Source organism: Lycorma delicatula, chromosome 11, assembly GCF_047948215.1.
Source record: "Lycorma delicatula isolate Av1 chromosome 11, ASM4794821v1, whole genome shotgun sequence".
In the NCBI taxonomy this organism is placed as follows: Eukaryota; Metazoa; Arthropoda; class Insecta; order Hemiptera; family Fulgoridae; genus Lycorma; species Lycorma delicatula.
Window position 1 is genome coordinate 26,838,855 of NC_134465.1, and position 288,358 is coordinate 27,127,212.

Below are 288,358 nucleotides of genomic sequence, written 5' to 3' on the forward strand. Positions count from 1 at the left end.
ATTTTTTTTCTTAGCGGTACCGCTGCCTTTCTTTAATCTCAATCGACCGCCAAATTTGGATTTAAGTTTCATCACGTTAGTTACTGCGTAGGCGGCCGCTCTTTCAGTCAAACTGCTATCTGGTGCGAGCACACGTTCCCAAACCCGTTCGGCAAGCGCTTTATCGGCTTGAGATCTTGTTTTATTATCTGAATATTTCGATTATGCTATATCATGCAGTTTACACGCCTCATCTAATTTATTTATGCCTCTATCACCACGCTTCAACCTCTTATCCAAGTTCGTGCCCGGACCGCAATAATTGTAACCTGGAATATGAGCTTCAAACGGTAATATATTTACAGCCTTATTGATTACTGACCTGATTATACCGCGTCCGCCTTTTTTCTTGAAAATATTTTTCTTATTCACCTTCATAACTCTGTATATAAAAACATTATTTTTTCACACAAATTAATTATTTATCATGACGAACTAAATTTATTTTTATGCAATCATTATTGTTTTTATTAATCGCTTCCAAAATTTCCTTAATGGCCGTCTCTATCGCATCATCGGTATATCTATCAACTTTTGTTTTAAGCTTGATGTTTTAATCATTTATAAATTGTAAAGTATCGTTAGCAAGCCTTTCCATTTCATCTTCTATGTATTTTCTAATAACCGCATCGTATGCATTTAATCTTTTCAAACCTATAAACTTTTCATACAGATGGATTGTGTATTCATCAAAGGTGCTTTTGGTTCAACGCAGATTCAACGCGTCCGCATCATCGATAGGATCGGACACGTTACACAACTTATGATTTTTTATATCGTAATTTCCATCGGTTGTGATGAGGAAATCCGACGACATTTGTTTGGCATGTTTCAAATTCACCGCATCCGAATCATCGATAGGATCGGACACGTTGCACAATCTATGGTGATTTATATCATAATTTCCATCACTAGTCAACAAAAAACCTTCCCCAGGAGGCCCTCATGTTCTCGCTGTTCGACGTCAATTACGACCTAATCGTGACATTTCTATATTTGCAAAATTAAAAATTAAAAACCAATAATCTATTCTTCAAATTCAACTTGCTTCAATTCTTTAATTATGGATATCAGTTTGTTAAAAACGCCCTTGTTTCCGGCGTCATGTTCGTCTACAAGAGTATGCAATCTAGGTACCAGATCGTTTGGATCGTGCCAATATAAATAGACCGGATTATAATTGAGTTCCGCGTGCCAGAACCCGGTGCCGCTGAACGATGTTGTAGTGTTTTATAAGGCGAAATTGATTTGACGGGTCTTTTTGAAGGGAACAGTTTTCTGATGACTTCGTTGCATTTGAAAGATTTATTTGTTTTTACTGCGCCGGCGTCGTCAAGTGAGCACCGGTATGCTTCAACATTTCACCATACGTTTGCATATCTGCCGTGTGAACTTTTCTCAGATCTGGATTTTTAAACAACAGCTCGAGGACGCCCGGTGTGGCCGAATATATCATCTTTCCCAAATGCATTTTATCACCGACAAATTCATTTTTAATACCACCCAATGTTATGTAGCCGTATCTGTATTTTTATCGTATTGCACACTATATACATGATCGAGAAATACTTTTGGACCAGTCTTCAACATTTGTATGTACGGTTTTATAGCTTCTGAATAATCTTCACTCGTAATTTTTTCTTGCGTCTCAGAAATTTGTTTAGATGCAGTGTCTGGCAAAATATCTATATATTTAACACGCTATTCTCCACCTTCATACGCAGTTTGAGTTCGTTCGCATGGTAGAGTTGTTTGTTGAGATAACATGTTAGAAGAAGCTACATCTTCTTGATCATCTGAAAGTTCGAAAATCTTCTTCTAATATACTCTCTTCACATCTCTTGATGTCTCTATAAATGACTCATCAGTCTATCGCCCAATTCGCGTCCTACACTATCTATATCAATTTCTCCATCGGTCGGAAGTGAAGGAGACTGTTTTGGTTTATCAATTTTCCCTTTAATTTCTTGGATCGGTTCGATTATCGGTTTGAAACGTTTAGCGAATAAAGCTTCCTCTTCGGCTAAACCCAACATGAAAGCCGCATGTGTACGTTTGAAAATCTTTATTCAATCTATCAATTTCCATCATTTTTTCTCCTTCATATACATTGTTCTGTACATAAAAAATTGCATCGCTGCGTTCGACGATGCGTTTAATATAGCATCACTGCGTTCAATCGATGATGATAAATTTATCCATACCGTTCCGATAGCGACCCTTATTTTTATCGCTTTCTTTATCGATAACTAGAAAACCATACCGATTCGCGTTCCAAACATGTTCGCATAAAGATTTAAAGTCGTCAAAGGACATGTCGACGTTTACGTGTTCATGGTAAATATGTTGTAAATTTAAACCGTCTTGACTGAACAGAATTAGAAAATTGCAATTAACCCGCACGAGTTGTTTTGGTATTTTTGAATACGTTTGCGCCAGATAGAAGCAATCAATTTTATTGTGACGACCTCTTGAAATATATTCATCGATATTGTTTTGCTTTTGTTTGATTACATCGTCGAACGCCATTATCGAATGTGTTGAATAGCATCCGGTTGTGGAACCTGATCGTTTTCACTGTAGTCATAGTAACCCAATTCTGGATTCAACATTATCAGGCTTGATAAGATTCTATATAGCGGTTGCTGGAGAGATTTAGACAAAATGTACAAGTTCTGAAAGCGTACTAAGTTTTCTTGAACTAAAAGATTGAAAACCACATTTTTTACCGCAATTCGATGGGCCGCATACAATACATCTGATAATGTTTGGCAGGAGGTAAACGTGCTTACTTCGTTTTTTCAATCCATATCCTTTCATTACGTTCATAATGGGAACTTTTGTTTTCTGCTGCACTTCCTTCATATCTCTCTCTTGTAAAAATATTTATGAATTTTTAACAAATTATTAGTTTGTTAAACTCACATCAGTTTCGATGAATTATGATAAAATCATTGTGAAATTTGTTATCTTATGTCAAAATCATACGGATAAAACGGTGCTGCTTTATGCGAAATATAGGCATTTCTATATATACAACATCATTTCATTTGTCATAAAATATTGAAAACCATATCCAAAACATCAGTAAAATCAAAATTACTAAAACAATAAATTCCAACATTATAATCGAATCTATATTATGACATAAATATTTTTCCACGTAATAATATATTCACACTACAACATCATTCAAATCTATCCATGAATTGTAAGATTTATCAAAACCTAACCATTTTACATAGGCTTTGTTGCCTTTTCGTTTGAGGATTTTCTCAATTTGATATGTCTTTGTGTTTTGTTTTTTTCAAATCGTGTTGATAAAAACGACCTTTTAGAATTTCATTTCTGGAATCGATCATTTCGTAGGTTACGAGTCTAGATTCCGAGTTAACAGTGTGTATTTCGAATATTTCATTCGCCCTATTGGGCAAACAGCCCTTGTCGAATATATTTTTGTGTTTGCTTATACGAACCGGAACGTCGACTTGAAATTTAATCTTTACAATATTCGGTTTCCTGTCGTATTTTTTATTTAAATTTGCGGGAACTTTGCTGTTCATTTTTTGATTTACATCTTTCGGTTTAAATTTTGTAGCCGAATGCACCGTATAATTGTATTCATTAACGAGATTTTGCAACATATTAATCCATTTATAGTTTCGGTGTTCTGTAAATTTCCGTTCTCCGGCGTAATCGGGCGTCCTATTAAAACGTTCAACTATAGCGGCTTTTTTATCTGAATATGTAGAATAGTGATTTATGTTGTACTGTTTCAAAAGGGCTTTAACTTGTGGATTATAAAATTCTTTCCCTTGATCTGTTTGAAAATGTTTCATCTTGTGATTTGCGAATATCGGATGCAAAGCGACTGCGACTTCTATACCTGTCTTCTTCTTTAACGGTATAGCGTATGCAAACTTACTAAAACAATCGATAAACGTCAAAAAGTACTTGTAGCCGTTGTTTTGTCGTGAATAGGGTATCATTTCGACTATGTCTGCTTGGACTAAGTCATTCAGGCCTTTTAATTCCGTTTTTCTGGTTGGATAATTGCGTCTGGTAGGCTTGTGGAGTTCTTTCGCCAAAACAGCTTTAATGGACATGCTCGTACTTAAAAGAAGAAAAAAAAATAACATAAATAATAATGTATTAAAGCCAAAAAAACTGGTATTTGTATCGATAAACACCAAATAGTTGTCTTTTATGTGTTCGTAAGTAATACGGAAATGGGAGTACGGCGTCAAGAAATGACGTCACTAATTCAAGATGGCTGTGGTCAGCCATCTTGGATTGTGACGTCATTGACGCCGGTACCCCGTCAGTGTTGCCAACTTGATTTATTTTCTGTCGACAGCGAGTCAGTGTTGCCAACTTGATTTATTTTGTGTCGACATGTTTATATATTGAAGAAATATTTCAAAGGTTGGTATCACTGTTGTGTGGCGGTCGATTTGAATTAAATAAATAAATAGTATTTAAAGTGAAAAAAATTCTGTCGGCTAGAGGATTCGAACCCGGTCATGACGGGACGCGACCGACTGACGCCTTAAACTAATCGGCTGCGGTGACTCCCTGATGTAATGAGTGAAAAATGTTCTACGTAAGCTGTGAATTTTAACGTCACATCAGTCTGTACACACACACACACACACACACACACACACACACACACACACACAAACACACGCACACACACACACGCACACACATACATATATATACACACAAGTGAATATAGACGTACCTCGAGGATGATCCTGGTCGTCCAGGCGATGGCGTCGGGAGGCGTTACCTCGAAGGAGAGAGGTTCTCGTCGTAGATCGTGCACTGGGAGGCGGTGGCTGCGATGTCTGCTGAAACACACACACACAAACACACACGCACACACACGCGCACACACATACATATATATACACACAAGTGAATAAAAAAAAAATTAGACGAACCTCGAGGATGATCCTGATCGTCCAGGCGATGGCGTCGGGAGGCTTTACCGCGACGGAGAGAGGTTCTCGTCGTGGATCGTGCACCGGGAGGCGGTGGCGGCGGTGTCTGCTGCGCGTGTGTTTGCGTGCGTGCGTCAGCGGAGTGACGTAGAGGTGTTTACCGTGCGAGATGCGGCGCTCGACTGAAGAATTGTGGGACCGACGTGGTCTGAAGTTGTCCGATTGACCAATCGCAGCGTTGGAATTCGAATCGGCGCATGCGCACTAGCCGTTAGTGCGTACGTGTGAACTCGAACGTCGTCTCTAATAAGAGCGGATGCGATAAGGAAAATGTTTTTTTTAATAATTATCGGATCACTAATACAAAAGTGACTTGAGTTGTTGTAACTGGTTAAATCCGGTTGTGTCCGGATCTGTAAAAGGAAAAAAAAAGTTATGAAATGAATTTATGTGTTGGAACACTCTCCTCACCATTCGCAAGTGTAATTCGACAACAGATGGTGAATCTGACGTCGGATTACACCGCAGGCCTTGGAACCTTCATCCAATAATGCCGATCGACTAAATTTTATTTCTAAAAAATAATTTTACATTACTGTATGGGGGTTTAGAGTGTTGTTGCATTTCCACACCACCCCAGAGGTAGCAACCGCGGTGCGTTGAGATTTTTTTTTTTAGAGTGATATCTCTCCCCAGTAGGCCTACAAAACACTCGACTATATATATCTTAAGAAACGTCTTCATGATACTTCTTTACAAGAAAGAACATCTATGTGAAACAAAAAAAAATCCCAAGATAACTCTAATTTATGTTGTGTATGTGTATAATTTTGTGTTGTAGTCCTTAAAAGGACTTATTTAAACTTTCTTTATCCTCTTCTTTGCGTTTCGTATTCGTGTATAAAATAAAATAAAGAGAAGCGATGTGACGTCCTTTCATATATCGATTGGTTTTAACGTAATCGAATTCTGAATTTTCATTTGTATCGTACGCAACCAACAGCGGTTGGGTATCATCGTCACAACCATCGGCAGAACAATCTACCTCATCACGACCTCTGAAGAAAAGTCCTCCGTCCGTCGCTACATTAGCTGTTACTCTTCTTCTTTCGTTTGCAGCAAACACGTTTACAGCGAGTACGTTATTTTTTCGATGCGACGTATTGAGATTTTTTAACACGGACGCATTTAACTTCATATTCGACGAACGATTTAATTTGAACGCCTTTACGTTACCGTCGTCACTGTAGAATCCAGAAAACAGTACTTCTTTGCTGTGAATAAGTGCGATAGCTTGTTCACCGCATTCAAATTCGCAATAATATTTTCGTCCATATCCGAAATCATCATCATTGAAAACCACTCTTATGGTCAAGTTATCACCGTTTTTATCAAAATCATGATCAGATAAAACGACAATATATACGTAACTGTGTTTTAATTTAAAACACATAGTCGTCAGTTGTTGGTCACCGACGCGCACGCGTACATCTTCTTCACTAAACTGAATCATGTTTACAACTCGAACGTTTCTCAACGAATAAACTGCTTCACTCAGTTACACTGTATTTATAAGCTCCTCCCCACCACCGCCACCACCACAACTACCACACCCTGCTATCAACGAATCAGAATGTCACAACCTCCCCTCCACAATTCGAAAAAAATTCATCTGATAGGTATGGTGATATCCTGACAAGTGCATTTTGTATGATTTGAAGCTACAATTTTTCTATGATACATTTTCAATTTATTGTTAAACACTCTCACCATTTGCAACAAAATCCGATAGTAGATAAATCTATTACCAGATCGTGTCGCGGGCCTTGGAACCACTGCATTCAATAAACGTGACTAAATATCGTTTTCTATCTTGTTTACTTTAAAAGAAAACATTTTTAAAAAAAACAATAGTTAATTACAGTTTTTATTGAATGGGGGTTTAAAGTGTTTTTTGTTTTGTGTATGTATGTGTAATTTTGTGTTGTTTGTTTAATGTGTTGTTGTCCTGAAAAGGACAGTTTAAATAGCTACCTTTTAATCATTATTCGAATGCTTCATCGAAAGCTTTACCAATTAGTCCTTTATATACGAGTTTTAATTTCATAGATACCATTTTTTCTAATTCATCCTCATTAAGCATTTCGGTAAAACGTCTTGGTAAATAAACGTTAAATGGTTGTTCTTCTTCACCATCGCGTAAACGACATACTATGCTCTTCCCATAACGTGTAGCGATTTTCCTTAACCATACAATTTCATAAGGTTTACCGATAGTGAGATCACCAACGCTTTTTGTTTCGAAGTTGGTAGCAACAAGTCGCTTATTCAATTGATGAATAAAATCTTTTCTGTTACCGTCAGTCATGATGATGTTGCTTGTCCAAGAGTTAGCTTTAGAATGAGACTAGGGCGATTACAAATGGCTATTTATACCCACACATCTGCTTATCATTATCCGCAATCGGTATTCCAAGAATCGACAATTAATATTTATTTTAATTGCTTAACAACATCTGGTTGAGCCAATTATTTTTTCTTATCAAAGCCATAAATTATTTTTATTTTAAGTTCTTATCTACTAATCACATCCGGTCGAGCCAATTATTTCTTATCAACGCTATAAATAATTTTTTATTGTTATCGTCATTATAATTAATTCCGCGAATTGAGCCAATTATTTTTTTTATCAAAGCCATAAATTATTCTTATCATCACGAAAAATAATTCCAAGAATCGTATTTATTTTAGTTCTTATCTACTATCCACATCCGGTTGAGCGAATTATTTCTTATCAACGCTATAAATATTTTTTTTATTGTTATCGTCACGATAAATAATCCCACGTGCCAATTAAAAATTATATTTTTCTTATAAAACAGTATTCACAAATAAACAAACATTTACCACCACCACAAAAAAAAATATATTTGTTCGAGTTGCGTTTCCACACCACCCAAGAGGTAGCAACTGCAGCGCGTTGAGATTTTTTTTATGCGAGTGATATCTCTCCCCAATAGGCCTACAAACACTCGTGCAAAATTTTACAAACTGATTTTTATATCCTCGTTGTACTCATCAACGTCACCGTTGGCGAGTTTTTTCTTTCCATAATAAGTTAATTTCATCGAATGATTTTTTACAACGTTCAATTCATCGTCGGTAAATCTGTTTGTATACGTCTTTGGTAATAAGGTTTGAAAGCTGTCTGGTTCATCCGATTCGCTGTCGAACAATATTACGCAAATACGGAGTTCGCCGTATTGAGTAAATATTTTTCTCATTTCCAACAGTATGTAGCTCACACCGATATCAAGATCGGTCAACCTCCTGAACGGTATCTTCTTTAGAAAACAATATTCATCGTTGAAAACGTTAATAAATGCTACGATGTCCATCTAAACATTCGCAGTGCTCACACTCGAATGACAATTGCAAGTGTGATTTACCTTCTTACCCCCTATTTCCACGACAATTTTGCTAAACAACCGATAGAGTTCGTTACGATCGATAACTGTACAGGCGAACGGACTTTCCCATACCACTTCGTATTTATTTGCACGTACCATAGCGTGCATTCTTTTCACGTTTTCAATAATCAATTCGCACGAACATAAGTATTCTGGTAGACCACGACCGCAGTAGTCGAATTTCTTACAATCGAAAGCATGTATTTCATCATTAACATCGTAGTGGGTGGTAAGCATCATAAAACAATATTTGCAAATATACGATGCAATAAACCTCAATTCGTTTACCGAATCGCTAAACGTTTTCATCGCTGCTATATCAGGTCGTCACTATAGTGAATATAATGTCTACACAAACCGTCTACAGTATCTATTTTTAAACTGTCTAAATATTCTTGTAAACCGTCGTGAAGTTCAGCGTAAGTGGCGTCGTAAATGAAAACCACTCTAACCGTATTGAAACGGTGTATGTCTGCGGTAATACTTGTTGCGTGAGGAAATGCAGCAATTGTAAGTTTCATATGACGCAACGTTCTTACGCGACGATTCGCAAAAAACCGAATCGTCCACACCGATGCGGCTATGTCAACGTCCATCGCTAAACTGCGGATGGAATTACACATCGGAAGGTTTTTTAAGGGAAAAAATAGGTTTACTATAAAACACTCTCCTCACCGTTTGTAACACAATTGATAGTGGATAAATCCAATATCATATCGTGTCACGGGCCTTGGAACCACTACATTCAATAAATGTAAATAAATATCGTTTTTTTTTAAATTAAAAAAACAATAATTAGTTACAATTTATTGTATGGGGGTTTAAAGTGTTTTTTTGTTTTGTCTACGCGTGTAATTTTGTGTTGTTTGTGTAATGTGTTGTTGTCCTGAAAAGGACAGTTTGGGAAAGACGGTGAGGTGACTAGTTGAAATAGATTTTTATATAGCCAGTCACCGCTTGTCTACACATCCCACATGGAAAGTTGTGTTGTATTAAATACCGTACACAATCTATGCAGAATGTGTGACCACACGGTAGTATCGTTGCTCCTACACGTGCAATCAGACATATTTTACATCGCAGTGTACTGGTCAAATCTTCATCCCGTATAACACCTCGTTCTACTGCACATTTCACATTTCTTAATCCCTCACTAAGCGATTCTAAAAAGGGTACATCTGCACCCTTCACACTTGAGATACTACGCACCAAGTTTCTAATACTGGTAACCACTCTTGCTTTAGCAAGTTCGAATGATGTCGATGTTCTCTCACCCATGTTCGTCTGATGTGCAGCTGTGTTGTGAAATGAATATTGTAGTGAGCAGAGCGACAAATATATATACCTTATCAGTGCTATGGACCCTGTACTTCCTGTTATTTCCCGCTTGTTATTTTAAATTAAAAAAAAAACGGTTACGTTTCCACACCACACACGAGGTAGCAACCGTGGCGCGTTGAGATTTTTTTTTTACATGAGTGAAATCTCTCCCCAATAGGCCTACTGTAAAACACTCGAATCTTTTTTTTATATATTTTTTATTTTTTATTTTTTTTTATTTTTATTTTTTCATCAACATCTTGCAGCAGACTGAGCTCTACAGCGGTATTCGACGTGGAACAACATGTTCAAACGAAAGCGGTACGTTTTCCTTGATGCAGTTTTGACAACGAGTTGAGTGGTGATGCACATCCATCCTTTCGTTACACCAACAACATTTTACACACAATTCGTTGAAGGAATAGTAATAACCTTTTTTTGCCAATTCCTCTTTGTTTTCCGCGTTTGTGTTCGCAAACGATCGCAATCGATCGGCTTCTCTCACCAGATCCAACGGCTTTTTACACATCTTCAACCACTCCATGTAGAAACAACCGGTTTGTAACGCACATTTTCCACTCTCCTTGTGCGTGTGGTACGGACAATTTACGATATAATTTGAATTCGGTTTCGATGCGCCGTCCGGTATCTGACGAACATCGTTATGAAACCGTCGCAAAAATTCCACTTTCTCCAACACTTTGGTGTGTATTGTGGCAAACTGCGAACATAACGCCTTCATGATATCGTCGTTGTATACGACTTCGCCGTAATTCCAATCGATTTTGTGAAAATTCCTCTCCAACCATCCGACCATCCGTTTGTATTTAGATGTCAACTCAGACTTTGGGTACGGTGATCGAAAGTGAAGAATCATATAGTTTCCATCACCGACAACAGCAAGTTCTTTAACTATAAACTCACCTCGTTTGCCGAGAAAGCCGTGATACTCGATAACTCCTTCCATGACGATCGCTCATCTGTGTATGAGGATGGCGATATGTAACCACCAACGATGTCTATGAAATCACAATGTTGGTGGGGGATATCCCTTCGTTCCCCTTATCCGCCTTCTTTTTGTCCTTCTTCTTCTGCTTTTTATTGGTCTTGGTCTTTGTGATCGTGTGTTCAACTGAAGAAGGTTTATCATAAGATTTTTTATGCGGGTTTCTCCTTTTGCGGATCTTTGTTGGTTTCGATTTAACCTCCTTCTCAGTCGGTTTCGTAACTTCAGGGTGGTGATTGATGTTATGCAAAGAATCGTTCTTGAATAAAAACGATTGAACGTCGTCTGGCGAATATACGCCACTTCCTTCCATGACGGATGCTCAACAACTACTGATTTGTGTACGCAGTCGGATTAAGTTTTTTTATACTTTCAAAGTAGAAGTGGTGGGGGTTACCCCCTCCACCTCTTCTTCTTCCTCGTTTAGAGGACCATCATAGTCATCATCACCATGTGCATGTAACGTTATGTTAGGTAATGAGATTTTGGTAGCGTTTACCTTTGGTAACACTGTTGTCCTCGCTGAAGGTAATGATGCCGTTACATTCACTATGTTTTTCCTCTTCAATGCGGTTTTGTCGATGTTTACCTTTGGTAATACTGTTGTCTTCGCTGAAGGTAATGATGCCGTTACATTCACTATGTTTTTCCTCTTCAATGCGGTTTTGTCGATGTTTACCTTTGGTAATACTGTTGTCTTCGCTGAAGGTAACGATGTAGTGATGTTGCTAACTACGTCAGCAGACAGGGTTTTTTGAAGATGATGGTGGTGATACGGTAGCGTTGTAAAAAATGGACAACACCTCCACAGACGATGAATTACACCATACTAACGGTATGTTAACCGGTGATTGTGTAGAAAAAGTCACTCTACACCGTATCGGTTTGATCGTTGTACAAGATTCATGCGAAAAGTCGCCCAGTAACAGTGTTACGATTATTCCAACTGCAATACCCGTTTTAAATATACTAAATGTTATCAATCATTTCGTAAACCGTCGCCACGTAGCTAATATTTGCTTTTTACCTTCCTCTCCCCGTCCACCATCTAATTGATCCATCTCAAATACCACCGGCATTACATACGTTTTTTCACTATTCCACTGAGCGGAGTGTACGTGACGATGCTATCATGTATAATGAGACAGTAGGCAGTCGTGTTGGCCGGTATATTGTTTTAGTATCGAAATCGATACGTACATCTACTGTTCCTGTTTTAAGCGATTCGTTCTGACGGGAACAGTCGATAACTGTTAACGGTACACTGGTCTTGAAATCCGCCAAACTGTAAGCGGGACATTCGTCCTGCGGTTTGTTATAATACCCGGACCGAAAGCTGCGAACATTTCATACATCATATTCACATCTCCCTGTAGATTGTCGTACGATAGTACTGCGAATTCAAATACAGACGAACGTTTACCAACTCGCACATATCGAAGTGCGTCAATGATTTTGTAGTTTTATCTTTTCTGTCGGTCAGTAAACCGAATATCACGTATCTCGGTCTCTCCGTTTGCGCACATGTTTTTACCGTCCATGAATGTATGTTTGTTTGTGGTAGAGCCGGATATTCGTGGACCTGCCATGTACGAAAAGCAATCGCTAACGGTCTATCTCCTTCTACTACCTTCAACAAATGCAATCGCATCGTATTGGCAACGTGAACATATGGAATTTTCCACGCTATCTTAGTCACTTTCAACTTGGAATCAGGCGCCTCGTTTGAAGACACTAATGCGTTCACGTCGTTGGAAGATCTAAGCAAAACCAATTCTTTTTTGACGTTCAATATTATGTGTTTGTAGTCTTCGGCAAAACCCATAAGCATACGCAGCGGTACGTAGAAGCAAAATCTTCCCGTGTTTTCTTCCAAATCGAACTTATCCGACGCTTTGAACTTCCACCCGAAATTTTCCAAAATATTTTCTTCGCTTTTACGCAACGAAAGAATATTCTTTATCGTTGTCGTTATTCCTAGCTTTTGTACGCCACACATTTCCGTACCGTTTATCTCGTATCGTATCTCTTCGAAGAGAAACGGTATCGCGTTGTTTGTTAACCACGATTCCGTTGCCTTTTTATCGCCTGCTTTAGTAGTTAACGCACCTTCGACCATCAAATAGCTTTTATGCGGTAAAGTGTACACATCTTGTTGGTGTATCGGAATCCGGATTTCATCGTTGTTGTTGTAAGTCGACGAAGCGTACGGTAGATGGGTATGATATTCGTACTGTGTGATCGTGTTATCGAACGAAACACTTTCACCGACGTCCAACATATTCGCTCCTGCCATTACGGTTCACCAAAACTGTAAAACCAAGTTTTCGAAGAAACAACACGTTACGCGATGTTAACGCTTCGGTGTTTGCACGTCGACTGATCGGTTTGCGCGTCGTTTCGCTACTAGTACCAACGCTGTTGTATATTAACTCCATCTATTGGCTTTCGTTTTACTTCGTTTTCCTTTGTAAATGCAATCTCACCGTAACGGTTTCACCGCGAAAATTAATCGGTTTTCCGTCTTGATCGGTAAACTTTATAGCGATATCGTCTAAGCTCTTCGTATTCACCGGTAGATAGAATATATTCTTCAGCGATTCGATTATTTTGAAACCAGGCGGTACGCTTAGCGTGAATTCGTGCAACACGTGTCCCTCTGATCCGTTCGTGTAGGAGCCTCGTATAAGGTTGCATTCGTACCGTACGAATGCAACCTTAACAATGCAACCTTAACGTAACACCGTACGTGAACACGTACGGTGTTCACGTTGTTAATGGCAACTGGCTTCGATGACTCGTGCCATATATTCGCCGTCAGATTAGTTTTCTCGAACCCCAACAACGGTGCTAAACTATCCGTTGATGTCAAATCGATGGCAGCGCTGCATTTAAGTTCGCATTTTAACGTGTTGTTATTCGGACGCATAAGTAAATCTATTTTGCTTTTGTCTTTCATCGCTCAAGCGTTTGGCGATATCATCCACTTAGGACGATCCGGTCGCTAGTGTCAGCTTAATCGGTTTTTGAGGTTTCTTTAGTACAACAGTAAATGTGTTGTTGATTCCCTCTTCGACATTTGGAATCGAGTTGTATGTGGTTAAGTTTATCAACGCCAATTCCCAATCGCCATCAGACAAATCCAATGGCGAATCACGACTGAGAAATTCAAGACATAAATGACCGCAGATAACCGTGTTTATACTCTGTGTGGCGTTATAATTGAAATTTATAATCGAATCGAGTGGAAAATAACGCATCAATTCGTTAGGTGGACGCAGATTACCGAAACAATCGAAATAGTCCACCGTCCGTCCACGTTTTCTATAACATACCCAGTGTGTTCCATGACCAGTACTGCGGTCAAGATTAACTATCGCAGTTTCGTTAATCTTCGGTTGTGTAGGTAATGCGTCCAACATGAAGACCCCTCGAAAATCGGTTATATTTAGTCTTCTCGCGTATTTCATTAGTTCTGTGTTCGATAGCGGTCGCACTGGTATTCCCTTTATTGGAGACGACGACGACGGCGACGACGTTTTTTTTACCGCCCATCCCCGATCCGGTAAAAGGGTAGGGCTTAAGGTGTAATCCCCGCCCTGCAGTGCCCGCTTTTCGTTTCATCATTTCGACAAGACGTTTTATATTATTTTTTTTTGATCGTCTTCTTCGTCTTCGTACTCTTCCACCGCCGAACTTTGCTTTTAACTGCATCGCGTTTGTAACCGCCGATGCTGAAGCTTTTTACGCGATACTCGAATTCTTAGGTTTAACTCTTTCCCAAGCGCTATCGGCTAATTTACGATCTGCTGCCGCTCTTCTTTCGTTATCGCTGTACGTTGCATATGCGATATCGTGTTCTTTACAAGCGGCGTCCAACTTGTTTTCACCGGGATCGCCTCTCTATAATCGTTTTTTTAAATTCGTTCCCGGTCCGCAGTACTGATATCCCGGAATATGTAACTCTATCGGTAATAAATCGACCCCTTTGTTTACGACCGTACCCACCACCTTTTTGACACCTTTTAATGCTTTATCACCGATATAGGATCCTAACGCTCCTGCAGCTCCTGCTGTTAGAGTTGTTAACAGTCCACCGCCTCGTTTAAGACTGGCTATTCGTATAGATCTTCTCACCTTACCCTTTTGAACGGGAGAACATTTTGACCTCCTCACTCTTGCCATGTCGGATAGACAATGAACTTGTTTACGACATTCTACCATCTTACATTGGATCCATGTTCGGCAATCGTACCATATTTTTATTCACATCATCCGAGACCGGGGGACGTATCATATTTTTATTCACATCCTCATTCTTCAATGTCTTATCAGTGATCCTGGCTCCCGCAGTCCTTACTGCGGGAGCCAGGATCACTGAACAGGGGCTTGGGTATGTTTAAAAAATCAAAATGCTTAGGGCTCTCCTAGTTAATACTAATCGGAGTCAATGTCACGTCATTTGGTCAGTGAACTGGCGGTGTCACAGAGGACACCGCCAGTTCGCTGACCTTGTTGGTGGTTACAGAACCCAACATTTATGTAGCAGCAAAGTAGGCTGGATAGCCGATACAGAAGGGGATGTAGTGGTGAGAGATATCAGTGGGAGAATAGCCTGGAGGAATACGGCGAGATCGAAAGGGATAGTGGCAATCGAATCCGACTCTTTACTCGTAATTGCAGTGGTTCGTCTAATTGTGAGTTGAGTGAATTTTCGAGATCCATGGATACCATACAAAGAATAACTACTAGAAATAGGAAGAAATTCATACTCCTGGAAGATTTTAACTGTAAATCAGTGGCTACAGGGTGTGCTTACACAAATAGAAGAGGTGAAATATTGACGGACACTATGAGCTCTATTGGCGGTCATTGTGTCAATGACAGTACCCCTACCTATCAGGCGAGTGGGCACTCGTCGGTTCTGGACATTACAATCCTGGACAACAGGTGGAGAGGGGAGCAATGGGACTGGCGTGTATTACATCACGAAATCGCCAGTGATCATTTAGCGACCAGAATTTGTATTGATGATCCGATGTTTGCTACTATAGAAAGAACGTTACCCTGGAAGTTTACAGCAGAAGAGATAGAAAGAATAGTTAGTAGGACATCCACGAGGCTCATAAATATAACTGAATTTACACCGCTAGCGCTGACCAATGTAGTCAAACAAGAGATGAAAAGGGATGAGAGTAGGAGCAGAAAGAGAAGCTCAGCATATTGGTGGTCAAAGCAAATAGAGACCCTTAGAGATAAGTTACAAAAAACGAGGAGAAAGAATTAACGACTAGGATCACAGGTGGACAAGAATATGAGGCAGCGGCCCTTGTATATTTTGAAGATAGACGATCATTAAATAGGACAGCAAAGAGAAATTGCTGGCGGGTATTGTGTGAGGAGTTAGATAACAACCCCTGGGGAAAGGCGTATAAAATAATTACAAAGAGATTTGGCAGACGCCTGCCTATTTTAAGTAAATCGCAAGCGGAACAGGAAATTAGCGAGTTATTTCCTTTTACAGAAGAGGTGATCGAGGGAATCATTAATTGTGACAGCAGGAGGTTCACTCTTGGAGAATTAAACGCAGCGGTATCTTGGGAATAAAAAGAGCCCGGGATTGGACGGAATTCCTGCGGCGCTCCTAAAGGGTCTAGTTAGGAGAGTCCCATGGGAAATGCTGGAGATTACCAGTTAGGACCTGGAGAATAGAAATTTCCCGGCGTGCTGGAAAGAAGCCAGAATTGTGTTCCTTCAGAAGGGTCCAAAGGAAAATGGTGATATATCTTACAGACCACTTAGCCTCCTTAATACCTTGGGGAACGTAGTGAAAAAAAATGTTGGCCAGCCGCATCATCAGAGAAGTGGAGGAGGGTGTAGGTATTAGCAATAATCAGTTCGGTTTCTGGAAGGGGTGATCCACAATACATGCAAAACAAAAAGTAATGGATTGGGCTCTAGAGACAAGGAGAGGAACTTTGAGGACGAGGCGTATTCCCTTGTTCATCACATTACATATTAAAAATGCATTTGGGACCATTAGATGGTCATCAACTATTGAAGCTATGGCTCAGAAGAATATAAGTCCATATCTACAAAGACAAACTTATGGAGTACCTCTCAGATAGAAGGTGTCAAGTGGAAGCACAGGAAGAAATTTTTAATATTTGATTTGTATGGGGGGTGCCACAGGGCTCAATATTGGGTCCTTTATTATGGGTCCTGGCCTTTGATGGGATATTACAATTGAGGTATCCATGTGGAGAGCAGGTATTCGCTTACGCCAATGATTTAGCGATTACTGTAGAGGGTAAAACTATCAATGAGGTTCAGAAGAAAGCGAATATAACATTAGGGATAATCAGCAGTTGGGTAGCAGAACGTAGTTTAGAGACAGCTATGGATAAAACAGCAGATTCTTATTGTTTACAGGGAAAAGACAATTAGAATCTCCGCTCATTACTTTAAATAGACAGGCAATAGCAGTAGCCCATTCAGTTAAATATTTGGGCATTGCCCTAGATAAAAGCTGTCGTTTTACGCAACATATCATAAATGTATGTAATAAAGCAAAGATAATGATAAAGAGCCTTAATATCATTATGTTTAATAAGAGAGCTCCTAGGCCATCAAATAGGAGAGTTATCGCATCTACAGTGGTATCATCAATATTGTACGCGGTGCCAGTTTGGTGGCTTTCGGTGGAAATAAAGAGAAATCTACTCATACTTACTGGAGTGCATAGGAGACTGTTGCTGGGGGTGGTCTAAGCCTACAGAACAGTCTCTTATGAGGCGCTATGTGTTCTGTCTAGAATCCCCCCTATAGACTTAATGGCATTGAGTAGGGTAGAGAGGATGCAGGGGATAGAGTTACAAGAAACAAAAAATAGATTAAGGATGAGGTGGCATAATAGATGGAGAGTGCAGGGGACCCTCAAACGAACAAAGGATCTAATCTCAGATTTATTTAGATGGTTGGATAGAAGATTCGGAGAGGTCGACTTCTATCTTACTCAGTTCTTTAAAGGTCACGGAAATTTTAATGAGTACCTGTGTAGAATTGGAAGAAGGCCGGAACCGGGCTGCATGTATTGTGGGATAGAAGACAGTGCCGAACACACCTATTTTGAGTGTGGTAAATGGAGAACACTCAGGTCAACCTCTGGAATTGATGGGAAAAGGCCCATAGAAGTATTTAGATATATGATGGTCAACGAGAATAATTGGAGGAAGGTGGCGGACTTCGCGAGGGGGTTATATCACAGAAGGATGCGGATGAGAGGACACTAGGTTTTTAGGGATAGTGATAGGGAAGGGCGGACAGCCCCAGTGGTGAGGGTCGGCATGCTGAGGTGTGCCGGCTTCAAGGATCCACTGGGGACTCCATGGAAATTTAGGTTAGGGTAATAATTGCAAAATTAAATTAAATAAAAGATAAAAGACCCAACACCACGTCAAGACAAATTATGGTACGTATGGCGTGGTGGCAAAAATAAGTACTCAAAAGATCTGACCAGTGACCCGACCTTCCATGCCGGACATACAGTTGGTAGGCATGAAGGCTCGTTAGAGTATAGCAGACACTCCTCTGGGAGGCGTAATACCAACCATGCGGACCGGCCCAGGGGAGTAGATTATCAAAAAAAAAGTAACGTTTGTCGTCGTACGGTGAAAGCGATTTCTTAGACTTGTTAATAGAAAATATATTGTGCAAAGTGCTTATGATTCCTACGCGCTTGTGTACGTAACGGAATCATTAAAAAGTCCTTGTACAGATCGTGTCGAAGATCCTTTGCAATAGATACTCTAGGAATACCCTTTGCTACATTCTTCTCTTTCTTATTAAAATCGAGAATGCTATTCTCGATACCGAGACCGACAAATTTGTCGGCATTTGTCGGTCTCGACATTTGTCGAGACCGAAAAATTCACGAATAGCTTTTCCATTCATTTCGTCTTTGAATTTACCAAGTTGTTTCTTATTAGTATTAATAAAATATGCGTGATCGCGAGGGTAATCTGAAGTATCGAACCGATCGATATCATGAAGAATATCGTTGTAAACGTTATCGGTCACGATATGATACATCAGACTTCCCGTATCGGTCATTAGAAGATTTATATTATGACCGTATTTTTCCATTATGTAGTCATAGTGGAATTCGTTCATGATCATTTTGCTAATGTCCAATAATGTAAATCCGATGTAGATCGGACGATTGAGGAATATCTCCGTTTTCTTCAGACTTACCCCGACGACATTCTTGTTATGAATGTATCAAGCCTTAACTCTCGGTTTTGCAATCACCTTATCCAGTTTACGTTCGTTAGTGACTAGTTGGAAGTCTATTCTGTTTCCTACGTTTTCCAAGGACTTGCCGTACACCGCGTTGTTCATCAACTTAAAAAAGTCCTTTTCAAAACTGTTTCACGCTTGTGCACGCTTTTCGGTATTGAAATCGATGTACGGGTTCAACCAAGGCGATTGGGAGAATTCCAGAACTCTATGAACGTTTTTCATTTTCTGTCCTAGTCGAGTGTACAACTTTAGGTTTCTGTAATGTAAAACGTATTTTTGTTTAGTACAATGTTGTCATTAATTTCTTTTCGGGACATCTATTTATGTCCTTCAAATAGGGGGACAACATATCATCGGTTGGTACCAATCGTTCTGGTGCAAGAGGATAATCCTTGTGACGATTGTGCAATTCTTTTGGATACACAAGATCCACTTCCAAGATATAGCCCTTTTCGCCACGATCGTCAACGCTGTTAATGTCGAGACTGTCAATCTCATCGACACCCATCCACCTAAAATTAGTGTGTGGTAAGGGCTCAAATATGGCTGTCCCATAAAGGTTGTTGCAATCGTAATACTGAACCCAAGACGTGGGTTCGGATGGGTCATACTGATCTGGAATGTTTGGATTGTTCGCCTTGGCGTACCTGTTTGAAATCATGGCTACACCGCCTCGTGTACCTTTTTCAACAAACAGATGTATATCTATGTCGGTCAACAGTTCCAATTTTTGTCGGGTAAATTTTAACATGGCATTCCACGTGAAATGGGGGGTGGAGTAAAAGTGACAGGGGTCCAGACCGTAATATTGCATAGACGTACTTCGGAAATTTTCAAAGACGTCTGCCAACAATAATACGTCGCTACGTTTTGAGCGTGAACGTAATCATCGTCCGTTATGTTCGCTCTTCTTAGAGTACTGTAGAATGCCGTCTGCGGTGGAAGTTGTTTCGAAAAATTGTTTATATCGGTTATGTACTCGTACGGGTAAACGGCTTTAAGGAATAAACAATCCTTTTTCTCGGGTAACGAAAAGCAGGCGGTGAGTGTTTTAAATACACCGTCTTTGTTCTGACAATCTTTTACAAGATTTTCTACAAGTTTTTCGAGCGACGACAAAAGAAATTGTAAAGAGTTCAAGAACCTCAATGGACCGACGGACAGTGACTGTAATCGCTCGGACGTATTGGCGATACAGTTTATTTTTACATCGTCCTTGTATTTTTCCAAAGCTTGAACTATGTGATAGTTATAGTAACCGCAGAGGTTATGAAAAAATACCGGAATATGCTCGGTGCGTTTACAATTTAAATTGCACCTGTTATGACATGCACGAAGAAACCGTCCTGTGTTTTGCGAGTTATGACGTACACGGTCGTCGTTTTTCAACTCACAATGACAAAGAAAACACTCGGTAGCCCTTTGAAATGTTTCAGTGTCTTCAGGTGTCATCATTATCGGTTTTTCAGTAATCATAATTTTGTGCAATCTATCGGAGTGAGCGAGCAATTCATCCAGCATCTTTTCAACGATATTTTCACCATCGGTTCTCGCTTGGTAGACTACAGGACTTTCACAAATCTGCCCTTCCTCTTCGACGATTACATAGGCGTAACCGGACGGAAGATGATGGGCTACCTTAACTGTAAAACTAGTGTTGGGTTTAGGGGTGGCAGTGTCCATCGGATGTACACACCGATGTGTTTGCATACACCGTATAAGGAACGCGGAGTGTGGATGAGTAGTCCCTAAACTTCATCACGCATTCCTTTTCTTTACCGGGATTGGGTAACCTTATCCGCTGTGCACCGTGTCGCTTACATCCCATCAGATGCTTGTCTACATTTTGTTTGGCAACAAGTGGATCCGATGAACTGAAGCGGTGCAAACAATACGGACAATATTGACTGCTGCAATGAGTCTTTGTGAGACCCTTAAGGAGACGAGATAGTCCTGTTTTACCAGGTTTGGTATTAATAAGACAATAATGAAATTTATCTTTTGTCTCCTCCGCAAGCAGCAATAGATGTATGCAATGGGTACGATCGCTGTTTTCGGTAACACGCACCGGGTACACGCGATCGTTATCTTCCTCATAACCGTATACATTGATGCTTATTATGGGATTTATCACTTCAAAGCGATCAATGTCTTTTATCTTTACTGGATATGATATCCCGTTCATGTTAATTTCATGTTCAAAGTGTACATACCAACCCTGACGTTGGTGACGTCCGGGTTGACTGTGTAGATATGCTAGCAAAGACCAGAGAAAACATTTTTATCATGCGGATTCTTTACATTAATTATCGCCTTTCTTTTTACAATTTTTTTGGTGTTTTTATAAATGATCTAGAGGCGCCATATAACGGATAGTAACGGATAATATTTAAATCTATATAAATTATCTTATTCATTACCCATCCGCTACCGTTGTTAATGAAGTTTGTCTGCGTCTCTACGATTTTCTCTACGGATTCGATCCACTAATCCTTGACTGCGTTAGCGTTGTCGTTCAAATTTATCACCGTTCTAGTTTTTCCATGCAGGTTGTTTCTATTCCGTCTTCGAGATGCGTCTGTTTCATCAATTCGACGTTTACAGCAACATACCTGTAGTAGAAAAAAAAGAAATTGGTATTTTTGTTTCTTTGTAGTTGCAAAAGAAATTGTTATTATTGTCATACACATAACGAATAGTTACTATTTTATGTTGCCATCAAAGCGTCTGCCTTCTTCCTTCAAACGATTCAGGATGTTGGTCTGATACCGCAAGAGGGTTTAATGAAGGTATAATTCCTCAAAGTCAAACAGGTCCCATCGATTTATTGCTCGGACAACTCCCGGTGATACCATTTCTGTTATTTTTGTAATATCTGAAACAAATTAAAATATATTGAGTTTTTTTCTAAATGGTAATACGTTTTGTATTTGTGTGTTTCAGTCGGTGTTGAAGGAAGATTTTTTTCTTATTACTTTATTGTATTAATTTTTTTCATATTATTCTATTGTATTAATGTTTTATGTATTATTCTTATTTTATTATATTAATTTTTTACCTTTTCCTTTTTTTGTTTGAAAGTTATTTGATAATACCATACTGTCCCAGTAAAACTTACCTTGCTAATTAAGATGAAAAGATAATGATCTCTCTGCGATCGATGTATCCACTTTCAATAAAGATTGCGAATTATGAAATCACACAAATTGTTTCACTTATATACAAACACAACTGGATTTAACCGGTTACAACAACTCACACACTTTTGTATTAGTGACCCGATAATTATCAAAAAAAGAAAAACATTTTCCTTATCGCATCCGCTCTTATTAGAAACGACGATCCAGTTCGCACGTACGCACTATCGGCTAGTGCGCATGGGCCGATTTGAATTCCAATGCTGCGATTGGTCAATCGGAGAACTTTAGACCACGTCGGTCCCACAATTCTTCATTCGAGCGCCGCATCTCGCACGGTAAACACCTCCCGTGCGTTTGCGTGCATGCGTCAGCGGAGTGCATGCGTCACTCCGCTGACGCATGCACACAAACGTACGAGCACACACCACCTCCCGGTGCACGATCTGCGACGAGAACCTCTCTCTACCGCGTCGACGCCTCCTGGTGCTGCCACCACATCGACCAGGAACATCCTCGAGGTAAGTCTAACATTTCATTCACACACACACACACACACACTGACAATCGTATCATTAAAAAAACACAACTGCAGCGACCGCTGCGACAATCACACACACCAACAATTTCATTACAAAAATTCAACGACTTACATAGAACAAATTGCACTCACTCAGACACTCGTACACCGTATCCGAACGGTCTACGGCTTCAGTCAACAACAAACAACCAACCGTCCCCCGTTCGAAACCTACATTACCCACATTTTTTTTCACTTCAAATATTATTCATTTACTTCAAAACAACCACCACACAAAAACTGTTCAACACTGCTACCAACCTTAAAAAAATATCACCTCAATCATTTAATACAAAACATTCATCCACGTTGGCAACACTGACACAAAACAAATCAAGTTGGCATCACTGACTAGCTACTAGCACCACTGACGTCACTATACGTCCGCTATCTTGGATTGACGTCACGAATACAATATGGCGGAGTCCGCCATCTTGAAATCCAAGATGGCGGACCGTCCGCCATCTTGGATTTGACGCTAATATGCCTATTTACATAATACTTCAGTTAACAGAAGAGGAAATCAATCACGGTTGTTTTCAACAAGACGACACAACAGCGTACACAGCTAACAATGACTTTTTTACGAAATGTCTTTGGTGATCGAATCATTTCGAGGGGTTTTTGGCCTGCACGGTAACCCGATCTAACTTCCGCAAATTACTTTCTATGGTGCACAGTGAAACAAGCAGTGTATCGCAACAGATCACGCACAAATTACAAAGTAAAAACGTAGTAATAACATACCTACAAGAGATTCCTGTACATCAGCTGGTTAAAGTGTGAAAACAAATTAAAACGTGTGGCGTATTGATGTTGGTGGAGGTCATTTGCAACGCCATTTATAAACTATTCAAGTTATTGTAATATTTTTTTCTATGAAATAAAAATACAAAGTTATAAATAAAGTTTCGTCATTATACTTCCGTAATTCCAATGAACAGCAACTTTCGAAATGTACTGTAGTTTTTAAATTTTATTATAATTTTTTGAGTATTATTTCTATTAAAAAAACTGCGCTTTATTTAAAAAATAAAACCGTTCATTAGCAATATAAAAACAAGAAATCTAATAAAACTCGATAAAAATAAGCCATAAAAAAGCTAGAATATTATGTTAAATAATACTAAAAGAATTTTTTTAATAGTTTTAATTATTTTCTATTAATAATATTTATGCCTTAACTATGTTATGAAACGAATCCTTAGTGAATAGATTATAAAAAATCTGTAATAAAAAAATGTTATATAAGAAATATATAATCTGTTCTCTTTCAAGAAATTATTCCAGAGTAGGCTTTTTTGAATCCGGCATACGTTTTACTTTTTTTTTTTATTCAAACCTTGTTTGGAGTTTCATGTGAAAATACTTTGGGTGTAGAATAATTTCAGGTTATATATCATTATACTATAATAAGTGATCTACCAGGCGTTTGTGTAAATCATATATTATTTCATTATACAATTTTTTCCTTGTTTTTCCTGAAATAAATTTATATAAGATACTTAATGTACAAAACAAAAAAAAGGGAATCATTGAAGTCGTAATTTGATCACGAACAAGACTTCTCTCCTTACTCTACTCCTGTTATTAAAGGTACAGCTCATCGATTTGCACTTTATTTATATCTCCTCGAAAAAATTTATTTGAGCTACAATTAAACAATTACCGCAAATTCTCTTGCCAGGAAACCTTTGGAGATAGGTTTGGAAGAATAAAAAATTTATAAATTTAGATAGAACTTCAATTTTCTTCAGTTATTTTAAGGTAACTTTATTAAAGCAAATTTGTTATCGGCAATGCATATTTATAAAAATAATCAAAACGTTTTTTCAAAAAATTAAGCCCTACCGCTTAAAATTGGAATACATATTTTTTGTAATTTTGTTTCACCTCTCTTCGGTTTAAATATTTTTCAAAAATCTTTTGTAGGTATGTACTTCATATATAATCTTTAATCTTTATTGTTAGATTTAGAGAAAATCTTACTTAAGCAGATTTATTAAGCTTAACCTATGTATGAATATTTTTAGGAAACTTTCATGCCCCACCATTAAAAGATATATATTCTGTTTTTTGTCTCTAACTCTTTTAATTTTTTTATTATTAATAGTTAATTATTATTATTACCCGTTTATATATATATATATATATATATATATATAAATATAACAAAACTATTTTGTTTAATAATATAATCTTTATTAATCTCATGGGGTAACCTATCAACTATTTAAATTTACGTATTAAAGTCACTCACTACGTTTCACTTAAAATTCTCTAAGCTTTCTCAAGTGGCAATACACATTCATACACACATCATACAAAGTTTTCATACATCCTCCAGTATGTAAGTATGTATATCCAGTACTTACAATACGTAAGAGAATTTTTTTATATGTGTATGAACGTGTATCGTCACCTGAGGAAGCTTACAGAATTCTAAGTGAAACGTAGTAAATCTAATTTATAAGTTTGTATAATTGATTGGCAAACCCAAGTGATTAATAAAGTTAATAATAAGTAAAATAAGTCTTGTTATTACATTTAATTCCAACCAATCAAGAGGAAAATAAACATAAATAAATTGCATTTAAGTTTATATATATATATACACTAGGTCTGTAAATAAAATAATGAGACTAGTTCAGAAAGACTTTTTATTTACTGTCATATACATGGATTCTATCACCATCGAAATAGTTGCAATGGGAAGCCACGTAACGCCTCATGGCGTTACCCACTCTTCACCGTAGTGTTGGAACTCAGAAATAGGAATATTCTTCAAATGGTCGGTTACATATTTTTAATGTTTTCTACTCTTCCAAAATGGTGTTTTTTGAGGGTTTTTTTTTATATTCAGGAACAGGAAAACGTCGCAAGTCAGGTGAAAAGGTGGTTGAGGAACTACAGGAATGCACTTCATTGCCAAAAAAACATTAATTGATAATGCAGTGTGACAAGATGCATTGTCACGATGCAGGGTCCAGTTGTTTTTGATGGCTGGTCTCACGCGAGCAACTTATTTTCGCAGTCTTTCAACAACTTCTCGGTAAACATATTGATTTACAATCTGTTTTACAGGCAAAATCTCTTTATAGACAACGCTATTATCACCGAAGAAATAAATTAGCGTGGTTTTGATTTTTGATTTGCTCATTTTTCCTTTTTTGGGACGTGGTGAGTTTGAAGTGTGCCATTCCTTGCTCTGGTGTTTTGTTTCTGGGTCGTACTCAAATATCCAAGATTCTTCACCAGTAATTACATTTTTTTAGAAAACCAGGATCAGATTCAATTCGCCCTACAAGATCGCGGCACACTTCCACCCTGTTGTTTTTCTGTTCAACAGTGAGTTTTCTGGAATAAATTTTGCACAACTTTTTTCATGTCAAATTCGTTTGTCAATATTTGATGGATTGTGGTACGGTTCAAATTCAATTGTTCTGCAATCTCTCTGACTGTTAATCACCGGTTGTACCGTATTAAGTCTCTGATTCGCTCAACATTGTGGTCACTTTTTGACGTTAACGGTCTTCCAGAGCGTAAATCGTCCGCGACAGATTCCCGGCCATCTGAAAATCCTTTAAACCACCTAAAACTTCGGCTCGTGACAGAGTGTCTTCTCTATACGTTCTTTTCAATTTTTAAAAAGTTTCAATGGCACTCTCACCGAGTTTAACACAAAACTTGATTATACAACGTTGCTCATAATTAGTTTCACTCTTTTTTGTAACGCACAACAAAAACTAGTTTCACGAAAAGTTTGTTTACGTCTCACGTGGCAACAATAGACTAAAAATATTAATACCTAATATAAATTAGGTGTTCATATAACTTTCTTTTTTCTGTTTAGCCTCCGGTAACTACCGTTTAGGTAATACTTCAGAGGATGAATGAGGATGATATGTATGAGTGTGAATGAAGTGTAGTCTTGTACATTCTCAGTTCGACCATACCTGAGATGTGTAGTTAATTGAAACCCAACCACCAAAGAACACCCACGATCTAGTATTCAAGTCCGTGTAAAAGTAGCTGGCTTTACTAGGACTTGAACGCTGGAACTCTCGACTTCCAAATCAGCTGATTTGGGAAGACGCGTTCACCACTAAACCAACCCGGTGGGTTAGGTGTTCATATAACTATATATTTATTAGTTACTTTACAATGTTGCCACTTTGACCCAAAAACCTAGTCTCATAACTTTATTTACAGTTCTCGTATATTAAGAAAGTTGTCCATATAAGTTTTGAATTTAGTACAACCTAATATTAGGAGTATATAATATAAAACTACGACAAAAAAATTGCATGTCTGTTGAACTTCACCTCACACAACCAGAAATAAGGATTTAGGTATATTAACAAAAAAATCCGTTACGAAAGATATATATTGACATATTTTATACTAAGACGATGCGCATAGAATTCGACGAATTAAATAAAAAGTATACTCTTTTCAAAGTAGTATAATAAATGTTACTGCAGACAGATGGCAATACAAATGTGCTTGTACTGGACGTGAAAATCGCATCACCTACAACTATATGAACAATTGAAAAGAATTGAAATGCCTCGTCAGATACACTCAATAAAATGTCTGGTCATGTTATATGCTTGGATTTGTTTTTCTTTATATCTTAGTGACAATAAAATAAAAAAATTATAAAACTTACTTTTATTGCTTGAACAAGTCCTGAACTAATAAAAAATTTTAAAGTGGTGCTCTATTTCAAAAGAGTTCGGATTTATGTATTATTTATTGGTAACTATATTTTATTAGTATAATTGTTAAAATTTAAAAAGAAAGATACGTCTCTTTATCTATAATAAATATTACATTAATAAATTTAAAAAAAATAAAAAAACTACAGAAAAGCGTTCATAAAATTAAAAATCTTAATATGTTTTGCCTTTTGGTAGTATAACAATCATTAGATGTAAATAAAAATAGGAAAAATAAAAGGTAATACAAAAGAAATCGATATTATCAAAACTTAGCCTAAAAACTATTTTATAAAATTACATGCAATTTTTTTAAAGTTAATAGTGAATTACTTTACATAAAAATTAAAAGTTTAAAGTTAAAAAAATATATGGTTTAAAATATCTAGCCCCATAAAAATTTTCTTTTTCATTTTTTTATATTTTCTTTATTAAATATTTTTTAAATTTCAATGAAGGTTCTGTATGACGAGTAATCGTACCAGTAAAACAAAGAATATGTTCTTTTAAATTTTATCTTATCCTGCCATGAGTAAATGGGGGTAGCATAAACCATGGTTGACATTTGAATGGAAAATCCATCTGGTTTTAATCTGTCAACAAACGTTTCACTTTTGACACGAACTAATTTTATTTATTGTTATTATGTTTTTAAGAATTGTTGTTTATGTTTTTTTTTTTTTACAAAAAAAAATATATTTTTTCTACGGCTGTATTTTATATTTGAATTACGAAGTTGGAACCTGTGTTACCAGGAGAATCACTATAAAAAAAAAAACTTTCTTATGATACAGGTATTAAAGTAAAACCATCGGGTTGGTCTAGTGGGGAACTTATCATCACAAATCAGTTGATTTCGAAGTCGAAAGTTCTAAGGTTCAAATCCTAGTAAAGGTATTAATTACTTTTATATGGATTTGAATACAGGATCGTGGATACCGATGTAATTTGATGGCTGGGTTTCAACTAATCACACATCTCAGGGATTAGCGATCTGAGACCGTACAAGATTCATTCCTTCATTTAAACGTATCATCCTCTAAAGTAATACCTTACGATGGTTCCGGAAGATAAACAGAAAAAGAAAGAAGTAATTAACCAATCAAAAGCTACTCTTTTCAACCACAGACCAATCAAAACCGGGTATTGTTTGATGAATCAACTGTTTTAGGTAGATTTCTAAGAAATCTACCTATTGTAGTAATGAGTACCATGATTTCACTTCCGGAAAATTTCAACAGATCTTAGCGTTTCACATCCTCCAGACCCCAAACCACCGTCAGCTCAAAAGTTTGTATATATTTTTCACTTTATTGCAGACACGATTACTGGCGTAATTTTGCGCCAATCAATTTCAAATTATTCGTTAAAAATAACTCGACCCAAAATCTCGGTCGAGTTCGTTAACGGGCAAAATCGGACCATGAGGGTGAAAATGGGAGGGCTCTTTCAAAAAAAACAAATATCGTAATAACTTTCTTACTAACTAAAATATCGAATTCGTTTAAAGTTCTTAATATTTTTGGATAAGGACCTAAAACGTATATAAGTAAAGTTTTTTGATATCACCTACCATTGGTCCACGGGATGGAAAAAATGGGGTTTCGAAGGCAAAAATATCATACCTCCCTTAATAGGCATATTATCGAATCGGTTTAAAGTGGTCTTTAATCCTTTAAACATTACCTAAAACTTTTATCTGTAACGATTTTTGATGTGACCAACCCTTACTGCAAGGGATGACCAAAATAAAATATTGCTATAACTTTCTTATTGAGTAAAATATCGAATTCTTTTAAATTTCATACTATTATTTGGATAAGGGCCTAAAATTTACCTAGGTAAATTTTTTTTATATCACCAACGATTGGTCCAGATGGTTGAAAAAATTGGGTTTCGAAGATAAAAAAATCATACCTCCCTTAATAGACACAGTATCGAATCTGTTTAAAATGATCGTTAGTCCTCTATACATTACGTAAAACTTTTGTTAGTAAAAATTTTTGATATGACCAACCCTTACGGCAAGGAGAAAAATGTTGCTGGATTGTAAGATAGGGCTTGTCATATGCTAAACATGTGAAACTTTATTTCACATGCAAACATTCTCGTATAAAGTAAATTTTTAAAGTTGGAAATATTTTTTATCCCCTACTTAGCACCGGTGAAATCTAACTTCGCCTTCCGGCGTTTCGAAAGGAATTTTTTTTTCTTACTTTGATTTTAATCCGATTTTGTAATTAGCAAGTAGAGTTTAATTTGAAATTTAAACACCAATAGATAAATAAATTTATATATTTCATTGTTTATCCTTTATCCTTTGTTATCCTTTATCCGCTATCCTTTATTCTTTGTTTATTTATTTTTTATTGTCGGAATCTGAGGAAGAGATATATGTTTAACACCGATCGATAATAATGAAAAGAAAAAACTTAACTAATAATTTATTGACTTTGAAATATACTGTTTAATACACTCTTGCGAAGTTTATAACACTCGCTAAGACTCGTGTTTTAACTTACTTCCACTCGTGCATAATGGATATAATTATTGGCTCGTTACGTAACGTACTATTATACTTTATTTTATTTATTACTTTATATTGAATTTTTATGTACCCTTTACCTACTAATAATACATGTTTAAGCATTGAAATGTCTTCTACTCTTTGCATTTTAATTTTTTTCAATAGTATTTAATATTTCTGATTTCAATTCTATAAAATTAAAAGCATAGTTTAATCTTAGCAATTATTATTTTAATACTGTTTTACCATTTCATCATTGACTTTAACATATATACATATACATATATATATATATATATATATATATATATATATATATATATATATATATACTTTTTCTTTTTTGAAGTAAGAAATTACCAGGACAGTTTTTTAATATTTAGGTTAATGTAAGGAGCAATATGTTTTTTAATTATAATTTTTATTAAATATTCTAAAAAATGTTCATCTTAGGTGGGGGGTATAATTCCATTTTCTCATATTATCGAACGATTATGTTTTTATGTCTTCTGTATCCGGAATCTTAAAAACTTTATAAGTTACTATCAAAACTTAAGATAAAGTTTAGTATAATTGTTTTTTTTTTTTTTTTTAATATTCTATCTCTAACGGGGCTATCTTACGCATGGTTTATTTTTTCAAAAATAATTTTACTTTTAACTGACCTCAAAAAAGCGGGAAATTCTCTAAATTCATACACAACAAATGTTTTTCCCCTTTCATATATTTTCTTTCTTTTTTACTGATTGTACAGCAATTGACAAATTTTTTTTAATGAAAGAGGAGGTAAATCTCGCTCGCCGGTGCTCCCGTTCTACTGCTCAATGATAAAGGCCATTAGAAATAAGTACTGGTTAAAAAATATTTTCCCGCCAGACAGCGCACATACTCTTTTCCTCACAAATCATTAACCGATATCTAAAAAAGTTGTATAAAGAAGAAGAAACTTTAGCATGTATAATTTTTTTTAGTCTCCAGGACTACCGTTAGGAAGAGATGAAATGTCAATCCTTTAGCGAGAGAAAACGTCGTGCCTGACCGGGGTTCGAATCCGAAACCCTCAAATAAAAGGACGAGACGCTACCACTCGCGCAAAGGAGGCCGGATTTTAATGTATAATTAATTAAAGTAATGTATAAAATAAATGAAAAGAATAATATAAAAATAATATTTGTATGTTCTCGGAAAAACAATTTAAATCCATTTTTATAATAAGCTGATGTTAAATTAATAATTTACGTATTTCGAGGGTACTCCGGATCTCGTAATTTTGAACTGAAAGCGATATTTTTAAATATATATTTGATAAAACTATATAACTGACATCAAAGTAATATTTAATTGTGTTACGTCTTCAGTTTTTAATAAATCTTATTAGATTCGATAAAGGTTCATACGCATTTTAGCGTTTTGATAAAAAGTTAAATAATTTCTTTTAAGTATATATTTTATTACTTCAAAAATATAATAGATTTTAATAAAGTATAATTCGTGATTTAATATATTCTATAAACATTTGAATAATGTAATGATAGAACCGATGGAATAAAGTGAAATGATCATGTTTTATTTCAAGATAATATTCTTTCATCTTATGAGCTGCCTGTTTTGTAGGCCTGTTTCGACAAAGCGAGAAAACTAAAATTATTAAAATAAATAATTTATTTAAGAATTGAATCGTATAAGAACCAGCTACGGAATATGTCGATTAACAACAGTATTAAGATAATTCAAAGATTCCAAAATAAATTGGTGAGGACCATAATAGACGCGTCGTGGTTTGTTAGGGGTACAGAAATTCACGACTATTTAGGATTACATTGTACAAATGAATGTAATTTTCTGAAGAATGTTACCCACTAGGATTATGGAAAGATACAAAAAATTAACTGGCTGTACAAACAAAGGTTAAGCATAGTATAAAAAATTATCTGGCATAAATCTGTTGGACCACAGCGGTGACATCAGGCGACTGAAAAGTTTCAATGTGCTGGACGTGTAACCGGATGAGTGACCTGAAGAAGGAACCCAGTAGTAGGAATACAGGATGATGCTGTCACTGTATAATTAACTTCACTTTGATAGTAAAAATTACAGCTTTTAAATTACGACACCCGGCTGATAAATTTTTCACTCTACCGTGCTACACGAAAACAAATGGTACTATCGAATTGGGCGTGGCAGCATATGATACCTAAAGTCCTCCTCTACAAACCTGCGATAATGCGTTGAAATCCGTTTACCGGTTTGTTTTCAGTAGCAGTTAAAATGGAGTCGAATACAACCAATATGTCAACACGGTTAAAACATCGCGCAGTGACCGAATTTTTAACAGCAGAAAATCTGAATCCTACGAATATTTTTCGTCGTTTACAAACGGTTTACGGTAGTGAACTGTTGACAGGAGTACCATGAATAAGTGGGGGATTGGAATTTTGCGAATGTGAAGCCGGTAAAGCGACAAATGAGGACACACCTCAGCGAACGACCAGTTTCTGTGACTGATGGGAAACATCGAAAGGAGGTGAACGATTTGCTTTAACGTTACCGGCGAATCACCCAGCAACGCATCGCTATTCAGTTAGGCATACCAAAAGAACGAGTTGGCCATATTATCGAGCAATCGGGTTACCGTAAAATATGTGCACAATGGGTACCACGCAAACTCTCTGATAGCTGAAGTTTGATTTTACTTTGCATCCGCCGTACTCGCGGATTTGGCTTCGTGCGACTTCAACTTTTTCCCTGATCTCAAGAGAGATTTCAAAGGTAATCATTACACCACTGACGATAAGCTGAAGGAAGCTGTGGCCACTTGGATCCGAGAAAGACCGCCAGAATATTTTAGTGACGGAATGCAAATATTTGTCACACGTCCGGAAAAGTGTATCAATGTAAACGATAATTCCCGTTTAATGAAAAATAAATACTGCATTTTGTAACTAACGTATTCTATTTATGTTTTATTTCATTCCAATATCTCTTTTCATTGCTATGCTACGTATATATGTTCAAAATTTATCAGCCGAGTCTCGTATACATACGAATATATTCGTATACAGTTCAACTAAAAAAAAAAATTATAATAAATAAATACAAATCGTTGCACTATTTCTTTATATATGTATTTAAGAAGGTAGATTTGAAAAAAAAATTGAATAATGAAAGAACGACGTAAAATATTAAGCTTCAACCAATTGTAGAAAAATTAAAGAAAATATTTGTCCGATTTTAACTTTTTTTTTTAAATTAAAATTTACACATTTTTGTACAAACCTCTAATTCACGACATAATAACATCGTAAAATTTTGAAAAGAATGGTTTGTAGTTTAGAAGAAGAAAAAACCTGATATCTAGTGAACAGAGATGCAAGAGAGTGTCCCGCTACCTCATGTACGCGTACCGTTAGGTTCTGGTTAGATGTGGAAGGGGTGCCTAATGACAGGTCTCCTGAATTAGCTAACCAATGTTGGGTGTCGCCTTCCCTGACTACAACAGAACTATGCTTGTTACTGATTAGACATGCGGACCCCGTACAGCACTACTGGAAGCTTTGTAATGAACCTGTTTCCCCTCCAATCCCTACCTTTACGTACCATCCATCCCTTTTAGCATCACAATTTCCCCTTTCCTCTAACCCATATCATACCAATACACATACACACGCACCCCATAACCCTCTCTCTTTAACTCAACCTCCTCTCTCATCATAGAACTCTTCATTAAAATAATTATCGTTATAGCTCATCGAGAACTCATCTCATTCTCTGAATTTCTCCCTCCTCTTTCCCCCTTTAGAAACCGTACTGACACAGTCGCTCTTCACTATAACTAACACCATATTACACCCTCCTTTATCACCATCCTTTGGATATTTTACCACTACTCCTTTTTTGTGGAATGTAGAATAATTTAATAATTTCATTAGTATTATTAATTTAGTTTCCTGTATTCCTATACGAGTCTGTTTTATGCTTTGTATTACAATTAGCATGAGTGCTTTATTATTATTTTTTTTTGTTTTTGTTTGTTTTATTAATTAATTAATAATTAAAATAATAATTTTTTAAAAAATAACAATGTACCGATTTTTTCTTTAAATCAAGTAATAATTTCACTATAATCCAGTATTTCTTACTAACAAAGAAAAGAAGAAAAATGGAAGTCAAAAAAAATTTAGTAAATTTTCTTAAATTGAAAAAAATTTGAAAAACTTGATTTCCAGCATATATATACTGTACAGTAGTAGTTCCAATTAAAAAAATAAAAACGTAAACTTTTAAAAATTAAAAGCATACAAAGTTTAAAAATAATAATTGTTATTATTTTATACATTTAACGTTAGATTTTAAACAATAATTTTTATATTATTCAACAGTTAAAATTACTGATAGAAATAAATATACATTACTTATTATTAACTATATCCAACAATAAATTAGCTTTGAAAATTAGATAGTGCCCGCTGCATTACTGGTAGTTTAGAATGTGCTCTAGCATTCAAAACATTTGGAAACCACTGGTATAGACTATAATAAATGCTAATCTTTTTTCTTTAACTTGTACTTTATATGTACTTCAAGTAGTATTACTTTTTATTCAATTCTTACTTCCCATCTTTTTTATTATTCTATAATAGTTAATATATATATATATTTTTTCATAAGTTTTTCACCCGTCCTATCACCTCTCAAGGTGTGAGACGACGGGTCGCGTGGGGTAAACACCAGATGTTCGAAACGCACACCTGGTGCTTAGTAGTTTTCCGGACGGGAAGGGCAGCTCTCCAGCTGAGGGATGGGCTGGCTGTCCAGAAGAGGAAGTCGGCGTGTTCTGATGAGGCTAGAGTGACCCCGGTGGGATGCCTCTACAGGGGGCTGGACAGGGAGGACAGGGCTGCTGCCACGACACTCTGAGGTGACCAAATAATGCTTCGTTGCCAAAATGGGTGTTTAAATATAAAAAACAAGTTTTTCATAAGTCGGGGTTGTGTTTATCCTTCCTTGTACGAAGTAAAGGAAGTGTTGTAATCGCGAAAATTTAGGTTTTCAACGGAAATATCCACTTTCACCATTACTGAATTCATTTTGATTAGTTTCGGCGTGACATTTGTACGTACGTATCTCGCATAACTCAAAAACAATTAGCCGTAAGATATTGAAATTTTGGATTTAGGATCGCTGTAACATCTAGTTGTACACCAATTCTTTTTATTGCAACTGACTGAACCAAAAATGTCCAACAAAGCCCAAAATCAAAAAACAAAAATGGGTTTTCTTAACTGCAGTAATAATCCCAATGCTCTCATTTCAACCATATATCATAAGTGGTACTTATTTTTATTGATTCCAGAGTTATAGCCAAATAAATTTTAATTAATAAAATATTTGGATCTTACAAGGAGAAGGTACATCGGTTCAAATCCGACTTCATCTCCTTTTTTTTTTAATTAAAATATATTGATTTATTAATAATGATTAACTTCTGAATGTAAAAAAAATGTGTATTTATAATTTAAAAGGCGTACAAGGAAGTCATGTGGTGTGCACATCAGATTTTTTTAATTTTATTTCTTTCCTATACGTAGGTTTTCTTGTTACTAATGTTATCGAAAAGATTGAAGATTATTTATTTATAATAAAACACAAATATTACATAAAAGATTTGTAAAATCTCATAAAAACAATAAGATTTATTTCTGCAGATTTACTGAGAATGACAAGTAAAAAAAATATTTAAATGTTGCAAGTGATGACTTCTGGTAACTTCAATAATTAATATCCTTACATCATACACATTAAGGACTTCCTATATAGTGAGTATCATTACTCATAGAGAAAACCTTTATAAAGAGTAATTTATTTAATAAAATTTTATCTTCTTGGCCAAGACTGGTCTACTTAATTTAACTTTATTCGTCGGAGACCGTTTATAGGCATATCTACAAACTATCATTTTGATAGTTTATAGGCACCATGCGGTATCAAATCACGTTATCGTGGGGCTCACATCTTTATGAGCCTACCCACAAAAAGTCCTTTTCAGCAACATTGGATGCCGGGCCAACTTTAAGGTGTCATCAAAGCACATGACTTGTCTTTGTCCTCGACACCCACATTTCAAGCTACGAACTTCAGACTCACCAAAATCCTGCGGTATTATATTATTTAAACTTTTTTATCTTGAACTTTGGACTGAACCTGCTTAATATTAATATAGCTGCAAGGGAAATTCATTCCTTCACTTCTTCAGTCCTCTTTGTTCGGATCTTAACTAAAATCGTGAACACCATGTGCTACAATCGTTCGGTCTGCAGAATAGTCCCAATGATGTTTTTTAGGATATGCGTACCGAATTCTCTCCGACTTCCCTACGTGGCAGGAACCCATCGCACATGAGCACCTTGTATTCTGCGGTACCCTCTTTTCCATAATAATCACATTCCAAGGAGCATCTCACTGTCCGCGAGCACAGTATGTCTTGAAACATCCATTTCCGGTAAGGAAATTGGTATTCCTTACCAATACAAGTTGTATTCCTTACTGGAATACAACTCGTATTCCAGTTCACCATTGTTTTGATACAGCCATCTCTAAATGTCAGGGATAAATCTATATATCCACCTGTCTTTCGTTGATTGTTCTCATTTCTCTTGTCGCCTGCGGACAAACGACCATCCTCCTCATCCGTTCCCCAGTACATCTCCTTTCTCTTACAAACAAGGATATTCAGGGACCTAAGTCCGTCCTCTACACCGCTGGAATTACCCAAGATAGTTCTGTACACGCAATTTAGCTTTTCCTTAACAATAAATACCCAGACGTAAGTACCAAGTTTTATTGACAAATGTCTTTCTTGTGTTCGTTTTTGTTGTGAGTACAGTTACAAAAAATCAATCTATAAAGTTTGTAGAATTAATTAAGAAAAAAGAATAAGTAGTTTTAATGATACTTCGAAGTGTGGGCTTCCGCAAGGCCAATGGAAGTGAATAGATTTAACGTGTAACGTGTAAGTTTATAGGTTTAACGTGTAAATGAGTGTAATTTATAAATGTACTGAAGTTAAAATACTGGTATAAAAAAAAAAAAAATACATAATTGTAATAAAAAAATTAATGACGTATGTAATCCCTTTAAAATTATTCGAATTAATAACCATAATTGAAATATTTTCCTAAGGAAAAAATAAAAAAAATTAAATAAATCGTTATTTGTAATTTTTCCTTTTAGATTTATAATGCTTATAATTGTATTAATAACAGTAATATATGGTGTAATAATGTTAATAAATAAGCTTTATTCTTCCCTTAATAAAAAAATATAAAAAAATTGCGTGTTTCATATATGAGGTTATTTTAGTGTAGAAGGATAACACCCACGTATAGTCGTTTCCAATACAACTGGGACAGAGATCACGTGCTGGTTGTTGCAGGTGGAGAACTAATGGGCCGCACTATGAAACCGCTGACTCCAATAGGAGAATCCTCTTCCCTTATTCTATCCTCCTTTTACAACATACATACGCACATACACGAATTCAAATATATATATATATACATACACACATGCACATATGAACGCCATGGAGGGGGGTCTACTGTAGCAATTTACCCCCCATTGAACGTGAATGTAATAATCTCTATATAGGCAACTACAACCCGATTTACCGTATGCTGTCTATAGGCTATATATCTTATATATATATATCTTCAATTTTCAAAATTGTTAGAATAAAGCAGTTATAAAAATATATTTAGACTGTTAAATTTTACAGTATTTAATTAGTTTTTATTTACATTAATTATTTAATAAACTAAAAACAAAGAATTTCAAGATAATTAATATTTAAAATTAAATACGAATAAATTATCAGTTTTACCTAATTAAGTACATAATTTAAAATAATTTATCTATATTTTTCTCAGTTAAAAAAAAGAAATATCTATTACATTTATGTTTATTTTTTGTATAAAGTACAACAATATTATATACTGAGTTTTCTATCGGAAAGTTAGAACAACAGTTTAGAATACAATAATGTTTTGCAGGATTATTGTCTTTTACCTATAAATATGTTAGGCATATCTTATAGACAAATTGCAAAAAAAAAAAAAAAAGAAAGTTTAATATATTGTAACAAGACCAGTATAACGGACCTGAGTAAAGGATTCCTGTCAATTAAGAAAGACATTAGTAGAAATATAATAATGTTAAGTATCCAGAAAGGGGATGAAAGAAATCCTTTTAGTAAAGTTAACAGGTCCGTTTAATAATCGTTCATTGAAATACTGCTGCTGGGACACCTAAACAGATGTTGTTCAATGAAAAGCAGCTACCGGACCAGGGTAGGAATCTCACGAGGAAAAGTAAGGGCGGACGATTATTCTCACGCTTTAAGTTGGGTTCGATCCTGCAGATAAAAAGAATAGGAGTATAAATATTCCAGGGAATGAATTTTGCGAGAGGTGAGTCAGGGAGCAGAGTCTGTGAGAAGTGTATACGTTTCGACGCAATTAAGGTGACGTCACAAGTAATTCCGGTGTGGACAGTACATGAAAACAAGTAATAGTTCAGTGAGTTACTGTTAGAATATAAGTGAAAGAGATGGTGTACTAAATTTCATTCATTAATTGTTAGGGTAGTTTTATTTGGAAACAGCAAAGGTATTTGCGATGAAAGATTTTTATTCTTATCTTATTTATTGTACTATTGTTGTTAATACAAGAATAGTAGTTAAAAGTATTAAGATTAGCGGTCAAAAGATATCTTTTGTCAATGGGACTGAATTCTGGTTTTCAATATTTAACTAACTCTAAATAAATCTTGACGATGACTTTAAATTCTGTTTTGTATGTAATCACTATTTATTATTACTATGATTGTGATTACTATTGTTATTATTTGTTTATTACAGTCGTTTATTATTAGTGTTACTATTATCATTATTATTGATTTGCTTTATTTTATTTATGTTCTTGAACTAATAAATTGTAATTATATAAACGTTTTTAAATGTCAATCTCTCAATACATGATCGAGCCGCGAACACGGGATAATATGTTTTATATCTACGTGATATAAAATAATTTTATTTATTAAAAAATGATAATTTCTTTAATCTACTGTTCAATTTGTTACACCAATTTATCGTTTACAATGTTCTTAATAGTAAATAAAGATATAGAAGTATACAAAATTTTATATAAACTTAAAATAAATAGAAAAATTAACCGCGACAGAAAACGCAAATAATCATATAGCGCGGGTGAAGCTGCGACTGGGATCCTAGTATATACATATATGTATATATATTTATATTCGCGTTTCCTGTCGCGGTCAATTTTTTTATTTTAAGTTTATTTGTCAAGTAACCGGAGGGAGATGTCGCACATACAATAACAGTGGTTGTGTTGGTTGAGCTACCACGAAGTATACCATCGCACCCTTAAAAAAATCAAAATTCAATAAACCCGAAAATCGATTTTAGATATTCAGTTGAAGCATATTTGCGAGCCCAAATCTACTGAATATCAGAAATGGATAAAATTTTCAATTATTGTTCAAATATTTTTTTACCTTTCTTCACCCCTTTCAAGGATGAATTTAAAAAAAATTTAGAAATTGATTTTTAGATATTCATATGAAGATTACACATATCAAACATCGAGTTGATATCCACATTTGTTATCGAGAAATTAAAAAAAAGAGAAAATTCATTGTTACTCCAATTTAACTCTCTAATCGAGGACTTCAATTCTAATCAATTTGTTAGTATGCACATATACCGTAAGAAGGACAAATGTTTTTATCAATTTATCTTCAGTAGTTTTTGTCGGACGTTAATCATGAATCACTAATGACGTATTCTTTTACATATTTATTTATTTTAGTAATAACAGATTACATAGCAACAACACAGTGACTTACCAATAGTACTCTGCAGAGATTCCAAGGCATATCTGTTCGCAGTCTGGCATGTAAGTGTAAATGTGTAGTTTCTCACCCGATCGTTCAGGCCGATCACTCCTTAAGAAGGTGATTAATTGAAACCCAACCACCAAAGAACATCGGTATCCACAGTCTAGCATTCAAATCCATATAAAAGCAACTGGCTTTACAAGAACTCGAACCTCAGATATTATATATATATATATATATTTTTTTTTGTACTAAAAAATATGTAATTTTACTTAGATCAATAGGTGAAACCTGTTAAATAATTTTCTCAAATTACAATGTACAACAGCCAAAGGTAGATATGGGTTTTATATCATAAAGCCCATACAGAATGAATTATAGTCGATTTCAACAAATGTCGGCCGATGTTTCCCCGAAACATTTTTATGTTTCTGGACCCAAGGAGATAATCATACGTGTTGCGAGTGGTTCAAGATCAAAAAATGTTGCTTATATCTGTATGTCACATTATGAGATGGAAATGCCGTTCGGTTTCGATTTGTCGATAAATAGTGACAAAACTCTTTTCTCCAGATCTCACAATAACGTGTTTTAAAAGTCCATTCAAAATTAACCCGTGTAATATTCATCAATAACCTTTTTGTTATTTACATTACATAATCATATTACTAATACATTATATGAATCAAATACACTATTTTATTTATAAAAAATTAAAGTTTTTCATTTATATTATGCGATGCGTAATTCAAAATAAAGTAACATTAAGTTGCGAGATATTGTCAAAACCGCGCATATTTCTGCACAATTATATTGTCACCTTTCTGATTGTTTAGTACTAGAACTATATAGCCTATTCCGTTGAACAAATCCAAGAAAAGATTAGTCCCGTCCCGGGTTCGAATCCTGGTAAGGCACGGCATTTTCGCACGCTATATCTCATTCATCTCATCCTCTGAAACAATACCTACCGGTGGTCCTGGAGGTTAAAAAAAAACAGAGATAATTATAGTTTTTCATAATTTTGAGCAATTAGTTTGGATCTAGTTAGGACTTTCTTCAAAATTCTACTTATTCTTTCACAGGAAATTAAAAAACAACAGGTCTTTGTTAAAATTATTCCCATTTTTCATTATTACTTAAAAACATTTGTTTTTCTATCTACGCCTTTCTCTTTTTACACGACTGTCCAAAAAGGAGTATAATATATATAGGGTGAATTTTTTGATGTATGTTTGTTCCACCGTAGCAACTCAACGGCTGAACTTATATATATATGACCCTGCGTTGAAACGTTACGTTACCAACAGTATTTATATATATATATATATATATATATAAAATTTAGAATGAAACTTAAAGCGTACGGTAAGAGTCTCGCATACGCTCGTATATCATTTTTTCCGCTCAGAAAACAAAAATTTCTGTAATATAAGACTGTTTTTAACAATCTGATACTGATATAAAAACAGTAAGACACTTCCTTTCTACTATAAAAATTTGTTATTAATTTAGAATTTTATTTTTAAAAAAATACATGTTAAATATATGTAATAGACAATAGATATAACCAAAAAATAGATATATTTGTTACGAAACTCTTACCGGTCCAATTTCATTTATTAAACGAGTAATCGAAAGAATTGTATTATTTCTGAAAATGTCATATGTATTTCATGTAACTGAAATCGTGCCGACGAGAGATTCGTAACAATTTTTTATATTTTTTGCTATTATATGGAACGCTTAAAGATTGTTTATTGTCTATTATTGTATATCTAATTTCTATTACATATATTTAACATGTATTTTTTTAAAAATAAAATTCTAAATTAATAACAAATTTTTATAGTAGAAAGGAAGTGTCTTACTGTTTTTATATCAGTATCAGATTGTTAAAAACAGTTTTTTTTATATTACAGAAATTGTTGTTTTTGAGCGAAAGAAATGATATCTGCGAGACTCTTCCCGTACGATTTATAATTTAATTGTAATTTTTATTTTTAATATAACTGCGTTTTGTTAGATTATTCTTTTTTTTTTTATAAATTACTGATTGTTATCTTGTGGATTTATAATGAAAATTTATTACCTTTCTAGAACAAACAAACAAATATATATTTTTTGAATATCTAGCCCAATTTTTTTTGTTGATAGTCATATTATTCACTTCACACCATACTTTTTATTTTTTAAGAAAACCTTCACGAATTGAAGATCCGTGATGTAATGGTGCACTTATTACTTTTTAAGTGTAATCCTCGATTTTTATCGTATCCCTAGACACACTTTTTGTATTATTAATAAATAATTTTTTTTTAATTTCGCCATCAGTTAGTTCAAATAGTTCTGGTTGTAGAATAAACATTTTATCAATCGAATTTATTTCTGTTTTATGTAACAAATCTTTGTTGCCACATCTGCAATACTTTCCTACTGTTCGTGTTTTTTATGTTTTATTAGCAGCCATATTCTCTTGTAAATTAATACTTTTATTTATTTTTTAATGAAGTGATACGAATTTAAAAAAATTGTTTCTTCTTCAGTACTTTCATTTACATAAAAGAATTTACTATTAAAACAAGCTGTAGTACATTTCATTTTGAATTTTATTATTTCAAGTACATTATCAAGTTTTTATACGCTACCTAGTACTATCAAGTACTGCTACCTAGTGGTGAGATTCGTAAACCTACTTTTTGAGGAAAAAGCGACATATTCGAGTCCCGCGATTCATCAAATGTAAGAAAAAACGTTGTCTAACAAAATACGAGGTATATTTTGAAAGTATTCTTTATTACAAATCTAATTTAACTGAAATTTAATGTTTTCATTATCATATTTTAATTTTTTCCTCATTTTCATTTCAGATTTAGGTTAGAACATGTCTAGAACTGTAAACATAGTTCGTTGACTTCGCCGTGCCGTTCAGTTGTGTGGACTTTTACCGGTGAAGTTCTAACGAATTTCGTGATAAGTTTAGGTAAATTAAAAAAAAAACTGAAAAAGAAATTATATAAAATTGTCATCCACACACTCTTTAATTATCCTATATTATAGAGCAATGTTAGTCGGCTATGTTTCTTATTGGCAGTCGTGTTTTTTAATTTTTATCGCTTGTATATCTTGCATTTTATTTCCCACAAACAATAACCTAAGGGAGTAAGGTCCGGTGATCTAAGTGGCCAATTCATCGACCTTCTACGTTCAACCCACTTACCAGTAAAATTTTTAGCTATGAATTGTCTTACTTCATTTGTGAAATATGTTAGTGCTCCATCACGTTGATAGTTTCAATTTGTTTCGCCAATTAGAAATTTTCAAAACTCTGTAACTAATTCATTTATTTTTTAAATTCCAGATAATTTCTCCCCGTGCCGTGTTGTTCTATATTAAAGGGATATATTAATTATATATCGATCGTGCCACACCATCGCCCACCAAAAAATCGTGGTTGGAAATTTGATTCGACTACAGCATGCGGGCTGTCTTCAGAACATCGACGTGAAATCCGTGTGTTATTTAAGCCAAACATATAATATTGTAAGCAGTGGGGACTGAACTAACTACGATTTCGTAGCGAGCAGCGTCTACACTGGGAGGAATTATTCCTCCCAGTGTAGACGTGAAACATCAGTGTTATCGTACGTCTGGATACGCATTGGTATAGCTCCATCCAGTGACGATGAAACTACGGGATACGGGATACATTTTTCTGACGGTAGCATCCGGGTAAGAACAGGCAGTGAAGTTATCAATATTTTTGTGTTTTTAAAATTAATTAAAAAAAAAATTATTTTTTATTGCATTCAGAAGTTAGTCTTATATTCTTTGATTTCATTGAAATTTCCGTATTCTTGTTTTGTCTCTTTACCCTTTTCATTTAATCTTTCATATAATAGTTAATTTCATTTGATTCATGACTACTATTGATATAATTTTATTAAATCTACTATGATACTTTTTTTGGAAAATTGATTGGCTTTTAAAATATATCGATTTTATGAAAGAGTTTTCCACGCGGTAGTAGTATATGATTTTAATATTTAAAAACGTTTGTATGTGTATATATATTACAGAAAATTGAAGGCTGAAAATGTAAGGATAAATTAAGTAATGTTTAATACAAAATTTTACACAGAATATGTCATTGAACGGACTTGGAGTAAAGTTGAATATTAGACACCGTGAATTAACTATTTACTTTTCTTTAGGAATCTATTTATTTTACTTATTTTAAAAAACCATCGTAGTAAAACAATGTTAAAAATTATACTTGACTTTATTTTTATAAGGCTGAATACAGAAAAAAAAGAATTGTATATTTTCTGAACTTTTTATTCAGTTGATATATCCTTTACAATGCAAATGTTATGCAAAGAGGAGAGGTTTAAGAGAGGGGGGAACGTTGATAAAAGCAGTGTTATCATAAGGGGATATTTTTATAAAAAATATTACCTGTTTTGAATATATCGATTTTATGAAAGAGTTTTCCACGCGGTAGTAGTATATGGTTTTAATATTTAAAAACGTTTGTATGTGTATATATATATTACAGAAAATACTATATGTGGCCATATGTTTATATATATATATATATATATATATATATATATATATATATATGTGTGTGTGTGTAGTAAAAAGAAAGATAAAAACCTCTTGTGGCATTCTACGTAAGAAGACAAACTTTTCATTTGCAACAACCTAACAATTTTTCAATATGAAACGCACCAATTTGCAAAGTACAACGCAGTACAAACGTTAAATTGGCCAGTAGGCCTTAAAAACAATCAAGTTTTAACTCACTTACCACTACGACTAGCGCGTACGAAAAACTCACACTACACAGTCAACATAACCTCAAATTGCGGTTATGTTTCCTGTTGTCTACTTTTAATTGTGCGAAACTGAAGAATGACTCAAACAATCTTCATTAAATTTTTAAATTAACTACTTCAGATACATTATTACAGCATATCCATATCTACGAGGTCTGTAAATAAAGTAATGACTGGATCAGAAAAACTTTTTATTTACAATCCAATTATCATGGACTCAAAATAGTTCCCTTGGGAAGCCATGCAACGCTTTAAACGGTTTTCCCACTCTTCATAGAAATGTTGGAACTCAAAAACCGCGATATCTTTCAGATGGTCGGTTACTATATTTTTATATTTCCTACTGTTCCAGAATGGTGTTCATTGAGATGTTTTTTAAAGTCGGAAACAGGAAAAAGTCCCAGGGACTCAAGTCAGGTAAATAAAGTGGTTGAGGAACTACAGGAATGTTTTTATTTGTTAAAAACTCATTAATTGAGAGTGCAGTGCGAAAAGGTGCTTTGATGGCCGGTATAATAATGGCATTGTCCATAAGGAGTTTTTGCCTACAGGACAGACTGTAAATCAATATTTTTGCCGAGAAATTCTTGAAAGACTGCGGAAAAGATTTGCCCGCGTGAAACTAGCCATCAAAGACAACTGGATGCTACATCATTTCAAAGCACCTTGTCACACTCCACTCTCAAAGACACCATTTTGGTACAGTAGAAAACAAAAAAAAAAAAATGTAACCGACCATCTGAAGGATATTCCTGTTTCTGAATTTTGACACTGTTATGAAGAATGGGAAAACCGTTTGAAGCGTTACGTGGCTTCCCATGGGATCTATTTCGAAGGTGATAAGAGTCCATGTATAATTGGATTGTAAATAAATTTTTTCTGAACCGGTCTCATTACTTTATTCTCAGACTTCGTAAATTTAAATGAAATTGATCACTTTATTTAGAAGATTTTCAAGCCACAAATATTTTACATAGGCCTATATACTTGTATAAATAAAGAAATTACACTTTAAGTGAATGATATTTTCGTACTCCTTGTATATCAAAACGTAAAGAAAATTCAATTCATTTCCCACATGCAACCGAAAGTAATATCTTACTTTTCTTCAAAGATATCGTTATAAGCATTCTACCCTTATGTAACCTAATAATAGATATATATAACGTTAATTGTACTAAGAATTTCACTCGTAAGATTATTTTAATTACTACTAGGCAGTCATCCATCAGTTCAATAGACGGGACCAGGAGAAGAGGCAGATCTAAAAACGGGCTGTCTCCAGGATGTAACAAGGGATTGACGCAATGGTGATGAGAAGATGGAGAGAGAAGACTGGTGGCGATCGGTGAGGAGGCCAAACCCCACACCGGGGTGTAGAGCCATGACACATTCATATACGTATAACTACATATGAATACAAATCTATACCAGAATAAATTTTTCTTAATTATATTTTACAGCAAATTGGTGTAATATAGTCGTACGATATTAATTCTGTATATAGACAAACAATCAATAGGTTAATGGATACATGACGATGAATTGAAATTCGCAGAAAAAATAGGAAATTGTATTTGTCAACAAGAAAGAAAAGTAATGAAAATTCAAACACAGAATATCCATTTGGGTATCAATTAATAATTCATTTATTGTACGAGAAAATTTATCGTATATTGGAAAATTGATACAAAGTTTTGATCGGTTAACCAATTAGATTATACGCAACATAATTACTGTAATTTTCATCATTTATATAATGTGAATTTAATTTTTTTATTTCAATAATTTCTGCGTTGAATTATTTAAATTAATATTCTCGGTGTACACCTTTTTAGGAATTATTAATACAAATAAAGTCCACCATCAATTATTATTTTAAATGAAAATAAATAATAAAAAATTAATTATTCAAATAAAATGACAAAATATTGGATGAAAACCAGTTATAATAATAATTTATTAATTCTAATAATATATATATATATATATAATTTTTTTTAATGAAATTTGCGGGGAACGACTGCTGTAATCATTTAGCCCGAATGGAAATTTGTAGCGTGTGAAAAATGCCATGCCTGACCGGGTTATAAACCCAGGATCTCTGGGTGAAAGGCGGAGACGCTACCACTCGCGCTACGAAGGCTGGTTACTATATAATTTATTACTATTTAGTTTATACAAACAAAAGAGCTATTTTAAACGATATTGAAATAAATTTATACACAGGAAAAGCGTAAGTGTTTTTTTTTTTAAATTCATAAATTACAAACTCATTTTGAATCTCAATAATACAGAGTCTAGGTTCATGATATTTGTAAATATAATCATAACCCACCGGGTTAGTCTAGTGGTGAACGCATCTTCCCAAATCAACTGATTTGGAAGTCGAGAGTTCCAGCATTCAAGTCCTAGTAAAGTTAGTTGTTTTTTACACGGATTTGAATACTAGATCGTGGATACCGTTGTTCTTTGGTGGCTGGGTTTCAATTACCCACACATTGTTGAACTGAGATTCTACAAGACTACACTTCATTTACACTCAGGTAATACATGATTTCATCATCCTCTCAGGTAATACATGAACCGGAATACATTTACGGAGGCTAGACAAGAAAATGAAGAAGAAATAAATATAGTCGTAAATATAAAACAGAAAGAAAATAAATAAAATAAACATTAATAGGAAATGAAAACTAACTTACGAATAATTACGTAACATTAAAAAAAAAGAAGTATACTCGTATGTTTAAAGAACACAATCGTATGTCCCAAAATAATTGTTCTTATTTAATGTAATTTAATCTTTTAAATAAAACAATTTATTTTATGTGGAAAATCAGTCGACTTACTTTTTCCTAGTTTTAAAAATAATTTTAAAGAGCGTATCTGTATTATACAAACTTTTAGTCGAATAATTATTTTATAATCAGTTTTTTCACAAAATTGTTCTACACACTTCGAAAAATATAAAATTTGATTTGTACAGATGTAATTTATTCAAAAATTTAAACCATCGCAGATTTTGAAATTTGTTAAATTAAAATAAACAAAAAAAAAACAAAGATTTATTTATTTCATAGGGAATTACGGATTGAATATAAAAAGTGTTTCTAAAATACATTTAGAAACACTTAAATGGCTGAAACACGTGGGCTGGCTATACATTTTGGGATTCTAATTGTAAAAATAAAACAAAAGTATAAACAAGGGATCGTTCACCCACCATGTGAAAGAAGTTAGCGAGAAGGCGGGACGAATGGTGCAGCGTCTGGCTAGGTTGCTCTCAAACATCGGAGGACCACGAGCATCGAAAAGAAGGCTGTATTCACACGGGGTCAATGCAACACTTCTCTACGCCGTTCCGGCGTGAAAGAGAGCCATAACCGTGGGGCGCAACAGGAGAATTCTAGAGGGAGTACAGCGCCGCATGGTCCTTAAGGTGGCATCAGCATATGCCTCGGTGTCGGCAGAAGCGATTCTGGTGATCACAGGGCAGCCACCTCTTCAGCAGTTGGCAGAGGCTTGAGTGTTGGGCCACCGGGGAGTTCCCAAGCGGGACATACATGCGGCTCTGTTCCGAGAGCGGCAAGCTGGGATGCGTCCACCAAGGGCAGGTGGATGCACCGCCTTATCGCGGATATAAAGCCGTGGGCCGGTCGGAGGTTTGGTGAACTGAACTACTGGCTCACGCAATTCCTTACCGGCCATGGGGTCTTTCGCGCCTACCTGTGTGGTAGGAGAAGAGCGGATTGCCCCTACTGTCCTTATTGCGGCGACCCGGATACTCCAGAATACGTGGTGTTCTGGTGCTCGCAGTGGTTTGATTACCGCCTAGCTTGCTCGGCGATTACCGGACCGCTCAGCTTGAAGAACATCATCGCCACCATGTTGCGGAGCCCCAAGAGCTTTGACACAATCGCAGGGTTCGTGACGAGGGTTCTTCTGGTGAAGGATCGGGGGGAACAGGGATGAGGGACAGCCCTCTGCGGAGCTGCCGTTCGCAAGTGCTTGCACTAGTGGGCGGTAGCGATGAGGAACGGGAACTCTCGCACTCCCGAGCGAAAAAGACCGAGTCCTGGTGGGGATGCCCCACTCGGGATGTCTCCGTTAGAGGCATTGGCATAAAGACCGAGTCCTGGTTCCCGGAGTGGGGACTCAGGACGGCATAGCCGGCCCTGGTGGATCCTACTCTGGAGGTTTGAGGCGGGCGCAAAGTGAGATCCGATCGGCGGGCCGAGACCTGAAGGTCCGTTACAGTAACGGAAACTCCCCGGGCTGCGTAACACTTACCTGCAGGATCCGGCCTGGTGGAGAAGAAGAAAGGAAAAATAACTTTTGTGTTTTCTAGAATATTAAGCCTTTTATTTTGAACAAAATAACATTTTATTTTTTAAATCGGTTTACAAATAGCCGAGTTATGGGAGAAAATTAATGTAATTTTGTGTCTGTTTCATGTCGTCCACTTTACATTCAATTCGATTAAATATTGTTTTTTTTTCGTGTTAATTCTGGTATTGAAAATTAGTATCAAATTAAATAATAATTTTCTCACAATAAAATTTAATCTCGTATCCTTGTCGTTATGAGCATACAAAGATTTTGCCGTAAGGCTTCGGTTATCTGACAGGATCTTTCAATAAAATCACCGCTTAATCTTTTTGATGAGTTTTAACCATTATTTTACCTAGATGTTTTATATCCTCTTCTACTTCTTTCCATTCCTCGTTGTGAAATAAACTTAAAGAATTTCTAATATTTTTTTTAACGTGGAGTTTTTTATAGGTACAAATAGATAATTATGGGAAACCTTATATTAATATATTTGTATATTATATGCTTAGTGAAAAAATTGTTTTAATTTATTTAGTAGTGGAATAGGTAAAGCAGGCGAAGAACTACGGATAAAACGATACCTGATATGCTTAACATCTTTTCATCTATTTTATTAGTTAAATATTAAAAGTTATAACCCAATTAAATGATAAAACTGAGTGATATTATTCGTATAATGAACGCCTTCCTTTTGATAAGTAGAAAGTAATTTATGACATGTTTCAACCAAAAACTTTTGAAAATAAATTCAAATAAATGTAATACAGAGCTTATTTTTTTAATAGAATCATTTTTTAAAACATAAATTTTTAATAAATAAGAGATCAGAAAATCCTGACAATTGTGTATTGATCTGTAGTGGGAGTAAATGGAATACAGGAAACAGGAAACACCTCACTGTCATCTATACTAATGCAGTTTACTTGTCAGTGAGAGACAACTAGGCAAAATGAATATCTGAACTTCTAATATCGCTTGTTTGCTGTTAGACGATTTATTATTTATTGAGTGTAAATAGGTATGAATGTGAAAAAAAAGATTTCGTAGAAAATTCAATGTATCTCAACATGTATGAATTTCTTAGCAGAATAATATAAAAAAAAAAATAACTGTTTATTTATTATTACTTTGACCCTTTGCCAAATTTTTAGACGCTTCTAAAAATTGAAAGAATAAAACAATTGACTTTATACAACGTTTAATATTAGTAAGACATCTTTAACTTATTTTTAAACGTAGTGAGTTGAAAAACTTGGCGAGCATACTGCAATGTTGTTTTCAACCAAATAAAATTAAAATTTTTCAATTAAATATATCTTAATACTTTATAATTATAAAAGATTTAATTGTATCAAATTATGCTTATTTCAGTTAAATATGATGTATTAACAAAAAAAAAAAGAAAAGAGAAATGTCGGGTGGAAACAGCTGTACGAGGTAAGGCTATTAAATATCTATACTAATGCTATAAAATATTTTATACTAAATTTGTACATATTTAATTATTATCCTTTCAATATACATCCCTCCTTCACGCTTCATGCGAATTTTCCATTGTTCGAAACTGAGCTGGAAGTCTTCATCACTGAGCTCTTTCATGACGCGTACCGCTTTTTCTTTCATAGTTTCAAAAGTCTGAAATCTTGTTCCTTTTAATGCAGTTTTCCCCTTGGGAAACAGATAAAAGTCACATGGTGCCAGGTCAGACGAATAAGGCTGATGGTCTAACACTGGGATGTTATACTTGGCTAGAAACCTCGTCACAGACAATGAAGTGTGAGCCGGTGCGTTGTCCTGATGAAGAACCCATGACTTGTTTTTGCAAAATTCGGGTAGTTTTTATCTTAATTTTTCACGGAGTTTGAGCAATAATAGTTAACCGACGATCAGATCGGATCAGATTACCAATTTTTATCCGTTTTTGAAGTGGAATGGCGATCCGGGTGGACATCACCTTCAACGTCTTCTCGGCCATCTTTTAAACGCTTAAACTACTTAAAAATCCGTGCACCTGATAAAAATTCATTGCTATATACTTTTTTTTAGTAAAAGATAAGTTTCAGTAGTGGTTTTTCCAAGTTTCATATGAAATTTCACGACAATTTTTAGCTCTAATAAAACACTTATCCTTTTTTTTTTGGCAAAAAAAAAAAAAACATATGTTATCCAAATAAAGACCACCGGAATATGTCTAAAGAAACTGGAATTTCAACAATCGAAAGAGAAGGCTTCACGCTACACAGCTGATGGTCATACGAATTTGGCTCATGCGCAGTTCTTCTGTAGCAGCATTAGTCTCGTTATTTAATAACCCCAACTCGAATACTTCATATCGCAGAGGTATTTGGAGGCTGAAAAAAATGGTGTTTTACATAATTAAAAAAAAAATCTTCGTTATGGTGGTTTTTAAATTTTTGTCCACCGGAGGTCTCGCGTTCGAATCCCGGATAGGCATGGCATTTTTCATACGCTATAAATATTGATTTTGGCTAACAGCTGTAGCAGTTGAGCCCATCACCACATAAAAAAACCTTGTTCTGATGAGTAATATTTTAAGAGCCAATTAATGGGAATTACATTAAAAAAAATTACATCAATATTTTTAAGGAAAATTTTTGCGTTTACTTTCTTGTACGAAGGAAAGGAAGTATTACGATAGCGAAAAATTTCGGTTTTCATCACCCCTAAATCCATTTCGACCATTTTGATTACTTTCGGCGTGTCGTCTGTAAGTACGTACGTACGTAGTATATATCTCGCATAACTCAAAAAATATTAGCCGCAGGATGTTGAAATTTTGGATTTAGGACTGTTTTAACACCTAGCTTTGCACCTTCCCTTTTGATAGCAATCGACTGGACCAAAAGTGTCCAAAAAAGTCCAAAATTCAAAATAAAATTGGATTATGGACTTTTTCTTAACTGCAGTAATAATCCCTCATTGAGAGTTTTTCAAGGATATATCATATACTTATTTTCATTGGTTCCGTAGTTATAGTAAAATAAAATTTTAATAAATGATATATTTGGATCTTACAACACATCCACTACGGGGAGAATCCGATTTCTTTTCCTTTTTTTTAACTTTTTTTAATTTAAATATATTGACTTATTAATACGGCGTATAAGGAATTTACGTGGTGTCCACATCATAGTTTTTAAATTCACATCTATTTTAAGTTAGGTATGCTGTTATGGATTATTTTTATTTTGTTTTGTACGTAAAATTTTACATTATTTCGCATTTCTACAGCAAAATAATTGTAATAATAAAATATCTTACGAATTCAAAAGAGTTATAGTTAAACTATATAAGATATATAACAAACCAATTTAAAAATTATTAAAACTTTTTTTAAATAAAAAAAAAACAAAATAACAATTTCTTTTAATTTATAACATATAATATGATAATAAAGAATATAAATGTTTAAAAAAGAGGAAGGAAAACGGAGGACAATAAAATTGGTGGGAGAATGAGTTCCTTTAGTACCAAAATAATACAGGGGGAAAAAGTACAGTGAGAGGAGGACCATATTGAAGAAGTTGGTTTGGGAGAGAGATATTCAAATATTGTTCTAGCACTCTGAGATCTCTGAATATTGCTATCGGCTGCACACAACTACAATCGGTTATATTATATCTCCATCTTTATCGCTCCTATTTTCTTTACCTTTATTCCCTTTTTTCTTTTTCATTTCATACTTTTCCCTTCTTCATTTAACTTACCTACTTTCTCATAGATATACAGATGATATACAAAAAAAAAAGGTAAAACAAGAAGTAGTGGGATAAAGTAAAAAATTAAAAAAAAAAGCAAACAAAAAAGTAACCTTATCACAACGGAAAATTCAATGTGGTCGTAATAAAAGATTTTCCTTAATACTTTTCATTCATATCTTCTCATTTCTTTTTTTAAATGTTTGTATACAACAAACACTATTTGTATAGTTTTTAATATAAATATAAATATTTTTTTTCTTTTTCTTTAAATACGAAGTAGAAGATGATGAAAATGAAGCAAGAATAGAATAAAATAAGAATATAGGATATATATATATATATATATATATATATATATATATATATACATATATAAAAAGAAATAAGAAAAAGTATTCAACGTTATATGAAATCAAACTAAACCAAACGTTTAGGTAAAATTGAATATCCTTTTTCAAAAGTTTCCCCAATTGAAATCTGCAACCTTTTACAAAATATTAAAAAAAATCATATCTTTTCTTATTTAAAACTTCTGTAATAATTTTAAATTGTATATATATATATATATATATATATATATATATAAATGAACTGGTAAAAGGTTAAAGAAACACTTCTAAATTTTTTTGCAGATGAAATAAAGAAATATTTCTTTATAACAATGAGTTCTTCATTATCTTAGGCTAATGACAGTTTTTAAATATAAGTGAATTTCTATAAAGTATAAAATTATTATCTGATAATAATAGAGCACGAACTTTTTTTAAATTTTAATCATTCTTTTAAATAACAGAATAAGTTAGTAGTTAGAAAAAGTTGTAAATGTTTTTCATAATTTTCCCAGTTTGACCTTTGATGCTCAACAAATTGTTTTAAATACGGGATTGGATTTTTAAGTATTAATAACTTTAATTTTTTTAATTTAAAATCGATCAAACGAATCATTTCTTATATAAAAGAGAATGTCTGATTCACTCACTCAACGTACAACCAAAACTATTATAGGTAAAGATTTGAAATTTTCAGGGTACCTTCGTATCTTTAAGTAGGCGTGCACTAAGAAAGGATTTTACAAAATTTTGATTTTAAGGGGTTCAAATCGATAAAAAATTTTTTGTTAATAGCTCTATCTGTTGGATGTAAAAGCAACATACTCTATACTAAAATATTTTACGATTCCATTGCAATTTTTCCGATATGTGTGTCCGCTATAGACTAAAAAACTGCTGGACCGATTTACGCGCGAGGATGAAGGGAGAAAAGGAAAAATCGGAAAAGGAAAATAGGGAAAAATCGAAAAAGGTAAAAGGAAGAAAAAGGGAAGAATGGGGAAAATTGAAAAAAAAGAAAGAAGCAGAAAACGGGGAAAAGGAAATGGAAAGGAAAAAGAAAAGAGGAAAAGAAAAGAAATGGAATTAAGGGAAAGAGAAACAGGAGAAAACGGGAAGGGAGAGCGAAGCGAGCCATGACCCTCTGATCGTGATGGGAAGCGCAAGTAGAGCACGGGCAAGGCCGCGATGGAGATGCTAGATTTGGGATTGTAATAAATTTTTTGTTTATCTTTATTGGACTTTTATATTTAAGTATTTTAATTCATTTATAAAATGGATTGGTCTAACAAATTTTGTTCAATTCTTATCTTTTTTTGTTTGTTTTCTTTTATTTAAGTTTTGGGCAACAATTCATTGTTTATCGTATATTCCTTCAGTATTTTTTATAATAATTTTTATTTACCGTTTTATCAGGATTTAATGAAAATTTAAATATAATATTGTCGATTAAATATTTTTTTATTTATAAAAAAATAAGTTTGCTATTAAAAAAGCATTGCGAGTGAAGCTACATCTATATTGTGGGCGAAATCGCGACGGGGTACGCTAGTTAAATATATTTCAAAAACGATCTTGGAAATCGATTCTGTATAAAAAATTTAGTTAACGATTTTAAAAATCGGTTTAAAGAGCGTTAACTAGGTGATGTTTCACTCGAAAATGTAGCAATTTTTACGTCATTAAAAAGTTAATAGTCAGTTGTTGTATATCATCTTATAACGAGACATAAATTACATTTAGTGCTTTAATAAAATTTCACCAATCGTGTTAGAAAGAAGATAATAAAATGTGAAATCGGGTACCGCTTTATTCACGTATCTGTAGAAGCCTTAAACATAATACAACTAAAATATGTACAGAGAAAGTTTTTCATTTAATTTGGTGTACAATGGTTATACTTGTTAAAAAATATTAAAAACAATTCTAGATGACAATTACTTTGTGTACGACTGTATCAGATTATCCGATTGTGACCAAAAATAAACGATGTTAGTAGTTGACGAATATCCGTTTTGGAATTATAATAAAAGCTGCCAAACAATTACACCGATCATACCTTCATCTCTAAATCCGATAAATATAAAATTTCAGTAGTGTATTTAAATTAAAGCTCATCACGGAGTTTGATAGAACTTCGTCGGTAAGAGGCGTCGAAATCTAAACAGTTCTAAACATGACCTAACCTAACAGTGAAATGAAAACGGGGGAAAAATAAGCGTGAAAACATATTTCAATTCAATTAGATTTGTAATAAAGAATACTTTTAAAAAAAATCACGAATTATTTTAGAAAACTTTTTTCCAGTTGATTAACCGCGGGACTTGAATATGCAATTTAATTCATTTTTTAATGTAACTTTACGAATCACGCCGCTAGATAGCAGGACTTGATAGAACTAGGTAGCGTGCAAAAGGTTTATAATGTACTTGAAATAATATAATTTAAAAGAAAATATACTACAACTTGTTTTATTAGTAAATGTTGTTTGGGTACTTATGTATTAACGCCACCGCAGCTACAGCTTTATTTAAAAACAAAGTAGTCAATCTGGATTTCGGTGGAAAATGGGCCGATATAGAGTTTAACATAGATTCGAAACAGTCTCTTTATTAATTTTAATAAATGGTTATTTATATTTATTTATTTTATTTAACCAAACTTAACCTACGCTTGCTTTGCTCGCTAACCTTGACTAATTAACACCGTAATCTTTTGAGTATTTATTTAACAAAGTAGTCAATCGAAATCCGATTGACTACTTTGTTTTTAAATACAGCTGTAGCTGCGGTGACGTTAATATGTAAGTACCGCTGTTTGTAAATGAAATTACTGAAAATGAAACAATTTTTTTAATTCCCATCACTTGATTAAAAGACAAATAAAATGAATTAATTTACCAGAGATTATACTAGTTTTATTAAAAAAGGAATAAATAAAACAGAAATAAATTCGATTGGTAAAATCGAATTTAACGATAAAAATCTAGGGTTACACTTACAAAGTAATAAGTGCAATATTACATCACGGATTTTCGATTCGTAAAGGTCATTAAACCAGATTTATTAAAAAAGGAAAAATATAGTATGAAGTAAATGATATGATTATCGACAAAAAAATCGGCCGTGAAATTCAATTTTTTTGTTCCAGAAAGGCAATAAATTTTAATAATAAATCCATAAGATAACAATCAGTAATTCATTAAAAAATAAATTAAAAAATAATCTAATAAAATGCAGAGATATCCAAAAAATTACAATGAAATTTGTAATTCATAAATGAAATCGGCTCGATTTCATTTATATGTAATACATATCACATTTACAATAATAATACAATTCTTATGATTATTCGCTGTTTAATAAATGAAATCGGGCCAGTAAGAGTTTGGTAACAGATTTTTCTATTTTTTGCTTATTATATGGAACGCTTAAACATTGTTTATCTATTGTCTGTTACATATATTTAACGTGTATTTTTTTTAAAGAAAATTCTAATTTAATAAAGATTTTGATAATAGAAATGTATCTTACCTTTTTTGATATCAGTATCGTTTTGTTAAAAACAATTTTATTTACATTACAGAAATTTTTGTTTTTTGAGCTGAAGAAATGATATCTGCAAGACTCTTACCGTACGGTTTACAATTTCATTGTAATTTTTTTTTTTTAAATTTACATTTATATTTAAAGTTCCTATGGTGCAATCAAAGAAAAATAGAAATTTTAAAATTTAGGTAAATACACTATTCCCTTGTCATTAAGTTAAAATATCTATGACTCATGTATAAAAATATTTGAATCAAATTTCAAATTTTAATGTACAGGCTGTCCACATCCGGCGATTCGTTCAAGAGCAAAAGGAAAAAAATGTTGGAACTGATCCTAAAGCACGAAATAGTGAAAAAAATTCATAAAAACCGTTTGCTATCGAGTTACGAATAGCGAAAAGTTTCGTCGGATTTCCATATCCACGGCGAAATGAGGTAAATTTTCCGCATTACGTTGGATATCATAAAAACTACGGAGATACAGTTCTTGGACATGTTTTATTCGATTTTCAAGTCAAAAAAAGTAAAAAACCATTAAGTTTACCTCCTTAAAAAACACCTTCAAAATTTCATTATGACCTTATTTCACCGGGTAACTGAAATCCGGGCGAAATTTTTTGCTAGCCGTAATTCGATAGCACAGCCTTTTCGGAAATATGTTTGTATGGACTTTTTTGTTTATTTCCAGGTCTAGAATCAGTTCCCAAGTTAAGTAGCTTTCCTCCTGTAATTTTTCATTGAATTTTTCGCTGTTTTTCATTTATAACGAATCATGAAACGTCGTGACTTGCAAAAAAACCCCTACATCAATAATATTGATCGATCACCATATCTCCCGTTATTTAGCTATTTCAGCAGGTATTGCCGGAGGGAAAAATTATAAGTACTGTAATTACCTTGTTGTATCGTGTATATATATATATGAAGCCAAATATTTTACAAATTGTAGTATTTTTGGGAATGCGTTTACGAAATGTGAGACAAAACTTGTTTAGGAATAACGTTGCTCGCGAGTGGTACCATATCGGCCTTTCACCCGGAGGTCCTGGGTTCGAATCCCGGTCAGGCATGGCATTTTTTACACACGCTAAAAAACACTCATCTCATCCTCTGCGGAAAAAATTGCTTGACTGCGGACCCGTAGGTTAAACAAAAAAAAAAAAAGATAACGTTGCATATCCTTCTACACCAAAATCCGTTTGACTTAAAATTTAAGAATTACGATTAATTTAAAAAGTACCTTTATCATATTTAAGCTCAGTTTTCTACTACAACTACACAAAATAATTAAAATTTAAAAATAGAAAAACCACGATCCCACATAACTCTTAATTTTTTTCAAAATTTTAATGTCATCAGTGTCCCCCGTATGTAGAGATTTTTTTTTAGATAATTTTGAAGAATTTATACCGTGCCAGCCCGGATATATTAATAAAAAATACAGGTAAATATGCATATGTCATTTGTGCTTTCTGAGAAACCAACCGAGCAGGAAACATTTTTTTCTGTAATATATCCTAATTATTTTTTAAATGTATTTAATGTAGTACCGGTTTGATTTATTCAAACATCGCAGTTAATCAATTAAAGCAAAAAGGATCAAATTAATAATATATACAATAATATAAGTGTATAATACAATAATGTATTAAATATATTACAATAATGTAAGTGTATATATACAACTACTGATCCGTAATTGTTACCTTTTTGTTATTTATTTTTAAATAAAAATAGGAAATATAATTCTAAAACCTGTCACAATATACTGTTAACCTTTAATAATGTGTTATTTAATTTTGAACTAAATATGGTTTCTTGAAAGATCATCCTACATCTAAATATGGAAACAGCTTTATATTGCATATTTGAGAGGTATTTGAAGGCAGAAAGAAGTGGGGTTCTATATAGATTAAAAAAATTCTGCATTATATTATTAGGTTTTTAATTTTTATCCGTCATCACGGATCCACCATATTTAATCAAACTTATTTTTTTTTTAAATACGAAGGTGATGACACATGACACATGATTAGGACATGAAAAACAGTGGTAAAACCCGTTTTTATGTTAATGCCTTCCTTATGGAGCGATAAGCATTTAAAGTTGTAATGACGGAAAAATCGTGTTAACAATAAAACGCGCTATTTAGGAAGACATGGCATTTATCACACTATAAAAATTTTGAGCTTATGATCATATCAGTTGTGCCCATAATCTCATAGAAAAATCCTTGTTTAAGTATTTAATATCGGGTATTTAATATTATACACGAAAAAACCGTTTCGGTAAAATTAACCATTTTTCAGCTACATTACTTTCACTTAACTAAATAAATAAAATGGATGAAATTATATAATTTTATTTTTAACTCGAATAAAAATTGATATTATGTTGCACAATATAATTTATTAATTTTTTAAAAGTATTTACTTTAATACCGCGTCTATTGTAGGTCATTCTTTTTATTAAGTGGTTAAACTAACAAGTATTGTGTAAGCTTCACCGCATAGAAGAAATTAAAAATCATTTTGATATATTTTTTTTTAAGTTTTGGATACAGAAACTTTACATATTATTTCATTCATTATTTCACAATAGTATACGATACATTTGCATTATTATTATTATTCATTATTATTTCTATTACATTTCGTAAAATTGAAAGCAAAAGAATATTTTTTTCAAATATCAGATGTCAAATAATGACGTTTCTCGCTTACACAATGAGCGAATACAGTATAGCGAACGGCAAGAGATGTAAATACATATGAAAAAAAATGAGAGAGAGAGAGAGAGAGATGATGTGGTAAATAAATAAGGATAGAAAAATATGATAAAAAGAAAGAGAGTGAGGGAAGGGATTTTCGAGAATTTTCACGTTTTGAATGTGTGTGTTTTAAGGTGGAAGGAGCGGGAGGTATTGTATATATGATGCTAACTCTCTCCTCCTTCCACCGTTCATCATTCCATAGCCACTTTTCCATCCAAAGGTTTCAATCTGCATCGCATGGGAATACTGAATAGGTAGGTGGAAGCCATGTCGGTTGCCTTTACCTTGACAGATCTCTACATAATAACAAACGTACCGATATGACTACATGCATTTATGTAACTAAAGTTACTATACAGAAAAGATGAATTGAAATTTTCTTTAATATTTAAAAATCAATAAAATTATTACGTCACTGATAAGTTATATACTCGGTACTTTAAAAAAAAAAAATCCTTTACAATTATACATAGATGTAATAGAATCTAGATAATTTAATAAAATTGTACTACTTCAACGACTTAATTGCCTCTGACATTGAGGTAAGTAGTCTATTTAATAATGAGACTTAGTATTCATTTGAAATATACATCGTAATTCTTTTATATTCGTTATTTAATACGTGTTCAATATAATACTTATTCACTATCAGCATTTACGACGAAGTTTTTTTGAACTAATTTTCTACTCGATGAAGGTATAATTTTTTCAATCTCCTCTGTAAATGTAACGTACGAGGATACATAAAATATTTTTAAGAAATCAAAAATATGCTTATAAAGGAGTATCGGTATACATCCAGTTATATAAAACTAAATAATTGAATAAAATATCATAGTGTAAAAATCAGTGAAGAATCGATTTGAAAATTCACATATAGAGGACAAAACAATAACTAACTCTGGAAAAAAATAAATAAAGTAAGAAAATTATTTATAAAATATGTGGATTCAATCAATTTAATGTTACTGATCCATTTAAAATTACGATAAATAACCTGTTGAGTTATTATATAAGAGGCACTTAGAAAATTGACCAAATTATTAACAAAAAATCTTCTGCTTAGTAACTTTAGTTATACAAATACACGTAGCATATTGGTGCGCTTGTTATTATGTTTTTTTTTTTTTTTTTAATCCCTACATCCCTGGGCCGGACATCAAATTAAGTATACTTGGCCCAGGGACGTGTCCTTTCGACTCTAAGGAGGTCTCCCCATCTACCGGCATAACATCCGGCACGACAGGTCAACCCCCCCCCCTTCCCCCCGGTTCTGGATCTTTTGTGCCTGCCTCTAATCCCCGGCGGGGGAAACAGGGCCCGGCTATGCCGTTCCCTGTTTCCCTCCCACCAGCAACCGGGTCGCGGTCATTATGCCTTGCCTCAAACCAAAGGTGCCAGCACCCCCAGAAAACCAACACCCTCGGCCGGGTCTCGGTCTTAACTTAACCCCTTGAGAAGGCTTTCCCATGGAGTCCCCGTCCCCTCACAGGTACCCGTATACCTAAGCATACGGGTCCTCCGAGACGGGGCTGTCCATCCTTCCCTACACTTATCACTCTAGTAACCCCGGCGTCGATATTCGTCCACCTTCGTACGGAGAACTGTTCTCGTGAAGTTTGCGAACCATTTCCAGTTATTTTCAGAGGCCAACATCCACTCCACAAGATTTCCCGTCACAATGCGTTCATCTACTAATCGTTGGCGGTGTTGCGCCCATCTATGGCACTCGAACAGTGTATGTTCGGCGTCATCTACGCCCTGACAATAATAACAAACAGGCGACTGTTATATTCACAACTGTTATATAGGCTCCCTGAATATTCACAACAGGTTATTATGTAGTAGAGATCTGTCAAACCACCGGGTTGGTCTAGCGGTGAACGAGTCTTCCCAAATCAGCTGATTTCGCAGTCGAGAGTTCCAGCGTTCAAGTCAGTTATTTTTACACGGATTTGAATACTAGAACGTGGATACCGGTGTTCTTTGGTAGTTGGGGTTTCAATTAACCACATATCTCAAAAATGGTTGAACTGAGGCTGTACAAGACTACACTTCATTTACACCCATATATAATATCCTCATTCATCCTCTGAAGTATTATCTGAAAAAGGTAATTACTGGAGGCTAAACAGGAAAAAGTAGACATCTGTCAAGCTAAAGGTAACATGGCTTTAACCTACCTATTCAGTATGTACTATCTTTTCCAATTTTTAGGAAATTAAATACAAAATATATACACACACACACACACACACATATATATATATATATATATATATATATATATATATATATATATAATAGTTTCCACTTACCAAAAATTTTTAATAGTAATTTTGAGCGCTTTCGAATTATTAATCCATCCTCAGAAACAATGATGTGTTTTACATTATAATTATTTACTTCACATATCATTAATTATACTAAATTGAATTTTATAAAAATATAAATATAACAATTGAGCATCAGAAGGTAAAATAATGTAAACATTATTTTTAATTGTTCTCAATTGTTATCTAACAATTGAACTTAACAAACATAACAATTGAGACCTTCATACTGACATGACGGTTAACGTTAAATGTATTTTACCTTTTGACGCTCAACTGTTAAATTTATATTTTTATGAAATTTAATTTAGTATAATTAATGATATGTAAAGTAAATAATTATAATCATTGTTTCTGAGGATAGATTAATAAACCGAAAACGCTCGAAAATTGCTATTACAAATTGTTGGGAAGTGGAAACCATTATACAGAGTGTTTTAAAAATGGTGGGCTGGCTATACTTTTTCGGACTCTACTTGTAAATTAAATAAAAAATATCCTTAGGAAAAATGGCGATTTCCCTTTATTCTCCTCCTGTCCGCCATTTTGTTATTTTTATATAAAAATGTATCTCAAGTTCGAATAAAAGAAATCACATTAATATTTGGTAAGCGTCTTGGTAATAAGGTTTTAAAATCATAAATAAATTAGTACTTAAATACCTTAGAAAATTACAAAATGGCGGCCATGTTTATTTTTCAATCCGTTATATCTCCGTAAATATTAGTTTTACCAAAATTTATGTTAATGCTAAAACATTAAGCCTTATATTTTGAACAAAATGACATTTTAAATCGGTTAAAAAATAGCCGAGTTACAGCAGAAAATTAATGTAAAATCAGTGTCTTTTTTCATGTCCTCCACTTTACGTTCAATTCGATTAAATATTAATTGATTAATTGTTAATTCTAGTATTGTAAATTAGTAACAAAATAAGTAATTTTAAGTAAGGAATGACACTCGTGTCATTCGCATCCAGGTTGAGGCTAGACTGAAATATGTCAATGCCGAGGTATTGAAGATGAGGGATAAAGTCCGTAAGGGCTAGCTACGGAGGAGATAGGGTGGCGAACGAATCCGTCACATAGAGGGTGTCTTTTACTCTACGCGGATCAGGATGATTTCGATTTTATTCAGAGGAATTTTAATGAAAAGTAAATTAAATCAAATTTGTTAGCTACAATGCATATACAAAATGATTCATGAGAAAAGGGAAATAATTTGAAAACTGATTTTAGAGTATGAAATAAGGAAAAATGCTCATGCAAATATATATCCCAAAACAATTTGTTAACAAGTTAGGATTAACGAAATATTTCACCCGGATTTCTGATTCCTTGGTGAAATTAAATCATAGTGAAATTACTAAGACGTTTTATAAGGGGTAACCTTGATTGTTTCTTATGTTTTTGACGAGAATACTCGAATAAAACAGGTGCAAGAACTTTATTTTCCGTATTTTTCATAGTATTTAACGTAAAACAGAAAAATTCGGTGACGAATGATGTGTTTTTTTTTTAAGTTTAAAATATAATAAATTTGTTAAATAAGTAATAAATTCGTTAATTTTATTATCAAAATTTGTTGAAAATTTATGTAATAAAGTCGAAAAAAAAAGACTTCTCATAAAAATGTTGAGTTTGTAAAAATTAAACGCAGTTGTTTTTAGTAATTACAATAAATGCTGTAGATCAAAGAATAAAAATTTTAATTGAAATCAATATTTATTCAAAAAACAGCACAGAAAAAGTATTAAAAAAACAAACAAGGCAATGTATTATGCAGCTTAGTTAAACTGGGATTTTCTTTTCTTTAATACTACTGCGCAAATGTGGGTGTGCCGTGTGTATGTGTGTATGCGTTTGAATATACGTGTGTTCGCATGTATGTAAGCATGTTGTTATATATATCGTGTATATATTTTTTTAATAAATTTAACAACAAAATTTATATATTTACTAAAACGTTGAGGTTACACTATAAAGCAGTAAACGAACGATAAATATCCATGAAAAATGTTTCTAACATTTCCCCACTAACAGAAATACGATCGTAACGCTGCTGTTGTATTATCCGGCAACTAATACACAAACAAAGCTTTATTTATTACGACAAATACTATACAAGTTACATGTATGTTGAAAACGGTATGAAATCGAAACAACCTATACACTATATATATATATAAACAAACAGTCCACGGTATATCCAATAGTTAAAATTAATTGGGTTTCGAACTCAACGATATGTAGACCTATTATTTTAGAAAATATATGTTTAATATTTATTTATTTACTTAACGGATCTAAAAATCATTATATAATAATTTGTATTTTAATTTTTTAAATAATATATATAACATAAATATTGTTACGTGAATAAAAACACGGAGAGGGGTTCACAGTTTGAATTATATAATTTTTTATAGGAAGTGTAAGAAATTTCAACTAAAATTTTGAAGTTCATCTTCTGACAAAAATAATAAACAGTTAATATAATCATCTAAATAATGATATATTTAATTATATTAAAATATTATTGAAGAAAAAAGATTTATATAATTTTTGATTTGAAAAATTTTATTAAACTTGATCTCAAAATTGTACCTACAATAATTTTCAAAACTGCTGTAAAGCCTGAAAATTTTAAATTGAAAATATTTTTTTTTCAAGTTTGCTCAAACTTACTGTTTTAAATTTTCACTAAATAAACAAAAATTTCTAGTAAACTACATAAATTTAATCTTTGAAAACAATAAATTATCAGATTCAATTATTTTTTAAAGAAAATACATCAGAAAAATTTAATTTAAAATCAAACTGAAAATTTGGTTGATATTATATTTTACTTTAAAAAAAAAAATATATATATATATGCTTATATATTATACGTTTCTTTATGAGAATAATACGACTGACCCCGTAGGGGAAGACACCCCCCGCCATTACGTCCGTTCCTCGCCCTTAACGGGCTTTACCGGAGGTCATCTACAAACCTCCGCTTTTGACGTATTCCAGTCCACTTCGGCCGCCACCGATGCGAATGCCAGGAGTGACATTCCCATCAGTGTACTACTATTTAATGAACTCGAAACAAAACACATCTCACTGAGTCTTAAGTAAGAATGAAAAATCGTTTGACATGCTTGAAAAGTCTTTGTGGAAAACTGAATGATTGTGATTTCTTATCAAAAGAACCAATTTCATGAATGAAATATGTTTGTCGAGAAGGTAAAGTTTTTTTTTATTTTAAGAAGCTGGCGAAATATATTATGATTTGTCTGGCTTAGCCGTCAAAAAAAAGTTCGAAAATCTTCTTTTTTAGATTTTTTGATTCCTATAAAGGTCCCTTGTAAAATTTTTCAAGGTAGTTTAAATGGAAAATTTTTTGAACGAATAATAACATGATTTACTTACCGATATAAGTAACAGAATCTTATATTTATTTAAATTATGAAAAAAATATTCTTAATGAATCTATACATCCTTGTGACGATCCTGGTCGCCGTATCACTCCTTCCGTTCCTAATCCTGATGGGCTTAACCGGAGTTCGTCTTTTTCTTTCTTTTTCCTGTTAGCCTCCGTAAACTACGGATAAGTTATTACTTCAGAGGATGAATGAGGATGATAATTATGAGTGTAAATGAAGTGTAGTCTTGTACAGTCTCAGTTCGACCATTCCTGAGATGTGTGGTTAATTGAAACCCAACCACCAAAGAACACCGATATCCACAATCTAGTATTCAAATCCGTATAAAAATAACTAACTTTACTAGGACTTGAACGCTGGAACTCTCGACTTCCAAATCGGCTGATTTGGGAAAACGCGTTCACTACTAGACCAAACCGGTGGATATTTATAGGTAACCTGATGAGTCAATCCCAAAACTTATAAGCATTCCATGCCAAACTTATTAAGAAAAGTTAATTATGAAATTGTTTCGCGATTTTTTCATCACTGAAATAAAACACACAGTTTGATTTCAATAAATCTATGTCAAGTCATTGAAAATCATGTTATATTCTATTTTATAAAAAAAGGTACCTTCCCTCTAATTTATGTCAAAGTTTTACAATTATTCAATATAATTACTCTCTGGGAAATCATTACTCTCAGCTATGACTGGTGCCTCTTGAACACCCAATACGAGTTCTTTTTGCACTATAGTCCTAAGAAAGATTGTAACAGTAGGTGTAATGAAATTAATTAAAATAATATTTGAAACTAAGCAAGGGTCTAAGATTATAATATAATTATTTTGTCTATAAATAGTATTAGTACTTTAAAATTTCTAATATGTGGAATGGCACGGAAATACGATAGTACAAGAAATTTGAATGATTATTATTGTATAAACTTCCACTTACCAACAATTTTCAAATAGATTTCCAAGTACTTTCGAAGTTGCTACTCCATCATCAGGGATTTCTTATAAGATGTTAATTCAAAATTCATATGTATAATTATATTAAATTAAATGTTTATTTAGAAAATAGTAGTAAACATCTTACAGACATGACGTTACAACCTTATTGAGGTATAAATTTTTTATTTTTTGACGACCGATTATTATGAATGTAACAATTTTAATTTAATATAATTATACATATGAATTGTGAATTAACATCTTATAAGAAATCCCTGATGATGATGATGTAACAACTCTGAAAGTACTTGGAAATATATTTTAAAATTGTTGGTAAGCGGAACTTTATACAATTACGAGTTAATATCAACGGTGCCAAGTGCTTAGAAAATTTAATTATTATGATTTATTAGCAAAACAGTCAACTTCTCGAAATATGTTTATAGAAAAGTTACATTTTTTTGTTTTTTTATTTTAATGGCAAAGTATAGTATGACTGGTGTAGCAGTCAAACAAATTTTCAAATATTTTTACTTTTTTGTCACTATTAACTTTAATGATCACCAATATAAGATCTAAGCATTAAATTTTCCACATTTTAAATAAAACGTTTTTGATTTTCGGACTCCCTTACTCTGTGAGGATAATTTAAGTAAACATTTTTTATAAAGAAGTTATCCTTAACAAAAAAAAATTAAAAAACCAAATTTTTAAAAATATCGAAAAAATAAATCATAACTTTTATGAAATAACGAAAAAAGTTGCTTCTTATTTTTGCTCTGTGGTATATTATAGGCACCAAAACTAATTTAATTTTAATTGCCTAAAATACCAAAGAAAAATTAAAAAAAGTTCTTTTTCTTTGTTTCTTTTTCTGAAATAGGAAATTTGTCTTCAGAAAATTTATTAAGTTTCACACTAAAAATTCATGGAAGTTTAATGTAGGGTAATTTCTAATATAGGATAATTAAAGAGCGCGTTGGTAAGAATTTTGTATATAGTATAATTTTTTCAAATACTTCAAATTTATTTACACAGTAGCTGTACCCGCCACGCTTCGCTGTGGCACATTGTGGCTGCATGGATGAGAAATGAGAAACAAAACAAAGCATACGTTTCATAGAAATATTGCAATACTTGTGGATATACAATATTTTTTTGTTTTTTCCACTGTCTGCGTAGATATAAAGGCTATCTGGTTTGCCGACTCGGGAACACGCACATACAGTTGTCCATGTGAGAAGCAATCCGCATCTAAATCTAAACCACACAATTCTAAAGATTGACCTTGAGCTTTATCGATTGTGATTGCAAATGCCAATCGAATTGGGAATTGCAATCTTTTAAATTGAAATGGTGTATCGGTCGGGATCATGGGTATTTGATCAATGAGGACATCTTCACCTTTGAAAGGCTCCGTTAAAATCGTTGCTTCCACTACGCTATTCATCAATTTCTTAACTTCAAGTCGCGTGTCGTTGCACAGTTTTGGCTAATTAATATTCCGCAACACGATAATTGGCACACCTATTTTCAATTTTAATATGTGTGGTGGCATCCCTGGCAGATTAAGTGAGTTTAAAAATTCCGTTGGATAATTAACTATTTCATCTGCTTCCACAACGGTGTCTATCGACTTATATGTAATTTCCTCACTTTGAAAGCCGGATTGAATAACATTATTTTGATAGACATCTTTATTCTTTGCGGCAAGGATAGCTCGTTCACCGAGCCGATCGTGATTTCTATGATTAATTTGAATATCAGGAAATACTTTTTCGATCGGTTCTTCTTTCGATGTTACTAAATTAAAAAAATTATCAGGAAATGATATTCGTCTAGACGTCTCATCGACTGGCAGCTGTCCGTTTCCAATGTCCAGTAACTGTCGTGAGAATATCTCAACTGATGGATCATTCTGCAACTAGACACGCATATTCGTAGTCGACTGCAATGTACGTACGTGTCGCCACAGTGTTGATTATTTCAGGCAAGCATTTATTTCGTCTGCGGTGTCGATCGAGAAATTACAGGCAATGTTTACCTAAAATCTCCTGCGAGCAATATCAAAGCATTCCCGAACGGTTGAACGTTTCCACGCAAATCTCGCAACGATCGATCAAGAGCTTTAAGCGATTTTTTATGTGCCATCGTGAATTCATCCCAAACAATGAGTTTACATTTTTGTAATACTTTTCCCATACAGGATGCTTTGGAAACATTGGACGTGGGAGTCTCGATGATTTGCATGTTTAATGGCAACTTCAGAGCTGAATGCGCAGTCCTTCCACCTGGTAACAATATCGCAGCTATTCCAGACGAAGCAAGAGATAAGGCTATGTCATTTTTTGATTGAACCGTTGCTAGAATCAATCTAATGAGGAATGTTTTCCCAGTTCCTGCTGGCGCATCCAAGAACAAGGTCCCCTTAACTCCGTTATTTATCATTTGCATTATGCGATCATAAATGCATTTCTGTTCACCATTGATTTGGGAATGTTTGATTGGATATATGACTGAAGATCACCAATGTTGTAACTCTGTTCACGGTGTAAATCCACATCAAATGAAGCAATCGCAGCTCGGGTGGGTGCTGGCATTCCCGAACTTTATTTGCATTAGCTAAGCACTTGTCTTCAATATTTATCAATGCTTCGTTGTAAATGCCTTCAGTAAATTCAGAGAAAAGTGAATATGTTTTTTTAATGTTTTTTTTTTTTTTTTTAATAAAATACAGATGTTTTAGCTGTTAAATACAATTCAAATAAATTTGGTCGTTGTGTTTGACAGCGGCCATCTTGCATTGATCTGATTGGTTTTCCTTTGTTTACATTTCCAAATTAAAATGTACAAATTAAAAATAGATAGATAGATTTATTAAAAATAGATGAAAACAATCTTTGATGCGGGTTATATATCGTGCTAAAATTTGAGCTCAATCGGTGCAGAACATTTTGAGTTTTTGAAGCGTACACAAACGAACTTAACATTTATATATATATATATATATTTATTTATATAGCCTATGATACTCCCAGTAACGTAAAGATGCCAACACGGAGTATACATCCAAATCGTTTCAGCCGTTGAGCTGCTAGTGTAACAAACATACATATACTCTCTATCTTTTTCTGTTTAGCCTCTGGAATCGCTGTAAGGTCATATTAAAACCCGTTTTGGGCTGTCGTGTAAAAAAAAAGCGTAATTTAATTTGGAAAATTGATTTAACTTCTCATTGGTTGAAGTAATTTGCTAAAATGCACATTAAACACATAAATAAAAATCTTTTATTAGAAAAAGTGGAGTTTATTTTTGTATTTAATTACTTTAAATTGTCTTTTGGTAGAATTTAGTTATGCAGTTACTGATAGTTGATGTATTTTTATATATTTTTGTTTTTCAATTGGTTTTTATTTTATTAGGCGTAATTGCCTTGTTCATTTTTAATTTATTTGAAAATAAAAATTTTTAATGTAATCTGAAAGACTAATCCGTTTTATGACAAGAGATACGGTCCACTGATACATTTAAAGTGAAGAATAGTAAACACTGGCTCACATTTCAATCACGTAATCTGACTAAAATACATTCATTCAACATTTCATTAAACCGCTTTTCATTCTATTCGTAATCCCGTATAAATAGAAAAACACATCAATATAAAACTATCATATTAATAGGTACAAACTGAAATAATGAACACTTGCTTATGTTTTAAATGAAACGTAAAAAATATCGGGAAACTAAACCGCACTGTAATAGTTTACAGGCTTGACTTAATTATATAATAAATAAATCGTAGTATTTATAATTATCAATACATAGAGAGTGCTCTCTGTGAATGATTAGTTCAAGTTTACATCGGAAAATTGTTTCATTTTAAAATTTTCCATTAAATTACTGAAATCAATTTCCTTTATGGAAATAATGCAACTTTTTTTACAAATCAGAAATTTTCTTGCGATTTCTAAAAACAAATACGCGATAAAATGTTCAACGTTTAACCTCTATTCCTTACCTGAAAATGATTTTTATTGATAATTTTACCCCAAAATCATCCACAAAGTTCACTAAAAACAGACAATATATAACAATTGAACAAAAAAAAGAAAGATGCAAAACCCAATTTACTTTTTACCCATTTTTCATGGATAAAAATTTTAAGCACTGTTATATAATTTGCTACATATCTATATTTAATAATTTAACACATAGATTTGGTAACAGTTTATAATTTTGGAAAATATAACTTGATAACAGTTTCAAGTTTTATTGAAATGTAATATTCTTTTCAAGTTCAACCAAATTACACTTAGAGAAAAAAAAATTGTTACCTTGACTTTTATAAGTGAAAATGGTAAAGGGGCTTATAATAAACTTAAAAATAATAAATGCTTGAGCAGGGGTGACGAAAGGGTGATTTGGGGTTTGGAGGGTTGAAAAAAAAAGTTTCCAATACAAAAGTCGTAGATCATGGAAAATCTACAGTTTTTGTAGAGGTCACTTTTTAACATAACTTCATAAACAAATAGATTTGATAACAGTTTATAATTTTGGAAAATATAACTTGATAACAGTTTACAAGTTTTATTGAAATGAAGTAATCTTTTCAAATACAACCAAATTACACTTAGAGAAAAAAAAATTGTTACCTGGACTTTTATAAGTGGAAATGGTAAAGGGGCTTATAATAAATGTAAAAATAAATAAATGCGTGAGAGAAAGTGTGGAGGAATGTTTTAGGGAGTTGGGGAATTTTCCAATACAAAAGTCGTAGATCATGGAAAAATCTACAGCTTTTGTAGAGGTCACTTTTTAACATAACCTCAAAATTTTCAAGAAAAATGCGAAAAATCTTTTTTTCGTTTTTTATTTTTAATTTCTGAAAAAATAATTTAATTTTGACGAAACTTGGTGAAAGTATACCTTCCTGTATCTTAAATAACCACAAATTTTTTTGACGTCAACTTTCGCCGGAAATCGCAATAATACCATTTTTACCCCTTTTCAAACCCCCCATATCAACCCTCCACCACCTCTGCGCATGTATTTATTTTTTATGTTTATTATAAGCTCCTTTACCATTTCCCCTTATAAAAGTCCAAGTAACAGTTTTTCCCCTCTAAATGTGTTATTTCAATCGATCTACGGTGCTATAAAATATAAGATATAAGCGCTACTGCTCACCAAAATTAAAATTTATTGTATAATTTTATGCCTAAAACCGTGGAATCATCTGCAGAGTTCATTAAATCGGCTGAAAAAGAATCATTCAAATTGATTCAAAGGGAACTTAGTATTACGAATGGCCATGAGTACATACAGAACAATAAAAAGACGGCTTTTTATTTGAAGATGGTACATTATTCTCTCCAACCTCCTCCAAAGAGTAAATTTTTTATTCTCTTATGTCGCTCTCCATTATAGGATAAATTGAAAGTATTTAGTAAATACCCGATTCCAATATAGTACATTATTATTTTAATTATTATTATTAATATTCGTACATCAGAAATGAATTGTATAACTGGTGTCATGTAAAATACGCCACAGTCCCTAGATTCCATTATAGAAGCATGTAATTATGTTTCAGACCGCACGGTAATGGAATCGTGGTAATTATTCGATTGACCCTGTGTCCTGATAAACTGAAATGAATAATTAATAACAAATATTATCCATTAGCATTGTTTAATGACCTATGAGATTCTGAATAATGTATTGGTGTTATTCTGTAGAACATTGTTAAACTCTATTTGTTAAATATTACAAATACATGTTTTAGAGGTATCAATATTTTGGGAAATTATATGCATGTTATTTAACAGTTAATTAATATTATAAATACAATTAAGCTAACACTAATTAACAAAATAAAATATTTTTTTGATTATTATTTTACATTTTTTTTTTTTTATTATTTGTTTGGATCTTTATGAATATAGATAATTTATTTATTTATTAATAATATTTTAAATAAATTAAAAATGTATAAAGTAATTAAGATTTTTTGTAAGTTATTAGAAACTCGACAGGAAATCTGCTCGATTTATAAATAATTACGCTACATAATTTTGCATATTCCACTCGATTCCGTGGGTACCGGAATTGTTTCTTTAATAACAGTGAACTTCTTCTAGTCTTTTTTTATAATTCTAAAAATACTCCAATCGAAATAACTCATTTAGAGGGGAAAAAATTGTTTCCTGGATTTCTATAAGTGGTAATTGTAAAGAGGTTTATAATTAACGCAAAAAAAATGCGTGAGCGAGGGTAGTGGAGGGTTGATTTGGGGCGTTGAAAAGGGATGAAAAATGGTATTATTGCGATTTGATATTATTGAGAAAGTTGACGTTAAAAAAATTTACGTTTATTTAAAACAACATAAAGGTATACTTTCACCAAGTTTCGTCAAAATTTCATTATTCTTGAGGAAATGAAAAAAAAAAGAAAAAAAAAAGATTTTCACATTTTACTCGGAAATTTTGTGGTTATGTTAAAAAGTGACCTCTACAAAAGTTTAGAATATTGCATGATCTACAACTTTTGTATTGAAAAACTTTTTTCAACACCCCAACCCCTTAAATCATTCCTCCACCTCTACCGCTCACGCATTTCTTTTTGTTTGATGACATCACCACAATAAGCTTGAAGCCTATGCATGGGACATGAAAATGTAGAGTGTGAAAAAATGCCATGCCTGACCGGGATTCGAACCCAGGACCTCCGGGTGAAAGGCCGAGATGCTACCGCTCGCGCCACGGAGGCAGGCGCGAGTGGCGGCCTCCGTAAAAAATTTATTTTTTTTACATTTTTTTTTTTAGATTTTTGAGTGACCTCTTGACTAAAGAGGACCAGTGACTAAAGATCACTTTAGTCAACCTTGGTTCGTCGTTTCTTTTTATTATTTTTTTTTCTTGATAGCTTCCCAATATTTCATTCTGTCAAATCTTGCTTTTGTGATTTTTTTTGGACAAAATCTTCTTGTTGTTTTCTTTTCTTTAATTTTAAATCTGGAGTTTCTTCTTTTAGTATTTCTATATTGTCGGTTTTGTTTCGTAAATCTTCTATTGTGATTTGTAGTTCTTACAAATCTTTTTTAATTTCGGTTATCCAGGTCGGTGTTTAGGACATTTTCCAGTATTTGTCGAGCAGTTTCCTGACGAGCCTGTTCGGTTCTGTTCTTTATATGTGTCCAAAGAAGAAGATTCTTTTCTCTCTAAAGTAGTCTAGAGCTGGTTCTACGTCTTTATGTACATCTTGGTTTGCTATGAGTCTCCATTCTCCCCATCAGTAAGTCGTCTATTATTTATGCATGTTCTTAGAATTCTTCTTTCTATTCATTGCATCTCTGCTGAGTAGGAAATGTTGGATCTTAGTTTGAAGAGTGTTTCGCTTCGATATGATATTATAGATCCGATTACAGTTTTTTAATGTCTGAAATTTGGTATTTATTGTTTTTTTTTTTTTTTACGTATATTATAAGCCCCTTTACCATTTCCACTTATAAAAGTCCAGGTAAAAATTTTATTTTCTCTAAGTGTAAATTGGTTGGATTAAAAAAAAACGTTTTATTACAGCAACAACCAAGATATGTTTATAGTAAACCAGCTTTCATCCCTCGAGGGATTTTTTTTTTTTAACCTCGGGGTCTACTCTTAAGTATTGCTTCAGAGGATGAGATGAGTGATTTGTGTAGCGTGTGTGAAAATTCCATGCTTGACCGGGATTCGAACCCGGGACCTCCATATGAAAGGCCGAGACGCTATCACACGTGCCACGGAGGCCGGCCTGAGGGATTGCTGTCGGGATTCTTCTTACGTAAATCACCCATTCATATCAACTCCTCCATAAATGTTATTTTTGTTCTTTCCAATAACTCTAATTTTTTTTAATATCAATTCTGAAAGCTCAGTTTGATTATGAAGTTATAATATTCACGGGATGACTTCCCGTCAGCAAATCAGTGAGGATCTGTTTGAAGGCTTTTCTATTTGCTAAAGTGGCTGAATAGGAAAATCGGGTATCAAAATTCCCCCTCTATAATACAAAATATAGGTTTCTTCACTATATATTTTCTTAAATAATTTTTAATTTATTACTATTTTAATAGTAATTAGAATATTGTCAAAATTATAAAAAAATATCTTGTCTTCAATAACGTGAATATTTTTGGTTGTAAATAATGATTTTTAATTATATTCTAAATGTTGTGAAAATTTCATCTCATTTTTAGAATATAACTTGTATAACTTATATTTTCTGTATAAGAAATGTTTCTCGTTATACTCAAAAAAAATATTTCAGAATATCTGCTCAAAGAGTAATTTGTTGATAGCATAAATTGAATTACAATCCAGTTAGTTACAATTTCTGTATTGACCTGACGTGTGGATAAAGAAATGTTATTGTTTTTCAACAGAAAGGCAACATTATTTTACCGCATTATTCTGTTAATCCTAGACCTTCTTACGTTTATAAAGGATTTAATTTATTAAAAATAAAAATTTGATATCGATACCCCCTGACTTCCTTGTACGCCTATTAAAAGAACGTAAACTTTTATTTCATTAATGACATTTGATATTTTTCATGTTTTTTTTTTCTTTTTTATTGTTATTATTGAATTATTATTTATTGTATAATATTTTTTTCTAATCAGAGGTTAATAATTATTAGTAAATCAATATAATTAAATTAAAAAAAAAGTTAAAAAAAGGAGGATTTCAGATGATGTGCCTTTCCCTTAAACTTTTATTTGGTTATAACTCTGGAACCAATGAAAATAAGTACCACTCATGATATATCAATGAAAAGCTCTCAATGAGGTCTTATTACTGCAGTTAACAAAAAGTCAAAAATCCAAATTTTTTGGATTTTTGGCTTTTTTGAACACTTTTAGTTCAGTCGACCGCTATCAAAAGACGAAGTGCACAACTAGATGTTACAACAGTCCTGAATTCAAAATTTCGACATCCTACGGCTAATAATTTTTGAGTTATGAGAGATATATACATATAGATGTTACGCCGAAAGTAGTCAAAATAGATTTATGGATGGTCAAAATGGATATTTCCTTTGAAATCTGAAAACCGAAATCTTTCGCTATCACAATACTTCCTTTTACTTCGTACAAGGAAGTAAAAATATTAATTCATTTGTTTCTACCTATTTAATATGTTTATTATTTTATAACAATCGAAATATTCAATTAATATTAGATTTTTTAAACGATAAAACACAAATATTTTGATTTTTGATTTATCAATTTAAAAAATATTGTCAACATATTTGCCTTTCAATGCATCCAGATAAAGCTAAGGTATAGACACACCTACAACTATAAATTTATCCAAATAAAGATTATTCTGAATATTGCGGATTTATATTAATATAATTTATAATTATTTATAAACATGTTAAAATATTTCTGTGTAAATAAGACTCTACATCAAATAGTCTAAGATTAACCGTAAATAATCATCAGAACGGATCAGATATGCCTAGTATTTTCAATGTTAAATCAGTCCTTCCTATCTCACTCATTCTGCCGAATAAACCAAACGACATGCATCACTGAATTCTATTGTTTGTACAACCTAAAATCGACGATTATTAACATAAATTATATCTATATTTCTTTACATAGTTAAAATAATAGAACCTAAATCAATATACTTATTTACGTATTAAACTGTAAATAAGTATTTAATAACTGGATAATAAAATAAAGATATATTTATTATAAATCTCAAATAAATATTTCCAAAATGGTATCTGCTATTTAATCTATATGAAATATACGAAACTTTTTTGATAGTTAAAATAGAATTAAAATGATATATTTTACATATTTAGAGAGGTTTGTTGCAACTGAAATTCCAGAACCTAATTTGGTTATGCTCTACACAGTCAATATATGTTGGTATTTTATGTGTATATGTACGTTATATGCGCACGCAGATATGATTAAAAAATTTCTTAAATTACAAGTCAAATATATACTGTTCTGAAATAAATTATATATGTACTTCCTAGTACGAAGTACAAAAATGTATTGTAGTCGCGAAAAATTTCGGTTTTCAGATTTCAACGGAAATATCCATTTTGACAATCACTGAATCCATTTTGACCAGCTTCGACGTTACGTCTGTACGAATGTATCTCGTATAACTCAAAAGGGATTAACCGTAGCATGTTGAAATTTTGGATTTAGGACTGTTGTAATATTTAATTGTGCACTTTCCCTTTTGATTGCAATTGACTGGACCAAAAGTTAAAAAAAAACAAAAAAACAAAATTCAAATGCTTTGGATTTTGAACATTTTCTTAACTGCATTAATAAGCTCTCATTGAGAGATTTTCAACGATATACAATACATAAGTGTACTTATTTTCATTGGTTCCACAGTTATAGCCAAATAAAATTTTAATTAATGAAATATTTGGATTTTACAAGACGAAGGCACATCGGTTCGAATCATACTTCATCACATTTTTTTTTTTACTTTAATTATATTGATTTATTAATAAATATAAACCTCTGATTATAAAACAAAATGTTTACGATAAATAATAATCAGTAATAACAAAAAAAAAAAAAGATGCAGACAACACATGACTTCGTTTTACGCCTATTAAATTACATTTACGCATTTTTTTTAAAAAATGAAACGTACATAAAATTTTATTTCATTAAAACTTCTGATACTTTTCTAATTGTTGTTGTTGTTATTATTGAATTATTATTATACATCGTATTTTTTGTTTACAATGAGAGGTTATTGATTAATAAATCAATATATTTAAATTAAAAAAAAAAAAAAAAAATTAAAATCAGGAGCCTGATTCGAACCAATGTGCCTTCCCCTAAGATTCAGATATTTTATTAATTAAAATTTTATTTGGCTGCAAGTCTGGAACCAATAAAAATAAGTACCACTTACGATACATCGTTGAAAAGCTCTGAATGAGGGCTTATTACTGCAGTTAAGAAAAAGTCCAAAACGGGTGGTGCAGAATTTGATGTTACAGCAGTAGTATATCCAAAATTTTAAAATTCTATGGCTAATCGTTTTTGAGTTGTGCGAGATAAATACGTACATACATACATACGCACATACAGATGTCACGTCGAAACTAGTCAAAATTGATTCAGGGTTAGTCAAAATGGATATTTCCGTTGAAATCTGGAAACCGAAATTTTTCGCGATACAATACTTCCTTTACTTCCTACAAGGAAGTAAAAAAGAATATGAAAAAATATCAGAAGTTTTTAATGAAATAAATTATGTTCCTTTCATTTTTAAAAAATGTGTATATGTAATTTAATGCCGTAGAAGGAAGTCAGATCAATTTTTTTTTTATTTATAAAAATGGTAAACAATAGTTTTGACTTTTATTCATTTTATTTTTTAATATTCAATTTCATAAAAAATTTATTTTCGCAAACAATATTATGTTTATTTCTTTTACACGCGAATTGAAGCGATTTAAAAAAAAACAAAACATTTTGTTAGTCAAAAATTATTTATACAGACTCATCAATGAAGAATGAAACAAACATTTATGACATCTTCTGTTGGGGAAAATAAAGGAGAAAGAAAAACATAGGTTCGGAAACGCTTCCAGACACACACACACACACACACACACACACACACGGGCTTTGAATAGTGTAAACAGGTGAGATTCTGGAACTCATGCGGATATATTGTTTTTTCTCTGTATAATTGGAAATTCGTTATTTAATTTATATTCGTATATAGCCTTCCTTACAGTAATGCCTAGTATTTAAACATACTAAAAATATATATATATATATATATACAGAGTGTTTCTAAAATGGTCGGCTGGCTATACTTTTCCGGATTCTATTTGTAAAACTAAACTAGAAATATCCCTATGAAAAATGGCAATTTCTCCTTCGTTCTCCCACTGTCCGCCATCTCCTGCGGGGCTTCTCTGGGTGCTGCTCCCAGAGCAGCACCCAGAGAATTGCCGTCGAGACTCCCCTACGTACCGTAGGGGAGTCTCGACGGCAATTGCGAAAGATGGTGAATGTCACGCGGGACTCCGCGATGAAGCTGTGCGGGGGTAGGCGTTAAATCTCCTCTCCCGGGCAGACCGGAGCGGAGTCAGATAGTAACTCATTTTGAGTATTAAGCGGGGTTCTTAAGGGAACTAGGTCTAAATTTCGATGTATAAACTTTAGTGGGAAGTTTATTGTGAGGTTGTTAGTGCGGATCTGAGACATTCAGAAAGTGGCTCCTTATAGTAGGATCTAGGCGCGGGGTCTTCTTTCCGCGGTTAGGTTTCCTAGCTTAGTTCTTGAGGGCGACGTGGTAGCTGCAGGTGTCCGTTGTCTTCATTCTGAAGGCATAAACACATAAATCTATCTCGGGGTGAACTTTTACTCGGGGGTGGTGTAGCGACCGGACACGCTACGAGGTGGGTTCTTCTCCCCTCGGGGAGGAATCGAGATGTCCGCCATCTCTTGTTTTTATATAAAAATCTATATCTCAAGTCCGAACTTGAGATATATTCGTCTATTCGAATAGACGAATCACATTAATTAAGCGGCTTGGTAATAAAGTTTTAAAATTTTCAAAAAATCAGGACTTAAATACCTTCGTAAATTACAAAATGAAGGCCATGTTTATTTTTTAATCCGTTACATCTCCGTAAGTATTAGTTTTATCCAAATTTGTGTTTCTACAATACTAAGCCTTTTATTTTGAATAGAATGACATTTTATGTCTTAAAATCGGTTAACAAATAGTCGAGTTACGGCAGAAAATTGATGTAATTTTGTGTCTATTTTCATGTTCATCACTTTACGTACAATAAGATTAAATATTAATTGTTTTTATTATTTATTGTTAATTCTAGTAATGTAAATTACTATCAAATTAAGTAATAATTTTCTCACAATAAGATTTAATTTTAAATAATAATGAAAAAAATGATATTAATTTTTCACTTTTGAATAATTTTACACAGCGACTATTACTGCTGATCATGTTACAATGTAAAAATGAAGCTTCTATCAACTGGAATGGTGTTCAAAACTATCAAACCAACGAACGTATTTGGAACGATAAGAATCCTCATGGTACTTTCCATAATAGCCATCTTTTCCCTGAACATATGGGCAGGTATTTTTAACGACTAACTTTTAGGTCCTGTCATTTTACCAAATCTTTCCAAATTTATCCAAATTTGTCTTACTCCTTTAACCTAAAATCTTACACGATTTTTTTGGAAAGTCTACCGCTACAATTAAGAAGAAACTGGTGGTTTCACTGCGATGGAGCTACAGCACATTTCAGTCAGTTTGTATCAGATTTCTTGCACGAAACTTTCCATGAAAAATGGATAGATCGCGAAGGGCCAGCGCCCTGGCCTGCCCGATCACCTGACTTATACCCTCTTGACTTCTACATGTGGAGCCATTTGAAACATATTGTTGTTTATTCGACTCAACATTGAGGATTTTCAACATAGGATCCAAAATTAATTTCAAGAAATTAGGAATACTCCCGGAATTTTAGACCGGTCAGAAAAAGACTGGAGACTTATGTAAGTTCTAATGGTGGACACTGAACATCTGTGATAACTTTTAACAATTTTTAGCTGTTTACGTACACCAAATGTTCTACAATAATTAAGGTAAGATTATCGCAGGTAGTTGTTTTATTTTTTTAATTATTAGGTCTATTGTTATGAAAAAAATATTTCTTAATTTGATATTAATTTACAATATTAGAATTAACAATAAATAAATAAAAAATAATATTTAATCGAATTGAACGTAAAGTGGAGGACATGAAAACAGACAATATTACATCAATTTTCTGCAATAATTCAGTTATTTTTTAACCGATTTTAAAAAATAAAACGTTATTTTGTTCGAAATAAAAGACTTAATATTGTAGAAATAACATAAATTTTAATAAAACGCATGTTTACGGAGATATAACGGATTAAAAAAGAAAACATGGCCTCCATTTTGTAATTAGCGAAGATATTTAAGTCCTGATTTTGTTATAAGTTTAAACCTTTATTACAAAGACGTTTACCAAATATTAATGTGATTCCTATATCTTAACTTGAGATATAAAAATAACAAAATGGCGGATAGTGGGAGAACGAAGGAGAAATTGCCATTTTTCCTAAGGATATTTTTTGTTTACTTTTACAAGTAGAATCAGAAAAAGTATAGCCAGCCCAATATTTTAGAAACAACCTGTATTTAATTGTTAACTTTCAACTTGAAGTTTACGTAATGCATAATTTTTTAAATAAAAAATAAAAAAAATTTAACATATCTTTTTTTCAATTATTAGCAAGATGAACAGATAAACATTAATTTTAAATGTAAGCTAGTAAATGTTAAAAGCTATAAAAGAAGACGGTAAAAAATAACAATTTTAATGAACTTGACTGAAGCTTTTGTTTTATGTTATTATTTATTTTATATGAATTTAAATAAAGTGGATGTAAGTTACGGTTAAAAAAACGAAGAAAAAATGTAAGAGAATTGTACACGTAATAGTGTACCGAGGTAAAAGGTCTCACTCGAGTTAAAACATAGCCTTTTTGTTGTAGCTGTAACAAAACAAAAAGGTTTAGTTTAAAATAGAAAGAGTATGGGAGAAAATTGAAAGAAGGAGTGATAGTGCGGATTGAATAAGAGAAGTAAAAAGAGAGGGAGACTGATGGTTATATGAGGTGGGAGTAAAATGGGGTGAAAAGTTAACGGAGACTAAGGAAGATTGATAGAAAAGTTGCAAAGTTGTGTTTTATTTGTTAGAATTGTCACACAGCTCTATTACAATATATATATATATATATATATATATATATATATATATATATATATATATACATAGCCTACTACTATTACTACCAGTTAGTAACAGTAAGCAGTTAGTTCCCTCGCCCTGCTTCTGCTTACCACTTGCTCTTTGTTAAACCTCAAAGGAAACTTTGCCAATATTCCAGCTGCATCGATAATAGTATATATTAACTCCAGCCTCATCACGAAATCCTTTTCCATGTAAATTTTCATTGAAATATCTATAAAGGTGGTCTAATATTATTATTATTATTGTGGTAAAATTATGTAATTAAAAATATTTTATATTATATATGTACAATTATTTTAAAATAAAAATTATGAACTTATATAAATATAATATTTTTTTAAATAACTTAAAAAAAAATATTATGAATTAATTTTTCTGTATATTTTCATGTATTTTTAAGTCTTAAAACTTTATTCATTCAATTCGTTTTTTTTTTATTCTCTAGAGTTTTCTTTTTTATTTTATTTATTTTTTTTTAATTTACATTTAAATTATATTTTTCAAATTTACAACCGTAAAAAAAATTGGAGATATTTTCAATTTTCGTATTTTCATCATATTTTATTTTATAATTAGCGTAATAACATTTATGTTCAGCCTATGTAACATTCAACCCACTGGGCTGGTATAGTGGTTAACTCGTCATCGCAAATCAGTTATATATATATATACACATACCCTACTAGTATTACTACCAGTTAGTAACAGTAAGCAGTTAGAGAGTTAAGCAGTTAGTAAGCAGTAAGTAGAGAGTTCTAAGGTTCAAATCCTAGTCAAATCAGTTACTTTCATACGGATTAGAATAAAAGGGATGGTACTGGTGTTTTTTGGTGGTTGGGTTTAACACATTTCAGAAATAGTCAACTTTTTTTTTTATAAATCTCCCTTCCCCTCAAGGCCCGATTTACGATCCCGTATAACAACACGGCCTTGAGGGTGCCGGTTGCCTTTACTCCACTGGGAGGCCGTGGCAGACCCGGTTATGCCGTTCCTGACAACACCCCCTAGTAGCGAGGTCTCGGTCTTTTAATAAGCGCCTGCCTCTAATCCAGGGTCCCCTACCGGGACCCCAGACCGGGTCACGGTCTTTCTTTTCACCACCTAAGGACTCCAGGAGTCCCCGTTCAATCATTGAATGTGGGACGCCGGAGCATCCCACCCCTTCTGAACAGGGATATAATTTACATTCATCTTCTGAAGTAATACCTTACTGTGGTTCCGGAGGTTAAACAGAAAAAAAGAGCCTGTATAAATTTTAAAGTATTCTATTATCACATTTAATTTCAAGTTGATTGACTGATAATCACTAAGAAAAACATTAAAATAAGAAAACTTAAGAAGAAAGTTTACTTTCAATCTGAAACGAGATGGCTTTTTTTATTCTTAATACTTTTGTTATGCTACTTTTGATGCTTTCTTATTGTTTGATTTTTATTGTTAAATACTAATCATAAATATTTTTTACTAATATTATAAATATCAGAAAAAAAATATAGCGGTACAAATTCTCGTAAAACAGTTTTTATAAAATAAAAAAAAAATTTTTAGTATTACTTTTTTGGCATCCCAGCTCTAGAACTAGGCTATAAGAAGAATTAAGGTAATCAATCAAAAACTGAGATATAGGTTTTTACATTTCTCGACGCCCAAAAAAATTAAAAAAAAAGTTGGAATAATATTAGACGTACGTTGTTCGTATGTGGGTGTGTTGGCGTATTTGAAGCTTAATAACATTTAACTGGATTAACCGATTATGGTGAAATTTGGAGACTCATGTATACCGAACAGTTCATTGGTAAATGTCTGGATAAATATCTTGAGGTGTTGGGGTAGATAATTTCTTCGGAATCAATATTCTCTAAATTTTATAGACATAACCCCAATATATACTAAGCCAGTAAATGCCACCTGCTTATCTTAGCATTTCAAAAAAAAGTTTTTATCCCAAATTCTCCCCCTTCACCAAAAATCTAAAAAAGATCTATCTTTTTATTTATTGCATATTTTTTAAACGAATTTCTTTTATGTCTTTCTAATCTTAGTAGTAGTGAAAGTGACCCAAAAAAACAATACTTTAGGGAAAATACTAGTGATGAGAAATCCGATCAAAATTTAAAAATTAGAAAAATTAATTATTCGGGCAAAAATTAAGTTGTTTGAACTTTTGGCTTTTCTGATGTATTCTTGTTGTTAATAAATATTAGATTGTAGCGGTCATTATAACGTTTTTAGTAAATTGGACTACTTAATGGTTTATATTTAACTCATTAAATAAATCGTATCTATTTTATTTTAATTACATTTCGTATATTTTTATACGTTTTTTCATTGCTACAAATTTTATTATTATTGTTATTATTATCATCATTATTTTTATTTTTTAAGGTAATAAATTGTATTTATAAGAAATCTTTACGTCTGTTAATCTCTCAATATCCTGATCGAACCTCGAACACGCGACAATATATACACACACACACACACACACACACACACACAGACTGGCATCCTAATAAGAGCTGCGCCGCACTTCATGGTAACTTGCGTTTCCCGTCCCGGTCAGAACATGTTTAAGCAGTCAGGGTTTCTCTTCACTGGATCCCTCGGTATACATTAAACTCGTAAGTGTGAGAATAAAAATTATAAATAAAAATTAAAAACTCTTTCAATTTATAAAATATATCAGCCAATATATAAAAAAAAAATTTGGATTTTGGAATTTTTCTTAACTGCAGTTATAAGCTGTTATTGAGCGCTTTTCAACGATACATCATAAGTAAAACTTATTTTCATTGGTTCCAGTGTTACAGCCAACTGAAATTTTTATTAGTAAAATATTTTGATCTATAAAGATAAGGCACATCGGTTCGAATCCAGACTTCATCTCCGTTTTTATTTTTTTCCTTTTTTTTTATTTAAATTTTTTTAACTTTTTTTTTTAAATTAAATATATTGATTTATTAATAATTATTAATCTGTGATTATAAAAAAAAATTACAATGAATAATTAATTATGTAATAATATAATAAAAAAAAAAATATGAAATAAAAATCAGAAATTATTAGGGAAATAAAATTTTATGTACTTTTAAAAATGTTAATATGTAATTTAATAGGCATTATTATGTATGTTTATATGTAATAGATTTGCTGAAATATCTGATTATTTAATATTAATTGAAAATTATAATCTAGAATCGTATTATTTTTGGATTTTTATTTCTGTTAAAATTTATTTACATTAAAGTTAACTACAGAGTGACTGAAAAACAAACCTCACCAGAACAACATATACACTAAGGCATACATACCCGTTCTTTAAAAAATTGCAAAACATTCTTACCGTTTAGTTCATAAATCCACCGATATTTTTTTACATTATTCTAAGTTGGAGTTGATCGTGATTTCGTTTATTTATTTTTTATTACCAATCATTTAATCGCTCTTTGGTTTGGTATAATTCTTCTGATCTTAATTTCTGAACACATTTTCTAGTTTTTAATTTTTTCTCTCTGTATATTCATCATCCTCTCTTAATCTTTTTATTCTTTCCTTTGTCTTCTCTCGTCCAGGAAAGTTCCATTGCAGTACTCGTTCGATGCACTTCATCGTCCTATTTAATTCATCATTAACATATTCGTATACGCAAAATGATGTTAAAAATTAATTATTTACAGTTAACGTATATCAATTGAACTAATGTTATTTGTAGTAATAAAGTTCATATTTGATTTACTACTAATTATTAATAACCCCAGATTGTAAAAAAAATGTGTATATTTAATTTAATATTCGTACAAAGAAGTAATATGGTGTCCGCATCACATATTTTTAAAATGTTTTTTAGTCAAGTAAACGGAGACATGTGCAGCCGGTCACGTCCCACATGTAATCCGACACGGCATTGGCTGTGTCGGTTAAACTGGGTTCCGTACACGTCGCACTATTTTTAAAAAAAAATCGAAATCCAAAAAACCCGAAAATGGTTTATAAACATTTATCAGAAGCCCAAATTTACTCAATATCTCGTCTCGGATAGTTGAAAATGGGAAAATCTTGGAATCATTGTTTTGAAATTTTTTTACCTTTCTTCTCCAACATTCGAGGTCGAATTTAAAGAAATCTATAAATTGGTGTTTAGATATTTACATGACGACACACCCAAAATTTATTTCATATGTTTATTTGTTAGAGAGAAATTAAAAAAAAAATAGCCGGGTTTAAAAGTAAATTCAAAAACCCACTTTAACCCTTTACACTTGGAATTTCAAAAAAGCTAGTCCAAAACACAAGTTTATATCTACATTTTCCAAAAAAATAGAAATTAAATCTCATTTTTACTCTACTTTAACCCTTTAAACTCGTAATACCAAATGGTAGGTACGACTGGCTGAAACCAACCTCCGTTAACTTGAATAAAATAAAATAAAATAATTGAATGCGACGGAAAACGCGAATAATCGGATAGCGCGTGTAAAGCCGCGATGGTTATGCTAGTATATATATATATAAAATTTATATATATGTATTACAGGATGATCTATTTTAATAGAATAAATAGAAAATCATGACGTAGCATTATAAGGTAGGAGTAAATTTATTATTACATTTGATATTAACACCCGCAAGCAAACTAAATGGTAGTGACAGGATGCACATTGAATCTTAAGATCTTTAATGTTTGCCTTATAATATATAATTATATAATACAGAAATTGAAATGTCACGAACAAAACACGTATCATATCATCGCAATACGTAACCCATTATATTAGATATTAATTATAACTATTACTATTTAATTTTAATAACATATTTAGTCAGAGGAATAATAAAATATCTACCGATGGTTTTTATTATTATTAATAAATGATAAAATAACTTTATAAACAATTAAAAAAAATTATATATATTTTATTATTCTGGCGAAAATAATTCAAGTGTTATTTTTTGAAAAAAAAAATTATTATAGAAAGTTAGATAAGTCAGAGAGAAAAATGTAACGCTAAGAGAAAGTAAACTAAAATGAATTAATATTGTTTTAGCAAACTAAACGCTGATGTTAGGATTAAATGGCCTCCTGTACATCTGTAATAAATGACAGGTATATGGAGAAAAATTGCCCGAAGGAGAATTTGATAATGAGTACTAGAGACGAAGAAGAAAGTGAATAACGATATGAGAGCAAAGTCTATGATATATTCTTAACTTTATAAACCTATGAAACATGAAAAACAAGAATAAAATCAAACAAAATTGATGATATAGCTAGTGAATAATTTTACTACTTACTAGAGATAGGACTGAATGAGCTTCGCAAATTAGTCTTAAAAATTTTTAGGAGACTGGATAAATACCATAAAATTAAAACTTATATATCCTTCCTATTATAAAGTTTTAAGAATAATTCTGATAAAAAAAAATTGCAATAGCTCCAGACCTATTAATTGATTTTCTGGGAAGGCCGTGGCTTAAAACAATCGGAAAATCATACATCTAATGAGACCTCACCAAAAATTTTCCTTCGACTCTTAGTAGTGATATGAACCAACATTGGTTCACTCCGTATTATAATATGGTAAACCAATGGTGAAATGTTGGTTACGAAGAAGTCGGGTGGCACAGTCCCTTAGTATATATTATAAAAAATAAAGAGTAATTTGTAATATATCGATGAAAACAACAGTAGTTAAATTTCAGAACTGTCCACCTAACTTTAATGGAATGAAAATACTTACTCTTTATTTTCATCAAAGTCATCCGATTTTTACACAAATTAAAAAAAAAGTCTGATGTGAACACCCCATGACTTCCTTGTACGCCAATTAAGTTATATTTAATTATATTACATAAAAACATTTTTTACTGTAGCTTCATTTAAACTTATTTCATTTGAAATTGAGATACAATCTTCCAATTCTTTAATAAAGTGGACAGTTTCACAATTGATAAAATGTTAGTTTTTATTTTTTTATTTTTTTATTTTTTTTTTTTTTTGTCTTCAGTCATTTGACTGGTTTGATGCAGCTCTCCAATATTCCCTATCTAGTGCTAGTCGTTTCATTTCAGTATACCCTCTACATCCTACATCCCTAACAATTTGTTTTACATATTCCAAACGTGGCCTGCCTACACAATTTTTCCCTACTACCTGTCCTTCCAAAATTAAAGCGACTATTCCAGGATGCCTTAGTATGTGGCCTATAAGTCTGTCTCTTCTTTTAAGTATATTTTTCCAAATGCTTCTTTCTTCATCTATTTGCCGCAATACCTCCTCATTTGTCACTTTATCCACCCATCTGATTTTTAACATTCTCCTATAGCACCACATTTCAAAAGCTTCTAACCTTTTCTTCTCAGATACTCCGATTGTCCAAGTTTCACTTCCATATAAAGCGACACTCCAAACATACACTTTCAAAAATCTTTTCCTGACATTTAAATTAATTTTTGATGTAAACAACTTATATTTCTTACTGAAGGCTCGTTTAGCTTGTGCTATTCGGCATTTTATATCGCTCCTGCTTCGTCCATCTTTAGTAATTCTACTTCCCAAATAACAAAATTCTTCTACTTCCATAATCTTTTCTCCTCCTATTTTCACATTCAGTGGTCCATCTTTGTAGTTTTTATTAAAATCAAATATTTATACAATTATTAATTCAACAATCTTACCTGAAATATTAGGTTAGAGTAAAAATTTTCTTTATTACTCTTTAAATAAATGTAAGTCTTACGCCAGTATGTATCTAATACTATTTTATTTTTAAATTATTACATTGTAACCACCAACAAAATGAAAATAAAAACGAAACAGGAGAAGGTTACTAAATTTTATAGCGATATTTATTATCACGTTGACTGAAACAAATGCATAAATAAAAATAATACGGTTCTAAATTATAATTTTCAATTAATATTAAAAAATCAGATGTTTCACCAAATCTGATGTGGACACCAAATGACTTCCTTGTACGCCTATTACATTACATATATACAAATAATTAAAGATACATAAAATTCTATTTCATTAATAACTTCTCTTTTTTTTTATTGTTATTATTGAATTATTATTTATTGTATTGTTTTGCAATCAGAGATTAATACTAATACTAATACTTTTTACTTATACTAATACTTTTTTGAAAAAAGAAATATCGCTATAACTTTCTTATTAAGTAAAATATCGAACACGTTTAAAGTTCCTGCTATTTTTGGATAAAGGCCTAAAACTTTTCTAAGTAAAGTGTTTTGATATCACCAACCATTGCCCTAGTAGGTGGAAAAAGTGGGGTTTTGAAGACCATACCTCCCTTAACAGCATCGAATCGGTTTAAAGTGGTCGTTAGCCTTATGAACATAATTTTAAAAAGTTTACCTGAAACAGTTGTTGATATGACCAACCTTTAGGATAAGAAATTATCAAAATGTTACAGGAATTGTAAGAAGATGAGGCGTGTCGTATGCTAAACATGTGAAACTTTTTTTCACATGTAACAATTGTCGTATTGAGAAAATTTGAAGTTTTTCTTAACCTTAAGGTGGAAATTTTATTTATCACCTACTTAGGACCAGTGAAATCTACCTCCTCCTTTCGGCGTGCCGAAAGGGATTTTTTATTTTAATTTTTATTACTTTTCTAAAGTACTTAATTCTTTTGTTTTGTAATATTGAAAAATTTGTAAGCAAGTTAAAATGTGTCTCATTTTGATATTTTTTACTATTAATAAATCTTTAAATATTTAAATCTTTATTTACCTTCTGTCGACTTTTTTATAGTAGTTTACACTGATCAAATTTTCTGCAAGTTTAGTAGAATAATCCTTAATTTGTGTTCCAAGAATTACAGGAAGAATTGCAGGAATCGAGGCGAAATTTTTTCAACCAAACTTGCTAAGAAGCGTTTTCGAACCTATGTTTATAAGAACTTTCTGCTTTTTTTTCACCAGAAGAACATGTCCAAGAAGTTTGTTACATTCTTCTGAATCACTCTGTATATGAAGTAAAATTAAATCGGAGATCCTTATTTATAAGATCATAATGTGTGATTTAATATAAAAAATTTCTTTTATAATATGATCAGTTATTTTATAAATTAACGAAATTTTATAAAAAATGGTAATATACGACAGAATAATTAACATGAGTCAGCCAGGTTGGTAGCATTTCTTGTCAATCATTTTGAAGGTTCTGGGTTTGGATCTCGGCTAGGTATATTAATTCATGCGTTAAAGATTACATCCATTAATAATTAACTATAATTGGGTGTCAAGTTGATTTTTTTAGATGGATTAAATAAATGTGTTAGATAAATAAAATGTTAGATAATAATTAACAGGAAATTTATTTCCAGAAATAATGTAATAAAATTACATTATAAAACTAACTGAATTAAATACGCGACTATTAGTAACAATAATAAAAATTTTAATTTAGCAATCTTGGATTTAACTGCATAACCTAATTTTCAGGAACAAATTGGAGTCGTATTAAATCTTACGTATAATTGGTTCCCCTTCTACTGTAAGGAAATTATCAATAGCATTCGACTGGACCTATAACTTTGGCTTAGCCTTTATTAAGTTACATACCCTCCTATGCAATTAGATATCCTTTCCTCCCCGCTTTACAAATATCTTATTTCAGTTTTAATAAAATATTTCCGTTTTATTTCTTTTTTTCCTTTGTTTCCTATTTGTACTTAATTTATTTAACTATATATAATTGTTGTTTAATATTAAATAAGTTTTAATTTTTTTTTCATTAAAAATAAGTAATTTATATGAATTATAAAGTTAAACAATTGAATTTTTAAAATTAAATAGTGGAATGAATCGAACTTGTAGAAAATGTTTTTAAATCTATTAAAAATAAAATATTTAATTCTGCGTTTTTATAAATAATAATATCATCTTTTCTCTTTTTATTTATGAATTTATTGAATCAATCCAGGAGATGGCATCCTAGTAGAGGTATATAATAATTCACAAAAATAAACTATCATTTACTTCCTGCTTAATATTGTATTAAAAATTGAGTTGGTAAACTATACTTCTCTAAATTTTAATTTTTCAAATATGTTTATCCAATATTTAAATTTTAATACGTCCTGAGGAAGAAGGCAGCTCTCCGAGAGCGCTTAATGTGTAGAATAAAAGAACAAAATTAAGCAGAAAGTAATTAATTAATCTTATTATATAAATAAATTAACAATTAATATAATCCACCTTACCAGCACGTTGATACGTTTTCTAGATCTTTCGGCGTATATGGTAGCCATCATCAGGTGTTGAAATTAATGCATTAAAGTCAAAGTATGCTCTCTATACTAGTAGGACCGGGACAGTAATGACTGTTTTTAAATTTTAACTATGATCTTTTTAAACATTGACTTTAATGCATTAATTTTAACTTCTGATGATGGCTTCCAAGTAAGCCGAAAGATCTAGAGAACGTATCAACGTACTGGTAAGGTGGATTCTATTAATTGTTAATTTATTTATTTAACATATCAGCGGTATCATTTTTGAGAAATTAATTAAAGCCGTGACGGGGATACACTAGCATCCCCGTCACGGCTTCGCCCACGCTATTTCCATAGAGAACTTAAAAAATAGGAAATAATTTAGCAATTATGTGTGACCCCTGTAGTTCTTAGTGTTATTGCTATTCACAACTTACCACACAAAATAAAAATTTCACATAAAGAATGTTTTTCCAAAATCAAATTTTAATGAAATAAAAAGAATATTGAATTTATAAAAAAGTTGTTTTGCCCCCAGTACAACAAAGTTTCATCATTCCATTTTTTTGGAATTTTAATGGTTACATATTTTAAATACATTACCTATTTGAATATCTTTCAAATTCAGATCAGTTGCCAACCTAGGCGTTACAAAAATATTAATTTCGAATTGAAAGTCGAATTTATCTATTATGTATATGTCTTACTCTGATAGAACTATTTAATTCAGAATATAAATATCTACAGTGTTATTTTACTCACGCGAAGCCGAGTTCTCGCGGGTCGCCGCCAGATGTAAATGTACTGTACAAGAGTACACTTCATTTGTGTTCATACATATCATCCTCATTCATCCTCTGACGTAATACCTTACGGTGGTTCCGAAGGTTATCCAGAAAAAGAAAGAAAGGGTTGCCACAAGATAAAAAGAATGACGTTAAATTTTATAAAAAACAATAAATTTCTGAAGAAGTCGATATCGATCACGGGAATCAATATTCCTCAACCCATGAGAATTTTTACACATGTAAAATAGTGGTCATTCTATTTAATTTTATTATAAAATATATATATATATATATATGTATATACACATTTTTTTTTACATAGATTACGATAATAATATAAATTGATCTTTACATTAGAAATTATATTTAAATTTTACCGACCGGGTTAGTCTAGTGGTTAAAATTGTCATCGCAAAATCTGCTCGTTTTTGAAGTAGAGAATTCCTAGGTTCGAGTCGCTGTAAAGTTAGTTGCTTTCAGATAGATTTGAATGCTAGACTGACAGGTGTTCTTTGGTGGTTGAGTTTCAATTAACCATACATCTCAAGAGTGGTCGGCCTCAGTCTGTTCAAAACTACATATTTACCGGTAAATTTACAATTACATGCCAGACTGCGCACAGATCCCTTGGCATCTCGCAGAATATTTTTGGCATCATGTCACTTTACTTTTACTCTGTAACCTAGTTTACGTAAATCTAAATCTAAAAATAAATTTATAAGTCGATATTAACATAAAAATGATCGATATAGAGAATGATATTAAATTAAGTAAAATAAATTATACAAAAGAATATGCTGTGAGTGTATCCAGAATCAACGATCAGGAAAAACTACTGAAGATAAATTAATAAAAATCTGTGTACAGGTTATACTTGCGGTACAAGTGCACTCTAAGAAAAGAGATTTTGAAATTCTGAGTTTAAATGGTTAAAATGAAGTAATAATAAGATTGAGTCTTTTTTGTATTTCTCGGTAAGAAATGAAGTTATTAACTTGATTTTTGGTGCGTATAATCTTCAAGTGAATATCTATCTAAAAACCAATTTCTAGATTTTCTAAATTCGACCTCGAAAGGACTGAAGAAAGATAAAACATTTTCGAACAATGATGCAAATTTTCCACATTCCGAATATACTAAACGAGAAATTCAGTATATTTGGGTCAATAAATACTCTTCACGTAAATATCTAAAAACAATTTTCAGATTTTTTAAAAATTTTAATATTTTAAGGGGTAAAAGAACATAAATTGTTAATTACATTTTTGCCGTTTTATGCTTCCGTTATTGAATCAATCTTTATGAATCTGGTAAAAGTTTGATGGGGGACCTATATTTGTAACTGTGATTATGTAATTTCGTGAGCTAACCAGTGACAGGAAATTTAAACCCAATACGTAGGACTTTTTTTTTTACGTCAGAGGTGGGAAAATTTGCCTTAACCAAACGCCCAGTAGCCCGTACATACAAATATATTTCAACGGAAATATCCATTTTGATTATCCCTGAATCCGGTTTTTTTCGGCGTGACGTCTGTACGAACGTACGTATGTAATATGTATCTCGTATAACTCATAAACGATTAGCTGTTGAAATTTTTGATTTAGGACTAGTGCAACATTTACATGTGCACTCCAATTTTGATCGCAATCAACAGCAGCAAAAGTGTTAAAAAAAGCCCAAAATTCAAAACATTTAGATTTTGGACATTTTCTTAACTGCAGTAATAAGCCCTCATTGAGAGCTTTTCAACTGTATATCATAAGTTGTATTTATTTTCATTGGGTCCAGACTTACAGCCAAATAGAATTTTATTTAATGAAATATTTGGATATTACAAGGTGAAGGCCACATCAGTTCTAATTTGACTTCATTTCCATTTTTTTTCCTTTAATTTATATATATTGATTTATTAATAATTATTAATCTGTGATTGTAAAAAAAAATTACGATAAATAATAATTCAACAATAAAAATAAAATATAAAAGAAAAAAAAATCAGAAGTTATTAGTGAAATAAAATTTTACGCACTTTTCATTTAAAAAAATTTGTATATTTAATTTAATAAGCGTACAAGGAAGTCATGTAGTGTCCACATCAGATAGATTTTTATATATATATATATATGCTCATGATCAAATTAATTTTTTTTTTCAATATTCGTTAGGGGAACATCGTCAGTCGGCCTCCTTGGCGCAAATCGTAGCGTCTCAGCTTTTCACCCGGACGTCCCGGGTTTGAATCCTGGTCAGGCATGGCATTTTTCATACACGCTACAAATCATTCGTTTCATCCTTTGTGGTAATGCTTAACTACGGACTCGAATATTAAAGAAAAGAAAAAAAAAATTAAAACACATTTTTATTACCTACAATGTATACATAAATAATAAATAAAAGAAATTTCAAAAAATTAACTTCCACCTCTTAAAATTGAAATATACGTTATTTATTCTTTTGCGCTATCTTCCATTGGATTAAATTTTTTCAAAAAAATTTTGAATGTTTATACTTGATATACATAGAATTATCAAGAAATGTCTACAATTTTTTTAAATTATATACCTGGACCTAAAATTCAGGGTAGTTTTTTGAACTTATTTTTTTAAAATTTTTTGCCTCTATTAAAGGAAGTGTTAGATTTATAGAAAACTTTTCTTAAAGAAATTTATTAAGGTTAACATAATCAAGAATATTTTTAAAAGAATCTATTTTAAAATTTATTCCCCACCTCAACAAAATATATATTCACTTTTTGGCTGTAAATCTTTTAATTTTTGTTATTAATAAAATCCGAGAATGTCACGCAATACTTTACCTGCATTTTTAGTTTCCAATCAAAAAACATTTTCTTTTAATTAATATTGGTTTTTGTAAAATTTATATTTTTTTAATAATATTATATATTTTATTATATCTATTATTTTTAATTATAGAGCAAGATCCAACGTTTTTTTATATCATTTTGTGCTCAAATATATTTAGGAATTATCGCTATATACAATAAATTGTCGCTTAATGGTTTACGGAAGTGCATGTTAAGTTTATCAAGATCTGGAAATAAAACCTAAATTAGAACAGTATTACATTAACAATACAATATTTCTTTTACTAATCTCCCATCTTTTACTTTTCAATTTTTCCTTTCTTTTCAACAATCTTTACTTTTGTTAGAAACAATTATTCGCTTTAAAAATTATTTTTTTAATTCTTTTATGTATTATTATATTATAGTGACAGAAATATTTTCTGTCTAAAATTTTATTTTGGTTTTTTTTTAATTACTAAACTGCTTTCCATATTTTACGGTTTTAATTATTTCCTTGATAAAATTAAATTTTTTATTTTGTACATTATGTTTTATCGTTTAATATTTAATGTAATTTCCTTTGTTATCAAGTTTTATTACTGTTAAAAGTAGATAACTCAAAATTTAAAACATATGAGGACGATGTGCATGCGGTCGTACCTAAACGCGCGCGCGCGCATATATATATATATATGTGTGTGTGTGTGTGTGTGTGTGTGTGTATAGGTTCTACATAGTGGACTACGAATCATCTTTAACTTTAAAATTCGATGTGCTTTGATCACAGGCTATTATAAATTCAGGTTTATTGCAATTTTCAATGTAAATCTATATTATATATGTATATATAGAATACGTAAACTCTTGGCGTCATTATAACTGTATATTTCATTATAGCTATATATTCTCGTATATGTAGTTGTAATATTATAAGTACGCATTATTATACGGCAGGCAAATTCAGCTTTCAGAATTTACTTCTATTGAATCTCAAACTTACATATATCATCATCTGAACTTATAACAACCTACATATATATATATGTAGGTTATTATAAAGTAGAATAATATGTAGGCATTGTGTTAAACTAGTTTAAATTAATATGTATATGTATAGATACACTATATGAAATAAACATATTTTGAATTAGTAAAAATATAACTTATGAAAAAGCAAAGTTAACTTTTTTCCACTACCTTGTTAACAAGTTTGGTAATTTTACGTGAAATTAATGAACACTATGGTTAAGAATAGCATAAAACAATCAAATGTATGACGCCCGCTTTTTAAAATTAAATAAAAATGAACCAAATTAACAAGTAGCATTAAATTAATAAGTGTTATATAAGAATTTTACAATATAAATAATTTGATTGACATAGACTTTCATTATATCACTTTTTTAATAATTAAATCACAAGATTTGTAGAAAACGTTTATGCATTTATTACTTTTTTAAGTTATTTATTTTAAGCTAAACATTAAAAAAATTGTTTTTTTTTAATTTTAAATCAGATATCTTAAAAACTAAAGAAGATAAAGTTGTGGAACATATTTTATTGAATTCTTCAGGTCAAAATCCATACAAACCCTTTAATGTCACTTCTAGATTAACGTCCAGAAAATTTCAGTACGACCTCATTTAACTAGGGGAGCTGAGATCCAGGCAAAATTTTTCTCTAGCCGTAACTCGCTAACGAAGTGTTTCCAGACCTATGTTTATAAACTTTTTACGTTGTTTTGATAAACGGAATACGCCTGTAAAGTATTGCATATTGCTCGTGAAACACTCTATACATATTTTTAAAATTAAAAAAAAAAGTCATATATATGTTAAGCTTAAAAAATTTTACTAACTAAAGTTTTCTTTTAACTGCTTTCAATAGAGGCTAAAATAAGAAAAATAAAATCTTTTCTGGTATTTCCCTCCGGGATCTGCAATTTAAAAAAAAATGATTGAAATTTCTTGATATCTTTTATATCAAATATAAACTTTCAATAAACATTTTGAAAAAATATTTAAACCAAAAGGGGACAGAATGAAAAAAAGCACAGATTTCATTTTAAGAGGTGAGAGTTGATTTAAAAACATATTTTTTTATTATTTATATAAGCATTTATTATTTCTGTAAGCACGTATGTAACAAATTTGTTTCAATAAAGTTTTTTCTACAATGCCTTGGAAGAAAATCGAGATTAATTTTTTCTCGATATCCCACCCATTAAACGAATTTTGAAAAAATAAAAAATAAATGATACCCTATGTGTAGAAACATTTGAGCTAAATTTGAAGAAAATCGGTTTAGTCAGTCCTAAAAGGCAAGGGAAAAAACAATACGCAGTTACTTAAATATGTTTTTTTTTTGGTCTAGATGACTGAAGAAAAAACAGTTTTAGGATTCAACTACTTAGTTGAATCCTAAAACTTAAAGATTTGCGAAAAAAAGCCCGTCAGCCCATTTTTGATATGACCACTATACTTTACTTTTCTATATAGCTATTCTAGTTATATTTTCCAGGAAAATAAAAAGAAATCATGGATATTTGTGAGTTTTATTTCCTTCACATTGGCACTGAATTTGCTAAAAAAATAAAAATAAATAAATAAAATTAAAGAAACATATTCTAACCTGGTTGATCTGTTTGCAAAACAAATATGTATTATTATTACTATTTGTATTTTTTATTTTTTTTTATCTGAGCAGTTCTTACTAAAAACACGATATATTCAATTATAATATATTTTTTATTGTTAATTTCTAATTCAAAAAATGCTGAAAATAAAAATAAAACTAGAGTATCGTTTTTTGGGGCATTTAAAAAGATTCGTGACTTATAAGTTTATTTTTCACGATAGATACGTACATATACGTAAACCTTTTTTTAGCCTCCGGGACCACTGTTAGGTATTGCTTCAGAGGATGAGATGAAATGAAAATTTTATAGCATGTGAATGCCATGCTTGACATAGATTTGAACCCGGAATCTCCGGATAAAAGACTGGAACGTTACCACTCGCGCAACGGGGGCTGGCTACATATAAAACTATTAAAAAAATATTGACTTGAGTTGACAAGGTCTAAGAATTTTCATCAATTTATCCTGGAATCTGACTGCTTCTTTGGTAGATGCAAATTTGGAAGATTTAAATACCAATAGGGTGTAAGGCAGGGCTGTATAATGTCTCCATTGCTATTTAATATCTATTCAGAATATATTTTTTTGGAAGCTCAGGAAGATGTGTGAATAGGAATAATCTGATGATTAAACAACATTTGGTAAGCGGATGACGCTGTAATTTTTACAGATAGTCAGGAGGTAAACCACCGGGTTGGTCTGTGATGAACTCGTTATCGCAAATCAGCTGATTTTGAAGTCGAGAGTTCTAAGGTTCAAATCCTTGTAAAGGCAGTTACTTTTATACGGATTTGAATACTGGATCGTGGATAGCGGTGTTCTTTGGTGGTTTGGTTTCAATTAACCGCAATCTCAGGAATGGCCGACCTGAGACTGTACAAGACTACACTTCATTTACATTCATATATATTATCCTCCGAATACCTTACGGTGGTTCTGAAGGCTAAACAGAAAATAGAAAAAAGAAATAGGAGAGTTTGTACTCATTAACGGAATAAAGTTGACTGGCCACGAATATTCTTGATATTAATTTAAACAAAACCAAGTTATAGTCATTAGCAAAAGAATGTTCATGTCACCTTACAATCGGCCAGAAGTCGGTTAAACGAGTACACGAATACACATATCTCGAAACCGTTGTTAACGACCAATGGGATAATTCCGAAGGAGTGAAATCTAGAATTGGAAAAGCCAAGAATTTGTTCAACGGATTGGGAAATCTATATAAAGCCATGATTTAACATTTACCACACAAATTCGACTTCCTCGCTGATATGTATTTTCTGTTCTAAATTATGGTGTTGAAACGTAGACAATGAAGATAGCTCACTAAAAAAATTAAAAGTCATTGAGTTATGGCACTATCGAAGGATGAGGAAAGTGTTATCGACAGAACGTGTCATAAACGCATAGATCCTTCACAAGATAAAAATGGTCTTGAGCACTGTGAAAATAAGATAGCTACGATTACAATACGAGATGTAGAAGCAGATATCATTTACTGCATGAAATTCTACAGGGAAAGATACCCGGAAAGATAGATGTCGGTAGCTGAAAAATAAATAAATCTCTTGGCTGAAAAGTCTCCGACTGGATTTGGAAGACATCTGAGGATTCGTTCCACAACTCACGTTAGAGAAAGTACAGTGAAGATGGTTGCCAACAACCGAAACGGATAGGAAAGAAAGAAGAAGATGAAGATTTATATATTTACACAGTAATGAAGATAAATATATATTTGTGAAATGAGCTTCAGCCTACAAAACCGAATTTGAAAAAGATTTCAATTTTTTTTAATTTTTGATATTAACAATAAAAAATTGAAATAAAATGAATAAAGAATCAAAACATATTTAGAGAAAATGATTTTTCTAATTTTGAATGTGATAAATTATCTTTTATATGCATAAAAGTATAAACAAATTCATACCAAATATTGATCATATGTTTTCAGTAGAAATAAGGATGTGAGAATGTACACGTGCAAAAAGAAAGAGATAACTTGTAATAGAGAGATAGGAAGTGAAAGAGAAAGTGAAAATTGGAGTGAGAGAGAGCAGAGTAGCCGAGTTATAGTTAGTTTATCCCAAAAGGATAACTTAGTAGGACTGTCGACAAATTTATACCAATCATGAGTTAGTGAGTCCCTAGGGATTTGTAGACACGACTGCTATCTGTCTTACCACTTTACCTAGGTTTACCTTATATCTTTTTCTGCTGGACATTTTACCACTATTACTTATGCTACAACCATCACTTTGTAATCTCCTGTTATTTATTTACTTACTTTGAACTACTTCTAGTATCCCTTTAAGAGAATTCTGTTTTCTGCTGTACAGGAATATTTAGTTAAATTGAATCTATTTCTTATAAAAATACCCATTAAAATTTCAATGAAATAAATAAAATTATATAAATAAATTATTTCTCAAAATTCAGTATGTTTTTTTTTTTTTTAATTAATTTTAAACAAAACCAGATTTATATAATCATAAAAAAATTGGATAATGTAAAACTGAATTATTTTAATTAATTTGATCAAATATTTATTGAGATAATTGAAAATTAAAATAAAAATGAACTCCTCGCCGGGTTGGTCTAGTATTAGACTTGTCGTCGTAAATCAACTGATTTCGAAATCGAAGTTCTCAGGTTCAAATCCTAATAAAGGTAATTGCTTTTATTCGGATTTGAATACTAAATCGTGTATACCGGTCTTCTTTGGAGGGTATGTTTTTTCTCTCTCTCATTACTATACCCCCTCCTAAGAGCCGGACCAACAGTTAAGTATAATGCAGTCCAAGGGAGTGTCCTTTAACTCTAATGGATCTTCCTGCCCACCAGCTGATCATCCGGTAAGGCAGGTCGGCTCGCCGGTTGGATCTTTTACTTTATGCCTGCTTATAACCCCCAGTGATGAGATTCTAAATCCACCAATGTCATAACCTTCATCCCCACCACAGGGGCCGGATCTCGGTCTTTTGAGTGCCATATGTTTCAAATGGGAAGTCTCCAAGGGGATTCCCATCGATCAGCTGATCATCGGAGACAGCACACTAGGGCATACTGGCCCTCACAGCTGGGGCTGCCCAAGACCTCCCGCTAGAAACCACTCCTCCGTTCCTTATGACCTTTGGCTCAAAACACCGTCCGAAAAAAAAGGCTTAACGCATCCTGCAAGCAGAAACGATGTTGTAAAGTAGCAGGGACGCAGGTGACGAGCCAGTAATCTCCGCACGAACCCTTTGTTCCTCCCATTCAGGGCACTGAAACAGGATGAATTTGACGCTGTCACATTCCGTGGCGTACATACAATTGGGGGTATCACGCCTCCCAATACGATAAGATAATTGTCCAAATTAAGATTAGCATGAAAATATTAAATGAATCATATTTTCTATTTTTTGTTTTCCAGAATAAAAAAATTGAAAAATTTTAAAATTTGATCACATGACCAAGTATGCCGGGTGATTCAAAAAAGATTTCACAAATTTAGAAGCACATAAAACTTTTTAGATAACTTACAGATTCGGGGCGGTCTCATTTCATAGGAAAGCTTTGACTCCGGTATAGTTCATTAGTATAGAATTTGGCCACCAGTATTGTTAAAAATGGGTACATTTACTGGTGCAGAACATGCTCGCTGTGGGTTTTGGGTTCACGATTTGCAGTCAGTAACTGCAGTTTAACGAAATTTTGACTTGGCACCAAACGAAAGGTCAATGTTTTTTGTGTAACAAAAACAAACAAAGACTTATTCTTCCAGGAGGCAACCGTAAATTGGTGTCGTTTATCTGGACATGTTTCAAAATTTTCTAATTCTTCAGTTAGATGCAGACGACCAATGGACGCCATTATTATTCAAAACGGCAAACCATCTCACTACTGCAAAGAAGACCGAGATTTTCTTGATACTAAATTTCTAGGTCGGTAGATTGGTCGTGAAGGTACAACTGCAAAACTATCTCGCCCTCCAGATTTCATTTTGCTAGATTGTTTCTTGTGAAGTTTGATTAAAATCGGGTGGTTTATATACCACGATTTCCGGCTGATCTTTTTGAGTTAAGACTTCGACTTAAGCCGCAGATTCACACGCAACGAACGCCTCACTTTCTGGCTATAGTCTGAAATGAAGTCTACTTCAGGTGGGATGTATATCGCATTACAAATGAAAGTCATATTGAACCAAAGTGAACGTTCGGTGACAAACACGATATACTATGAAATGAGATCTCAACCGAATAAAAATTATTGAAATAAGTTTTTATATTTTTTTAAAGTTGTGAAATCGTTTTAGAAACATGCGGTATAACCTTAAAAGAAAAAAAAATTAAATTTCAAAATTGAAAGTTATTAACTTCAAAAGTTTTAACAGAAAAAAATTATTTAACGTAACTTTTTATTGAAAAAAAAAACTTTATTTTTTATTGTTGAAAGTTAAAAGATTTTTGAAATTAGTGTAAAATTATTAAAAAAAAAAAAAAATAATAATAAAGGACGCATGATTAAATTTAATTCTGTTTAACGATAATAATTATTGTCGTTAGATGTAATTGTAATTTTTAATGGAATACCGAATATATTTTGATTGAATCTTTACAAATATCAATTAAAATTTCCATTAACAGCTTTACTAGGTATATTTCTGTTTGTCATACGTAAAGCAATAAATATTATGTTTGCATTATGTTGCTAATCGATAAATAAATTTTTAAACAGGTTTTCTTTTTTTTTACCTCCCGGACCGCCGTTCAGGTACTGCTTCAGCGGATGAGATGGATGATCATTTTTGTAGCGTATGAAAAATGCTATGCCTGACCGGGATTCAAACCCGGGACCTCCGGATGAAAGGCCGAGACGTTACCACTCGTTCCACGGAGGCCGGCAAATAGCTTACGTAAATTTAAATTACAACTAAAAAAAGATATTTCAAGTATAAAAGACATCATTTCTTTTATGTCTAAGTTAAATGATTTTACTTTTAGAGCAGGTGATTCTGGAATAAGGCACGAATCAGTTCCTACTATGGCCTTAATCATCTTTAATAATAAACAAAAATCAATTTTTAAATGTTAACCTGGATTTACGCACTTTTGAAAAAAATAAATTTTTTTGTGATTTAATCAATCAGGATTTATTTTATATTTTAACAAAGATACAAAAAAAAAATTTTTAATTAAACACCAAGCTTTTTTCATTTAATCCCAAATAAACTGCGCTTCCTTGTTTTATATATATATATAAACTTGCAATTCTACAAACTACACCTAAGGAATATAATTACGTAAATGTGGAAAGCATAATTTTATTTTATATTATTAAATTGTAATAAAAAAAACAAATAACAAAAAGTAAAAGAGCAAACATAAGCTTTTATATTCTAGATTCATATCAAGTAGTACAACTTAAAGAAAAAAGTTAAGAGGGAAACAACTTTATTTTAAACTGAGTTTAAACAGTATTTACTTAAAAAATCTAAGCGACCATTTCCTTAATGTAATGTTATAAGAACACAAAGCTAAAAGAGTAAAGCTTTCTTTAGTAGTTGTATAGAATAAAAAAAAAAGGATAGAAAGAAACTGCGGAATAAAGTAGAAAAGAGAATAGAATAAAGATGTTAAAAAGAGTATTAAAGATAAAGTAAAATAAGTAGAAGAAAGTGAAATGTTTTGCTTAACTTTTCCGGCTGGTATTGCTACGGGGCCTTCGAGTTACAGCGGAATAAAGTCGAAGCGGTAGGTAACTAATAATAGTAATGCTAATAGAAATAGTAATAGTACTCTTAATAGAATGGTGATTTTTGGTGGGGATCTGTAAGGTGAGAGGAGAAATAGAGAAGGAAGTCTCCCCCTTTTACTCACCTACTCTTCGTTGACGGAGCGTGTTGTAGTTGTAAAGGTGCAGAATTCTTCGGAGAGAAACTTAAGTTTAAAGTCTAAAGCTAATAAAGCCACCAACATCAGTTGACGCGTTTATATAATTAACTTATTCAACTTTTCTTTATAATAGTTATACATTATTATCAAATAATTTCGAACTAGCGTACACGTGGATTGCCATTATATATAAAATTTGATATTTATTTCGTAACTATTATCATCTAGTGTTACTCTAAGTTTTGGGTCAATCGACAGGAGATGAAGTTATATATATATTATATTTTTTGGCATTACTTAAAACCGGCTGAAAAGATTTCAACAAACTTCAAGATGAGTTCTTATTAACTCTTAACTAAGTTATAATTTCATTTTGTTGAATCATTAATATAAGGCTTTTCTAGATACAAATTAAGGTTATGGTTGGTATTTTACATGTATATATTTTTTTTCTTGGGCGCACAACGAAATATCGTCATCTGTGCCCAAAACGATATTTATATAGTAGGCAAATAAATATTTAAAATTAACTTAAAATTTAAACAACAGTAATATAAAAACACAGCATAGATGGAGAACGTCAATGATGTATGCGAAAAACGAAATATAACCACAGTAAAATATAACATTAAAAACCTGATGTGAACACCTCATGACTTCATAAAACTATTAAATTACATGACACATTTTTTGCTTACTTCATATAAACTTATTTCATTTAAAAGTGAGATATGATCCTCTAATTCTTCAATAAAATGGACAGTTACACAATTGCTAAAATATTAGTTATTAACATCAAAGATTATTAATTCAATATATTAATTTAATAATCTTACCTGAAATATGAGGGTAGAGTAAAAGTCCCTTTATTGCTCTTTAAATAAATGTATATCTTATATCTATCTAATACAACGTTTTTCAAATTATTATGATGTAACCTTCAACAAAATGAAAACAAAGACGAATAACCAAATATTTCACCAAATCTGATGTGGACAGTACATAACTTACTTGTACGCCTACTTGTACTTGGAGACCGAGGCATTTGGGTTGCGGTTTCGAGCCGGGACAGAACAGGAGCAGAACGGTGATCACAATGCACCAGAGCTAAATTTTGTCCAGTTGCCCATCTTCCTTCTGTGGAAGAAGCTATGAAACCTCGCGATGGAGGCATGGCAGCTTGAATGGCACACCACGACTAAGGGAAGATCCTTGTTTATACAGGATTTGAGGGGATGATACGTCTCGAGTTCATTTTAAAGGGCAACGGGTGCCCAGGTGCTCACCAACCATGTTGATTTAAATTAATATCTGTTTCGGTTCCGCCTGGTGGCTGATGAGCTGTATGTCTGCAGGGAGGTCCAGTCGAATAAGTATATGATGTTCGATTGCCCCGCTCTTTGTGGGGGGGGGGGGGGGGGCTAGAGACCGAGCCACCCTGGAACTTAGAGGTCAGGGAGAAACTTGGCCGCTCACAAACGGCGAGTCAGTGTGGCGAGAGCCGCATTGTCGGACCGTGTAGGAGTTCCTCGATGAGGTTGCGATGTTCAACCGTCAACGTTAGTTTTAAGGGATAATTTATTATGTTATACGAATTCCTATGGTGCCGCTGTGAGAAGCCTTTCTTAAGAAAGTGGCTGGTCAGGAGCCAGATATAAGCTCCAGGCGCTTTAAATGGTGGGCAGGTACTAGCTGGCATTCAGAGACCGAGGCGTGACAGCCAAAATTGCTGTCTTTTTATTTTTTGATAACTGTTTTTGTTTTATTAGTAACAAGGGGTGCGCCTCCCCGATTTAGTTTTAATATTGACAAGTGAGCGGCTGGGACACGTAAGCGGGTGATATATAGCACCCTGCTTAATCCGCTCACGCTGATAGGTAGCTCACTAGGAGCTTTTAGGAATTAGGCACCCCTTGTAAAATCGAAATATTTAATTAATTAAACTTTTATTCGGTTATAACTTTGGAATCAAAGAAAATAAGTACAGCTTATGATACATCGTTGAAAAGGTCTCAATGGGGACTACAGTTAAGAAAAAGTACAAAATCCAAATTTTTTTGGATTTTGGGCTTTTTGGGACAGTTTTGGTTCAGTCGATTACAATCAAAAAGGGAGATGCACAGCTAGATGTTACAACAGTCTTAAATCCAATTTTTCAACATCCTACTGCTTATCGTTTTTTATTTATACGAGATACATACGTCACGCCAAAACTAGTCAAAATGGATTCAGGATGGCCAAAATGGATATTTCCGTTGACATCTGAAAACCGAAATTTTTCGTGATAAAAATATTTCAGCTAAGTAAAAATGAAACTTAAAGGTACAAAATTATCATCTGACATGTGCCAAATTGCATAAATAAACGAAAAACATAACAGATGAAAAAATATATGAAAACTAATTTTTTTAATCCAGAAGTATGGCCTTAAGAAATCGTAAGACATTCGATAACGTCTACATATGATTGCCTAACATATTTAGGATGTTAGGACTTAGTTTAAAAATCCGATGCAATGCTCCATAAGACATAGTCCAAAAGGATGTGGTGCACCGTTATTTGATAGTCGATCTATATTTGATAAACGATCAAAAAAATTTGATAAACGAGCAAAGACAGGTGCATCGGTCTGATTCATGAGATGTCCACAAGAAAGTTAATTATTATTAACTTTAGTTAAATGTTAATTATAGTTAGTTAATTATTATTAACTTTAGATTAAGACCGTCGAGGGGAAATTAATAATAATCTCTTGTCGACGATAATTCCTTCATGAGGAATTCCACGATGACATAAGTCTTTTATAAAACTAATTTTTGTGAGTAGTATCTTTATTAAATGATATTTTTAATACGGCGAAATTGTGCAAGGATATATAATGACTTTTTAATGCTAATTTATTTTAGAATTTTGTCTTTTTCAACAATTTTATTGTTTTTAACCTTTTTTACTCTTTTTATGAATTCTTTTTTTTTAATTTATGATAATATTTTATGTTGTTATTGTATTATAAATAATATTAAATTATTTTACTATAAAATCTAGCCGGAATCTTCTAGCAAGAACCTGGACCCTCAGGGCCCAGCTCGGCCTAGGCATAGCCCAGAACCACCTCAGCGGCTCCTCGGGGTCATGGGGCTTATCCCATAGCAGCAGAGCTCGCTTCGTTTGCCATTCCAGTCTACTCAGAGAGATCAACCCCCTGGACCCCCGCACTGTTTGTTATCTTCTTGATTGTGAGAATAATACTGATAACGCATACACTTTAGACGATGAAAAATATATTTCTTAATAAAAATTTCTTTCTTTCCAATGTAGGCAGAAATATAATAGTGAAGTAGAAGGATTAATCTATCTTTTCCGTAATGAATATCTTTAGTTTAAAACTTTGACCTTCTTGGGTGCGAAATAAAAACATTTGTTTGTATGGAACTACGTTTCTCAGTAAGTTGACAACGTAAGTTTGAAATAAACTCTTTTATTCAATAAAATTAAAAATTTCTGAACCTTTTACATATAATCCTTCTATCTACTGGCTTTGACTGTACAACGTATTAGAACTTTTAATCTGACTGATCTGTTTATTGAACTACTAGCTGCAGGGCGTGCCTATGGCACGGTTCCACAGCTAGGTCCTCCGAGCGGGTTGCCCTGGCGGGCGACGTCTAAGAATGGGATTATTAGGTATCCAAAATTGAGCCACCGGGTTGGTCTAGTGGTGAACGCGTCTTCCCAAATCAGCTGATTTGGAAGTCGAGAGTTCCAGCGTTCAAGTCCTAGTAAAGCCAGCTATTTTTACACGGATTTGAATACTAGATCGTGGATACCGGTGTTCTTTGGTGGTTGGGTTTCAATTAACCACACATCTCAGGTATGGTCAAACTGAGAATGTACAAGACTACACTCATACACATCATCCTTCTCATTCATCCTCTGAAGTATTATCTAAACGGTAGTTACCGGAGGCTAAACAGGAAAAAGAAAGAAAAGGTGCCCAAAATTGATTACCTCTTGAGTAAAAATTTTTTTTTTAATTTTCATCAATGATAAAAATTGATCAAGGAAAAGTGAAAAAATAGCAGCAAATCTTTCGAATTAAATTTTGTTTAGATCGGTTTAGGCATCGTTTAAAGATTGCACACGCTCAACATTTTCATTAAGATCTATAATATCCATATGTAAATTCACTCGATACGAGAACTGGAAGCTTAAATATAAATTAAGTTAATTTATTTATTAGTTATATATTATATCCAGTTTACGAAACAAATTATCGTAATATGAAACTAACCTTCCTTGACACAATAACAAAAGAGAAGTTAGCTTCAAAATCAATAAATCGCTAAGGAGGAAATACAGGATTCAAAATTCTTCTAATTTTGATCTTTATTGTTACCATTTGATTTGACTCACGTATTTTGCCTATATGTATGTTTAGTTGTAATTACAAGGCCGAAAAAAAATCATGTTTAAGATTCTAAATGAAAGCAAGCCCTCATTATTTTTATCCTTCAAAAGAATAAATAATGTAAAAATATAAAAGTAAAGTAATTGAATAATGAAAAGTATAAATAATAAGGATTTTAAACCCTCATTATTTATACCTTTGTTATTTTCTATTGTGTTTTATTTATTATTATTATTGGGGTATTAGTGAATCCATAGTATTTTCAGTATCGATTTATTTGTATCGAGAATAGTTGTTTTAAGATCTGCTACGATATTGAATGAATGAATTACGATAGTAAAATTTATTAATTTATTTTACAGTTATTATTACTGTTGTTATTTATTGTTTATAAATATTTAAGAAAAACTTTTATGATTTTTGACAGGCAGTATGTTCAACCGTGTAAATATGTTCTTTCTTTTTTCTCTTATTTGCTGGTGTTGCTTCTTCTTACTATATTGTTTATATAAATTTAAGAAAAAACATGATTTTTAGACGGGCAGTATGTTCGATAATGAAAGCATGTTCTCAGCTAAGAGGAACGGATACACAGACAGATACACATACAAGTGCCTTTAGTAGGGTAGGACTTAAATGCAGTTTTAAGTAAAACTCATTTTTTTCGGCTCAGGCGGAACGGGACAATTTTTCGTGCGTGCTGCCGGCGTTCATCGATTTATAAGACGTTGTCACGTCAAAATAATGAACATTTTTAATAACTTAACCTTCAAATGTGTGCTAGGGCTTAAAACCTTTCCTGGGATAACGTGAATGTATCCTGCAAATTTGAAAGTAATCGGTTGGTCGGTTAACCAACCGATGCGATAACAAACAAACAGACAAATATGTATTTATATACGAGTATGAATATATACATTTCCGAATATATATTAACTCGTATCACGGTTATTCGAAATTGTATATACATTTTCGAATAGCCGTGATCTTTTAGATCGAGGGTGTAGCTGATGCATGCAAAATATAGCCTTCAACCTACGAACAAATACTCCGTTTGAATTTTTAAAATCATACGATTGTTTGCAGAGATATTATAAGTTGCACCCCATTGCACCTCCCAAAACAGCGCCCCAATAGTAACTCGTTTGTTACCAGATACTGGTGGATTGGTCTATCGCTCGCATCACATCACCGCTTTAGCCTCACGTGCGGTACCTACAGGAACCCCATTATTGTTACACATATATTTTTTTTTGGATTTACTTAATGTTATTTTATTTAACATAAAATTAATTATATGATTTTTTTAATATTATTCATTCGATTTATTCAGTTCAAACCCAGCTCGTACATTGATAGAGACTCACATTTCACCGTTCTTTAATTCAATTCATTAAAGTTTCTGATTCAACCGGCAAATCTCCACTACCATATATTTTTTTTCGAGATTTTTCATGAAGAAGTATATCTAAAAACCTTTTCAATTATGTCAAGAAACATGGGTTGCGATTGATCAAGCAGTTTATTTCGAACAAAGAAAACCCTCTCCGTATTTATATAATAGTGTATATATACATACTGGGTGATTCAGGAGGATAGGGCTTTGACAACTCATTCTAGAGGCTAAAAATAAGAAAAAAGTTCATATAAACATAGGTCCGAAAACGCTTCGTTAGCGAGTTATACAGGGTTAAAGATTTCGCCCGAGTTTCAGTTCCTCCGGGTAAATTAAGGCTTTCTGAAATTCTGGAAAGGGTAATTAAGTGGGAAATTCAATTTTTCCTTATGGTTTTTGAGCTGGGAAATCGAAAAAATAGGTCGCAGAACTGTATCTTTCTTAGTTTCTAAGATATCCCATGTAAAACGCCAAAAATGGGGTCGAAAAACACATTTTTTTACGTTTGATATACAATAACGTTGTTAAATTGACGATAAATCATACATTTTTTAAACATAAATTGTAGAGAATTTAATTATAAGAAGATTGATGTAAATAATGTCAACAGAAAACAAATAAAATTTTAAACATGTCGACTCTTATTAACAACAAAACCGACGAAAACTTAGAAAATAAAGTTTTAACAAAAAAAAAAACAAATGTGTCTAGTAGGTACAATAATTTTAGAGTTACGGAAAACAAGTTGGCAACATTGATTTTGTTCATCACAATTTGTTGAAATACTACTCACTTTTGTTGGTTAATTGTGGTAATGTGTTAAATAACCTATTGCTGATCAATCGTGTTTGCAGTATTACGTCGAATACTTATGGTAAAAATTTCAGAAAACTGTTAAGAAGTGTAATTTTGTATTCATTTTACATTGCACATAAAATACTACTTGTAAGCAGCATTTTATCATTATCATAAAAAAAAAAAAAACAGTAAGTATTCTTTCTTCCTCCAGTTATTTTCTACTGTACATAACGCAAAGGTTTTTTTCAATCTGTTGAAATTAATCTGTTTTGTTGTTAATAAAAGTCGACATGTTTAAAATTTTATTTGTTTTCTGTTGACGTTATTTACATCAATCTTCTTATAATTAAATTCTCTACAATTTGTGTTTAAAAATGAGCACATAAATATGTGCACAAATAATTTTCATGATTTATTGCCAATTTAATAACGTTATTGTACGTCAAACGTAAAAAAATGTGTTTTTTTGACCCTATTTTTGGCGTTTTACATGGGATATCTTAGAAATTAAGAGAGATACAGTTCTGGGACCTATTTTTTTCGATTTCCTAGTTCAAAAACCATAAGAAAAGTGAATTTGCCCCTTAATTAACCTTCCCAGAATTTCAGAAAGCCTTAATTTACCCGGAGGAACTGAAACTCGGGCGAAATCTTTCACTCTGTATAACTCGCTAACGAAGCGTTTTCGGACCTATGTTTATATGAACATTTTTCTTATTTTTAGCCTCTAGAATGAGTTGTCAAAGTATTGCTCTATCCTCCTGAATCACTCTATATATATATATATGTAGGTATTACTATTATATATATATTTGTACGTAAAAGTCATATCCTTAATGGAAAAAACTTTTCGACCAAGTCTTAAAGATTTTTTGTATTCAAAAATTATGAAAAAGAGCATAAATGTACTTAAAACTAATGCGTTTTTTACTTCCCATAAATATTGCAATGGTTTTTTTTAAGTAATGGTTGATTGCAGTGGTACAGTATTTCAATTTGTTTAAAATAAAAGTAAAAATTGTGGACCCCCACTGTTCCTACTAGTGTAAGGAAATTATAGTATTACGATACTATTGGGATTGTTTTAGCTTTCAAAAGTTAAATATTGTTTTGTTTTTTTTTTTTTCATTCAAAATGCTCCTTCGAAAATTTTAGTTTTTTCAAGTAAAACAGGCTAGGATTTTTTCAAGTAAATGGGCCTAGATATCTTGGAACTTGGAAGGCATAAATCTGATATCCTGAATTTCACTTATCCTTGAACTTAAAAAAACATTTTGAAAAAAGTAGACATTTTTAAAAATATTTTTATTGGGAGATTTAATTTTTTTTAATATTAGGAGAGCAGGGGTTTCTTGAGCGGCTAGAGGAACAAAAGAGCCTAATTTCTATAAAGATATCTACATTTTTAATGTAAACCAGAGGCAGAAACTTCAAAAAAGAAAAGTCAATTAATAAAAACTTTTTTTAAGAGGTTTCTAACAAGGGAATTTATAACATTTCTATAAAATCATTTATTACAAAAACCTCGTTAAGATTCCCTTTCTGGATTAATGTAATAAGGCCGCAAATTTTGATGAAAGTTTCATAATTACTTATTTATATACCAGTGTATGATTAATCTTTTCAGTAAGTGAAAAAAAATCAAAGGGCTGATTTAATTAGGAATTATATTAATTAGGAAAATATTGTATATTATATTAATTATGGTTAAGTTATGAAAGTATTATTTAAATTGTTTTAGTAGTATGTCACTTCCTTGAAAAAAAAAAGAAAGAAGTTTTACACTGCGTAATATGTAGATTAATAATATAATATACACGTAATTTTCTACTGTATTATTTATCAACATAATACCTTACTTAAGCAATATTTAGGTTATAAAATCCAATACAATATTTTTAAACTGTTATAGACCGAGTAGAGATAAATTTTTTTATATGATGACTCATGCCTAACATTGTTTGTTAGTATACATACAAACAAGCGCACAACACACAAGCCGTAACAGTAGCAGGTGTCTCCAGTAGGCACGGAAACACACGAAGATAGCCGAATATACGCTTATTTCCGACATTCTTAACGTGTTCGTTTCTGTATTCAGACGATTCAGTTAGAAGTGACTAATGAAAATCATTTTTGTGTTAAGCGAGTAATTTGAAAGGACTAACCCGTATTTATTTATTGAAATAAATTGATGTGAAACGGTATTAATTAAACGATTGAATTAAGTATACAGTAATAAGAAAATGATTTTAATTCATAATAGATTTAATATACAATTAAAACAGAATGTAAGTACGCATTTAGTTACATCAATTAACTAACGACTATTATACTTTAATATTCTAATGAACATGTAATAGGATATTCTAATTTTATTACTAATATATTTTAAGAGAGGATTTTAAAATTTATGGCAAATAATTTAGGTATTTTGTAAATAGTAAGATACTAAATATATGTAATTTGTAAAATTTTTACCATGTAATATCTCTCCATACGATTTGTTGAATGGAAATCACTTCATAAAAACATTTTTAAACTAATATTTTCAGGAACATTTATTAACCAATCACACGTTTCAAATACTACTCCATTATTGTTTAAAAAAATAAAATGTTACGTTATGTTCAAAAGACCTATGCGCATCTAAGTAGATTTAGTAACAGACCAGCTAAGAAAAATATTTTGTTTAAATCTTCTTTTTTTGCACTTTTCGTTTACGTAACAAAATTGTAGCATTTGTTTAAAATATTACTAAGTTGTATGATTAACTTTAAATTATCATTAATACAACCATTAAGTTATTTATAAAAACTACGTACAAGATAATTCACAAACAATCTAAAAATCGTTCAGGACACGTTCTGCTTGTGAATATAAAGAAAAACGTTGTATAAATGTTAGTTCGGAAACGTTTCGTTAGCGAGTGTCGGCTGACGAAAGATTTCGTCATGTTCTTTCAGTAAAATTATACCAATGTGTAATTCTTGGACACAGATTAAGATGTAATTTAGTAGTTTTATAATAATGTTGACCTGAAAAAAAATAAAATTAATATTTAATTATCATTAAAGATGTCTAATAATCTAATGTTTTTTTTAAATTTTGATAATTTATTTTTCTAAAATATTTCATTCTTTTGTTTTATGATATTAAAAGTTTTGTTTTCTTTAATACCTAGTTAATATCTAAAAATTTGTTTTACATAAAATCCGAATTTTTTACGTGTTCAGGCTGGCTATAGATATTCACAATTTTAACAAATACTGTTGCACCTAATATTAATATAACGAATGTATTTACTACTGATGAGTAATACGTGTTACGAAAATACTTAAATAGAAAATAATAAGGAATAGACTCATGAACATTTGAATTTCTTGTCCGTTTAACCTCACAAAGTCACTGTTCTTCACCAACTAACATTTTTTTTTGTCTTCCGTCATTTGACTGGTTTGATGCAGCTCTCCAAGATTCCCTATCTAGTGCTAGTCGTTTCATTTCGGTATACCCCCTACATCCTACATCCCTAACAATTTGTTTTACATATTCCAAATGTGGCCTGCCTACACAATTGTTTCCTTTTACCTGTCCCTCCAATATTAAAACGACTATTGCCTTAATATGTGGCCTATAAGTCTGTCTCTTCTTTTAGCTATATTTTTCCAAACGCTTCTTTTTTCATCCTTTTGCCGCAACACCTCTTCATTTGTCACTTTATCCACCCATCTGATTTTTAACATTCTCCTATAGCACCGCATTTCAAAAGCTTCTAATCTTTTCTTCTCAGATACTCCGATCGTCCAAATTTCACTTCCATATAAAGCGACACTCCAAACATATACTTTCAAAAATATTTTCCTGACATTTAAATTAATTTTTGATGTAAAAAAATTATATTTCTGACTGAAGGCTCGTTTCGCCTGTGCTATTCGGCATTTTATATCGCTCCTCGCTTCGTCCATCTTTATTAATTCTACTTCCCAAATAACAAAATTCTTCTCCCTCCATAATCTTTTCTCCTCTTAGTTTCACATTCAGTGGTTCATTTTTGTTATTTCTAGTACATTTCATTACTTTCGTTTTGTTCCTGTTTATTTTCATGCGGTAGTTCTTGCGTAGGACTTCATCCATGCCACTCATTGTTTCTTCTGAATCCTTTTTACTCTCAGCTAGAATTACTAATCATCAGCAAATCGTATCATCTTTATCTTTTCACCTTGTACTGTTACTCCGAATCTAAATTGTTCTTTAATGTTATTAACTGCTAGTTCCATGTAAAGATTAAAAAGTAACGGGGATAGGGAACATCCTTGTCGGACCCCTTTTCTTATTACGGCTTCTTATTTATCTTCTTCAATTATTACTGCTGCTGTTTGGTTCCTATAAATGTTAGCAATTGTTCTTCTATCTCTGTATTTGAACCCTAATTTTTTTTAAAATGCTGAAATTTTATTCCAGTTATTGAATGCCTTTTCTAGATCTATAAATGCCAATTTATGTATGTTGGTTTGTTTTTCTTTAATACTAAAGAAAACAACTAACAAGCCACACAATAATACAGTTTGTTGCCACCAAATTTCACTTCCACTCCATTCCAGCTGACTGAATTAAATTAATTTTTATTTTTAACATTACCTTTTTATTTAGTTTCTGTCGATTTTATTCATACCTTTATTCGGAATCAAATTCTCTACAATTTAGTTTAAAATTTTTATTTGTTTATTAGTCATGTAACAAAGTTTATTTTAAGACAAACAAAACTGTTTGTCGACCCCAACCTTTTGTCTTGTTCCCTAGATTACTCAAAAACCGCTTAAAATATGGGATCTAATATTTAAATTTTTCACCACATATTTCATATAAAAATTCTTTAATTGCGTCCTTAGAATTAAGTTTAGCTTAATTTTACCAACACACAGAAACCAGAATGAAATCTTTCACAGCGGATACTCTCTAACTAAGCTTTTCCAATCTTACGTTTATGTGAATCCAATTATGTTGGATTTATGTGATTTTCTTCTTTTTCTCCTTTTTTTTTATCAAAATTTTCCCTTTATTTTTATCATTAGAACATGTCCTAAAAGTTTATTACATTCTTTATGAATCATTCTGTATGAAAGAAAAAGTGCAATTCTAATATTAAGCTAATATTACGCAAATATTTTTCATTAATTTATGCATACATGAAAAATGCACGTGTAATTTTAGGAAGGGGGGGTCTGTGTGTCCAAACCGTAACCTATTTTTAAGGTAATTAATAGAAGGAGGCTTATTGAGTTCGATCATGAGCCAAATTTTTAATATTTTTCTTTAAAGTAAAATACTATAAATTATATTATACGTAAATTTCACGCAGATTAATTTATTTAGTTGTATTTATCATAGTAAACGCCTCGATGTTATTGATAAGGTACTTCTGTTTCATAGTTTTAATAGCGATTTGAACGTACTTAGGCGTGTTTTTTTTTCTCGGTAGTTATAGGGTGGAACTAGAGAGAAGTATAATAAAAAACAGAGAAGTTTTACATTTTATGCATCACCAAAAAAGAATATGATATTGGTTACATTAAATAAGTCTTTTCTGAAAAAAAAAAATGAGTAATATACTGTTTCTAAATAAAATTCGAATTTTTTATAATTTTTGTTATATTCAACTTATCTTACACCATTTTGTTCAGAATTAAATTTTTTCTAAGTTATGTTTAAAAGCTTTACGTGTTTATTACTCATTTAACAAAGTTATTGTACGTCAAACATAAAAAAAAAAACGTTTTTTTATCCCAATTTTTTTGGTTTTCACTCCAGATTTCTATTTTATTAGATTTTCAGGTCAAAAACCTACCACTCATTCAGCCCCTTAATTAACGTTCTAAAAATTTCAGTACCTCAATTTATCGGGGTAGCTGAAATCGAGCGAATCTTTCACTAGCCATAACTTGCAAACAAAGCATTTTAGGACGTATGTTTATATAAACTTTTTCCATCGTTTTCCCGAGTAGAAAAGGTTATGAAAGTCCCGGGAGAACTTATTGATACACCTTTATATAGGCTTATATATAAAATTTGTGGCTCAAAATTCTCCTGAATTACTAAATCAAATTCATTGAAATTTAGATATGCTGCAGTAGTGTATTTGAAGTTGTGCATATGAAAATTTTATGAAGATTGATCGATCGAGTCGTTCTTCATTTAAGTTCATATTAACGTTGACATCAGACAACGTAACCTCATTTTGTTGTTATGTTGACAATCACGCGTATGAAGTGAGTCACAATGGTAAATGAGTTTAAACTTTATAATTTTATGTACGATCTACTCGTTATTTATAGATATTTAATCAAATTACCGTTATAATAATTTAATTTTCTTATAAACAAAAAATATATTTTAATATAAAAAAATTAAGTCTTTTGTTTTCTCATTTTTTTATATTTTGTATATTTCTCGAAAAATTACAAAATAAAATAAGGTCGGTCTTCTTTAATGTGTTGTAAAATTGTATTTGAATTTTTAAATGAATAAAGAATCATTTACTACTTTATCTATAATTGTATTAAAAAAAAATAGGTACTTACGTATTAACGCCACCGCAGCTACAGCTTCATTTAAAATCAAAGTAGTCAATCGGATTTCGGTGGAAAATGGGCCGATATAAAAGTTTAACATAGATTCAAAACAGCCTTTTTATTAATTTTAATAAATGGTTTCTTATATTTATTTATTTTATAAATATAATTTAACCAAACTTAACCTTACGCTCGCTTCGCTCGCTAACCTTGACTAATTAACAGGAGTGTTTTGCTTATTTAAATAATAAATAATTTCAATAATTACTGAATTTATTAAATAAATACTCAAAAAATTACGGTATATATATCTCAATATATGCGAAATATATATCTATATATAAAAAATGTAAATGTTCGTCTGTTCTTAAATCTTAAATCTCCGAAAGTTCTTCACCGATTGCTTTGAAATTTTGCACAACGTTGCATTCCAATACGCGTATGCTTTTATATACCTACTATTTATATACCTAAGATGTCATACTTGTAACAGGTAAAAACATGCTTTTTTGAAAAAACAGCGCTATCTGTTGGACGTAAATGCAACACTCGCCATAGTAAACATTTTACGATTTCATTTTAGCGTTTCCGATATGTGTGTGCGCTATAGACTAAAACCTACCGGACTGATTTACGCTCGGGGAAAAAGGAAGAAAGGGAAAAATCGAAAAAGGTAAAACGGATGAAGGGGAAGACGGGGAAAAGGAAATGGAAAGGGGAAAAGAGAGAGGAGGAAGGGAAATAAAGAAAAGAGAAATGGGGATGGAATGGAAAGGGGAAGGAAAAGGGGAAATAGGGAAAGCAAAATGGGGAAATGAAATAAGGTCTAAATTAAAATGGGGAAAGGGGAAAAGGGGAAAGGTTAAATTTTGTGAAGTTTCGTATTTTATCAAACTTTCAATTTAATTTTTCATTTTATATATATATATATATATATATATATATATATATATATACTCAAATCTAGCAATAGCGAAGCATTGTCGGCTCTGCTAGTTTTCCAATAAAAATAAATGTATTCTCAATTTTCGCCTCCAAAGGCTTAATACTTTTTAAACAACATTATATTAACGGAGAACAACCCATTTATTTTTCTCCTTGAAATATAGTATCGTATGGATTCTTCCACAATATATATGTAATTTAATTTTATTGAAAATCTACTTTTTTATTAGTTGATTATTGGCTATAAATTTCAGCTTGCAGATCTTTATAAATACCTTCCGGAACGTACTGCCTACATTGGCACTCCATTAAATACGAATTCAACTTGTTACTAGGTATTTTGGTGCTGTTGTTGCCAGCATTTTATCTACCACATTTTTCGATATTTTATGTACTTATTTTATGTGCTTCTGAATACTGTAGATTATATATATAATTTACTCTAAATTAATGGTATCCACCTGCTTAAAGTGAAATACTTCGTTATTATTCATAATAACCAATAGATCCCTACCTAATCTCAATTTTAATGGCTACCTTTTTGGTCGGATTTAAATTCTACGAAATACTTCTAAAACTAGAGCGGTCTGGTTTTATTCCGTAATTTGTAAACAAGCCTTCTTCGGATTTCACTACGAAACAATCGATATTTTAGGAAGTGTTGTGTATAAAAACACAAGTTCTGTTGTTAAACACAAAGTTTATGAACTTACATGCTCATAACCTTCATGTAGTTAAACTATCTGGCGACGGTGTACCGGTTACCTTCAGCTGAAGTCATATTACTTAACTGAAATCATTTCTTCGTTCCAGCCGTAAATGATTTGGGTAGTTTTTTAGTAATGAGCTGCCAAATCATCACGTCTTTATTTTTGACACGGTTTTACTTTTTACGCCAAGTTTTGTAACAAAACCAAATGCCCTAAATTTACTTAATGCGTAAGAGCAAAAAATATTTAAAGTAAATAATTTACAAACATTTTTAAAACTTGCTTTGTACTTTTTAATCCTACTTTAATTTAATTGTTATTATACATTGCACGAGTTTAATTAATAGGTTAACTTTGATTTCAAAAGATAACATATATTGAAACTTGTAATATATTTATAAAATATGAAACAAATTTTCAATCAAAAATATACTATACAAAGTAACGACATAGTGAAGTTTTTGCATACTGAAGTTTTATAGTGTAGATTCTATTTCATTTACTTAATTAATTATCACAATTTTCGACAACGATTTTATTAGTTTTTATAAAAGATTTCTCATTCCATCCATCTCTGATAATGTACATCATTATTTCAAGGTTTTCTTCCTGTTAATTTGATGTTGTCCAAGTCTTCGATCCTAAAACTAAAAATCCGCCTAAACAAATCTGTGTTTGTGTATATATATAAATATATATATATATATATATATAAATATATATATATATATATATATATATATATATATATATATATATATATGAATAAATATATATATATATATATATATATATATATATATGACTGTCGAAATGTCAAATTCGAAACCACAAAAACTCCCGTACCAAGTTTCTGTCATTTTTTAATGTCAAACTGCTACCGGATTTGTCATCTGCGACCCCAAAAATCCCGCATAGCCGTTTTGTAGATTTTGCACTTTTTTTCACCCGCACTCTTAATTTACCCCCAGTACAGGGGGATTTTTGCAAAAGAAATGGTGGAATTTTGTATTGTCACCCGACCTTAGTAACTGTACAGATTTCATCAATATAATCAATGTCAGAAAGTATGTTACGTTATTACACCTGCACCTTTAATTTCTACCCTTAATTTACTCCCGTACGTGGGGGGGGGGGTTTTTAACAAAAGCAACGAAGGAGTATTGTATTGTCATCCGACCCCTTAATAACTGTGCGAAATTTCATCAATAGGCAATGTCAGGAAGTATGTTAAATTATTAAATCTGCACTTACCCCCGTACGGGGGATGTTTGCAAAAGTAATGGTGGAATATTATATTGTCCACCGAGATCTGTAACTGTGCAAAATTTCATCAATCTGCAATGTCAGGAAGTATGTTATGTTATTGCACCTACACCCTTAATTTATACCTTTAATTCATCCCCGTACAGGGGGTTGTTTGAAAAAGTAATGCTGGAATATTGTATTGTCTCCCAATCCCTTAGTAACTGTGCAAAATTTCATCAATCGGCAGTGTCAGGAATTATGTTAAATTAAAGATGCAACATTTGAGGACAAACATGGAAAAAAACTCTGAGTTAAAGAAGGGCAAGTAAACAATATTAAAACTAATAAAAATTGAAATGAGTTTCACAGAAATCGGGTTTTGAATTTTTTTAAAGTAAATTGGTTCACGAAAAGAATTACACTATTTTTTATTTTACTTACTACATTGTTGAAAATAGAATATTAATTTTGATAGATCCTGTAGAGAAATAATTTTCATTTACACTCTCAAAACATTTCAAAACAATTTGTTTATAAGTAATATGGAAGTGTTAAATTTGATCATTTTGTGTGGGAATAACTGCTAATATAGCGGCATTATGACATACATATATATATACATGTATATGTATGTACATATATAAATATACACGGATACAATTTACACATAATATCACCGAGTAGAGGATGTCCCTCTTGCTTGTACCGATGTCAAAGTGTCAATTTACTGCCTAGATCCTGTTTGTTGTTTGCTATCCTAGTTGTTAAAATGCATGGAGGCGTATTGTCTAGGTAATGCACTTGTTTGCAGGGCACTGCTTCTCTTCACAATCCCCTTCCTTAACTTTCTCTCTTTACAACCCTCCCTGTAGCTCCTCCCAATACCGTACACATTTACACTATCTGCTGCTCAATCTATCTCTCTTCATCTTACATTCTCTTTCTTCCTTTTACACCTTACCGCACCTCTCCCCGTTTACTGTATTCGTCTCGTCTTCTATAACCCTCTATAGAGTTAAGCGACGAACTGAATGTTGATGTCCTACTGTTTATACGTGTGCGTCTGTGAACGAGTTTCCTTGGCGTTGGTGTTTAAATTCCTTCTCCCCCATTTTTTTTCTTTCTCATCCCATCTTTAACTCTTGCCCGCTTCACAGTATTTTTTCAACAAAAATCTTTTCCTCTATACAATTTTACGGTTTTATTTGTATTCTTCTTCTAATTTATTTGAACATTTTATAAACATAATAGATTTAAAAAGTCTACATTTTAAAAATGATATAATTATGATTATGATAAAAACAAATTACAAAGATTTGTTTGAAAAATTAAATGTTTATTTTGCGCAAACAAAAATTTAAACTACAGAGGTTTCTTAGAAATTTAGAACTTGAGATGTTACACAGTATTGTTGTTGTATCTGTATAAATTCCTTAACTACAATATGTTCGTACGGTTCAGTAAGCAGTTGCTAAAAATTATTTTATCTGATTCATCTTCGAAATAAATATACGAGGTGCGACAATAAAGTAATGAGACTGATGTGAAAAAAAATGTTGCTTATCGTTTTAGTCATTTTTAGTGTTGTCTCCTTCAAAGTAGTTCCCCTCTGATTGAACACACTTATTCCAGCGCTTCTGCCATTGACGGTAACATTTCTGGAACTCATCATCTGTAATATCCTCCAAGACCCTCGTCACAGCTTTTTGGACATCTTGTGTTGTTTAAAAATGGTGTCCCTTGACCGCCATTTTGACTCTTGGAAATAGAAAAAAGTCGCACGGAGCGATACCTGGTGAATAAGGTAGCTGTGGTAGTACTGAAATTTGTTTTGAGGTTAAAAACTGCTTTACTGAAAGAGGAATATGGGATGGCGCATTATCGTGATGCAGTATCCAATTATCAGCGATGTTGGCACGGACACGAAGAACTCGTTTACGAAGTCTTTCTAAAATTTCTTTGTAGAAATGTCGGTTAACTGTTTGTCCAGGAGGCACCCGCTCTTTGTGAACAATTCCCTTGGATTCGAAGAAGCACACAAGCGTGCATTTCACTTTTGATTTTCATGCGAGCTTTTTTTGGTCTGGGTGATCCCTTTGAGCACCATTGCGAACTTAGACGTTTTGTGTCTGGATCGTATTGAAAAAACCAACCCTCATCACCAGTAATAACACGGGTTCAACAAATCTGGATCGATTTCCGTTTGCTCTAACAGATCGACTGCCACATTTTTCCGTGTTTCTCGCTGTTGTTATGTGAGATTTTTGGGGACCATTTTTGCACAAATCTTTCTCGTACCAAGATCTTCAGTTAATATTAGACGAACCGTTTCTCGATCGATGTTGAGTTCTTCTACAATCATTTTCACGGATAATCTTCGATCGGATCGTACGATTTCACGCACACTGGTCAAGTTGACAACTGTCCGTGAGGTTGATGGTCGTCCACTGCGGTCTTCATTTTCAACATTCGTTCTGCCTTCACTAAAAATTTTATGCCACCGAAAAACTTGAGTTCTTGACATAACCTCCTCTCCAAAAGCCTTCTGAAACTTACCGTAAGTTGTCGCGTTTTCACCCGATTTAACGCAAAAAGAAATGGCATACCGTTGCGCAATATTTTGCGATATTTCATTTATGTGACGAGAGACACAAACACGTGTTCACTTATTACAGCACAACTCACGACTGAGCAGTTGCATCCATGTGCCCCTTGGACTAGAAGCAGCTTATAGACCAACGTCAAAGATGGTGTGCCTACGCAAGCTGCAGTGTTGCCACATCTTGCAAAGAAAAATCAGTCTCATTACTTTATTGTCGCACCTTGTATGATTTGGTACATTCCTTGACTAGTATGATAAATCTATTTATGGCTGTGTAGACCCGTTTTGAGGAAAATAGTACTCGGTTATATTTTAGGTAGATTTCCTATTGCAATGGATACCACGATTCGACTTCCGGAAAATTTCGATATATCTTCCGCGTTTCACATCCTCCAGACCCCAAAACCACCATCAGTTCAAAAGTTTATATGTACATTTATTTACATATCTTTCTAAAATCGATCTTTTCGAGAATCATATTCCTCTACACTATACAAATCATATTAATCCGATCAATCCAAGTACAGAATTAATAAAATAAAATAAAGTAGAAGGATGACACCTACCTTATTCCATAATCCAAGCAAGAGCGCTTTCGCGAGTACTTCGCAACATCAGTTGCTCTATAATTTTTCATATCTTTCGTTGCAAATTAAACATTAAAATTAATATTGCACGTTGCAAATTGCACATTAAAATTAAAATTGAGATTTAAAATTGTTAAAAGATCCTTTTCAAATTAAATCACAACAAAAATAAAAGTGAATTTTTTTTTATATTCAAAATTTTAAATTGTAAATTAAAATTAAAAATTAAAAATATGTAATAAATAATAAAAAAAATAAATAAATATATATATATAATTTTTGTTTCATTTATTAAACAACGAATAATCATAAGAATTGTATTATCTGTGTAAATGTCATATAAAAATATAAACAATTGTTACAAAACTCTTACCGGCCCGATTTCATTAATGAAATCTAAGATTTCATTAGTAAGAGTTTTGTAACAATTGTTTATATTTTTGGCTTATTGCATAGAACGCTTAAACATTGTTTATTATCTATTGTTATTGTATATCTATCTATTGTCTATTACATATATTTAACATGTATTTTTATTTTAAACAAAATCCTAAATTAATAACAGATTTTGATATTAGAATTGCAGTGTCTTACCTTTTTTGATATGAGTATCGTTTTGTTAAAAACAGTTTTATTTATATTACGTAATTTTTTTGTTTTTTGAGCGGAAGAAATACCAGCGAGACACTTACCGTACAGTTTACAATTTCATTGTAAATTTTTTGGATATTTCTGCGTTTTGTTAAATTATTCTTTTATTTATTTATTTTTTTTTTTGAATTAGTGATTGTAATGGTATGGATTTATTATTAAAGTTTATTGTCTTTCTCGAACAAACAAATATACATTTTATTAATTTTCCGACCAATTGTTTTTTTGTTGATAGTCATATCATTCGCTTCATACCAAATTTTTCCTTTTTTAATTAAACTAGTATAATGACCTTCACAAATCGAAGATCAGTGACGTAATATTGCACTTATATTGTGACGTAATATTGCAACGTGGACACACTTTTTATATTATTATTAAAAAAAACTTATTTTTATTTCTCCATCAAATAGTTCTGATTGTAGAATAAAAATGTTACCAATCAAATTTATTTCTGTTTTATGTAAAAAATCTTTATTGTCACATTTACAACAGTTTCTTAGTGTTCGTGTTTTTTGTGTTTTATTAATAGCTATAATCTTTTGAAAACTAATACTTTTATTTTTTTTTAATGAAGTGATGGGAATTAAAAAAATTGTTTCATTTTTAGTACTCTCATTTACATAAGAACATTTACTATTAAAACAAGCTGTAGTATATTTTCTTTTAAATTTTATAATTTCCAAGTACATTATCAAGTTTTTGTACGCTACGTAGTACTATCAAGTACTGCAACCAAGCGTTGCGATTCGTAAACCCACGTTTTTCAGGAAAAAGGAACATATTCGAGTCCCGCGGTTCATCAAACGGAAGAAAAAAGTATTCTAACAAAATTCGAGGTATTTTTTTAAATAATTCTTTATTAAAATATTAATGAACTGGAATACAATGTTTTCACGCTTATTGTTTCATTTCCCCCACAATTTCATATTTTAAGTTAGGTCATGTTTAGAACTGCAACATAGTTCTTTGACTTCGCCGTGCCGTCCAGTTCTACGGACTCTTACCGGCGAAGTTCTAACGAACTTCTTCATTATACTCGTGTGTTACGAATAAGGGAAAACTGGCGTATTGTAAGGATTTTTGTTATTCTACATTTTTAATGTGGATCGGGCAACACTGTCCTGTTTCAAACTTTCTAGTATACATTTTTATTGTTTTTGTTCACACGATTGGAATTTTCCAAATTTAAGTTTGCAACTATGACTCTCTCATTCTGTTTATATAGGATAACTTCTCAATACTTCTATAAGATAAAGACTCAATCGAGTAATGATCTGAGTGCATAGTCTAATTGAAGTTAGGTATAAGTAGTTTTATGTGATATCTTTGATGTGAGAAGAAGGTGCGGGGATCGCTCTTCAAAATCGGTTAATTTGATAGTCGGTGGCTGTAAATTATGGTCGGTGGTCATAATTAGAAGAGTCCATAAGAAGCCGATGGTAGATTATGTAAAATCATTGATGGAAGTGTTCGCAGAGGCATTTACATCAGCGGACCAAATTGATAAATATGTTGTGTTATTCTGTTATCAAGTTTAGATGGTCTATAATAAATTCCTATAAATTCCTCACGGTTAGGAGCGGAGTGTCCTGGGCGCCACTCATGGTGTGGCGATCGAGATCGTCAAAAGATGGATGTCTTTCCCTACGGCGGGTAGGATGTTATAAAGCATTACATATTGCTGGGTCCTTTTATAATTTTTGAGTGCTGGGAATCCTACAGTTTTTTAAGCAGCAGTTTAAGGGATACCAACATCTCTCTCTAGAAACTGTTACTTAAATCTCTTCAGTCCAGAAACGAATTTCCATACGATAAATATCGAAAAATCGTGACTTGAAGTACGCACAATTATTACGCGTTACGGCAACAGGAAGCACTTTTAGTTCGTCATCTAGCAAAATTTATTTTCAGAAGAATACATGTGACCTATAAAGAACATATTCCCGTTCTTTTCAACGCGTTCGGGTAAACAGAACGTACTACTTTTCCGAACCATCTGATGATGACTTTAGTGGTAGAATTTCCGAAATACTTGACTTAATAGCAGTTTATGTTTGAAAAAGTCACCAGGTTGGCCTAGTGGTGAACGCGTCTTCCCAAATCAGCTGATTTGGAAGTCGAGAGTTCCAGCGTTCAATTCCTAGTAGACAGTTATTTTTACACGGATTTGAATACTATATCATGGATACCGGTGTTCTTTGGTGGTTGAGTTTCAATTAACCATACATCTCAGGAATGGTCGAACTGAAACAGTACAAGATTACACTTCATTTACAATCATAGATATAATTCTCTGAAGTAATACCTGAATGGTAATTCCTGGAGGCTAGACAGAAAAAGAAAGTAAGTTTATATTTGAAACACAATTGAAAACAAATAATAAAAATCAAACTTTCATTACTTTCATATTGAAAGAAATTGAAAATGACGCCATGAATTTTGTATAATTAAATAAAAATAATCAATTATTTGATAACTCGGCGTCGTATGATCTTCTACTATGGTAATTTTTTTTTTTGTCTTCAGACATTTGACTGGTTTGATGCAGCTCTCCAAGATTCCCGATCTAGTGGTAGTCGTTTCATTTCAGTATACCCTCTACATCCTACATCCCTAACAATTTGTTTTACATATTCCAAACGTGGCCTGCCTACACAATTTTTCCCTTTTACCTGTCCTTCCAATATTAAAGCGACTATTCCAGGATGCCTTAGTATGTGGCCTATAAGTCTGTCTCTTCTTTTAACAAATGCTCTTTTTTCCAAATGCTTCTTTCTTCATCTATTTGCCGCAATACCTCTTCATTTGTCACTTTATCCACCCATCTGATTTTTAACATTCTCCTATTGCACCGCATTTCAAAAGCTTCTAATCTTTTCTTCTCAGATACTCCGATCGTCGAAGTTTCACTTCCATATAAAGCGACACTCTAAACATACACTTTCAAAAATCTTTTCCTGACATTTAAATTAATTTTTGACGTAAACAAATTATATTTCTTACTGAAGGCTCGTTTAGCTTGTGCTATTCGACATTTTATATCGCTCCTCGGTTCGTCCGTCTTTAGTAAATCTACTTCCCAAATAACAAAATTCTTCTACCTCCATAATCTTTTCTCCTCCTATTTTCACATTCAGTGGTCCATCTTTGTTATTTCTACTACATTTCATTACTTTTGTTTTGTTCTTGTTTATTTTCATGCGATAGTTCTTGCGTAGGACTTCATCTATGCTGTTCATTGTTTCTTCTTAATCCTTTTTACTCTCGGCTAGAATTACTATATCATCAGCAAATCGTAGCATCTTTATCTTTTCACCTTGTACTGTTACTCCGAATCTAAATTGTTCTTTAACATCATTAACTGCCAGTTCCATGTAAAGATTAAAAAGTAACGGAGATAGGGAACATCCTTGTCGGACTCCCTTTCTTATTACGGCTTCTTATTTATCTTCTTCAATTATTACTGTTGCTGTTTGGTTCCTATAATGTTAGCAATTGTTCTTCTATCTCTGTATTTGAACCCTAATTTTTTTAAAATGCTGAACATTTTATTCCAGTCTACGTTATCGAATGCCTTTTCTAGGTCTATAAACGCCAAGTATGTCGGTTTGTTTTTCTTTAATCTTCCTTCTACTATTAATCTGAGGCCTAAAATTGCTTCCCTTGTCCCTATACTTTTCCTGAAACCAAATTGGTCTTCTTCTAACACTTCTTCCACTCTCCTCTCAATTCTTCTGTATAGAATTCTATTTAAGAATTTTGATGCATGACTAGTTAAACTATGGTAATAACATCACATATTCACGATCAACTTGTTAATTACAACCAATTTTTGTTTTATATCTAAAATACATTAGGATCCCTTTTTAATGAAATTATGTCATTAGACTTATCATTTTTAGCAGTTTCTTTTTCTGATTTTAAACGTAAAATCATTACATTCGATTGTAATTTTGTAGACTTTTATGTGAATATCCTCCTTGATATCTCGTAGGGGGAATATGGTATAAAAATTTGTAGTGTTTCAAAATTGCAGTGCCTAACCAACAATTTAATTTCGAACCCTCCGGATAAAGATGAGAATATTTACGACTCCACTCTAGAAAACGATATTATTTATGTATTAACCCATTAATTTCAAAAGCGTTAAAGTTTACAATCGGTTATATTATTAATTTACACTCTTTGGTAACATTTAATAAAGTTATCTTATATAATTTTGAATAGTAATATTAATATGTACATCTGTCAGTACATCTTTAGTTTAAGTGTTCCGTCATAATACTTTGTGAATAATGCAGCATGCTCTTATATTAAGTACTACAAGCAATAGCATTATGCTATACCGTATTCATTAAAACTGTAACTTAAATATCGTACGTGGCTGATATAGAATTCATGCTTTTTAATATAGTTAAATGAAGAATATTTCTCAAATATTTTATGCAACGTTATCAAAAATTTGTAGTCTTTTTTTTAAAGATATTTGTGAATATGTTAAACGAATTTACTTTTGTAACATATGCACACCAGTGTTTTTAATTTTCTTTTTTTCAATTTTAAATCGATAATATCACTTGTTGATGTTAAACGTCCATTATGTATGGTTTGAAAAAATATATATAAAATACATATTTTTGACATATTTAATTTTAAAAAAACAAAATAGAAAATTTTTAATGAAATTATAATAAATATAGGTGAGAATCTGACTACGATGGTGTAAAAATATTCGTAGAATTTGCGTCAAATTTAAAAGTAAATCTTCTTTCCTCCTTGAGTAAAGTTTTAAATTGCTTATTTTGATCTGTTTATTTGGGAAAAAGAATAACTTATTATTATTATTTTTTTGCCTCACAAATCACATGTTACGATTAAGGAACCACAAATTAATCGATTAAAAAAACTAAGTGAAAAAGTGTTCCAGCGATAATCCTCAATAAAGTGTACATATATAAATAAACTACATATTCATAAAACGTATATATAAGAAAAAAAACAAAAAAAACTCTTGTATTAATAGGAATCACAAAGATACAAAAGATCACAGTGTTCTAGTGAAAAAAATCCATTTCGGCCCGCTGGAAGGCGGAGGTAGATTTCACCGCTGTTAAGTAGGGGATAAAAACGATTTCAACCTTAAAGTTAAGAAAAATTACAAATTTACCCAATACGACAACGGTTGCTTGTGAACAAATAATTCACTTGTTTAGCATACAAGTCCTATCTTCTTACATTCCCAACAAAATTTTGGTCATCCCTTGCCGTAAGGGTTGGTCATATCAAAAATATTTTCAGACAAAAGTTTTAGGTAATGTTTTGAGGACTACCGAACACTTAAACCGATTCGATACTGTGCCTATTAAAGGAGGTATACTTTTTTTTTGCCTACGAAACACCATTTTTTCCACCCCCTGAGTAAATGCTTGGTTATATAAAAAAACTTTACTTAATTAGTTTTAGACCCTTATACAAAGAATAGTAAGAATTTTAATTGAATTCGATATTTTACTTAATAAGAAAATTATAGTTTTGGTTTTTGGTTTTGGTCATTCCTTGCCGTAATGATTGGTCATATCCAAAATTGTTTCAAAAAAAGTCCTAGGTAATGATTAGAAAACTACCGACCGCTTAAACCGATTCGCTACTGTGCTTATTAACGGAGGTATAATTTTTTTGGCTTCGAAACCCCATTTTTTTTTCATCCGCTAAGCCAATGGTTTGTGATATCAAAAAACTTTACTAACATAAGTTTTAGGCCCCTTATACATAAAATAGTAGGAACTTTAAACGAATTCCGGTATAGTGAAATTTGGTTTTTTCTACAAAACCACCCCATTTTTAATCCCATGGTCCGATTTTGGCCGTTACCGAACTCGACCGAGATTTTGGGTCGAATTTTTTTTTTAGGGAATAATTTGAAATTGATTCGCGCAAAATTGCAGCATTTATCATGTCCACAACAAATTGAAATATATGTATAAACTTTTGAGTTGACGGTGGTTTTGTTGTCTGGGGGATGTGGAACGCAAAGATATGTCGAAATTTTCCGCAAGTCGAATCATGGTACCCATAAAGCTGTTTTGTGAAATCTACCTAAAACATTAGGTTGTCTAAAAATTTAATGAAATAAACTATTTTGTAATTTGGGGTTTCATCCACTTACATTCGATTAAAAATAGATAATTTATTCTGTTTGAAAAATAGACATTTTACATAATATAAAAACAATAATTTGTTGTTAATTATTAAAGATCTTTTACTGATTTTTAATAAAAGTCCATTTAAAACCAAGACCTCGTTTATATTAGAGTAAACCTCGTACCTTTAATTATTAAATATCATGCCATTATTTTCAAGCCATTTAAATATAAAGTGATGCGTTTATATTAAAGTGTACTCTATCCTATTTGTATTGTATTATAATATAATATAATATTAAATTTGTTTTTCATGCTATAATATAATATAAGCGTGTATTATTCGTATTTTTTCTTTAATAAATTTTGTTTTTATAAGATAGGCATTTTTAATATTATTACGTTCAATTAAATGAAATATTTTATCTCTTTAATTTTTAAATAAATAACTTTATTCTTAAATAGTAAATAATAAAAAATTATTATTACAAATTAATTGTATTAAAAAATATTATTACAATTCTTGAATAGCAAATGTAATAATATTTTTTATTACTTTAGACCGGATCACTCGTTTATAATTCTATTTTGTAATACGTCGACATTAGAATATAAGAAACAAGAAATATATATACGTAACCTTTTACTTTAGGGATATTATCTTTTTCTTCTGTTTAGCCTCCGAAACTACCGTAAGGTATTATTTCAGAGGATGAATGAGGATGATATGTATGAATGTAAATGTAGTCTTGTACAGTCTCAGGTCGACCATTCCTGAGGTGTGTGGTTAATTGAATCCCAACCACCAAAGAACACCGGTATCCACTACCTAGTATTCAAATCCGTAAAAAAAGTTATTTTTGCCTTTGCTAGGATTTGAACCTTAGAACTCTTGACTTCGAAATCAGCTGATTGGCGATGACTGGTTAACAACTAGACCAACCCGGTGGGTTTTTTTTTAGCAATTAAGCTACACTGAAGCTACACTTCAAGATGTACGAAATGGAATCGATACAGCAGTAAATTCAATAACCAAAGACCAGTTACCAATAAAAATAATTTGGGACCAATTCAAATAATTAACTGTTATTTATGAATATCGATTTTTACACCATTAAACGAAGTAAAGGAAGTATTGTGATCGCGAAAAATTTCGGTTTTCAGATTTCAACGGAAATTTCCATTTGACCATTCCTGCATCCATTTTGACTATTTTTGGCGTGACATCTGTACGTACATAAGTGCGTATGTACCTCGCATAACCCAAAAACGATTATGCGTAGAATGTTGAGATTTTGGATTTAGAACTGTTGTAACATTTAATTGTGCATCTTCCATTTTTGTTGCAATCGACTTGACCAAAAGTATCCAAAAAAGCCCAAAATCATCACATTTTGATTTTGGAGTTTTTCTTAACTGCGGTAATAAAATTTTAATTAATGAAATATTTTGCTCTTACAAGAAAAAGATACATCGGTTCGAATCCGACTTAATTTCCTTTTTTTTTTAAATGAAAAGTACAAAAAATTTTACTTCACCAATTACATCTGATTTTTTTTTTTTTTTAATGTTATTGAAATATTAGTTTACTGTAGAACCTCTTTTTACAACCAGAGGCTAATAGTTATTAATAAAACAGTATAGTTTAATTTTTTTAAAATAGTTGAAAAAAAAAGATTTCACGGTGCTAAAGAGGGGATAAAAAAATTTCCACCTTAAGGTTAAGAATAACTTCAAATTTATTCAATACGATAGTGGTTGCATGTGAAAAAGTATTTTACCTGTTTAGCATATAACACGCCCCATTTACAATTCCAGCAAAATTTTGGTCATCCCTTGCCGTAAGAGTTGATAATATCAAAATTGTTTCAAAAAAAACTTTTAGGTAATGTTTAGAGGACTAACGCCCACTTTAAATCGATTCGATACTGTGCCTGTTAGGGGAGGTATGATTTTTTTTGGCTTCAAAATTCCATTTTTTTCCAGCCCCGGGGGCAATGGTTAGTGACATCAAAAAACTTTACTTTAATAAGTTTTAGGCACTTATCCAAAAAATAGCAGGAACTTTAAACGAATTTAATATTTTACTTATTAACAAAGTTATAGTGATATTTCGTTTTTTTCAAAAAAGGCACCCTATTTCGACTCCCATGGTCCGATTTTGGCCGTTAACGTACTTGACCGAGATTTTGGGTCGAGTTTATTTTTTTTTTTAGGAAATAATTTGAAAGTGATTGGCGCAAAATTACGGCACTCATTGTGTCCTCCGAAACGAAAGTAAAATATATATTTGAGCTGACGATGACTTTAAGGTCTGGGGGATGTGAAGATATGTCGAAATTTTCCGGAAGTCAAATCATGGTACCAATTGCAACAGGTAGCTTTCTTATGAAATCTACCTAAAAACAGAAGTTAAAAAAAAAGATGAACTCTGATTCGAACCGATGCGCCTTCCCCTAAGATCCAAATTTTCCCTTAATTAAAATTCTCTTTTGCTATAACTCTAGAACCAATGAAAATAATTACCACTATGATATATTTTTGAAAAGGTCTGAATGAGGGCTTATTACCGCAGTTAAGAAAAATATCCAAAGGATTTGAATTTAGGGCTTTTTTTGGACACCTTTGGTTCAGTCGATTGCAATCAAAAGGAGTGGTGCACAACTAAATGTTAAAACAATCCTAAATCCAAAATTTCAACATTCTTCAGATAATCGTTTTTGAGTTGTGCGAGATAAATATATACGTATGTATAGAGGTCACGCCGAAACTAGTCAAAATTGATTCAGGGATGGTCAAAATGAATATTTCCGTTGAAATCTGAAAACTAAATTTTTTAGCGATACAATACTTCCTGTTACTTCGTTCAAGGAAGTAAAAACAAATTTGAAATATCTATAATTAGTCTGTATGTATGTATGTGCTTCTTTATTAAGTACCTCAATGAGAAAATCTAAAGCAAAATATAATATTGATTATGATTTTGAATTGTACCGTATGAATTAACAAGTTAATGTCATTTAAATCAGTTTTCGTAATTTTAATATTCTATATAGATAATTTGTGTTGTCGTTATTTTATTATTATTATTAAATTGTGTAAAGATTATTACTGTGTCTACTATTATTAATATTGTTATAGTGATTTGTTTACTAATTTAACTTAATTAGTAAATATATTACAGGCGGTAATTTGGTACGTTTTATTATTACATTTCGTATAATTACTTAATTGCTTTTCTGAATATTTATGAGAAGTTTAAATATTAAAAATATTATTATTAAATGCATTTAATCCGAAATAAATATTTTTTTTTATTAATTCATCTCTATTATTATTTCTTAAATGATTTACATAAGAATAAAAACTTGATGAGAAAGTTATTTTATCTTAACATGAAAATAAAATAAATTTTTTTTTTTTGTACAAGAAATCTATTATTAAAAGTCAGTTTTTTAGACAACTGCCCAAAAAGGAGTTTAATGTATTTAGGGTTTATGTAAGTATGTTTATTTGTTTCACCGTATCAGCTCAACGGCTGGACCGATTTAGATGTATGACCCCGCGTTGGAATCCTTATGTTACCGAGAGTGTTAATGCCTATATAAATATAAATATATATAAGTAGTGAAAATTTGCCGGTTGAAGCACAACTTTCATGAATTGAATTAATGAACTGAACGATTCGAATCTATAGAATTTTACCTTAATATTCTATAAAAAAATGAATTAAATATACATTAAATAAAATAAATTTTAAAAAATCAGTTTAACAATAATGGATTTCCCGTGGAGACTGCGTGAGTAGTGTGATAACCTTACATTCAGTCGTCATTCTTCTTTCTATGAAAGTAATGATTCTTTGACGATTGAACCCGAGAGTATGTTTTCTAGATGAACATATGTTTTTCGTTAAATTTATACGTTGAAAAAATTAATTTATTGCAAAGTACATAGCAAAACACGGGTTTGAAATGCCTCTAAAATTACAACAAATAACCAAGAATCAAACTGACGACTGAACCTCAGGATCTCTTTTTGCGGGTTTATTCGGATACATTAAAGAACGGCTACTTTCAATGATGAATGTGTGCTCACGTTAAATTTACGTATTGAAACAGTTTACTGAAAAATTCATAGTAAAACGTATGTTTTAACTGCAAATACCATTATTATTAATTTATGATGATGATGTAGATCATCGTTACATTCAGCGAAAGCGGGTGTTGTGGGATTTTAAATTGTTTATATTTATGATAGCTAATGATATATTGATAGCTGATGTTATTTTATTTGTATTTTACATAAGAAACGGGATTTCTCAGACAAATCAGACGTATCTTTCATTAAAAAAAAAAAAGGCGTTTCTCGATAACGGTGCGTCCTAGGCCATTTTTAACGCGATTTTGAAAAGCTTAATCGAAAGAGTACTTTGCAATCACCCGGATCGGTAGATAGTAGTTCCATGCGTCTAGGTCCAACCGTTCTCGAGATACTAGCGCGAGCGATATTCGCATGTGTCAATTCACCTCAAACCCACTTATCACTATCAGTTTTTTTAATAAATCTACTCCTTCATCTTGTAAATTTAAGAAAAACAATGATGAGGTTCTGCATCGATCGATCATCATTACTTTCAGCGTAAACAGGGTGCAAACATTTGATTCGTTATTGTATATGTTCCTTCAGATTTGTGAGACTAAAATAATTTTATATAAAGCCGCAAAATTTATCGATCAAACAGCTCCTACGTCACAATTCAGAGTTTGTTATAATTGTATTTTGTATTATTAACATATAGCTATAGACTGTCTATGGCGTCAGGGGTTCCCTAAAGCAGCTGTTAATCATTCATAATTAGTTGTGTTTTTATATAGTGCTTTAGATAGATATTACAATAGCGTTGATATTTAATCTCTACTTAATGTAAATTGCAGTTTTTCTACGCATGCGCACTAGGAAGTAGCAGATCGGAGTTGTGATCATTTCGTTTATTTGTTTTTTTTTTACCAATCATTTAATCGCTCTTTTGTTCGATATAATTCTTCTGATCTTAAACTGTGTACACGTTGTCTAGTTTCAGCAATTGCGTAACTGTCCATTGTATTAAATTGCAGTATCGTATCTCACTTTCACAAGAAATATGTTTAAAATGAATTACAGCAAAAAATGTGTATATGGATTTTAATAGGCGTAAAAGGAAGGCATGTGATGTCTACATCAGATTTTTTAATTTTATTTTGTTTAATTTTTTTTTAAAACTGATCCTAAGCCAAGTAAATTACATAGCAAAATTCCTAGGAAAGTAGGTCATTTGAGAATTCCAAATTATTTTCTACTATAAATTGGATTCTTTTTTAAATATTCGAAATTAAAATGTGTTTAATATTTTTTCTTCAATTTATTCTTGTTTAAATTTTTTTTTTGAAGTATATTTATGTAATTGGCTTTTTTCCTTTTAACAATTTGCAAAGTTTTAAAGAATGTGTGTGTCGTTTTTCTGTTACAAAAATTTGTTATCATTTGGCAAAGAAAATTCTTGATATTTTTACAGCGGTAAATTTTTTTTCTTTTTGTTTGAAATTGACCGTCTCCAATCATCAACTCTATAACACGTAACGTCTTTCCGATTACGGTTATTTTATATCTTGAAACTCTTCTTTTTCTACCCCCTCTTCCCCTCACTAACTAACCTCTTATACTTCTCCCCAATAAACTTTTTTTCTTATTTTTATTATATACCGACATCCATATATTGGCTACGTCTATTCAACCGTTTTTACTGTTCACATATCACGAGGTAATGTGCCCTCAATAAAATTCTATCAATTGACTGTCTGTACGTGATATCACATACTGTATCCTTTTATTCATCGTACTATCCTTACTTTCTATTTTCATACGACTCAGTTTTTTTTTATTTTTATTATTATTATAAAATGAAAATTTCGTTATAAAAACGACATCAGTTTATTTTGCTCTAATATATTAATTATGTCTTACATACCAGTAATTGAAAAGTTATATGTTAGCCCTTTATAAATTGTGTGTATGTATATATATATATATATATATATATATAGTAGAAGCTGAACTCTCGGTTATTGTCTGAGAAAGTTTGTGATTCCCGCAGATATTTTGAATATTCACTGATTTTTGAGAAGGAATTTTCGTAATGTATTTTTTCTTACCGAAATGTAAACTGTAATGTAAAGAATTATTACATTTCTGTAAGTATTACACTACTATTTCTAGTTTTTCTTACAGCTGCAACATTACATAACGAATATAAAGTATGGAAAGTATGGTAAAATAAGCACTCATTTTTTTTGTCCTCAGTTATTTGACTGGTTTGATGCAGCTCTCCAAAATCCATCGCTTGTCGGCCTTTTGACTAAGATCAAAGTGTTGTAGCTCTCAAAAATCCCCTATCTAGTGTTGTTCGTGAGCACTACGACTTTCACTTCCTCTATAACCATGATTCCACGCTCTCTATGAATCACGAGACCTTGCCGATTATAAGGAGGCTTGAGTGCTCAGTGATACAGAGAGCTGGAGCGAAGGTGCAACAATATCGGAGAGGTTTCTGTTGATAGCCAAATTAAGGGATGATTCCTGAAAGAGGGCAATAGTTTTTTTAGTAGTTAAGAGCGTAGGTCAGGAGGAGTTAAACGGCCCTATCAACATCACTCAATCTTCTGAGTACTGCGCAGCTGAAAACAATGAAAAAATACAGCTGCTTTTTTTCCAAGAAGATGTGTAACAACTCTCTGCATTTTCATATAACAAAGATGGAGGCGCCTTCCTTGGTAAAATATTCCAGAGGTAAACTAGTCCTCCGTTCGCATCTACGGGTAGGGGACAACTAAGAAAAAAAGCAATAATAAGAATTGTTTTCTCTGTATGTAGTATTTTAACAATGCATTTAGTGGAAAATAAAACTTTGTTGGGACAGCCCATTCACCATTTCCGGTTGGCTTATCACCTTTATTTCTATTTGTATGTTTGGTTTAATAAAGAAAGCAAACAAAAACCATTTCATACTTTTTCCCAGTCCTATTGTAGAATGCTTTTTATTTTTCAAAAAGCTATGCCAGTTTCAGAAACAACTTATTTCATGTAATGTTTTAATCGCTACCTGTTTGATTATCCTACATAACTCATTGAACCACAGGAAATTTTTGAAATGTTTAACCGAAAAATTCGTATATAAAATTTTCTCAAGATTTGATTCGTCGACCTTAGTACACCGAAGAATGTTTAAAAAGAATATTTACTTGGTACAGAAAGGATTATAGGTTTTTCTGTCTATTTTTTATCTGTTTTACTTCAATAAAAAAACAGATTATTAAATGCTTTCATTTGGTTTATATTGGCTGTATTTTCATTACTTTTTTTAGAATTAGATTTTTTATAAGTTTTCTTACTAAATCTTCCGCATTTAACAAAGCTAGTGTACTAAAAACCTAAAACAACTTTTTTTTTCAACACCGAAGTTTGTGTATTACGTCTGATATCTTAAAAACTAATGAATTTACAGTTATGGGGCTTATTTTATCCTATTTATCTGCTCAAACTACATGAAAAACCTCTAACTTTACTCCTTAATTTGGATAAAATAGGGCTTCTTTTTATTAGAAGAGCTGAAATCTTAGCGAAATCTTTCACCAGCTGTCACTCGAAAACAAAGCATTTCCAGATCTATGTTAATATAAACTATTTTCACCAGTAAAATATGTCACGAAAGTTTTTTTGCTTTGTTCATAGAACACTCTGTATATTAAATAGCATAGAGTTAAGAAAAAAAACTTTAAAAGAATGTGTAAAATATTATTAATTATTTTTAAGCAGATCTTTAATTTTCCACCTCACTGACACAATCTGAAGAACATATTTCAATTTGATTGTCTTTGTAAACCGTCATAATTAGGTTTATTTGTCTGATGAATATCTTCGCATAATTGTGGATAAGGAACTAATTTACCTGAAGTTAAATTTTGGAAACGCAAAAAAGGAATATTGCTATTTTATTTCTTCAAGAAACAAATTATTTATATCTTAAATGTTATTTCTTTGCTGTTTAGCATTGGCTAGCGTAGTCATTAAATGAAGTACAACAATTTCATGATCACCGTGTTCAAGTTATTTCATAACTTTGAAATTTTTCCTCTATGAATCATCAAAATATGATTTTTCCTTCAAATTTAAAAGACTACCTGAACCGTTTCAAGCTGTCGAGTAAAGATGCAGGTGTTTATTAATCATAATAAAACTTTTGTTAAAAAAAATGCTGAATTTCAGTGATTAAATTCATAATTCTCACCAATACATAACAGCTGAAGGACGGCACTTTGAACACTTTTAAGGAAATCTTTTTTTAATTTTTTATTATAATTGTTATTGTTTTTATCATAAATTGGTAAAACAACTTTTAGCCTATTTGGTATATCTACATAATTTAATAAAAACCAATAAATAAAGTTTTTTTTTTAATATGTTTTTATTATATTACATTGTTTAAATTTATTTATAATCAAGCTGTTAATTTTTAATATTAAAATATTAAAACATATAAACATAATTTATAATACAAATATATTTATAATGATTTTATCATAACATTATTTCAAAACAATTACAGTATTTGTTACATTTAATTACAATATACAACATATTTTTTAACAAAGATTGTCATATATATTTATAATAATAATAAAAAATCCAATAAATAAAATCTATATAACTAATAATAAATGGTAACAAAAGGTAATAATAAAGAAATTTTTTTTTATAAAAATAAATAACATTATATACATTCATTTTTAGCAACAAAATAGTTACACAATAACAAAATAAAAAATATAACTTTAATTTTGACACAGTTTTATTTTAAAATCGCTGTTTATAAAATATATTAAAGAATTTAATAATATAATCCAAATAGTATGAGGGATAATTCATTTATACACTCAAAAATTTCACTATTGGGTGTATTAAATAATCTAAATAACAAAATGGGTAATAGGCTGATTAAGACATAAATCACACAATCTCGTCCTAATCAATAAAAAAAAATAATCATACTAAATGGATCATATTGTAGCATTACGTTAACATAACTTGTTTTATATTAATAATATATGTTTTATTATTAATAATATTATTATATCTTTCGACGTTGAAAATGCTATAGAAGGGTACTTATGAATTTTCCCGATATGTCCAGAATTTATTGTTTAATCCTTTTAATTAGACATATAAAACGAAATTCATCCAATTTTAAGCATTTTTTATATAATATTTAATTACTTTCTTGGCGAATAAATTGGAATACTTACATTAAAGGAGAAAGTACGATGATCATATAAAAAAATGGTGTACGCGGTATTTTTTTGCAAATCTTTACGTTTTTAGGGTCAAACTAGTTCATTTAGACAGAGTTTCTCAACCTGGGGGTCGTGAAATTAGTTTACAAGTTTACAAGTTTACACGCAAACAATAATGAAATAATTTTGTGAGAAAAAACCATTTATTAAAGACATTTTATTTAAATGTACTGTTCTTACTTCACTACTTTATTTCAGTACTGTTAAATGGTATTCCTCGATGTCAGTCTGGCTTTTGACAAGGTTTGGCATGTAGGGTTGCTCTATTAACTGTAAAAGTTTATGCCGCATGTGTCCTACGTAGTGCTGAAATTTTACCTAGAATACAGGTGTTTTCAGGTTAATCATGAAGAGGTTTTGACGGATTTATTCCAATATTAAATCAGAGGTGCCTCAAGGAAGCGTTCTCGGACCCATCTTGTTTGTTCTGTTTCCAGGTAACTAGCCAATTACACCAGATACCGCAGTTGCAACGTTTGCTGACGATACTGCAATTCTTGCTATCCACGAAGACCCGGCAACTGCGTCTCGTTTTATTCAAGATAATTTCACTCTCCTCGAATCGTGGCTTACACGTTGGAAAATATGTATAAACGAAACAATATCAAAGCACGTCAAGTTCACCCTTCGTAGGGAACACTGGTCTCCTGTTTCTATTTTAAATATTGCGATGCGATACCGAAATCTCAGGACTGTAAATATTTTGGATTTTCATCTTGACCGACGATTTAATTGGGCAAAAGATATCAAATCTAAACGGAAACAGTTCGATCTCAAGTTTATAATCAAGTACTGGCTGATAGAACATAGAACTCGGCTTTCAATAGAAAGTAAACTATTGGATTTATAAATCAGTTTTGAACTTTTTTTGTACTTACGGACTTGAATTATGGGTACAGCATGCAATTCTAGTATTGACATACTTGATCGCTACCAGACAAAAACACTGCGAAGAATGCTAAACATACCCTGGTACGTAAGCAGTAGCTTCATGTATAATGATCTTAGGTTGCGAACCGTTCGGCAGGATATCTCTCTGGTCAGCATACGATATCAAAATCGTTTCGATCGGCACCCGAATTATTTGGCGGTCAATTTATTGGATAATACGATCAGTGATTTTTCAAGATTGCTGAGGAACAATTTTCTTGGTTTGCTTTATCGCACCAATTAGGTAACTTTATGATCTGGCCGTAAGGAGTGCTCTTCTATTTCATCATTTTAACTAGTACTTACAAAATAGGCTTGAGGCCGTAAGGGTTAACATACTTCAACGCTACTAGACAAAATCACTGCGAAAAATGCTAAACTTTCTCAGATACATAAGCACTGACCTCATGTATAATGATCTTAAGTTGCGAACCGTTCGGCAGGAAATCTCTCTGGCCACCCTACGGTATCAAAGTCGTTTGGATCGGCACCCGAATTATTTGGCGGTGAATTTATTGGATAACACGATCAGTGATTTTTCAAGATTGCTAAGGGACAATATTTTTGGTTTGCCTTATCGTTTCAATTAGGTGACTTTATGGTCTGGCTGTACATAGTGCTCTTTTGTTTCATTTTGTTCATTTCGTAGTCGTTAAGTCTCCAGCCGCTGGGTCTGACTAGTTAATGTTAGTTCAATTAGATCTTATTTACTTATTGTTCGATTATCTAGTTGAACAGATTGTAAAATTTCTGTGTCGTTACAATAAAAAAAAGTTACTATAAAATAGACTCAGAATCCTTTGTGAAGTTGTTCAAAACATGAATATTGGGTGATTGAATTTAAAAAAATTTTATTCAAAGAATCGTATAAATATTAAATTAAAGATTTTTCTGCGAAGGTAGTATAGATTTAATTTAAATTACAATAATAATATCAATTTTTTATTTTAACTAGGTCAAAAAGGAATTAAAAAATTCAGAACGCTAGACACTATTGAATATGTACTTAGTTCTTACGTAATTAGTTTTGTCGTTCAATCTTCAATAAAATTAATTGAATAATCTCACTTTTTTTTTTTCATTAAAAAAAGATTATATAAATGTTATAACTTATCAGTAGTGGATTTAATAAAAAAGTTAAATTATACCGAAAACCATGCTTTTTTATATAATTATATTGTACTCTTCTCGTTATAATTATTAGTATTTTTTTTAATATTAATTATAAAGAGTTTATTTTTTCAAAGGTTGACTCAAAACTACAAAAAATTCGTTACTTTTTCCCTATATAATTATTTAATTCTAAGCTTTAATGTGGAAGTATGGTATGGGAATATTTTTTCGAATGAAAAAATCTAACCGGATCAGGAATTAAACCCAGAATCCCCCAGCTGGAAGGCTAAAAGGATATCACTGCGCCTTATTTCTTTTCAAATGACTTTTATGTCAATAGACTATTCTTCCTTTATTATCTATCAACCTAGTCTTCAGTTAATTTAATAAATTTTTTGAATATTTTTTAATATAAATAGTTACGTACAAATAAAACAAAAAGAGTGGCAGAAGATTTAATGGTTTGGAAGCCAGTGTTATATGCTTAATCTGATAGAAAAAATCAATGATATAATGATTACAGAAATCATTATATCAAACTCAGGGATGCTATTCTAAGTGTCTAAAAAGAGAAATTATTTACAGGTTTAATGAGGGTGTGACTTAACAATGTCCCTCATGATTTACATTTAAAAAAAATTGTAATTTTCAAATCGTTATTATTAAAAGTATTTTCTACTTTCTTTTAATTTTTCCCTAACCCTGTTCAATTAAGGTTTTTATTTTAAGACCAATCAGATTATAAAAAAGGAAAATTTTTGGAGCTGTTCGTAATTTATTGCCATGTTGTTGTTTAAAAAAATTTTAATTATTTTAAGCTTCAAGATAAAAAAAGACTTTAAATAGCTTTGAAATGGTTCAGATTCAATACAACCCGGCGTTTATTTCGCTTTTCTTTCGTAACTCTTAAGAATTAAACAACTTATAAAAAGTATAAATATGAAATGGTAATTATTCAAAAACTCTTTTCCACCCCAAAAACGGTAAGAAACAATATAATCTAATCCCTTGTCTTTTCAAAACATCTTAATTTTTCCGATTCTTCTTTTTCAAAACGCATTTTGCTTGTTTCATACACGAGTCAACCTATGAACGTCAGACTTCCTTGTTTCCTCAAGACATAGTTACATAAATAGGGTGTGTATCGAAGAATCTGAACATGAAAAATATTCAAAAATCAAAAAATTGTTTTTAAATTTGTTAATTTTAAAGGTAAAATATATATGCAAAGGAATAACTTGACCGGTTGAGGATAATAATGGCCATTTTTTCGAAATTTTCGAAAACTTTGATTACAAAGGTCTAATTATACTAATTTCCACTTAAATTACATAATTTAAAATAAATTGCCATCCCGTTACAAATTAAAAATTTTTTTTATTAATTATAACGGCTATTTTATCTCGGTAAATTGCCTAGGCTTTGCGGACGATTTAGCCCTACTATCCCAAAATATAGAAGAGGCCAGATAGCAACTGTCAACACTGGAAGAGATTGCAGGAAAAATCGGTCTAAAAATATCATACGAAAAAACCAAAATTATAGTGAGAGACCCGCTATGCATAAGCAAAGTAAAAATAAACAATAATGACATAGAACTAGTAGAAAACTTTAAATATTTGGGAGAAAACATCACCCACAACCTCCAAGAAAATCCAAACTGGAATGAAAGAATAAATAAAATCAAAGCCACAATAAAAACACAAAACATCTATAACAAAAAATGCATGTCCATAAACACAAAAATAAGACATTATAACTCGGTTATCCGACCGGAAATACTTTACGGATGCGAAACCATATTTGGAGCGTATCAGACAAGGTTTACCGACAAACTGGAAAAGATTGAAAGACAGATTCTACGACGATGCATCGGAAAAAACATTAAAAAAGACGGGATTTTGAGAATTATTCCAAACGAAAAGATTTACAAAACGATCATCCCGATAACTAATAAATTTAGAAAGAAGAGAATTTCCTTTCTAGGACGTATTTTCAGAACGGAAGAGACCAGACTTATCAGACGGATAATCGAACTTTTCTGGAACAAGAAAAGCAGACCGAACTGGTTATACGAAGTACAGAAAGACATGGTGGAATTACACATAACCCGTGAAAACCTAAAAACGAAAACCGGAAACTATGGGAAATTAAAAAATAAAGAAACAAGATTCCTATCAAAACCCAAGAAAACTATAAGCCGGGTGTACTCTGAACAAGAAAGGGCAAGAAGATCTGAAACCCTTAGAAATTACTGGCAAAAAATAAAAGCTGAAAAACAACAAATCAGCAAGAAAAGTGATCCATTATGGTCTTAAAAATAATAAATACAAAAAGAATAAGGGCTATTTAACGGCGAAGTTTCAAATTATTACCTGAATAATTTTCATTCTGTATGGAAAAAGATCCATTACATATAACATTAAACAGAATCTGAAACAACAGAGATTAATTTTTTTTGACGTTCACTGTTTGATATTTTACATGAAATTAACATCGGAAAAACAATCAACTCAGTTATCTATTATGATCCATTTTATTAGTCATGAAAATTTTTTAAAATTTTTCTTAGATATTCTACGGAAAGGCGTATAGTAATTTTTAATACTATTAAAATTATGGGTTGTATTTATATGATAACAATTGATTATATTTGCAGATTTTACATCTACTACTACCGGTAATCAATATATCTTTCAAATGTACAATGTACCTGATTAAACTATACATTTATCCAAAGCCCAACACATACATTTGGTAGAACAAAACTGACATTGATCAAACAAATACAATAGATATAGAATTTTATAATTTTATTAAAACATTTGTTAATGGTCTACGAAAATTATATCATACAAATTTTACTGTTGAAATCATTGTAAATACAATAAAGACACAAATAACTGTGGAGCCAAATCAGTTACTAAGAGGGTTGTACTTTCAAAGTAATAACTTGGTAACGCTGTGGTGACTTTTGATCAGCTTTTTGAGTAATTTTATTTTGTTTATAATCTCAAAATCTCATTTTGCGAGAGCGAGTTCTCTTAAAAGTCGAGTAAGAGTCCTCTTAAAGTCTGCAAATTAATGGAATAGCGTATAGTGATCTGTTATTTGTTTTCCAAAGATGAAAAAGCGGTTAAAATTTATCTGGTTTGTCATGTTTATACGGACAAAATTGTACGAACTGCAGGAACATTTTCAAGTGTGTAGAAAAATTTAAAAACTGTTGAACTTCGGTGACCAACGAGCACCGTTCTGGAAGTCTAATTGAATGTTTAACTCCATTGTTTGAAACTTGTATAGACTCTCCCATCTAAAAAACTTGTCGGATTATAATTGAAATTACAGGTAAAAAATTTTGAGAAGTGTCTGTACAGTTCGTAACATTATCACCAACAAGCTTGAGTATCTGTGAAAGATCGATTCCGAGAGAGTTGGCAGATCAACATAATGAGACAAGACTTCATATTCATAAATTTATTGAGGTGAAATAACGTTGCTGCTTTTTTCACAGTATTCTAATCTTTGATAACACGTGGATTGACTATCATGAACCAGAATAAAAAATATGGAAATGGCTTGAAAACACTGAAGTTCAAAAAAATTTAAAACCCGATCATCAAAAAGTTATGAGGACAACCCTTTGGGATGCAAAGAGTTTTCGTCGACTTTCTAGAAGATCAGCTAAAACTAAACAGCGCATATTACTGTGGACATGCTTATAGACAAAGCTGTGTTGAAAAACGTCCTGGATTTTAACGCAAAGGGATCAATCCTTTTTTTCATTTTCTTTTATTTCTCTGCCCCTTCGAGATCGAATCAATAATCAAGTATTTTATCAACCCAGAAAATTGTTCTTGCGATTCTAACGGGCCTTCCCACCCGCCGACAGTACGTCCGGCACGGCATGTTGGCCCGTCGGTCCTGGATCTTTTTTATTTTGTTGTCTGCCTCAAACTGGACGGACAGGAGTAAATTTGGGCCCGGCTATATCCTTCCCGGGGTCCCTGCCCAGGCAGCCGGGACTCGGTCTTTTCACTTTAGTTTATCTCAAACCGAGAGATGAGAGAATCGGGCTCGGTTATACCGTTCCCGGCTCCCGTCCCAACGGCCGGGGACTTGTTCTTCACTTTTTTTTTTTGAGTGACCAATTCCTACTCTAATTCTGGAAGTCTGCCTCTTTCTGTTTCAAAATATTCGTCACCAAATTCTCAGTGGCCCTCCATTCTTCTGCGGCGCGTAGCATATGCCCAATCGTGTTTTCCGGGGTAACACAACTCAGATCTGCTCTTCCCTTATGTCATCCCATTTCAAGCACTCATAAAAGGTATGTAATGGAGAATCCAGTGTTCCACAATATACGCAGTTTGGAAATTCTCGTCTTTTGAATCTATACAGATATTCTCCAAACTCCCCGTAGCTAGAGAGGAGCTGGGAGACATAGTATCCCCATGCTTCCTCACCGACCACGTTCCTGAATCAAGCATCCCGGTCACTGCAGCCATCTGCGGTCTCATAAGAGTAGTCCAGTCTCCATAAGCGGGGCCTTAAAGCAGACCCCTGAGGTACACCTCTCTCTGCATACGAAGTAAAAAGGACGGTGACATTCTGTAGACGACAGCAGTTCTCTGTCCCGGGGATAGTCAGCGAAAAGGTATCAGTCTGCTTCACGATAACGCCCGGCGTCACACAGACCAGAAATTCAACAACCATCAAGAATGGGATGTACTGCTTCGCCCCTCCATACATTTCTGACTTGGATTCATCAGATTTTTCATTGTTCGATACAGTTACGGAGAACCGATGTAGTAAGAAGCGTAATGGCAATGATGATGTTAACGAAAACATGGTAAATTGGCTCCGATATCAAGACAATGATTTCTTTGAAGAAAGCATGAATAAGTTGATTTAGATATGGGACAATTGTATTAATATTGCTGAAAATTATGATGATGATTGAAGAAAAAAAACGTCAAAGTATTGATTAAATAAATTGTGTTCGGTCCAAAACAATTTTTGTCTTTAATTACCTATTGACCCTTGTTTATTTATAAAAGGTTAATTAAGAGCAATTTTGAATAACATCCTTTCTTTTTATTTTATTTAGAAAAATATAAATTTATTAAAATTAATGTTTTTTAAAAGATACAACATTATGGAGGTAGAAGAATTTTGTTATTTGGGAAGTAGAATTACTAAAGATGGACGAAGCAGGAGCGATATAAAATGCCGAATAGCACAAGCTAAACGAGCCTTCAGTAAGAAATATAAGTTGTTTACATCAAAAATTAATTTAAATGTCAGGAAAAGATTTTTGAAAGTGTATGTTTGGAGTGTCGCTTTATATGGAAGTGAAACTTGGACAATTGGAGTATCTGAGAAGAAAAGGTTAGAAGCTTTCGAAATGTGGTGCTATAGGAGAATGTTAAAAATCAGATGGGTGGATAAAGTGACAAATGAAGAGGTATTGCGGCAAATAGATGAAGAAAGAAGCATTTGGAAAAATATAGTTAAAAGAAGAGACAGACTTATAGGCCACATACTAAGGCATCCTGGAATAGTCGCTTTAATTTTGGAAGGACAGGTAGAAGGGAAAAATTGTGTAGGCAGGCCACGTTTGGAATATGTAAAACAAATTGTTAGGGATGTAGGATGTAGAGGGTATACTGAAATGAAACGACTAGCACTAGATAGGGAATCTTGGAGAGCTGCATCAAACCAGTCAAATGACTGAAGACAAAAAAAAAAGATACAACTGAAAGAGATCTACGCTTCTCATATACCATTCTGTCACCCTTTTTTAAACTTCCGTGTCTAAAATCTAAAAATAATATTGGTTTTTAATTTAAATACTTAATTAAAAAACTTTATCAAATTGATGACCAAAAAATTACTTCATTCTTTTATTTATTTAATAATTTTGTCGGTATTTATAAACGTATATATATAGATTTATGTATATTTTATTTTTTACAAATTATAAAATACAAATAATTATCTTTAAATATACATAAATAAGGTAATATAATTTCATTTACATACATATTTTATAATACAAAATAGCTAACTACATTCATTATTAATAATAATTATTTATCATTATTTATATATTATAATACTTCAATTTTTGTTTTTTATGTATTCTTATAATACGTATATCATCAGTCAAATAATATTTACAGAACATTATTATATAACGTAATTGGCTATACGTTACACAAATTTATTGTATATACACACACATCATTTTATTTAATATTTTTGTAACAATTTATAATATAATTTGCTATATATATCGAATGCTGTATTGTATAATATATAACTAGCTTAATCGTATTTTATTTTTACACATCTAATGATTATAAATGTTATATAGGCCTGTTTATTAATTCAATTTTATATATTGCAGGCATATAGGCAGTTTTTTTAAGATTTATATTTACACTAACTTACATATTTATGATAATATTATTTACATATAAGCATATTTAAAAAAACATAAATTGTTATTTTTTATGTAATATAAAAAACTTGATTTACTGGTTTTATGAATTAAAAAAATAAATCAACATATTAATTCATGGAATAATAATTATTCTCTGAATTTAAAAAATAGTTTAAAACAAAAAAAAATTAACAAAGCTTAATTTTTAAATAATACTTTATTGTACTCCGTGACTGTAAAATATATTAAATCAAATTACTAACATTTTTTAATATGTAACGAAAAAATATATTATTAAAATCATTTTAAAAAAAATTCGTTTAATAAAAATTAGATTTTTTGTCATTAGAGAAAAAAAAATTACAATTATGAAGTTTTTTTAAAATATATACACTATAAATAAAAAGGAATTATTATATTTAATTATAAATATCGTGATTCAAAGAAAAAGATTTATCAAAATGAAATGTATTTGTTCAAGTATGATTAATTTTTTTCATAACATTAAAGTTATACTTGAAAAGATCATCTAAATTTCAAAGTGCATTTTAGCCGGAGTAGTTTCATATTTCCATGATAGGATTATAAAATAATCTTTTAGATTATTTATTTTTGAATTTCCTGTACGATTAAATATTCTTTATTTTAAATTAAATTATTTCTTTATTATTATTTATTCTTTCCCTGGTTGATCTTTGGATTATGAGTAGACATAGAAAAAAAAAATTGTTCTTGCTAAGGAATTGAATTTGAATAATTGTAGTTAAACAAAGATTTCCCTATTAACCTACTGATTTATTATGGGTTTTTTCCCGTCTGAATTTTTTGAATTAAAAGTCCATACTTAAAATAAGGAGCTTTTCAAGATTAACGAAGCTTTCTGATCCTGGTAATAAATAAAATGTGTTTAAGAAAAGACCATGAAAATCATTGAATTAGGATACTATCTTAACATATACTGGTAAAATTTACGTAACTTGACCCAGTATTAGCGTCATATACTTTACTTAATTTATAATATTATTTCTGTTACAATTAGGTAGAAAGCTTTCTTTTATCCTTTTTAGCCTCCGGTAATTACCTTTGAGGTAATACTTCAGATGATGAATGAGGATGATATTTATGAGTGTAAATGAAGTGTAGTCTTGTATAGTCTCAGATCGACCGTTCCTGAGATGTGTGGTTAATTGAAACCCAACCACCAAAGAACACCGGTATCCACGATTTGTTATTCAAATCCGTATAAAAATAACTGACTAATAGAAATTGTACGAAATCAGCTGATTTTAGGAAGACGCGTTCACCACTAGACCAAGCCGGTGGATTAGGTAGAAAGCTACCTATTTTAAGTGGTACCATGATTCGACTTCCGGAAAATTTCGATATATCTTCCCGTTTCACATCCCCCAGACCCCAAAACCACCGTCAGTTCAAAAGTTTATATATACATTTACATATATTTCACTTTGTTGTGGATACGATAACTGCCGAATTTTGCGCCAGTCACTTTCAAATTAATACATAAAATATAACGACCCAAAATCTCTGAAAATTCTGAAGTTTCACCAAAACCATTTTTCTTACTGGAAATTATGTCGCTTAATGTAGTTAAAATATGTATATAAGGGGTTAGCCCCCGTAATATAAATATGAGTTAATAATGATTGATGGGTTCGGGCGGACAATGGCAAGGCGGACCAAGTTAGCGAGGATATTTCCAAAAAGGTGGAAGGTGCTACCACGGCCCTGGCTGGTAGGGGAGGCAGAAGAACCCACGTCCTGATTACGGACGTGGATGCCCTAACGTCACAAGACGAGTTCGGATCGGGTGGGTAGCCTATCGAGTGGTGCGGCGTACATCCGACGGCCTTTGCTTCAGATGTTGGAAGCCAGGCCACAGGGCCAAGTTCTGTTCTGGCGTAAACAGAAGCGGCCACACTGTTTTACATGCGGTAAGACTGGCCATTTACGCAGCAGAACCCTAGGTGCTTATCTTGCAAGTCGCATGGTCATGTACCTGGGGGTAGGGGATGTAAGATTATTCCATAGGCATCAGGAACTGCTTCTTCGTAGGAACATCATGGTGTCTCTGAGGGAGAGTCCCTTCAGGGAGGAGGTGGATGCCTTGGTCTCCCACTTACGATGATCGGGTGGGGACTCCCTTGCAGTACCGTTGGGAAAGTAAGACCTAGTTCCGGCGGGGGATCCTTTCAGATTAGTTCAGAGAACTAATCCACGGCGCGGCATAAAGACCGAGTTCCGGTGGGGGGATTCTTTGCGGTCCCCTCATTAGAGGCATGGCGCCTAAACGACCGAGTCCCGGCTGTCTGGCGGGAACTTTGTTTCCGACGAGATAGTTAGAGGCTATGTTACCCTTCGGAGCCGAGTTTGTTAAGTTGCGGTCCGGCTCCGGGAGGCGGGGAAAAAAGGAGAAAAAAAAATCGATAAGTTTACGGTCACACTCTACGCTCTATATTTTATAGTCGTGATAAAATAATAAAGATTATGAATACGACTCATAATTCTCTCTTGAAAAGGACGAAGCATTTCACAAGAAGAATACAAATCTTTGTCAGTCTTACTAGAGAAAAAGAAGAGTGAAGTGGTATCCATTTCTCCTCTTCGCCGAGCCGAATTTATTGTTGCATATTTAATAGCAAGCATACTGTAACGATACTTATGTTCAGCCTTACAAGTAACCCTTAACAGTTAGAGTATTGCTGGTCATTCGTATGTCTATAATCATATACGATTAGGATAAATGGTATAAAACAAGAAATTAATGTACAAAATTGTTACATTCATTGCTTTAAAAAAAGAGAGCCAACAATGCTGGGTAACATGCATTGGTAATTTTAATATATATATATTATATATTATATACTATATTATATATATATATATATATATATATATATATATATAAGTTAATGAAAAATGACAATGCTGTAACAAATATAATAGGATTTATTTTCAGTTATTATTCCTGTATTTATTTGTTTGATTAGTATATATTTTTGTTCATACAAAATAAATTTTACACAACGCACTGGAAGTGATGGGATTTTGTAAAAGCTGTACTAAAAGGTTTATGTGGTGAACTACCATTTTAAACTTGAATTATAAAATAATATTCTAATCATTTTTCTCGTTTTTATTTATCTATATCGAATTTCTTTAAAAAAAAAATTGTAATAACCTTTCGTTTTTACTAGAAATATTGAAACAACTTTTTGCTTTTTCTTTTGAGTTTGTTAAAAAAAATATTAATAGCTTTTTTTGTACATTTTTTCAGATATTATTTACCAAAAACAAAAAATAATTATTATCTTATTTATCTGATAATTTAAGGAATAATAAGAATGATGTTATCCAGTTTAATTCATGAGTTAGAGAGTATATTTAATAATTAAAACAAAAATTAATTTTATCCTTAATAGATAGAACAATGTAACATGTATTTTAAATCTTTTACGGTCCCGTCTAGCGCTTTAGCAGAGCTATAGCTCAATGAGGGAAAGGATTGTAATCAGTCCAATTTGAGCGTATGCGGTTTTCACCGGATTTTGACGTTTTGTCACCTAAGGAATCCAAAAAAACCGAATGGAAATTCTCCGGATGTTAACGTTCGTATGTACGTGTTTGTTCGATGTTGGTCTATAAATCACCTTACACTTCCAGAACTACTCCATTTTAACCGTACTTTATCAGATTACTTATATATATGGGGAATTGATGCCATTAATTTTTCAACTTAAAAGATCAAGGGGGTGAGACTGTAGAGGAAGGTCACATCAGTAGAGATTTCGCCTAATTAAGTTCATATTTTTCTTGCGAAAATTTGTTAATAATTAAAGAACAACAATATGAAAAAAAAGTAGATTTTTGCAAAATCGCACGCCCACCCCCAAAAAATGCTATAAACTACTGCTATATTGTCATGTTACAGTGTGCGGTAGAATTAAGTAATTAATCATATTTAAAGTGTAAAAAAAAAGTAGCTTGGTCTGGCTGGGTTTCAAACTAGATCGTCTAGTTAATTCAGTACCTGGTGCGTTAAGCCTAGAGGCTACATCAGTCTCCGACCGTTCAAGCGAGATTTGTTGTATATAAGTTTTACAATTACATTAGTGCTGACCGTCGCCGTTAGTACCACACACTCACGCGATTAAAATACGGTATCCGCGCACGATTTAGTTAGAATCAACGAATTAAATAAACGAAAAAGTATTATATTTAAATAAGTATTTTAATAAGTATTTTAATAAGTATTTAATTTTAATAAGTATTTTAAATTAAGTTGTGCAAGTAACCGTGAATTAGAAACAACCCAAAGTCCTGCAACTCTGGTGCTCCAGAACTGATAAGACCAAGTCCCGGCAGGTGCGACCTGTAGGTCACGCTTGTTAGAGGCAGGCGCTTGAAAAACCGAGTCCCGACGGAGGTGAACTTCGCGTTGCCCCGTTTGAGGCAGGCAATGCAAGACCGAGTCCCGGCTTCCAGGGTGGGGTCGCTGGGCACGACTTTGTCGGACCTGGTGGCTTTGCACTGGGGTTAGAGGCAGGGCAATTAAATTAAGATCCTACCGGCGGGCCTGCCTGTCATGCCGGAGTTAAGCCGGTAGAGTCGTTAGAGTAATGGACATTCCCCCGGGCTGTGTTTGTGCTTCACGTTGATCCAGCTCGGGGAGGAGATGAAAAAAAAAGTCCTGCAACTCTGTTGTCAGCTTATTATTACTGTAAATAGTTTTAAAATTAAATTGATAGAATTTTAGGCTTAACTAAAATTTTAAAAACAAAATTTAAAAATACTTTTAAATGGTACTATTTTATATACTATTTAATAATGCTATTTTAAAATGGTAAAAATACTTTAGAAGTGGTTTACTACAATAATGGATAAAAGAAATATTTATTGGCTCAAGGACAATGCATGAGTTTACGTTATTGCATCGTTCTTCATCGCTAGCTTTATTTTAAAAACAGGATTCATTAAAGGTTTTATTATGTAAACAAATTTTTTACTTGTATTTATTGTAATTTTAAAACCGGAACAGCACTTTATTTTTGTTCCAGTGTTGTATTACAGTCTTAATTTTGTAAATGTTGAATTTCTTTATAAAACGAAGTCTTGATTAACCGACAACTTATTGTCAAAAGTAACCGATAATTTTATTTTAAAGAATTTGTGGTGTCAGAATAATATTAATAATTTTATATTTATTGCGATTAAATCTGGATCTTCACGGTATTTATGAAATCACTTACTAATATCTTCGTGGCGGAGTAGTAGCGTTTCATCCGGAGGTCCTGGGTTCGAATCCCGATCAGACATGGCAATTTTCATACGCTATAAATTTACATATTCATAGGGAAAAATGATCAAAGCAGTCGATTCTCATCATCTCAAAAAAAGAAAAAAACACTTGTGATTATTCTTCTTTTTTTTGTTTTACAATTTATTTTTAGTTACCGGTATTACAAATTCACGTAACACATAAGTATAAGATAACGTAAATTTTAACAAATTTGATTTAAAAATTAATTGATATAATTTAGGATCCCTGATTAAGTACAGGTTTATATACGATAAAAAGAATCAGTAATGCCACATATTGTTGGAATAATATAACTGAGAGAACGTTAAAAATCGTTTTAAGTAAAGATAAAATCTAGATGTATGTAGAAATGAAATTTAATTTCGATGTTTAAACAGTCCAGGAAACGTTAAAGAAATATGAAAAATGTTAAAAATTGAAAAAGAAGTACTTCCTAACAATGAGCAGTCCGAGAGGAAAACAGTATTTTAATTAATAAAATGTACTTTCCCACTGGATTGCTTGTCTAAAATTGTTTAACTTTTTTTTTAGTTATATTTTTTTTCTTTTTACGGGTATTTTTTAGTCTTTTTTATAAATTTTATTTATTTTTTTCTTGTTTTATTATATATTTTTAATTTTACATTCAATGGTGATGACATTTAAGTGTAAATATACAATTAGTTTTTGACTTCTTGTCTTACGCATTATTCTTTAGCATTCTGTTTGTCGTTTTAATTTTTTGATATTTATAATTACATTTTTTTTTTTGAAATTGTCAGTCTTTTAATCTCTGGATAATGTTCTTCATTCCTTTCCGTTCTGTACTAATCTTTTGACGTCAGTAAAGTTACTACATCGTATGTTGATATGTATCTGTTTTATAAATTTCAACTTTATCTTCCTGTATGGTTTTTATAATACCCTTATGTAATCCTCTATTTCGAAATTAACACGACTGAATGATATAATATATAATCACAAATGTTTAAATATTTAAAAAATTTCTTCCTTTCTTATTCATTTTTATACTACATAATTTTATATTTTTCAATGCATATAATTTCCTAGTTCTCCAGAATTATCAAGTTTTAAGGGCATTCTTTAATATTTATTTCATGCTGTAAAATTAATAGCCTGTTTAAAGCTGGTTTTTTTATCTTGTAACGTATGCCTAGCAATATTTATTGCATAACTAGCTTTTATCCGCGGCTTCGCTCGCGGTGAACCTTTAAACGAAATACGCGAGCAACTATGTCATGTCGATCGGTGGCTTTTTGCCTGGGCATTAGCTCTTTAGTTACATTCTGCCACAAAGGATTACAGGTAAAAGTTACAAAGAAGTCAGGCCTGCCGTAAGTTCGTACATAAGCGAAAGCGTCTTGAGTGTATTCATGCAGATAACGGGGACTGTTCACAAACGTTGAAGGCAGAATAACCATCTTGCCTATGTCGTTAGATCTAATATTACCGTCTGCGCTAATCGCATCTTGTAGATGAATGTAATTTTCAGCTCGTAATTTCGTCTGGTTTATAGAAATGTAACGAAGGCGTTCGCTATCTACTTTAATATACATATCTTCCAAGAATTGATGAAAGAGTTGTCTTGACCGCGAAAGGAGATTGAAGTCGTGCTCTCAAAGCATAATGTGATACGCATAAAAATCCATGCAGGAAACTTTTTTATCGGGAACTGGCCGTCTTGTTGTTGGATTAATGACTGGAATATTGAAGTGATATCCTGGCTCACTACTGAAAGTTAACTGAAAGTTTACTGAAAGTTAACGGGTAGTGCGAAGCGTCATAAAATTTATGAGTATCGGCTACGCGTTTCAGCGTATTATCATGTGCCCGTAACACTATGTCTCGTGGTGAGCACGGGTCACCAGTAACCAAAACAGCAACTTCATTGATCATCGGCGCATTATAACGCCTCTCATGTTCGCCACGTGGAGTCCGATCAGCATGAATGACCTCTATGTAATTATCTGGAGGTCAGTTTTCTATTGCACTTTTAAAGGTATTTACCAACAAATTGTGACTGTGTAACATTCGTTGAATTTTCAATACTGTATCTCTTTCGACTCCTTCAATATACTGACAACGACAGTTTACTTCATTTTCTTCATCACCCGTAAAAAACACCTGCGAAAATTTATGCTGTTCTTTATCTGCTGGAAAAAGTGATCCAATTTGATGATATATCTGTCCTTGTACAGTAAAAGTTGGTGAAAATCCGGGCATTCTTATCACTTTATCTACTCTAAAGGATGTCATTTGAAAGCAAAAGTTGTACTTTCTGATTTTACTTAAAAATTGCTTCGACTCATATGTAACACTTAAATGTAGAGTTTTCAAAAGCTCCCCTGGTTCACCAAGTTAAGGAAGCGAAACTTTACCACTGGAACAGCACATTCCAGCAGTTTCATCTTTCCATTTCAAAGCATCGCTATGCTGACATTTTCTATTCATTGAGTCAATACCAATTAAAGAATGCTTATGGTATTCAAGTGAAGGACCATATCGAAATCCGGAATTAATTAATACAGACTAATTGTTACGGATGAAATTTACACGGCGTGCGATTTGCATTTCTGCATGAACGATTCTTCTCCCCTGCGATTGTTCTGGAGTTTCTCTCGCTCTTATAGCTGCCTGCTGTTCAGCTTGTCTTTCTAAACGAATTTGTGTTTGAATTGGCGTTTCAGCTGCTCTTAAGGTACCTTGGCGATCAGCTTGCTCATCTAACCTTTCTTGTCTCTGAGAACTTGTTTCACCAGCCCTCAAAGCACATTGTCGCCTCGGTTGTTGTTGTCGTCTTAGTTCTGCGTGAGCGGAAGATTCTTGAGTTCGAGCAACTATTGGCGCCCGGGCCCGTGATGAATCCCTGGACAGGTTAGATTTGCGCTGGCATTTTAGAAAAAAAAAAAAAAAAAACAGAGTAAAAACTGAAAATAGCGTTAGAAGTAAAACAATAAACAGGTACCTAATCTCAAAAATTGTAAAAGTCTTAGTATTGCTTTGAAGTGACAGAAGAATAACAATAAATATAGAAGGATTAGAAACAACAGAAGCACTATACTCAATTGAATAGTGACTTGACCGTCGGTATTACAGTGTTGGATTGGCACTTTATTTCATTTACTTACTGGGGCGCCAGATGGCGTTGAATTTGGTCAAATTTTTTGTCGGACGATCAAAAAATACCTACCAATATACATTTTTTTACCCTCCCGAAAAAATATTGTTTTTTTTTTTTACTAAAAAGTGTTTTATCCACATCCATTAATTTTAGCTACGAGCCGCAACTGAACTAAAGAATATTTAGTAAAGCTGCACGTACCTTATATTATAAATATTACAATTTTTACTTGATAAAAATAAAATTGTCAACCTCCGCGTCTGAGTAGGTAGAGTCTTGGCATTTTGTGCGGAAGTCCCGGGTTTGAATCCCGGTCAGGTGGTATCTTTTCATACGCTACCAATTTCCACAGGGCTAATGACCATAGCAGTTGATGCTTGCTCTTTCGTAACAAAATAAAAAAATAAAAATAAAATTACTCAAATATATTATATTTACCTATGTATACAAGAGAAGTATAATAGAAATTTTAATTTAGTCATTTAATTCTAATTTAGTTCACTCAATGCGGACCTTTCTTCCTGATTTTCTTTCTCTCCATAATTTATTGTCGGTGCAGTTCATCACCGACCCCAGTATCTTCCCAGACCCCAGTTACACATATTACACTCGTTCAACGAAGTAAATATTTTATTATTGTAAATTTTTCTCTGCAGTTAGTAGATTTCCCTAATTGAAAAATCATTCAGTAATTTTTTATGTGAAAGTACTTATTTTTTAAAGCAGGTATTTTGGTTCATTTGCTGTCTCCTTTCAAAAAGTGCAATGATTTTTATTTTTAGACGAGATACAAAGTACGAAATATGTAATTAATCCGGTCTTAAGAATAGGCTGAGTAGTCCTTCAGACCGTTAAAATATTTACGATTTTATGTAAAAATTACATTGATGTATCCTAAAAAAAAAAAGCATCTTAGTGAGAATAATTTGATGATTTGCAGTTATTCGTTGCTTATTACCAACATAATTTTCTACGCATTAACGTGTAAAACTACCACCGCAAACTGTTTTTTGTAGAGTAAAATTAAAACATAAAATTTGTTTTTGTTAATACATTATTAACTAGCAGAATCGGGAATCCTTTGATTTGAGTGTGATTTGAGAATGAATACAATTGAAAGTTTGATTAAACATTAACAAAAAAGAGCATTACGGAACTTCACAAAATTTAACCTCTCCCGTTTACCCTTTTACCCTTTCACCCTTTCCCCTTTTTCCTTTCCTTTTGTCCATTTTACTTTTCCCCTTTTCACCATTTTCCTTTTCCCGTCTTCATTTTCCCATTTTAATTTTTACCATATTCCCGTTACCTTTCCCCCATTTTCCCCTCTTTCTCTCCATCCCATCTCCTTCTCCATTTATCTTTCCTTAGCTTCCCTTTTTCCTTTTCCTCTACCTCCTTTTCTTTCTTCTCCTTTCCCCTTTTCATTTCCTTTTCCCCGTTTCCTCCTTTTTTCTCTTTTTTACATTTTCTCCTTCTTCCCTTCTGCCCTTTTCAATTATTCCCTTTCTACCTTTTCCCCGCGCGTAAATCGGTTCAGTAGTTATTTATTCTATAGCAGACACACATATGGGAAACACTGAAATGGAATCGTAAAATATTTAGAATAGCGTGTGTTGTTTTACGTCCAACATATAGCGCTGTTTTTTAAAAAAAACATGTTTTTACCTGTCACAAATGTGACATGTTACGTATATAAATAGTAGGTTATAAAAAAATGCGAGTATTCGAATGTAACGTTGTGTCAAAATTTCAAAGCAATCGGTGAAGAACTTTCGGAGATTTAAGATTTTGAACTAACGAACATTTACATTTTTATTTATGTAGATTATTATATATTTTATTAATTGATTTGTTTTTTTTTAATCTAGTGAAATTAATTGAATGAATTAAATTAATTGCGACTCATTTTTCAGAACAAATATATCATACTGCAGTAGATTAAATTAAACATCCCCTCATTCAAAATTTACTAAGCTATTTTCCAATAATAATAAATTTTGACACAAATAACCGCCTTTTATACTAAATAAATATAACTTGTAGATGTAATTTTATTATTTAGTCGGCATACAAATTAACCGTTAATGTTAGGGATTTACTACGCACATGTCTGGAATGTTTTTTTTTCTAAATGTAAAAATAATTATAATTACAAATAAAACAACTCGTAAATAGTATACAAATTAATTCTTTTAAATATTTTTTTAAATCGTTATTTCTTTAGAAATATTTTATTTTTCCTATGTCAAAGTTGCTTTAGCCCACCGAGCTGGTTGGTTAACTCATCGTCGCAAAGCAGTTGTTTAACAGCTGATTTTCGAAGTCAAAGGTTCTGAGTTAACAATCGCAGTACACGTTAATTGCTTTTGTACGGATTTGAACATTATAGAGTAGATACCGGAGTATTTTGGTGGTTTTTTTTTTAACCTTCGGGTATTGCTTAGGATTAGATGAATGATTTGTAGCCTGTGTGAAAATGCCATGCCTGACCGGGATTCGAACCCGGGACTTCCTGATGAAAGCCCTAGACGCTACTATTCCCGCCATGGAGGCCAACCACTTTGGTGGTTGGGGTTCAATTAACCATACGTCTCAGGAATGATCTGGCTAAATCTGTACTACACTGTACCTCATTTACATCTCATACATATCATCTTCATCTCATTGAAAATCGGAGGTTGTTTATTGTTCATCGGTTGAACGGATTGCAACTTGCAACGTATACATTATAAAAATAAAAAAATTAAGTTTTTTTTAAATTATATTATTACAAAGTAGGAGATAAAATAAAACGTTGAAAGAAATGACTTACATATTTTAGAGGAAAAAGTATTTTCCTTTTTTTTTTATTTGTAAACAACATAGTTTATTGTAATTATAAGATTCGATATATGTCCCACTCCCTATTTTTTTTTTTTTTTTTGCATCGCCATCTGAAATCCTGTGAAACCCAAATCTATGTCACACTTTTTTTATAATATATTTACACAGAATTAAGTAGAATGAAATATTCTGTAGAAAATGTATAATAAAATGTAGTCAAGTATTTCTTTTTTGGATGTACCAATGAACCTGTATATAACAAAATATTTAAATATGTCAAAAATATAAAATTATAATTGAATTATTTCCTTTGGTTTGGTAATTTTAAAATTGGTGTTTGCCTTTACAATAATAACAGTTATAACTTAATCATTAAGAACAAAATACCTAACACAATTTTATATATATTATAAACTTAAAGCAAAATTAAAAAAAAGAACAAAATCAAAGTACAAAAAAAAAAATAGTTAAATCATCAAAAAAGGATTGACACTTTTTAAAAAATTGTAAAAAATTACAATTTTACAATAAAATCATGATCTTACTCAAGATACATTTTACCTGACGGTTATTGAAAGATTTATTTATGTTTATTTATAATATTTTTTGAAGTTTTTATAATTAGAAAAAAAATTTACTGTTTAAAAGTAATACAATATTAATAAATGGTATTTTAAAAGACATATTTCTGTGAAAATTTTGTGTTGGCATTTTTCTTCTTTATAATAAAATTTAACGAAAATCGTTTCCAAAATGTTTTTAAAAAATTTAATAAGTAAAACATTTACTATAATTTTGAAATTTAAAATGGTACAACTTAACTTAAAATATAAATATTCATAAAATAATTTTTAATATTTATATATTATAAATTTTGTTTGAATAGTTATGCAATGTTCTACAATATAAATAATTTTTTTCCTTTTTGGTTTGATTGAAAATAAATAAATTTTTAATGATATTGAGATGGAAGTGACGTCATCAGAATTGAAGAGTCAATGAATTTATAGCTAAGTATACATTTCATTCTGAAGCAAACAATTCTTTCTTATATATATATATATATATATGTATGTATATTTCTTATATTAATAAGTATTATAATTAAAGATTTCTTTATCATTATTTTACACCAATCTTATAAAACATTATTGAGAAAATATTATTAATTTATTAATACAATACATAAACTAATTATAATATTAAATATAGTTATATATATTTTTTTTCATTAATATTAAATTCTATATATCCCATTTATAAACGTATTTTGTTTATATTTTATCCATTTTCATTCTTGACTAAAGTAAAATATTTATAACTATAAATATTATATATTTTATCATCCATCATAATTTTTATTTATTATAATTTTATTACGATGAGCAACATTTATTAAATTTATTATTAAAAACTTTTAATTTAATAAAATTTCATCTACAATCGATAATAAATGTTAATAATATTATTAAAATGTGAATTTTCATAACAATAACATAAATATAATTAATATTTGAACTAGCTGCTGAATACGATGCTTCAAGATTACCTCTGGTAACTTCTTCTTGACATCTACCGATAGTTTCTAAATCGAGTTTATATATTTCTTGTCCGTTAAATTCCATCGGTGAAATACAATAATTTTTAATTTTAAAATCACCAGTTGTCGAATTAGCTAATGGACTTTCTAATAACGAATGTATATGACAATCACACGGAAAATGATTCGATATAACACTTAATGTTTCAACACCCTGTATAATTATTGAACCGGGTAGTGGTGTTTCCAATAAATGATTACCGTGTAATCTTATGATTTTAATTTTATTAATTATTTTTATGTGAAATTCTTGAATAGCATCAATTTTATTATTTAATAAATTCAAACTGCCTATATGTGTCATACCTTCAAACGCACCTGTTCTTATTATACCTAAATCTGATTCTTGTATCGATAATACATGTACGTGACTTAGACCGCGAAATGTAAACGGTTTTAATGAATTTAAATCCATAAAAGGTAATTTTATTAAACCGACTGCATCTAAACCGCTAAATGAATCCGGTTCTATTGTTTTTATACCGGATGGAAATATTAAATGTTCAACGCTAGTTAAACCGGAAAATGCTGACGTTTCAATTCTTTGTATGGGATTACTGCTTAATAATATTAAACGTACGTTTGACGTCCCGGCAAAAGCATATCCCTCGACTTTTTCTATTTTATTATGTCCTAATAATATCGCCGTTATATTTTGTAAACCGGCAAATGCAAATTGTGCTACTGTTGTTAACGGTGTATTTTGTATCGATAATTCACGTAATTTTGGTAAACCTCTAAACGCAAACGGTTTTATCGTTGATATGTTATTACCGTCTAATGATAATTTTTTTAAACTTCTTAATCCAGCAAACGCATCACTTTTTATTATTGGAAAATTATTTTTGGTTAACGATAAATGTTCTACTGTCGGTGGCAATTGTTTTAATGGTATTTCTGTTAAGCCTCCTGTATTACATAAAACCTGAAACAAACAAAAAGAACAATATTTATATTTCAAACGATATAAATAAATATCTTAAAATATATTATTTTTTACTTGTAAATACAATAATATATAGGGTGATATTTTAGTCCTGTTACCCAATTGTTAATGTCTGGTAATTTTTTTCTAAGAAAGGGAAATTTTGTTTTGCGACACGAAGTTGGTAGCGCTACTCAACCGGTATAGGTACGGCAAGGTGAGTTGATTCTCCTTGAGCTGTGTAAACTTTTGTGTCGTTTCCGGTCGTGTTACGAACAGAATGTCTTTTACCATAGAACAACGAGTTTTCATTCTTGAACAGTATTTTGCTACGAAATCGTACGCGAGTGTAAAAGAATCATTTCAAATTAAATTTGTTGGTGTTCCTCCGTCAGAAAAAAAAAGTCAATTTCGAGGCTAGGCTAGCAAACTGAATTCGAGAGACAGGTAGTGTTTACGACAGTAAACGTAGCGGTCGACCAACTCGCTTGACAGATGACGTTTTAGAGAATGTGAAAACAAGATTGCTCAATTCTCCACGGAAGAGTCTACGAAAACTTTCCAAACAAGTCGGTTTGTCATATTCGAGTGTTCAGAAAGCTGCTAAAAAATATAAATTGTATCCGTATCGCGTACGATTAGTCCAAGAGCACCCTCCAGATTTAAACAAGCGATTGCAATATTACCGTTGGTTTAGGTCTCGTAAACGATGAAGGAATCGAATTTTTAAACACAGTGTTCTTTAGTGATGAAGCTTGGATCCATCTCGATCGTTATGTGAACAGTCAAAACAGTCGAATTTGGGCGGTTGAAAATCCTAACGCTTTACAAGACAAATCTTTGCATCCTGAAAAAATTGGTGTCTGGTGTGCGATATCTCGTCATCGTATAGTCGGACCCGTATTCTTCGAACAGATAGTAAATGGTGAAGTATACAGGAATATTTTACGCCAATTTGTGTCCCCCCCTGGAACCTCAAGAACGGTATTGCTGGTTTCAGCAAGACGGCGCTATATGCCACACGTCTCGAGAAACAGTGGATTTTCTGCAAGAGTTCTTTGATGATCGAATAATAAGCAAGGGCTTATGGCCTCTAAGGTCACCAGACCTCACATCTCCTGACTACATTTTGTGGAGCTATATTAAGTCCGAGGCCTTCAAAAACAATCCTCACACTATTGATGAACTTAAAGTAAATATTACAGACTTAACCACGAATATTTCCAATGCAACTCTTAAAAAGGTTTCTGCTAATATGCTGAAAAGTCCGTGAGTGTATAACCGCAAGGGGTGGGCATTTTGAGCATATTCTTTAAAAATTATGTAATTAATAGCTTTTTATTAAATCTCTTTTGTAAGTAACAAATACATTTTTTTATTCCACCTAAATTTCCCTTTCTTAAATTACATTTAAAATTGGGTAACAGGACTAAAAGATCACTCTGTATAAGCCAAAGTGGCAACACTGTAAACATACAATTATATAACAGCTGAGTTATATTAGGTATTATTTTTAGTCTATTGTTTTCACGTTAGACGTAAACAAATTTTACGTGAAACGAATTTTTGTTGTGCGTTACAAAAATTAATGATATTACGAGCAAAGTTGTGCAATCAAGTTTTTGCTGCGGTGAGGATGGTGCTGAAACTTTTCCAAAATTGAAATGGACGTATGGTGACGCTCTGTCACCAAAGCCAAAGTTTTTAGGTGGTTTAAAGCATTTTCAGAAGGCCGGGAATAGGTTGCGGACGATACACGCTCTAGAAGACCATTAACGTCAAAAAGTGACGACAATGTTGAGCGAATCAGAGACTTGCTACGGTCCGACCGGCGATTAACTATCAGAATGATTGCAAAACAGTTAATTGAACTTGAACCGTAGCACAGTCCATAAAATTTTTACAAACGAATTGGACATGAAAAGGTTTTGTGAAAAATTTGTCCCAAAAAGCCTCACTGTTGAACAAAAAAACAACAAGGTGGAAATGAGCCGCGATCTTCTAGAGCGAATTGAAACTGATCTGATTTTCTAAAAATTGTTATTACTGGTGACGAATCTTGGATTTTTGAGTACGGCCCAGAAACAAAACACCAGAGCAAGGAGTGGCACACTTCAAACTCACCATGTCCCAAAAAAGCAAAAATGAGCAAATCATAAATCAAAACCATGCAAATTTGTTTCTTCGATAATAATGGCATTGTCCATAAGGAATTTTTGCCCACAGGACAGACTGTAAATCAATATGTTTACTGAAAAATTCTTGAAAGACTGCAGAAAAGAGTTGCCCGCATGAAATCAGCCATCTGATGCTGCATTATGACAATCCACCTTGTCATACTACACTCGTAATTAATGAGTTTTTGGCAAAGAAAAATATTCCTGTAGTTCCTCAACCACCATATTCACCTGACTCGAGTCCCTGTGACTTTTTCCTGTTCACAACTTTAAAGAAACACCTCAAAGGATACCATTTTGGAACAGTAGAAAACATTTAAAAAAATGTAATCAACGATGTAAAGGATAATCCGGTTTCTGAGTCCCGCACTGCTATGAAGAGTGGGAAAACCGTTTGAAACGTTGCGTGGCTTCCCAAGGGAACTATTTCGAAGGTGATAGAGTCCATGTGTAATTGGATTGTAAATAAAACGTTTTTCTGACCCAGTCTCATTACTTTATTTACAGACCAATATATATATATATATATATTTATATATACAACATTAAATAACCGTTAAATAACTTTTCAACTGATTAAATTAAACATTCAAAAATGTTTAACAAATGCTCCTCTCTTGATGTGATAATTTTTTTATCATTTATACATTTTTTTTTATTTACAAATAAAATCATCCATCTACCCCCAGATATTAAATATACATATATATATATATATATATATATTTAATTATATAACATATAATAATTATACAAAAATATTAGGTTAATATTTATTACATGCACAAACTTTTTTATATAAATATGAAATTTCTTCTTTAATTTCACGATTAGAACATGTTCTGGTAGTTTACGTTCTGAATATTTGTTACGTTCATGAATCACTCTATATATTATTGAAATGTGGATAAAGACAGGTTACGAATATTATACAACCTTCGCTTTGGTTCGGAAACACTTCGTAACGGAGTGTCAGCTGGTGAAAAACTTCGCTCTAATTTCTGCGCTTTCGGTAAAATTAAGTAAGACTTTAATTCTTGAGACATAAATTGGGGTGTAAATTTAATGGTTTTTATGCAATCTGACCTGCAAAATTGATAAAAATAAGTTACATATTTATAGTAGAGTTTTTTAGTAGTTTTCAAGTAATCTGAGATAAAAGACAAAATATTAGGGCCGAAAAACACACGATTTTATGTTTGGCGTAAAAAAAAAATAATGGTTAATTAAACGCGTAAAAGTTTTAAACAAAACTTGTAAAGAATTTGATTTTGAGTAAAATTTTCTTAAAATACACAGAAACCAAATGAAAACGTAAAAATTTCAATGTTTATAAAAATAAAACATATCAAAATGTGGCAAACTTTAACTATTTGTTAAACAAAATAAAATTTTCAAATTACAAAACAAAATAATTAAACATTTTTAAAAAATGGATCAAAAATTAAAAAAAATTATTAATCAAGTTTCATAAAAGAATCTTCCATAAATAGCTGAGTCCCAAGAAACACAGTCTGGCTTAATTTTACCGAAAACGCAGAAATCGGGCGAAATCTTTTGCCAGTCGACGAATCGCAGGCTAAATCTTTCACCAATGAATCTTTCATTCCCCAATGAAGCGTCTCCAAATGTATGTGTATATTAACCTTTTTTTTCTTTTTTTTTTATGAGTTGTGCGAGCATTGACTGCTGTGAGCATTTAGCCCGATTGGAAATTTTTAGCTTATGAAAAATCCCATTCCTGACCGGGATTCCTGAGAACGAACCCAGTACCTCCGGGTGAAATGCTCAGACGCTACAACTATCGCACTGAGGCCACTTTCTTCTTTACTTTCATCAGTAGAATACTTGTTTGTTTGTTTGTTTGTTTGTTTGTTTGTTTGTTTGTTTGTGTGTGTGTGTGTGTGTGTGTGTGTGTGTGTGTGTGTGTGTGTGTGTGTGTGTGTGTGTGTGTGTGTGTGTGTGTGTGTGTGTGTGTGTGTGTGTGTGTGTGTGTGTGTGTGTGTGTGTGTTATATTAAATATTCTATTCTACATTATTAATTAGTTTAGTAAGATCTTCAGGAGTCATATAATTTTTTTTTTTTTTAAATCGGCTTTTGAAAATTGTCTGATCGCTAAAATTGTTTTGGCATTTCTTGTTTTTTTCTGAAATCAAAATAAACTAATGATTTCCAGTAAAAATCTAACTGGAGATTTCATTTTGGAATGAATGCTAGGATTTAACTGGTTTTACACTCAGAACGAAATAATATCAAAATAAATATCGAAATTATAATATTTAAAATATCGAAATATTTTCGATAGTGAGAGAAAATCAAGTTGGTCGAGTTTAAAAAGGGAGGAAATGGTAATAAATTTAACTGTACGTAATTTAAATTTATAAATTTGTATAAATTAAATATTCATTAATATACTTAAATCATTTTCTTTAAATTAAAAATAATAAATGGTAATAAATCAACCATCATGTTGTATCGAATCAATTAAAATTACTTATCATGTTAATGTATATTTTATAGTAATACAATTCGTGGTATTACAAATTCATGATATATAGATCAATTTACATTACATTATACATCTTTAATTATTATTAAATGTACATTTTATGTTAATTAATTAATAATAGGATAACTAATCTTCCTGAATTAACTCTTTACATTTTACTAAAAGGTTTTCAATTTATAACATTTAATCTACAAAGGTTACAGGTTTGATACTGACATTACAATTAAACTGACATTTTTTTGCTATTTCTGTTTTTTAGGTTTATTTTACGAAATGTATTTTATCCCTTACAACCGACTAGAAACAGAATAATTTTGTAGAGTTTATTTATATTTTCTTCTTAGTTATTATCCTTATGAACACAATTTTAGTTTCTATATATATATATATATAGAAACTAAGGGTGTCCCATATAAAACGCAACCCAACCTTATATTGGTAGGTATTGAAATAATAAAAAGGCATGTGTAAATGTAAATGTAATTTTTGTTATTACCATCCATTACCTTACATTTAGAGTAAATGTTGGAAGTGGCCGCCATCTTCTTGAATACAAGCTTCGATTCTTTTTACAGCATTTCTTGCAACTTTTTTCAAAGTTTGTGGCTGGATATTTAATACAGCTTGTTCAATATTGACTTTCAATCGTTCAAGTGTTCGTGGTTTGTTGCTGTAGGCTTTCTCTTTGAGGTAACCTCGTAGAAAAAAAACCGCCGCAGTCAAATCTGGAGATCTTGGTGGCCACAAGCCTCGACCGATAACACGATTACCGAAGAATTCCTCGACCAAATCAGAAGTTGAACCTCCGTAGTGCGATGTCGCACCGTCATGTTGTAGCCGGCAATGTCTGTCTTCCTCTTCCAAGAGTGCAATGAACCGAAATAAAATATCCTGATATCGTTCTGCATTAATGGTATACTCGAAAAAAATAGGACCGATTATTTTCTTCCGCGATATCGCGCACCACAAGCCCGACTTCTGCGGGTGTAATTGTTCTTCGTGATAAACGTGTGGATTTTCAGCGCTCCAAATTCTGTTGTTTTGGTTGGTTGTTTACGTAGCCATCCAAATGAAACCGTGCTTCATTTGTGAAAAATAACGAATCCATAACATTAATTCCCTAGCGCAGAAATCGACGGAACCGTTGACAATATTGTAGCCGTTTTCTTTGTCGGGCTCAAGAAGTCGATGAACCGTTTGAATGCGATAAGGTCGTAATTGTAATCGTTTGGTCACCCGATGAACAGTCGATTTAGACAAATTAATTTCAGCAGACAAACGTCTGATCGATTTATTTGGCGAGGCGAGTAATCGGTTTTTGATTTCAGCGACTGTATCTGTATTCAACACTGACGTAGATCTTTTGTGTTCCTTGTTATTAACAGAACCGGTCTTTCTAAATTTTGCAAATAACCTTAATACTGATGTTTTGTTAGGAGCCGGTTTATCTGGGTAGCGAAATAAATCTTGCAGTGCAACCACTGATTTCGTACTGAAGTACGACTCTACAATGAAAACACGTTCTTAGCGAAAACACCATCTTGTCTCTAGCAATACACTGAACGTTGTGATTGCATTGTTGTTACTATCGGTAGTGTTCTACTGCGTCGCCGCGATGTTAAGATGTTGGACGAGTCCATTTCAGTAACGAGTAGGGCAGTAAGCTTGACTTTTGAAATTTCATGGGTGAGTGATTGATGGGTTGCGTTTTATATGGGACACCCTGATATATAATATTGTTAATAGTGGACGTATATATACATATATATATATAAAAAATTCTTATAAATAATTTACTACTAAAAAAAATGATGGATGTTTAAAAAATTTATTTATCTGTTTTCCATAAGATAAAGGATACCAGAAAAATTTCCTTCTTTAAATTAAAATAATTAAATGCCGAATGCTGACCTGTTGAAGTAGAGGAAATTGTTTAAGAATGGTCAAGTCAAAATAAAATTCAACTTCCAGAAGTTGTTCTAGGAATCTGGTAATAAAAAAAAAAAATGATTTTCCACCACATTAAAATTTTATCTTTTTAGGATTGTTGGAAAGTTCGGTGTTAATATATATAATAGTTACTTGTTATCACGGAATATGGAATAATTTCGTTCTGCATATAACTTTCGATGTGAAGTATAGTTAAGCGGATGTAGTTTTTACTGACAGTCAGCCGAGATTTGCTACCAGTTATAATAGAATTAATTCTTACTTTTACCTCGTATTTTTATTCTTTTGTAGATTAAAATGATAAAATTATATAACGGTATTCTTAAAAACTATGTCCACAGAAAAAAATGTTACCTGTCGAAAACTTTTTCCAAGTATTAGAGAAAAAAAATAACAGTTTAAAAAAGTAATGTGACTTTAATTGAAGGAGACCACTGGAAATGTTATTTAACATTAACAAATGACATTTAAAAGGACTATTAAATTTCCTTAACCAACCGGTTTGTATTAGAATAAACCGGAGTATTTACCACTAGTGGTAAAATTATCGTCGTAAATCAGCTCATTTCGAAGTCGAAGTTACTAAGAATCAAATGCTAGTAAAGGTACGTTACTTAATACGAATTTGAATACTAGAATATTAAACAATTGAAATCGGTGAATTTCAGTGGTTGGGGTTAAATTAACCACACTTCTTAGAAATAGTCGGCCTGAATTTATACAAGACTACACCTCATTTACATTTCATACATATAATTTTCTGTATTGTTCGGAGACATAGGTTTCTTGTAAAAGGCATTAAAACAACAGTCAAAAGTCGGAGATGCATTTTCTGAGTTCGATGAAGGGGTGTTCAAGTCTAGATAAAATTTTTAATGGCGACATCCGGAAGCAATTAGGTATTTTTAATTTAGAGACCTAATGGTTTGGCTTTAGCGGTTAGAAGCGAAGGCAAGATAAAAACAAGGAAAAGATCCGGAACCGGTGAGCCAATCTGCCATGCCGGACGTACTGCAGGTAGGCGGGGCGGCTCATCAGAATCGCAAGGACACTCCCGTGGGTACTTGATTGTTGAGCCGGTCTAGGGGACCAGGAGAACAAAAAAAAAAATAGAAACCAGGATAATAAGATAGCACGTCTAGAAAGAATGCCGAATAAAAGAATACTAAGAAAGATGTGGGAATATAAACGAGCGGGACAGAAAACTATTGGGAGACCAAGAATATGTTCCTGATTCAAAATTGTGGATAGGATGTATTCTTTGAGACTGGAACCAGCCTCCGTCTATGTCTTTAAAGAAGAAGAAGGCATATATAATTTTCATCTCATTGAGCCTTCAGGTTGTTCACAAAATTGAAACGTACATATTAGGAATAGAAAATTATTAAAAAAATATTTTTAATCTCGATTTCTTTATAATCTCCAAAGTTGGGCAACTTTAAGTTCAAGATACAGTATTTAATTTTATTTAAATTAAATATTTAAGTTCAAAAGAAGTAAAAAAATAGTTTTAAGTTTAATTTTCTGTTTTTTTTTTTTTTGTTTTTTTCACATTTCTTTTAAATAAATCAAAACAATAATCCAGAAAATAATAATTAATTCTATATAAAACTGAAACCTTTTCCTTCAGTTTATAAAATACAACACTTGAAAAATTTTGATTTTTTTTTTATGTATTAGATAATAAATAAGAAATTAAAAAAAAAATTATTGTTCTCTCTACAATATATCTAGAACACCTATATTAAAGGGGAAAGTACGGTGATCATGTAAGAAGAAGTGGGGTTTCGGGTTTTTCCAAATATTTGCTTTAGGTTTAAACTAATTCAGCTAAACCAAAAAAAAAAAACATATGTGGGTATACTTATGTAGGAATATATATAGATCTACTTCTGGCCTTATATCTCAATATTGACTGAAGCAATTTTCTTCAAATTTGCCTTAAATATGTTTGTATGTGAAGGATTCATTTTTTTTTAAATTCGTTGTGCTGTTGAAGGATATCGAAAAAAAATCAATTTCGATTTTTTTCAGAGTATTGTAGATAAATATTTAATACAGCAAATGTGTTACGTACAATGAATTCATAATTAGGCCATAAAAACTTTTAAAAAAAATCATCCCCCAACCTCTTAAAATTGATATGTATGTTTTACTGTTCTTTTTTCTATCTCCCTTCAATATAAATATTTTTCAAAGCTTTTACTTAGTATATAGAGCTATCAAGACATGCCGACCCCGAAGCTAAAATAGAAAAAAAATTGAATATTTCTTTTTTTCTTTTTAGCTTTTATTGAAGGAAGTAGATGTTAGATTTAGTGAAAATTTTACTTAAGAAAATTTGTTAAGCCTATATATATATATATATATGAAAAGTTATGTATGTTATATATGAAAAGTATGTATATGAACAAACCCTACGGAACATAACTCTCGCGCCGTGGTTCGCAAGAAATGCTGAGATCCACGATTACGTTATTATTCCATACGTTCGAAAGGAAGTTAGACGTCTACTTTCGAGGTATGTGTCCAGTCTGTATAAGCATATTAATAATCCCTGCTAGACAACATTAGGAGACTAAAAAGGCTCCGTGTATTTGATATTTGTTGATGGCCCGTTATGATGATCCGGTTTGGCGGCTTGGTGCTCAAGTTACTGTTTATTGTTCAGGTTCAAGTTATTGTTTATTGGCTGTTTCAAAGTTACTGTTCTATTTGAAGAAGTTACTTTTAAGGTTTATTAAGGTTTTAAGGTTTTAAGGTTTATGTTAACTGGACATTCAAAGGCACTATTAAACGTTATGTTATTATGTTATACTACTAGCAAACTCGGCAATGGTTTGGTATTGCTAGATTTGAGTATATATACAAAGTGATTCAAAAGGATAGGGTAATACTTTGACAACTCATTACAGAGGCTGAAAATAAGAAAAAAAGTTCATATAAACATGGTCCAAAAACGCTTCGTTAGCGAGTTATACAGGGTGAAAGATTTCGCCTCGAGTTTCAGTTCCTCCGGGTAAATTAAGGCTTTCTGAAATTCTAAGATCAGTTAACGGGGAAATTCAATTGTTTCTTATGCTTTATGAGCTGGGAAATAGAAAAAATAGGTCCCAGAACTGTATCTCACTTAGTTTCTAAGATATTCCATGTAAAACGCAAAAAATCGGGTCAAAATCAATTTTTTTTACGTTTGACGTACAATGACGTTGTTAAATTGGCAATAAATCATACATTTTTAAACATAAATTGTAGAGAATTTAATTATAAAAGATTGATGTAAATAATGTCAACAGAAAACAAATAAAATGTTAAACATGTTGACTTTTATTATACGTACGAGTATATATATATATATATATATGTAGATTAAATGAACACAATTGAAAATTTGATAAAATATTAATAAAATCAACATTTTACCTGTCCCCTTTTCCCTTTCCCACTTACCTTTTCCCCTTTTCCATTTCCCATTTTCATTTTATTTCCTTCCCTTTTCCTCCTTTCATCCCTCTTTCTTCTTTCCTTCCATTGTCTCTTTCCCCCTTTCTTTTTCTCATTTTCCCTTTACATTTCCTTTCCCTGTTTTTCATTTTCCCCGTTCTGCTCTTTTTCTTTTTTCAGTTTTCCCCCTTTTTCCTTTTTCGATTTTTCCCTTTCTCCCATTTTCCCCGCGCGTAAATCGATCCAGTAGTTTTTTTAGTCTATAGCGGACACTCATATCGAAAACAATGCAGTGGAATCGTAAAATATTTGGTATAGTGTGCGTTGATTTTACGTCCAACAGATAGCGCTGTTTTTCAAAAAAAGCATCTTTTTTCCTGTCACAGGTGTGACATATAAGGTATATAAATAGTAGGTATACAAAAACGCGCGTATTCGAATGCATCGTTGTGTCAGAATTTCAAAACAATCTGTGAAGAAGTTTCGGAGATTTAAGATTTTGAACAAACGAACATTCATATTTTTATTTATATAGATTGTAACGTTATATCATTCTTTTTGTGTTACTTGAGGATTAACATTGGGTGATCGTCTTTCACTTGATGGTCAGCCATACATTGTACAAGCTGACTGTATATAAATAAAGGAAATCGGCAAAAAAAAAAAAAAAAATTATTAATAGCCGTGAAAATTTTGTAATACTTTTACAGCTGCTTGTATAATCTGATTTTTCATGAATTCAAAAAGTGAGTACTTAATATTATAGAATTTACATATATCTGTTCATTCGGAAATTTAATTTAAAAAAAAAATCTAAAATTTCAAATTATTGTACTATCAGTCAAATTCAGATAATTTGAATTTAAAAAGAATTAGCTGGTTTTATTTAATATAAATGTTATTGGAACATATTATGTGATACTTCTCTCTGTGGCTAGTTTACAATATTTTTATTTCATGAAACTTGTTCGTAGTTGTATCCATGCGGTTAAATTATTGTTTCTCTTACCCCTAGTTTGGTTATATATACCGCATTTTCGATGAAGCTAAAAATATTAATTTCCATTAAACTTGTGTAACTATTTACCGCTAACTTATCTATTTTAATGAATGAATATATATCTCTAAGACTTTTAATTATTTAATTTTCAAACATTGTTGATTTGTTAAAAGTTTTTTCTGATTTTTTTTAATTTTTCTTGTTCAGAAACAGCTAAATCAATTTAAATATTTGAAATTTAAATATATAATTCACATCAAATGGGGGTCTGAATAAATTGATTTATAATTTATTCAGATATTTGTACATACAATTCCAAATATAAATGAAGTAGTTATTTTAGGAACTCGGACGGCCTTTTAAATTTGTGAAAAAAAATATTTTTTTTTCTATCGAAAAAAGATTTTTGCGACATATAATCAACAGGATCAATGTAAAAATGTTAATGGTAATATAATTCTTCAGTTTTAAAAAAGTTATTTGATTTATTAAGAGATTTTGGGCGTAATAAGAGTTTACAACATGAAAATACCTAGAGGGATATTTTTCTTACACTTGAACAATGAATGATGGATAAAAACTGTAATTTTTTTAAAGAAATTGTTGTTCTGGCACTGTGCTTCCTTTTTTTATAAGATCCTTTTTTATTACCACATTTTTATTAATTTCTTATTTTAAAATCCTTTCTTCCTAATTTTAATTTTGGGGGATTTGTTTAACCTTAATATTACCGTGTTGAATATATCGGGTTACATAGAAAAGTTTATTCGTTAATGTATAAATTTTTGGGATAGGTCGTTGTGAATTAACCCGTACCTTTTTACGGAAATAAGATTTCTATACGGTAGCTCCAAAAATAAAGTATTGATTGAAATAATTGATAAATTAATTAAAATCGATTTATTAGATTTTAATCCATTTCCAATTTTACTTTAAAGAAAATACTATTTTGTTATGGTAAGTAGAAATGATGCGAATAAGTGAAATGAATTAGACAATTAAAAATGAAATCGTAATTTTGTTTTTAAACGACTGCCCAAAATGAAGTGTAATGTTCTTAGGATGTTTTTTATTTATTTATTTTGTTTTTTATACACTCCGGGGCCACCGTTAGGTATTGCTTCAGAGATGAATGATTTATAGCGTGTGTGAAAATGCCGTGCCTGACCGGGATTCGAATCCGGGACTTCCGGATGAAAGGCCGAGACGCTACCACTCGCGCCATGGAGACCGGCCACCGTACCAACTCAACGGCTGAACCGATTTAGATGTATGACCCCGCGTTGGAATCCTTACGTTACCAGGAATGTCGTAGGCTATATTTATATGTACATATATTATATATATTTTTTTAAAAATTATGTAGTATTGGACATTTTCCGGTTGAAACACAAATTTTAATGAATTTATTTAATGAGCTGTGAACTGAATCTGAATTGAATGAATCGAATGAATAATATTACAAAAATAATAGAATTAAATTTACGTTAAATAAAATAAAATAATATTAAATAAATTAAAAAAATTACGGTTAAATAACCGAAATTCGGTTTAATATCCAGATATTCGGGCTTCCTGTGGGGACTGAGTGTGAGACTGGAGAGGTGAGGTGATACGAACACCTCGAGCAAGGCTAGACCAATCATCACCATCAACTGGTAACAAAAGGGGTACCTGTGGAGCGCTGTTTTGGGAGTTGCAATGGGGTCCTCTTATAATATCTCTGCAAACAACCGTCCGATTTTCAAAATTCAAACGGCGTATTTGTTAGTAGGTTGAAGGCTAATGTTTGCACGTATCAGGTACATTTTCGATTTAAAATAGATCACGGTTATTCGGAAATGTTGTTTTATCTTCGCAAACAATCTTTCGATTTTCAAAATTCAAGCGCGGTATTTGCTAGTAAAATACAAAATCAGGATGGAATCAAACCAAAACAAATATTTACTGATATACTCAAAATGGGGTTTATTATACCACTGCCCAAAAAGGAGTGTTAATGTACTCATATTTAAGGTGCATGTATGTATGTATGTATGTTCCACCGTAACAACTGAACGGCTGAGCTGATTTAGATTTATGGCCCCGCGTTGAAACCCTTCCGTTAGCAGGAGTGTCATAGGCTATTTAAATATATATATATATATATATATATATATATATATATATATATATATGTGTGTGTGTTTAAATAAATTTCAAAAAATTATACTATAAACAAAATTGTCATCCGCACGCTGTTTAATTATCTTGTAATAAAAAGCAATGTTTGTCTACAATTTTTTTGTAGCAGCTATGTGTTTTAGCTTTTAATATTTGTTTCTTTTTTATACAATGCTAGCAGATCCGGCAATGCTTTGCTACTGCTAGTTTTTGGGTGTGTATATATATATATAGAATAAATGAACCCAATTTCATTTGACATATATGTATAGAATAAATGAACACAATTGAAAATTTGATAAAAAATTTTTAAAACAACAATACGGAACTTCACAAAATTTAACGTTTCACTTTTTCCCTTTTTCCCCATTTTTCCTTTTCGCTTTTTCTGTTTTCCACGCGCGTAAATAAATCCAGTAGTTTTTCAGTTTATATCGGACACATATATGAACACTGCCTTTTATATATGTGTATATATATATATATATATATATATATATAGAAGAAGAAAGTCTGTTTGTATATTTGTTTGTTTGTTTCTTAAATATCTCGACACCTAACGGTATAGTTTTTGCGTACACTAACACTTTTCTTTTCACGTACCTAAAATATATATTCTGAATATGAGCCAAATCGGACCATAAATACAATTTTCCGAAATATCTCGACCCCAACGCCACCTAGCGGGTACAAAGTAATTCAGAAACCTTCACGGGTGTGCTCATTAACGTTTCATCGTAATGGGATGAATGGTATAGGAACGCGTACCGGACAAACAAACATTCATTTTTATGGTAGATTAGCATCCCCAATCTCGGCTTCGCCCAAGTTAAATGCGTATAGAACTTAAAAAATCGGTATCAGTTTTATTAGTAATTATGCGTGAGCTGTTGCTGTCTGAGTTATTGCTAATTACCCGGTAAAAAATACGTTTAAATAATTGATATGTTTCCAAAATCAAATTTTTAATGAAAGCAGAGAATATTGAAGTTGTTCAAGAACTAATTTAATCGCATCACAGCTCCAGATATCTTAGCCCTTTATTTTGTGGCAGTAGTTGCATATTTTAATCATTTTATCTGTCTGGAAGTCATCGATGTTCAGATAATCAATTCCAGAGTGATAATTTACCCACAGAGTTGGTCTATTGGTGTACGCGTCTTCGCAAATCAGCTCATTTTGAGGTTGAGAGTTCCAGCGTTTAAGTTGTAGTAAATTCAGTTACTTTTATAAGGATTTGAATACTAGATCGTGGATACCGGTGTTCTTTGGTGGTTGGGTTACAATAACCACACACCTCAGAAGTGGTCGACCTGAGACTGTACAAGACTACACTTCACTCATACGTATCATCCTCATTCATCTTTTGAGATAATACCTCACGGTAATTCCCGGAGGCTAAACAGGAAAAAGGAAAGAGTGACAATCTAAAGCTAATTTGAGACGTAACATATTTCTGGAAAGTTACACGAGTTTTTAAACCAAGTATATATGTTTTATTTTCAAATCTTTGAGAAAATTCAGGCGTAGATTCACCCTGTGATAAATTCTAGTAGCCTTAGACGTTCTTCCTATCTGTAACCTCCTCGATCTTTCCTTTATGTAAATATTAATACCAATTTTAAAATTGAATTTACGTCGTTTATGTGTACGGGTTAGCCTGATCGAACTTCTTAGTTTCATACATAAAAATTTACAGAGTGCTACTTTGCTTGCAAGATAGGTTCTTTTGGATCACCACCAGATTAGACAGTGGCATTAAATTTAGTAAATCACATAATAACCGTGTGAAAAAATCTATATTTTTATCAACCATAAAGGGAAGATCTCTGAATAGTTTTATACAGGATCTGGGGGGATGGTACGCCTCGAGTTCGTTCTTAAGGGCGTCGGGCGCCCAGGTGCTCACCAACCATGTAAATTTGAACCAATATCGGTTTCTCCTAGCGGCTGATGAGTCGTGTGTCTGCGGGGAGGTCCAGTCAAACATGCATCTGATGTTCAACTGCCCCGCTCTCGGGGGGGCCAGAGATCGAGCCACGTTGGAACTTAGAGGTCAGGGGGAAACTTGGCCGCTCACAAACGGCGAGTCAGTGTGGCGAGAGCCGCATTGTCGGACCGTGTGGGAGTTCCTCGATGAGGTTGCTATGTTCAACCGCCATCGTTAACTTTAAGGGTTAATGTAATGTAATATAGACTCCTATAGCTCTGTTGTGGGAAGCCTTTCTTGAGACAATGGCTGGCCACCAGCCAAATAAGCTCCAAGCGCTGTTAATGGTGGACAGGTACTGGCTGGCATACAGCGACCGAGGCGTGGCAGCTTTAATTGCTGTCTTTTAGAACGTAACTTCGCTAGTTTTAATTGTAACAAGGGGTGCGCCTCCCCGATTTAGTTTTAATTTTGACAAGTGAACGGTTGGGACACATAAGCGGGTGCTGTACAGCACCCTGCTTAATCCGCTCACGCAGTTAGGTAGCTCATTAGGAGCATGTAGGATCAAGGTCGCTATACCGTTTTCTAGAGGCACAGTAGCCGTTTCTTGGCACGGACATTTGGTCTATGCTTTATGGCGACCGAATGGAGTGGTGGCGGGAGAGATGCCAGCTAACCAACAATATCTTTATCAAAATTCAATATTTCTCAAATCATCAAAACTTTGTTAAATATGTAAATCGGTCATTTCCTTTAATTTTTTTTCTTACTAATTTGTTTTTTCGTTTATTATTATAATAATACAAATTGATCTTTTTTAAACATTGTCACTAAATTTAGTAAGTTTGTGAAGAATTTAATAACTCTCTAAAGAAGTTGATATTGACAAAGACAATGATCGATATAAACAATGTGAATTATATCGATAATATTTATCGATATATGATACGATATATATCGATATGACTGCATTAAATTTAGTAGTAAAAGAAATTTTATTTGATTACTATAACATTTTTGTACGATTTAGTATGCAGTAGTGAGATTCTATGAGATTTTAACTGTGATAAACAATCCGAGAATCATAAGAAAACTGCAGTTAAAATATACATATTGATTGTTTTAATAGTTCTCGTGGCGATTGGGAACAAACGAAAAAGAGGTATCTCTTTAAATAGTTGTTAGAAATTGAAAAAAATGTAATTGTGAAAGTCTTAGGAAAATATTATTTGAATATTAACCGCTTTATGTAGTGTTAAAGTTCATGGAGAACTTTTTCAAATTTCAAAATGGCGGTCATGTCGATATTTCAATTCTTCATATATCGGTAATCCTCAGTTTTTATCATATTAAATTTATAAGAAAATATATTTACTATTTTATTATGAACAAAATCACACCTTAATTTTGAATGTTGGTTAATTATGACAAAAATGTATGACATAATTTTTTGCCAGATTTCATTATCTCCATTATTAATTAGTTTATTCATCTACTAATTTATTATAATTTTTATAATAATTTTTTTGAGCTATTGTTCTGTGATAATAGAAAAATATTTATAAAAAGTGAAAAGTAGTTAACTGAAAAAATGGCTATATTCCATCGATGAATTAATCTTTACTTTGTCAATAAAATATTTATTTTAGATTTAACGTTAGATTTATATTCAATTTCCGGTAACGTGTAAATATGTAGTCTCCAAATAGTAGTGTTATCCGCCCTCCGTAGCGTGAGTGATAGCGTCTCGGCATTCATCCGGGAGGTTTCATGTTCGAATCCCGTTCAGGCATGACATATTGCCATTTCATGTTATTCTTTGAAGCAATTTCTAACTGTGTTCCCGTTAGAAAAAGAAAAATACGTCGTTAATCGAACATATTTCGTATCAGATCTAATTAACAAAAATCATAATGATGTGAGGAAACGAGAATTTTGTCATTAAATTGCCGATCTACATGGTGGAGTCGTAGCGTCTTTGCCTTACATCCGGAGATCCCGGATTTGATTCCCGTTCAGGCATGGCATTTTTCATACGCTAAAAAATTTCCATTTCATATTGCCAAGCTAATATAGTGAATTAATAATAAAAAAAAATATTCTTTAAAAATAATAAGAAATTTAAAAAAATAAATATATTAGCAGTACAAACGAAGATTTATAATGATATCCAGTGTTATTTAATTATATCTAGCATTATATATAATGGTTAAAAATCATAAAATAATATATTTTTCTTGGTTTTAGATCAAATATCTAGTTGAGATCAGTCTTTTATATTCTTAAACGTAATTTTTATTTATATTCTGGTTTTTCCATGAATTTAATCAATTTTTTTTTTCACCGTATTTATTCATCTTTTCAGTCTTGTTCTTTCGTATTTATGGATTTAGTAGTAATCATCTTACTCTTATGATCATTTAGGTTTCTTTTAATACATATAGTTCTTTTATCCTATCCAATCCCTTCATTTTTCTTGTTGACTCCAATATTTTATTCATATCATTAACCTAATTTACCCACTAGTATTCTCGTATATCTAACCTTTAACTTAAACAGACGTTCGTTTATCATACATAATACGTATATGAGATTTTTAATTATGTCTGATCCGCCGAAATCCTAATGACTTAATTAAATTAAGCAAATAATTGAAAATATAGAAATTATAATGAGGAAACTGTTGGATCTTTCGTGGAAAATAAAATTTCATAATAAAGTTCATAGAATAAATCAAACAATAACATAAAGGAAAATACTAACTATGCGGTTTTGAATTTGTATAGATATTTAATTTATATTTTGAACCCTATTAAATGGATTACACTCTAAATGATAAGTCTTATATTTACTATAAAAACAAAAATTAAAAGCACTAAATTTATCGAAGGAATAATTTCTATAAATAAAATATCCTTCGATTTGTTTTATTAATTTTATACTAACTTTTTTTCTAACCTAACTAACCTAATACCGAAAGAAGAGAATGCACCACATAATTTTAAATCGTACTGCACAGCGACTTTCCTAAACACTGTATAAAAGAACACGTGATTAGCGATTGATAATCAACGCCCAATAAAAACTACTGAAGATAAATTGATGAAAATTTAAATACGCGTTCTTCTTACGGTGTAAATGCACAGTAAGAAAGGAGTTTTTGAAATTCCGAGTTTAAAGGGTTAAAATGGAGTAAAAGTGAAATTTATAATTTTCTTAAATATATCTATAACAAATGTAGATATCAACTTGGTTTTTGGTATGTGTACTGTTCATATGAATATTTACCTAATAACCAATTTCTAGTTTTTTTGAAATGCAACCTTGAAAGGGAAGAAAAAAGGTAAACATTTTTGAACAATGATTGGAAATTTTTCTCAATTACGAATGTACTACTCTTCAAATTAATACTTAAAAAAAATTTATGTTTTTTTACATTTTAATATTTTAAACGTTATAAAACATAATTATCTTTTTTTAACTTTTTTCCCGTTTTATGTTAGATGACCCGAAGGGGAAGACACCCACCATGTCACGTTTCTGGTCCCCACGCCATTTTCTCAATTACCGAGGTACATGGATCTCTATATCTTTATGCACGTCTTCGGTACCAAAGTACCGAGAACATGGCATCCTTGGTACCTTATTCGGAACGAAACCCGTATTGGTTCTCTACCAATAATCCACGTGCTGTCAGCCTCTCATTTATACGAAGATACAAGACCCGCTCAAAGACTTTATTAATAACCGGCAGCAACGTCAGGGGCTTATAAGATGAAATAATAGTGGGATCCTTGTCGCCTGCTTTAAACAATAATTTAACATTCCCTTTCTTCCAACTTACTGGGTAGCACCTGCCAAACAACAATTTATTAAACCCGTGTGATAGTTCTCACACTTACCCCTACCGAGCGAAAAAGGAGCTCCACCGTTATCCTGTCAAAGTCCGAGGCCTTACCCCTGCCTAAACTACAAATAACCTGACGCACTTCAGCCTCAGCAGTCTCCAAACATAATGTATCCCGCGAAATAGAGAGACTTCACGCTTCACCCGCAGTTTGTATGCGATCTCCGCCGCTTCGTTGTCGTCAGGTAGGAAATCGTTTAATAGTCTGCGTAAAATTTCAGATATATATATAAGATATTACGCCTGCCGAGTCAAGATTGTAGGTAGAAGAGCGTACTTTATACTTTTGTTTCCAAAAACCCTATACACAGCACTCCAGGGACCCCTGTCCCCCTGTTTACTAATAAAGGAAGGCCAGAAATCCCTCTTCGCCGTGCGGACCTTATGAAAATAATGATATCTACGATCTTTATACTTTGCAACCAGGACTGCCCACCGTTCCGAATCACCCTCACGCTGAGACGTTCTCCGTAAGTAACTGACGATCAGATCTGTTAAATCTGTATTCCACCATGGGGGGACAATCCCCTCCCGACCTGAACTTTGGGATTCGAATATTCAGCAGTATCAAGGAAAGCTGCTGACAACCTAACTGCCAGGACTTTAAGGCTAACGTCTCCAAACTCTAACCAAGAACACGATGTTTGGTTGATATGAAATCAACAAATGTCCTCCAGTCCGCATGTGTGTGCAGAAAACGACCCTGCTGAACTGGAACGTTACATCGGTAACGATCACTCAACCCTTCAACAATCTCATAAACAATCATTGAGCAATCAGCAACCACCTTCCAATCGATGTTCGTTCCACCAAACAACCAACGCCTATCTACCTTACTAGCGTAGGTGGGCAATTCTTCAGGCATATTAAATACCTGTTAATCATATTGAGCTAAAAAGCCCTCAACCAATTCGCCGCCTTCATCGGTGAATCTGCTACGCCACAACAGTGACTTAGCGTTACATCCACTTTAATAAGGATTGCACTATGACCAGAGAATCTCAGAATTTTATATCAGACCTCAAGACGACGATCAGCAGGATCTCTGTCCAGAAAATATGAACTTGTAACATATACATGCAATTTCTACGCGAACAACATGTTGGTTATTGGAGATAATACTATATTATACTACACACGACGACTATACTTAGTCTATGCTCTTCGAGATTATTTGTTTACTGCACATACTGGAAGAACCGCAGTAGAATCGTTTCCAACAATGGGAAAAACTGGCAAATCATCAGACACAAGATATGGATGCTGAAGAACAAAAACATCTAAACCCCTACAAAGAGCAACCTCCTCTAGTTCTATCTGTGTAACGTAAGCACCCTGTGCATTTAACTTACCGATTTTAACCCTGTAACACCAACGAATTCATATACATATCGACAGCCCACCGACAATAACCACAATCCTTACCTCTCACAGAGTGCTTAGAGACCTAATTTGCGAGCTTACAGTTCACACAAGCAGGACCCTCTGACTTTTTGGGTCACTCATCACGCTTGTATCCCTTCTCTATGCACGCAACGCACGCACAGTGCCGCCATTGCTTACAAAATTTCGCCGTGTGTGCATACTGGAAAAATTTAAAGCAGTGGTGGACATCTAAATAGTCCTTGACCTTGCAAGAAGAGAAATCAATAAACAGCTTACCTTCAGTAACAAAGCGTTTTCAGAATTTAGGACTTACCTTAAACAGGCCGTAGTAACACTCGGTCTCGGGCCTACACATTTTAAACAATAATCGTCAGTTTGACTTAAAGTCCAATTCTGTAATCTGACTATTTTGTTCACGTGTCAGACTCACATAAACCCTAACTTAAACTCAGATAAACGCCTGTCTCCGTCATAAACGATTCTTCTAGGGGCGACTTTGTGGTCGACTTTGAAGTCGGTTTTCTCGACTTCGAAAGAGTCTAAAATGACTGTAATTGTCTGCTTATCTTCTGCTATGTCGACTAACCCCTTTTTAGTTTCACAAATATTTCAAATTTTCAGTCTCAACCTCTTTTCTCGAAGTACAACCTAAAATTCGTTCATCTTCTTGCTTGACTTAACCAGAAACCCCATCTTTTAAATTTACGAAAATTACCTCCGGTTGCTTTCGGTTCAAGTTGGCCTCCCGCAATACCTCAGTATGAGGCTTATGCTGAGGGACAACAACAGGAACTGAAACTCTTTCCTTTACTGTGACTCCTCTCATTTCAGCAGGCGTTGCAACTAAGAGCTTCATATCCCTTAACTAGAGCCACGAAAAAGGATTTATAATCACTCAACTCACAGGGAACCAGTTTTCGTGAACCCGTTGTTTCAATTTTAGAACTGTCCAAAAATTGTATGAGCGTATCATACCGTTCACTAAATTCACGCAGAAGTGGAACAGAACTCCCTTGAAACCCATGAACCTTATGTTCACCAATAAGTTGAACCGCTCGAGTCGAAACACCGAACACTCCACTCCTCGCTTCCTCTTTATCTGAGAACGAATTATGTGTTCGCACCTCAGTTAATACCTCACCGACAGAAATGGGCTGTTTGTCCCGTTTGGGCCTACCCCGCTTCTCTTTTCCTATCATAACAATCACTAATTACGTTACAAAGAAATTATAAACAATAAATAACCAACTAAATACCGACGTAGTTGTTTACAAAAAATTAACAAACGCCCAATCAGAGCAAACCTAAACAGTAAAATGAGCCAATCAGGACAGGGCAATAGGCCGCCGCGATAACTCAGCGACCACGTTACTACGGTCTTTTTGTAAATTGAATTAATTTCTGTTTTATAAGTATTGTTCTCATAAGCATCTGTTTAAACAAGAAACCCTTTTTCTTTTTCCTATTTAGCCTCTGGGAATTACCGTTCAGGTATTACTTCAGAGGATGAATGAGGATGATATGTATGAGTCTAAATGAAGTGTATTCTTGTGTCGACCATTCCTTAGATGTGTGGTTAATTGAAACCCAACCACCAAAGTACACCGATATCCACGATCTAGTATTCAAGTCCGCGTAAAAATAACTGGCTTTACTAGGACTTGAACGCTGGAACTCTCGACTTCCAAATTAGCTGATTTGGGAAGACGCGTTCACCACTAGACCAACCCGGTGGGTTTAAACAAGAGACCCTGACCGGCTAAATATCCACTAACAGCGATGAGAGTCGCAAATAATCATGTGGCGCGGGTGAATCCGCGACGGAGATGTTAGTGTGTACACATTAACAATCTATATATATTAGAAATCATCTGTGTGCATGTGTGTGTGTGTGTGTACACAGATTGTTTCTAAAATGGTGTGCTGACTACACTTTTTCAGATTATACTTGTAGAACTAAACAAAAAAATATCCTTAGGAAAAATGGCAATTTCTTCTTCGTTTACACCCTGACCGCCATTTTTTTATGTTTATATAAAAATTTATATCTCAAGTTCGGATAGACGAATCACATTAATATTTGTTAAGCGTCTTGGTAAGAAAGTTTTAAAATTAGAAAAAAAAATCAGGGCTTAAATAATAGCTTCGCGAATTATAAAATGGCGGCCATGTTTTTTTCAATCCGTTATATCTCCATTAATAATAATTTTATCAAAATATAAATTATTTATTAAAATATTAAGCCTTTTATTTTGAATAAAATGACATTTTATTTTTTCAAATCGCCGAAGAAATTGCCATTTTTTCTAAGGGTACTTTTTGTTTAGTTTTACAAGTGGTATACGAAAAAGTATAGCCAGCCCACCATTTTAGGAACACTCTGTATATAATAAGAAGAAATTTAATAATAATACACAATAATTAATAATTTGCAAAACTATTACAAATTAAATGGCTAGGTCAACTGATATTATTTACTTTAATTATAAAAATATTTAATTTTATAATATAGTTAATTTTTTTCGTTAATTTCAATTTATTATAATTAATTTTAAAATTTATTATATTAAATAATTTAGGACATATACGTAAATAATGTATCTAAAATGGTTTGCTAACTATAATTTTTAGATTATACCAGTCAAAACGTACAAAAAATGCCTTATGAAAAAATTTCAATTTCCCCTTCGTTTCCCTACCGTCCTCCATTCTTTTTTATTAATGAAAAATTTGTGGTATGATCGATTAAAATAATCACAATATTTGGTACACAAATTTATACCAAGTTATCTAATAAAATAAAAATGTCCAAGGTAAATACTTTTACAAATATCAATATGGCAGTCTTGTCAATTTTTAATTTCTTTATATCAAGATAATCTTCAATTTTATCCGTTACATATATATATATATATTATTTTGAGAATTTTATTGTGAACAAAATGATACCTTAATTTTGAAAATTGGTTAATAAATAGCCAACGTGTGATAGAAAATGTATGTCAAATTTTTCTGCCAGGTTTCATCTCTTCTTTTTTAAGCCAGCCACTTGATTTATCGTGTTATTAATTGATTTATTATTCATCACTTTTTTGTTTGTTTTTGATGACATCACCACAGTAAGCTTGAAGCCTGTGCGTGGGATATGGAAATGTAGCGTATGAAAAAACGCCATTCCTGACCGGGATTCAAACTCAGGACCTCCGGGTGAAAGGCCGAGACGGCCTTAAAGAGAATTTTATTATAAGATAATAAAATTAGCTTTTTAAGTACTCTTTGTGTACATAATATATATATATATATATATATATATATAAGAGAAAAATTAACCTTAATATTTTGCTAAATAATATACAGTGTGTTACATGTATTTGTATTTCAGTTGAACTTTTTTCTTTTTTTTTAATGGAAAGAAAATATTATTATATGAACGATTAACATAAACAATTCATTTTAAGAACCTTTTAAATATGCTCTAAAAGCTTTTTAAATATGTAATACATAAGAATAAATGTAGGCTCTGTAGAAAAATGACGAAGTTTCTTTATTTTAATGAAAAGATATAAAAATTATATGATGGAAAAAGTATCAGTTAGCGCAGGAAGAAACACGAGCCATATATATATAAATTCTGTTTTTTTTCTTTATTTAATTAATCCGTAATTTATTTCTTTTTTTTTTGTAAAAAAAGTCTGTACTTTTGTAAGATGTGGAAAATGTGTCTTTTCTGTTTACTGTTACTGTTACTGTTTACAAACGTGTTTTCTTCTTTTATATATATATATATATATATATATATATTATTGTTTTTCATAACTTTTAATGTAGTGGTAGGTAGGTAAGTCTCATTAACTCTGTACTTATTTTTGTTTCGTTTTATTTTTATGTTTTAAAATAAAAAATACTTATAAAAAGTTCTAGTTGTTTTTCTCTGTTTTATAAGAAATTTTTCATGTTCATAAATTCTTATTTAAGTGTATTGTTATTTTGTTTTGTTAATTAACAACAAGGATTTATTCTTGGATTTAAGGACTTCGCTTTAATTGTACATTCTTCAACTACAATGTAAAATTAAATTGAGGTTACGGTTAATTGTCAAATCTATTCACTACAATCCTAAAAAAAAGCAATCTTATTTCCCACATCGAATATTGTGTTTTACATCGGATATCTTAAAAATTACTGATGTTACAATTCTAGAACCAATTTTATCTTATTTCCAAGCTAACATTACATAAGGCACCACCAACTTTACTCCTTAATTTGGATCCCAAAAATTACAGTAGAGCTTCTTTTTACTAGAAGAGCTGAAATCCGGGTGAAATCTTTCGCTAGTTATAACTCGAAAATAAGAATTTCTAGGCTTAAGTTAATGTGAACTATTTTCCTTATTTTCCCTGTTTCAACATGTTCTGAAAGTTTCTCCGTTTCTTCGGGGGACACTCTATATGTACCGTAGAATTATTTTTATTATTCCTTTATAAGGCCTAAAAATAATTCTATATAACTTTGGAATTTGTTTTTTTTTTTTGAAATCATAATGGATCACTTTAGTTCATTATTTTTTGGCAAGTCCTTTCTTTTCTTGCTGATTTGTTGTTTTTCAGTTTTTCTTTTTTGCCAGTAATTTCTAAGGGTTTCAGATCTTCTTGTTCAGAGTCCATCCGGCTTATTGTTTTTTTTGGGTTTTGATAGGAATCTTGTTTCTTTATTTTTTAATTTCTCATAGTTTCCGGTTATCGTTTTTAGGTTTTCACGGGTTATGTCTAATTCCTTCATGTCTTTCTGTACTTCGTATAACCAGATCGATCTGCTTTTCCTGTTCCAGAAAAGTTCGATTATCCATCTGATAAGTCTGGTCTCTTCCGTTCTGAAAATACGTCCTAGAAAGGAAATTCTCTTCTTTCTAAATTTATTAGTTTTCGGGATGATCGTTTTATAAATCTTTTCGTTTGGAATAATTCTCCAAATCCCGTCTTTTTTAATGTTTTTTTCCGATGCATCGTCGTAGAATCTGTCTTTCAATCTTTTCCAGTTTGTCGGTAAACCTTGTCTGATACGGTTCAAATATGGTTTCGCATCCGTAACGTATTTCCGGTCGGATAACCGAGTTACAATGTCTTATTTTTGTGTTTATGGACATGTATTTTTTGTTATAATTGTTATGTGTTTTTATTGTGGCTTTGATGAGTTTATTTATTCTTTCATTCCAGTTTGGATTTTTTTGGAGGTTGTGCGTGATGTTTTCCCCCAAATATTTAAAGTGTTCTACTAGTTCTATGTCATTATTGTTTATTTTTACTTTGCTTATGCGTAGCGGGTCTTTCACCATAATTTTGGTTTTTTCGTATGAAATTTTTAGACCGATTTTTCCTGTAATCTCTTTCAGTGTTGACAGTTGGTATCTGACTTCTTCAATATTTTGGGCTAGTAGGGCTAAATATAAATATTTTTATTTTATAATATATAGGTTTTAATTTCCCTCAATACACATATATATTTTACGTGCGTAATTATTTATTAATAATTTGTGAATGAAAATTAGAATAAGAATCTCCAGTTTTAATTTTGGATATTTTAGAAAAAAAAACTGCAGGAAACGTGTAATAAGAGAGTTAAATTACAATATATTCTTTCAGATTTATGGAAATCTATTAAATAACTTTTAAGCGTTTTCATATTGACAACATGATGTACTTGTCCCGGTGAGGGATCCCTTTTGAGGTTCCTCACTAAAGGCGAAGCGTAAAGACCGGAGTCTCGGTGGGGGGATCCCTTCGGGGACCTCTCATTTGAGACATGGGGATTAATCGAGTGACCGGGTCCCGGCTATCTGGGTGGGATCGTGAATTCTGCCGAGGTAGTTTGAGGCGATGGCACCCCCCGGAACTGTATTTATGCTTAATTACGGGTTCGGCTCTATGGAACGGGGTAAAAAAAAAGAAAAAAACCATGTTGTACTTTCTTTTAAATGTAATCCTAAAGATGTATACATGTTTATTATGCGTAGAAATAGTTTATTTTTGAATTCAAAATGTTTTTTTCTTGAAAGTAGATACGTGTTATATTACAACTGTTCTATTTTATATTACTTTTTAACAAAAATTTGAAATTATGCTTTCACTGAAATTTTATTTCCACAAAGGAATTTTAGTATTGTATATTCCCACGCACACTCGGACATTATACATGTGTTCTATGTTTTGTGTAACTGTAGATGTGTTTATAACTGTCACAATAACATATCGGTTGACCGAATCCCTAGTGGTTTATGTTATAATATAGATATATTATTAACGATAGCCTTAGGATAATCTTGCAATCAACAATTGTGAAATTATCATTGTCATTATATAATGGACTCTACTTACATTAAAGTTATATATATATATATATATATATATATATATATACACACTCATTATGTTTGTGTTTATGTGTTTGCATATAGCATGGATACTAAATTATGTTCCAAATAATACTTCTGTTGATTTAGAGTTAATCGACTGTGCGCATAATATATAGGTCGTATAATACTCCAGGTTATTCTAGCTCATGTTTTGGTATAGAAAGCTAACATATAATTAATATGTGATCATATTATTACGTTATGTGCGGTAAAAAGTCGTACATTTATATCTAATTACAGTTTAACTAAATTAACTACAGAATAATACTAATCGGTGTATTACTTGATTTAGTTGAAATTTAACAAGCAAAATTATACTGGTTGTTAAAAATTTAAATCTAGTTCATCCATAGATAACACGTGAGCGTGGTTTGTAACAAAGAGGATATGAGCTTTTCAGATAATATTTATTCAATCAAAATATAAGTTTGTGTTCAGTATCATCAATTTTCTATCAGTTAAATAAAAATAATAGAGATCACGTTAATACCGCATTTAGTTGGGATATGAGCTTTGATGACTATCGGTTCGTGCTGCTTGTTTGCAGTTGTCAGAATGAATTAAAAAGTAGAAAACAAATTATGGTTGCAGTGGAACGGTCCGTGATTCGTGAGTGGTTATGCCTATTCATATGAGTGAATCTTGTAGACAAATTTATTTGTGTTTTAGTCCGTAAACGATTAAAATTGACTTTCCCAATAACCTATTTTATATCAGATTATATTACTATCTTTCAATAGATCAGGGAAGAGTAAATTAATATTGGATTAAAGGAGAAAATATATTTAAAATTCCATTTCTACCACAATTAATGATTACTAAGTTGTCAGTGTATCATGTTGTAATTCTCTGATCCGTCCGCATGACATAGTGTAATTGAAGTTAGATATAGAACTAAACCGCAAATGTGTTAGAAAAAAGCGGGAATCGTGCTTCCGCCAAACGGTTAATTTCATAGTTGAGTGTTGGAAGTTACGGTAGGTGGTCGTAGTTGGAGGAAGCCATACAAAGGCGATAGTAAGTTGTATAAATACACTCCTGGAATTGTATGCCAAAGTATTTGCATTGATAGCATCCTGATAAAGGCCAAAACGACTACTGTAGTGTATTATCAAGTTTAAAGGGTCTAAAAGACAACCTATGGTAAAGCCCATCAGAGCTAGGAACGGAGGAGGTAACCCACCGGGTTGGTCTAGTGGTTAACGCGTCTTCCCAAATCAGCTGATTTGGAAGTCGAGAGCTCCAGCGTTCAAGTCCTAGTAAAGCCAGTTATATTTACATGGATTTGAATACTAGATCGTGGATACCGCTGTTCTTTGGTGGTTGGGTTTCAATTAACCACACATCTCAGGAATGGTCGAACTGAGAATGTACAAGACTACACTTCATTTACACTCATACATATCATCCTCATTCATTCTCTGAAGAATTATCTAAAGTAGTTACCGGAGGCTAAACAGGAAAAAGAAAAAAAAAAAGGAACGGAGGGGGTATCGCCACAGGACGGATGTCTTCCCCTAAAGGTGTCAGGATGCCTAATTTCACATATTCTTCTCCTTATTATTAAGATACGACGCGATATCTTGGAGAGCAGATTTAAAATTAAAAACCAATACCTCTTTCTCGAAAATTTGAGATCTGTTCAACAGCTGTTTTAAAGCGATGTTAATTACTTCCAGCTCTCCATCGAAATGTGTTTGATGACGTCATATAGATAATTAAAGACTTAAAAGAGAACCATAGATATCAACTCCAACGCATCCTTCATCCTCTGTCAAAGAACCGTCAGTACAGATATCGGATCGTTCTGGCTCGGAATAGTGATCTTGCATAAACGTTTGCGCGATAACCTTCAATATTATCCCATCAACATCCGTTTCCTGAATGGCTCACCAAGGTTCAGCCTAGGTTCAATGTTAAGTTTTGGAAATCTTGAACTATCAGAAATTCTGGAATATCAACATTTTCTATGCTGTAATGAGGAATAAAGTCCTACCTTACGTCTTTGACTTTTGCATAAAATCCTTTTGTGTTTTTAAACGGCATTTATTCGGGACATATTTACGTCAGTAGTCGTCAAAAGGTAATGTAGTCAATATGTCGTACTGAAGAATTGCTAATCATCTATTACCATTGCAAATGACGAGATTATTGGCAGCAGGTTGCAATGACAGGCTCGGTGTTATTTAACAACCCCATTAATAAGTCATGGCCTGGTTTTGCACCCGTTCCGTCTGAGTCAAGTTTGTCGACGTCAGCATCCATACAGCAACCCACCGGGTTGGTCTAGTGGTGCGTCTTCCCAAATCAGCTGATTTGGAAGCCGAGAGTACTAGCGTTCAAGTCCTAGTAAATCCAGTTATTTTTGCACGGACTTGAATACAAGATCGTGGATACCGGTGTTCTTTGGTAGTTGGAACGGTCAATTAACCACACATCTCAGGAACGGTCGAACTGAGAATGTACAAGACTACACTTCATTTACACTCATACATATCATCCTCATTCATCCTCTGAAGAATTATCTAAACGGTAGTTACTGGAGGCTAAACAGGAAAAAGAGAGAGAGCATCCATACAGCAAGAGAGGTTTAAGTTAAATCTTTTATGTTAAGTTTAACACTGATAAAGAATATCTCCACTGCTTTCCAGCCAATCTTTTAAGTATATTTCATAGAAATCTATTCCTTACTTTCTTTGACGTCTTTTCAACATGTTTTTTCTCCGTCATTTTTGTGTCCAGAAACAGACTAAGGTACTTGAGATCGCCACACTTCTGCATTTGCTCGCCCTCATAGACCAAATTAATCTCTGGCAATTATTGTTATTATTTTTTTATTTTATTAAAAATTAAGTTATAAATTTAATTAATTATTCTGGCGATTATTTTTTTTTTGTGTATAAGAGAGAATATGTTATAAAAAATCTTCTCTGAACTAATCGTCATGCCATTCCCATAAGACCAGTTTGCTATAGTAGTATTCATTTTGTTAGATAGTTTGTGTATTTGTTTTTCGGTAATGAATCTCACATAACAAGGTCATCGGCATAAAGTGCAATCCTGATCTCTATTCTCCGTATGGCAGTTGGCAACGACGGTGATCATAATATTGAACTTGGCCGGGCTGAGTACCGCTCTTTGAAAAATACCACCATTTTGTATTCTAAAACCCGACAACATACCGTTGACCCTCATATTACAGATTGCGTCTTAGAAGCAGCAGCGATATGATGCTAAGAAGTCCGCTGAGTTGACTTCGGATAAAGTTCGAGAAGTCGATCAACATGGCAATGCCTTGTAGCAGGCCAGATGGGATGAAGCAGATGATGGGCGTTATAACGTATGATCTCTCTCCAAATGTTGTTGGTTTGCGGAACGCCTCTTGGATGCACTTATGCAGTTTATGATATGAGACGTTATGTTTAGGATATGTGACGCAGTTTATTTCCGGCCATGGTGCATTTAGAGACAGACTGCAGAATATCGGCCTGCTAGATTCTGGGATGTGTCCTTAAAGTGGACAGTTGGACGAGACCTACCATGTTCTACATGGATGCTTTTAAAGTTAAGTACAAGTTAATGCGCATGGAGACCATCTGTCGGCTTGATCTTATCGGGTCGGCGTTGGATCTCAGTGTAAACTGGAGCAGCCAGGCCCAATGGGAAATAGTGGAGAGTTTTATAGTGTACTTAGCAAAGAAAAGGATTGCTGAGGGATCTAGAGCTTCTGCTTAGATTTCTCTTGTATTCTGTTTTTGTTGATGTTTTGTTTTATAAATTATTTTGTTGTTTTGTTGTTTTTTGTCCTTTGTTTTGTTTCAACGTTACCGTGTTGTTATTGTTTCGTGTAATAATTTTATGTTTCATATTTTATGTTCCATTAACTTTTACTTTCTACGGGTAGGTATTCCAGCTCCTTTGGTTAGTTAAGTATTTTCAGTCTTGCTTAAGACTCGGTGAGATGTGTTTTGTTTCGAGTTCATTAAATAGTAGTAACCGATTGGAATGTCACTCGTGGAATTGGCATCGCTGGCCGAGACGGACTGGATATTGTTAAAGCCGAGGTTTCGAAGATAACCTCTGGTAAAGCCCGTAGGGCTCGGAACGGACGGTGTGGCAGGGGTGTCTTCCCCACCGGGGGTCAGGATGCTGGTTGGTGAAAAAGTAAAGCCACGTAACATATTCCCCTTAATATTATAGTTTCCCAGTTTAGAAATCCACAAAAACCGCCATAGTTACTTCAGATTTATCCAGGGAATCGCTTATCTACTGGATAAACCGAAAAAAGCTTTTCCCTGGTAGATCGATACTTGCTTTTCCCTGGTAGAACAGTTAATATTTCTGCTTTAAAGGAAATAAGTGAGCTGAGCATTATCATGTTCTTCATAGCTTTAATCAAACCGCTGGTCAGAGAAATTTTATATTAATTTTAAATAATGAAAGAGTATTCGTGAAATGGTATTTCAGAGGATTAAAGATCCTACATGACAAATTAATTATCTTGTTAAATAGTTAACGTAAAATATAATTTAAAATAATTTTTAAGTAAGTAAATTATTTAAATTTTAATGTATTAATCAGGTTGTACAAAGTCGACCCTTCAAAGTTTCTAATTCCTTAAATTTTAAAAGTTTAATACTCGTTAAACAAAGGTTAACTGTTAAAAGCTGTGTAAATGTGTCAGACTAACATTTATGCATGGTTATGTTTACAGCTAAAAAAGGAACGGTGAACAAAAAAAAAAAAAATAGGGTACCCGCATTGAATGTTCACGACTTAATTACGTTCTTTTTTACACAAACGCACACACACACACACACACACACACACGTATATATATATATATATATATATATATATATATATTTACGTAATGCTTTGTATTTTACGTGCAGTAAAAATATATCTTTTACAAACAATTTTAATTTAGGAAAGGCATGTTTTATAAAATAGATACGTAGTAACTAAAAATATGTAATCATTTTTAGTTTGTTGTAACATAATATATTAATTTTTTGTCATTTATTATTTACCAGTTTATAAATTTTTCGTTTCTTTTTTCTACTAGGTATTAACTTTTGATATCAATTCATTCGTTAAACCGAAGTGTAAATTATTTATTTATAGTACATGACATAAAATCATATTTTTTATCATTTACATACTGTCATTATTAAAATTAATAATACTGACGGGGATTTGAATCCGGGATCTTCATATTAAAATACTGAGAAGCTCCTGCCCAGGTTGGTAACATGGTTACCGAATCTCATTGACTCTTTATAACGCAAAACTTTTTCTATCACAATTCATCGAGAGGCCCCGCTAGCGCTCCTTCTGACAAGTACGACATATGGCAAAAAGGCGACGACGCTACTTCTTCATTCTTTAAAATAGGGTTTTTGATACCGTCCGTACCTTTAAATTCATTTTAATAAATAGATAGGAATTATTTTTGATATATGAATTGTGTTTAAAAATCCTAAATAAGAATTTAATGTTATGCGGAAAAAAACAGTTTTTTGGTTAGCATTCTTGTTTTTTTATCGGAGTGAATCAAAGTCCCACAGTAACTACCCTAAAAATTTCAAGTATCATAATTGGTCCGGTTAAGATCAGCTGATCCTGATCCGTAAAGAACGACTCAATCAATTCTCATCAAATTTTAACGTGCATATCGAAATTTAAATGAAACAGATGTAGTAGTTACGGAGATTTTTAAACCTCAAACATTTTATACTTAGGCATATGTATATAAAAACTCATCCCGTCGAGTGTTTTTCATGATTTAATTTTTTTTTCACTTTCTCCCGTGGGCTGAATCCTGCAGTTAAGTATAACACAACCCAGGGGATTGTCCTATCAGCGTTCAAGTCCTAGTAAAAAAAAAATAAGTTATTTATACACGGATTTGAATACTAGATCGTGGATACCGGTGTACTTTGGTTGTTGGGTTTCAACTAACCACACATCTTAGAAACGGTCAAACTGAGACTGTACAAGACTACACTTCATTTACACGCATACATATCATCCTCATTCATCCTCTGAAGTATTATCTGAAAGGTAATTACCGGAGGCTAAAGAGGAAAAAGAAAAAGAAAAGGGAATGCCCTGCACTCTAACGAGTCTCCCCGTCTCGGCCCGCCGGTCGGATCTTAGTCCCCCGCTTCAAACTCCCAGAGTAGGATCCACCAGGCTATGCCGTTCCTGGGTTTCCACTCCGGAAACCGGGACTCGATCTTTAAGCCAACGCCTCTGACGGGGACACCCCCGTTAGACTTAGGCCAGGACTCGGTCTTTTACCCCGAGGGGTCGTCCCTGTGCCTTATCGCTACCGCCCACTTGTGCAAGGACGAGGGAACAGCAGCTCTGCAGAGGGCTGGCTCTCATCCCCGAGCCCCCTGATCCTTCTCCTGAATGATTTATTTAATATTTATATCGAAAGATATTCACGCATACAACCACGTCCGAAAGAGATTTCTGATAAGTTATACTCTTATTTGGAAATAATTGGGCTTCTTAGACATGTAAAGTTTTAGTTACTATAGTATGTCTTTAAAATTCTTGTATATATTCTACATTTTCATTTAGCAATGTAACCTATGAATTTGGGAAAAATTAGGTTCAAATCACGGTATACACCAAGCTAACACCGATTTTTTCACCTCTGCTAACTTCAGATTTCATGAAAGTTCATGTATACTCGCTTGGACCAATATTAGTCCTTTTTTAAATTCAGTTCGATCCAGATCCATTTAAAATGGACAGGATGCCGAGCGACCTTAAATTACGGGCGTAAAAGCATTTTTTCCACGAGCGCATTTCTAATATAGAGCCTCAATCTTCTCGAAGTTAAAAAAGCTACTGAAGTGGTGTTAGTGGGAGAACTCATCTAATCCAATTATGTATGAAATTCAAACTATTCAAAAAAAGATAAAAGTGAAAATTAGTAATTCCTTAAAAAGCTGTTAGCTTAGTTGGATAAAGTTATATTTTTTAGGTGTTACAATCTCTTTCGGCGGACCGGTCAAGTATGGTTGAAGTTCCGTGTGTTTTACATTGAAAACAGCTGTATGTGTAACAGCCGTACGATGAGGGTTAGTGGGACGATTCAGTTTTTTCTATAGGGATCCCCCATTATTGCTAGACTTATAGTTTTTATTCTACAACGAATTCTACAGGATGAACTCAGTATGATACGCAAAACTATTAAAAATACTTTTTAAACATGATAAATATTTTTCATCACATCTCTTTCGTTGAGATGTAGTATATAAATGGTTTGCAAAAAACATTACCTCAACATAGATATGTTTAGGCGTTGAGTTGCATGTTGAAAAAATGGCTTATATCTATATAAATAAAAATGTTCGTTTGTTAAAAATCTTAAATTACCGTTCTTCCCCAATTGCTTTGAAATTTTGACACGTTGCATTCGAATACATGCGTGTTTTTATATACCAAAAATGTCACACTTGTGACAGGGAAAAACATTCTGTTTTTTTAAAAACAGCGCTATCTGTTGGACGCAAAAGCAACACACGCTGTACTAAATATATTCCGATTCCATTTCAGTGTTTCCGATGCGTGTGTCCGCTATAGACTAAAAACTACTGGGCCGATATACGCGCGGGGAAAAAGGGAGAAAGGGAAAAATCGAAAAGGTAAAAGGAAAGACGGTAAAAAGGGAATAAGATGAAATGGAAAAAAGTAAAGGTGGAAAATGGGGAAAAAGAAAACCCGGAAATGGAAAGGGGAAAGAATAAAAAGAAAAAGATAAAGGGTAAGAGGACGAGGAAACGGAAACAAGGGAATGAGAAACGGGGGAAGGAAATAGAAAGGGGTGGAAATGGGATAATGGGTGAAAGGGAAGGGGGACATTTTGGAGAAAGAAAAAAGGAAATGGGAAAAAGGGGAAAAATAAATGGCGTAAAAGGAAAAGAGGAAAGGGAAGAAAGGATAAAAGGGAAAGGTTAAATTTTGTGAAGTTCCGTAATGTTAATTTTGTTAATGTTTTAACAAACTTTCAATTATGTTCATTTCATCTGTATATATACTCATATTTATCAATAGCATAGCATTGCTGGGTCTGCTAGTCTTATATATATATATATATATAAATTAATGTTTGTTTTTCCCGTATGCGTTCCGATACCATTTGTGTGCATACCATTTGAGTTGTGTGCATGCCCGCGAAGATTTCTGAATAGTTTGGACCCTCTAGGTAACGCTGGTGGTCGTGATATTTCGAAAATTTGTATTTAAGGTCCGATTGGGGTCATATTCAGATTGTGTAACGTACATGAAATAAAATACTTCTGAAAAATAAATGGACACACTAGACTATATAATACATTATATATATATATATATTGTTTTTTTTTTTCATGTATTTAAGAAAATTAAATTTAAGATATATTTAAATAATACTAAAACCTAAAATATTGTCCTTTCTTAGCATATCATTTCTTATTTTATTTAAACGGGAATGATTCATTTTTATCTTTCTTTTAAACAGCTTTATTCACGCAGACAGACAGGTCTTATTGTAAGCCTACCTCAGATTAAAACAAAAAAACAACTATACCGATCTCCAAAGCAGATTAGTAGTAGCTTCTTGGCTTTTTATTTGAAAATCCCGGGTTCGAATTCCGGTCAGACATGATATTTTTCATACACTGCATAATTATATTTCCATATCCCCACATACAAATTTCTCTTGTAAAGTTCTAATGTAAGTTAATTTATCAAGCTAAAATTAAATCGATTTGAAAAAACCGTACTGAAATAGTATAAAATATACTATTTAAAATTTTAACTTTATGAAATAAGTAGCAAATTAAAGGATTGAATAGTTTTGTGATTATTTGAAATATATTGATAGCTTCAAAAAATATCAAAATTTAAAAAGTTGTAAAGGGTTTTTTACTTTCTTGTGCAAAGTAAAGGAAATATTCTGATCGCGAAAAATTTTGGTTTCCAGGCATCAATGGAAACATTCATTTTGACTAGTTTCGGCGTTACGTCTACAACAGTCTCAATTGATACTGTTTATTGAAACACTATGTACATCAAAGAAATTGTTGGTGGTTTTCTGAGCAACAGAAAAAAATTAATTCTATGTTTTTTTTTGGAAAATAAATTATAAAAAAATTATGATACGTTTAAGATAGAGAACATTAAAAATTCCTTTCTTACACAAGCGAAAAACTTGGTTGATATAATTTAATAGGTAAAGTTAAAACGTTTTAATGAATTTCATAGTATGCAAGATCGGATTTTCCAAGCTTGGCAGGTTCGTTGGGATCGTACCTTTACCGGGCGGTAGACTTACCGCCTGATTCCACAGGTGAAGCCACGGGTCAGCCGTAGGTTTGGTGAGATCTATTGGTTGGCCCGATTCTTATCTGGCCACGGCGTGTTCCGGGTATATTTGAATGCACGACAGCGGGCTGATGACCCCTTTTGTTTATCCTGCGGGGAGCTGGACAATCCGGAGCATGTCGTGTTTGCCTGTCGGACCTGCGACAGGGAGCGATAACAATGCGAGTTGATTACTGGGCCATTTACGGTAGATAGTATCGTGGGCCGTTTGTTGGCCAATGAGGTACAATTCCGTGCTGTATCTGATTTTATTACACGATCCTTCAACATAGGATCTGCTAGGGCAACGAGGGAATGAGGAACAGCTCCCTGCTGAGCTGCTATTCGTTTGTGCATGCACAGATGGGTAGTAGTGATGAGGCACGGAAACTCTCTCGTCCTCTTGTAGAAAAGACCGTAGTCCCGGCGAGAATGCTCCTTTGGGTGTTCTCGTTTGAGGCAAACAAGGCTTAAAGACCGAGTCCCGGCTCCTAGGGTGGGGGAACAGGAACGACATAGTCGGCCCTAGTAACCCTAATCTGGCAGTTAGAGGCAGGGAGTTAGATAAGATCAAGCCGGCTTATAAAAGGACACTCCCCCGGATTGCGGTTATGCTTCACTGTGGAATCCGATTCGGTGGAGAGGGGATAAAAATTAATTTCATTGTAAAATTATTTTGTTTTTTTATCTTATTAATTAGTTTAATTTTTCTGTGTCAAATAAATTTTATTAATTTAGCTAAATTGTAATTAACTTACAAAAATAATTAATTTTATTAGGCGCTTAATTTTATACTTATATGCAGTACCGTTGAATATGTGTTTTATAATTTTTATCTAAAAAAAGAAAAAACGTGACGTTATATTGTAATTCTGATTAAATTTTTGAATCCAACAAAAAAAATTCAACAGTTTCTTATTGCGTAATAATTTTAATATTCCAGTCATATATTTTTCAAATATTTAAATGAATAAACATTTTATATAGTCAAAATGTCAGAACAAGTATTATTAAATAATAAATAAAATATAATATTTTTATTATTTTTTTTTTTTTATTATTTATTTGAATTTTATTCTATTGTTTATCTACAAACACAATAGAATTAGGCCATTTAGTTTTACGTTATTATACATAAAATAAATTCCTGAATAATTTATTACTAAATGCAAATTTTATTGACCACTTGCGGCTTTGATTACGTACATAAAGGTTTGAGATTTAATAATAATAACAATTGTCATAGGATACTGTTGGGTCTATAAAACACAGAGAGTGTTTGACACATTTCGGTTTCATCCGGTTAATTCGTGCGTAAACAATAAATTATTGTTTAAATAAAATATAATTAATTATTCCTAAAATTTATAATTAAAAATTGGATGAGATAACTTAATTATAAAACGGTAATTTTGTATTCTAATTAATTATTGTTTTCGAAGTCCTTTAAAGATACTGGAAATTTTTGAAAATATATTAATTTATTGTTTTTATTTTTGGAGATTTAATTTATATATAAATTAATTGTTTTAGCTAACTTGGGTGTGCTTATTAAACATCTTATTATTACATTTGTTTCGTAAATTATAAAATATTTAAAATTTTATTAGAATAATGTTGAAGTTAAATTTTTGTACAAATTTAAAAATATAAAATATACCTATTTATTTAAATAAAATGTATTTCTGCAACTATGTTTTCCACATTTTATTAAAATGACAATTGTACATATATATATATATATATATATATATATATATATAGAGAGAGAGAGAGAGAGAGAGAGAGATTTAGAATGTTTCTAAAATGGTGGGCTGGTTTTTTGATTCTACTTGTAAACTTAAACAAAAAATACCCTTAGGAAAATGGAAATTTCTCCTTCGTTCTCAAACTGTCCGCTTTTTTTTATTTTTATATAAAAATGTATATCTCAATTTGTGAAAGACAAATCTTTTAAGCAAAAATGTGTTCCTTTGCTTAAATGCAAATAAGTTATCGCTAACCTAGCCGTATCGGTCTGCCTTGATCTTGAGAGCAAGCAATCCTATGACTGTGACAACACTTTTTTTCTGTTCAGCCTCTGTTTACCGTTCAGGTATTACTTCAAAGGATGAATGAGGATGATATGTATGAGTGTAAATGAAGTATAATCTTGTACAGTCTCAGTTCGACCATTCCTGAAATATATGATTAATTCAAACTGATCCAGCAAAGAACACCGGTATCCACGATCTAGTATTCAAAACCATATAAACGTAACTGCCTTTACTACGAGTGGAACGCTGGAACTCTCGCCTTCCAAATCAGTTGATTCACCAGTAACCAAACCCGGTAGGTTAACTGCGACAAGACTGGATGACAAAACTTCAACAGTGACGAGTTGATATGCGTAGGAACCAGTAACGCACTAGCCGAATTCTATTGAATCTTGATTCTTCGTTAATGGATGATGGTGTTGTGAAAAATGTGAAAAGTTAAAGTAGGTCAAAAACCCATTTATTGCAATCAGGAGAGGAGAGAAGGAAAGATAATATTCGGGAAGGAAATACAGGGCATTTGTTTTAAAACGCAACCCAATTTAAAGAAAAAAAAAACGTGAAATATTTAATGGGATTTGTTGTAAACATTACAATTATTTGTGCAAAACAATATCGAGTTCAAATTTTTTTATCACAAATGTTGAAAGTGTTCACATTTTCATCAATTTAAGACTTTATTCTCTTTTTCATACTCCTTGTAACTTTTCGACGTAAGAAATTATTCAGTTTGACTACGCAAGGGAATAAACAAGAACAAAACGAAAGTAATTAAATGTAGCAGAAATAAGGTAGATGGACCACTGAATATAAAAATAGGACTAGAAAAGACTATGGAGGAAGAAAAATTTTGTTATTTGTAAAGTAGAATTACTAAAGATGTACGAAGCAGGAGCGATATAAAATGCCGAATAGCACCGGCGAAACGAGCCTTCAATCAGAAACATAATTTGTTTACATCAAAAATTAATTTAAATGTCAGGGGAAAATACTTTTGAAAATATATGTTTGGAGCGTAGCTTTATGTGGAAGTGAAACTTGGACGATCGGAGTACCTGAGAAGGAAAGATTAGAAGCTTTTTAAATGCGGTGCTATAGGAGAATGTTAAAAATCAGACGGTTGGATAAAGTGACAAATGAAGAGTTGTTGCGACAAATTTATGAAGAAGGAAGAATTTGGAAAAATATAGTTAAAAGACTATACAAACTTATAGACTACATTTTAAGGCATCCTGGAATAATCGCTTTAATATTGGTCGGACAAGTAGAAGGGAAAATTTGTTCAAGCAGGCAACGTTTGGAATATGTTAAACAAATTTTTAGGGATGTAGGATGTAGAGGATATACCGAAATTAAACGACTGGCATTAGATAGGCAATGTTGGAGATAAATGATTGAAGATAAAAAAAAAGCAGAAAATATAACAGTAATTATTATATTAATAACAATAAAGAAAAGTTGGTTTTAAATATAAAAATTTTCATCAATTTTTAATAATTATTAAAAATTGTAATTTCTTATCTTTTAGCATAACAAAACTTTTTTTCAGCAAAAATTACCTTTAAAATCGTTGAAATCAAAATTAAAATTCAATAATATTTTATTTAATTTTATATAAGTTTAATTAAAATTAAATAATATTTTCCATGCGATATTATAGTAAAATTAAAATTAATTTCTGAATATTACGAAGGATATACGTAAATTCATAATAATCTAGTATAGATAACACATATACATGATTAATACATTTATAATTTATACAGAAAGCAGAATTCATTGAGCTGTAAAAAATCAATACCTTTACATTAGCCTAGTGAGTTAATAATATAGTGTTGGCGATCTCTCAGTTACAAAATTTTGTAACCGATGAGTCGTGATAAATTTCAGCGCGTGTAATGGAGTTTAATATGCTATTTTACTAGCGTCTCTCTATTGCATTTAACCTATATATTTAAACAAGTGAACAATGGTTTGCAGTTAATTGAAAATAAAAGCTTTATATTATTTTGCATTATATTGTAATTATTATCTATATTTATTATCAACATATATTTTTTTATTAAGAAAATGTGATATGGACAGCACATGACTTTTTTTATATCATTGGTTAATAATTATTATTAAATCAATATATTTAAATTTTAAAAAAAGTTTCAAAAAAGGAGGTTAAGTCAAATTCGAACCGATGTGTTTTCCCCTTGTAACATCCAAATATTTCATTTGGCTATAACTCTGAAACCAATGAAAATAAGTACCACTTATAATATGTTGTTGAAAACCTCCCGATTAGAGCTTATTACTGGAGTTAAGAAAAAAATCAAAAATCCAATTTTTTTTTGTTGAAATTAGGCTATTTTGGACACTTTTCGTCCAGTCAATTGCTAACAAAAGGGTAGATGCACAACTAGATGTTATAACAGTCCTAAATCCAAAATTTCAACATCCTACGGCTAATCGTTTTTTAATTATGCGAGATAAATACATATAGACGTCACACCGAACTAGTCAAAATGAATTCAGGGATGATCAAAATGGATATTTCTGTTGAAATTGGAAAACCGAAATTTTTCGGTATCACAGTACATCCCTTACTTCGTACAAGAAAGAAATTATTAAATTAAAAAATAAAATAGTAGATAATAACTTTTAAAAAAATTTAACTTTTATTTCTTAATATTTTTTTAATTTTATTTTCCTCTGAGCGATAATGAAATTTAAATCGTAAAGTTTTCAACATTTTTTTTTTTTAAATTGTGTTTATACAGTGTGATTTACAAAGAATGTGACAAAATTTGAACGTATATTTTACTGGTGAAAATAAAGGCGAAAGTTTATTAAACACAGGTTCGAAAACACTTCATTAGCGTATCGACTGGCGAAAAATTTCACCCTCATTTCCTACGCCTTCGATAAAATTAAAACCAGACTATAATTTTTTGAATATTAAGTGCTTACCTAAAAGATTGAAAAAAAAATAGGATCTAGAACTGTATATTTAGTACTTTTAGAGTAATCTAGGCTAAAAGATAAAAGATTGGGGTCGAAAAACAATATTAAACCAATATAATAAGCTTCGGGTAATGATGTTCGGGCTACCTTCTTTGTCCTGAATTATATTTTCTTCTTCCCCAGGATGTTTGCCAGGATTATCGCCGTTGAGTATATGAAGACGGCAATGGTCACGTAGTATGTAAATACCGAAATAACGATTCAAAGGATTTGCTTTCTGGAATTCTTCTACTAGAAAATTTTTAATTATATTCTCGCTTTGCGGCTCTTAGTCTTGATTTGATAATCTTAATTTTCTAAAATGTTATTTTATTTCATTTTATATATTTTCCTCATTTCTAGAAATACCATATATATTGTTTTTATGTTCTTCTTAAGTCTACTTTCTAAAATTACGAGGGTATCTCTAAAGTAAAGACCACTGGGAAATTTCTCTCCTTAAGGTCGGCAAACCTGTGTCGTTCATGGCGAAGCTAGTAATGTACACACCGCATTGTTGTCTGTAAATCGTCGCGTTGTAGTATCTTTGATTATGTGTGAACTACTACATTATAAAATGAACAGGAAAATCGATGTTACCGCCGACTATGAAATAAGTTTTTATAATGAATAAAATATATAACAAATAAAGTTTTTATAATGAAACTGTCTTTACTTTAAAGATAACCTGTCGTAATTTAAGAGCTTCGTCTCGCTTATAATCTTTCTGAAAGCGATAAGTCTTCATATAAAAGTTCTATCACACTTTCATCCCGTCTGTAAGTTACCTCAATATGTAATTTCTACACATGACACTAAAATAAATGATGTAAAAAAGAATAATACTTCACAAAATGTCTATTAGTATATATGTTACGGCAAATCTGATTAATCCCGTGATTATGCATAATTTTACCGGTAAATTTGAAAAACGCCTTAAGTTCTTCAATATTGGAGGCGATTAATCAAATTTCATTATCCCGACAGTGTATTTCTATATTTATTAAATTGGAGAATTTAAAAAATATATAGAAATTTATTAGGTATATCAGTCATTTTCCATATTAACATATTTTATGTATTAATATAACAACTCGACTATAAGCGGTAATTACTGAATTTAATATTTAAATAATCAATACATTACTGTTAATTAGTCGATGTTAGCGAGCGAAAAGAGCATAAATTATGTTTGTAAATTAAATTGATTCCGCGTATTAACGAATCGTATGTTTATCAACGTATCTTGCACTCACTTCGCTCGCTAACCTCATCTAATTAACCTTAAATATTCAAATTGTATATGTTATTCTCCAACATTGGAGGCGGTTAATGAAATTCACCGGTAATTATGCATAATCGCCGAATTAATTAAGTTTACATATATAATTTTCAAATTACTTATATGATATTTTCTGGAAAGCGCTTTCGATAGTAACACAATTTTTTTTTAATTTCAAGATCATACTTCCTTTTAGCCTGAAAGCTTAATTTGTTTTAGAATGTATTCTATTCCAATCAGAAGACAACAATTTCTGAGGCAGTACTGTTTTACTGGGTTTCCATCTTAGATGGGCTTTCCATTTTAGGTGGGCTTCCATGTCTCTCAGTTGTTGACTGGGCATGGAGGGTTTGTGGCTTTCCTTCACTGCTTTGACACAAGGCCCGAACCGGTTTGCCAATACCGTGAAAAAATAGATACCGTGGAACACACGATATACTTGTGTCACCTATAGGACGAACTGAGGCACACATGGGCCATTCAAGGACTGACATCGGATAATACCGTACAATACATGTTAAAGGGAGATCGTGAACGGAACGTCGTAGCAACCTTCGCGAATATTGTAAAGACTAAGGAACGAGACGCTATTGAGTGAAACGGGGTAACCTAGAGGTAGGGTCTTACAGCGGCAGCTCTGCTCATGAGAGAGTGGTTTGGTGAGGTAGACCATTCTTGATGACCGACCGAGGACCCCCAGAGTTCGTAGGTAATAAAAAAAAAATGACCGAGACCCGGCTGGATCCCTCCCTAGGGACGGTTAGAGGCAGGCATATAAAAGACCCAGTCCTGGCCTACTTGGTGAACGATCCCCGCGGGGAACGGCATAGCCGGGTCCCGCGAGGTCTCTGTAGGTTAGAGGCAAAGGCAACTTCTGAGGGTGTGCAATGCATTAGCTGCTGCACCCTGCTAGGTATGGGGAAAAAAGGAAAAAAATGTACTCTTTTATGAAATGTACCTAATAAATAAAATCAAATTAAAATGAGTTTTAATTTTATATTTATTTTAATGAAATTTGAAGATTCTTTTTTTATTTATTGGTTTTAACAATCTAACATCTTGATTTTCCTTTATAGTATAATAAATATTGAAATAGAAGGAAATTTTAAGAGCAAAGAATTTTCCTGTTAATACATAGGTTATGAACTTAAATTAAAAAACAAAAATAATTGTATCATTACGTATGTGAATAAGTAAAACTTTACGTAAAAAATTCCTTAATATTTATTCTTTGTGGAATAATAAGAAACAATGAATAATAATTGGATGTTTAAAATTTTATTTTTTTTCTATTTTTAAGGAAGATGTTATAATTTTAACTTTTCAATGTTTACAAATGTAAACAATTATAAAATATGTTAACAAATAAATCTGAATTTTAATTTAGATTCTAATTTTTTTTTTATAATAAAAAATTAAATCTGATTCCAATTTATTAACGTCAGTTTTTTCTCTCTTCATTTACTACTTTCGTTTATCTAAGTACAAAAATACCGTCATCGTAAATCAACTAATTTCAAAGTTGAGAGTTCTCGCATTTAAATTCTAATACTGGTCGTTGATTTTATTTGGATTTGAATATTAGATCGTGGATGTTCTTCGGTGGTTGGTTTTCAATTAATTGTACGTCTAAGGAATGGTCGGTCTGAGTTTTTTCAAGACTACACATTCACCGGAACAGTTACACTGATAAGTCACTAATTACTTTAATTGTTGATGCGACTGTAATAAAAAAATCTAAAATTAAACACGCTTTTATAAAATTATTTATTTACTAACAGACCCAGCAATGCTAGATTTAAGTATATAAATATAGATTGAATGAACACAATTGAAAGTTTGATAAAACATTAGCAAAATGAACATTACGGAACTTCAAAAAATTTAACCTTTCCCTTTTTACATGTTCCCCTTTTCTCCCCTTCCCATTTCCATCTTTTCCTTTTTCCCTTTCCCCATTTCCATTTCCCCTTACCACTACCCCATTTCCTCGTCTTTCCCTTTACTTCCCCCATTTATCTTTCCTTTTTCCCCTTACCCAATATCTTTTTCTCCTTTCCCCTTTCTATTTCCTTTTCCCCAATTTTTCTTTATTTATTTTTTCCATTTTCCCCTTTCTTCCCTTTTTACCTTCTTCCCTTTTTTCCTTTTTCCCCGCGCGTAAAGCGGTCCAGTAGTTTTTTAGTCTATAGCAGATACACATATCGAAAACATTGAAATGGAATCGTAAAATATTCAGATAACGTTTGTTGTTATTACGTCCGATAGATAGCGCTGTTTTTTTTAAAAAAAAACATGTTTTTACTTGTTACAGGAGTGACATCTTAAGTATATAAATAGTAGATATATAAAAACGTGCTTATTCGAATGCAACGGATTGTTAAAATTTCAAAGCAATCGGTGAAGAACTTCGCAGATTTAAGATTTTTAACAAACGAACATTTACATTTTTATTTATATAGATTAATTAAAATAATTAAAAAAGTACCTACCAAATTAATTTATTTACTTTTTTGACATTTTTTTAACATAAATATTATTTTAATTGCAGGAATAATTTTTTTCTTTTTTAACAAAAAATATTTGTATAAAACTAAGAGATTTAGTAATGGTTTGTTGTTTTCGAATAAAATATAGAAATAAAGGAATGACAGGTAAAGAGCAGGATATGAAATAATCCATATAAAAGTAGGGTGGAATTTGGACGGGGTTAGTTGCCTAGTTTAAATTATAGGAAGGGTATTGGTTTGGTTTTGTTTTCAGTGACTAATGCTGATTGACAACTGTTCAATAAGTCAGCCGCATTGTTTGTTCGTTGTAAACAGCTTACTAATCCCAGTTAGCTGCTGACTATTCTGACTGGAAAATAGGTTGCTTTTCCCCATGTTGTACTATGTTTATGTTGTTATATGTAACACTATATATATATATATATATATATATATACAAACACACACACATACATACACTTAAACTTTCTAACACGGATACAAATACAAACGAAAATTTTATTTTATATGTATGTATTGTATATATGCATCGTAGAGAATATAAACTGTATACAAAATGTTTCAACCAGTTATAATTTCTCACCCCCTCTCAACGCCCCTCCAAACAAATCGTTCAATACTACTGTAATGTAACAAAAGATCCATCTAAATCACATGCTAACTAATGTACAAATGTACATTTAAAATCCGTATTACCGCTGTAGGATTCACTCTGATTTGTCGGCTAAAAATAAAACCTGTAACAAGTTGTCAAAGCCAACGCAGGTACAGTAATTTGAAATAAAACTGAAATTAAATGAATGTTCATTTTAAAATTAAACCAGATCCGTTAAAAGTATTCCTAATAAGAATAAATATGCAGTGTTTGCATAACATCTTTATAATCAATTGGTTTGTCAAAATATGTAATGAACTTTTCAATTTTTAACATATTTTTTTATGATTATATTCCTAAATATGTACTGTATAACACACACACACACACACACACATATATATATATATATATATATATATATATATATTGATTTATTAATCAAAAAAATCACAAAATTAAGGATGCTTATTGTAATTTTGTTCTTTAAAACTTTGCATTTTACCGTCATTACAAAAGACAGATGACTTTTAACGTCTACATTTTTATTTAAAAAGATATATTTAATTTTTTTTCTCGCTCCCCGGAGCCGACCCCCAACTAAGCATAAACTCGGCTCTGAGAGGACCCATAGCCTCTAACTACCTAATCGAGAACTAAGTATCTGCCAGATAGCCGGGACTCGGTCTTTTAGGCACCATGCCTCTAACGAGGGGACTCCAAAGGATCCCCCACCGGGATTAGAGGTCTTACTTTCCCCCCAACAGTACTGCAAGAGAGTCCCCACCCGATAATCTTAAGCGGGAGACCGAGGCCTTCCACTCCTCTCGGAGATTGAGCTGTTGCTACCATGATATTCCTACGAAGAAGCAAATCCAGATGCTGATGAAAGCATCTTACATCTCCGACCACCGGGCGCATAATCATGTGACGTGTAGGATAAACACTGAATAAGTTAATTAAATCCATTTTGGCAATCCCTGAATCCATTTTGACTAGTTTCAGTGACGTAACGTTTGTACGTACGTATGTACATATGTATCTCGCATAACTCAAAAACGATTAGCCGTAGGATGTTGAAATTTTGGATTTAGGAATGTTGAAACACCTAGTGTTGCACCTCCCGTTTTTATTGAAATCGACTGAACCATGTGACCTACAAATCTCTCTCTTCTTTTAACTATATTTTTCCAAATGATTTTTTTCTTCAATTTCTTCATTTGCCGCAACACCTCTTCATTTGTAACTTATCCACCCATCTGATTTTTAACATTCTCCTATATCACCACATTTCAAAAGCTTCAATTCTTTTCTTCTCAGGTTCTCCGATCGTCCAAGTTTCACTTACATATTAAGCTACGCTCCAAACATACACTATCAAAAATCTTTTACTGACGTTTAAATTAATTTTTGATGATAATAAATTATATTTCTTACTGAAGGCTCATTTTTCCTGTGCTATTCCGCATTTTATATCGCTCCTGCTTCGTCCATCTTTAGTAATTCTACTTCCGAATTAACAAAATTCTACTACCTCCGTAATCATTTCCCTTCCTATTTTTACATTCAGTGGTCCATCTTCGTTATTTCTACTACATTTCATTACTTTTGTTTTGTTCTTGTTTATTTTCTAGCGCTAGTTCTTGCGTAGGACTTCATCCATGCCGTTGATTTTTTCTTCTAAATTTATTTTACTCTTGACTAGAATTACTATATCATCAGAAAACCGTAGCATCTTTATCTTTTCACTTTGTGCTGTTACTTCGGATCTAAAATGTTCTTTTACATCATTAACTGCTAGATCTATGTAAAGATTAAAAAGTAACGGTGATAGGGAACATCCCTGTCGGACTCCCTTTTTTAATATGGCTTCGTTCTTATGTTCTTAAATTATTACTGTTGTTGTTTGGTTCCTTTAAATATTAGCAATTGTTCTTCTATCTCTGTATTATTCAAATGTATAAGAGTATTTAAATTAAAATTGTTACGTTCATAATAGTCGGTCGTCAAGAGATAAAATTAAATTGTTCGACAATAAGACCGAACGTCATGTTTGTAAGATGTTTACGAATATTATATAATTTGTTTATAAAGGTTATTATTATCGAATCTAACCTGTTCATTCATCAATTTATTTTATTCAAATATGTATGAATTTTTTCTAAAACGCTAGTTTTTACCCGATAAAAAACCTCCCCTTTTATCATGCAGGGGTCGGATCTAAGCCGTATGGTATGTACAGCCCCTGCATGAACACCCAGGCACTATACTATCCAAATCCAGAAGACGGAAGGCGTTCCTAGGAGGCGATCGACGAGTGACAACTTCGAGGAGCTTCCGCCGCCCGCCCCCAGAAGCTGGTGCCCCTTGATTACCCGTCATCGAACTCGAACTCCATGTCTCTATCGATCCGCATCTGCTCAGCCTGACGTCGCCTCTCTTCATTGGCCTTCTTTCCTATCATTGATGTCATCGTAATCGAGATACATTCCCATTTTTCGATATTGTTGAGCATCACCTCGGTTATATTGTTGGCCTCCTCCACACCCTGATCATCGAACACTACTCTTAAGTCGCGCCATCTAGGGCAAAAAATTACCACATGCTCTGCTGTATCCAGTCCGCCGCAAACATGAGAGTGACTTGTGTGGCATCTGCCCATCCTGTACATATAGTCCCGGAAATATCCATGTCTAGACAGGAACTGGGTGAATTCGTAGCCGTGTTACCATGCTTTCCCTTCATCCAGTTCCTGACGACACTTGTGAGCCCATAGGTCTACCTTCCTTTGTCCGAATCCCGCCACCTGTCACGTCAAGCCATGTAGAGTCATTCTTAAGATAACGGCGTTACTAGTGGGAGATATGCTTAGGATTGTAATTAAATTATTCAAAAACAAGTAATTAAAACTATTCTAAAAGCCTATGACGATAGACTTACTTCAACAAATATTCAAGATTTTCTTAGAATCAGTAGACTTTTATCATCTAGAGGTCTGCTCTGTCAATATATATTTACGGTTAACTTTTTCTCATCAAACTTTAAAAAAAAAACAAAAAAAAACATGAACTATGTAACTAGTCAAACACCTTATTTTATACAACAGTCTCGTAACAAGTATAGCTGTCGTACATTGTCAAAAATAATTTCTCAGGTTTGTCAACAGGGACATTACATTTAATGTCCCTGTTAACAAATCTGAGCAAAATTTCATTTCTATGAAGAAGTTGAAGGAAGATATTCTTAATTTTTGTTTAAATATTTAGTTAGTTTTAAGTAACATTAAGGAGAGAATTGGAGAGCAGAATATTAATGCTTATGAGGGTAAGGAGATGCTTTTGTTTTAAGTTAATTAAATATAATTTATGAGTTTTGTTTAATGTTTTATTTTTCAATGAATTATTTCGGGTTTTATATATATATAAACCCCCTGACAAACTACTGTCAGTTTGGGGGATCCTATGAAAATAAATGTTAAAAAAAATATATTATTATTATAAGACTAAAGTGAGCTTGTAGTAATGACAATTTTTTTTTACAAAACTGTATAAAAGTAATCAAAGATTATGTTATAAAAACTCAAATAATTATAATTAAAGGATAGGTGGAAAAATAAAATGAAAGTTTCCATAATCAGGAAGAAATCGTACATTTCCGTAAGAAATATTAACTTACAAATTATTAATATACAGAGTGATTCAGGAGGATAAGGCAATACTTTGACAACTCATTCAAGAGGCTAAAAATAAGAAAAAAGTACATATAAACATTGCTCCGAAAACGCTTCGTTAGCGAGTTATACAGGGTGAAAGATTTCATCCGAGTTTCAGTTCCTCCGGGTAAATTAAGGCTTTCTGAAATTCTGGGAAGGTCAATTAAGGAAAAAATTCAATTGTTTCTTATGATCTTTGAGCTAGAAAATCGAAAGAAATAGATCCCAGAACTGTATCTCTCTTAGTTATTAAGATATCCCATGTAAAACGCCAAAAATGGGTCAAAAAACACATTTTTTACGTTTGACGTACAACAACGTTGTTAAATTGGGAATAAATCATTCATTTTTTAAACATAAATTGTAGAGAATTTAATTATAAGAAGATTGATGTAAATAATGTCAACCAAAAAACAAATAAATTTTGAGATTATGACGTGACTGCCTTGCATAACATTTGAGCTCCGAATGAATAATTCGCTACCTCATAATGACCATTCCCTGCGGCATTATGACTTAGGACAGGGCGTGATCAGATCGCCTGACCAAGTTTGCCGTGGGGACTCTAGCCCTCGCTAGGTAGCAGCACCCGACGGCAAAGTGGAACGTAATAGGAAATATAACGGATTGAAAAATAAAAATGGCCACCATTTTGTAATCTGTGAAGGTATTTAAGTCCTGATGTTTTGCTTATTTTAAAACTTTATTACCAACACCCTTATCAAATATTAATCTGACATCTCTATCCGAACTTGAGATATAAATTTTTACATAAAAATAATAAAATGATGAAGAGGGGCAGAACGAAGGAGAAATTGAAATTTTTCTAAAGAATATCTTTTGTTTAGTTTTACAAATAGAATCCAAAAAATTACAGCCAGCCCACCATTTTAGAAACACTCTGTACATATGTATTATAAAAACAATTATTTTTACTCACTTGTGATTGTGATAAACATATGCATTCTGTTGGACATGTTAAAGACGAAACACTATTTATGAATATTCCAATTACAAGCGCTGCTCCCATAATTCTTGCTACGTTAGATAATCCTGAAACATTAAAAAAAATGTTAAAAAACATATATGTGTATAAGAAATCTCTATAAAAGGCGTCACAGTAAGAATCAGTATTTTAAATTATGCGACATTTTCAAATTCTAATAAAATTCTAGCCGCCACATTTGATATTTGAGACTTAGAGGTTTTTCGAAATTCCATGTTAGAGATTAGAGCAACATTAATTTTTTTAATAAGACCCATTAAAAAATTGGAAGCGTTTAGTAGAAACAGTGAGAAAATAGCATGCTCAATTCGTTACAATATCCCTCAATATTCTATTTCGGTCAAATTATGAAGAGTTGATTAAAACATTTGAGCCAATGTATTTCCTCAAAGTTGATACACCGCATTTATGTTAACGTCCCGGTTGGTCTGCACATGGCAAACCAGTGTACAGTGAGTAACAGTTTATTCTATAATATTAATATGCCATCGATCCCGAAAATTAAATATTTCACGAACTACAGTTCATCGAATTTTGACAAAAGACTTTCTTCAAGCATACAAAATTCAATTTACGCTAGATATGCATCTTAAAGAACATCAGAAACGAAGAGATTTCGTCAGTTAGGAGTTGAAAAATACGAAGTGGATGATGAGTTTCAAATGAAAATAATCTTTAGCGATGAAGCTCATTTCCGTTTTAATGGTTGAATAAGCAAAATTGTTGAGTTTCGGGTAATGAAAACCCAAGATAGTTTACATAGCCAATCTATACATTCAAAACAAGTGACGACGGTATGATATAAATCTCGGGCTGGAAGATTGGTTGGTCCCTGTTTCTTGAGAAAGACGCTGGTGTTACTTTTCGGTGACTACTGTACGTTATCGCGGAATGTTTGTTGGTCAGAATTAGAAAACCCACCGGGTTGGTTTAGTGGTGAACGCGTCTTCGCAAATCAGCTGACTTGAAAGTCGAGAGTTCTATGGTTCAAATTCTAGTAAAGACAGTTACATTTATACGGATTTGAGTACTAGATAGTGGATACCGGTGTTCTTTGGTGGTTGGGTTTTAATTAACCCAACATCTCGGAAATGAGACTGTACAAGACTACACTTCATTTACATTCATACATATCATCCTCTGAAGTAATACCTTAGGTGGTTCCGGAGGCTAAATAGAAAAAAAAACGAAAGGTAAGAATTAGAAGATATGCAAGTGGAAGATATATGGTTCCAACATGAGGATGCGATTTTTCACAATGCACATGAAAATAAATTTTCTGAATATTAAAAGAAGTGATGACAAATATATTAGAAAAAGGTACTAACAAACACAAAAGTAATCCACAGAATAATACAATAAAAATCATTATCAAAATATTAAAAATAAGACAGACGAGGATTGTGTTTATTTTTAATTTTAATCAGCAATCTACTGGATAAAAATAAACAATGGTAGGACAAATGTGATAAAATTTTAACAAATAAAAAGAGTAAAAAATAGTTAATTTGTTTAAATTTTTTTATTTGTTTTGTTTGCAAAAGTTTTAATAAAATCTTATCTTAATTACGCAACCGTATGCAAGTTTGTTAAACACGTTTTTTTATTTATTTTCCACACTTTATTCACTGATTCACTTTTTTCACAGTCCTTTTTCTGACCACTAAAGAAAAAGTGTCAAACCTTCGATAATTTTGCCTGCGAGATCTTTAGGATTATTTCTTTTTGCTTAGGTACTTTTTTGCTTGGGAGATTTTCCGAATGAATTTAAAAAAATGTAAAATTTCCTAATATCTTGTACGCACGGGTAGTTTTCTCTCTTCTGCACATATAAAGAAGAAAGTCTGTTTGTATATTTGTTTGTGTTTCGTAAATATAAAAATCGTACCATAAATGCAATTTTTTAAATATCTCAACCCCAGTGCCATCTAGAGGGTCAATTTGTTGCAGAAGTATATCATTCTATGTAAATAACAAATATATATATATATATATATATATATATATATATATATATATATATATATGTGTGTGTGTGTGTGTGTTTATGCGCACGCGGGTTTATATTACTTTTGGCTATGACACACGCGTGTATATATATAAAATACCGAAAATTAATTTATTTGTTTTTTGTTCTCGCATCACGTGAGAACCAACCGACTGTTCCCTTTCAAATTTTCAGAATACAATCATCTTATTCCAGGGAAGTTTTTAAGTCACAGGTCGAGGCCATAGCCCTAATGAGGTGAAGGTATCATTATTAAAGATATACATTAAAGAAGAAAAAATTAATAATTAAAAATTATATTAATCTCTGTAATCATGGCAACAGAAATAAGTTGAGACGTTTTCGTTAAAGGTCTATGTACTTTAGTCATAACTATTATTTCTTTTTTTTTGTAATCTAGTTTCTTTTTCAGGTTTGTATAAAGACTGTGTATTTTAATTGTTATCTATCAGTTTTATTCTCACATGCATGAGGGCACGAATACTGCGAAATTCCTACGTAGACGATCTGGTGAACGAAGCGAGCCCCGACCCAGTGGTATATTATATATATACATATGTATAGATCAAAATCTAGTGGTGTCATTGAGTCTGTTATTCTTTCACTCAAATACTACTCAACTAATTGAGCAGAAATTTTGCATGAACGTAATTTCTATACGTGGAAAGGACATATGACTTTTATAGTTTCTAAATGTTTTACCGGTAAATGGTAGCATAAGAAAAAAGCCTACCTGGACACGATTCAAATTCGGGATCAGAGAAGGCTGAGAAACTAGCATTCCACCAACGAATTCAACTTGTATAAACTAACTTCATAACTTTTTCAAAAAAAAAAAAAAAAAATCTACCATTGGTTGCTCTGTTATATTCTTTTTCCAGTAAACTTAACACTTCTAAAAAGAAAAATTTAATTAAAATATTCTACCTTATTTTCATCGTCATTACTTAGATAATAAAATATATAACATCATGTTGTAATGAAATTCTAAGTATTTTCATAGAAAATTAAAAAAAAAAATTAGGAAATGTCTAATAAAACTAGTTAATTATTACGTAAAATTGTAATATATATTCTTGAATTCCATTGAACTACGCTAAATCTTTTTACTCTGATTCTTTGCACAGTTTCATATTTTTATTATGCTGCAGATATAATTTGCCTCTCATAAAAAAAAATCTGTCTATATTTTAAATTTTAAAAACGTATAAATTATAAGTTTAAAAAAATAAATTTTCAAATTAAAGAAAATAAAGTCCTGAACTTTGAAACACCTTTTGAAAAAGATTTCCAATTTCTCTTTCTTTTTTTTTACAGTCAGTTGGTTCAAAGGGATTAAGTATGTTATATTTAAGCTTTCTCTAATATCAGAATATATTTTTTTAGGGTAGAAAGTGGACAGAGAGTTTAGAAACAGCAATCTTAGAAAGACGTTTTTTTTTTATTACCCAGCCTTGCTTCGATTTGAACTCGTCCTTTTCTTTTTTCTTCCAAAAGAACATTATAATCAATGAATCTTAACAATTTCTATTTATATCTCCTTTGTTTTTAACATTGTTCTTAAGTGTAATCGCTTTATTGTTTCTGTCCTACAAAAGTAAAAAAGCAATTAGAATTGCTTGTAACGTTTTCTTTTATTTCCGTGCAAGAATTTCCTTTTTCTGGAATTCTATTCTTATTGTAAATACTTGATTTTTATAAAAATTATTTTAAATAGCTGCTTGTTTTCTATATTGCAATAATATTTTATAAAAAAATATATATATATTAAAATTCTTACACTCATTTCTAAAAAAATATTGTTCAAATGTTCATTTTCTGGATAAGTATAATAAAAAAAAAGAAATGATTGAATAAAAAGGAATTTTTACTTTAATAATAATTTTAAGTATTTAAGGAATAAATTTGGCTGATGATAAATACATATCTAATAAATAAAAATGTAAATGTTCGTTTTTCTTAAATCTCGGAAAGTTCTTCACTGCTTTCTTTGAAATTTAGGCACAACGTTGCATTTGAATACGCGCGTATTTTTATATACCTACTATTTATATACCTAAGATGTCACATCTGTGACAGGTAAAAACGTACTTTTTTTTAAAAACCACGCTATCTGTTAGACGTAAAAGCAAAACACGCTATACTAAATATTTTACGACTCCATTTCAATGTTTCCGATATGTGTATCCGCTATAGACAAAAGAACTACTGGACCGATCTACGCGCGGGGAAAAAGGGGGAAAGGGAAAAATCGAAAAAAGGTAAAAAGGGAAGAAGAGGAAAATTTAAAAACGAAAAATAGAGAAAAAGGAAAAGGTAAAGGAGAAAAACGGGAAATGAGTAAAGAGGAAAGGGAAATAAAGGAAAGGGAGAGGAAAGTAGGAAAGGCGGCAAACGGGGAAAGGAAGGAGGATATGGTATAATGAAAATGGGAAAGGGGGAAATTGTAAAAGGACAGTGGGGAAATGGGGGAAAATAGAAGGGAATAACGGTAACGGAAAAGGAGAAAGGGGAGAAAAAGCGAAAGATTAAATTTTGTGAAGTTCCGTAATGTTAATTTTGTTAATGTTTTATCAAACTTTCAATTGTGTTCATTTAATCTATAATATATATATGTATACACTCAAATCTAGCAATTCCGAAGCATTGCCGAGTCTGCTAGTTTTTAATAATTTTATCAAACGTGGTTTGATAAAATTAGTATGATTATACTAATTAGTATAATTATAAAATTAATAATAATTAATTATATATACACTAACCAACAGTTCTTTTATATATACGTTCAAGCGCTTTCATAATAAAATTCCATTTGCAGGAACTTAAAAATTTATGATATAATCTAAATAAACCTTAACGTCCTGTCATTATGAAAGTCTCCACTGTAAGATAACGGTAGATACATTCATAATAATAGGACGTGTTTACATATTTTAAACATATGACGACTACTGTTATATTATATTACGTTATATAAACAAATTAACATGACGAAGAAGTTTTAGTTCTATCACACCCCTTAAAAAAAATTGGAAAAAAAAATGGTTTTTAAATATTTATCTGAAGAGTATTTGCAAGCCTAAATCTACTGAATATCTCGTTTACTATTGTCAAGATTGTAAATTTTACAATCATTGTTCAATATATTTTTACTATCTTCATCCCTTTCAAGGTCGAATTTCAAAAATTTAGAAATTGGTTTATTGATGTGAAGATACATCATACTACATCATACATTCATCAAAAATCATATCCATTTATTCAATTGTTACAGAAAAATTAAAAAAAAAAAAACAGGATTTCAAAATATTAAAAAATCATTTTTAACCCTTGAAACTAGAAATGAAACTCAAAAATATTCTAGAAATTGATTTTTAGATGTTCATAATCAGTCAGTTCAAACTCATCTCAGACAGAGGTAAACACTCACAGTTCAGATTTCATTAAAGTTTGTATTGAATCTTTTAATACATTACATATATATTTTAGACATTTTTTAAATGAAATACATTCAAAAACCTTCTCAGTTACTCCAAGAAAAATGGGTAAAAATTTAGTTGCGAAAGGTCTGGTACTTTTTTTGTTTATCCCGAACAAAAAAAAAAACCCTCTTCCTCTTTATATAATAACATAGATAAATTATTTTATTTTATGTAAATTTAATTCTATTATTGTGTAATAATATTCAACCAATTGTTTCGATTCGCATTCAGTTCAAACTCTGTTTACAGTTCATTAACTCAGTTCATTAAAGTATTTGCTTCAACCGGTAAACCTCCACTACTAAATACATATATATATATATATATATATATGTATGTATATTGTTTTCAACATGCGATATATATCCAAAAACATTCTGATTTAAGCCAAGAACCATGGTTAAAAATTTAGTAGCAATGAGATCGGATAGTTTTCTTTTTTATGCCGAACAAAAAATAAATCGTCTTTCTCTTTATATAATAGTATAGATTAGGGAGATATATATTTATAACAATAAAAATATTGAGAAAAGAGTTGGCAAATAATTATAAAAGGCCAGATCTAAATGACTTAATAAAATTTTTTTAAATGTTATTCAAGTTATATCCAAATCAGTAGGAAAAAACTAAAACTATATCACTGGTTTGATAATAAATTTTCCTAAAATTATTATTAAGAAATAAAGATAATTAAAGAATTAAAAATATATATTTTTACATCCTTGTACAAAGTAAAGGAAGTATTGTTATAAAATTTCGGTTATCGTGATAACCATTTCGACCATCCCTGAATCCGTTTTGACTAGTTTCAGCGTGACGTCTGTACATACGTACGTACGAATGTATCTCGCATTACTCAAAAACGATTAGCCGTAGGATGTTGAAATTATGGATTTAGGACTGTTGTAACATCTAGTTGTGTACCTCTCCTTTTGAATGCAATCTACTGGACCAAAACTGTCCAAAAATGTTCAAAATCTTAAGTGCAGTAATGAGCTCTCATTGAGAGCATTTCAACGAAATATCATAAATGATACTTATTTTCACTGGTTCCAGATTTATAACCAAATCAAATTTTAATTACCCCCCCCCCCATCGGTTCGAATCAGACCTCATCTTAATTTTTTTTTTTAACCTAAATATACTGATTTATTAATAATTAATAACCTCTCTGATGGTAGAAATCAAATTAAAATAAATAACTATTGAATAATAGCAATAAATAAAAAATCAGAAAATCAGAAGTTATTAGTGAAATAAAAATTTATGTAATTTAAAAAATGTATATATGTAATTTAATAGGCGTACAAGGAGGTCATGTAGTGTGCACATGACTTGGTGAAACTTCTGATTATTTAATATTAATTGAAAATTATGATTTAGAATCGCATTATTTTTATTTATGCATTTATTTCAGTCTACTTTATAATAAATATTTCCATAAAATATAGTAACCTTCTCCTGTTTCGTTTTTGTTTGATAGTTACATCGTAATAATTTTAAAAAAACATTCCTGAGGTCCCGGATTCGAATCCCGGTCAGACATGGCATTTTTACACGTTACAAAAATTGTCATTCATCTCATCCCCTGAAGCAATAACTAAAGTTGGTTACGGAGGTTAAAGAAAAAGAAAAAAAATATTTCAGGTAAGATCGTTGAATTAATAATTGTATACCTATTTGATTTTAATAAAAACTAATATTTTAGCTGTTGTGTAACTGTCCAATTTTATTAGGACTGTTTTAACATCTAGTTGTGTACCATTCCTTCTGATTGCAATCGATTGTAACAAAAGTGTCCAAAGAAAACTAAAGTCAAAAAAAAAAATTAGATTTTATATTATATTTTAGTTACATTAATTATAGCAATTATATGTTATAGTAATATAGTGATAAGGCCACACTGAGAGCTTTTCATCGATGTATTGTATTTGATCGATGTATCTTATGATTATAAGCGGTACTTATTTTCATTGGTTCCAGAGTTATAGCCGAATAAAATTTTAATTAATGAAATACTTGGATCTTACAAGTGGAAGGAACATCGGTTTGAACCTCCCTACCCCCCTTTTTTTAATTTAAATATATTGATTTATTAATAATTATTAACCTCTGAAAAAAAAATTACGATGAACAGTAATTCGATAATAACAATAAAAATAAAAAAAATATTAGAAGTTATTAATGAAATAATATTTTCCGCATTTTTCATTTAAAAAAAAAAAAATTGTATATGTGATTTAGAATAGGTGAACAAAAATGTTATGTGGTGTTAACATCAGATTTTTTTAAAATTGTAAATTTCCATTTTTTTTTTAAATTTTTTAACAGTAAATCTTGTTTTTACAAATTTATCACATCGCCAAAAAATAATTTTTGTTTTTTATCTATTAAATAAGAACTTTTTTGACAAATTTTGTAATGTACTGTGTCTATAGAAGGATTGAATTTTTTAACTTTTCTTTGTTATATTCAACTTACCTTACACCATTTTGTTTAAAATTAAATTCTCTACATGTTTTAATTGTTTTATCTGTTAATTCTTCATTGTACATCAAATATAAAAAACAGGGCATTTTACCCCGATTTAGCTTTACCCCAGATTTCTCAAAAACTACTGAAGGTACGTATTTAGGTCCTATTTATTCGATTTTTCAAGTCAAAAACCGTAATAAGTATTTAATTTTTCTCCTTAATGAATGTTCTTAAAATTTCAGTACGACCTCATTTCACCGGGGTAGCTGAAATCCGAGCGAAATATTTCGTTAGTGGTAACCCGCAAATGAAGCGTTTTAGGACATGTTTATATACATTTTTTTCATTATTTTCACGAGTAGAATAGGTTATTAAACACCGGGGAGAAATTCGTGGTCATTCTGTATATAATTGATTATGGAGATAGAGAAATATTAAAGTGGTGCTATATCTTCCGTTGTTTTATACTTAATGAGGACTTTACGTTTGTGGTTTATTGTGTTTGGTTATTAATTTATCATTCAAGTTTACGGGTTGTGTATAACAATATGTTATACTTTATTGATAAGTTAAGGTAAGGTTTTTCATTTTTATTTTAAATACCTTATTACGTTTTTCTAATGATTTTAAACATTTGAAAGTGGGTTAGCTAAACCCCAAACTTGGATACAATTGATACAAATTTTACTATTTTGTATATTTTTGAGCTTATATTATTTTCATAGCTTTATGAAAATAAAAATAAGGCTAACATTTTTTAAAAATCTCCAATAATGAAAATCTTACTTTTGTAAGTTATTTTTTTAGATATTTTGAAATTTTTACTCGAAATTTCTTTCGTATATCGTTTATTATCATTGCCATAACCGTCACCGCCAGCACTATGAAGGTTATGATAATTAGTAAGATAATAAATAATTAGTTAAGATAATTTTTTTCACTATTTAAACATGTACTGTAGTAAACAATCGTGTATAAAATCAACATTTATTAATTTTTATCAAACTTTTTAGTATTTACTTTGTATTTTTCCTAACTAATCGCATAGAAATACAATACCACCGTTATTTCGAACTCACGTATTCATACTTTCGCTTACGTAAAAATTTATGTAGTGATTCAGCCTTAACAAGGCGAATATTTACATACTAATTCTATACTTTATAGTTGTATATTCACATACAAGACACGTGCTCCAGCCAAGCAGCTGGAAATCTCAGGAGAGATAATCCCCTTTGGAAAAACCGTCAAGTACTTGGGAGTAGTCCTGGACAAACGGCTTACCTTAGGAGAACTTGTTAAATATGTGACCCAAAGCACAAAGGCCGTCAGGGCCTCACTATTCCCAGTACTGAACAGTGCCAGCCCATATCCACCGGCAACCAAATTGCTCATTTTTCGGCTATACGGCCTGCCCATTCTAACATATGCTTACTCGGCATGGGGAGCTTTCTTGAACTCCACGCTTCAAAATAAATTAGAAGCCGTTCAAAACATAGCGTTGCGGACGATATTTGAAGCACCGTGGTTCGTCAGAAACGTCACTCTTCGTTACGATTCAGGAGTACACACCGTATCCGAGGAAGGGGTGACGCAGGCACGCAGACTGTTCGGGAGAGCGGCCGTGTCTGAACACGGCCAGCTCCGGAACATCTGTCGAGAGGACCGTATTCTACAGGGTATAAGAAAACGGCTTCATGCCGTATTAAACGAACCACCGTGAAGAGGCGGTACGAGAGTCAATAAATGACAAACCAGGCTTAGAAGCCTCTATATTGCGTAACCTATAAATGGAAAACGCACAAAAATTACGGCCGCTAAAGTGACCGTTTTCGCAATTAAATTTTTTTTAAACTATAAAAAGCTAGACGTCACCCCACACCGTCCCACGAAGAGACCACAATTTCATTTATTCAGCATATGCGACTCCCACCGGAGAACGGGGCGCATTTCTCCCTCCAAATAACGAGAGCTCCGGTAGGCGCAATCCTGCTAGCCCATAGGTGCTGGTACCGAAAGTACTTCAGCGGATGGACTGAAGGGGAATCACGCCGGGATTACTAGGCTCACAAGATTAGTCTCTCACGATCAGAACCAGTAAATAAATTTCACGATGATAAATTTCACATGCGGATAGGAACGAAAATTACCAAATCCGTCCATAAATAATACTTAAAATTTATAACCGCCACTAAATAACCGATGAAATCCGCCCGATAATAGAAAGATACAGCAGCAAGGGGCATTGTCCAGGCTCTGCGATTTGTAGGGAGAAATATTGAAACTCCCCACATTCTTGCGTTCCGTTCCGGTTGTATATAAAATGCCCTGATTTTGATCAAAACGAAAAACGTAATCAATGATTTTATTTTTTTGTTCTTAATAAATAAAATTTTATTCAATTTTTCATTAATTCCACCGACAAATTGGATGTATTTCTTATAAAAATTACTTTGTAAATGTATTAATAATGCAGATAGTTGATAGTCTTCAAAATTACATAATTCTTTTATACATTAATTCTTTCAAATATCTTCTTTAATTTAAACAAAATCCATTTACTTAACGTGACAGTAGAACATAATTCTCGTCATTGTCCTCTTGAATAAAATTTATAATACAATGAATTCCTCAGTTATTTTTAATATTTAACTTTTTTATGATATTTTTATAATTTTAGAAATGAAGTTTCAGAAATTTTATTAAAAAAATAAATTTTTGATTTTAATGTTAATTCATTCTGGTTGTCATTTCTTTACATATGAATGTCAATGTAACATTTATTAAATTGAATTAAAAAAATTGTTTGATTTTTAAATTCAATTTAAGTTTAATATTTCTTCTTTTATCTGATTAATTATCGTATATTTCTTAATCACCTAAAATTGTTAAATTAATAAACAGAACTCTCTTTCAACCGTATTATTAATCCTACACAGCTATCTACCTACCTGGAAGAGCATGTTTCCCAGGTGAAGTTCAATCAAGAATCGTCTGAATTTTTTGACGCTGGTCGGGTGTTCCTCAGGGCTCAGTTTTGGGACCGGTTCTGTACACGGTCTTTCCTGCGAACTTCTCGACTCTATAAAATTGTAACATTTGCGGATGACACAGCGATCCTCTGACTGTGAATGCTGACCTTATCGTACTTTCTGCTAAACTTCAAACTGTATTGGATCTAATTAACGAATGGCTGGTTAAATGGATGATGAAGTTTAATCAGGCTATGTCTACGCATGTTCCTTTTGCGATGAAATGGGGACTACTTGCGAGTTCAACTAAATTGCGTTTTCATTCCCCATTAAAAAAGCGAGCGATACCTAGGAACCACTACCTACCTAGGATATCTAGGATCTAGGCAACTAGATTCCCGGTTGACATGAAAGATTCTTGTTAGGGATAAAAACGCAGTTTAACATAAGTTCGGGAGTTAAGCAGGGGATCTCAATTATCATCACTTAACAATTGCTCTACTCAGCGGTTCTGAGACCGATTTAGACCTACGGAATCCAACTACGGGACACGAAAAGTTAGAGTAACATGGAAGTCGTACATCGAGTCCACAACAAACTAGAGAAATATAAAAGAAGCGCCGGGTTTTGCGAAAAGTATTGAAATACAAGATTGTACGGATTTGTCAATCGTTCGAGAGAAGATACTGAGATTCGGTACAAGATATAAAATGAGTAAACTGGATCGCGATTAACCTCCTCCATAAGCGAGGACGTTAGGCATCTAAAGACACTGCATGCATAAGATTTGTTTTTTTTTTGTCTTCAGTCATTTGACTGGTTTGATTCAGCTCTCCAAGACTCCCTATCTAATGTTAGTCGTTTCATTTCAGTATACCCTCTACATCCTACATCCCTTTCATATTCCAAACGTGGCCTGCCTACACAATTTTTCCCTTCTACCTGTCCTTCCAATATTAAAGCGACTATTCCAGGATGCCTTAGTATGTGGCCTATAAGTCTGTCTCTTCTTTTAACTATATTTTTCCAAATGCTTCTTTCTTCATCTATTTGCCGCAATACCTCTTCATTTGTCACTTTATCCACCCGTCTGATTTTTAACATTCTCCTATAGCACCTCATTTCAAAAGCTTCTTATCTTTTCTTCTCAGATACTCCGATTATCCAAGTTTCACTTCCATATAAAGCGACACTCCAAACATACACTTTCAAAAATCTTTTCCTGACATTTAAATTAATTTTTGACGTAAACAAATTATATTTCTTACTGAAGGCTCGTTTAGCTTGTGCTATTCGGCATTTTATATCGCTCCTGCTTCGTCCATCTTTATTAATTCTACTTCCCAAATAACAAAATTCTTCTACCTCCATAATCTTTTCTCCTCCTATTTTCACATTCAGCGGTCCATCTTTGTTATTTCTACATTTCATTACTTTTGTTTTGTTCTTGTTTATTTTCATGCGATAGTTCTTGCGTAGGACTTCATCTATGCCGTTCATTGTTTCTTCTAAATCCTTTTTACTCTCGGCTAGAATTACTATATCATCAGCAAATCGTAGCATCTTTATCTTTTCACCTTGTACTGTTACTCCGAATCTAAATTTTTCTTTAACATCATTAACTACTAGTTCCATGTAAAGATTAAAAAGTAACGGAGATAGGGAAGATTTGTAAATAAGATTTGTAAATTCTTTAAAATTTGAGATTAATCACCTAATCTAGGGTGTCGCGCACCGCAAAATTTTTCATTTTGTTTCGTCATTTTTTTTAGTACTTTGATTTCTTTCACTGTTTCTATTGTCGATTAATTATTCTTCATGTGATTGATAAGAATATTTGATGGTGTTTTTTTTTTGCTTTTAATGTTCTAAATTTTATCAGTGTTCCTTGGACTCATCTTTGTATGTACTGATTTCTGTTTATTATATATTTAAACATACTGTAAAACATACGTATGCAGTTCTCTATAACATTTTTTTTTTCAAAATTATCAATAGATCCGGCAAATTGGAACCGATTGTAAATTTAAAACTGCGGCAAAAAAAAAAATAATTTAACTGAATTTTTTTATACATATTTTCTTTCCTATATATTCGTTAATTTTAAAATAGAAAAAAATATAAATAAATTAAAAAGGTACTGATTTTCATATTTGTTAAAATTAACAAAAGATTTATACTAAAACACGTTAATTTAGTTTTTTTGTTTAACTACTATATACATCTAAATGCAGTTGGATCTCGTTTTTGATAAAATCCTAACTGAAAATCATTTAATCTCTTTTAAATATGAATTATTATTTGTCTGTACAATTATCTGTCAATCTATTACTCTGTGTATCCTTTTAAGTTTATATTTCATATATGTATGACAGACAAGATTAGAAACATTACCGACAAATCAGCTGATTTGGAAGTCGAGAGTTCCAGTGTTCAAGTCCTAATAAACTCTATTTATACACGGATTTGAATACTGGATCGTAGATACTGATGTTCTTTGGTGGCTGGGTTTCAGTTAACCACACATTTCAGGAATGGTCGAACTGAGACTGTACAAGACTACACTTCATTTACACTCATACATATCATCCTCATTCATCCTCTGAAGTATTATCTGAAAGGTAAATACCGGTGGCTAAACAGGAAAAAAAAGAAACATTACCGAAATAATTGGTTTATAGCAATTAAATTAGAATTAGTTTAAAATACGGTAAATTCTATAAAAATATATCATGAATACTCATTTTTTCTTTAATGGAAAATGATTCAATCTTAGCAAATGTAGGTGTAAGCTTAAGTTTAATTGTTTGTTAGTTATTCTTATTGATTTTAACAAAAAATATTTATATTTTGAATTGTCAGTTAAAGCTTCTTTTAATTATTTAATTTTTTTTTTTACATTGCAATACATTCTATTTCTCTAGCTTAAAACCTATTTGAGAGAAAAACAAATTAGCAAACGTGCATTTAATAATATTAAAAATTAAAATAATTAATAATTTATATATTACATATATGTCTTTTAAGTCATAATATAACTACAAACATTAGTTTCATATAAACTTTGAAATTATCTTTACCTTTTATTGTGATAATGCCATAATTATAATGTAATATTTCAAATTATTATTACAATCCAATAATTTTATAGGAAAGAAATTTACGTTACGTTTACTATAAAAAACAATATTAAAATAATATTATATAAAATTTTATGCAACAAATTATAAACAACAGAAATGAAAAAAATCAAATACATTTAGAATGAGCAAACATTGAAATATTCACTAATAATTTTATGCAACTAATAAAAATTAATTAGATAATCTCTGGGGAATTAATATTTATCTTTCTATATCATTTAACAACTTTCCTTTTTTTTAAATATTGAGCACATTACTCTTATTGGCTACTACATCCACCACTAGTATCTAGAGTCTCTTCCCAATATTTTTATCACATTTGAGATAAACTTATCTAACGTTTCTTCTATAAGTATAAGAGACAAGCGAGGTTGTGTGTACGCCAGCACGTGCATTTGTCTTTTTATTGATGAAAACCTATTTACAGTATTCTTATACTTTATACCACCTTATAGTAATACGTATATATATTGGTTCGTTCTTTATTGATGAGTAGTTTTGAAAGGACCTGATATTCCTTATTACTGCTTCATTAAACAAGATATAAGGATATCGCAAAATAAAATATATATCTTATATACCCTATATAATTTATATCTTTTATTCAATTCTACTGATCCTGCAAAATTTTATCAAAAGAATTTTTTTATAACTTTTTATTGAATACTTCACTCTATAAATTGTGATTATTACGTCGTCAAAAAAAAAATTGAAAACATTTATTTATAAAGATTATTCTTAAGTGCAGATAAACTGGTTTCTTGGTTTTATTTTTCGTAATTCTTAAAAAATTAAGGAAAAATAACCTAATAATAAAACCATAACCAATAGTATGGAAAAATAACCCTAAGTAATTTAAATATATATTAAATAAATAATTACAAAAATAGAACAAGAAATAAAAAGTAAAAATAGTTAGCTTTCTTATGAAATCTATCTAATTAAAAAGCACGACTGCTAAGAAAAAATACTGCTGATAAACATTGCTTTTTAATATAGAATAATTAAAGAGCGTTCGGGTGACAATTTTGTATATCGTATAATCTTTTTTCAAAGTTTTAAAATTTATTTAAATATATATAGCCTAAAACACTCCCCGTAACGTAAGGATTCCAACACGGGGCCATATACCTAAATCGGTTCAGCCGTTGAGCTGCTACGGTGGAACAAACATGCATACACCCTAAATACGATACACTCCTTTTCGTCCAGTCGTGTAAAAACGAACAAATTATTAAAAATAAAACTGTTCAAAAACTAGTTTAATTAAAAGTATAATTCTCCTTTTTTTCTGTAATTTCAACCTTGAAATCGGTGTCAGATTAGAAAAAAATAACTAAAATTTACTTAATAAAAAAGATGTAGTATAACCTTCAGAAAATTAAATGCAAGGAAGATTTGACAATTAGTTTCTTTAACTAAATTTTATTTAAAAATTGCTTTGGCCAGCAAACTAGATATTATTTTGTAGTAGTAGTTTGACTGCACTACTACCGCGATTTATTACTATGGCGAATTTTTTATTGCTTAAAACCCAAAAGCTAAGGAATTTATTAGAAAACAGTTTTCGCCGTTGTTTTTAATGTAAAGTAGTTTTACATTATAATCATGTATCACGTCTCCATCATACTATTTGAAAAATAAAATTTGATTCAGTGCAATGGATCCACCAAGATGAACGAAAAAAATTTCAAATAAACCATAAAGTAGCAAATTTTGTAACGATGTGCATCCGCACTTATTTCTACATCCTAGAATCCCTCAATTTGAAATATGAAGACATTTCCGTAGTTTTATCCAACCCATATATATATATATATATATAAATATAAATGTTCGTTTGTTCAAAATCTTAAATCTCCGAAAGTTCTTCACAGATTGCTTTGAAATTTTGACACAACGCTGCATTCGAATACGCGCGTGTTTTTATATACCTACTATTTATATACATAAGATGTCATACCTGTGATAGGTAAAAACATACTTATTTTTGTATAACAGCGCAATCTGTTGGACGTAAAAGCTAAACCCTCTATATTAAATATTTTACGATTCCATTTCAATGTTTTCTTAAAGATAAAAGGGAAGAAGGTAAAAATAGAAGATGTGGTAAAAATTAAAATGGGAAAACGAAAATGTTGAAAGGGGTGAAAGGGGAAATATGAAAAGGAAAAGGGGAGAGGGTAAAAGGGAAAAAGGAAAGGTTTTGTGAAGTTTTGTTAATGTTCATTTTGTTGATGTTTTATCAAATTCAATCCTATTGAATCAACTCTGTTCATTTAATCGATATATTTAATATATATATATATATATATATATATATATATACTCAAATATAGCAATAGCGAAGCATTGCCGGGTCTACTAGTATATTATAAATTCAATTTTTTTTTATACAATTTTCATTGTAAATTATAGATTTATTGTATTTGATTTTTACAGTTGTAAATTAAGACCAATAAAATTACAAAAGTCAATATGTAAACTTTATCCAAACCAAATGTAAGTAAAGTACAGTACATTACTAATAAAAACATAAACAAAATTGTTGTTTGTTATAAAATATAAGTTTATAAAATAAATATTAATTACAGTAAGTTATAAACAACAATTACAGTCATACATACGTTACATAAGTTATAAACAACAATTACAGTACAACCGTAAATACTACTTTGTCATTCGTTATTTAAAATTGTAGTCATCATTTTATAGACAAAATGGTGTAAAATTAGAAATTCAAATAGAAAACGAAATTAAAAATGATTATATAAGAGTGTGTAAATTTATAAAACTACAAAAACAAATTAATTAATTGGAATAAAAAAAATTAATCATTCTTATAATTAATGCTATTAAATAATAATTCCATTCATTAGTTGTACAATATAAAATGAAAAGAGGTATTTAAATATCTAACAATTTTACTAAGATTTACTAATTTTTCATCTTATAATTTCAAAAAAAACAAAATCTTCTCTTAAAATTCCTCCGTACCAAAAAATCGAAGAAGCTATCTTTTTATTTTTTTTTTATTGCACATCTTTTTTTTTTCGTAGCTGGAGGTGTGCTGCAAGAAGGAATGTATGAAAATCAGTCAAAAAACGGGATGGATCTTTTTTCATTTTTTAGAGTTTTATGACACAGGTACCCCCAAAAAAATGTTCTTAATATTCGCACGTATGTACGTGTGTTGGCGTGTTTGAAGCTTAATAATTTTTGACTGGATAAACCGACTTTGATGAAATTTTGTACAAAAATTCATGTATATAGGAGAATTTGTTGGTATAATTTTGGAGGTCAATATCTTTGGGGATAGGGTACATAGTTTTTGGGGTAAATCTTTTCAAAATTCTTCAAGAATAACCCTACTTTATATTAGGTTTACATACGTGGATGTTTATCTAACTATTTTTAAAAAAAATTGCCCTAAGATTCCCCCTTTTCAAACAATAAGCTTCTTTTTATTTATTAGGTGTTTTTTAACTGATGTATGTTTTCCTAGGCATAAGTGCGTGTGATCAAAGAAAAAAATACTTTGAGGACAATATTGGGGGTGGTGGAGCCAATCAAATTTCAAAACTATTTTGATATTTTTTTAAAAAAAGTCTCTATATTTTCAGGAAAAGTATATGGACAAGGGAAGCAGTTTTAGGCCTCAGATTAATAGTAGAAGGAAGATTAAAGAAAAACAAACCAACATACTTGGCGTTTATAGACCTAGAAAAGGCATTCGATAACGTAGACTGGAATAAAATGTTCATCATTTTAAAAAAATTAGGGTTCAAATACAGAGATAGAAGAACAATTGCTAACATGTACAGGAACCAAACAGCAACAGTAACAATTGAAGAACATAAGAAAGAAGCCGTAATAAGAAAGGGAGTCCGACAAGGATGTTCCCTATCTCCGTTACTTTTTAATCTTTACATGGAACTAGCAGTTAATGAGGTTAAAGAACAATTTAGATTCGGAGTAACAGTACAAGGTGAAAAGATAAAGATGCTACGATTTGCTGATGATACAGTAATTCTAGCCGAGAGTAAAAAGGATTTAGAAGAAACAATGAACTGCACAGATGAAGTCCTACCCAAGAAGTATCGCAAGAAAATAAACAAGAACAAAACAAAAGTAATGAAATGTAGTAGAAATAACAAAGATGGACCGCTGAATGTGAAAATAAGAGGAGAAAATATTATGGAGGTAGAAGAATTTTGTTATTTGGGAAGTAGAATTACTAAAGATGGACGAAGCAGGAGCGATATAAAATGCCGAATAGCACAAGCGAAACGAGCCTTCAGTAAGAAATATAATTTGTTTACATCAAAAATTAATTTAAATGTCAGGAAAAGATTTTTGAAAGTGTATGTTTGGAGTGTCGCTTTATATGGAAGTGAAACTTGGATAATCGGAGTATCTGAGAAGAAAAGATAAGAAGCTTTTGAAATGCGGTGCTATAGGAGAATGTTAAAAATCAGACGGGTGGATAAAGTGACAAATGAAGAGGTATTTCGGCAAATAGATGAAGAAAGAAGCATTTGGAAAAATATAGTTAAAAGAAGAGACAGACTTATAGGCCACATACTAAGGCATCCTGGAATAGTCGCTTTAATATTGGAAGGACAGGTAGAAGGGAAAAATTGTGTAGGCAGGCCGCGTTTGGAATATGTAAAACAGATTGTTGGGGATGTAGGATGTAGAGGTTTTACTGAAATGAAATGACTAGCACTAGATAGGGAATCTTGGAGAGCTGCATCAAACCAGTCAAATGACTGAAGACAAAAAAAAAAGATTTTTAACTTATTAAAATTTGTATATTAATAATAATACTAATGGTTTGAATAATAATATTACATGAATAAATTAATAATTAATATAAACCACCTTACCAACACACCGTGATATGTACTGTGGAACTTACGGCTTACTTTGAAACCATCATCAGGAGTAAAAATTAATACATTTAAGTCAAAAGTTTAAAAAATCATAATTAAAATTTAAAAACGGTCATAACTGTCTCAGTGCCAAAAGATCTAGAGAACATATCAACATGCTGGTACGGTGAATTATATTAATTATTAATTTAATCATTTAACATATCAGCGGTACCATGTTTGAAAAATTAATATTACAATAAAATTTTATCATAAAAATTGACTCCCTTCCTCCTAAAATAAAAAAACACAGGCAATTTAGCCTATCGGCGTGTTTAGTGGTTAAAACAACATCTCAAATTCGTTAACAGCTGATTTTCGAATTCGAAGATTCTAATGTTTAAATCCTAGGAAAAGATTTAAGTGATTTTATATATATTTGAATACTAGACACAGGATAAGATGTGTTTTGGTTTTTGGGGTTTAATTAACTGTAATTTTCAGGCATGGTCGGCGTGAGTGTGTATACGACTACAGCTCATTTACGTATCATCCTCAGCGAGGGGGGGAGGTTCCTTATTCTTCACTAGTTGAACAGATTGCTATCGACGTATATTAGGAAAAAGAATAGGTAACATTTTATTGGTTGTACATTTTTCAGTGATTTTTTTAGTTTCGTAAATTTAACATATTAAAGTTAGAAAAATTAAAATCTTTTTCACGTATCATTATTTTTTCACTAAATAAATAAAAATGTCAGGAGAATTTAGTAACTTTGTTTTCAGCTTTTGTTGTTTTTTTAATAATTTTTATGGATAATTTTAAATGAGATTTTTGAAGATTAATAAGGATTTGACGATTGGACGATCTGAAACAACTTTTATTCTAAATTTAATGAATCAAAAGTTCAGTAAAATTTACAATTTATTCATTTTTTCGTGAATATGTAACCTAATGCTGACAGGTTACAGACATATCTAGAACATATATATATGTATATATATACACTCCTTTTAATTTCAACCACTCTCACATTTTCACTCTATCAAATTTACTGTCTTTCTCTTGGAGATGTTGTGGTATACGGTTATATATATTTGCTTTTGTGTTTTATCCTAACTAAACTGTGACTGAGCAATATTTCAGGTTACGCTCTAACCACGTTATAGTATTTCAGTTCGTTTCCATGTCTCCTAAGGATTGCAATATGTGTTTCACTTTCAAATCCACTTCTTGGCAACAAGGAAGTAGGAAGAAAACCTCATCCATATTATATATATATATATATATATATATATATGTATGTATCTCTAAACCGTAATACGGTAGTCCTATTTGCCACCTCCGTGTTGACTAATTTCAAACACTTCTTCATGTCACTTTCATCATAAACCCAACTTAATCTTTCTCTCTCTTCCACCACACAGTCTCTCACTGTTACAGACTATCTCCCTCCCTCTCACTCATACTTATTCTCTCTCTCTCTCTCTCTCTCTCTCTCTGTCTATATATATATACACACACATATATAAATACGAGAGTTTATTACAGGTTCTCTCTGTCTGTTTGTTACAACATACGCAAAAACTAACCGACCGATTGCGTTCAAATTTTCAGGATACGTTATTCCAGAGAAGATGTTAAGCTATATTTTGAGGTCCTTGACCACTTGGGGGGTGAAGTTGTGAATTTTTTCTCCTCAAAAATCTGCGTAATTTAGTTTCTGTAGTTACTATTATTCTGTCTTTTTTAATTTACTTTCTTTTTCAGGTACTTGTAAAGTCTGAATATTTTAATTGTTATTTAACAGTATTATTCTAATAACCAAGTGAATACCAAACGCAGTGGAAGTCTAGGGAACTCCGTTTCCTGGCTAAAGGAAATAGCGAGCGAAGCTAGCTCTTATCGGGTATATATATAAATATTGTACATATATTTTTTTTGAAATTAAGAAAATTTGTTTCAAATCTTGTTTAAAATAAAATTTTACCTTTTGAGATACTTCCCATCACTGTTCTTTATAAAATTTAATGAAATTTAATCGTTTTTGTAAAACACCGATGAAATTCATTAATTTTTTTTATGATTCATAATCATTTACTGCTTTTTAATTTTTCTTTAGTTAAGATCAAATGCCGGCCTCCGTGGCGCGAGTGGTAGCCTCTCGACCTTTCATCCGGAGGTCGCGGGTTCAAATCCAGGTCAGGCATGATATTTTCCCCGCTACTTTTCATTCATCTCATCCCTGATGCAATTACACCTAACGGTGGTTCCGGAGGTAAAAAAAATTAAAATTAAATAATTCTGTGCTGTGGAAGAGTGAAGTTGATCAGAAACCTATATATACTCTTAAGGAATTATGTTACGGAATTTCTATATAAATGAAATGTTAAAATTCTACTTTTAATTTGTCGATAGATGTATGTACGCAAAATTATAGAATGTGGTCACCACTTAGAATATTATTCGATATTTTGGCAAAAATATGATTTGCTGTGCATACTCAAACTCTGCTAAGCATTTAGTGTGCTTACTCAATCGGAAGTATATATTCTATGCCAATATATGATAAGCTACTAATTTTATCCAATTAGGAGTCGAAAAAACCATCTATTTCTCTATCTTCATTTTCATACATAAAATGATATAATTTAGTAATCCAGTCGAAATAATAATCGATATTTTTACAAAACTACGATTTGTGCTTACCCAATCAGAAGTCTATCTTCCATGCGAATATATAATAAGCTACTAATTTTAGCCAATCAGGAATCGAAATTAACATATATCTATCGTTCTTCGTTTTCATTTCTTTATTAAATTCATTCTACAAATATTTAACGAAGTCATTATATTTTCTTTAATTAATTTTGATTGAATATAAAAAAATTTCTGTAACTTATTATTTAAAACTAGCAGACGCGGTAATGCTTCGCTGTTGCTATATATAAAAACTAAATAAGTTAGAAAATTATCAAAAAATAATAGAAAATTTTCTAATACAATTCATTAGGTCAACAACCAAACAAACAAAAGTAGAAAACCTCGACGTTTCGTCCAAGATGTAAGACTTTAGAAGACAAACCACAAATGACAAAAAACAACACCAGCAAACACTTGTAAACCCTCCATCATCTAATCTAATAAAAACCAAAAACCCCACTACAAAAAATGTTATAGGTGCCAACAAAGAAGCAAAATCAGTCTAATGTGGTGTACAATATACCGTGTAGTGGTTGTTCAGCATGTTATATTGGACTAACATCCCAATATTTAAAAAAAAGAATTGAGGCACGTAAATGTAGAAAATATGAAATTCCTGCATTGAATAAGAATGAAAAAGTCAAAAAAACATAAATTGATTCTGTTAAAGTAAAAATTTTAGAAAGGGAACCTAATTTCGTAAAAAGAAATATATTGGAAATGATACACATTAAAAAGGATATAAATTCTATAAATAATAGAATGGACTTATCTGATTTAAGTATTATATATGTTAATGTATTTTAAATTAATAGATTAAAATCGGTTGTGTATTTTTGGTTCTTTGTTGGTTTTAGTTTTATTTTGTGTAGTTTTGGTTTATTAATTTAGGATTAGTATATTTTTTTTGGGTTGTAACTTAATGTTATCATTGTAATGGTGGTGGGAGTATCTATGAAAATGATAACATTTTTAGCAATAGGGGTTTTGGTTTTTATTAGATTAGGAGGTGGGGGGTTTATAAGTGTTTGCTGGTGTTGTTTTTTTGTCATTTGTGGTTTGTCTTCTTAAGTCTTACATCTTGGACGAAACGTCGAGGTTTTCTGCTTTTGTTTTTGTTGTTTTCTTTGTTTGGTTGTTGACCTAATAAATCGCATTAAAAAATTTTCTATTATTTTTGGATAATTTTCTAACTTGTTTAGTTTTTTTATATTTGTTTAACCAAAGAATAGAGTTGAGTTATTATTTTATATATTTTTTTAAAATGAATCCTAACTTTCTTTCTACTGGTCAGGTCGAGGATTTCAATAGCTTTAATCTTTCTCCGGACAACGCGGACCATTTTGCAAAAACCAGCGCGTAAATTGATCCATTAGTTTTTTACTTTACAGTGGACACACAAATGAACATTGTCTTTTTTATATATAGAAGAAGAAAGACTGTTTATTTATTTGTTTGTTTCGTAAATATCTCGACACCTGCGCCACGTAGTGCAAAAATGTTTCTTTTCACGTGACTAATATGTAGTCTGAATATGAGATCGGATCACAGATGCAATTTTTCCAAATATCTCATCCCCAGCGCCATCTAGCAGGTCTATTTTTTTGCAGAAGTATTTCTTTCCATATAAATAACACATATTTTTAATATGATCCCAATCAGACCGTATATACAATTTTTCAAAATATCTCGACTCCAGCGCCACCTAGCGGGTTAAAACTAGTTCAGAAACCTTTTCAAGCGCGCGCAAAACACGTCACCAAAGTGTACCGTACTGTAGTACGATTATTTCAATATATATGCATTTATACTACTTTTTTTTTGTTTCGTCCAATCTAAATCAGAAAAAACTTTTACAATTCACTTAAAAAAAGTATTCTTGGTAAATATTTTGAGGTTATGTAAACTTAAAAGTTCTATCAGAGTTAAATACATCGTATTATAGTTTTTTAATTACTGGTCTAACTTTAGAGATTTGTTGTTTAAATATTTATAATTACTATCACAAAAACCTTTTCTGTATTGTAAAATATAAAATACCATCCGTTTTTATGTGCAAAACATTTTACTACCTCATTTTTTTAAAAGTATTAATTGGTTTCATTAATATATAATAGATACAAATAGAGTTAGCAATTAAATAATGCTAGAATTTAAAACTAAATATAATTGAACTTTTGTTCGTTAGATTTTAATTATGGTCATAAAGCGGTGTTAGAACAATTGTTTTAAAACCTGTTAGAATGTTGATAGCAATCATTATTTCCATTTTAGTTGGGTGATATAAGAGATAAATATTAAATTAAAAAAAGAAAAACTTCGATGTTGTTATCTTTTACTTTCTCTCAGTAATGATGTTTGTTATCCTACAGTGAACAGACAGAAAATATTACTTTTAGTCACTGAATGTCAAATTTGTTACGATGGGGTTAGTTTGTTGATATGTAACAGTATATTTTTTGATCGGTAAAAACATATAAAGGAAACACTTCATTGTCACTTTCTTTAGTAACTCTACCGCAGACAGCTTGTTATTTTACAATAAAAATACTCAGTCTTTTAAAGGTAAATTGTAAATCGTATTTCAAGACCTATAACCATTACAGTTATGAAATCTAACTGACGAACAATATCAAATCTAAAGAAAGATTTTTTAACCAAAAAAGATGTTATAAAGATTATCCCAAAGTAATCCTGTACTGATCGGGTGGGGATCATTTTGGGATGCCAATGTAGGAATGTAAGACCCTAGTCCCGGTGGGGGATCCCTTTGGGGGGTACCCGACTAGAGGCGAGGTGTCAGACCAGAGTTCCGGTGGGAAGTTTACTTTTGGGAACTCCTCATTTGAGGCATGGAATGCAAAAAGACCGAGTCCCGGCCTAGGCGGGGCTTTGTGTCTTTCCGAGGTAGTTTGAGGAAAAGGCACTCCCCAGGATCGAGTTTATGCTTAATTGTGTGTCCAGCTCAGGTGGGCGGGGAAACTACAAATGTATAAAAAAAGAAAAGAAACAAGTAATCGTGTACTAATCTGTCTCAGTGTACCATGAAACGCAGCTTAAAAAAAATTATATTTTTTTAGAATTTTAGAGGATGGAAATTTATTTTTACCACAGTTATGTAACATATTTATACTGTTACTCTGATAATCCTTTTTTGTAAAAAAATATGTAATAATAATAAAAAAGGTTTTGCATAATATATTGCATAAATATATGCAAAAGATTAAAAGTTAAAGAATTGTATAAACTAAACGGTTATGACAGCTGTTTTTGAATAAGATATTCATTGGTATTTTCAATAATATTGTTTTATTTGCCACAAAAAAATATTAATAAAATAAATTTTCATTAGTTCTGTATAAATTTCAGTTAGATGAGCAAGCCTTTCAGTATTCATAAATGCCTTATAGAAAATTCTTCCATTTAATATATAAGCGTTAATTACGAAATTTCATAACGACATTTGAAACAGTCCAAAGTAAACAGTATTTTGAAACGGTTAACAACTTCATTTTTCATACCGAAAATTCTTTGTCTAAATCTAATTTACACACCTATTTATTAAAATGAATTCAGTTCTTATATTTTATTTGTTTTAGCACGTTGATCTCAGTAAAATCATCCTGGCTCGTAAAATCCTACCCCGTAATCTATAAAATATAAAATTATGAATTATAGATAAAAAAACCAAAATAAACTTAAACAATTCTTTAAAGTATTACTGCAACATAAATGCCAAAATTTTATAAAAAAACCGATTTTCTTCTATTGAAATTTTCGTATTGTGTAAGATCACACAAACGTATAAAGTAATCTTATTAGTATTTTTACTTTCCTTTCTTTTTCCTGTTTAGCCTCCGGTAATTATCTTTCAGATAATACTTCAGAGGATGATATATATGATTGTAAATGAAGTGTAGTCTTGTACAGTCTCAGTTCGACCATTCCTGAAATGTATAGTAAATTGAAACCCAATCACCAAAGAACACCGGTATCCACGATTTAGTATTCAAATCCGTATAACAGTAACTGCCTTTACTAGGACTTGAACGCTGGAACTCTCGACTTCAAAATCAGCTGATTTGGGAAGACGCGTTCCGTTCACCACTAGACCAACCCGGTGGGTTATTTTTATTTGCCTGGTATCATGGTTCTAGAGCTATTTTGCAAGAACAAAAATACGGTATACAATCAAAAAATGTGATATAGGTTTTTGCCAAGTTTCATGACCCAAAGACCCCAAAAAATAAGTGGCATAATGTTCGTACGTTTCAGATGTATTTGTGTTGGTGTGTTTTAAGTGTAATAATTTTGACTAGATAAACTGATTTTTACTAAACCTTTGTACAGTTGTACAGTGACCGGTTACATTGCAATAATTTTTTTTTTTTTTTTTTTTTTTGTTGGATGATATCGCCACATAAGTTTGAAGCTTGTGCTAGGGATATGAAAATTTAGCGTATAAAAATGCAGTGCCTGACCGGGATTCGAACCCATCTATTTGTGAAGTTTGATAGGTGAGGGTTATATGTTATTATAGGTGGTCGAGTCGAGGTTGGAAGAGGTCATACGAAGGCGGAAGTAGGTTGTGTAAATAGACTGATGGAAATGTCTGTCGAGGCATTTGCATCGATGACATCCTGACAGAGGCCAAAGTGAGAACCGTGTTGTGTTTTCAAGTTTACAGAGTCTAAAAGATGTCCTCCTGTAAGGCTAGGAGAGGTGGGGTGTATAGCAACCGGGATCGTCACAAGGCAGGGATCAGGATGGTAAAGTTTTGGGGTATTATCTCCAAGGGGATAGATAGTTTTTTTGGGATGAATTTTCTTATAATTTAAAAAGTATCTTTATATTAAACTCAGTATATTCGTGCATGTTTATCTCATCAACAAAAAAAATTGCTTCAAAATTACACGTTCCCCAAAAATAGAAAAAAAAAAAAATTATTTTTATGCATATTTTTAACAGTTTTTTTTATGTCTTCCTGTGCATAGTTGTAGACCCAAAAAAATTTAAGGACAATATTGGTGGTTGGGGAGCTGGTCAAAGTTTAATAACATAAGTTTTTTTTTAATTTTTTAAAACTTTTTTGACTTTATTTAAACTTTTAATAATAATAATATTATTATTACAATAACATTTTATCATAGTTCACTTTTGGTAACTTTTTTATGTTGTAGATATTTAATTGGATTTTATTATTTAGATTCTACCATTTAACATAGTAAACGTAAAATAAATAAAAAATAAATTCTATAAAATGGATTTTGGAGGTGGGAAGGCAGAAAAAAATTAAAAATTACCAATTATTTTTAATTTTTAAAGTTTATCATAAAAAATTTTATCATAAATTACCCCAAAAAAATAAATCTTAGGATAACATTTTAAACGATAAAAAGGACAAAAAAATTCGTAACAGGTGATTTACTTTATCAACAGAAATCTTTCCTTTGATTTTATGCCTTGCATTGATAAAAAACAAAAAAATAGTGTGAAAATTTGATCGTAATCAAATATCGGCTATTTTAAAGGGTTAAAGATAAAACGTGGCTCTTAATCAGTCCTTTTTTTATCATTTTTTACGTTCATCTAAATAAATTTTATTATTTCTCTATTTTCAAACACCTAAACCACTATTATGACAAAACATTTCATTTTATCTGTATACTTGTTGATTTCAAATGTAAAAGCTACCGGAAGGATTGAAAGGTACAAATGTTATATCTGACAACTCTGAACTCTGTCAGGTGGGTAGCATTCGAATGATAATTCCGTTAAGGACTGCTGTAGGATAGGGGATATGAATTCATTGCAATAATCTGCGCATATCAACTGGACAGTTACAGTATTGTAATTTTATAACGAATAGATTTGTCATATTGGGCTTTTAAATCATTCATTAGGTCGCGTATAGTATTTAATTATTTTATCATGTAGAGTAAATATAGGCGTAACTATTTTTAGATAAAAATTAATGATTTTATTACGTTCCACAGTGGATAAATATATATTATTGATTTAAATATGCTGTTTTAAAATACCCCTATCTAAAGGAATTTATAGATCAAAATCTTTACGATTAGAGAGTTTTTAATTAATTTCAACAATTATTTTATTATCATTCTTTTTCTATAAAAGAAAATAATTTAAAACATACACCCTTTTTTTTTTCTTTCAGTTTTTTGTTTCTGCCTCTGGAACCACCGTAAGGTATCTTACTTCAGAGGTTGATATGGATGAATAATATAAATGAAGTGTAGACTTGTACAGTCTCAGATCGACCATACTTGAGATGTGTGGTTAATTTAAATCCAATCACCAAAGAACACCACTGTCCACGTTTTAATATTCAAATCCGTATAAAAATAACTGCTCTTAGTAAGATTTTAACCTTGGAACTCTCGACTTCGAAATCAAATCTTCTTTTTTAAATCCACATGTTGAAATTTTCCGGTTAGAATTGTGACTAGTTTTTATATAATATGTAGTGCTCTAATATAAGGAGTTATTAATTTTTACGGTTTAATAAATACTGTTTATTCCTCAAGGTGTACGAAAAGAATATAAAACTTTCATTGAAATATTATAAATAGAAAAACCTGTATGAAATTTTAGAGGACGTAAAAAGGATATTCTGTAGTTGAATTAAAGAAGGAGAATGTAAAAAATATCCTTTGTGTTTTGGTTCAGATTATAACAATAAAACCCACCGGGTTGGTCTAGTGATGAACGGGTCTTCCCAAATCAGCTGATTTGGAAGTCGAAAATTCCAGCGTTGAAGTCCTAATAAAGGCAGTTACTTTTATACGGATTTGAATACTAGTTCGTGGATACTGGTGTTCTTTGTAGATTGGATTTCAATTAAACACACATCTCAGGAATGGTCGAACTGACAGTGTACAAGACTACACTTCATTTACCCTCATTATACATATCATCCTCTGAAGTAATATCTGAACGGTAATTCCCGGAGGCTAAATCTGGAAAAAAAAGAAAAAGATTATTTATAACAATAAAATATAATCAAATTTGAAGGATCAAGTATGACCCTGATATATTTTAGTGTTATTCATTAATTATTTGATCGTTCTAGAGATTAAAAATTATTTAATTATATTTAAATGTATTGTTATGATTATATAATGTCTACTGGCAAAGCACTTCCTCCTGATTTCTCCGCCTTTGGTAAAATTAAGCCAGACTATAAAGAGCCCAAAGGGTAAATTTGGCGTTTTTGTATGATTTGTGACCTGAAAATTGAAAAAAAGACTCGATTGTAGTACTGTTTTTAGAAGTTTTTTTTTTTTGGGAAATCTGAGCTAAAATACTAAGTATAAGATTTATAAAAGACAAGATCACAACGGAGTTGAGACAATATGACAGACTCGTCAACTTTATTTTGGACGAAATAATGAAACCTTTTTGACAGAATAATAAGAAAACTGATTTTTATTATTATTGGTGGATTTTTACGGGTGTGAAGATTGGATCCAGTAAACATCAAAATAAGATGTTTAGCCTTTGCTAACGACCTGGGTCTCCAAGCTTATTTGAAGCAAGACACAGTAATGCAAATACAAAAGTTATAGAAATAGCCTAAAATTGGGTCTACAGGTATCTTTTAGGAAGACGGAAATCATGACGAACATCACATCATTCGTACAAAAGACAATAGGGACTAGGTACTGGAACATAAATGTCATCGACCCCTTTAAGTAGTTAGGAAATGTTGATGATAAGCAGAACAGGATTATGTGTCAGTTGAAAGTAGAATATTAAAACTGGGGAAGCTTAGATTTTACCGTCGAAGATATTTACAATTAGAAGAATCTTTCCAAAATCGCGAAATTCAGACGACATTATATAACTGTAGTACGACCTGTAATATTGCATGGTGAACCAACGCATTACACCTAACTCACCTCGAAAATTTCTCAAAATCATAAAAAGCTTACTAACGAGAATCCATGGTCCAAATGACACAGACTGAAATATAACAAAGAAATTTACTAAAATGAAATCTAACAACAGCGATAATAAAAAGAAGGTTAATTCTCTTGGGAATATGATTAGAATGGTTAGAAACAATACACACAAATCTTTGATGCTGTGAACATGAAATCTAAATCATCTAAAACAGGTAGATAAGCTTTAAAGAAGAGGAATGATGCGATAGAAATAACTTCTGAAGAATAATTTACAATATAAATGTCCTTGTGGTAAAAGAAATTGTCAGGAAGAAAATGGACCGATGAGCAAAAAACAACGAAGCAGAAAAAATGAGAAACCACGATAAAAAGAAATAAAACTAGAAAAAAAAAATTATTTCTGTGGTCCTACGTTGGTCATTTCACACAAAACAAAAAATGAATTTGAATTGCTATAGCATTTCCTGTTCGTATGTTAATAGAAATCTCCTGGCAAAAGTTTGTATCCGCTTCTCTTTTCTATAAATTTATACAGAATTTTAAAAAAATTTTCTTAATAATTCTCATAGACGTTAGACAAATATATTTATGCATTAAAAATTTTCCATATTATTTTTAGGTCCTTATTAATACGGTATAAAATAAAAAATATGCATTTGAAATAATTTACTACGTGAATCGAGAATGAACATTTTGATTCATTTTCTTGATGATATCGGCACATCAGCTTGAAGCTTATGTGTGGGATATGGAAACATAGCGTATGAAAAATGCCGTGCCTAACCGGGATTCAAACCCAGGACCACCGGATGAAAAGCCGAGACTCTACCACTCGCCCCACGGCAGCCGGCGCGACAAATATTACCAATATTTTACCAGAAATATTACCAGTTTTTAATTCTCTATGGTAGAAGGTTATGAGTGATTTTCAGTTTTAAAAACAATTATTTGAAGTGTTCACGATCTGAGGGGTCTACAAGACGACTAACATTAAAAATTCGGCTATTTTTTTCTTTAGTAAACTAGAAGAATTGTCAATTTTAGTGAAATTTATTGTAGGTTAATAAACTTTACGAAAGAAAAAATATTTTAAACATTTCATATTGCAGGTTTTACATTATATGGAAATTAATTCTAAATGCAAATCTTATCTTTCGTTGTATTACGCATATAGCCGTAAATATATTAAAATAACAACCCCACACGTGTCCTTTTTCATAGTAAACCTATTTAATCGATGGCCGCTGTGCTTACTTCATTAGTCGCCTACGGCTTTGTAATAATCGATGACTTCGTAAGTTTCGATCCACCGTATCTACCCTTACCCGTTCGAAATGTTCACTTAACAACGGAGGAGGTTAATTTACTTTGTAAAACTGCATCAATTATTAAGGTAGGAAATATTCTATTTCCTAATATTTAACATATATGCAAAAAAAAAAAAGTAGTTAACCAGTTGAAACCGGTATTACTAACTTTCTCAAATGAAAAAAAAAGACAACAGCAAACTAATCCTCAATCTGACTCTGATGTCATAAACTGACATTGTATTAAGTTCTCAACAAACTTATTTTTAATGATGGATTAATTTTTAATCTTTAATATGATGCAAAATAAGCAAAGTTTTTTGAAAGTTATCAATGAGAGAGCTGATATGGAATTTCTTTCGCAAAATAAAAAAAAAGTAATTGCAATCAATTCATTGGTTCGTTATTAAGACTTCAAGATAAAGTAAAAAATAAATTAACAAAAAAAAGTATATATTTTGAGAGTTGATTAAATTTCTGGTACCGCTACGAATAAAACACAACAAGGAAAGCTTTCTATCAGAAATTCAAAAAGTAAAATCTACCTGTGATAAAAATACTGATCGTTTGAAAGTTCTGGGCATGATAAAGAAAACAAGATTTTTCAGAAATTTTTGACAACATAGTCGCTTTGCAACTCGATACATTAAGTCCTACGACTTTCCTACTTTTAATCAGCAAAATGATTTATCCAACTCTGCAAAATTAACTGTCGTTCAGTTTTGACTTCATAATTTAAAATGAACATTGGTCCAGGAAACCATTTTTTTCAGGTTTGGGAATATAAAGAAAGACTAAGTGCCAAATCCGGTTAATACGGGACATATTGAATCACTTCAAAGCGTAGATCATGAAGATTTTACAACAGCTACCCAAGACGAATGGCAGGAGTGATGAATGTGTATTTTGTTTTCGGCCAGATGGGGACGTTTAACCTGAATTATAACAATGTAGATCAATCAAATTGTAGAAAATATCTCGTTTTATGCCAAAATTAACTTCCATGAAAGGCTTTTCCACCCTCTCATTTTTCCTCATCATTTTCAAAATGGTGTCCAAAATTGATGAAATTTTTTCATTTTAAAAAAAGATTATAAATAAATATTTTAGAACTATTTGAAACAAAACTTTTAAGCTCAGCCAAATGGCAATTGATCAACAAATAAAATAGTTATTGCAAAAAACCGCTAAAAATAAAGTTTTTTCAATTATTAATATCGTTAAAATGAAAAAAGATTTATGATGAAACTTTGAGAATATGTAGTCCTTGGTGAGTAGAAAAAATACCTTTTTGATTTTAACAAAATATTCAATTGAGTTTTTCGAAAAAAAGACGTTTTCTTAAAATTCGAATAAATCATACTGTAAAGCATCTACACGGTCCATCCTGGGCTTAAAATATTCTTTACGATTGTAGTAACCTGTGCAAATAGTGAGCGTATTGCAAAACAATTGAAAATATGCGAAAAGCCGACCAAAACATTAACTTTTTTCGGGTCAAAAAACTTCAATCATTTTTTATAGTTGGAACTCCATTGAAATGGCATAATTCCATTTCTATGAGCCATTTTGGCCATTTTTCTATGAGTTTTAATTAAAAAGAAACTTTTACTCTACGTTCTACTGGTGCCGAAATAATTTTTTTTCAAAACATTTCTACGACCTCATTTGTCAATTTTAAGGTCTGAAATTTGCGAAGTGGAATGCAAGAATACGCTTTTCTCCCTCAAGTTTAATATTTTGCTTTGTCACTCTTAAATACAAAGTGATAAAAAAAACGGGAATTTTTTAAATAGGTAGTGGCAGTCATGTTTTGTTGGCAGCTATGCTTTATGCAAAGGCAGCATTACTACTCGTAATAATAAAGCATGCCGGGAGCCTGTGTATTGGGTAATCCTACCGTGAACCTCAGATCTAGCCGCGGCCCTGAAAAAAATTCGATAAAAAGTAATGTCTAGTACTTTTTATATAAAAAAATGTTTATTTTATAAATTCTAGTCTCTTATACAAGTACGGGCATACTTACAGCGTCGAAAGACGACAATGGTTGGCTATGTTCGTATCGGCAGTGGGATTAGTTTGATGATTAAAAAATATTTTGACCTTGAACTTTTCGTTGCCCTAAAAAAAACTCAACCGGTTGCAGATAGAAGAGAAAAACACTGAAGAACGAGAAGTACTAAGGTAAATTTGTAATCGGTTTGTTTTAGTTAACTTCCCCTCCCGATTGGAGTTTTAAACGGTTATCCTAAACCTTCACAGTGACACAGGAAACCTTTCCAAAATATAATGTTAGAAAAATTTCAAAATCACGGTTTTATTCTATTTCGCCTTTTCGAATTGCAATCGAGCAATTTAATGCCACCGAGAACCGATGAAAATTGCGACGTTTTACACCAGAGGAGTGTTTTAAATAGCTTTTAACTTTTTGACCTTGAGAGCTATAATTATTTCCCCGCCAGCCCATGCGACTTCTTCCGGCGAAGGAGTGCATTGCATCCTCTATCAACTACAGCCCCCAAGAGGCGTATTCCTGCTGGCCCGGAAGACCTTAGCTCTGAAAGGACTTCAGGGGACGGTCTGAAGGGGAATCTCGCCGGGAGAATGAAGTACACACGCGGCTTATCTCCCAAGGTCAGCTCCGGTGAATACTCAACTGGACTAAAGGATCGGAAAGCAATAATTAATTCCGTCCATAAATAAAATGAAATAAATATAACCACCGATCAATAATTACCCGGCCGATAAAAGAAAGACACAACAGTAAGCAACTTTTGTACAGTTTCTGCGATTAATAGTAAGGCACGTACATATATCTCCCGCTATCCTTACTTTTCGTTCCAGTCATTATGAAGCAGTGGAACGATCAAAAGCGTGCTTTCATTATATAGACCGATCGAAATAAAACAATTAGAGGGAAAAAGAAAACTGTTACCTGGACTTTTATAAGTGGAAATGGTAAAGGGACTTATAATAAACGTAAAAAAATAAATGCGTGAGCGGTGGTGGTGAAGGGTTGAAAAGTAGTGAAAAATATTGTTATTGTGATTTTCGACGAAAGTTGACGTCAAAAAAATTTGTGGTTATTTAAGATACAGAAAAGTGTACTTTCACCAAGTTTCGTCAAAATTAAATTATTTTTGCGTAAATGAAAAATTTTTTGCATTTTCCTCGGAAATTTTGAGGTTATGTTAAAAAATTATCTCTAAAAAAGTTGTAGATTTTTGCATGATCTATAACTATTGTATTGGAAATTTTTTTCAATCCCCGACCTCCTTATTCGCCCCGCCCCTCCGTCACCTCCATCGCTCACGCATTTATTTTTTTTACGTTTATTATAAGCCCCTTTACCATTTTCAGTTACAAAAGTCCACGTAACAATTTTTTTTCTCTCTAAGTATAGTTTGGTTGGACTAATAAAAATTTTTTACAAAACCAATGACAGTTTGGAAGGTCCACAAAGAGTGTTCCAAAGTTCCTGTTTTTTGTGTCACCGTATTCAATACTTTGTTGAAATTTTGTATGATATCAGTATTACAATGATACCGTGATAAAATTACAATATAAGAACCTAATATTAAAAAATTATTAAGTATTTATTTACTTAAGCTATTACAGGATAACCGGACGATTACAGTTACTTATGAAAGTAGTGTATAAATAAGGCTTATAATGAATGTGATTTGAGACCAAAAGCTTCAAGATGAAAGGCAGAGACTTTATCACTCCACCATGAAAGTCGGTGTACAAAAATAAAATCTTAAAATATTAAATCTTAAAAACCATTTGGTTTTTCTTTTAAAATCTTTCTACGGACGTTAAGTGAAAAAAAGGAACTAAAATACCAGAATGAAAATAAATAAATAAAAATAATAAGGTGAAATTGGTACATTTTGTAAAAATTAAACCATACAAAAAATATATATATGTATAAATATTCTAATCCAATATGTAACTTTCATTTTTAAAGGATATTTTAGAAAATAAATTATTTTAAAACTGATTAAAACATTTTCAGTTTGTTATAAAATATCTCTCAGAAAATCCTTAGCGTCATTCATTATAGTTTTTTAAATATTTTCCTTTTTTTTTATTAATTAATTTCTTTTTTAATAATAAAATAGTTTAATTATATTTTATTTTAATTAAATATATTCTTATGATATATTAAAATCTATTTATAAATAATTTTACAATTTGTTATTTAATTATATCGTATTATAATAACTTATAATATCTTGTTAAGTAATGGTCTAGACCACTTAACTAAGTTTAACTTTGTAAGTTATGTTTAAGTAAAGAAGTTTAAATCAAATAAAGGAGAGTTTCCTTCTCCTTCACTCAAACTATATCTTCATCTTCATCTTTTTCCATCCCTGCTCTTTTTTGTTTTTATTCTTTGTCTCTCTGCTTCCCCAGTTGTGTTCGCTTCTGTTAAACGATATGCTCTTCTTTTAATTTTCCCTCATTTTACTTTTCTTCTTTTTTTATTACGTAATCATTCTTTTGAATCTTTTAAATATGTTTTTCTACCTTTATCTTTTTAATGTAATTCTTTATCATGTTACTATTTTTATTAATATTAATATTATATACATTTATAATGTAAAAACTTTTATATGGTAATTATGTTTTTTTTTTTTCAATTTGTTTATCTTTTTCTTGTTTTTAATTACATAATTATTTTCCTAAAATCCTTCTTTTAATTTTAATTTTCTTAATTCTTTATCTACCGTTCACCGTAATTTGTCTCAGACGTCATACTTATGCTATTTTCCATACGTGACACTTTAATCCTCACATATCTATTCCTTCTAACACTACTTTGCCATGATATTAGTGATCTTTTCCTTCTCTGTTTTCTATAAGGTACCCAATTCGCAATCAAATAGGTCATAGATCTTATTCGCTTCATATTCTTGACTAACCGTTATTTCTCAGTTTCAGCAAAATAATTATCTTTCAAATTTATTCTTTCTCTGAGAACCACATTTCTACGTAGTTTTTGTCGTGATGAGATATCTGTAAATTACCCTCATTGGTATCAATTACAATATGTTTTTTATTTTACTAAATTAGGTGAATTTAAAATATTAAATTTTTTAATTGTTAAAATATTCGCTAGAAATAAGAAAATAGAATTATTTTATGAATATGTTTAATTCATAATTAAACAAAATTCTGTTTAATCAGAAGTGTGTAATCCAAATTTAATTAATTAATAATAATTTTCTGAGACTTTTGTTATTTCCCTTTGATAGCAGCTTTTTTAAAAGTACATTAAAAGCGAAAATACTTTTAAGAAGTTAATCACCAGGATATCCTGCCACCCAAATTTTACTTCTTTACTTATTCTACCCTTCATAGAATGGTGTGAGAGTATTTTTTTTTTTAATTAATGCAAAATTTTTTACAGCATTAAAATATTTAAAAAATACATAAAATTAAAACGAAGAAAAACAAAAAGTAAATATATATTTAATTTAAATGTAGATATACAGATTAAAAAAACCTTTTTATATGTAAATGATGAGTAGAATTTCTCGCTACAAAAATTTTACTAGTAGGATAAGTAGTAAAGAAAATAACAGATGCCTTTGAAATGTGGTGTAACAGAAGAACTTTGACAAATTACATGGATTAATAAAACACGAAATGAAAAACCTTACGTATTTGGAAGAAAATACGAGGAAAGAGGAATGTAGGATAAAATCTTACATGGAAGTTAAATATTTTGTTAGGTCATAATTAAGAGTTCTGAGTTTATTTAATTGGTGAGATGGATTTTTATAAGGAAAATATGGTACTTTAGAGGAAAAGATGAGTTAGAATATTTTTGGTTGATGAATTAATTCACCATAAAATCTTACAAAGAAGCTTATGTATGGAAATATGAAAATGGAAATCTTTACCGTGTTAAAAATGGCATGCCCGACCAGAATTCGAACCCGGGACCTCCGGATGAAAGAACGCTCCCGTTCCGCCATAAAGATCGGTGGTTTTTTTATAAATATAAAATTAAATAACAAATAAGCGAGTACTTAAGATAAAGTAATTATAACAAAAGTATTAAAGAAAAGCCCAAGAATTATTTTTAGGAAATTTTTTTACTGCAAAATAACCTCCTTAGGAACTTTCTTCTCTAAATTTAGACTACATCAAAATGTGCGTTAGATATTCTGGCAACCTTTTTATTATCTTTCCATTTCTGTTATATTGTTTGTAGTTAAGAAGTTATACAGATTCATTTCTCAAACTTGAAATTTTATTTGCGGATTTTTTTTTCTTTTTTGTCTTCAGTCATTCGACTGGTTTGATGCAGCTCTCCAAAATTCCGGATTTTTTTATCGTCCGGAATTATCCTTCATTTTGTATCGAGTCAACTAATTCTTGAATTTAAAAACTAGGAATGGTAAGAATTTTTTCAATCATTAGCAACTGGCTACATGATTCATAATATTTTGTCCCCTAAATTAGCCTATTCCCATTTTGAAGAAAAATCTATTTCTACTTCCTCTTCTTCAGTCAATATTTAAAAAATAAAATCTTATAAAATGCATTGAAAGAAAAATATCTTATAGAAGTTGAAATGATATGTGACGATAAAAAATTAATTCGTGTATTTTTGTATTTATATTAGGACAGTAGTACAATAATGCTGATCTCTGATCTTATAGACAAATAATACATACTATTGTATTTATATCTCCCTTTAGTGAATCTATGATATGAGAATTTATAATTTTTTATACAACTAATATCTTTAATTAAATGAACGATCACCGTAGCGGCGAGGTTGTGTTAGAGTTTTTGGAATTGTTTTACTCAGACGTAAGGTGTTGCGCCATGAAGATGAGTGAACTTTACGCAAAACTGCGTTAAATTTTATAATTTTATTTCGATAAAGGCGCGAATTTGCGCCGTTCCGTGAAGAAAGTTTTGCTATTTATAGGAAAGGTACGTTATCAAAAGCAACAACCAAAAGATGGTTCAGTCTCTTTCGTTCTGGAAATTTTGATGTCCAAGATACTTCTCGCAGTGGACAACCAATCTCACAAAAAGTGAATGGTATTCTGTTAATCGTCTAAGAAGACCGGGATGTAAGCAGTCATGACATCGCCAATGACCTAAACGTCCATAAACCAAACAGTGTTAAACCGTTTCGATAAAGTTGGCTGCTAAAAGGAGGTCTACATTTGGGAGCCACATGATCTGACTCAGAAAAATTTACTCGATCGAATTTCTACTGAAACAAAACGACTAAGAGAACTAGGACTAAATTTCGTTGTTGCGAACATCTTTCTATGTTGTGTTAATTTACCTGGAATTACGAGACATTCACGAAATTGGCTCAAAATAAGTTGAACTATGCGCGGGGTTCGCGCTTCCGCGAGCTCGGTTAGCTAGTTCAGAGGGATACGAAGTAGGACATTCAAGATGTTCGAACAAAATCTACAGCGAAGGCAAAAGATGAGTTTAAAAATCACCGATGGAAATGTGTACCGAGGCGTTTGCATCGGTAGCATCCCAACGAGGCCAGGCTTATTACTATGAGATGTAAAAAGTCAGAGGGCGATAAACGACTCCCGTTAAAGCCCAACAGTGATAGTAACGGAAGGTGGGGAATTGTGGCGACCGGAACGTCACTGGGTGGGTGTCTTCCCCTAAGGGGTTGAGATGAAACGTAACGAAAGGCCGAGTCAAAACTCACTGATATAAATGTCTATCGAGGCATTTACATGGGTGGCATCCCAATTGAGGCCTGGCTGGTGATTGTGATATGTAATCATTTGGGGTCAAAAGATGACCTCTGTTAAAACCCATCATGGATAGGAACTGGGGGAGGTATGGTGACCGGAATCGTCTCAAGAAGGGGTGTCTTCCCCTACGGGGGTTGGGATGAAATATAACCAAATCGAACCATTTGTGAAGCGGTTGAGCCCGAGTGATGAAAATTGCATAACCTACGACAATAACGTGAAACAAATATCATTTTTTGCTGGGATTGGATTTTTTCAAGCTCCAGTGCGTGGTGAAGCTCACACTGACACCCAGAAGGTTACGCTTCCCGTTTGATGGAATTGGAAGGCACTGTGCTTTCCAAACTGCTGCCGCCAAGCAGAACGATAGACTCAGATCTGTACTGTCCAAAATTATCGTGATTGCACCTAGCAATTCTAAAGAAACGGCCTGAGCAACTGGTCAACAGAAAAGATGTGGTATAACACGTTGACGTCACATCCCATACATATTTAACGACCCGTCAGAAATTAAGGGAACTTGACTGGGATGTTTTGTTGCATCCACCGTACAGCCCGTACTTGGCACCGTCAGACTATCGTTTGTTTTGGTCTCTGCAAAACTTCCTAAATGGTGTTAAGTTAGTTTCAAAAGAGACCTGTGAAAACCACGTGTCAAAAGTTTTTGATCAGAAACCACAGAAGATTTATAGCGACGGGATAATAGTGTTTCCGGAAAAATGGCAGAAAGTCATAAAAAAAACTGGTGTACATGTGATTTCCATAATGTTATTTTCCTATGACAATAAATGTATTCTCAATTTTGGCATCTAAAGGCTCTATACTTTTTAGACAACCTGATATTTTTACCTAAGGAAGTTACAGGCATAACAAAAATTAATAATGTTTCTTAAATCATATGTATTTTGTATCACAAAAGATAAACGAAAAATAAAAAAACGAACTGGAATTTTTAGTTACAGAAAATACTGCAAATATCGAAACTCATATTGATAAACCATTAAAAAACTGAACATTACGGAACTTAAGAAAATTTAACTCTTCACTTTTCCCTTTTTCACTATTTTCATATTTCCTCTTTCCCCTGTTCACTTTTTCTATTTTCCTCTATTTCCCTTTTTCTATTCTCCCGTTTTTCCGTGTGTAAATCGCTAGTAGTTTTTTAGTATATAACGGACACACATACGATCATTGCCTTTTATATATGCATAGAAAAACTAAGTCTGTTTGTATATTTGTTTGTATCGTAAATATCTCGACATCGACGCTACCTAGCGGGTTATAGTTTTTGCAGAAATTCTTCCTTTCACTTCCCTAATATATATTCTTAATATGAGCCAAATCGATCCACAAATAATTATTTTCTAAATATCTCGACCCCACAACCACCTGGTCCAATTTTTTGAAAAAATATTTATTTTTACGTAACGAATAAATATATTCTGAAATGAGCTAAATCGGACCATAAATACAATCTTTTTCGTAATATATCGTCCCCAGCGCCACCTAGCGGGTTCAAACTAATTCAGAAACCTTTGCAGGGGTGTGCACAACAATTCACGGGACAAATCAAGAAACAACAATTCATTTATATAAATAAGATTTATTTCAACATTAAATGTTGAACTGGTTTTAAAACTCCTATTTAATAGAAGGAAGATAAAAAAGACAAATAAATACAAACTAGCTTTATTCTTAAAAACAATATTTATTTATTTATTTAAGTATCGATATTTTGAAGTGAACATCAAAAAAATGTACAGTTAGTCATATGTAGTTAAGTATCTTTAAGCAGTATCTATTTAACAATTAAAAATTGAAAGGATTGTTAAATAGTTTTTGTTGCATGTTTGTAATAATAATAATTAAGTCAATTTTATTTGTTTAAATCTTTTAATATATTTCTTTGTAAACATCATGAAAGTATATCAAGCAATTAACGTAAGAGTAGATAAATCTATATAAATAAAAATGTAAATGTTCGTTTGTTCAAATTCTTAAATCTCCGAAATTTCTTCGCCGAATTTTGACACAACGTTACATTCGAATACGCGCGCGTTTTTATATACCTTCTATTTATATACCTAAGATTATACACCTGTGACAGGTAAACTAGCTTTTTTTAAAAAAACAGCGCTATCTGTTGGACGTAAAAGCAACACACGTAATACTAAGTATTTTCCTATTCCATTTCAATGTTTCCGATATGTGTGTGTCTGCTATAGACTAAAAAACAACTGGACCGATTTACGCGCGAGGAAAAGGGGAGAAAGGGAAAAATCGGAGAAAGAAAATAGAGAAAAATCGGAAAACGGAAGAAGGGGAAAATGGAAAAAGGGGGAAAAGGAAAAATTGTAAAAGGAAATGAAAGGGAGAAAGGATAAAAAAGAAAAGGGGAAAGAGTAAGGGAGAAATTGAAATAAGGAAAGAGAAATGGAGGAAAGAATGGGAAAGCGGTGGAAAAGGGGTGAGAGGGAGATGAGATGGTAAAAATGAAAACGGGAAAAATGAAACTGGAAAAATAAAAGGGGAAAAGTAAAAAAAAAAAAGGAAAGAGGAAGTAAAGGATGAAAAGGTAAAAGGGTAAAGGGAAAGGTTAAATTTTGAGAACTTCCGTAATGTTCATTTTGTTAATGTTTGTTTCAATCTTTCAATTGTGATTTTTTAATCTATAATATATACATATTAATATAATACATATACATATTGTATATAGTATATTAAATATGCTCAAATCTAGCAATAGAGAAGCATTGCCGAGTCTGCTAGTAAATAATTAAAATTCTGCTCTTCCGTAATTTTGTTTTATTTTCTCGTTTTGTATGGAAAAGATTAATTAGTTATTAAAATTCGCAATAATTTGTTAAATATCTAATACTAGTATGAAAACTAGAGATATTACAACATGCATAAGTAAGTAGTACTGTGTAATATTGTATAATTACATTGTAACTAGATACATTTATATGATATTTGCAATTTTAGGCTCGATCAAATATTAGTTCCCTACTATAGTATGAAGTTGTGACATTGCAAAGGTAAATAACACTGTCATAAATTAATCCTAAAACAAAGGTGCGCTCAGTTTACAAAATAGTCCTGCTATAAAACGCGTTTAGTTTATGATGTAAACTCCTAATAAAATTTTACGACAAGAGTAAATTCATATTCCTCCATTTCGAAAATTCTGAATGAGGATTAGTTAAATAACTGCAGAAATTAATTTTTCCCGTTATTTTTTTTTTTTTTTTTCATTTTTGTAGCGTTTTTTTTTCTCAGTTTACAGGAATTAACATATTTTAAATTTGGTCAGTTATAAGAAAATAAACGAATTATCATCAAAAATACGATTTTATATATATTTTCGAGAAAATAATTTTGCTTGAAGTATAGTTTAGTTTTTTTAATTTAATAAATATTAATTAACAAATCTTCATCGTAACATTTTTCACACTTCATAATCTTTTTTGTTTGTTTCATTATGTAATTTATAATTAAATTAACGTTATTGTATTTCTCTCTTTCTCTTTTCAGTGGATCAGTTATATGATTCTATAAAATGTATTTTAATAAATAATTATTTTATTTAAATAAATTATATATTATTTAAATCTAGCAGTACTGGCAATGTTGCTGTTGCTAGATTTGCGTATATATGTAGATTAAATGAACACAATTGAAAGTTTGATTAAACATTAACTTTACAGAACATTACGGAAAACATTACTTTAAAACATTACGGAACTTCAAAAAATGTTATCTTTTCCTTTTTTCGTTTTACCCTTTCACCCTTTTCCCCTGCGCCTACCCCCTTTACTTTTCCTTTTCCTTTCCCCTTTTTCAATTTCTTTACCCCATTTCATTTTTACCAGATTCCCTATCCTTGTTTCCCATTTCCCCAGCATCACCCTTTCCTTCCCCAATTTCTCTTTACTTCATTTTCTTTTTTCCCTTCACCTAGCCTCCTTCACCCTTTCTTTTTTCTCTTTTGCCCTTTTCATTTCCTTTTTCCGTTTTCTCTTTTTCCTTTTCCCATGTTCCCTTTTTTTATTTTTTTCATTATCCCCTTTTTTCCTTTTACTTTTATCGATTTTTCCCTTTCTACCTTTTCCCCACGCGTAAATCGGTCCTGTGGTTTATTAGTCTTAGCGGACACACATATAGGAAACACTGAAATGGAATCGTAAAATATTTAGTTTAGCGTGTGTTGCTTTTACGTCGAACAGATAGCGCTGTTTTTTTAAAAGAAAGCATGTTTTTACCTGTCACAGGGGTAACATCGTAGGTATATAAATAGTAGGTATAAAAAAATACGCGCGAATTCGAATGCAACGTTGTGTCAGAATTTCAAAGCAATCGGTGAAGAACTTTCCGAGATTTTAGATTTTGAACAAACGAACAATTTTCATTTTTATTTATGTAGATATATTTTTACTTTCTAGTACTAAGTAAAGGAAGTATTGTGATCGCGTTAAAGTACAGTTTTCAGATTTTCATTGAAATATCCATTTTAACTAGTTTCGGCGTGACGTCTGTATATATGTATCTCGCATAACTCAAAAACGATTAGCCGTAGGATGTTGAAATTTTGGATTTAGGACTATTGTAACATCTAGTTGCGCATCTTCCCTTTTGATTGCAATCAAATGGACCAGAAGTTTCCAAAAAAAGCCCAAAATCCAAACGTGTTTCGATTTTGGACTTTTTCTTAACTGCATAATTGATAACTTTTCAACGATATATCATAAGCGGTACTTATTTTCATTGGTTCCAGAGTTATAACCAAATAAAATTTTAATTAATGAAATATTTGGATCTTACAAGGGGATGGCACATCGATTCGAACCCGACTTCATTTCCTACTTTTTTTTAATTTAAATTTATTGAATTATTTATAATTATTAATCTGTGAAAAAAAATGAAACAAATCAGAAGTTATCAGTGAAATAAATTTTATTACTTTTAAAAATCTGTGTATTTAATTTAATAGACTTACAAGGAAGTCATATGGTGTCCACATCTGATTTGGTGAAACATCTGATTATTAAATATTAATTGAAAATTATAATTTAGAATCGAATTATTTTTATTTACGCATTTGTTTCAGTGTACTTGAAAATAAATATTGCTATAAAGTTGATTAACCTTCTCCTGTCTCGTTTTTGTTTCGTTTTGTTGATTGTTAAACATAATTTAAAAATACGTAGTATAGATAAATATTTGACTTACATTTATTTAATGAGTAAGAAAGGGATTTTACTGTAACCTCTTTCAGGTAAGATTGTTGAATTAATAGTTGTATAAATATTTGATATCAATAGAAACTAATATTTTAGCAATTGCGTAACTGTCCACTTTTATTAAAGAATTAAAGTATTGTATCTCACTTTCCAAGGAAACAAGTTTAATTGCAGCAAAAATATGTATATATCATTTAATACGCGCACAATCAAGTCATGTTGTGTCCATATTAGAATTTTTTAGTACAATAAACATTAATATGAGTTAAATCTTAATCCTGTAATTTTTCACACTTCATAATCATTTTGTTTGTTTTATTACGTAATTTATAATATAATTAACGTTATTTTATCTCTCTCTCTCTCCCTCTCTCTCTCTCACTCACTCACTCTCTCTCTCTCGCTCAATCACTCTCTCTCTCTCTCTCTCTTTCTTTCTTTCTTTCTCTTTCTTTGAGGATCAGTAGTCTGATTCTATAAAACGTATTTTAATAAAAAACTTATTTTATTTAAATAAATTATATAATTATTTAAAATATATATTTTTAATAAAATATAATCTCGGGTAGAAAATATAACTTATTTGAAATAAACGGAGCAAACAATTTCTGTAGATTAGGAAAAGAATAAGTGTAGTATTGATATTGTAATTTTGAGCTGGTTTTCATGTCCTCCGGTTTTCGTTCAATTCGATTAAATATTGTTTTTATTTATTGTTAATTCTAGTATTTTAAATGAGTATCAAATTAAGTAATAATTTTCTCACAATAATAGATCTAATGATTACGACATAAAATTACACCATCAATTTTCTTCCATAAATGAACTATTTGTTAACCGATTTAAACAAATAAAATGTCATTTTGTTTAAAATAAAAGGTATTTTATCAGATAACATAAATTGTGATAAAACTAATATTTATGGAGATATAACGGATTGAAAAAGAAACATGGCCGCCATTTTGTAATTTGCGAAGGTGTTTAAGTCCAGATGTTTTTTTTTGTAATTTTAACATTTTATTACCAAGACGCTTAACGTTTATTAATGTGATTCATCTATCCGAACTTGAGATATAAATTATTATATAAAAATAACAAAATTACGGACAGTAGGAGAGGAGATCAAAGAAGAAATTGCCATTTTCTCTAAGGATATTTTTTGTTTAGTTTTAAAAGTAGAATCCGAAAAAGTACAGCCAAACTTAGTATAGAAACACTCTATGTAGTATTAATGTAGAACAAGGTTTTTTATGTTTAAAAAAGGAATCTATACAAAAAATATTTAGGATTTATTAAAATATGTAACAGCTTATTTTATTTGTATAAAGTAAAACAAATTTGATAAATTATTGCCGGTTCAAATATTAATGTTATGTATAAAATTTTGTGTAATTTTATGAAAATAAAAATTAAATTATTAAATACAATGAAGAAGGGTGTCCATTTTATTTTGATTGATGAGCGAATGTAGTAATACATGTAAATTATATAGAAGAGTATGAGAGAATGAGAATTGGATATTAAGGGTGGTTTTCAGAAGCAGCTGAATTTCTCGTGAATGGTACTAGGCGAATTTAAGGGTAGAAATTGTAAAAGGGTGGTGTTAGAATGTTATGGTAAGGGGTTGTGTTGAAGAAGTAGTAGCGGGGATGCAAGTTGATAAATTGTATTCAATTTAAAGCGATTCCTGCATCTTTATCGAAGAAATATGAAAATCGTCCCTCGTTGGATTTGTAGAATGAAGGGGGTTGTTTTAAAGGGTGAGTCGGTTAGAATAGTGTAACGGGGTGATCGGGTGGTAAATTTTATAGAAAAGAGGGGAAGTGTTGATCAATGATGTATTTACGTTCAACAAGTTTAATTTCCACAGATCCAATTTCCGTGATGTGACAGGCCAGAATAGTATAATACCATATAATATTGGGTAATATTGGAACATTTAAAATCGTTGCTACTGTTTCATCTTCTTCATTTCTCCTCTCTTAGTACTGTTTACCTCCCCTTTCTTTTTACTCCTCTCGTACTGGTATTTTCTCTTCAAATTGTGTTATATGTTTTAAAACTGAACTGCAAAAAGAGAGAGAAATAATATATATATATATATATATATATATATAAAAGATAGGCAACTTATTATTTCCACGCCATTTCCATCTTTCCCATCTCTACGACTGAAGAAAAGACCGCCCCAGTAAACGTTCATCCTAGACGTTTATCATAGCGTCTTCTTTTAAGGGTGGCAACTCATCAACGTATTCCTTTACTGTTATTACTATTACCACCACCCTCTTTGCTTCTTCTTCTCCTTCATCTTCATCGTTTTTTTTTTTCTTCAGAAGTGGAAAATATATCCTCTCGTATATGTTTAGAAAAAAAAAGATAAAAATAATATACCCTGTCTTTTTATTATTAAATGTTATCGTATAATTAGCTAAATCATAAAATTACAACTTTTTTTTCTTTTCTTTTGCAATCGCTTATTATTTACCTTTTTGAATAATATTCTTTTTAACTTTTATATTATTTAATATCATTTTCATAAAATAATATTTTTACTAAGCTATTTTAATTTTCCATTAATATGTTTTACAGAATTGAAATATATATTTCTATAAATTTCAATTAAATTTTATTGGAGAATTTTTTTTAATAACGGAAAATTATGTTTGTAAAAATGTTATATTAATTTCCAATCATCCATTACGTATGAAAAAAAATCTTTCAAATAAAGGTGATTTTACTCGTACATAAAAGAAACATTTTATTCAATTTAATCCAATAAAAATACTTTAAAAATTAATAAAATTAAAATAATAGAATATAAATAGAAATAATGTGATTACGTACAGTAAAAATTTAAAGAACATTTTAAAGTTTTACTAATAGTATGTACATTTTTATTTATGTACATATATGTTTATTTATTGGTCATATATGTATTTATGTACATATTTGTTCTACTATACTGGGACCTAAGTTATATTTTCTATTAATTTCATTTAGTGTTTATCCCTTTAAAAAATGTATTATTGGTGACTAAATCATCAATCTAAATAGTACTTTTTTTTTACATAAATCTGAACAATAGATTATGCAATATAATGTTCTCGCGGATCCAAATGAATTTATTATTTTCTAGAACTTCTATAATTTAGTCGTTTTGCAGGTTTACGAATTGTTCAAACTGTATGATCATTGAATTAATTTATTTCAAGCTATTTGAAAAAATGGAGCTTTTAATTTCATTATTTTATTAAAAACCTTCGGTGTTGAAGAAAAGCGGGGAGATCGTGCTTCCGCGAATCGGTTAATTTGATAGTTGAAGGTTGTATATTATGATAGGTGGTCGTGGTTGAAAGAGGGCGTACGAAGGCGATAGTAAGTTGTGTAAATACACTGATGGAAATGTCTGCCGAGACATTTGCATCAGTGGTATCCTGACAGAGACAAAACTGATAACTGTGTTTTGTTATCAAGTTTAAAGGGTTGAAAGACGATCTCCACAAAAACCGATCAGAGCTAGGAACGTAGGGGTTGGTATGGTGACCGGGGTCTTAACAAGGCGGTTGTGTTTCCCTGCGGGGATCAGGTTTAAGGACGAAAGCTTGAAATAATTTAAAGATATTAAAATCCGAGAATAGTTTTTCAGATGAAAATAAAAAAAAAAAATACTGGAAAGAAACGAAAAATATATTTGAAGTTACTTAGGAATAAGTAATATGGAAAATTAAAATGTTAATCTATTTCTGAAAATAAATCATTTTAAAAATTTAACAAGAAATTAGTAATTTGTGTGATGACACAATATAGTGAAACCCAAAAATTATTGGAAAAATAAAGGTAATGAAAAAGTATGTAAATATTATAAATAGAAAAAAAATTGATTAATGGTAGAAATTTCTTTAGTAAATATATTCAGAATTATAATAATCTTCCAGAAAAATCAGAATTGGCAAAAAGTAGTGTGAAGAACGTAAACAACTGGTCACAAAAAATGAAAGAATATTGAGACAAATAAAAAAAAAACTAAACATCCAAAAAAAAAACGCTAAATGAGTGACCATTCTATGTAGATTAATGTAGCCTCTTAAAGGCTTATTCTCAAAACAGAAGAGAGGGAATGTGAGAAGGTAAGGAAGGATTGTTTAACTGAAATTAAAATAATTGATGTAGTTCAAAATATATTAGTTGAGAAAACTGGAAATTAGTTACATCTTTTAAACATAAATTTAAAAAATACTATTTTTTTGATATATTTATAATAAAATAAATGCTTTTAAAAAAACAGAGAAAAATTTCGTAGAAAAGACCTAACCCCAGAAACGAAGAATTATGAAATATCATCGTTTTATTGTTTAAAATACATTTTTAGTAACAACATAGAATAATAAATTAGTCAGCAACAACTTTCCAAACCTTAAAGCAGTGATACTCAACCATTTTAGCTCCACGACACCCAAAAAGTAAAAAATAAATATATAAAATGTTTTCCGACCTCCCAACCCCAACCCAATAAAACCTAGATAAAACTGTTAAGTTGCGTTGATAGCCACCGATATAAAGATGCATGTATGACGTGTATATACATGAGCAATTTACAAGTTCTAACTTGATGTGTGCGTAACCCACTGGGTTCATCTCGCGGTGAAATCGTCATCGCAAATTAGCTGATTTCGAAGTTCAGAGTTCTAAGATTCAAATCCTAGTAAATGCTGTTACTTTTATACGGATTTGAATACTAGATCGTGGGTACCGGTGTTCTTCGGTGGTTGGGTTTCAATAAAATACACATCTCGAGAATTGTCCATTTGAGACTGTACAAGACTACACTTCATTTAGATTCTCGAAAGAAAGCTTGATGTGTACGTGGTCCTTGTAGTTTTAATGCTGGCATAATAATTGCTGTGTGAGGATCATGTTCAACCATGCATATGACACGTTTGAACATGTCGTGCTCTCAGCAGTATAAAATAGGTGTAAGGTATTGCAGAACGTCAGTTTAGTTTCGAATGCGAAGCGTGCATCTGTTGACTTTATTTAAGTTTTTAAAAGTGTAGTTTCGTTAAAAATAATAATAATTAAGTTTTATTTTTCGTGTGTGGTTAAACGATGTAACTGTTTTTTCTGTTAGATTCTTATACAAATTTGATGAATGTGTGAAAAAACGACATAAGTCAGCTATATCCAGAGTAAAAAGACATGATTGGATAATGACAATTATTTAAATTATGGTTTTACCTCATTAGATTGAAAGGGACAGTGCATTGTTAGTTTTCAACTTCTCTCCAATAAATCATAAAGGCATCAAAATTAATTCGACATTTGGAAATTAAACATCCGGATCTTAAAAGCAAGCCCTTGGAATTTTTCGAAAAAAAATTCCATACTTTGAGAAATCAACACACTTCTATTAGTTAATCAAGCCGTACAATAAAAATAGATCTGAAGCATCTTATTTCGTAGAATTGAGAGTTGCTGAGATGTCAGAAATCTTAACTAGAATTCTGTACAGAAGAATTGAGAGCGGACGAGACGCTACCACACGCGTCACGGAGGCCGGTAAATATAAATATTAATAATATAAATGCTTCATTAATTTGGAATCAGATCTGATTTAAAACAAAAAAAAAGAAAACTTTAATCCGAAATAACAAGAATTCCTATTAATTGCGGTTCGAAAAAGAGAGATTTTATTGTATTATAAATGTAGAATAAATAAAATTACTGTAAATGTTTATTTTATTCTGAACAGAAAATTTATTCTATTATCCAATATTGTATTATACTTTTATACGTTGTTGGTTTTGGAAGTATTATATTTTCCCTTTAAACAAAGTATTACACAAAACCATATTAAAGTAAACGAATTTTATTGAATTATTTATTAGATATAAAAATAAAGGAAATGTAACAAGGAACCCTGCTAAATTATATAAAATGTAATAGCGTAATTGACTACTTCGTTTGATGATATAATAAAAGTATTATTTTAAATCAAAACATCATCTGCATTTTGGTGTTATTGAGGTACTGATATGAAAGTATATATTTGGTTCAATGAAGAAGGCATCAGAAAATCACTTAACATTCTAATTCTAATTATTATTCTTGAGAACAAAGGTGTCATTTTACCGAGTATTTCATGTGTCAATTTAGATCCGCTATAACTGTAATACTGTAATAACTGTAACTTTTATATATATATATATATATATATATATATATTCTAGAAGAATTTGTGAGTCTTTTAATCTTCATGCAAAAATTATTCAAACGATTATGCTGAAATTTAATACGTGAAAAGAACATAGGACTATTGCTCTTAAGAAACGTTTCACCATTTTAAGATGCTGCCGTTTTTATTGGTTACGAAAACAACCGCATTACTTGCCTTGCTGATATTCAGCTTTAGTATGGTGAAATCGAATTCAAAGATCACTTGCAGTATTTTAAATTAAATTTTCTACAAAACAGTCTTTTGCATTTTTCGGTATCTCTTGGTTATCGACAAAATTAGCTTTAAAAGTGCAACGGTCTACGATAGTGCAGCGGCTCAACTAAAACAAACCCACCGGGTTGGTCTAGTGGTGAACGTGTCTCCGCAAATCAGCTGATTTGCAAGTCGAGAGTGCCGGCGTTCGAGCCCTAGTAGAGACAATTATTATACAGATTTGAATACTAGATCGTGGATACCGGTGTTCTTTGGTGGTTGGGTTTCAAATAACCACACATCTCAGAAATGGTTGACCTGAGGCTGTATAAGACTATATTTCGCTTACACTCTTACATAACATCCTCATTTATCCTCTGAAGTAATGCCTGACTATAATTCCTGAAGGCTAAACAGGAAAAAAGGAAGGCTCAACCAACACACCCACTGCCACTGTTATTGTGTGCGTCACTACTGGCTACATTTGATTGCAACTAAGTAATGTAAAAAATAAATGAGTAATCGTTATACCTCATCGTCCACCATTTTTATTTAACTTTTTCGAACTTACCAATTTTTATTAGATATTTGTAAAGGTGAGCTAAATTTGAGAGCCAAGGAATTCAGTGTAATCTTATGAAGGCTAGTCTGCCTGTAGATGTGTTTAACTATTCTCTTGCTGATATTTTGAAGAAAAGTACGGTATTAAAATTTGGTCGCACGGCGAGAATGTGGTATGAATTATCTTTCCGTTTTGAGATAAGAGGAGTACGAAAATACCACTCTCATAAAAATAGTTTCCTTATATGTAGGCTTATGTATAAAACTTTGAGGTTCGAAAATCTTCAAAACTACTTGATGAAATTCATTCAAATTTAGTCATGCTAAAGAAGTCCATTTGAAGTTGTATGTATAAATATTTGAGGAAAATTGGTATAGTTGTTCTTGACTTACGTAATATTTAATATCAACAACAGAAAACATAATCTTAATTTGAGTTTATAACCTTAAATTTAAATAACTTTTCATAACCTTAATTTGAGGTATGTTGTCGTAACCTCAAATTAAGGTTATGACATAAGGTTCTATTAGGTCATATCTCAAATTATGTATGTAATATAATGTATATTATGTAAATTATGTATGTAATGTAAATAATGTAAATTATGTATGTATGTAAAAATCAAATAAGAGTATATGAAAAATACACTCTTATCTGGTGGATCACCACAGTGGTGATTCACTTCAATTTCAGTTGAAAGTTGATGTTTGTGTGTAGGGTCTGCTCGTTAATCGAACATATGTAGCGTGTTGTACTCTGAAAACGAGTGCGTTTCTGACTACGAAATATGAGGACATCGGAAACAAAAGTCTATCTTCTTGCGCAGTTCTGCGCAAGAATTATTTTTTTTTTGCTTAGATACTCTACAGTATCGATAAAATTGACTTCACAAATATATATATAAATACAAAGCTCTTGCGTTCAGGCTGATGGTATAGAGAGTGTAGGAGGAAACATTCACTACTAAACAATATATAACAAAAAAAACGTTTTTTAAATTAGAAGTTTTACATTCTTATCAAAAACATTAATTCACGGTTAATAATAATAATAACAACCGTACAGACAAATAAATTAAATAAACAATTCCTTTAGAGTATTCAAATTAAATAAAAAAAATACTTTTTTAATAAAATAAAACAATTAATTTTCTGTTGAGTAACAAATAGTAACATATAAGATGTAACCAAATCAGAATGCAATATCATGTTTATGAAAGGAAATACATTTAAGAGAAACATTAGTTATTATTACTATTTTAGGCCCAATTAATTAAACTGTTTAGCTTTGTATAAGAGGTTTGTTTGAATGGCCTTTAAGTAAATTGCTTGTATGAGAGTTTGCGTATGTGTAAACGTTATGTCTATGTGTGCATCTAAGTCTGTGTTTAAGCAAATAAGCAAATTCTCTTATATTATTAATCTTCACAATCGTGTTGCAGAATTACAGCTAATTCTATAAATTTCTATAAGGAATTCAAACATATTTATTAAATGTTGGTTTTCTCTTATGTTGTAATATTAATATTATGTTGCTTTTATTAATGTTTTTGCTATTAATATATTATAATAATTTTTAATGAAGCCCCTATTTCCACCCCCATGATCCGATTTTGGTCGTTAACGAACTCAACCGAGATTTTGAGTCCAGTTATTTTTAAGAAACAGTTTTAAGTGATTGGCGCAAAGTTACGGCAGTTATTGTATCCACAAGAAAGTGAAATATATATATGTATATATCATAAATTTGAGCTGACGGTGGTTTTAGGGTGGGGGGGATGTGAAACGCGAAGATATGTCGAAATTTTCCAGAAGTCGAATCATGGTACTCATTAAAATAGGTAGCTGTTTTATGAAATCTACCTAAAAGGATACAAAATTAACAAAAAGAATATCATCCATATCATTGTTGTACATTAAACGTAGATGTCTTTCATTAGCCAGATTACAACATAGACTAACTAATAAAAGAAAACAATCCAGATTATGACTGTTATTATTCTGACCCTAACATAACATCATGATAACAGATGTTTCATAAGTTAGGACTTAGGACTGGTAATAACTTTTTTGATTAATAGTTTTTTCTTTGGTTTTAGAAATAGTGGTCAGTAGTCTGAAAATTCACCTTGGAAAAACTCGCAACCTTTCTACGCAACAAAATCGTTTAGTTTATTTTGAAAACAAACATTCATATGTTAGAATAAAGTGTGCATATTTTCAACATTTTAACGTTAGAGTTATGCACTCAAAATCAATTATGCGTTATTTAATGTGTCATTACCAGCAATAGGGTTCAGTAACTGACCTTCCCTGTATAGGGAGTTCACAGTCGGCTAACACTGAAATAAATATTGAACATAAACGAAAAAGTGTTGAAGAATCTGACACTCAGCTTCCCATTTTTCACACGATGCTGGAGCTTATTTTTTACGGTTTACATCTTTTCCTATTAAAGATTCTACTGTTACAAAAAAAGTAAACTTGCAAAACTATGTACAATGGCTAAATTCTGCAGACCGATTTCAAAAATTGGTAACGAAAAAAACGGATTTATTCATTATCTGATTATATCCGATGAGTTTCACTTCCATCTCGACGGTTTTTTAAATAGGCAGAACAATAAAATTTTGAGGACCAAAAATCCAACAGTTGTACAGCAGCATGAATTTAACCCTCTCAAACGCCGGGTTTGATGTGAACTAACATCGTAGGGCATCAATGAACCGTTTTTTTTTTTTTTACTTCCTTGTACGAAGTAAAGGAAGTACTGTAATCGCGAAAAATTTCGGTTTTCAAATTTCAACGGAAATATCCTTTTTGACCATCCCTGAATCTATTTTGACTAGTTTCGGCGTGACGTCTGTACGTATGCATCTCGCATAACTCAAAAGCGATTAGCCGTAAGATGTTGAAATTTTAGGACTGTTGTAACATCTAGTTGTACCCCTCCCATTTTGATTGCAATCGACTGGAATAAAGGGGTCCAAAAAAGCCCAAAATCCAAAGAAATATCTGGATTTTAGACTTCTTCTTAACTGCAGTTTTAAGTCCTCATTGGAGCTTTACAGCGATATATCATAAGTGGTACTCATTTTCATTTTTTCTAGAGTTATAGCCAAATAAAATTTTAATTATTGAAATATTTAGATCTTACAAGGGGAAGGCACATCGGTTCGAATCACACACTTCATCTACTTTTTTTTTAACTTTTTTTTTACTTTAAATATATTGATTTATTAATAATTATTAACCTCTGATTCTATAAACATTTTTACGATAAATAACAATTCAATAATAACCGTAATAAAAAATGAAAAATATCAGAAGTTATTAATGAAATAAAATTTTACGAACTTTTAATTTTTTTTTAAATGTGTATATAATTTAATAGGCATACAAGAAATCTTTTGATATATATAGGCATACATCTAATTTTTTGAAAATGAAAATTATGTACTATGACGGTCAATATAGAATGATATCGGGAAATGATTCAAAATTTCGTAAGACCTGCTGTGGAAAACAGACCTTTTTTTTAATCCTTTTTTTAACACAACAGGGCGCAACCGGTAGCCGCCTAGAAGACGTTGCCTTGGTAGTACCAGTGTGTCGTGGTGTAGAAGCGCACCCCTGTCTCTGGACTCTTCTTAGTCCTATGCTCGGGGTCTCCCCTGACTCATCAGTGCAAACCGATAATCCCTTCTGGATTGCCGAAATGCTTCTCACCAGGTGAGCTATCCTTCCTTTTCCTAACCCGCTCAGGGTCCGGGTATGCTCCCCACGCATACCTTCCGTCACGCGCGCCCAACTCTCACACCTTGAGGGTTTTTAATGCGTCATCAGAGCACCCCGACCCAACAACTCTTGCGGGTTGCTAGGCCCAGGCGTTCTCAGCATGAAGGCAGCCTCCCTGCCCTACACGGGTCCACGTTTCGACCCCTGACTCCATTATTTTTTGCGTCAGATTCCGGTTTTGTTTTTGGTTTTTTTTTGTAGAAAACAGACCTTTTTCTTCTTTTTTCTTTCTTTTACCTGTTTAGCCTCCGGTAACTACCGTTTAGATAATACTTCAGAGGATGAATAAGGATGATATGTATGAGTGTAAATGAAGTGTAATCTTGTACATTCTCAGTTCGACCATACCTGAGATGTGTGGTTAATTGAAACCCAACCACCAAAGAACACCGGTATCCACGATCTAGTATTCAAGTCCGTGTAAAAATAGCTGGCTTTACTAGGACTTGAACGCTGGAACTCTCGACTTCCAAATCAGCTGATTTGGGAAGACGCGTTCACCACTAGACCAACCCGGTGGGTTTGGAAAACAGACCTGGAATGTGGTTTCAGCACGATTGAGCTACTTGCCAAACAATTGAAGCTGCAATGTAAATTTTACGGAACAATTTTGGCTAACGAATAATTTTTAGAAGATCTACAGTGTTTACACATGATTAAATTACTCATTTCGGTTGACATAATGCCCAATTGTGCACCTCCTCTTTTGATTGCAATCAACTAAACCAAAAGTGTTCAAAAAAGGCCAAAATCAAAAATAATTTGGTTTTTGGACTTTTTTTTAAATGCAGTCCCCCCCGTTGAGAGCTTTTCAACGATTTTCATTAGTTCCAGAGTTATAGCCAAACAATATTTTAATCAATGAAATACTTGGGAATCTTATAAGGGGAAGGCAGATCGGTTCGAAACAGACTTCATCTCCTTTTTTTTTAATTTAAATATATTGATTTATTAATAACTATTACCTCTTATTGTAAAAAAAAAAAAAAATTATGAAAAAATATCAGAAGTTATTAATGAAATAAAACTGTTTGTATTTTACATTTTAAAAAAATATATAAATATATATATATATATATATATATATATATATATATATATGTACTTTTATAGGCGTACAAGAAATTCATGTAGGCTCACATCAGATTTTTTAAATTAGAAAAACTCATACGTATATGATTATTAAAAACAAAAAAAATTCTTGTGCAGTTCTTCAGAAGAAAATGGAATTTTCATTCATTTATTTAGTATATATATTTTTTTAGCATAGTACTTTATATAGTGCAGGATACCTGAGAAGAAAATATTTGAAGCTTTTGAAATGCGGTACTTATAAGAAAATGTTAAAAATCAGACGGGTGGTTAAAGTGGCAAATGAAGAGGTGTTGCGGCAAATCGATAAAGAAAGAAGCATTTGGAAAAATATAACTGAATGGAGAGACGGACTTATAGGTCACATATTAAGGCATCCTGGAATTGTCGCTTTAATATTGGAAGGACAGGAAGAAGGGACAAATTGTGCAGGCGGGCAACGTTTGGAATATGTAAAACAAATTGTTAGGAATGTAGGATGTAGGAGGTATACCAAAATGAAACGACTAGCACTAGATAGGGAGTCTTGGAGAGTTACATCAAACAAGTCAAATAATTGACGACAAAAAAAAAAAATTGTATAATATTTTTTTGTGTAATTATTTTGTACGATTTGTATTTGTATTATTTTGTACATTTTTGCGTAAGAAATATACAAAACATAAATTAAATGATAAATCTAAAGACATAATTTTTATTATTTGTTTTTTCATTTAATGTTATAATATCTTTTCTGTTTAAAAGAATATTAAATTATTATAACCGTAATCTGTTAAAATAATTAAAAATAACAAGTAGACCCTATACACAAGCATCAAGTATAAACCAATTCACTATTGTGACTCACTGCATATGAAAGAACAAAATACAAAGTCAACATAACCTCAAATCGAGGTTATATTTTTCCTTCTAGGAAATATTTTTTTTCTGTATCTATAATTTTATATGTTTTTATACAAATTTTATAACTTTTTTTTTATTATGGTTATGATATTTAATTATAATATGCTTACACAATTCATTTATATGATTTTGTATTATTTATAGGAACTAAGAGTAAGAAAGGTATTTTAGCGATTAATTTAAAACACTATATTTTAAACTTAATAAAAAGAATTAAATATGTTTTAACAAATAAGCTTAAAATATTATTCAGTTTTGCGGTTACAGTTATTAATATTTAATTAAAATAAAACGAGAGGTGGAACTTAAGTGCTATGATAAAGTAATAAAAAAAGTATAAGTTAAATTAATAAAATAAGAGATATAAAGTAATTAACTATTTGTTTGAGAATTGTCTTTTATTTGTATAATACGGGTAAAAGTTACAATGCTCTTAATACAAATAATAGCATTAACAGATTTTAATGGGGTCAAAGTATGAACGTGTGATACTCCTTTAAGTAGTGTGTATATATAAATATATATAGTGAATTTTTCCGCAACTTATGCGCAACTGAAGTTAATTTAGACAGTGTTTTGAACAAGTAAGAGAATGAAGGGGGAAATGAGAAGGTAGTAGAGAAGTAAATTAGGAATAGGGTGTTGTAAAGGAGGGAAAAGAGGGGATATGTGATGTTGTTCTAGGGTGCAAAGTATAATTAGAACAAAAGTAATGAGTGTGGGGAATGCATGGTACCCTGGGGGTCGGTCCCCCTAATTACCCTGAGGTGTAGGCTATCTGCCCTCTAGTTTTCATCCTGTAAAACCTCCGACTAATACCTCATTCCACCGCTAGACTTTACCTCACTCCTTTTGTTCAAGAGAGGGATGACGTACCCTCTCCTCACCGCTACTTTTCCCTTTACGTAACACCAAAATCTACTACTTATTCCTTCTTCTTCTTCTTCTTCTTGCGGATTCTACGTATTTTAGTCTACTACTACTACATTTGCTTTTCTCTTTCTGTTGTTTCTATGCTTGTTACCCTGCAGTATGTACCGACATCGCTACGCTCCTAAACCTTTCTCTTTAAATAGATAGACTAACACTTTCACACACATACGTATCTACATAAATGTGCATAGATGCTTCTCTCTAAACCGCTAACCTTATTTTATCCCTCCCACATACGTATCTTTTCCACTTATCTATTCTTATCTTCGTTTCTCTTATTCTATATTCTTATACTGTTTCTCCCTTTTGTATGTAGTTTGTCTTCTCTTTACCCATAATTCCAAGCACATTAAAACGATGCAATGCAGATTGTAAAACGGTTTTTGGTTGTTGAATTCTCGGATTACTTGTTTTATTTGAACTTCATATCTACTCTTTATACCTATCATAAAGAAGTGTTAGAATCATAATACTAAATACTAAAGCTATTAATTAATTTAAATGTATTTTTTTTTGCCCCATTAAAAATATTTAATTGTACATTTTATTTTTGTTTTATATATATATATATATATATATATATATATATATATATATATATATATTTCTATTGTAGTTGATTTCACTTATAAAATTAATATATAAAAAAAAAAAACATTAGAGTTGGTCTGTGTATTACGAAAAATATTGACTACTATCATTCATTGTCAGTAAAATTAGTAGGGTTTAACAGTTTTAAACAACATTTATAAAATATACTACAAAATATTTATGAAACATTTAATTATAAATTGCAGAAGTAATCTAGTTATCAATGAAAAGTCATAAAACTTTTTCGAACGAATATTATTTTATTATTAATACTGTTGTCTCGGTTATTAATTCATTTCTAAAAAAATTATTATCTTTACTTTCAAATTAATTCAGATAATTACATATTACACGTACAATATTATTTTAATGATAATATTACATATTGCATAGTACATATTACATGTTTGTACAGTAGATTTGTGTATTATTATTTGATTTAATATATTTTATTAATTATAATTTATAGTTTTTTATGACGATGGTTCCTTTTCAATATCTGTTACAATTAAAAAATTACACATTCCTCTAATTTAAATTTATTATTTTTTTTTTAATCGGCAGTTGCTGTAACTGAGTTTGTTATGGAATTAATAAATATCTACTGGGGTTTTACATATGCTAAGTTAATATAATTCTATTTTTCTCGTATTTTGGCAGTTTTATGGAATATTTTATTTATTTCCAATCATTAAAAGGTAAGTTTTACCCCACCACTTTGAAGTCTTACATTTGATTTACAATTTTTTTTTTTTTTTTTTTTTTTTTTTTTTTTATTAAACCGTAAATTAGTATATTTGAATCAACTTAATAGCCTACATTTTAATGCGTAATGATTATTACAAAATTTTAATTTTGATGACATTTTGAGATGAACCCGACAGCCGATCGCGGCCGTTCGTATATTTTTGTAATCGTCTAACGATGCTTAATCTGAATCCAAAATCAAAATCCGAGACTAAAACTTTTCATATTCATACACACTTAGATATTGAGTTCATTAACGAACTCCTCGTTGGTTGAAAAAAAAATAACTGAATACGTATAAATGTTTATATTATTTATTAGTTTTTTAATTAAAAAAATAATAAATAATTTAAATAGATTGTTCTCTGGTGAATTTTTTTTTCTATATGTTTTTAATGAATTTTTGAAAGGTGGTTTTTTTAAAAAAATATTTTTTAAAATATTCGTGTATAGATCGGTAAGCTTAAAAAATTTGCGTAAGTAAAATTTTCTGTAAAGCTAATAGTCTCTTAAAAGCTACAATAAAAAAAAAATTTCAAACAACTTTTCTGCATTTTAGGTTTATATCTAAACTTTTTTTTACATTTTTCCTTCTAATTTATAAATGTGTTGTCATTAATTTGTAGTCATTTGTAGTCATTAATTTACAAATTAAAAATTTGTAGCTCCACTTATGAAGTATAAACTTTCAAAAAGTTTTGAAAATTATTAAAACCGAAGGGAGATACAGCAAAAGAATAGCAAACATATATTTTAATATTAAAAGAGGGGGTTGATTCTTTGAGAACTTTTTTTATAAATTATTTATATATGCATCGTAGCTAACAAATTTGCTTTAATAAAGTTTTCTCTAAAATGCATCTGAAAAAAGAAATTGTTATTTTTTGCGATATCCTCCACCCGCTCAACTAATTTTGAAAAAAAAAATAATATGATGAATACATAGAAATATTTGAGCCAAATTTGAAGAAAATTTGTTCGGTCAATCCGGGGATATAAGGATAAGTAATAACATAAGTAAATATAATAACATAAACAAAACAAAATTATGTTATAACATAAACAAATATGTAATAACATAACAAAGTATAATAACATAAGTAAGTATAGTAAATATAATAAACATAAGTAAATAATAACATAAGTGAGGAACACATACGCATTCGTACATACATATTCGCATACATAATACATGGTTTTTTTCTAAGTGAATTAGTTTGATCCCTAAAACGTAAATATTTGCAAAAATCCTGACACCGCATTTTTGATGCGATTAATTGTAATTTTCCCTATAAGTATTCTAGCTATATTCTCCCGAAAATCTATTGTAAGATTTTGTATATTGTTTTCTTACCCAATTCTTCTTTTTATTTTTAGATTTTTCAAACAATTTTTTTAATTAAAAAATTATTTAAAACAAATTTTTATTAAATTATTTTTTCATAAATAAATGTTAAATTTTAAAACCTTAATTTTCTTCCAAAAGATTTTAATTTATTTCCCTTTTATTTATCTATTCATTTATTGAATTTTTATTTATGCAAGTTAAATTGAAAAGATATTTTACATTCTTTTGTTTCTCTTCTCTAGCATTGGAATTTAAATATCGTGAGCTTCAATCGTTATCACAGGTTTCTGTTTCTTGTACAGATTTCAAATAAAATAAAAGAGATTCAATACATATTAGTTTCTTCCAAGTATTAAAAGATATTTTTGTGAATGAAACAACTCATTATTTAAAATTTTATTTATCTTTTTTTTTTAAAAAAAATTAAGGTAATTTTATTCAGCTTAAAGCTTCGATTTTCTCTTTGTAAAAATAAATGATAAAATTTAGAAATAATCAATTGAAATTAACAACAAAATAATAAATATATAATTCATTTTAAAAATAAAATAAAAAAATAGTTTTTTAAAATATAAGAATGTTTCACGAAGTTCTTCTGGGACTTTCATAGCCTATTATTTTTGTGAAAATAATGGAAAAAATCCATATAAAGATATATTCTAAAATACTTCATTTGCGAGTTATGACTGGTGAAAGATTTCGCTTGGATTTCAGGTCCCCGGTAGAATGAGGTCATACTGAAATTTTTAGGACGTTAATTAAGGAGCTTTATTAAGCTCCTTATTAATTAGTGATTTCTTATAGATTTTGATCTGAAACATCGAATAAAATAGATCGCAAAACTGTACCTACAAGTATAATAACTTCAATAAATGGGTAATAAACGCATAACATTTTTAAACAAAATTTGTAGAGTATCTGATTCTAAAAAAAAAAGATAAAATATAAATTAGAAAAATTTTAATTTTATTTAGAAACCGTACACTAGACCAAAATGCATTATACGTACTAGTAAATAATAAATTTTCAAAAATGAGCCCGTCATTTTCAAAAAATTTCTTGGCAAACCTCACTTCAATGGCAAACCGATCACGTTCAAACTAAAATTCACAGAAAAGCTTCGCTAACGACAATACAGTTCACAGTACCCGATTTACTTAATGTACCTTACAGAATGATCTAAACACTAATACAGTTTTGTGTATTATTGATCAGCTATTGTCATTTTATTGCCAACTTTGAAATAATAATTTTTCAAATATTTATGGTATTTCTATCATTAAAAAACAAATTATTATCTAGGTAATTTTTATTTATTTATTTTTATTTTACAATTGTGTTATCTATAGTTTTTTTTTTTATTTCTTTAACAGCATTTTTTAACAGTGAATTTTGTTTTTGCAGATTTTTCATATTACCAAAAAAAAAAAACTTAAGTACTTTTTTGACAAATGTATAATGTATTGTTTTAAAATAAAATCCGAATTTTTCTAATTTTTTTTGTTTTATTCAATTTATCTTACACAATTTTATTTAGAATTAATTCTAATTCTAAATTTAAATTTTTATGTGTTTATTACCCATTTAACAAAGTTATTGTACATCAATTTTATAATTGATGTACAATAACTTGTAACTTGTAACTTGTAAAGAAACCCTGGTTTTATTACCAGGGTTTTTTACCCCAATTTATTAGTTTTCCCCCCAGATTTTTAATAAAAATACTGCAGATACGTTACTGGGACCCTATTTAATTCGATTTTTCAAGTCGTAAACCATAATAGATTTCTAATTTTATCCGTTAATTAACGTCCCATAAATTTCAGTACGATCTAATGTTATCAGAATAGCTGAAATCCGAGCGAAATGTTTACTAGCCGTAACTCGCAAACGAAGAATTTTTGGACATATGTTTGTACGATTTTTTTAGTTATTTTCACAAGTAGAATAGGTTTGAAAGTCCCGGGAAAACTTCGTGACGGGAAACGCAATTACTTACTTGAGTTTCCCATCGTTGTCAAGGGATCCTAGAAGGATCTAGGGGGAACACAGGAGGATCCCCTAGATCTCCCTGAGTTCATTAAACTCATGCTTGTGAAAATAATAACTATAAATAAAAATTAAAGCCTGTTCAATTTATATAAATATCAGTATATTGTAATTTCTTCACAGCAACAGTTTAGTCAGTACAAGATCCGAAACTTTAGTTACCTGAAAAGTGCAGGTTTCAAAATAGTCGGCCTCCATCTTTAAAATATTAGTTGTAGGTGGTTAGTTGTCCTTAGTACGGATAATTGGGCAGAATATATTTTTCCCGGTTCTTAGCGTTACCCGACAAACACCAGCAGAAGGTGACCGTACTTCATTTTTCTGGTTTTTATTTTTTTCTACCCTGTGTTTTTTAGTCAAGTAACGGGAGGCTGGTGCAACCAGTCAACCCAACAGGTCTAGTGGTGAAAGCGTCTTTCCAAATCAGTTAATTTGGAAGTCGAGAGTTCCGGCGTTCAAGTCCTAGTAAAGCTAGTTACTTTTATACGAATTTGAATACTAGATCGCGGATACCGGTGGTCTTTGATGATCGGGTTTCAATTAACCACACATCTCAGGAAAGGTCGAATTGAGACTGTATACGACTACACTTCATTTACATATATATCATCCTTATTCATTCGCTGAAGTAATACCTGAACGGTAATTTTCAGAGGCTAAACAGGAAAAAAGAAAATGGTGCAGCCAGTCGCGTCGTTCATACAGTTACATTGACTGAATTGGTTGAGCCCCCACGTCGTACACCGTCACACCCCTTATAAACCGAAATTTGGAAAAATCCGAAAATGGTTTTTAGATATTTTTTTGAAGAGTATTTTCAAGCCCAAATCTTTTAAAAATTAAAATCTGCGAAAACCCTTAAGGGATGTGTAGATTTTTCAAATAGAGGCTAAAATATAAAATGATAGATATGCTTGTAATTAGTTCCAATCCATAATTATCTTAATCAAATTTTTCGATCGTAATGAAACAAAAACCAATAAAATGTTTTTACTTTTCTTTCATTTTAATTTGCTGACTAAGTAAATAAACCTTATACGAATTAGTATGATGCTAAAAAAAAAACAGAATTTTCTATAAGAAAAAAGTATTAATCAAAAATTAGTTGGTTTAAAATTTTAATGGGAATAAATTGTTTAAAGAAATTTCTAATTGACCGTTGTTATTAATGTAAGAAATGTAGTTTAGAATAAAAATTAAAAAAAAAGAAAATGTACGGTTGAGATATAATGGTTTAATTTAATTCGATTATTGGATTATAATCAAATTCGCGTAATTAAACGATACATTGTATCCTGGCAATAATAATAATAATATTTAGTTGCCAACATTACAGAACAAAATCATCGTATTTTGTTTTAATATAATTTACTTAATTAACTAATTTATTTAACTTAGATTATTCAGATTTCAAGCAGAATAACTTCTATGACTGTAACTCATTTAAAATTAAAGACCGTATTTATTATTCTATCTTTTATCTCAGATCCCTTTCACTAGTAATTAAAAATAATGAATCTGTTACATGATATTATGAATTTATTTTTGTTACTAAGTTAGAAAATTATTGTAGATCATCGTGGATCAACGAAACTCAAAAATAAAACACTGTTAACAACAAATTTAAAAATACTATTTACAATTCATATTTTTATAAATTTGTCCAGATAGGTGTAAATTAATGGATCATCTTCAAAATCCCAAACTTATAAATTACCTATTCATCGAATCTGGTAAAGTTCCTCAACTTATCAGTGAAGTCTCGTACTCCTTCATAATTTTATTTAATTATAAAATTAACTTACTAAAGTACTTTACTAATTATCTAAATAATTTAAATCTTTTTTCTAGTGAAGATATAAAAAAAAATAAAAAAAAACAAAATTAATTTACCTCAAAATTAAACCAATGTTCATATGACCAAATTGAATCTGTTTTGGTCTTTCCAGCATTGTCAGTATTTTCGTAGAGTTGTTTGCTAATAATAAGGGCTTAAGTATAATTATCCCAACATTTTAACATATACTTGTTTACTCATATTCCATGAATGCCTTACAGGCAATTAGTGACATGTACAGTATGTAATTTCACAAATGACTCAACGTACAACTGTAAGCTTCTGCCAAATCCCCAGCTATTCTGGAATTTCAGGTAATGTGTGCGCTTATTGTGAGGAAAAGAGGACTGTTTCCAGTCTTCTTTAAAAAAAAGAAAATGTACGGTTGAGATAAAATGGAAAAGAGGTTTGTTTCCAGTCTTCTTTAACTAATCGCGTTGTTTCGAACGATCTTGCTTGTTTTTGAAGAGGGTAATTTATGATGAGTGTTAAAGTGAAGAAATGCTACCATCAAGAATAAACTTCGCCCAATTAATAACACAGTGTCACCTTGGAGCTTCTCATGCAGAAATAATCGTCGAGAGGGAGATTATTACTTACCGGTTGCAAATAGGACATCCTCGGCTCACGATATCCATGACTTGGATATCGTGATGACTTAACAGATGCATCAGTTTGTGTACGCTGCGACTGCCAACTAACACTGTACAACATCCTTGTGAATTGTATATGTTATGCGGCATTGCGTCGTAAATATAAACTAAGGGTTGACAAGCAAAGTATGTAACTAAGGAAAGATCCTTGTATAAGTTTATACAGGATTTGGGGGATGGTATGCCTCGAGCTCGTTTTTAAGGGCAATGGGTGCCCGTGTGCTCACCAACCACGTTATTTTGAACCAATATCTGTTTCGGTTCCGTCTGGCAGCTGATGAGCTGTGCGTCTGCGGGGAGGTCCAGTCAAATGAACACCTGATGTTTGACTGCCCTGCTCTTTGGGGGGGGGGGGCAGAACCCTGGAATTTAGAGATCAAGAGGAAAATTGGGCATTCATAAACGGCGAGACAGTATGGCGAGAGCCGCATTCTCAGACCGTGTGATAGATCCTAGATGCGGTTGCATTGTTCAACCGGGATCAGTAGTTTGCTTAAGGGAAAGACTCTTAATGCATTACCATGGGAAGCTAACCCCTGAGTATAGCTGACCACCAGTTAATTATTGTTGCTTCCAAGCGCATTAAAATAGTGACAAGTACTTAATGGCATTCACCGACCTAGGCGTGGCAGCGAATTACTGCCAAGACGAAATAAATTTTGTTATAAATATCATATATATTTTTAGTAGTTGACGAGGTGCGACTACACATTTTAGCAAATGTATGACAAGTGAGCAGTTGGGGCACGTAAGCCGATAGTGAATGGCACCACGCTTAGTCCGCTCACGCTGTTAGGCAAGCTCTAGGAGCTATGTTCGGTCGCTAAACTGTTCGAGGTCCAGTAGCTGTTTGTGGCACAGACATTCGGTCTTGTGCTTTAGGGCGACCGAATAGGGTGGTGGTGGGAGAAATGACAAGCAAGCCAATAAAAGTATGTTCCTTTTAGTTCGTGGTAATTCATGACCGCAGCTAGAAGATCGAGTGCAGGCGGCCTTGTCAACCGCCTCAAAATTAATATTCAAAATTTAAAGACTTCTGTGCCCAAGACGAAGTTTATGCTTTTCAAGGGTGCAGACAAACTGTCATATAGTCGAAATCCCCATATTCTATATAAAGGCTGTGTAAACAGCCTAGTGAGAGTTCATAAGTACCTAGGTGTTTTGTTTGATTAGAATTGCTGTTTAGCAACCATATAAAACAAGTAGTGGCGGATGCCATCTCTGTGATAAACAAGCTTAGGAAAATTACCCGGAAAGACTGTGGGCTGTCGGGCCGTCAAATATACATGGTGTACCGAGGTATCTTCGAAAGCATGACCTCTTACCCGGCGTCTGATTGGGCGAATAGGTTGGATGTGAATGGAGTACTTATTGAAAATATAAGGAGTGCCCAGCACAGAGCCTTAATCGTATGCATTGGTGTTTTAAAACAACCTCCTACGAGGGTACTACCGTTTTGGGAACGGCTTTCAACCGATTTAGTGGTAAAAATTTGGGCAGCCATGTGGAGATTGCGAAGAGGTCGGGAGGCCAAGTTATTTGGAATGCGGTTTCGAGCCCGTCCAGTACCGGAGCGGAACGGTGATCACAATGCAGCGAATCAAATTTCGAACAGTTGCCAATCTCGCGCCTGCGGAAGAGGCCTCACAGCCTCGCAATGGAAGCATGGCAGCTGGAATGGAATACCACGCCTAAGGGAAGATCCTTATATAAATTTCTACAGGATTTGGGAGAATGGTATGCCTTGAGTACGTTTTTAAGGGCAACAGGTGCCCAGGTGCTCACCAACCACCTCAATTTAAGTTAGTAACTGTTTAGGTTCCGCATGGTAGCCGATAGCTACCTTGATGCCAAGAAACCGACTGCAGAAGGTAAACCACCCACGTTTACCTTCTGCAGTTGGTTTTTTCGAGGATTTTCAGGAAAATAAAAGAATGTTTCGTATACATGGTCTACGATCGAACAAAAGAAATGTTACTAAATGTTTTTCGTTCGATAAAAAAATATATTAAACCTGGGAGCCATATAATTTCTGACCGCTGACATATTTCTGACCGCTGGTGTATATGATCTGCAAAGTTACAATTTCACTTATCAAATTTTCTCTGTTAACTTTAGGGATTCATTTACCGGGACGCTACAAATACAGTGGATAGTTTACAGGTATCGGTGAAAAGAGGAATTGCAAGAAGTGTGGTAAATCGAGATCTAAGCTAGACTCCTATTTATCCGAAGATCCTGTCAGACCGAGTCACTTTTTTACACTTTAAATATTATTCATTTATTTAATTATACCGCTTAAACGTGACGTCAGAATATAGCAGTATTTTAGAGTATTTTTGGGGTGAGTGTGAGATTTAACCAAAAAAAAAGTTTTTTGCAAATATTGTTATTTTTTAATTGTTAACAAATGTGCCAAATAAAAATATGACCTTAATTGCGCAAATTGTCTAATTAATGAGTGCTTGTTTTACTGCCTCACCCTCTTGATCTTTTAAATTGAAAATTTAATGGCATCAATGCCGCACATATAAAAGTAATCCGAAGAACTTTGATCGAGATCGGTCCAGTAGTTCTGAAGATTTAAAGTTCAACACTAAACATCGTACATTAACATTCGGAATATTTCCATCTAGTTGTTCGGGATCCTTAGGTGTCAAAACGTCTAAATCCGGTGAAAACCACATTTGTCCAGATTGGGCCGATTATAATAAATTCCTTTTTAGAGCTATAGCTCTGCTATAACACTATCTGAACGGGAAAATAATAAAAAATTATTAATTAATTTCAAAAATATTTGTTATTGTGATAAAAAAATCATTATTTTTTTTTTATTTCTAAACTCAATAAGAGAATTGACATATTTAAATTTAAGTAAATTTACAAGTGCTATAACGTATAGGCTCAAGTAGAAAACATTCAGTAGTTTATTGAAAAGATATTTCTGTTGTTTTCTGTCATTTTAAGTTAAGGTGTCCTCAAAAGTTATATTTGTTTTCTTTTAAAAGTTTTCACTTGGCCAATTTTTCATAGAAATACTTCACAAAAAGAAAAGAATAAATAAATAAAAAGTAATAATAATAATAAAACAAAAATAAACAAGGAATAAAGTTTTTTCTCACTTGTCAAATACTACCGGTTGAATGAACATACGTAGGTTATCAATTTTTATTTTGTTTGTATATTTTGACGTTTTTATTTATTTATTTAAACTTTTACTTTATTTTTGTTAAAAAAGTGTACCGTATTTGTTCATATAATATACGCACACGTGTATTGTGTTATCCTGAACTTATTTATTTAAAAATAAAAAAAACAGTGTTTTTTTACCTGAATTTATTGACAAAAACAACACCTACATATCCCAAATACATTAAAATCAATTAATTAAATTTTTTTTCTTAAATGTAATATTTTATTTAATATTTACTTTTATTGCATTCTTTACTATTTTCACAATTTGAATTTCAATACAGCGTGTTATTTATAACAGTTTTTTTTCACAGTTCATTCAAGATTATTTTATATGATACTACATAATATTATTCATGATATTTTAACCAGTATTTTTTTTTCATATCCTTCCTTGGGCCGGATCCACTTGGAGCATAAAACAGCCCGGGGGAGTGTCCATTACTCTTAACGAGCCTACCCACCAACCGGCTGTAAGTCCGGCATGACAGGCAGGCTCGTCGGTAGAATCTTAATTTCCTTGTCCTGCCTCTAACTCCTAGCGCAAAATCACCGGGCCCGACAAAGTCGTGCCCAGCGACCCCACCCTGGGTGCCGGGACCCGGTCTCGCATGGACTGCCTAAAACGGATTCAACCCGACGGTCACCTCCGCCGGGTCTCGGTCTTTCAAGCGCCTGCCTCTAACAAGCGCGACCCACAGGTCGCATCTGCCGGGACTCGGTCTTATCAGCTCCGGAGCACCAGAGTCTCCGTGTTTCATCATCGACGGCTACCTATCCAAGCGTGGACAGCCGCCCACTCCACAAGGGGCTAGGGGCTGTACAGTACCCCACCACCATGGTACGCCACCATTCACGGTACTGAAATAAACCGGAACGCCTTCACATAACTGAAAACCCAGACATCGGGCAACAGTCAACTTCCACAAAGCCTGTAAACACCAGAACAGCAACTTACTCGCGAGCAGTACACTCATCCGTCCTAAGTAAGTTGAAAAAAGGTTATTATTAATACAGATTTATAAATATTATAAAATTTATATAATGATATTAAAGTAAAATTAATTTGAGTACCAAGAAATTAGAAGCCAAAGGTTAAACAATATAGGTGGTTTTTCCCAAATATTGTTCTTAAGATTTTTGTTACAACCAGTAGTTTTAATTATGAAACGATTTGTAATTAATTAAAATCATTAAAAGGAAGTACATTTAAATATATGCTATAATATAAAACAAAAAATATAGAGAAGCTAAAAAAAAAAATGGAAAATTTTTAAAAGCGAGTTACGTTCGTTTTGTTTACATACTTACACAGAATGATATTAAGGCATGGAAATGGCTTCATTTTTCAAACCTTAGGGATACTTGGAAATTCAAACAAGTGCGGATCTGCATAGTTAGAAAATTACTACTTTATGGTGTGTTTGAAATTGAAATTGTCGTGTCGTTAGAAGTACTTGACAAGGGCTGATATAGAGCACCAGTTGAATTATTATTATTATTATTATAAGTATTAATTGCAGTTTTATACGCATTTATATGTTTGTAAAATTACCATTTTCCTACATATATGTGAAGTGTAGAACCACTGATAATGTGCATCATGTTTTATATGTATGCCCCAAGTAAGAAGCGGAACATACCAAAATAGCTAGAGAGCTTGTGAGAATCAATTATGGTTTTTATCTGCAAATTAATTGGAAAATCGAAAGGAAATGGGACATAGTTGCCGGCTTCCTTATAAATTCTTAACCCTGCGTAGAATGGCTGACGGTGTCTGATACTGTTGTAGATGTACAGATAGAATAGCAACCCGGATGACTAGGGACGCGTCTGGGGGCTTACTTTGCCAAGATTTGGCATGAAGCCCCAGTTAACTGAGATATTCGCTGGTAGGATGAGAATGAATGTGTGGAGAACTCTGGGATGGAGGCTGCGGTAGGCATTGACCTCGCTCCTGAAAGCGGACGAGAACTGAGAGAAGCAGAGTATATTAAAGAGGCTTATTAAATGTGTGAATTTGTTTCTTGATTTTAAGTAATCTAGAGGACTTAAAATGAATTTAATTGTAGGACAAAATTTTTGTTGTTGTGATTAACGCTGTTTTGTTACTTTGAGGATTGTATTTTCGGTGTTTAGAAACTCAATCATGTTATAATCTGAGTGCAAAGTCGAGTAGAATTTAGATATAGGAAGAGTTTTTGTGTGAAACCTTCGGTGTTAGAGGAGGACCTGAGGAACGCGCTTCAGCGAATCGGTTAATTTGATATTTTAGAGTTGTAAGTTATGGTAGGTAGTCGTGGTTGGAAGAGGTCGTACGAACGCGTTAAGATTATATAAATACACTAATAGAAATGTCTGCCGAGGTATTTGGATCGGTGGCTTCCAGACAGAGGGCAAACTCTTGACAGTGTTGAGTTATCAGGTTTAGAAGGTGCAAAAGACGACCTCCGGTAAAACCCATCAGGGTTACGAACGGAGGGAACGGTATGGAGACCGTGATCATCACAAGGTGGGTGTCTTTCCCTACGGGGTCAGGATGATACATATATAAGCATTATCGATTCATATTATGGATAAAACTTTTCAGAAAAGGTTAGTAAATATTTTTAATGGATTATTTATAATGATTTTTATAATTATTATTTTGTATTATAACATTAAAAAAAATCTTCCACAGTTCTGCGCAAAAGGACCGAAATTTTGTTTCCGATGCCCTCATTATTTTGCAGTCAGAAACGCGTTGATTTTCTGAGTAAAACGCACAACATATGTTCGGTTAACGATTACACCCTACACACAACGTCAAGTTTCTCTTCACCCGCCACTGTGCGCATGAAACATACACCACTACACAGTTAATATAAACCTTAGTTAAAAACACATACCTAGGCATTATGAGCCTCAAAGTTAGTAACGCTGTCTAAATACGCCCAATAATATTGCTCCCATAGATACCGCATATAAAGAAAAGTTTTTTTTTTATTGTAATGACACAGCAACTGAAGTCAATCGACGACGAAAGCGACCCTTTTCAAGGCTACGATAAAGTTAAGTGCCACGTGCCGTCGAAGCTATTCGGCGACAATATATATATGTATATTCACTTTTTTAAAGATACGATAACTGCCGTAATTGTGCGCCAATCACTTTCAAATTGATACATAAAATATAACAGCCCAAAATCTCGCCGAAGTTTGTTAATGGGCAAAATCGGACCATGGTAGGTGGAAATGGGGGGGACTTAAAAAAAAAAAAACAAAAAAAAAATATCACCATATCTTTCTTATTAAGTAAAATATCGAATTCGTTTGAAGTTCCTATTATTTGCTGGATAAGATCCTAAAACTAATATAAGTAAAGTTTTTTGATATCTCCAACCATTGGCTCAGGGGGTGGAAAAAATGGGATTTAAGACAAAAACAAAAATCATACCTCCCTTAATAGACGTTGTATCGAATCGGTTTAAAGTGGACGTTAGTCCTCTAAGCATTACCTAAAATTTTTGTATTAAACGATTTTTGATATGACCAACCCTTACGGCAAGGGACCAAAATATTGTTGGAATTGTAAGAAGAGGCATCCCATATGCTAAACACCTGAAACTTGTTTACATATGAAACCATTGTTGTATTGAGTGAATTTAAAGTGAACGCCGTGAGTTAGTACTGTGTACATTTTAATTTCTGCAAGTGACAATATTTTACGTGGGTAATGTATGTCTATTTTACTTTCAAATCATCTTCTCAAAATCACTGTTGTTATATTTATACATGTGTTTAAATAAACCTTTTTGAAAACGGACTTTTTTTATCAATACAAAGAGATAAACTTCGAATCTCCCACTAATTCTCAAATAGGTGTGCTGTCAAGCAGTTCAAGAAAAATCATAAGGAAGTCTTGATAAATTTAGCACCAGCTTGTAGTCTAATGAGAAAACGTAGTGTCCGTAAAATATGGAAAGTAATGTTTGGTATGTGCTCGTACAATCCGAGTTCGCCTACTCTTATTTTTCCCCGGTGAAATTTATCTCCTCCTTCTGGCGTGCCGAAAGGAATTTTTTTCGTTTAAAACGTTTAAAATGAAATTTTTTTTTAAATTTAAAAATTTTTATTTTAACATTTTAATTTTCAAGATTTATATACTTAACATAAAGATAAATATATTAAGTTTACAATATTATATATTTACAATAATATTATTTTATAAAAATATAAAATTTGCTCTTGCGTTAGCTGCTTGTAGTTTAGTGACTTTCCCTGCCGCTTATTTACTTGCATTGAGCATATTTTTACGCCTTCACCTATTAATTCCGCAATATTAAACACTGTCCTTAAAGCTGGTGTTTACACTGTAAAATAATCCTTATTTAATATTTGAAAATATTACAAAATAATGGAATAAAAACTTTTAATAATAAATCGGTATATTTAAACCTAATAACCCAAACTTTAGCTCTAATTAAACATCTTATTTTTAATAATTTAAAACTAAGAAAAGCATTTATTATTTTTCATGAGCGTTAATTAGTTACTTATGTTTACGAAGTTATTCGGTGTGTGTTAATTTCATAATGGAAAGATGTTTCCAGAATAAATTAATTACAAACTATTTCTTCAGGGTGTTTATTAATTTTTTTTTGTCTTCAGTCATTTGACTGGTTTGATGCAGCTCTCCAAGATTCCCTATCTAGTGCTAGTCGTTTCATTTCAGTATACCCTCTACATCCTACATCCCTAACAATTTGTTTTACATATTCCAAACGTGGCCTGCCTACACAATTTTTCCCTTCTACCTGTCCTTCCAATATTAAAGCGACTATTCCAGGATGCCTTAGTATGTGGCCTATAAGTCTGTCTCTTCTTTTAACTACATTTTTCCAAATGCTTCTTTCTTCATCTATTTGCCACAATACCTTTTCATTTGTCACTTTATCCACCCGTCTGATTTTTAACATTTTCCTATAGCACAGCATTTCAAAAGCTTCTAATCTTTTCTTCTCAGATACTCCGATTGTCAAAGTTTCACTTCCATATAAAGCGACACTCCAAACCTACACTTTCAAAAATCTTTTCCTGACATTTAAATTAATTTTTGATGTAAACAAATTATATTTCTTACTGAAGGCTCGTTTCGCTTGTGCTATTCGGCATTTTATATCGCTCCTGCTTCGTCCATCTTTAGTAATTTTACTTCCCAAATAACAAAATTCTTCTACCTCCATAATCTTTTCTCCTCCTATTTTCACATTCAGTGGTCCATCTTTGTTATTTTTACTACATTTCATTACTTTTGTTTTGTTCTTGCGTATTTTCATGCGATAGTTCTTGCGTAGGACTTCATCTATGCCGTTCATTGTTTCTTCTAAATCCTTTTTACTCTCGGCTAGAATTACTATATCATCAGCAAATCGTAGCATCTTTATCTTTTCACCTTGTACTGTTACTCCGAATCTAAATTGTTCTTTAACATCATTAACTGCTAGTTCCATGTAAAGATTAAAAAGAAACGGAAATAGGGAACATCCTTGTCGGATTCCCTTTCTTATTACGGCTTCTTTCTTATGTTCTTCAATTGTTACTGTTGCTGATTGGTTCCTGTACATGTTAGCAATTGTTCTTCTATCTCTGTATTTGAACCCTAATTTTTTTTAAAATGCTGAACATTTTATTCCAGTCTACGTTATCGAATGCCTTTTCTAGGTCTATAAACGCCAAGTATGTCGGTTTGTTTTTCTTTAATCTTCCTTCTACTATTAATCTGAGGCCTAAAATTGCTTCCCTTGTCCCTATACTTTTTCTGAAACTAAATTGGTCTTCTCCTAACACTTCCTCCACTCTCCTCTCAATTCTTCTGTATAGAATTCTAGTTAAGATTTTTGACGCACGACTAGTTAAACTAATTGTTCTGTATTCTTCACATTTATCTGCCCCTGCTTTCTTTGGTATCATTACTATAATACTTTTTTTGAAGTCTGACGGAAATTCCCCTTTTTCATAAATATTACACACCAGTTTGTATAATCTATCAATCGCTTCCTCACCTGCACTGCGCAGTAATTCTATTAATTTAGTAGCATTAATATCTACACTAGATTAAGAGAGTAAACTAAATTTTAACAATTTTTTATTTAATAACAGAACAATCTTTGATTGAATTTGTTGGTTTTTACTAATGTTTTAAGTGTTAATGTTTGTGTGTTTTTATATGAGTAGCCTTAAAGATCTGATAAAGACAATTTAATATTCACCAGTTGTTAATTGGTTTGAATAAAATAAAGGCAAATAATATAAATTATCTGCAGAAAATTTCATTTGGTTTTTTATTAAATGTATTTTTAAATTATTACCAATAATGTAGGGTTTGCTCGAATATAGAAACGTAAATACAAATTCATGTATGTAAGAATAATTAGAAAATAAGAATTACTTTTATCTTTGATTTCTAAACACGATTATTTTCCGTTTTATATAAAAATTTCAACTCGACTTGGATTTTTTTTTAAGAGAACAGTGAAAAAACTGAATAAAATTTTTTTTGGAAAAAAGTACCCTCACCCTCCATTTTGTAAACCCTAATTTCCTAGTATGTCCATAGGATCAGAAAAAAGTCATAATGGTTTAAAAAGCCTTTTTGTATTTCAATTATTATACAAATTTTCCTTACGTTTTTAAAAAAATATGAACAATAATAACGCTGTCCAACAAAGAAAATGTTTTGGGCTCAAAAATAACTTATTCTTATGTATTTTCATCTGCCGAATTGAAAAATCAACATAAAAATGATTGATTAGCTTTGTAGATACAAAGACATATCATTTTTTATCCGATCTGCATTTTTAGTTTGAGGATATTTTGATTTTAGTGTGGTCACACCTGTTAAATGACAAAACACAACGTTCTCCAGCTAGTAGGTTATACAAATTATTACTGTTGGTGTGACTGTGAGTTTCGTATTGTTTGTGTTCTAATTAACGCAGAATTTCTGGTTTTCGAGTGCTTTTGAAGTGTAAAATTTGTTAAATAAAAATCCCGTGAAAATTTGTAAATTCAGTGAACAATTTTTGTTAAATTGGTGGTAAAATAACATTTTCGTCACAGAAACACGATCTGGCCCTTTTTATCAAGACTGCCTGTCAGCATGATTTTGGTATGAAGGTAGGGGTTCCAGGATAAGTCACGGGCTCCACATATATGTTCCAACTCTTATTCAGTTATACTACTAGAATGGCAGAAAAATAAAAAAAACGATCTACGGTTTTTGCTGTGCTTATGGTTTGGCAGGAACCTAAAACCAATACAGATAACTGATATTTCTACTTGACTCTACCAATAAAGGCAGGATTATCAATAAAGAAAACAGGAACAGTTCAATTCCCTAATCTTCCATCAGTTATTCATTCCACATTCAGATAGTTTACCAGTTCCTACTGCACTCCAAAATTGAGCTTGAAGTAGAAAATGAAAAAAGTGTTGAAGAGGAAGAACCCAACAAGTCTTCCACATCCTATGACGCTCATTTTGACGAAAAAGATGTTAAACCGCACACACTGCGTCAAGCGGAATTGAGTGATCTAATTCGAGACCTTGATTTGTCGAAGGAGAAGGCAGAATTTCTAGGGTCAAGTCTACAACAATGGAATCTTCTCCAACGTGATTTCAGAGCCTCACAGTACAAACAATAAGGATAAGGATAAGGATCAGCTTTCTTTTTTTGAGAAGAAAAACAATCTTGTTGTTTGGTGCGACGATAATAGCTTGAAAATGTTTGAATTTGAATCATAATCAAACTGATTGGAGGCTATTCATAGACTTCTCCAAGCTTAGTTTGAAAACTGTATTACTTCAAAACGGCTGCCGTCTTCTTTCTATTCCTGTGGGTCGTGCAGTTCACATGAAGGAAACTTATGCAAACATGGCAATCCTGCTAGACTCGATCAAATGTGCTGAACACAAGTAGAAAATCTGTAACGATCTAAAAGTGATCGCTGTACACTTAGGAATGAAACTGGGGTACACCAAATACTGCTGCTTTTTATGTATGTGGGACAGTAAGCATAGTAAATCACATTATATTCAAGCATATTGGACTGCAGGAGATCTTAACTTTAGCGAGAAAAATGTCGTTGCTGAGCCTCTTGTGGAACCAAAAGATGTTCTTCTTTCATCCATTCATATAAAGCTGGGTTTGATGAAACATTGTGTGAACAGTATGAACCGAGAAGAACAGGCCTTTAAGTCCTTATTGGCAAATTTCCTACATTAAGTGATGCAAAATTTAAGGAAGGTATTTTTGTTGGACCACAAGTTCGACAACTTGTAAAGGATCCTGCGTTTTACCGAATTTTAGAGGGGAAAGTAAAGGAAGCTTGGGAAGCCTTAAAGGAAGTTATTCCTGGATTTTCTGGCCAAAAAGAAATGAAAACTACAAATCAGTTGGTGACAGTACTTCTGCAAAAATAACATCAACTTGGTTGTACCTTAAAATTCATTTTCTCCACTCACACCTGTTTCCTTCTAGTTGTGGAGTTGTCAGTGATGAACACGGAGAAAGATTCCATTCGGATATTTCTGTAATGGAACAAAAATATCAGAGCCGTTAGAATGAAGTATTGCTTGCCGGTTACTGCTGCTCTGTGTTAAGGATACTCTGGAACTCACAAGAGGAAAGTCAAAAAACAACGATCTCCTGAAGCCTACACATGATTCTCTTCAGACCCAACCAACTGCCAGGTATTCTTCTATCAATTAAGAACTCTTAGAATGTAACTGTCATTAAAAAATTTCAAATGGACTTTCTATGTTGTTCGTATGTCTAATTAAAATGTATCGTTTTCTCTTAATTCGTTAACATAAAATAAGTCCATCTATTGGATATCACAGAAACTAGAGCTTATAAAAGGGGTTGCTTGGATTGTTTTTCTCAACACAAAATTAGTAAGATGTGACTCATGAAGTGAAGGAAATAATAAAAAAAAGATTTTTTGTGGAACAGTGTAATCTTAGTTTTAGTTCTGTTAAAAAGTAACAACTTGTTTGCACCTTACAGAAATAAAAATCAAAAAATTTCCATTTCCATATTCAAAATTGGCATACTATCTGAATGGAAAAATTTCAAATTTTTCATTTACAAAATAATTATAATTCGAAAATTAAATTCGTGTTTATCAGATATTGTTTTAATAAATGAAAAAGTTGTACAGTATTTTATTTAACGAAAATTTGATGATTTTTGAAGCGGCTAATTTAGTAAACTTTTTTCTGAATGATGAAAAGTGTGGTTTTGTTAAGGTCTGATTATACTTGAAACGTGCCGTGTCTGTGCCGAGAACGTGACTATTTATACAAGTAATAAACGCATCCGAGTTCAGAATCATTCCTTTCTCAAGTGCAGTAGAAATTAGTTATTATAGAAATCAGGTTATTTATCTTATAATAAAAATGTCAATTTCCTTTTCATTTCCAATTGAAAATTTAGTATTAAATAGCTCTATTTATAGAAGAAGAGATGAAGGAGGTTGAAGAAAAAGAAGAAAAACGACGATCATGTAAACGTTCTACCTGCCTTGAAAAAAAAAGGAAGGAGGATTTAAAATTTATGAGTTAGTGAGTTATAATGAAAACTTTTATAAGTAAAAAAAAAAAAAACTAAATATAGATTTAACGTTCTCTTGCAGAAAATTAGGCTTTAATTAAAAACCGGATTATCAACTGGAAAAACCAATATCTCTAAGGGAAAAACTAGAAATTTTATTAAGGTAAACATGAA

At 31.7% G+C, this 288,358-nt stretch overlaps 1 protein-coding gene across 1 annotated transcript; it reads right to left on the reverse strand.

Moving 5' to 3' along the window:
- Positions 1-23,006: 23,006 nt before the first annotated feature.
- Positions 23,007-210,588, reverse strand: LOC142332491 (uncharacterized). Its single transcript, XM_075378942.1, has 3 exons — positions 210,499-210,588; positions 159,159-160,187; positions 23,007-23,063 (listed from the first exon to the last, which is right to left on the reverse strand). The coding sequence occupies exons 1-3, from the start codon at positions 210,586-210,588 to the stop codon at positions 23,007-23,009; spliced, it is 1,176 nt and encodes a 391-aa protein (XP_075235057.1).
- Between the last annotated feature and the right edge of the window lie 77,770 nt (positions 210,589-288,358).

Coding starts and splice junctions, on each gene's coding strand:
- LOC142332491 (XM_075378942.1), bottom strand. CDS start 210,588: ATGGGAGCAGCGCTTGTAATTGGAATATTCATAAATAGTGTTTCGTCT. Junction 160,188..210,498: donor TATGTTTATCACAATCACAA/GTGAGTAAAAAT, acceptor TGTTTGTTTCAG/GTTTTATGTAATACAGGAGG. Junction 23,064..159,158: donor CAAATATTAATTATATTTAT/GTTATTGTTATG, acceptor TATTTTTTTAAG/GTTGGTAGCAGTGTTGAACA.